Source organism: Enhydra lutris, unplaced genomic scaffold (assembly GCF_002288905.1).
Source record: "Enhydra lutris kenyoni isolate GAN:26980312 unplaced genomic scaffold, ASM228890v2 scaffoldscaffold4, whole genome shotgun sequence".
Lineage (NCBI taxonomy): Eukaryota > Metazoa > Chordata > Mammalia > Carnivora > Mustelidae > Enhydra > Enhydra lutris.
In genome coordinates this window covers 22,581,389-22,860,849 of record NW_019154088.1, presented here as the reverse complement: position 1 = coordinate 22,860,849, position 279,461 = coordinate 22,581,389, and the positions used below count along the sequence as shown (strand labels likewise).

The 279,461-nt window shown below is 46.6% G+C and overlaps 13 protein-coding genes, 1 non-coding gene and 1 pseudogene across 30 annotated transcripts in view; 6 read left to right on the top strand and 9 right to left on the bottom strand.

Moving 5' to 3' along the window:
• The first annotated feature begins 7,176 nt into the window (after positions 1-7,176).
• On the top strand, positions 7,177-31,099 carry LOC111162330 (chromosome unknown C14orf93 homolog). Of its 5 annotated transcripts, none has more exons than XM_022526708.1 (7): positions 7,177-7,206; positions 20,531-21,463; positions 23,977-24,297; positions 28,221-28,282; positions 28,498-28,601; positions 29,733-29,845; positions 30,117-31,099. In XM_022526708.1, exons 2-7 carry the CDS (start codon positions 20,864-20,866, stop codon positions 30,534-30,536), a joined length of 1,620 nt encoding a protein of 539 aa, XP_022382416.1. In that variant the 5' UTR covers positions 7,177-7,206; positions 20,531-20,863; the 3' UTR covers positions 30,537-31,099. The 5 variants fall into 5 exon arrangements, with proteins under 5 accessions (XP_022382416.1, XP_022382408.1, XP_022382401.1 ...); XM_022526700.1 differs by having other exon boundaries at positions 7,185-7,206; positions 20,413-21,463; XM_022526693.1 differs by having other exon boundaries at positions 7,194-7,206; positions 20,200-21,463.
• A 3,453-nt stretch (positions 31,100-34,552) lies between these two features.
• LOC111139123 (ajuba LIM protein) lies at positions 34,553-44,235 on the top strand. Of its 2 annotated transcripts, XM_022491282.1 has the most exons (8): positions 34,553-35,809; positions 38,816-38,917; positions 40,596-40,663; positions 40,795-40,857; positions 41,555-41,685; positions 41,769-41,820; positions 42,547-42,615; positions 43,075-44,235. In XM_022491282.1, exons 1-8 carry the CDS (start codon positions 34,774-34,776, stop codon positions 43,198-43,200), a joined length of 1,647 nt encoding a protein of 548 aa, XP_022346990.1. In that variant the 5' UTR covers positions 34,553-34,773; the 3' UTR covers positions 43,201-44,235. The 2 variants fall into 2 exon arrangements, with proteins under 2 accessions (XP_022346990.1, XP_022346995.1); XM_022491287.1 differs by lacking the exons at positions 38,816-38,917; positions 40,596-40,663; positions 40,795-40,857; ... (2 more) ...; positions 42,547-42,615; positions 43,075-44,235 and adding an exon at positions 38,206-38,249.
• Positions 44,236-55,852: 11,617 nt separating this feature from the next.
• Positions 55,853-65,739, top strand: LOC111139140 (HAUS augmin like complex subunit 4). Of its 2 annotated transcripts, none has more exons than XM_022491295.1 (10): positions 55,853-55,930; positions 57,896-57,981; positions 59,287-59,429; positions 59,519-59,650; positions 60,129-60,263; positions 61,801-61,897; positions 63,010-63,155; positions 63,296-63,426; positions 64,864-64,932; positions 65,077-65,739. In XM_022491295.1, the coding sequence occupies exons 2-10, from the start codon at positions 57,927-57,929 to the stop codon at positions 65,258-65,260; spliced, it is 1,092 nt and encodes a 363-aa protein (XP_022347003.1). In that variant the 5' UTR covers positions 55,853-55,930; positions 57,896-57,926; the 3' UTR covers positions 65,261-65,739. The 2 variants fall into 2 exon arrangements, with proteins under 2 accessions (XP_022347003.1, XP_022347012.1); XM_022491304.1 differs by lacking the exon at positions 55,853-55,930 and adding an exon at positions 56,715-56,773.
• A 19,065-nt stretch (positions 65,740-84,804) lies between these two features.
• TRNAR-ACG lies at positions 84,805-84,877 on the bottom strand. The gene has a single exon. It is a non-coding gene; the product is annotated as a tRNA-Arg (tRNA).
• Positions 84,878-85,160: 283 nt separating this feature from the next.
• LOC111161708 (protein arginine methyltransferase 5) lies at positions 85,161-94,250 on the top strand. Of its 6 annotated transcripts, none has more exons than XM_022525586.1 (17): positions 85,161-85,342; positions 86,023-86,141; positions 86,446-86,531; positions 86,701-86,835; positions 87,236-87,348; positions 87,495-87,544; positions 89,029-89,192; positions 89,677-89,838; positions 90,012-90,089; positions 90,182-90,240; positions 90,326-90,448; positions 90,535-90,710; positions 91,549-91,658; positions 91,913-92,006; positions 92,174-92,290; positions 92,501-92,565; positions 93,722-94,250. In XM_022525586.1, the coding sequence occupies exons 1-17, from the start codon at positions 85,233-85,235 to the stop codon at positions 93,869-93,871; spliced, it is 1,911 nt and encodes a 636-aa protein (XP_022381294.1). In that variant the 5' UTR covers positions 85,161-85,232; the 3' UTR covers positions 93,872-94,250. The 6 variants fall into 6 exon arrangements, with proteins under 6 accessions (XP_022381294.1, XP_022381284.1, XP_022381310.1 ...); XM_022525576.1 differs by having other exon boundaries at positions 85,218-85,342; positions 93,719-94,250; XM_022525595.1 differs by lacking the exon at positions 85,161-85,342 and adding an exon at positions 85,370-85,428 and having other exon boundaries at positions 93,719-94,250.
• A 1,318-nt stretch (positions 94,251-95,568) lies between these two features.
• Positions 95,569-107,701, top strand: LOC111162007 (RNA binding motif protein 23). Of its 2 annotated transcripts, XM_022526143.1 has the most exons (14): positions 95,569-95,881; positions 101,465-101,540; positions 102,132-102,241; positions 102,678-102,725; positions 102,857-103,030; positions 103,283-103,336; positions 103,492-103,609; positions 103,707-103,859; positions 103,945-104,082; positions 104,471-104,536; positions 106,014-106,209; positions 106,300-106,422; positions 106,514-106,598; positions 106,681-107,701. In XM_022526143.1, the coding sequence occupies exons 2-14, from the start codon at positions 101,475-101,477 to the stop codon at positions 106,682-106,684; spliced, it is 1,335 nt and encodes a 444-aa protein (XP_022381851.1). In that variant the 5' UTR covers positions 95,569-95,881; positions 101,465-101,474; the 3' UTR covers positions 106,685-107,701. The 2 variants fall into 2 exon arrangements, with proteins under 2 accessions (XP_022381851.1, XP_022381861.1); XM_022526153.1 differs by lacking the exon at positions 106,681-107,701 and having other exon boundaries at positions 106,514-106,602.
• Positions 107,702-117,864: 10,163 nt separating this feature from the next.
• Positions 117,865-204,919, top strand: LOC111158429 (solute carrier family 7 member 7). Its single transcript, XM_022520441.1, is given in 14 exon segments — positions 117,865-117,947; positions 125,448-125,516; positions 149,789-149,872; positions 149,875-149,989; positions 150,764-150,765; positions 173,605-174,141; positions 198,723-198,848; positions 199,604-199,748; positions 201,127-201,250; positions 201,561-201,664; positions 201,959-202,055; positions 203,648-203,797; positions 203,946-204,129; positions 204,340-204,919. Coding segments are annotated over 12 exon segments (1,719 nt in total). The 5' UTR covers positions 117,865-117,947; positions 125,448-125,516; positions 149,789-149,844; the 3' UTR covers positions 204,447-204,919.
• Positions 117,947-123,520, bottom strand: LOC111158448 (RRAD and GEM like GTPase 2). Its single transcript, XM_022520471.1, has 5 exons — positions 121,653-123,520; positions 120,064-120,405; positions 119,770-119,843; positions 118,861-119,068; positions 117,947-118,471 (listed from the first exon to the last, which is right to left on the bottom strand). Exons 1-5 carry the CDS (start codon positions 121,753-121,755, stop codon positions 118,176-118,178), a joined length of 1,023 nt encoding a protein of 340 aa, XP_022376179.1. The 5' UTR covers positions 121,756-123,520; the 3' UTR covers positions 117,947-118,175.
• Positions 125,799-131,378, bottom strand: LOC111158413 (LDL receptor related protein 10). Its single transcript, XM_022520415.1, has 7 exons — positions 130,802-131,378; positions 130,344-130,388; positions 129,671-129,806; positions 128,633-128,823; positions 127,503-128,520; positions 127,048-127,177; positions 125,799-126,920 (listed from the first exon to the last, which is right to left on the bottom strand). Exons 1-7 carry the CDS (start codon positions 130,833-130,835, stop codon positions 126,333-126,335), a joined length of 2,142 nt encoding a protein of 713 aa, XP_022376123.1. The 5' UTR covers positions 130,836-131,378; the 3' UTR covers positions 125,799-126,332.
• LOC111158421 (matrix metallopeptidase 14) lies at positions 146,366-154,893 on the bottom strand. Its single transcript, XM_022520427.1, has 10 exons — positions 154,537-154,893; positions 150,397-150,545; positions 150,085-150,207; positions 149,398-149,705; positions 148,741-148,902; positions 148,237-148,397; positions 147,921-148,059; positions 147,638-147,788; positions 147,045-147,160; positions 146,366-146,700 (listed from the first exon to the last, which is right to left on the bottom strand). The coding sequence occupies exons 1-10, from the start codon at positions 154,639-154,641 to the stop codon at positions 146,366-146,368; spliced, it is 1,749 nt and encodes a 582-aa protein (XP_022376135.1). The 5' UTR covers positions 154,642-154,893.
• Positions 156,466-161,079, bottom strand: LOC111158459 (mitochondrial ribosomal protein L52). 4 transcript variants are annotated; one of them, XM_022520501.1, is made up of 5 exons: positions 160,696-161,079; positions 160,531-160,588; positions 160,360-160,427; positions 157,373-157,444; positions 156,466-157,023 (listed from the first exon to the last, which is right to left on the bottom strand). In XM_022520501.1, the coding sequence occupies exons 1-5, from the start codon at positions 160,721-160,723 to the stop codon at positions 156,914-156,916; spliced, it is 336 nt and encodes a 111-aa protein (XP_022376209.1). In that variant the 5' UTR covers positions 160,724-161,079; the 3' UTR covers positions 156,466-156,913. The 4 variants fall into 4 exon arrangements, with proteins under 4 accessions (XP_022376209.1, XP_022376191.1, XP_022376200.1 ...); XM_022520483.1 differs by having other exon boundaries at positions 157,380-157,444; positions 160,696-161,067; XM_022520492.1 differs by having other exon boundaries at positions 157,380-157,444; positions 160,681-160,723.
• On the bottom strand, positions 175,939-176,383 carry LOC111159023 (annotated as a pseudogene).
• Positions 204,920-205,257: 338 nt separating the features above from the next.
• Positions 205,258-216,038, bottom strand: LOC111158435 (OXA1L, mitochondrial inner membrane protein). Of its 2 annotated transcripts, XM_022520461.1 has the most exons (10): positions 215,957-216,038; positions 215,350-215,511; positions 214,441-214,645; positions 207,032-207,175; positions 206,694-206,779; positions 206,360-206,524; positions 206,125-206,229; positions 205,850-206,012; positions 205,668-205,748; positions 205,258-205,585 (listed from the first exon to the last, which is right to left on the bottom strand). In XM_022520461.1, exons 1-10 carry the CDS (start codon positions 216,017-216,019, stop codon positions 205,464-205,466), a joined length of 1,296 nt encoding a protein of 431 aa, XP_022376169.1. In that variant the 5' UTR covers positions 216,020-216,038; the 3' UTR covers positions 205,258-205,463. The 2 variants fall into 2 exon arrangements, with proteins under 2 accessions (XP_022376169.1, XP_022376162.1); XM_022520454.1 differs by lacking the exon at positions 205,668-205,748 and having other exon boundaries at positions 215,957-216,029.
• Positions 216,039-268,514: 52,476 nt separating this feature from the next.
• Positions 268,515-269,645, bottom strand: LOC111139616 (olfactory receptor 49-like). Its single transcript, XM_022491945.1, has one exon. It carries the CDS (start codon positions 269,643-269,645, stop codon positions 268,515-268,517), a length of 1,131 nt encoding a protein of 376 aa, XP_022347653.1.
• Positions 269,646-279,224: 9,579 nt separating this feature from the next.
• The window catches only part of LOC111139609 (olfactory receptor 49-like), a 1,184-nt gene continuing 947 nt past the window's right edge, over positions 279,225-279,461 (bottom strand). The window contains exon 2 of the mRNA XM_022491934.1: positions 279,225-279,461. This exon is cut by the window's right edge and continues 150 nt beyond it. Within this exon, the coding sequence (XP_022347642.1) occupies positions 279,225-279,461 (237 nt within the window).

Genomic DNA, 279,461 nt, shown 5'->3' with positions numbered 1-279,461 from the left:
ATTACTTGCATTGAGGAGTTTTTAAAAAATGTTATGCCACCCCCTCCTTATAAATGCAGACAACTAGGTGTCATAAAAAGCAGTTTTTATTCTATTTTTAACTAATCCCTACACCCCACATGGGGCTTGAACTCACAACCCCTAGATCAAGAGGCACATGCTCTGCTGACCAAGTCAACCAGGAGCCCCAGAAAAAGCAGGTTTAAGGAGCAGTCATGCCCGTTCCCACTTTGCCCAGATTCTGCGGTCCTGCTGTCTTTCCCTTCAAATGATAACATTAGTCTCATACAAAATATGGTCAGACCCTGAAGAATTGAGTTCCCAGGGTAGCTCTGTAGGGTATCTCTCTTAGCATCTCTCTTTTGTTTTGTTTTCTGTTAAATCAATGGGCAGAGGCTTAGTCGATACTCAAGTCTGGTCCCTGGATATCAGGTGCGTGAGCGAGTTGGTCTTTACAAGGGAAGGACTAATCGATGGTGAAAGGGAGGTTCATGTACCACCAACCCCCGCACCTTAAAAACAAAAGCCACTTTTCTTTGGGTTTTGGTCTTTTGCACAATCTAGAATTGTTGCCACTTGTTCTTCTTCCACCTGTCTGTTTAAAAACATTCTTTGACTTTCTAGGTGTTCTTGATTTACATGCTCTTTTAATTTTCTGAAGCATTGTAACAAAGTCTAAAATAATTCAGGGAATGCCAGAGTCCATGAGACCATTTCCTTGTCTCAAGTAAGGGCTGAGTCTAAATATCTAAAGTGAAAACATGATCTATTTTTTTTTATTTTTTAAATTTTGAAATGTTTCAAAACCAGAAAAGTTGAAAGAATGGTACAACACATACCCATATACCCTTCATATAGGTTCACTAATTGATATCATTTTGCCACATGTACGTTATGTCTAATGTATATATCTATTTATTTGTTAATATATATCTTACCGAATTATTTGAAAGTTAAGAGATCATGACATTTTGCCCCTAAATGTGTCTCCTAAGAACTAAGATATTCTCCTGTGAAACCACAATAGCACACCACGAAGTTTAACATTGATATAATCATATTATCTTGATATCTTGCCCATATTCGGATTCCTCATTTGTCCACATAGTGCCCAGAATAGTTTTCTCCTTTCCTGATTCAGAAGTCGATCAAGGCTCACTCATCACATTTAATTGTCATATCTTTTTAGTTTAGTTTAGAACAGGCTCCCAGGTTTGCGCGTGTATCTCTTATGACATTTATACTTTGAAGAGTCCAGGCCATCATCTGTCATGTGCAGCCCAGATTTGTCTGATTGTTTGCTCCTGATTAGAATCAGGTTAAACATTCTTAGCAAGAATATTATCTAGGTGATATTGTATATTCCCCATTGTACTGTACCAGGAGGCACATGTCAGTTTTTATGTTATTGTTGATGTGAAGTTTTTCTGATAGACTTCTCTACTGTAAAGGCATGTTTGTCCTTTGTAATTAATTAGTAAACTAATAATCAGTAGAGTGATCATTTGAGATCATGGAGTATCCTGTTCTCTGACAGTCTTGCACCCAGTGGATTTAGCAACCATTGATTATCCTTCCTGAAACCATTTTTGCACTGATGGTTGCCAAAGGCTGATTTTCCAATTCCTGTCATTTCTTTTACATACATTAGCTGGCATTTATCCTTCTTCTCCTCCTCCTCCTCTTCTTTCTCATTCTCCTCCTACATTTTCACATTTATCTATATTTAATTTTTTTTTGCATTTTAATTGTTTTGATAGTATTGCTTTTTGCTGGCCTTTAAGAAAGACTTGCCAGCAATTTTTTTTTTTTTAAGATTTTATTTATTTATTTGACAGACAGAGATCACAAGTAGGCAGAGAGGCAGGCAGAGAGAGGAAGGGAAGCAGCTCCCTGCAGAGCAGAGAGCCTGATGCGGGGCTCAATCCCAGGTCCCTGGGATCATGACTGGAGCCGAAGGCAGAGGCTTTAACCCACTGAGCCACCCAGGCGCCCTGCCAGCTATTTTTTTTTTTTTAAGATTTTCTTTATTTATTTGACAGACAGAGAGATCACAAGTAGACAGAGTGGCAGGCAGAGAGAGGGGGAAGCAGGCTCCCTGCAGAGCAGAGAACCCGACTCGTGGCTCGATCCCAGGACCCGGGGACCACGACCCAAGCCGAAGGCAGAGGCCCAACCACCTTAGCCATCCAGGCACCCCAACTTCCCAGCTATTTATACAATTTCCTTTGCATTTAATAATCAGTCCGATTCAGACATTTTTTTCCTTTAAAATCTAATCTGCCTTGGAGTGCCTGTGTGGCTCAGTGGGTTGATCATCTGCCTTCAGCTCAGGTCATGATTCCAGAGTCCTGGGATAGAGCCCCCGGAGCCCCATGTTGGGGCTTCCTGCTTGGCAGGGAGCGTGTTCTCCCTCTCTCTCTGCTCCTCCCCCTGCTCTTGCTCTCTCCCTCCCTCACTCACTCTCTCAAATAAAAAATAAAATCTTTTAAAAAAAAGAAATAAAATCTAATCTGCCCTTATATCTGCTGCAGCATAAACTCCTTTACTTGCTGTTCCTTGAATACTGTTCTCCGCTGCTTGCCTGTCGTCCTTCTCTTTTCCTTTGCATTATTTTCCACCTTTCTGTAACCTCTTTCATCTCTTCAAACCTCAGCTCTTTCAGACAGTTCCCTCTCCAGTGCCTCTGAGGACATACTCCCCACTGACTCTGGGATTTCCTTCCACTACTGTTCTAAAATGCTCTCGGGTGTGTTAATGAATGACGGTCGAAGCAGCTCCCCAGCCTCACTCCAGGGGAAGTTAGATTTCACTGTATGGGGAGCCTCCCATGGGATCTCACTGAACAGAAATAGCTTAAAATGAAGAGATCTTCTTGATTTGAAGCCAAATGAGCAGCTTTTCCTCAATCGACAAGTCATCTATAAAGTTTAACATTTGAAATCTCCAATGTTTTGGAGTTCAAAATTGTAATTTTTTTAGGTGAAAAAGGTGCATTTTTCTTTCTATTCTCATTACCTAATAGCACAAAAATGCTTTGCTCCAACTTTCTATCAAAGGTTCCTCTATGGCCATAGAAGGAGAAAAGAAAATTAAAATGAAATGGCTTTTCCAACTTAATTCTGGCCTTTGTAGAAATGGACTCATAATTTAAAATGTATCCCAGGAGGGGTGCCGGGGTGACTCTTGGTTAAGCGGCCAAGTCTTGATTTCAGCTCAGGTCATGACCTCAGGGTCAAGAGATCTAGCCCTGGCTTGGGTTCCCCGCTGGGCATGGAGTCTGTTTAGGATTTTCTCTCTCCCTCTCCCTCTGCCCCTTCCTCCCCCCTCCATACTCTGCCTCTCTCTAAAATAAAACAATAAAATAAAATATACCCAGGAGACATTGGTGGGGTGGGGGGTGGTATGAACATTCTATTAATCCTCAGAGGGAAGACAGCTTATCTTCCATGGACTCAAAACCAGAGACGAAAAGAGAGTTAACACAGAAAGGTGGAGTGGATTTCAATTCTGGCAGAGACTAATGATTGCTCGAGAGCACAGGTGCTGAAGTCAGGAGGCCTGGATTCAAGATCTGACTCCACCATTTAGTGAGCTCCGTGACCTTGAGGTAAATCACCTTCTGTCTCTGAGTCTGTTTTCTCATCAGTAAAAGTGACAGTATAATAGTATAATAGTACTTATCTCATAGAACTGATTAAATGAGGGGTGGCTTGGTGCCTCAGTCATTAAGCGTTTGCCTTCCACTCTGGTCATGATCCCAGGGTTCTAGGATCAAGCCCCAAATCAGGCTCCCTGCTTGGCAGGAAGCCTGCTTCTCCCTCTCTCACTCCCCCTGCTTGTGTTCCCTCTCTTGCTGTGTCTCTCTCAGTCAAATAAATAAATAAAATCTTTAAAAAAAAAAACAACTGATTAAATGAAAGAGAGCCTGGCACCACGTAAAACTTCAATAAATGTCAATTATAATAATTGTCATTAGTAATTCTATTTTTCCTTCATCCTAACATTTTGAAAATGTCCACCTGTATGTTTGCAGATATAAGATGTTATACTTTTTTTTAAAAGATTTTATTTATGGGACGCCTGGGTGGCTCAGTTGGTTAAGCAGCTGCCTTCGGCTCAGGTCATGATCCCAGCATCCTGGGATCAAGTCCCGCATTGGGCTCCTTGCTCAGCAGGGAGCCTGCTTCTCCCTCTGCCTCTGCCTGCCATTCTGTCTGCCTGCACTCGCTCTCTCTCCCTCTCTCTCTCTGACAAATAAATAAAATCTTTAAGAAAAAAAAAAGATTTTATTTATTTATTTGAGAGAGAGAGAGAGAGAACATGAGCAGGGGGAGGGGCAAAGGGAGAGGGTGAGAAGCAGACTCTCGCTGAGCACAACGCCCAACACGGAGCTTGATCTCAGAACCCTAAGATCATGACCTGAGCTGAAGTCAGAAGCTTAACCAACTGAACTACAGTGCCCCATGGTGTCTGACTCTTGATCTCAGCTCAGCTCTTAATCTCAGGGTTATGAGTTCTTAAATAAATAAATATATATATACACACACATATATTTCCTAGTGATTTCCTGCCTGGCTTGTATTATTTAAAGAAAACATTTTTTTTAATGGAAAACATGGGAAAAGAAACAAAATCTGTAACCCTTAAGAATATAAACACTGTTGGAGCACCTGGGTGGCACAGTGGGTTAAGCATCTGTCTGTCAAATAAATAAATAAAAATCTTAAAAAAAAACCAAACCCCAAATCTTTAAAAAACAAAAAATAAAAGCTATGCAGTGGAGACAGAGAGGCATAATGATTAAGAACTTGGGCTATTGGGGCTCCTGGGTGGCTTAGTCAGTTAAGCGGCTGCCTTCGGCTCGGGTCATGGTCTCAGGATCCTGGGATCGAGCCCCCGCATCAGGCTCCCTGCTCAGCGGGGAATCTGCTTCTCCCTCTCCCTCTGCCTGCTGCTCTGCCTACTTGTACTCTCTGTCAAATAAATAAAATCTTTTTAAAAATTTAAAAAAAAAAAAGAACTTGGGCTATGGAACTAGATTTTCTGGGTTCGAATCCCAGGTCTACCTCTTATAACCTTAGTCACTTATTACAGATGGCCCCTGACTTAGGATTTTTTTTTTTAATTAATTTATTGGTCAGAGACAGAGAGAGAGGGAACACAAGCAGGGAGACTGGCAGGTAGAGGGAGAAGCAGGATCCCTGCTGAGCAAGGAGAGATATATATACCAGTATACCCTGGGATCATGACCTGATACAAAGAGAGATGCTTAACTGACTGAGCCACCCAGGTGTCCTCCCTGACTTAGGACTTTTTTGACTTTACATTGGTGTAAAAGTGATACACATTTTGTAGAAACTATACTTGGAGTTTTGAATTTGGCTCTTGTCTGGTGATAAGCAGTAGGATACTCTCTCATGATGCTGGGCAGAGGCAGTGAGCCACAGCTCCCAGGCAGCCATGCTATCGCAAGGATAAACAACCAATACACTTACAACCATTCTGTTTTTCACTTTTGGTACAGTATTCAATAAATTACATGAGATAGTCAACTCCTTATTATAAGATGGGCTTGTGTTAGATGATATTGCCCAACTATAGGCTAATGTAAGCGTTCCAGGCACTTTTAAGGTATAAAGCTCAGGTTAGGTGTATTAAAATCACTTCCAACTTAATATTTTCAACTTAGGTTCATCGGGAAGTAACCCCACTGTAAGTTGAGAAAGATCTCTATATCTCTCTGTACTTGAGTCTCGAATATAAAATGGGGATAGGTGTGCCTGGCTGGCTCAGTGGGTAGAGCATGCAACTTCTAATCTCAGCATCATGAGTTCAAGACCCCTGCTGGGAGTGGAGCTTACTCAAAATAAAACAAAATAAGAGAGAGAAATACATCATGAAGTGGGGGGAAACATAATATCCTCCCCACCACTGAGGAGATTAAATAAATTAATATTTGTGAAGTGTTCAGAACAACTCTTGCACAGTAAGGGCCCATGAACCGTTACTGGAGAAGGCACATTCTTGTTGTGGGGTCTGAGTTTCAAAATTTGTGTCTTAGGCTAGAAAAAAATACACTCATTTAATTATAAATGATTTTTTTCCCAGTGCTTACCAAATGTCTACAATTATGCCAGCTGCTGAAGTAAGAATCAAACAACAACAAAAACAACCAGTTCCTGAATGGACAAAGAAGTTTAAGATACAATCTCTGATCTCAGACAGCTTACTAGTGTGAAATCACTCAAGTATGTGAAACAATCAAGGTTAAGGGCTGCTAACCCGAGAAAGCCTGAAGTTGATGCAGACAGGAGAGAAGGAAGTAGTCTGCGCTGACTGAAATAGCTGAAGAATGGATAAAAACTGACTAGTCAGAGAAGAGGAAACAGGCATTATTCCACGCAGACTGGAGCACTTGACCAAAGGAATAATTCGGGGTTGAAAAGGTGAGGGCAGTGGGAACCAAGAAGGAACAAGGGTGTGGGGCCAGAGTGCGGGCGGTTTAATGTTCAAGTACAGGCCACAAGGTCCTCATGCAAGAGGTAAAGGGGAGCCATTTTAGGTTCCTGGGAATGCTATTTTAGCCAGGTGAGAAAAACTGGAGACTCAGGCTGAGCAAAAGCAACGCCAAAGTCTATTTTGTCTTCACCTTGCTTGAAATGTTCGTTCCGTTAAAGGGGGGAGTGTCAAGCAACAGACACGACCCAGGGACGTTCTACCTGGAAATCGTGAGCTCAGGCCGACGCACCAAGCCCTTGATGCCTAATTCCAGTCTGGAATTTTACTGACTAGCTAGCTAACCAAGTTTAGCAAATTGTCAGAAGGAGCTTGCTCACTGAACTGTTATTCGTATTGATGCCGGGGTGGGGTGGGGGGGTCTCTTTTCACTGAGAAAGGACGATGGGAAAGGGTGAGGAGGGAGAGAAAGTGAAAGGAAAGCGACAGAGGTGGGGAAGGGGATAGATAGGAACCCACGGCGAGGGTCCAGCCGGGTGGGCGTCGGGGTCGGGGGTCGCGGGGCCCTCAGGGGCCCCCTGGGGACCGGGCCTCGGGCGCGGCGCGTGTGCTCGCGGGCGGGGCGCCCCGCGGCCGCCGGCGGCCAATCCGGGAGGGCGTCCGGGGAGGGGCGGGGCTTGCCGGCTCCGGCGCCGCGAGTCCTCCTTTTTGCACACACACGAATACAAAGAGCCATACGACCTTCGGGTATCCTTTTTCCATTTTTTTCCCCTCCTTAATCTTGTGTGTGTGTTCAAAATTTTTAAAAATAGAGATCTGTGGCAGTGCTGGGGTGCGGAAACTGTTGCTAAGGGGAATTTGCGCTTTCCCCCGTTTCTTTTTCTGTCTCTCTTCCTCTTTTCTTTTTTCCTGGTCAAGGTTTTAAATATACCAAGAAGTTGAGAAGCAGGATGGCCGTGTACAACTATTTCCAGTCAAATTTATAGAGTTTTTTTCTTTTTGTTATCACAGTTTAAGAACTGGTAAATTTTTGTGGTCGAGGTATTTAAAAAATTTAGCTGCTTGGGAAGTATAGATTTTTTTTTTTCCTTTTTTTTTTTTTTTTTTTTAAGGCGGGGTGAAGGGATAATGTATATTTCTGCCACGGGCAACGTCAAGGGCAACGTTGAAAGAAGCGGAGAATTGAGACTCCCTCACAAAGCTGTTTGCGTGCGTTTTACACACCCTCCCCCAGAACCAAAACCAAGTGGCTTGAATGTGGCAATTGTCCAAGGCCAATAGGTTAAAAATGTTTGGATATTATAATTGAGACACTCACCTCCCAGGGGAGGTGGGCAAAGCCCTTCTTAAAAATGTGTCTTACATTTTCATGAAGACAGTGTGTGTGTGTGTGTGTGTGTGTGTGTGTGTGTGTTTGTGTGTTTTGAAGCAAATGATTTTATAAAGATTTGTCTTGGGGTTTTGTGCTTTGTGTATATGTACAGTATGTGTATATGTGCCATATCAGATTTTGTTTTCGAAAGAGATTACCTTTGATTTTATGTGTGCAAAGTAGCCCTTATTAGGCTGTGATTTTTTTTTTCCTGTTGTATTCCCACATGTGATCCAAACAGGATTTCGTGTGCAAATTAGAGCTTAGAAAATCCTATGCTCCGCATACTTAGGCACTTTCATTTTATGTGCATTTACTGTATTTTTCTACTCCTCTTTTAAAGTACCAGATTAGTGAATAATTAAATAATTCCCAGGGAGTATATAGCCCATGTGGCAAATGAGGGTAGGCAATTTATTGAATCTGTGGTTCGAAGCCTTCTTTAGTGACTGTTTTGCCTTAAGTGGTTTTGCTTTTTATTGTCTCACGTTCTTAAATGTACAGCTGTGTATATTTTGGCCTTTATGTGTGGTTTGGTTGGTGTGTTCAGAAGGGAAGTTCCCTCTTGGCTTTTTGACAAAATGGTCGTTTATAGGTTGGGATTTGTTTGAAAAGCTCCACAGCTGGCGAAGTGTCAGGAAAATAATCCAGTCAAATCCAAATCTCAAAAACCATTCATGGTGGTTGTGGTGGGAGAGGGGCAAAGAGGAGGCAAAGGCAAATAATACATAGGAGGGGGATAAGAAATGCATTGTGGTTATCGTGTTGAATTTTTGGATTGAGTAGCCTTCTCCCCAGGTCTAAGAGTCACAGAGAAAAGGGTAAGAAGAGGAGGACAGAACACGCTTAGAGCAAAGCTTCCGGTTACATGAGCCTTCGTCTCACGAGCCTTCGTCTTACTTCATTCTGTTACTAAGCCACTGTCTCCTATGAGGAGTCATAGGGAAAATATATTTAAATCTGTATTCACAGATTGGAGTGAAAGCATAGGAAGTATATGGGATGATGAGGGAGAAACTGGAATGTCACCAGTGAAGCAGCAATCAGGATATTAAAAAGGATCTACTGTAGAGTTCAAATTTAATTACAACAAAGCTTCTGTAGGAGGATGGAAATACATTTCCATTCCTCAGCCAGAGCCCTACTCAGTTTCAGGTAGTATTTAGGGCGCCTAAACAACAGCTTTAGAATTACTTGTCCAGGTCTTGAAATTCATTATAATGAAAGTGGCCCTCTGTGGGCTCTCTGGGCTTCTCACTTGTACTGGGTGTTATTTTTATTTCCTAACAATGCAAGCCAGATCAGTACTTAATAAATACTGTCTCAAATGTGGATCATTCCACAAGTTTAGACCTGCATGCAAATCTCTGAAATCTAGTCAGATTCCAATGACTCTGTGGTGGCAGCAGTGCTGGGAATTTTTAATGGAGTTTTGTTCTCATTCTTTTCCACATCACTGCAGGTCATCACTTTTTAGCTTCCCGGGAGAGAGAGCTTGTCCCAGAGAGGTACACAACCCAAGCTTCTGACTTGCTATTTGATTTTTACTAGGAACCTAGGCTCATGCCCAGTGTCCTTGCGTTGAGTCCCACGAACATATCGTTGGCTTGGCCTTCCTACCAAAGCACAGCTAAACTCGGTTGACTTTGGGAATCCCGGGGCTCCTAGAGATGAAAACTTTGAACTAAGGGGAACTTCCACTTTTGCTAGTGGTATCTGAAAGATCCGTAACCAAGGCCGACAGGAATTAAAATCCTTCCACCACCAAATGTTTGAGGCCTGTTAGTGGCACTGAATTTATAATCGTGTACACGCAGCTTTCTAAGCAGCGACGAACAAACCCAAGTAAACAAAACAAAACAAGCCAAAGATGGCGCCTCATGGCCTTGAAAAAGCTTCGCAGTCGTGTCCCTCCCTGAAGTGGCCCCTCCCTTCCCTGGCTCGTTGAGTGATTGTGGATTGCAGCCAATAACCTTCCCCGGCCCTGCTTCCCCAGTCGTCCAGTCACCAATCACCGGGAGCCAGAGGACAGGCGGGGCGGTGCCTCCCCGCGAGCGCGCGCTGGCGGGGTACACGGGCCGGCGCCGCAGTCTTCCTCAGCCGGGCTGCGCGTTCGTGTAGGCGCCGCTGAGTCAGCTGGAGCGGCGGCGCGGGGCACACGCGGTGGAACACCGGTGACGGAACACCTGTAGGGCTGCCAGAGCCGGGTCGCAGCGGGAAGTTCCCGGTGGCTCTCCGCCCAAGTCCACAGAGCTTTTGCGGCCACGAGTCTACCCACGGTGACCCGGCAAGATCCTCGATCGGGACACGGGGCTGTTTGCTCCTACACCCCTTTCCCCGGAACCCCCAGGCCCCTACTGCGGTGAGGCTCAGGGGCGAGTCGCCCTCACCTGTGCGGCTTGACCCGAGGGCAGTGCTCGAGCTCTGTTCTCCCAGTGTCGGAAATGGTTCTGCTGTCCCTGGTGCCCACCTGTCATCTCTGACTAATATTTAATTAGCTAACATTTACCGAGGGCTCGCAGGGTGCATGATGTGGCTTTAGGAGCTAGCTTTTCATTTTTCAGTTGATCCAGAAGTGCAGGACTTGTCCTTTTTGTCAGGCACATTTCTACGGAAATCTTAAACCGAGAATTTTCATCTTAGCCAGTTGCATTTTTAACACATGTAAATAAAAGACTGCGGCGCTAGGCTAAAAACTCTTAAACCACTCTACAAGTATACTTGGAATCTTCGGATTAGTGGAAGCCTTTTCTTAGAATCTTATTCTCCCCTTAGGTCTACATCTCTCTGTCTTTTTTAACCCCTGAAAATTAGGTCCTAGACTTTCTCTGCAAAGCAGTAGATGGGTCGATCTTTCGAAATGTAGTAAAGTAGTATTTTCCGGTATTTGCTTTCCTGCTCTGGTGTGATGAAAGGGCTCTTTTTTGATAGGAACAGGTGAGCCGTATTGCACCTCCAAGTGGAGGAGCAGGGCTGACCACCGTTGGAGCTTTAAGTGGCCATTTTCCTTTTATTTCTTAAAATGAAAATTACGGTATGAATTGCTGTGCTTTCAGTAATCACATTTTTTTTAAAAGATTTTATTTATTTATTTGACAGAGATCACAAGTAGACAGAGAGGCAGGCAGAGAGAGAGAGGGAAGCGGGCTCCCTGCTGAGCAGAGAGCCTGATGCGGGACTCGATCCCAGGACTCTGAGATCATGACCTGAGCGGAAGGCAGCGGCTTAACCCACTGAGCCACCCAGGCGCCCCTCAGTAATCACATTTAAGGAAGTCCACGGCTAGCCTGACCCTGAATGAGTCAAGGGCCCATTACAAAGACATACATCATCAGAGTGATACCATATCATACACATCTATTAAAGAGTGAGGAAACTTTTATTTTTCATAGTTTGGAGGTGAACTCAGTCATGCAGAAAATTCAAACTCAGAATGGGTTGAAAGCAAGCAAGGGAGCTGCCAAGAGGATGATATATTTAGTTCTAACACAAATACATGTGACTGGGGAGGAAAGGGGTAGTTAAGATTATGGACAGTCTCACCCTGAACTGTCTAAAGAAGATGACTTTTCTTTCTTTTTTATCTAAATATTTATGAAGAAAATACCAAAATTATTGGAAAGTACATTTTCTGGGCCCCTTTCACATGTGTTAAAATTAGACCAACACTGAATGAACCCCAAACATGTATTTTATGCAAACTTAAGTTTGGCAGCTGCCATCACTTTGTGTTGGCAACTCATCAAAAGAGTAAAGATCTTTTTCTTAAAACTCAATTCTAGAAGTTGATAGCATTTTGCAAAAGACTTGTATATTATTCTGTGGTGGTCAACCTTAGTTTATTCCTTTTCTTTTTTCCTTTCTGGAATGAAAATATGAATTCTTAGCTTGCAAATAAATTAGCAATCTGAATTGCAAAAGTTGACCGTATTAAAATGTTTGAGAATGATGGTTTAGACACTGCCCACATAATTTACTATAGTTAACCATTGGTTTGCCAAACAGTGCATGAATGGCTTCATGTGTTATTGAATTAAAGTTATACATCTTGAGAAGTAAAATAAAGATATCAGAATAAAGTTTATGTACCTTAATAATATTGACAGTGTTAAATGGGCTCTAGAACCATAAGCCAGTGCTGGAAAAAAGCAAGAATAATTAATTATGTTAGTTTGGAAGCATTAGGAAAGGATTTAACAGGTTTGTAACAACAGATAATGCTGTACTGTTTATAGTAAAGTTCTGTTATCAATTTGGATTATTCATACTGAGGAAAATCTGCCTCTAAGTAAAAAGAGAGTCTTAATACTGTATCTCTTTGTCTTCCTCTCTCCACCTCAATGAATCTTTGCTCTGTATTCATTTTTCTTTGTAGTTTTAGGGAAAAGTTACTGTTCCTTCCTTCTCACATCGGGAGGATCCTTCCTAAAAGAAAACTTTAATTCTTTTCTAATATCTTCATCTTTTACTTTCTCACAGCGGCCTTCTTTTAAGTCTTGTCCTTCTTTTCATTTCATTTTATTTTTTAAAGTTTTTATTTATTTATTTGACAGACAGAGGTCACAAGGAGGCAGAGAGGCAGGCAGAGAGAGAGGAAGGGAAGCAGGCTTCCTGCTGAGCAGAGAGCCCAGTGCGGGGCTCAATCCCAGGACCCTGAGATCATGACCTGAGCTGAAGGCAGAGGATTAACCCACTGAGCCACCTAGGCGCCCCCATTTTATTTTATTTTTAAAAGATTTTATTTATTTATTTGACAGAGATAGAGAGAGATCACATGTAGACAGAGAGGCAGGCAGAGAGAATGGGGGGGTGGGGAGCAGGCTCCCTGCTGAGCAGAGTGCAGTGCTGGGCTCAATCCCAGGATTCTGAGATCTAAGCTGAAGGCAGAGAGGCTTAACCCACTGAGCCACCCAGGCGCCCCATTTTATTTATTTTTCTTTTCTTTCTTTTTTTTTTTTTTTTTTAAAGTAGGCTGCACACCCAACCTGGGGCTTGAATTCACGACCCTGAGTTCAAGAGTCATATGCTGTACTGACTGAGGCAGCCAGGTACCATTGGTAGTTCTATTTTTAATTTATTGAGGAACCTCCATACTGTTTTTCCAGAGTGGCTGCACCAATTTGCATTCCTAACAACAGTGCACAGAGTTCCTTTTTCTCCACATCCTTGCCAACACTTGTTGTTTCTTGTGTTTTTTATAGCCATTCTGAGGGGTGTGAGATGATAGCTTATTGTGGTTTTGATTTGCATTTCCCTGATGAGTGATGTTGAGCATCTTTCCATGTGTCTTTTGGCTATCCGTCTGACTGTCTTCTTTGGAGAAATGTCTCTTCACGTCTTCTGCCCATATTTAAATTGGATTATTTGGGTTTTTTGTGTTGAGTTATATAACTTCTTTAATTTTGGATACCTTTATTGGATATGTCATGTGCAAATATCTTCTGTCATTCAGTAGGTTGTCTGAGTTTTGTTGACTGTTTCCTTTGCTGTGCAGAAGTTTTTTGTTTTTGTTTTTGTTTTTAAAGATTTTATTTATTTATTTGACAGAGAGAGATCACAAGCAGGCAGAGAGAGAGGGGAGGAAGCAGGCTCCCTGCTGAGAAGAGAGCCCGATGCGGGGCTCGATCCCAGGACCCTGAGATCATGACCTGAGCCGAAGGCAGCGGCTTAACCCACTGAGCCAGCCAGGCGCCCCAGAAGTTTTTTGTTTTGTTGTAGTCCCAGTAAGTTTGTTATTGTTTGTTTTTTTGGGGGGAGGGAGGCAAGGGGAAAGAGAATTTTTTTTTAAAAAGATTTTATTTATTTATTTGACAGAGAGACAGAGAGAGAGCATGAGAGGGGAGAAGGTCAGAGGGAGAAGCAGACTCCTTGCTGAGCAGGGAGCCGGATGTGGGACTCTATCCAGGGACTCTGGGATCATGACCTGAGCTGAAGGCAGTTGCTTAACCAACTGAGCCACCCAGGTGCCCTGAAAGAGAGAATTTTAAGCAGGGTCTACACCCAGTGCAAAGCCTGACCTGGGGTTCTGTCTCACCACCCTGAGATCATGGCTTGAGCCGAGCCACTTAACCTACCGAGCCACTCAGGCACTCCCCAAGAGTTAATTTTTGCTTTTGTTTCCCTTTCCTCAGGAGATATATCTAGAAAAACGTTGCTGTGGTTAATGGCACAGAAATCATTGAATTTTTTCTTTCTGTTTTGTAAATATAGTGAAGTTCTAGAGCCTCTTCTGACTTCCTTGTTATTTCCTTCCTTTCATAACTAAACTCTAGAAAACTTGACTTCATGTCTTGTTTGCATTTTCTCTCCATCAATTCTTCTTTCACCTACTGCTTTGTATTACTTTCACTGAAAAATTACCTCTCTGGTCATGACCAATGACCATCACAGACAAATAAAATATATCTCCTTAATTTTCATCTTCTTTAGTCATTCTGCTGCACCTGTCACAGTTGATTAGATCCACATTCTTGAAATTCTTTCTACTTTGGCTTTCATAACACTCTTTTTCTCCCACCTCACTGACCATTCTTCTCTTTTAATGAAGCCTCTTGCACAGATTGGCTTTAAGCGCTGTCTTTGGCCTTTACATTTCACACTTTATCCTTACTCTGTGGAGAATGCATTCACTCTCAGGTTCAACTACCACCCTCCAGCTAAAGATTCTAAATCTGCATTCCAGCTGTGACCTTCCTCTTGGTTTTTTTGTTTTGTTTTGGTTTGTTTTCGGTCCTAGTCATTTGCTATCTGGACATCCATTTAAAGATGTTGCTATCAGTTTGAAATTTAACTTGTCAAGTAAATACACATCTGATGAACCCAATGAACCCAAACATAGACTTGCAAGACATGGTCTGTATGAGAAGAAAAAGACCTCAAGAAAACAGCGAAAAGAACGCAAGAACAGAATGAAGAAAGTCATTTGAATGAAGTCAATGAAGAAAAAGGTCTTTTTCTTCTCATACAGACCATGTCTTGCAAGTCTATGTTTGGGTGCCTCGCTAGCTCAGTTGGTAGAACATGTGACTCTTGATCTTGGGGTGGTGAGTTTGAGTACCAAGTTGGGCGTAGAGCTCATTAAAAAAATAATAAATACATACATACATATATACACACACATCTTTTCTAACATGATGGTGCCTCCTCTCAATGTCTTCATTTCCTTTTTTTTTTTTTTTTTAAGGTTTATGTAAGAGAGAGAGTATGTGCGCATGTGCGCACATCAGCGGGTGGGGGGGTGGGAGGCAGCAAGAGAGGAGAGAATCTCAGGCAAGATTCTCTGAGCACAGAACCTGATGTGGGGGTGATCCCACAACCCAGAAGATCATGACCTGAGCCAAAATCGAGAGTGGGATGCCCAACCAGTTGAGCCACCTCAACATTCTCATTTCTGTCATTCTGTTAATGGTACCATTTGCTGACCCTCAGGTTGATCTTGAAGTTGTCTTTGCCAGTATTTCTGTGCCCATATTTATTAAATAAAAAAATAGTATCAGGTTTTCCATCAGAATGTTGAACCTTCATATCCACAACCCTCATTCTCAATTCACTTCCGGATTAAGGAGTCTCCTAATACTATCTAACCCTTCCACTTTGGGTGTCTAAGACAGGGGTCAGCAAATTACCATCCATAGGCTAAGTCTGGTCTGCCATCTGTTTTTGTACGGCCCATGACCTAAGAATGGCTTTTATATTTTTTAATGTAAGTGTTAAATATAATATCTTATGACATTTCTATGTTTATAAATAGATTTTATTGGAACACAGTCATTGTTTATATATTGTCATGCTTATGTATTGTCCATGGCTGCATTGTGCCACAATGGCAGAGTTGAGTAGTTATGACAGCAACCACATGACTTGCAAAGCCAAAATTACTCTGTCTGGTCCTTATAGGAAATAGTTTGCTCACCCCTACTCTAGGAGTTTCCTTAACATGGCTTTCAGAGTCCTGTGTCAGCTTTCCATACCTTTGCTCTGACCTCGCACACGTACTGCGTAAATTCCTATAATGTTTGTTTTTCCTCTCATCTCTCATGTCTTCCCACCCTACCAGTTCCTTTTATACATTGCCCAAGGCTTGGTTGGAGGTTCTTCTTCTGTAAGACCCCTTTCTCATATGATTTCGTTTTGTTGATCTCTCCATTATTTTGAACTATCTCCTCAAGAATTTTTGTCTGCACTCATATTTTTAGGCACTTGTGTATATTCTGTTTTGTTTCTTAGACATTCCATTCTCACATATGCTGTAAGCTTTTTGCATGTAGGGACTTTGTCTTCATTTGAGTATTTGGTGGTGGCAATCCATTTTGGTGACTCATCCTTCAGCATGGCCTTGCATAGAGAATTTTTAGAAACTTTTTTTTTCAACTTGTTTTTCTGTAATAGGGATGTATGTAGCTAATGAAATGTGTGTGTTTTGTTTTTAATCCAACTTATCCAGCATTTAGATTGTTATCTGGTTAGGAAATATTATAATGTGAAATATTCCTTTATTACCTGCTGGCTCTCCTTTCTTTGCTTGTCCTTTCATTTCAGTGTCTTAGAGCTTAAGTAAATACAGGAGCCAGGAAAATTAAGTCAGCAGGAATGTCCACAGAAACCGAGTAAGGGTTATTTGAATACCCGTTGTGCTATAGTGCACTGTACTGAGTTTATATAGACCGGTTAATAAAAAAACAAACAAACAAACAAACAAAAAACCACCAATTATTGCTCTGAATGTGACATTCTAAAATAGACATAGTTAGGGGCACCTGAGTGGCTCAGTCAGTTAAGCATCTGACTCTTGATTTTAGCTTAGGTCATGATCTCAGAGTTGCAAGATTGAGCCCCACATCAGGCTCTGTGCTGGGCATGGAGCCTGCTTAAGATTCTCTCTCTCTCGGGGCGCCTGGGTGGCTCAGAGGGTTAAAGCCTCTGCCTTCGGCTCAGGTCATGATCCCAGGGTCCTGGGATCGAGCCCCACATCGGGCTCTCTGCTCAGCAGGGAGCCTGCTTCCCTTCCTCTCTCTGCCTGCCTCTCTGCCTGCCTGTGATCTCTGTCTGTCAAATAAATAAATAAAATCTTTAAAAAAAAAAAAAAGATTCTCTCTCTCTCTTTATGCCCCTCACCCCAAATAATAATAATGAAAAATAAATAAATAAAATGATCATAGGTTTTTTTCTTTTTTAGATTTTATTTATTTATTTGAGAGAGAGAGCACAAGTTGGGGAGAAGGGCAAAGAGAGAGAGAGAAGCAGACTCCTTGCTGAGCAGGGAACCTCACACAGGGTTCGATCGCAAGACCCCGAGAGTGTGATCTGAGCCAAAGGCAGACGCTTAACTGACTGAGCCACCCAGATGACCCAGACATAGTTAGGTTAATATACAAAATAGAAAAGCAGAAAGAATTGAGGAACAAAATTACAGAGACAGTAGAATTATAATTTGGGATGGGGGAGGGGCAAAGGGAGAGGAAGGGAGTGATTCTTTTTTTTTTTTTTTTTTTTTAAAGATTTTATTTATTTATTTGTCAGAGAGAGAGAGAGAGAGGGAGAGAGAGCAGGCACAGGCAGACAGAATGGCAGGCAGAGGCAGAGGGAGAAGCAGGCTCCCTGACGAGCAAGGAGCCCGATGTGGGACTCGATCCCAGGACGCTGGGATCATGACCTGAGCCGAAGGCAGCTGCTTAACCAACTGAGCCACCCAGGCGTCCCAGGAAGGGAGTGATTCTTAAAAGCAGGCTCCATACCCAGCCCAGAGCCCAATGTGGGGCTCAATCTCTCAACCCTGAGATCATGACCTGAACTGAAATCAAGAGTCGGACACTTAACCGACTGAGCCATTTAGGCACCCCGAATCATGATTTTTTTTATGTCAACACAAATATGAAAATATATCATTAAAAGCTAGCAAAGTTGTATATTATCCCCAGTCTAAAGCCGGTTCTTGAGACTAAGCAAATTGCAAATACTTTGTTTTCTCAATTACCTCTCTAATGTATACCATAGAAGCTTTTATATGCATACATGCATCTTTGTAGACTTGAATTTATTGTTGCTTAGAAATTTGTTATTAAATTTAGGGGGGAAAATCCCTCAAGTTCCATTTCAAGGCACAGCAATTTTTTCAAGATTAGGAAATCAGGATGGAGCTCCAGGATGGAACACAAAATATTTCGGGAATAATCATCCTACCATCCAGTTGCTATTTGCGGGGCACTGACTGCGTGCCAGCACTCTGTAGGTGCCTTACCTACATTACATATGTGTAGTCGTCACCAAAACACTCCCAAGTCGGCAGAGAGGAGAGCACTGGGGCTCAGAAGAGGGAATCATTTTTCCAAGTTCACACAGCTGTTAAGTAGTGGAGCAGGATGAGAAATACATATCTTTTTCTCTTTTTCTTTTCCTTTTTTCTTTTTTTTTTTTTAATATTTTTTTCTAAAGATTTTATTTATTTATTTGACAGAGAGAAATCACAAGTAAGCAGAGAGGCAGGCAGAGAGAGAGGAGGAAGCAGGCTCCCTGCTGAGCAGAAAGCCCGATGTGGGGCTCGAACCCAGGACCTGGGATCATGACCTGAGCCGAAGGCAGCGGCCTAACCCACTGAGCCACCCAGGCGCCCCTCTTTTTTTTTTTTTTAACACTTCCAGTTCAGTGCTGTTTTGGAATGATGACCTGGGAATGACCATTCAAGGGGGAGGGAAGAGCTTGAGGCAGGCACAGCACTGGCAGGGGTTAAGGCCCTTGCAAGAAAGAGTAAGTGTTTGGGGCAAGAATGTAGCTGTTGTCATTTTAGTACCAGAAGGGGTGCCCACCCAGTGTGCCAACCTGATGCATCTTAGTATCTGATTTTACAAATACTGAACCCAACTGGCAACCATTTGTATCTTATCTTCTACATAACTGTCTTTTTCTCACAACAGCCATGTTTCAGGTGAAACTCCTTGCATGATGTTGGTTAAAAACCCTGCAAGAGGGGCGCCTGGGTGGCTCAGTGGGTTAAGCCTTTGCCTTCGGCTCGGGTCATGATCTCAGGGTCCTGGGATCGAGCCCCGCATGGGGCTCTCCGCTCAGCAGGGAGCCTGCTTCCCCCCTCTCTCTCTGCCTGCCTCTCTGCCTACTTGTGATCTCTCTCTCTCTCTGTCAAATAAATAAATAAAATATTAAAAAAAAAAAAACAAAACTCTGCAAGAACAGCGAAGGCCCTTATTTAGGAAGGGAAAGGATTTATAAATGCTTCATCCATAAACTGACACCGGACTCGTTTACTGCCTTCCTCTAACCTTTAGTTTCAGGTTAAGCTTGCCTTCCAGTGACTCTAATGACAGAGAAGCTGCAAATGGATATGAGTGAAGTTCTTACATGTCAAAACCTGGCACAGAAACATTTTTGTTTGTTTTTTATGTATAAAAGGTGGAAAGAGCAAATCAAAGGCTATTCTTTAATAGCCAAATGTAATTAAAATGCATGGTCAGATTTACATTTTAGTACCTTAGAGGCATTGATATCACCTGTTTCTGAAATGAGATTGCTGATTCAAAAAAAGAAACCCAAATCTCAATATATAGAAAATTCTCTTACCCGCCTCTTCTTTTTTTTTAATTCTGATGTTATGATATCATTTATAGGGTAAGATGGAAATGTATCTCTTGTGGAAACTGTAAACATACTTAAGATTCTATCACTTAGGGAGCTTCAGACAGAAGGATTTTCTTTCCCCTATAATCAAGTATTTAGCAAAGACAACATGAAGCTCCTTGGACTGTGCTCAGTCGTACAATCCAACCCTCCCATACCTTTTTTCTTTTTCTCCTAGAGTAGTTTAGTTGCTTACCTACAGTGATTCAAAAGTGAGACACTTTGGTTTATCATCAATATTCTGGTTTCATCTTTGATGGGGCTGGTTATGTGGGGACTGAGCTATTTCGACATGCCTTTTGAGCTTTGTCCCTCCGTCAAGGAGCTTGAGAAGTGGAGATGAGGGACCTCAGAGGTGATTTCTCCGACCTACCAGCTTAGGATTCAGAACAGCTAGATTTCTTTTCAGAGGCTGGAGGCCCAGATGCACAACCGTGAGAGCCAGGGGGCTGGGTGGCCCGTGGTCACTGCAGCTTGATTCTCCGATCCAGCTTTTCCCTTCCTTTCCCTGCCCCATCCCCAAAGCGCCAGTGATAGAATCGTTGAGGTTGGTGACGTGTTGAGGGCTGTCGGCATATTCCTTACTTAGAAGTCTTACTCTGAATGCATGTGTAAGAAAATTATAGAGAGGGTAGAATCGTGATTCTCTATGTCAACAAAAAGTGGTTATCAGTTAAAAAAATAAGCACTAGATTGAAAGTGGCAATAACTGGATTCTGCCGTCTCCCTTGACCTTGAAAAAGATCTATAACTCGTCTGCATGTTTCTTCGGTGGACCTGGGGTAATATGTGTTTCCTAGAGCTTCTGTGTGGTTGAGATAACCTGCGGGAAGTGTTTTGAACTCCTAAAGGAATGATGTCAAGGAGACAAAAGGCAATGACTGTTATTACCACAAAGACAGGGAGGAGGTAAAGACAGATCTGCATTTTCTTCCTTAATCTTCTCGTCTTTCCAGATGCTTGTGGGTCCTTTTGAGTCCCCTACCCCTCTGTCCCTCAGGTTGGAGTGGTGGTGGGGTTCCATGCTTGGGTGCAGGAAGAATACCTTCTACCCCTTGACACTGTATTCGTCAGGAAGGCCTGTGTAGGCACCACCCTTTGGGTCAGCATTGAGTGGGACCCCCACCGCGCTGTGCTGGGAGAGCACGGGATCTGCAGATAGAAGAAGGCATCTCTCTGCAAGCTGAGGACAGGCAGCCATGGAAGGTGTACTCCTTCCTGGCTTGCCTACTCCTCCTTCACCCAGCCCACCGCCTGGTACCCAGGCTCCTCTGGTCACCTGCCATGACACAGGAAAGTGAATCCAAAGAGGCTGGTGCTTCCTACCTGCCTCGAGTGGGGCCGGCTGGGAACACCTTTCTGAGCAGCCCAGCAGTGTGAGCATACTTGTTCACGCTGCCATCAGCCATGTCCTTCAGTGCCACCATCCTCTTCTCCCCTCCCGGTGGCAGCGAGGCCAGATGCTGCTGCTGTGCTTGCAAGAGCGAGACTAGCGCGAGCAGCTCAGGGTCCCAAGGCGGGAACCCTCCCGCCAGCACCCCCATCACGGTGACTGGACACGGTCTGGCCGTTCAGAGTTCCGAGCAGCTCCTGCACATTATCTACCAGCGGGTGGAGAAGGCCGTGGGCCTGGCCGAGGCCGCTCTGGGGCTCGCGAGGGCCAACAACGAATTGCTGAAACGTCTCCAGGAGGAGGTGGGTGAGCTGAGGCAAGGGAAAGCCTCTGCCCCAGACGAGGATGCGGACAGCCGGGCGCACGGCTCCCCGCCCGAGGAGCCGGGGCCTCTCAAGGAGAGCCCCGGGGAGGCGTGCAAGGCGGCGGCCGCGGCGGAAGAGGAGTGTGACAGCGTGGGCAGCGGCATGCAAGTGGTGATCGAGGAGCTGTGGCAGGTGGGAGCCGCCTCGGCCGTGGGGCCCGGGCCCTTGGGCTTCCCGGCCGCGCAGAGAGACGCGCGGCTCCCGGGGTGCCCCCTGGCGGCCGGCGACGCGGCCCCGCTGCTCAATCCCGTGAGTAGGGCCGCAGAGCGGGACGCGCGTGTCGTGGGGTGGCTCCCGAGGGTTTCTCCGGGCCTGTCCCTCTTCCTTCTGCCTCCCTCTGGCTTCTGTCCAGCCTTCAGCCTCGCTTTTGGGGGTTACTTGTGCGCAAACAGGACAGCCCCGGTCGTCCCTTGCCGGCGGGCATATGCAGCCCTCGTGTGCCTGGCTCCCCACCGCAGCCCATATGGCAGGAGCTCGACTCCGGTGTGCGGGGCGCTGGCCGTGCCCTCCCCTGCCTCTCAGGAGCTCTGCGTGCCACCCTCTCCTCCACAGCTGGCTCCGCTGCTCCAGGGGCTCTGCCTCTCCTGGCGAGGAGGCCTGCCGCGCACAGACGTCTCATTCATATTTTATCACGGGCCCTCCGCTTGCCAAGAGGAATTCAGTACAGAGAGATGGGAATGGAGGGGGCGGGCAGGCAGAGGTGGAGAGAGAGGGAGGGGGACGGGGGAGGGACGGAGAGGGAGGAGAGAGGGAGAGGACAAAGGGAACGGAAGGACAGGTGTAGGGAGGGAAGGAGGCAGGTGGAGAGGAAGGGTTGAGGAAGGAGGGAAAGTGAAGAGAGCACAGAGGAAAGGCGAATCTAAATGGGAAGAGAATTGAGGCGGGCAAGAGAACGTGGGGGAAGGTGGGAAAGAGGTGGAGGGAAAGGGAAAACGTGAGGATGAGAAGTGGACAGCTGGGAGTTCCTGGGAAGAGAGAGACGTCGTTGTCGGGAGAACAAGGGGAGCAAGCGGGCATATTTTGTGAGCAGGAAAAGACACAGAAGTACACTGTGATATTTCAGTTTCTTTACTGCTCAGGGCCATCTGAGCAGGAAAACCCTGGCTGAGTGGAGTAAAAACTGCAGAGCGTGGCACATGGAAGTACGAAAAGGAGATGGAGCAACTAGGGAGATCACAGAGATGGGAAAGTAACAGATGTGTCACCACTTGAGAGACAGTGGGAGGTCTGTCAGCTCTCCTCCCCCATGGTCCCTCCCCCCACGTCCTCTCTTTCCTCCTCCCTCATGCACAACAAGGTCCAGACACCCAGGAAAGAGAGAAGGAGCAGAGCACACAGGGGAGATGGAAGGGAGGAAACTCCCAGCCCATCTGCTAGATCTGAGAAATGAATGTAGAAGCCCCTGTCCCCCTCCAGTGTCATGCTGTGGCTGGTCACTGCTCCCTGAAGGCCTAGCCATGTGGTGGGTGACGGCCACTGCCGCTTGCCCCATTCAGGCCAGCCAGGACTCTGGAGGGGGGAGCTGCAGGGAGGTGGGAGGAGGCAGGGGGCACTAGGTACCAGGCTAGGCGATGCCCTGAGCTTTGGTTCTGTCAGGCAGAGAAGGCTTCCAAGCCGACAGGATGGAATTAGATTTCACAGCGCAGAAAGCAGCTCACAGGTCTATAAATCTCAGCCTCCTCCCCCGCTTCTTTCTGTCCCCCCCCCCCCCCCCCCCCCGCTTTCACTGTTTTGTTTTCTTGGCTGCAGAAATCCCCCCTCCTTTCTTCCCTGTCTCTCCTTCCTCCCTCCTTCCTTTCCCTGCCCTGTATGTCCTTGAGTGAGGGCACAGGCAGCAAGTAGATGTCAGGACAATGACAGTCGGTGTGGCCAGGGCAGGATCAAGGTGGGAGCACAGACAGGTCCTGTGAAGGGAATGGGTGGGGGGGACAGTTGGTGCCAGCCTCTCTAGAAATTTATGACTTTTTTTTTTTTTAAGATTTTATTTATTTACCTGACAGAGATCACAACTAAGCAGAGAGGCAGGCAGAGAGAGGAGAAAGCAGGCTCCCTGCTGGGCAGAGAGCCCAGTGTGTGTGTGTGTGGGGGGGGGCTCAATCCCAGGATCCTGAGATCATGACCTGAGCTGAAGGCAGAGGCTTAACCCACTGAGCCACCCAGGTACCCCATTTTATTTATTTTTTCTTTTCTTTCTTTCTTTCTTTCTTTTTTTTTTTTTAAGTAGGCTGCACACCCAACCTGGGGCTTGAATTCACAACCCTGAAGGCAGAGGTTTAACCCACTGAGCCACCCAGGTGCCCCGAAATTTCTGACTTTATATCTCTCTTCTTTGCTCCCATTTTTCTCCTGTTTCTCCTGTTTGTGTTATCATTTTCTTTTCTTGTTCTTTCTCTTGCTTGGTGTTCCTTTCTTATCACTTCCTCCCCCAGTCCTTTTAGACAAAATATTTGCCTGGCTATGATTCTTACACCCAAGAGCAAATCATAGATGATTCCTCACAAATAGAGCATCAGAAACAAGCTTTGTCCTTGTAATCAGTCCTGTGGGTAACGATTCAACTCGAGAGGCCATGTATTTCTAAGAAATATTTTCCGACACTCCCGTAGGAGTCCCCGAGAAACAAGCTGTTGACCATTAAAGACTGTGCTGGATTCCCCCTGCTTTCTGCTCTCTCTGTTCACTGCCCTTGGCCAAAGGATGATGGTTGACTGAGTTCCCCTAAGCCTGGATGGCTAATGGGCTATTCTTTTTTATGTTCTTAGCTGGTGGATGATTATGTGGCCTCTGAGGGTGCAGTACAGCGGGTGCTGGTCCCTGCTTATGCCAAGCAGCTCTCACCAGCCACACAACTGGCTATCCAGCGGGCAACCTCAGAGACAGGGCCAGAAAATGGAAGCAAGCTGCCACCACCCGGCCCCGAGGACATGCTCAGTGCTGCTGCTGCGCTGGAAGGTGCCTTGGAAGAGTCAGGCCCTGGGGGAACAGGGGAGCTGAGACACTCTCTAGGGTTTACTGCTTCCCCATGCAGGACCAGAGGGAGTGGGCAGAAGAACTCCAGGCGCAAGCGGGATCTGGTACTCTCTGTGAGTGAGCTCAATTCTATACATTTTTCTTCAGTCTGGAGAGAGAAATGAAGAATGAAGTGTGGGTTGATTTTAAACGTCCCATATTGAATGAATGGTGTCCTGGATCCTACTGGAGGGGGAGGGAAAACAAGGAGACAGGCTGGTCCGTGGCCCTAAGGATGGGCAGGCCCCCTGCTAATCAGGGAACTTTAAAAAAAAATTTATTTATTTGACAGACAGAGATCACAAGTAGGCAGAGAGACAGGCGGGGGTGGGGGGGTGGGCAGGGGTAAGCAGGCTCCCTGCTGAGCAGGGAGCCATATGTGGGGTTCAATCCCAGGACCCTGGGATCATGACCTGAGCTGAAGGCAGAGGCTTTAACCCACTGAATCACCCAGGCGCCCCATTGGGGAACTTTTTAAAGGCTTTTCCAAATAGTTTGAAATATTCTGTTTAAAGAGAAGGGTTTTCTATCACTTCTCCTCCCCATGAACTAATAGTCCTGATGGGAAGATCTTTAAGGGATTGAGCAGACTGACCACTGAAGGGTAGCACGGGAAACAGCCTACAGATAACTGGTGTTCAGGGTAAGCAGCAAGGGACCCCTTGGCAGAATGGCCAAGGAATGCTGAGGTGGCCACAGCCCAAGGGCGCAGAGGGCCCCTCATCTCTCAGCTCGGTTAAAAAGGTTTGGTGAGTCTAGGGATTCCAAGAGCTCTTGGCAGGGAATGTACTGGGCTGAACCAGTTGAGCCTAAAACTTGGGAGTGGCTTGGAGCCTCGGGAGCACCCCTAAACATCCTTCAGTGCACAGGGCAGCCACCCACAATAATTCGACCTAAAACGTCCGTCGTGCCAGGGTCAAGAAACCCTACTCTAGGGTGACCATAGTCCCTTGGATCGCCTCTGCATCCCCAGACATCTTTCTGATAACTGTGGGGGTGTTCTTTAGCTAGATCCTGTTCATATGGACTGTAAGGCATTTCCCTTCTCTGGCTCATGGCTGATAGAGTCATTGGAGAGTTCTGAATAGGAGGGGAGTTCACCATTCACACCCACTGGAAATCTCAGCACAGTGTAGCCCTGTTCTCTTGTCACAATATTAATAAAGGTTGAAGCCCACCCAGTACTGTGCTTACCGACTTCATCTTAACTGAAGATTCTTCTTTCATTACTTCTTGCTTCTTTTTCCCTTGTCTAAGGGCTCCTGACTCTTACCCTTCCTTTCCTCTGGTTTGTTTTTACATTAAGGGCTTCTTTTCTTCCCTGGGAAGGAAGACACCATTCATAATCAGAATCAGCTGGTTTCTAACCTTCATTTTAAATTTTGGTTATGTTCAGGGATAGCTCACTTATCAAAAACAGGGAATGGGTTTAGTTTTTCTGTCAGAAACTTCTGGCCCAAGAGGGCAACTCTTGCTGCCAGTGACAGAAATGGAGGCATATACCTAGAAATGCATTGCAAGGGATTTCCCAAAACTTCATAGTGTTTAAATCATGAATAAATGCATAATAATTACAATTTGCTTAAAAATGGGTCTTTTGACCACTCCCAGTTCTTCTTCCTACCTCCTCCAGGGAGAGGTCTGGGGTTGAGGCCTGGCTGCTGCCTGCCTTTTGGAGAGCCCGGTGGAACTAAGGACCTTACAGGAGGACAATGTGCTCACCCCTCCTGCTCTGTTACAGATGCTTGAAAGGGCTCTGGAGGACCAGTCAGGGGATTTTGCTGCCCATCCCAGAGGAAGGTTTCAAATGTACTTGTGCCAGACTGGTTTCGAGGGAGAGGGTTAGCTGCAGGCCTTCAGTCTTCCAGCTTTTAGCTCTGGGAAGGAATCAAAGAGGCATCCCTCCAGTCTGCTTGGGTCGCTGGGGATTGCTGCTAGGGATCCAAAAGGACCAAATGGGAACCACAGACTTCTTGGAATGCGGCAGATCCCAGCCGCCCCTTGGGGAAATATATTTATTTTTAGCTCGCTCAGGAGGTAGGTGAGCCAGCAGCCTTCACAGTCTTAACACTTATTATTGTCTTAGAGTATTTTCCCTTTCCACTTCAAGCCTGGTTTGATTTTTATCAGCTGATCTCTTCCAATCCACTTGAGTTGGAAGCTGGGCACCTCCTCTCCCTTTCTTTTTTTTCCTCCCTCCCTCCCTCCCTTCCTTCTTCCTCCTTCCTTTTCTTCTTCTTCTCCTTCTTCCTCCTCCTCCTCTTCTTCTTCTCCTCCTCCTCCTCCTCCTCCTTCTCCTTCTCCTTCTTCTTCCTGCAACACTTTCAGATTCTTTCTGAAGCATTCACCTATATTTTGTGATTCCTTAGGTTGGGACTCTGAAGAGGTAAAATAACCATATCAAATATGAAGCTAATTTAATAACAGTCCTTTTTATAGAGTAGAGGCCCTAACCATAAACACTTGATGGTACTTTCCTAAATGGATATGGTCAGTCAGTCCTAGAGGCAGAAGGGTAAACTGGGAACTCCTTAGCTGCAGCTGATGTCCTGATATGAGTCCATCGGTTTGGGACTGGCAATTTCCACTGACCGAGGGAGCTTGGGATGAAAATACCACCAGAAACACTGGAACTAAATTTAACTGGAAGAAATGTAAAGTCCTGCATCAAAGTTTAAAAAAAAAAATGGTTGCAGAATGGCATAGATAGTAATCCATGTGAAAAAATGGACTCGAGTTGACTGTAAGCTCACTAGGAATGAAAACTGTGACCTTAGGAATAGGGGTGGCATTGCTAAGAAAGGTAATGCCATCTTGGGTTTCATTCCTAGAAGTGTAGTGTGCCACTCAGTGAAGTAATGCTCCCTTTGGCCTGGTCTCCACTGACGCATTAGATTCCGTTCCCACTGCCACGTTGTCCGGGGACACTGGCAAGCCAGAGAGCCTGATGGTTTTGAGAGGCGTCTGTCTGGAAACTGTGTCATGAGGAATGGCTGAAGAGCTTGGGGCCATTTAGCCCGGATAGAAGACCTGGGGAGTACATGAGAGTCTTCAAAGATTTTAGGTGCTGTTAGGGGCAAAACTGGCCAGATTTCGGAGTCTGAGACAAAACTTTTTAACAATCAGGGATGTTCAATAGTAAAATAAGCTGACTTGAAAGAATAGTGAGAACCCATTCTTAAAGGTATGCAAGCAAAGCTGAAAGTAAGCCTGTAGAATGATGTGAGGTTGGGAGTTGGGTGATAGTGTCTCCAAGATCCTTTGCATTTCACATTTCTGTTACTTTAGGTTTGTGTTTTTTAGACCATGGTGTGTGTACCCTTGAGATTTGTGGTAATGTGCAAAGGAATATACTTACGGCATTTTCCTGGGTCCTCAATTTTATGAGACATTAGAATTTCTTAGACATTCAGAAGACATTTTTAAAATTTTTGTTTTATTTAAGTTCAATGAATTAACATATAGTGTAGTGTTGTTTTCAGAGGTAGAGTTCAGTGATTCATCAGTTGCATATAGCATCCGGTGCTCATTACAAGAAGACATTTTTAGATTAAAATAAATACAGATACATTGTAAAGAAAACTTGAAAGTTTGCAAGAATAGGGGCCCTCAAGGAATGTCCAGGTGCAGTAATCCTGGTGTATATTTGCTCTCTCCTGGTTATTAGGAAGGATTATGTTTGTGGAAATGTCTGAGACCTTTTCCCCTAGTGGATTATATTCCCCAGAAAAGAAGTGAGACCAGGGATGATCCTGGAGTCCTCGTACAAATTAAATGAAAAGGACCACAAAAGGGAGGACGTCTGAAATACTGACTTGAATAGGCTCTCTGGCTAAGAAGAGGCACCAGCAATGGTGCCCAGCCTATGGGAAGGATTCAGGCAGAGAACCCCATAGGGGTTCAACCCCATAGGGATGATGCCCAGGGAACAGAGGAGGGTTTCATCATATCCACTCCCAGCTTGAATCTGTATTTGTTTTTTTTTTTTTTCCCCTAGAAATTGGTCCACAATGTGCATAACCACATCACCAATGACAAGAGATTCAATGGGTCTGAAAGGTATGATCCTCTTGAGGGAAAAGAATCACAGGGTACTCTGCCTCTTCCCCTGGAGGGCAGTAGAGGGTTACTCCAATGTAACAGTGAGGCTGAGGTTGCCCCCTGCATCCTGTCCTTGGCCATGGGGGAGTTTATCTCAAAGTTAATTTGTGCCAGGAATCTCTGTCTGGCTTTTAAAATGCTGACTGCCTCGTTCATGATCTTCTTTGTGGCAGCATCAAGTCCTCTTGGAATATTTCAGTAGTGAAGTTCCTTCTGGAAAAGCTCAAGCAGGAGCTGGTGACCAGTCCCCACAATTACACTGATAAGGAACTGAAAGGTGAGAAAAATTGAATTAACCCCCATCCTTTTTCCACTCACTGTTCTTGGTCAGAGAAGAGTTGTAATGGAGGTGATTTAAGCGATTTTGAAAATAGTGGACTTAAAACATTTTTTTTGGCTATTCTCACATCTTTACAGGATTGTTTCTCTTTCTTTCTTTCTTTGAGAGAAAGGGAGAGATTGAATGGGATGGGGGAGAGGGAGAAAATCCCAAACAGACTCATCGCTGAGCACAGAGCCCCAACACGGCTTGATCCCAGACACTGAGAGCACAACCTGAGCCAAAACCAAGTTGGAAGGTCAGCAGACCTTCCAAGCTGCCCAAGTGCCCCTTTTTCTTTCTTTCTTTTTAAAAAATATTTATTTATTTTAATAATTAAATATTTAATTTAAATATTTAATTATTTATTTACTTATTTAAATATTTATTGGGGAAAGAGAGAGAGAGTGCAAGTAAGGGCAAGAGCAGAGAGACACTCCCCACTGAACATAGAGCTGACTCGGGGCTCCATCTCAAGACCCTGAGATCATGACCTAAGCCCAAATTACTCAACCGACTGAGCCACCTAGGCACCCCAGGATTGTTTCTAATTGCCTTTTTATTCCTCTATCCCACTTGAAATGAAAATAGGAGAAGGAAAGGACTAACACCAGCAGGCATGATATTTCCACAGGGCCTGAATCTAGGGTGTTACAGAAAGGAAGTCAGAATCCAGGCCTGCCCTTTTGTCCCTAAATATTACATCCTGGGTTTTCTACTTTCCTTACTCTTCTCTTATTTGCCCATAGCTAACCCTGCAGCATTAAGAAAGCTTCTGCTGAAAAACTGCTGGTAATCCACTACCGGAAGAGTAGAATAGGGATGGGTTTGATTGATCAAGCCCAGGTCGGGGGAGGAAGCTACAGAGCTTGGACTTGTTGAGTGCCTGTGGGAGATATGGGGGGAGTCAGTGCTGGACAGGGAGGTGAACAGAGACAGCCAAACCAAAGAGGAGTAAATAGATGCTGATGAGTCTGTGAGAAAACCCACCATCCAGAGTGATTCTCACCTTCCCAGCCAGTAGTGTTAGGGCAGAAAAAAAGGGCTGAGGACCTGCTCTCTGCCCCCTCCCATTTCCCTCCTCACCAGGAGCCTGTGTAGCCTACTTCCTTACTAAGAGGCGTGAGTACCGCAACTCCCTGAACCCCTTTAAAGGCCTGAAGGAAAAAGAGGAGAAGAAGCTTCGAAGTCGCAGATACCGGGTAGGTTTCTAGGCCTTCTTTTCAAGATACTAAACACTAAACCCTACTAAGCTGCAGTGGGACGGGCCAAAGGACATGGCATCTGAGGATAGGGTTGAGAGCCAGGAATGTTGGCAGAAAGAGGAGGTGGGGGGGCAGTTCTAAGATGACTTGGGGGCTAGGTTCTCTCAGACACAGATTTTATATGGCCTTCTTCCTATGAGAACCCTCTTCCCAAATCTAATCCACAGTTTGTTTCTCTTCCTGTCTCTACCCTGGGCTCCTTCCTTAGCTTTTTGCCAACCGATCCAGCATCATGAGGCATTTTGGACCTGAGGACCAACGCCTATGGAAGGATGTGACAGAGGAGCTGATGTCAGATGAAGAGGACAGTCTTAATGAGCCAGGTGTCTGGGTGGCCCGGCCTCCCCGGTTCCGGGCCCAGCGCCTCACGGAGCTCTGCTACCACCTGGATGCCAATTCTAAGCATGGCACTAAAGCCAACCGTGTGTATGGGCCTCCCTCAGACCGATTACCTTCTGCTGAGGCCCAGCTCCTTCCACCAGAACTTTATAATCCTCATTTCCAAGAAGAGGAAGAAGAGGGAGGTGATGAGAATGGACCTGTCTCCCCATCTTTCGACCAACCCCACAAAACCTGCTGTCCTGACTTGAACTCATTCATTGAAATCAAGGTGGAAAAGGATGAATGAAATCTATAACCAAGAATAACTCTGGATTCTGCCATTCCCCATGTCCCAGGAATGGGACTTCCCAGAATAACAAGATGTCCTCTGCAGTCTGTCTCTCTTCTCACCACAGTCCCCAATGGAAGTGAAGCTGGCAGCTGTAGTGGGATAAAAAGACTTACCTAGAAGGGGGACCTCCCTGCTCCCTGTGAACGGCAAGCCAGAAATTCTTATTTCTAAGCACACACAGTGCCTCGGGGTGCCTGGGCTGAGAAAAGGAGGAGGATGAGTCTAAGAAACATGAGGCCTTCTTGACATATGCCCCATCTCGGAGTTTTTTTGTTTTTTTGTTTTTTTCTGGTTTCACTGAAATCTCGGGGAAGCTACCCTGGTTGCACATTCTGCTTCCCCCTGACTGCTTGTCTGGCTCTGCGGTGGCTGCAGCCTTGGACCAGGCCGGGGTCCTACTGCCCCCTGGTGGGCAGTTCCGTCATGGGCTGGAGTCTTCTGAGCACCACTCCATTCCTATTTGGGAATTGGGAGACTAATATAATAGCTGCTGTTTATTGAATTATGTAAGGCAGATTTTATTATTCCCATCTTCCACATGAAGAAATTAAAGCCTAAAGAGTTCCATGTCCCACTGGCAGCTGCTGTCCCCCTGTGGGACCCAGCGGTATAGGGGGCTTTGTAGGTATTTTCTTAGTCGTGTCAGCCAAGCTGTATTTCAAGGAAGGGGTGAGTGTGTGTGTGTGTGCGCGCGCACATGCATGAACGTGTGCACACACTCGCTGATGCACACACACACACACACACACACACACACTTGCATACAAACTTAGTGCCTGATGAATGGAATGTGAAGTAAAAATGGCTTTCTGTTCAGTCAGTCATACAACAAATACTGATTACTTCCTAGGTGTCAGGTACTGTGTTAGGTGTTGTGGGTACCCTGTGGAGCAGGTCAGATGCTGATTAGAGGTTTCATTATCTAATCAGGGAGCCAGGCAGTTAAGTATACAGTGAAATGAACTGCGATAAGGGTGATGATGGGGGAGTGTAAGGGGCAGAAGCAGCAGACAGCAGGGCTGGCTGACCTATTCTGGGGGTCTGGAAAGGCTTCTCAGAGAGTGGCACTTAGACTGGCACCTGAAAGATGGTGAGGCGTGAACCAGAGGGTAAGGGTAGGCCGGGAGTCTTCCAAACAAGGGAATAGCAAGGACAAAAGTCCAGAGGCAAGAGAGAGCACAGAGGAGTTGCCATCGTCCTGCAGAACAGTTTGAGGAGGAGCTGGTGCATAGAGAAGCTGGAGAGACACAGAGACCTCGTCAGGTATCTTAAAGAATATAGACTTTAGTTCGAAGGCAGTGAGAAATCATTCAAGGGTGGCTGGCAGGGAAATGAGATGATCAGTTTTGTGTTTGAGAATAATCCCTTGTCCTTGGTAGGAGATGGATGGCAGGGAGAAACCCAGGCCTGGGTGTGGGGCTGCTGGGGGGTATTCTGCAGTGGCTCAGGAAAGGAGACGGCTGGTCAGAAAGTGATGGTGAGAGGACAGAATTGGAAGTTATTTAAGAAGCTGAACTGAGAGGATTTGGTGACTGACAGGCTTGGTGATGAGAGTTGGTTGGACCTGAGATGGAGGGAGGAGGACAGAAGGTTGGTGTTCCTGTTTCGGGCTTAAGCAGCTAAGTGTGTAATGGTGCCGTTTCTTCAGGGGACGCTGGAGGAGCCAGTTTCGGGAGGCAGGAAAGGTGAAGTCAGTTGAGAGTGTTGTATGCCTTTGAGACAGCCAAGTAGAGATGCTAGTGGTCGGCTGAGTTTTTAAGTCTAAGAAAGTCTGGGCTAAGGGGCGCCTTGCTGGCCCAGTCAATGGAGGCATGCAACTCTTGATCTCAGTCAGGGTCACGAGTTCAAGCCCCAGGCTGGGCGTAGAGCTTACTTATAAAAGAAAAAAATATCTGGGCTAGAAATAAGGATTTGGGAGCCAACTGTGTACACAGTTCATAATTCAAGTCTTGAGGAGAGAGAACAAGGCCTGCGGAGCTCCCGGCTCTAGTCAAGACTACAGAACGGTTACCCTGAGGTCCTAAGCACTCTGGAGCATGCCTTCAGTGCCTCCTTCCGCCCCTTCACTTGTCTCTGGTTCTTGTTATCCCCTGAAAACACAGGTGGTTGGTCCCAGCTGTGCCCATTGCTGCCACCACCAACTCCCACAGGGGCTTCCTTTAAAGGCTTCTCAACTTTTCCTAAGGTTCACTCTCCCATCCTCACTCCAAAGTGGGAAAGCTTCCAAATATAAGAGGCTCTGTGGATATTTTGATTGTAAGTAGTAGGAAGGAAGAATCCAAGTTCTCTTTCCCCATCTGGAGACAGGAAAGGAAGGAGATGTCACAGCGGGTTCTGGATGCAACCTGATAGCTCCCCTCTGTTACTAATGCTTTCAGTGTTCCCTGCTTCTAGTCTGATACTGAACTCTCCTCTGGATCAGAGAAAAGCTGTAGGCCTGACAGGGAAAGAGAGAGGCTAGTTCTCCAGAGAGATGAGGTCAGGGAGACAATGCAGCTAGGACAAAGAAGCCAAATAGTTTGTGCCAAATTAATTTCCCCAAAGATATTAACTTCCTTTGCTTCCCCATTCCCTAAGGCTACACTAAGATTATGAAAGGTGTTCAAAATGTTGAAATGAAAATAATATGCATGATTTGTTTGCATATAATTTTCATGCTCATTTACTATCTAAATACAAAGGAATCATTTCCTTCCCCATTCTACCTCCTCTACCCCTTGCCCCTGATATGCTAGTCAGGGCAAAATCAGTTGCACTGGCATTTAATTAGACACGTTTAGCTTCAGCCACCTTTTCTTCCTTTCCTTATTCTTCATTTTACCAGTACGTCCAACACTAGAAGCCTCCTCTTTCCCTTTTCCACCCTGATAATTTTCACTTGCTAGATCGTCTAAATGACATTTCCTTTCTTCCTTTTTAATGCTTACCCTTTATCACAATCTCCTGTGGGCCCACCATCGGGGAGGCGTCCGCTAGCCCTAACACCAGGCCTCCCATCCCCCTTGTCGCCTGAGAGAGTTGCTAAAAATCTCTTTTCCCAACACCAGGGGGTGTCTTCTAGTCCTCTATCTGTCCTACCCGGACGGTAAAGATGAGTCCCAACCCTCTTCCTCACTCTTTTTGCGCAGACACTAAAGTTCCTTCCCTCCCTACCGTCGCAGAGCTTTGGGTTCAGAAAGTGGTGTCCTTTTATTGCAGTTTATCTGTTGCGCTCTCATTCTGTCTGGACTTGCACAAATTTGCCTTTTTCTCAGTCTGCTCAACCTTCGGTCTGCGCACCACCCACGATTTCCTCCCTGTGCTCCAGCTCCCCCTTTCTTTCGCTACCTGTCTTCCACCACCTCTCTACGTGGGCTTCCTCGCCCTTCTGGGCTCTTCCCATTACGTGTCTCTGACCTCTTTATGTATCTACCTTTCTCCCTGACCCCCTCTTTGTGGGTCTCATTACTTCTGTGCCGGTCTCTCTTCATCTCTCCCACAGTCCCCATAGTAGGAACAAAGTCACGATGTTTGCGCAGAACATGCCTCGCGTCGCCCCGTCCGGGACCGCGACATTCCACCGTGCCCCTCCGCGCATTCCAACTGCAAACAAAGAGTTCCTTTCCCCCCTCCCCCACTTTTCCCGGTCCCACTTCCTGAGAGATGCAGTAGCAGCTGCCCAAACTGCCCCTCGGCCTCCCCTCGCCTCCGGTCGGCGGGTCTCCACCTCCAGGGACAGTTAGCACCAGCACCACCCTCCCCAGCCGCCGCACCAGAGATCCCTGCGCAGGCACCCCCGTTCCTCTCGCACACAGCGCTCCGCCCCTCCCGGAAAGTAGATCCGGCCAGGCAGACAAAAGTTTGGGAGAGAAGTTCGGTCTGTGCTGAGTGTGAGAGCGAGGGGGGCGGGGGCCGGGGAGATTGGGGCGGCCCGGCGAGTGGACGAGTGAACAGACTGACCTGCGGACCGGACAGCCGCGGCCGTAGGCCCTTCTAGCCCCGCTTAACCCCTGATGCGCGGGGGGAAGCAGCCCCTCTCGCTGGGGGATGCTGCGGGATTCCCGGCGCCGGGCATCTGGGCCGCCCGCTAACCCCCTGTGCCTACCCCGTGCCCCCGGAGAACCGGAGTCCGGCCGCTGGGAAAGAGAAGCGGCCGCCGAGAAGCTGCAGGGTGCCCGGCGGGGAGGGGGCTGGAGCCCCCAGGCCCGAGGGCATGGAGCGGTTAGGGGAGAAAGCCAGTCGCCTGCTGGAGAAGTTAAGGCTCTCCGACTCCGGCAGCGCCAAGTTCGGCCGCAGAAAGGGTGAATCTAGCCGGTCTGGGTCTGATGGGACCCCCGGGCCGGGCAAGGGACGCCTGAGTGGGTTGGGGGGGCCTAGGAAATCAGGGCCCCGTGGAGCTACTGGGGGACCTGGGGATGAGCCGTTGGAGCCAGCCCGGGAGCAGGGCCCCCTGGACGCTGAGCGGAACCCGCGCGGCTCCTTTGAGGCGCAGCGCTACGAAGGCTCCTTCCCCGGGGGACCGCCTCCCACCCGGGCCTTGCCTCTACCTCAGTCACTGCCCCCCGACTTTCGGCTGGAGACCACGGCCCCAGCTCTAAGCCCACGCTCCAGTTTCGCCAGTAGCTCAGCCAGCGACGCCAGCAAGCCGTCCAGCCCCCGGGGTAGCCTGCTGCTGGACGGGGCGGGGGCAGGCGGAGCCGGAGGTAGCCGACCCTGCAGCAATCGCACCAGCGGCATCAGCATGGGCTACGACCAGCGCCACGGCAGCCCCCTGCCCGCCGGGCCCTGTCTGTTTGGCCCACCCTTGGCTGGGGCTCCAGCGGGGTATTCCCCTGGAGGGGTGCCGTCCGCCTACCCGGAGCTCCACGCCGCCCTGGACCGATTGTGTGCTCACCGGCCCGCGGGGTTCGGCTGCCAGGAAAGCCGCCACTCCTATCCCCCGGCCCTGGGCAGCCCCGGAGCTCTAGCCGGGGCCGGAGTGGGAGCGGCAGGGCCCTTGGAGAGACGCGGGGCGCAACCCGGACGACACTCAGTGACCGGCTACGGGGACTGCGCGGCGGGCGCCCGATACCAGGATGAGCTAACAGCGTTGCTGCGCCTGACGGTGGGCACGGGTGGGCGAGAAGCCGGCGCCCGCGGGGAACCCTCGGGGATTGAGCCGTCGGGTCTCGAGGAGCCACCAGGTCCTTTCGTTCCAGAGGCCGCCCGGGCCCGGATGCGGGAGCCGGAGGCCAGAGAGGATTACTTCGGTGAGTGAAAGAAATGGTTAGGGACGGGACAGGACGGGACCCATCACCGCCTTCCTTTCCTCACTGCCCCGACGGCCCAAATTGCCGGCGCCGGGAAGTCGGAGGCGGAGACGCGGAGCTAGAAGAGAGGCAAGAGGGATTTCCCCTTCCCACCAGGTCTCAAATGGACCTTGGGCTCCTTATTCCTGCTACACTCAACCCCCTGATTATCTCGTGAGTCCCAGTTGAAGCTTTAGAGCTTCCGTTTTTCGCGGTAGGAGGCCTCGTGGGGAGGGGACCAAGTGGGGAGTGAGAGCATCTCCCCATCCTGCTCCCCCCTTGGCGGCGGTGCCCCGGCAGGCTTCTGCGCGCCGCGCCCCTACCCCGGCCCAAGCTCCGCCCGCAGGAATTCGGGGAATGCGCGGGTGGGGGGCGGGGCGGGCGGGCCGCGTGCGTGCCGGCTCCTGCCCGGGCGCTCCAGGTACCCGCGGGCGGGGCCGGCCGCGCGGCGCGGGGCGGAGGGTGGGGTGAGGTGGGGCGGGGTGGAGGGGTGCTGCTTGCTAACACTCGCGGAGCTGTGGCCCCGGCCGGGGAAGTGGAGCCTGGGAGAGAGGGTGAAGCTCTCAGGGGACGGAAAGCAGGGACCCTGCTGTTAGCTTGTCCCGGTCATGCTGGCTTGTTGCGTGCCTGACCATTTAAGCAGAGACCTGGTGGTGGTCTCCTATTTACTCCATCCTCCGGGGGAGTCAGGGCAGAAGCCATGACCTCCTGGAAACTAGCATCCCTGGAAACTAGCATCCCTAGCAGGTTAACGACCTTGTGTAACTGCCAGAAATAACCTTTGGGCCACAACCTGCTCAGAATTCAGGCTAGAAACAGCACGTTATTTTCTGCCTCTGTTAAGGAAACCTGGTCGCTCTGTCTCCCACACGCAATTACCTTTAAGGAGTCTTTTTTTTTTTTTTAAGATTTTATTTATTTATTTGACAGCGAGAGAGAGTGAGAGAGAGAGAGAGAGAGAGAGAGAGAACACAAGCAAGGGGAATGAGAGAGGGAGCGGGGAGCCCGAGCCCGATGTGGGGCTCGATCCCAGGTCCTTGAGATCATGACGGAGCCCAAGGCAGAGGCTTAACGACTGAGCCACCCAGGCACCTTACGTTTAAGGAGTCTTGATTGATTATATGTCTCAGCTACCAGGGGATATTAGGATCTTGAAGGATCTTTTTAGCTAAGACCCACAGCCACCAATTTGTTATAGAAAGAAATGCTAATGCAGTGGGAAGAAAAACAATGGAAGGCCTTGGGCTTATCCTCTCCTTTCCCATCATTCATGTTCCTGCCTTGGACCCGGTGCCCTAGACCACCACCTCTATGGCTAGAAATGTGGACAGGGAGAGGAACCTAGCCGGGGAGGGCAGATTGAGGCAGAAGTTGAGAGGTAGCAGGGCTGCAGGCTGAAAGGGCCCTTCCTGCCCGGTTCAACCCCCATCCTCCCATCCTAAGAGAGGAAAGCCTAGAGTAGATGATGCTTTGGTTAAGGGAGACTGAGTGACAGGATCCTTTTAGCAGTTTCTTTTGGGGCCCATAAGAAGTGGCGGTTAAGCAGAAAGAAGTCTCTTTGGCCAAGCCATCAGAGTGAGAAGGAAGAAAGGAGCTTGGACAGAGTGCAATAAAAGGGCAGGGAGAACCTAGGCGTAGATATGCTGGGTTAGAGGAGGCCAGGCGGGCATGCCTGAGCAGTTTGCGCCTGTCTTCCCATAATGTCCAGGGCTTCCTAAAGAAATGGTTCTGATGGGCCCCCCTGGCATGGCGATCTTGGTTCACTCTTTTGGGCATTTTGACCCCAGAAGTAGAGGCTGCTTCTCCCCGAGAGTTAGGTTGTCTCCTCTGACAGAATTCCCAGCGTGACTGTACCCTTCTACTCTGGCCCCTAGTTAGGGGCCCTCTTCCTTGGCTACAGCCTTGCCCAGCTGCCAGAGGGTGGGAACAGGACAGGCCTGGGCCCATCAGTCACTGCAGCTGCTGCACGGGCTCCGAAGCCCCTGGGCAAAGACTGGGATGGGCCCCAGCAGGCAAGGAGTATGGCAGTGTGCCGAGGGGGAGAGGTGGGGCGGGGTGAGGCGGGCCCCGTTGGGATCTGCTCCCCAAAGACAGGCCCTAGCTCTCACTCATGGGCCTGGAATTGGGGAGTGGAGGGAGGAAAGAACACACCCAGGAGAGGCGGGTGCCAGAGCCAGGTGTATGTATTTGGCAGGGGTGGGGGGTAGGGGGCTGTCAGGGAAGAGCAGTTCAGCTCTATCCATCCCATGATAGATTTCAGGGAGACCTTAGGGATTCTGTCACCCTTCCCCCACCTTCCCGTGCAACCTCCAGACCCTGGAACACACCCTACATTCTTAGCAGCCACCTCCCCACAGGAGTCATGCTCACATGGTCCGCTCTGCCCAGGGCCCTCTGCTGAGCCATATCCTTCTTTCCATCCTTGGAAGCCTCGAGGTGTGGAGCAGTAAGAAGTCATTTTGTAGCTATATGGTAGCTCATTTTACGGATGGGGAAACTGAGGTCCCAGAGAGGCTGTCTAGGCCTGGCCTGCTTTCTCTGGGAGTCTGCTCCTGGGCCATGATGGACTGGCATCTCTCTTTGTCCTACACAGTGCAACAGGGGTCATACCCTTGACTGTTAGTCTTGTCTCCCTGACAGAATCTGCACATTTGAAAGTCAAGGATCATATCTTTGACTCTCTCCAATTTTGCACAGTATCAGACACCATATTTTTGCTAGGCACAAAATAGATGCTCAGAAAATATCTGTGGATTAATCAGTAAACAATGCTGGGTCTGCTCAGCCAAGATCTTGTCGCATCCCATTTCTTGTTCTCTCTTCCCAGGAGAGAGCCCGTGAAAGGAAGGCTGGGACTGGTGGTCCTCTGGAACAATCGGGAAAGAACAGTCCAGAAAGATCCCAAATCCCTGTTTTGAGCTGGAGGTGTGTGGGATATGATGCTGACAACCTCTTCTCTCCTCTCAGGCACCTGTATTAAGTGCAACAAAGGCATCTATGGGCAGAGCAACGCCTGCAAGGCCCTGGACAGCCTCTACCACACCCAGTGCTTTGTCTGCTGCTCCTGTGGTGAGTGTATCCCCTAGGCCTTGTGCAGGGGGCGGGCTGAGGCCTCAAGCATGCCCCACATGCATACACCTTCAGGAGTGCCTAGGGAAAGCAGAGCTTGTGCCTCTTCGGGTCTGCCCCACCCCCATGTGTCTGGATGCCCACTGTTGCCCGCCTTCCCTCCTCTGCTATACCTGGCTCTCCAGCCCCCATATTGCGTCTGCGTTCTGGAGTCAGCCCTCCCTTCCTCCATTGAGCCTCTTTTCCTCCTCTCTGTTCCTCCCTCTTTCTTCTGCTTCCTTGCTTGCCCAGCCTGGACTCCAGCCCAGCCTCGGCCTCTCCTTGGTGGGGTTTGGTCCTGGGCAGTCTGAGTTGCCTGGGGCGACAGTGAAAGACTGGAATGTGGGAAGGGTGGGGGTGGGCTGGGGGAGTGGGGAGCCATGGGGGGCGGAGAGAGGGGTTTTCTCTTGGCTGGTCAGAGTTCAGCCACCTCGCTGGAGTGCAGGCCACAGGGCCATGCCAAGCTGATGACATCACGCTCCAGGAATGCCTGCCACTGTTAGCTCAGGAGGCCCGCCTGGGTGGGGGGGTGCTTCCAGCAGCCTTAACTCCCCAGCCCTTCCCTCACCTCCCTCATTACCCCTCCCCACTGCTTGCCCACTCTTGATTCCTTTGCTAAACCTTTAATCTCTTATCTCTGCCTGTCTGACTCCAGCACTCAGCTTTTCTGTGCCCCTACTCCAGCTACCACCACCACCTTCAGCCCCCACCTCTGGCTGGTTCTCTTGGGTTCATCCATCTGTCTGTCTTGTCTATAGGGCCTTTTCTGGGTGTGTCTCTTTCCCTCTCTGTACCCCCCGCTGTGTCTCCTGAGTCTCTAAGTCAGCTTTTCCAAACTTCTGGTAGGAGGTAAAAGAGATTTTGATCAGAAGAGGGCAGAGGAGGTGGCCAACTCGCCCTTTTCTCCACCTTGGGTCTCACTCCTCCCCTCTCCCTGACAATTTAGACACCTTGGAGCAGTTCCTAAGTGTTGGTCACATGCCTTGTCAGCTCACAGAAGATCCTGGATTCTCTGGGTTTCTCTGAGCTTGGGGGAGCTGCCTTGTGCAGTGGGAAAGGGAACTGACTTTGCTCCCGAGAAGAGCACTTTGTCCCCAACAGTAATGCCAATATTTCCTGACCTCTGCTGAGCCTGTCCCTGGAAGAAGACAGACAGGGCTAGGATAGCAGGAAGGCTATACACAGGCAAAGAGGCCCCTAGGTTGAAAGGTCCCAGAGGGCAAGGCCTATAACAATGCGACCACCTCCATGGGCATTGTACAGTACCTTATTCCCAGCTCCTTTACCTTGTACCCCAGCCTGGGGTTGGCTCCCCCAACCCCCACCCCTGGGTGACTCCTTGTGCCCTGGAGAGGAAGGCATTCATTGAGGGAGGGCAGGATCTTAGAAAACTGTTGAGGCGAGAACTGGAGGAACAGCGAGCAGAGAGGGGAAGTTTGCAGGAATGAGACCAAAGTAAATTGGAATCGCATCAGATAGGATTTTTGTGTAGAGAGGGAGGACACACAGCAGTGAGGAGCACTAGCACTAAGGTCCAGATTAAATACGTCATCCTACATTGGAGAGCAGTGTTCCCGGGGCGGGGATGCCCTGTACGTGGACACTGGGATGGCTCCAGTCTCTTGTCTGTTGCTCCTAGGGCGAACTTTGCGCTGCAAGGCTTTCTACAGCGTCAATGGCTCCGTGTACTGTGAGGAAGATTATCTGGTGAGTGAGGGGTCCCCTGGGCCTGGAATTGGCTCCCATACCAGGACCTTTCTTGGTGGCCCATTGGGGTTGCACCCATCAGGTCCTTCTCTGCTTGTAATATCCTCCCTTGGTTCTTTCTTTCTCCCTAGTTTTCAGGGTTTCAGGAGGCAGCTGAGAAATGCTGTGTCTGTGGTCACTTGATCTTGGAGAAGGTAAGCAAAGTGTCTTCAACTGCGACTCTCTGTGAGGCTGAGCGACTGAGGGGTAGAACCAGGGGCTAAGTGGGTACTGAGAAAAGGGGGAGGGAGGAACTCCATCACTACGAGTGGCTTTCCTCTCATTCTTCCCCAGAGCAGCTATTTGTAGTGCCTTCCCGCTGCTGGTTGGGTCAGCACCCCTAATCCTGCCATCCACACAGCCTCTGTGATCTGGTCTCTGCCTACTCCTGCAGTCACAGCCAAGCTAGGAGTGTGGGGTCCCAGGTCTTAATCCCCTTCCTGCTACTGGCTGGGATCAGTTAGAAATCAGGGTTGTTGTTTTTCCGTAAGCAGGGGGAATAGGATTAGAGCAGTGGTCAAGCCTAGCAGATCACCTGGGAAGAAGTAAAGAAAATAACCAGTGCCTGGGTTGTCATCGGAGACTGTGATGAAAACCTCTGGGGTGAGGCCCAGGCACTGATGGGTTTTACAAGCTCCCCGGGTGAGAACCACTGGCCTGGATGCTCTCTAAGACTGTGTTCAATGTTTCTGCCTCTATTTTAAGCATCCTCTGGGCCCCTCAGATTACAGAGCATTGTTCTTGGAGGAGAGCGGGGAGTTGGAGGAGTTTGGGGGAGCTGCAGGGAGCACCACGGGTAGCTGGAGAATGAGACTGGAGGGAGACTGATTGTCTTCCCACCCCGTGAGCCAGATCCTGCAGGCCGTGGGGAAGTCCTACCACCCGGGCTGCTTCCGGTGCATCGTTTGCAACAAGTGTCTGGATGGCATCCCCTTCACTGTGGACTTCTCCAACCAGGTGTACTGCGTCACTGACTACCACAAGTGAGTCTGCCCCCTAGGGGTGTGGTGTGGGACTGGCCTCAGGGTTCCCCAGCCTCAACTCGTCTCTGCCTTCTCTTCTTCAGAAATTACGCTCCTAAGTGTGCGGCCTGCGGCCAACCCATCCTCCCCTCAGAGGTCAGTATGCTGGGGTTCTCTTGTGGGGCAGCCAGTGCTGCTGCGGGGGTGGGGACATATGGGCCCGGCTTCCCGCGGGAGGCGGTGGTGTTGAGGAATGTGCTCTGCGAAGATTCCCGTGTGACTCTGCTCTCAGGGTCACCACCCTGACCCTGACATCCGGGCCTGGACATTTCTGACAGCCTCACTGGGCCCAGGCTTCATCCTGTCTGTCCCAGTCCATAGGAGGAGACTTTTTTTTGAGGTCAAGTCAGCAGATCCCAGATGTAGGGGCTAGAAAAAGGTGGGAAGAATCCTCAGGGCTGGTAGGAAGATGTCAGCAATGATTTATTCTGTGTGTGCTACGTGTTGGCCTGGGGAGAGAATCTGAAAGCCAATAAGGAACCAGACCCTACTGGAACTCCTTGTCCCCAGCTTAGCTTACTTTACTTAGACTGCTGGCCCCTTTTCCTTCCCCACAGCTCGGAGAGGTAGGTAAGGCCAGAGCTGCTGGACAGAGGGAAAACTGTGAGAGGACAGGCCTTTCTGGAGGCAGTATCAAGGAAGGGGAGGGAGGAAAGTTCTAGTAGGATTTCCAAAGGCCATCTGAAAGCTACGGGTGATTGCAGAGAGTTCTCCCTGGAGGCCCTTGAATGATCTTCGCATTGGGCTGGGAAGGGGCCCAGAGGAGGGCAGAACTGGGGTTGTCATGCTACACTCATCCCATGGGGGCCTGCATCATTTCAGGGCTGTGAGGACATTGTGAGGGTGATATCCATGGACCGAGATTATCACTTTGAGTGCTACCACTGTGAGGTGAGTGTGAGGAGCCTGGGCTCCTGGAGGAGAATCTAGAGAGGGAATGGGGCTGGGAAGGAGGCATGTCCCTGGACTGCTCAAGTCTGTGGGAGCGGTCTACAGCGTGGAAACCAGGAAGGTGCTCCAACCCATCTCCAGTATCTCTGCCATCCTTCATCCACTCTGTCTGGTCCTGGGTGTTTAGTCCTTTCTGCCTCTGGCTTTCCCCAAGGCAAGCCTGAACTGGGGACTCCTGGTAACCACTGCAAATGGGAGTCCGCCTCATTATTTCCGCTGTAGCAGCGACACCTGCTGTCCAGCTGAGGTATTTTCTCGGGCTTCTACTCGGAGGCCATCGCCTCCAATCGACCCCACCACCTTTCTTCCAGTCTACTAGGAGGCTGGTGTGGATCAGCACAGTCTCCCAACATGTCCCAGTGCCCGGGCTGAGGTGAACTAGGTGTCCTTCTTCCCTAGGACTGCCGGATGCAGCTGAGTGATGAGGAAGGCTGCTGCTGCTTCCCTCTGGATGGGCACTTGCTCTGCCACGGCTGTCACATGCAGCGGCTCAGTACCCGACAGCCCCCTGCCAGTTATATCTGAACTGCGGTCTATGCTGCTGCCTTTGCTGCCCCTGGCAAATCCCTCTGGCCAGAGGGCCCCTCTGAGGCCAGCCAAGGCAAGGAACGCACTCCCAGGCCAGGCAGAAGAGTCCTCTGGGGAGGGCCCCAGGGGCCAGAGACCCAAAGATACAACATTCCAGATGGACTGTGGAGAAGGAAACTTCCAATTGCCATGGGGGGGCGGGTGTGACTGGCTTTCTTTCCATGTGCACAGCCTGTGCTGTAGCATATACTCAGGCATGCACAGGCAGGTTCCAGGACTTTCTAAAGGTCTGATTCTAGTCTGTTTCTCTAGTACCATTTATGCATAAGCCAAACAACGTTCTGGCTTTGGGTTACAGAAAGAGGACACTATGAACACGCCTCACTCTGGCACCCCTCACGTGGGTCAGATACGGGGTCAGCAGGTTCTTACCACAATGTTTTATCTCTGTATCTGGATGAAGAGGTGGAAACTGGACCTTATCAATGAGTTGTTTCTTGGCCACCTTCTCTCTAAGGACCAGGAAAGCTGCTCAGCCCCATGAAGGAAGGGGGGCAGCTCATGTGGACCTGCTGCCTGTGTTGCCTGTGTCTCAGGGACTCACGTGGGCCTGGGAAGGCTGGGTGGGTGGCTGTCCTGGGTTCCTCTTCTCCTCAGCTTGGGGACATGACAAGAGAGTCTTTGGGAGTAGAGGGCCAGGCAAGCCATGCAGGGAGCCTCAGGCCCAGCCACGCACCCAGGTGCAGGCGCACGGAGACTTCCAGCCCACTGTGTACACAGGCACACTCACAGACACACACTCGCTCCCTCACTCCCTTCTTCTCAGGTCACCGTCACCCACATTCCCTCACAGTCGCTCACCACTCCAGACCTGCCACCCCGCAGAGGGATCTAGAGTTCCAACCAGTGCAGCTCCCAAGCCCTGAGGTTCCAGGGAGCCAGAGGGGCAACACACTTTGACATGGTTCTAGTCCACTTGGCTAAAATTGGTCCCTTCAAGCCAATCCAAGACTTACTTACTTTCAGTTTACTTCACCAGTTTTTTGTGGTTTTTTTTTTTTGTTTTTTTTGTTTTTTTTTTTGTGGTTTTATTGAAAATCCGGGGACAGGACCTATGGGCAGAAAGAGCTGCGAAAGTTTACGTCACTTAATGACAAGTTTGCCAAAAGTGCGGTTCCCTTTGGGGTGTTTTTACAGCCATTTAGTGTTGTGTTTTTTTTATATTTTGGGTGTTCTAAAAATTTTTATCTATTCATCCAACAGTAGTTCTGAATCATTGTCAACAAAATAAATTTATCAAATTTGCAGCACTTTGTAAATGACATTTTTTCCTAAGTTTATGAAAACGTTACCTATGTTGTCTACTTTTCAGATACTTTCAAAAAAGTTTAAAGTAGCTAGCAATAAATATAATTGGCACAGACATTTTGTGTATCATTTTTTGTGTTTCTTAATATTCCTTTACAAATTAGATACCTTGGAAAAGTTAATGGAGCTCTTGTGATTTTGGTGCTTTGGCCTAACTTCTACATTCCTACTGTGAAAAATGCCCATAAATTATAAACAATTGAACAAGCATGTAGCATAATCAGTTGACTAACACTTAAAGATTACACAGACAAGAACAATAAAAAGTGAAAGCATGAGTCTACTAAATCCTTTTGAAATGCTGCAGATTTGATAAATATTTATTTGAGACTAATTGTCTCTGGGTGACTTGATTTTAGGCAAATTAATCTGTTAATCTTTGATCCTTAGTCTTCATTCTCTGTCACTTAGAGTTTCATCCTGGAAACAGTGACTTGTGGGAACAACAATCCCACATTTAGGGGGTTTCTAAGGTAGCCCGTGTCAGCCAAGCTGGGGTCGCGGAGAAGAGGCCTGTGCATGAGGGTATGATCTAGAGAAAGAGCTCACATTCATACCACTGAGTACTGGAGGGGATGCACTTTTGGGTAAGATAAATGTTCTGAAACTGGATAAGTTGGTCTACAGCTGGGATTTCTTCTTCTGAATTATTATTATTAAATAAGTGAATACAAAGACCGTGACTGGGCAGTTTTCTCACCGGGCCACTCCAGGCCTGGGAAATCCAGGCAAACACATATAACCTTATATCCACCCTTTCTTTGACTCTTGGGGGTCTTGTCCACTCCAACCCTGCGTTTCTAACTCTGACTTCAGCCTTGTATCTGTTGCTGACTGGCTGATTCCTTTCTGGGTCTATGCTCATCTATGCGAGCCCTGGAGCTTCCCAAGACTGTTCTTGCTCCCGGGGCTACTCCCTCCTTCCCAAGGAAAAACAAGTGCTAACATCTGTTGAGGACAGGCCCAGGGAGGGCAGGCCATGGAGAAGAGCAGCCCCAGCCACCCCTCATCATCACTGGCAGGCTCCCAAGTGTACCCTGCATCGCAAGAGTTTGCCTTCTTGCTGTTCACTGGGACACTGCTCGTCCTTAGTCGTGCTGTTTCATATCTATAGCTGATAGATTCCTGGGGTGCTGCAAAGGGTACAGTAATAAGTAGACCTTGTTTGGCCAACTAAGCACCTGATTTTCATCAACAGCCACTAGGCCTGAGATGGGGAAAGGGGGAAATGGAAGAATTACAGATCCATTTCGTGTTTCTAGATGAGAGTTGCAGTACGGGGTGGGGGGAGGGCAGGCTTTCACAGCCGACGTCAGCCATGTCCTCTGCTCAGCCTGTTCAGCACAGGCCTGAATGTGGTTTGTGAGGAATAAGGCTGGTGGTGGTTCTCTCTTTTTGCCTCACTCTTTAGAGACCTGTTTCCCCCTTCACCACTTGGTGCTCTCTAGGCCAGGGAAACGATAAGATTCCATTTGTAATCAAGCTGGAGACTGTCCTCAGTCAAGAAAGTAGAGAAAGCTATTTTCAGGCACGTAAAGCCAGCTGGAGGAGGTCCTTGAGACTACCTATAAAGGAGGGCTAACAAGATGGAAAGCAGAATGGTAGAACCGAGACAAAAGGATTGGGAAACCCAGTGAGCAAGAACATTTTGTTGTTTAGAAGGATCCAGACCCCAGAGTGGGGCCTGGGGTCATTTGGAGCCCTAATGTTAGGGGACTCCACAAGGACAACCCCTGTCCGCTGCCTCTGCCATGCCAACCCCTGTCCACTGCCTCTGCCATGCCAGTCATTGGTGTCGAGCTGTCGGGATATCCACACTTGGCCCTGGTTGTAAAGGACTGAGGTTGGACCTTGAAAACAAGAGCAAACTGTCACTGGGACGGATAGATTACAGCAGTCTAGCTGGTTTTTGGAGAGTCGTCCAAGGCAGATTCTGTCCACCTAGGCTTCGAAAGGACGGCACTGCCCCATGTCAAGGAAGCCAGGGAGCGATCCAAGCAGGGAGACGTGGCTTAGAACATCTGAAAGGTACAGATTCAGGTCAAATGCTACAGACTTAGAGCCGAGCAGGGTGTGACTTTAGAGAGAACCCAGTGACCTCATTTTACCAAATGAAGAAATAGTAACAGTGATAATGGCATTTACCCAAGGTCATGCAGCTGGAAAATGACTTACCCGCTTTTGAAGACTAACAGTTTATTTCCCTTCTTCCCTCCCACCCCAGCTCTCATCCTCATCACAGGGACTCCCACAGCACAAGCAAACTGTAAATTAGATCAGCCCTTCATTATGATAAATAATTAGGGAAAGTTTTAGTGGGAAAGCCAGGGAATCCAAGAGACAATAATGAAAACTTTTGGTTCTTTATAGTGTTTCCCCCACCCCTGGCCCGCTAACTTGAATTAGTAATAGTCTAAAACAGCTTTAAAAGCACACTAGGAGAAGCAAAGGATGGGGCGCCTGGGTGGCTCAGTTGGTTAAGCATCTGCCTTAGGCTCAGGTCATGATCCCAGCGTCCTGGGATCAAGTCCCACTGCTTCTCCCTCTCTCTCTGCCTGCCACTCCCCCTGCTTGTGCGCGCTCTATCTCTGTGTCAAATAAGTCAATAAAATCTTAAAACAAAAACAGGGGCGCCTGGGTGACTCAGTGGATTGATCCTCTGCCTTCGGATTGGGTCATGATCTTGGGGTCCTGGGATTGAGCCCCACATCGGGCTCTTTGCTTAGCGGGGAGCCTGCTTCCCCCCGCCTGCCCCCGCCTGCCTCTCTGCCTACTTGTGATCTCTCTCTCTGTCAAATAAATAAAATCTTTAAATTAAAAAAAAAAAAAAAAGCAAAGGAAAGACTCTGCAGGAGAGTCCCTGCCCTTGAGGAGGTCACGGTCTAGCCAGGGAGACAAGTACACACATAAAATACCTTGAGAAGATTACAAGCAACATGTCACCAAGTGCAAAGTAATTGATTGTTACAAACGAAAGACCTAATGCTTCAGGGGACCAATGACAGGGGGAGACTTTGTTGGGCTTACAATGTAGATCAGAAGGTGGCTGCCCCAAATGCATTCTTTGGCCTACTGGGAGTTATTTTTGATAATATCAATTTGAAACCTCATTGAGGAGGGGGAAAACGCCAACTAACAAATGTAGGAAGAATGACACAATTGGGAGAACAGCATTTTGTGAACTTGAATACATGACTGATCCTGGCAGAGATTACTAATTGGAGTTATGACAAGTGAAACGGTTGGTGGACAGCTGGACATTGCCGAGTAACCTCTCAGCGCATGGTCTTGGCATCACTCATTTCCTGGAACAGGTCTTGGTGTCATTAACCAGCCCACCAGTTCTGGTGTGAGGCAAACATATAACCCCACAGTGTTATATAGTCTAGCTGCTCCCCTCCCCGCAGAGAGGTGTTAGAGTTTAGAGTTTACAGGCCGTGCTGGGAACAAAGTAAAGGATGCCAAGAGGAAGCAGCTAGATGTACCTAGAAAGGGAGGCATTCTGCAGGGCCACTGGCTAACTCTCTTCAGCAAGTCAGTATGATTTTTTTCTTTTTTTTTAATTTAAATTCAATAAGCGTGTGCCTTCAGCACAGGGCTCGGGTCATGATCCCAGTGTCCTGGGATCTAGCCCCACATCGGGATCCACTCCCCCTGCTTGTGTTCCCTCTCTCGCTGTCTCTTTCTGTCCAATAGGCGGATAAAGTCTTTTTAAAAAATTAATAAATTCAATTAGCCAACATATAGTACATCATTATTTTCAGAGGTAAGTTCAGTAATTCATCAGTTGCATAGAACACCCAGTGCTCATCACGTTGCGTGCCCTCTTAATGCCCATCACCCCGTTACCGCATACCCCTACCCACCTCCCCTCCAGCAACCCTCAGCTTGTTTTCAAATCCGTATGATTTTTTTTCTTTTTAAAAGATTTTGTTTATTTATTTGACAGCAAGAGAGATCACAAGTAGGCAGAGAGGCAGGCAGGGAATGGTGGGGGAAGCAGGCTCCCTGCTGAGCAGAGAGCCCAATGCAGGGCTCAATCCCAGGACCCTGAGATCATGACCTGAGCTGAAGGCAGAGGCTTAACCTGCTGAGCCACCCAGGCGCCCCCCAAGTCTGTATGATTTTCAAAAAATGCAAAACTGCTAGATTGGAGAGACTTAAGCTATCTAATGACGATACAGTCCGTTGTCCTGGATTCCCTCTGAGTGACTCAGTCCGTTAAGCTCTGCCTTCGGCTCAGGTCTTGATCCTGGGGTCCTGGGATCGAGCACCGCACCGGGCTTCCTGCTCCTTGGGAAGCCTGTTTCTTCCTCTCCCACTCCCCCTGCTTGTGTTCCTTCTCTTGCTGTGTCTCTCTCTGTCAAATAAATAAATAAAATAAAAAAGATATTTGGAGGGGCACTTGGGTGGCTCAGTTAAGCATCTGCCTTCGGCTCAGGTAATGATCTCTGGGTCCTGGGATTGAGCCCCGTTTTGGGCTCCCTGCTCAGCAGGGAGCCTGCTTCTCCCTTTCCCTCTGCCTTCTGCTCCCCCTGCTTGTACTCTCTCTCTCTATGTCAAATAAATAAATAAAATCTGAAAAAGGAAAAAAAATATTTGGAGTCAACTGGAAATTTTTTTATATGGACAGGGGATTAGATGAAGTGAGAATTTACTGAGATGGAAAGGTCAAAATCATTAACAAAATGCCAGTTCCGAAACCAGTACAGGGGACTCGTATTTTGTTTTCAAAATGTCTATATATGTATGGGGGAAAAAAAAAAGAACTGAAAGGATATGCATTAAGGTGTTAACAGTGGTGATCTCTGAGTGAGAGAGTCTGTTTTATTGTTGTTGGCCTACATTTTCTATTTTTATACAGTGCACGTGTCCTGACTCTGTAGTAATAATAAGCTGTTGCAAATAAAATAACTGGTTGCCAACATTTACAATTCAGGAGATTTCACATAAAAAATCTGGATATTGTATATGAAGAATGAGGTTTCTAAGGTTTTTTGAATAATCAAAAGATTTATCACCCCCCTCCCCCGCCCCCAGTCCAGTGTCCAAAGGCAGCAACTATTTGGAACCAAGTGATGGCTGCTCCTTTATTGGTGTATTGTCTCCTACCATTTGTCACAGTCCCTACCGCTGTGTGTGCTTCCCAGCCTGCTTACCTGCCTGGCTGCTGTAGACTTTTGATGATTTCCATGATCCTGATAGGCTCTCCATCCACAGAGCCTCCCATTAATAATCATTTGAAGGTTATCAATAAATTAGTTTTGAAATGCTGCCCAAGAAAAGCATCCATTCCAGAATGACCTATGGCTGGGTTTTTCGTCGCTGTTGTTTTAAGATTTAATTTTTTGAGAGAGAGAGAAAGAGAGAGTGTGTGCGCGAGCGCACAACTCGAGGGAGGGGCACAGGGAGAGGGAGAATCTCAAGCAGACTCCCCACTGAGTGTGGAGCCCCATACAGGGCTCAATCTCGTGACCCTGAGATCATGACCTGTGTTGAAATCAAGAGTCAGATGCTTAATCGACTGAGCCACCCAAGCCCCCTATGCTTGGGGTTTTTTTTATAAGGCAACCCAGTCATGGGAAATCCAGCTGTAATACTTAATCTACTTAGCTACCATGGTTGCAAACTGTAAATTAGTTTAGCAAAATTTCTCTTTGCTAAATGGGATTTTTTTTTTTTTTAAGATTTTACTTATTTATTTGTCAGAGAGAGAGAGGGAGAGAGAGCAAGCACAGGCAGACAGAATGGCAGGCAGAGGCAGAGGGAGAAGCAGGCTCCCTGACGAGCAAGGAGCCCGATGTGAGACTCGATCCCAGGACGCTGGGATCATGACCTGAGCCGAAGGCAGCTGCTTAACCAACTGAGCCACCCAGGCGTCCCTGCTAAATGGAATTTAGAAAGTGTACTTAATTGCTAACTTCCTCAAGCTTTTGCCTTTTTTTTTTTTTTTTTTTTTTTTTTGCCATAACACCTTAATCTCAGGAGGCATTTCAAAATTCACAATGTATGTTCTTCCCAAGCATAAAAACTCCAAATGCCCTTTGGTTGGTCTGTTTCTCGCCCTGGTTCTGTTACAGTTTTTAAAGGAGAAAATCTCTTTCATATGCAGCTCAGTATGAGACAGTGTTATCATCAGTTTAAAATCCAGGGAAATACTTTTATCAGCCTGGCCCATGTTTTCTCATTACAGCAGCACACTCAATCCTTATAACAAGAACTGCACACGTTGTGCCTCATGTCTAGCTTTTCAAAAATGATACTAGTCTTCTTCTGAATCAATTTCCTTTACTGTCTCATATTCCTTTGGTAAAAATTGTTTCAATCTGTCCCATTTTTTGAGCCAAATTTCTTAGCTTCTCTTTGAGATCCAAAATGTCCTATCAGGCCTTATTTATATACTAGTTCACAATGGTGTCATGTCTCAAAGTAAAACCAGGCTCATTTCAGTTTGTATAACAAAATTTCCATGAAGAGACAGGCAACCCTTGAAGCTACGAGGGGGCTGGGTTTGAAATCCCCTTGGAATGGTTAAGCAATTGAAAAATGGCAAATTATGAACATTTGTTCTAAAATTTTCTTTTGATGTCATAGGTTGATTACATATTTTCTTTATCCACTTGTTTCCTCTTTAAATCATGTACTTACAATGGGCATGGAATTTCCTAGCTTAATCATCAATAGTTGTGTCTCTGAATACCTTCATTTTCCAGTGAACACCCTTGAAAATAATTCTAAAACCTCTTGACTGCCTGTAAATTTTATTCCTGAAACTGGTTTCCGGGTCCATAATACAAAAACATTCTTGCTACTTGTCTTCGGATACTTTCAAAGTGGTATGGCTCTTTTTCTTTTCTTTTCTTTTTTTAAAATTTTCTGAACAATTGCTCAGTTAAGTGTGGTTCCACAGTCCAACAGCTATTTTAACATCCTGGCTTTGAAACTGGTTATTTAAGCCTAAATTTTCCATGTGAGACCATATTCTACCTGAAAGTTTCCATTAGTTTGACAAATAGGATATGTACTAAATACTCACCTGAAATTTCTATCTTTGTGGCACCATTTTGTTTCCCAGCTAGAGTGTGGGAGGCAGAGTCCTTGCAGGTGTTCTCAGCAAATCTCCGTTCTTCTCTGTAATTCTAAACAATGCAGCAAAGGAATGTCCAAGTCTGAAAGGTTAAGTAAACTTTTTCTCAGGCTTCCATTTACATTTATCATCAAGTCAAAAACATACGCGTTCATATTTTTTGGATACTTGATCGAGAGCAATGTCTTCCAGAAAGTAGAGCTAAATTGTGGGCAGGAGTTTGCCTAATTTATCTTTCTACGCCCTCCCCCCGCCCCCAATTCCCTGCAGGAATCTAGCTCAGGAATACTTCTGAGCATGTTCTTGGCTTTATCATTAAAGAACACTTAAGACGTGAGCGATTGTATTTTGCATATGGCATAGCAGAATGTGAGATGAACAACACTGATGAAGAGACAGGCCTATAAAGGTCAAGCATTCCACTGAACAAACAAAACTATATAAGGAATTAGCATTGTGGGGGTGGCCAAAATTCACTCCTGCGACAAGTAAGTGCCTCCGGATGCCAAGCACCGAGATAGGTAACTTAGGGTCATGGAGGAAACACCTCCTTAACTACAAACCCAAACAAGTGAAGGTTTTTAAGAGGATTCTCTACTACGTCTCAGCAATAAAAAGATATGAACTAAAAAAATGGATTATTGATACTAGCAACAACATGTATGAATTGCAAAATTATGCTAAGTGAAAGAAGCCAGACAAAAAAAGAGTACATCTTTATTTGATTCCGTTTATATAAAATTCTAGTGAGTGTGGGCTAATCTATAGTGAGAGCAGATCAGTGGTTGGGAGGGGCCCGAGAGAATTACAAAAGCACACAAGTAAGCATTTAGGGGTGATGCCTCTGTTCACTGTCTTGATTGTGGTGATAGTAAGTATGTAAGGTTAAGGTTAAAACTTAATGAATTGTACATATTAAATATTGTGTGTCAAAATACCTAATTAAACTCTGTGTGTGTGTGTCTGTGTGTCTGTGTGTGTGTGTTTTGTTGTTCTTCGTTTTTATTTATTTTTTTTTAGTAATCTCTACACCCGATGTGGGACTCAAACTCACAACCCTGAGATCAACAGTCCCATGCTCTTCCCACTGAGCCAGCCATGTACACCTGTGTGCATGTTTTTTTGTTTGTTTGTTTGTTTTTTAATCTGGGAGGGAAATAAAGGAGAGAAGACGGAAGAGGGAGAGAAAAAGAGAATTAATTCTAGGGCTTCTCTTGCAAATCTTACTTGCTCAAGGACACCAGATGGTGTGTGATTGTAAGATCTTTTTTCAGTACTTTGCTGCAGTTTTTATTGCCAACATGGTCTATAGGCTCAGTGTTCTAGTCTTACGCAGAACTGGCCTATAAAGCCCCCTTCCCTTCAGCCAGTCCCATCTCCTTTTGAACCCAGAAGGCAACTTGGACTTCCTGTCTCTGCTTCTGCTTGCTGAGGTGTTTCCTCCACCCTAAATGATCCAAATTTTCTCTCTTTTATGCCCAGTTAAGATTGATCTCATAGTCTTTCCTATCCATTCCTGCAAAAAGGATTTTATAACTTCTCTTAAGTTTCTCAAGTACTTATTTTTTTGAAGATTTTATTTATTTGTCAAAGAGAGAGAGAGATGGCACAAGCAGGGGGAGCGGCAGGCAGAGGGAGAAGCAGGCTCCCCGCTGAGCAAAGAGCCCAATGTGGGGCTCCATTCCAGGATGTTAGGACCTGGGCCAAAGGCAGATGCTTAACTGACCGAGCCACGCAGGCAGGTGTCCCAAGTTTCTCAAGTATTTATAATCTAAACTGCTTTTTTGACACCTTTTTGCTGTGTTGTATTATTTCCTTTTCATGTGCATGTCTTAATCTTCTCAACTAGATTATGAACTTCCTCAGGGCAGGGACTGGGTCATATTTATCTCTGTGTCTCCCCAAGGCGTTTAATACGTGCTCAGTAAGTGTCAATTTTAAAATACCTCACTCCGATAGTCTTCCCACAGCACTTTCTCAGCCATTATCTCATTTGATCATTACATCAACACTCCGAGATTGGAGGAGCTAGAAATATGTTATTTCCTCCTTCTGACAAATAAGGAACCTGAAGCCCAAGGTTATTGAGAGAGGGAGAGGGAGAGAGAGAGAGAGGGAGGGAGGGAGAGATGGAATAGATAATTGCATAGGACGGTTTGATCTGATTCAAGGCTTCCCATGGCTCTCTCCCTCCCCTCCCTTCTACCCTACTTGAAGACAGGCCTCTGCACACTTCTCCCATTCCCCAAGTCCTTTAGAGCTGCTTAGCCAAAGCTTGTAGTACCCTATTATAAAACCGGACAAATATGAGACATGAAATTTCAGTCGATTTCTGATCATCTCTGAGTCACCAAAGCATGCTTGCTATTTTGTTCCAAGTATCGTTTGTTAGGAACATTATGCCTGATATTTAATGATGCCGCACCACAGAGCTGAGGAAGCATAAATGATTTTTAAAAGCCGTAGAAAATGACAGCACTTTAATATTAAGCATGAAAGGTGGCAGCTGACAAGATGACCAGAGATATAAAATTTCTGCTCTGGATCACACTATTCCTCTAAGTATTGCTAGTAGAACTCTCTAGTTGGCACTAAAGGAAACGATGAAACTCTCTACCACTCTACATGCCTAACCGAGGCTCCTTCCCCACCACCCCAGACTATCAGCTTCTCTGATGCAAGAGATTTAAGAAACTTAGTGTAATTTACTTAGTATCAAATACTATTTTTGAAATAATTCCCTTAATGACTACATTCCAGTCCACTTTGAAAAGAAGGTGGGAGTGGTGTCAGAGGTAATTGTCCCGCTCCTGCCATGCGACCTCCTGCTGGGATCCCTCTCGGGTGAAAGCAGTCAGAGAGTATGGAACCCTGAAATACTTACTGGTCTATATAGGGTGTCAAAAAGCAGAATGTGCATCTGAGGGACAAATGGAAGACATCTAGCTCATTGGTCTAGAGATGGCCAGTGACCCAGTCTGGCCAATGAGACATAGGGGAAAGTCTGCTGGGTACTTTGGGAAAGGTTTTCTTCTCTGACTGAAGGCTCCTCTCCTTCCTTCTTGCTTGGGATGCTGTTGAGTTGGATGTGCTTCTTGGATTTCTGCAACTACCCTGTGACCATGAGGGAAATGCAAAGAAAACTACAAAGAACACTGCCCACAGAGCTGCTAAAAAGCTCTGGGACCAGGGCGCCTGGGTGGCTCAGTGGGTTAAGCCTCTGCCTTTGACTCAGGTCATGATCTCAGGGTCCTGGGATTGAGTCCCACATCGGGCTCTGCTCTGCGGAGAGCCTGCTTCCTCCTCTCTCTCTCTGCCTGCCTCTCTGACTACTTGTGATCTGTCAACTAAATAAATAAATTCTTTAAAAAAAAAAAAAAAAAAGCTCTGGGACCTTCAGCTCCAGATTTATTCTTAAGCAAACAATAAATGCTCCTATAGTTTAAAAAGGAGGCAGGGAAGGTAGGAGGGAGGGAGGAAGAGCGAGAGAGAGCACAAGTGACAGAGCTAGCGAGCTGAAGGATGAGAGATAACGGAGAGGTTAGAGGAGCCTGGGGCAGGAAATTAGAGAAAAAGCTGACCTAGGGGGCTGTGCCAGAGCTAAGAGACTGGCAGGCTCTGTGTGGGCAATAGGTCTGGGAAGGTTCAGAGGGCCACCGGGTCAAGTTTAGACGCTGTGAGCTGCGACCTCAAACAAGTTACTTAATTTCCTAGCGCCTTAGTTTTCCCCTCTGTAAAATGGGTATGATTGTGACTTCCTCATAGGACGCTGTAGGAACTTACAAGAGATGTAAGCGAGGAATGGCAAGTAAACCCTTGCTTGACACAGTTCCTGACTCACTGTAGGCCCTCAATAAATGTTAGCAATCATTACCATTTTTCTCAACATTTGCCTTCAGCAAGGGGGAGGTATTCAGAAAAAGGGGCCAGGAGCCCCTCCCAGCTCACACTCTAAAAGCCGGGTTCCCAGGCGGTTGAGGACCCAGGGCTCGCGCTCGGCGGGGGGCGGATCCGCCGTTCCCGCCTCGAGCGTGGCCCCGCCCCTCTTCCCCTCTCTGGTGCACTCGCGCGCACTTCGGGCCTTTCCCGTACCTTCCCCGACCTTCCCGCGCGGTCCTCCCGGGCCTATCTTCCCCCAGCCTCAGCGGCCGACCCGAGTGAGAGGTTCCGGAGCCCGGGTGCGGGCGTGGTTTCGGTGTCGACGCTTCGGGCCAGCTCGCCCCAGCTGGCTCCGCACGGCCGCGGGAGCTTCAGCTGCCCTCGCGTGTGCAGGTTTGCCTCGGAGAGTCGGCGGGCCGCGCTGAGGGGAGGCGGAGTGCTGGGAGGGTTAGTGCCGGCCCCTGGCCGCCGCGGCCGCCCTCGCCCTTGGGAATCCTTGGCTGCCCAGACGGAAGGGAAGTAGGCGCCGGAGAGCCCGCTCTGCATTTTGATTCATCTCGGGCCCTGTAAGGGTCACATCTTGTGAAAATACCTGTAAAATCAATTTAACGTTCAGTGCAGCGTGTAAAGACAGCTCTAAGAATTTAAAAGACGCCTGAGTCAGAACATTTAAATGCTTGGGTCCCTGTAGCAGCGTTTTAACACGTCTGAGTGCAGAGGGTGGAGAATCGAGCCTGATCGCCGCCTTCGTTCACTCCCTGTCACATTTTAAAAGGGTAAAGAAAGGCACCCCAAGAAAACCCAAGTGGGCAGTTCCCCTAGGGAGGGAAGAACAGCTGACTTTTTTTTTTTTTTAAAGATTTTATTTATTTGACAGAGAGAGATCACAAGTAGGCAGAGAGGCAAGCGGGGGCGGGGGGAGGAGGAAGCAGGCTCCCTGCCCAGCAGAGAGCCCGATGCAGGACTCGATCCCAGGACCCTAAGATCATTACCTGAGCTGAAGGCAGAGGCTTAGCCCACTGAGCCACCCAGGCAGCCCCAAGAACAGCTGACTTTTAAAATTTGTGTTGGTCCTCATTTCCGTGTGTGAAATTTGCCTGTAGAACTTAGGTCAACGATAAACAGAATTGTTAAAACACTGGGCTTAACTAACTAGTGGCTTTTGTTGACAGGTCGATTGTGTTGTTAATTCTTGGTGTCTCAGCCACGGCAGGATTCATTATCTCCATTCTGCAGGTGGAAAAAAGTTTGGCATAAAAAACAAAAAACAACGTTTCCCTTAAATCCACACAGAAGGAACTACAGAGCTGCAAATTAAGTCTTAGCATTCCGACTCCTCATCTGTGTTCCACTCTGGACGAAGTTGCAAAATAAATGAGTACTTACTTTGATGCTACTCATAAAACGAGGGAGTAAACCAAATGTTCTGTGAACTTAAAGTGTTAAATCATAATAACCTTCGATGTCTTGTGCTTTGGGAGACTCAGCTGCCCTTTGGAGTTGATATCTTACAGAGAGGAGTGGGTGGAGCAAAAAAAAAAAAAGAGGAAAATCACCTCAAGGGAAAAATTTAGTCTCCAGAGTCCACAAAGTGCCCACCTTTGCTTCCCCTTTGTGTTGATGTCATACTTTTCAGTGTACTCCGTGTTCTGGCAAAACACCTGACAGCTCCCATCCCAGCCTCAGCTGCATTAACCACACTTTTGCCTTGCTCTTTTGGTACTGACCTTCCTGTCAGTCTTCTTGTCATGCTCTTTCCTTAAGGTGCTCCTTACTAATGCTGTTATGTGAAAAGCAGTTGTTGTTCAAGTGCGGAATGATTTGTCACTCCTGAAGGATGATTCTAGAGTTAATGATCAAAAACTACCAACAGATTTTAGATGAAAGGACAAATTAAAGAAGCTCAAGAAACTATTTTGTGGAATTTGATAGTGGAGTTATTTGACTGGGGAGAATAAAGCGGACATTGGACCCCCCCGCCCACCCCCGCCTTTCCCCAGTTTACTCATAACTGGAAAGCAGCAGCTCAGGTTTAACTTAGACATAATGTTGAGGGGAGGGGAGCATCCTTCTGTTTAGTGAATTGGAAAATTTTCTTTCTGAAGGAGGCTCCTTTTTCGACAGCTTGGAACAAATGGAAACGTTTATGTGCTTAGAATGCAAATTGTTTTGCCACTTGTAAGTCTGCCCTTAAAACTTGTAGAGGAGCTTGGGACCCAGGGTGTGTGGTATAGTCTCTCCCTGTAAGAGGCTTCCCTGTGGTTCCTCCCCAGGTTGCAGACAACAGAAATGTGAACCCAAGGTAGTTTTCTTGAAGAAGCCACCCAACTTATTCACTCCTTGTTCTCTTTCACTCAGTTCCACACATTAAGAATTTCGAGAAAATCAGATGGCATCCGGGGATTTCTGCTTACCCGGAGAAGGGATGGAAATACTCCAACAAGGTAAGGAGGCCATTTGAAGGAGGTTTGATGACTTACCCAGGGAGGTCGGAGCCAATTCTTGCTTTCTATTATGAAAAGGATTTATAAAGTTCACCAGTATGGTTTGTCACATAAAATCCGAAGTTTCTGGGGAAACTAGGATACATGAAGACTCTTGGACACTCTCTTATTAGAAAACAGACAACACCGGCTCCTGTTAAGTATTCCTGTTAAGTACCCACCTGTGCAGTAGACTAAAAACTCAAGTTGCTTCCGTGCTGTGTCAGCAGGCATAACCTGAAGAGAAGAGTGGCCAGCAAACTCTGTGAAGGCTTCCTTCCTACCTGGGTCTTGAATTTTCTCATATCTTTTACTCCAAAATCTCAGATCCTTACGTATCTTGAATTCTTCCCCTATCTCAAACCCTTTCTATATCTTGACTCCTTCTGTATCTTGAATTCTTTCCCTATCTCAAAGCCTTTCTATATCTTGAATCCTTCAAGAACTTGAATCTTCTATATTTTGAACATTGCCATGTTGATCTTTCAGTGCCTGAGGGGGAGAAAAAAGAGAGAGTTCTTATTTTCCAAAAGGACTTTCTCATGGTCCAAAGAATGAAAGTTTGATTGTTTGGTAAGTAGGAATGAAACAGAAGACCACAGCAGAAAGTATGTAGGAATAAGAGATGGAAAGAGAGGCCCTTGGGCTGATGGAATAACTACAGGATCCCAGTTTCTTGCACTTTTTCTCATGTGTGTGCTGCTCTGAATCCACTTGAGTTACTTAGCTCTCTTTACAATAAGAACTTAGTTCAGTTTTTCAGTTAGTCCTGAGTATACCTTCTTGCAGTCTTGCTTATGCAACTAGAGAACACATCCATAGTTGGAACTTTACCTTTGGGGTTTTTTTCCCCCTTCCTCAAGAATTCTAGTTATTCTGTGAGTGAGACATTTGGAGTACTATGGTGACCCCTACTAAAAGGTCCCTTTTTCCTGATTGTCTCTGTCTATCACTTTCCAAATATACTTCATTTTCTAAGCTCTTGGTTTCATTAGTGACTCATTCCCTAATTCTTGATTAATATCTTTATGTGTATGTGTTTGTGTGTATATATAGGTGCTTGTTACCTTTGAATATTGCCTCGAGTTTATTTGTGAGGTTTTTTTTTTTTTTGAACATTTTGTTATATTTCGAAAACTTCCTACCAAAAAGCTAGAGGTTTTTGGAAGTGAGTATAAGCCAAGAGTGATACTCAATTAATATAATGATATCTTCTTTGCTTTTTTTTTTAATTTCTTTTGCTCCTGTGGGGGACATCCCATGAAGTGTGCAGCAAACAGCTTCCTCCTTGTAACCTGAGTGAAGAGGACCTGTTACGGAACCCACACTTCGGCAAACTGCTGCTGGGTCTGTCACAGCACATGGATGAGAGTGGCTTAAGCCTCACCCTGGCAAAGGAGCAGGCACAGGTAAGAGCCCTGGGACAGGGATGAGAGGAGAAAGGAAAAATCTTTCAAGAGAGAAAGAGGTTCCTACCTGGGATTTTTTGGTTTCCTAGGCATGGAAGGAAGTTCGACTCCATAAGACAATATGGCTGAGGTCTGAGATTTTACAGAGAGTCATTCAAGAGCTGCTTGTGGACTACTATGTGAAGACACAAGACACAAATTTAACTTTGGACGACAAAAAGGTGAAGCAGGAGAGATGCAGTAGGGGGTGCTTACCAGCTGCAGGAATGACCAAGCCAACTATGGCTTCACCTCATTGTATGCTCTGGGGGAAATAGGAGCTTCGAGTAATAGTTATCAAAGAAGAAATGGACCCGGGGGTCCTGGCTTCCTCCGTGGGTGGAGCTTGTGACTCTTGATCTTAGGGTTGTGAGTTCAAGCCCCACATTGGGTGTAGAGATTACTTAAAACACAAAATCTTTTAAAAGAAGAAGAAGTAGACTGTGTGTCTATTGTAGTTATTTTGTAGTTATAGCAGAAGAGGTGGGTGTGTTGTCAAGAGTTTTGAAAAGAAAGATTGATAGGAGAAGGCACTGGCAGCTGAAGGGGATAACATGTTTGAGGACTTTGAAAATGTGTGAAGAACTGGTTTATGAGGATGGAGGAGGTGGAGTGGGAGAAGTTGTATAGTAACTTCTTTTGTTTTTTATTCTCTCTCAGTTTCACGAGACCCTTGAACAGCGGCTACTCGTGACTGAACTGACACGACTCTTGGGTCCCAGCCGGGAGAGGGAAATGCCTCCACTGCTGGGGCTGGAGAAGGCGGACCTTCTGGAGCTCATGCCCCCCTCAGAGGTGGGGGGTGAGCAGATACTGGGATCAAAAAAGTGAAATGGCTTAATTTCTCCCATATATTTAAACGTTTTTTTGTTACACTTTATTGTTTTTGTAAAAATGATACACATTCGTGAGGGCCAAACTCAAATAAATAAGAAAAATGTTACACAGAAGAAAGTAAAAGCTGAAATTCTACATTTAGAAATAAATACAATATATCATATACAGCTCAGCATAAGTGGTATTGTAGCCTCTATGCTTGTATAGTGAATGTAATCTGTTTTCACTTAATATATTTGGGACTTTTTTCAAGTCAATAAATAAATGTAAATAAGATGATAACTTCTAACGCACATTTAACACAGTGCCAGGCACATGGTCTGTGCTCAGTGTTCTTATTATATCATAAGTTTATTTTTAAATTTATCTATTTATTTATTTGAGAGAGAGAGTTCAAATGAGGGGAGAGGCAGAGGGAGAGGGAGAGAGAATCCCTAGCCGACTCCCTTCTGAGCCTGGAGCTGACTCAGGGCTCAGTCTCACAACCCTGAGATTATGACCTGAGCTGAAATCACAAGTCAGATGCTTGGGCACCTGGCTGGCTCAGTTGGTTAAGCAACTGCCTTCGGCTCAGGTCATGATCCCGGAGTCCTGGGATTGAGTCCCAAATCGGGCTCCCAGCTCCATGGGGAGTCTGCTTCTCTCTCTGACCTTCACCCCCTCATGCTCGCTCGCTCTCTCTCTCTCTCAAATAAATAAATAAAGTCTTAAAAAAAAAAGTCAGATGCTCAACCAACTGAGCCACCCAGGTGCCTCTATATCATCAGTTTAAATCACTGATAGGATTCCATTGTATGGGGGCGCCTGGCTGGCTCAGTGAGTAGAGATTGCAGCTCTTGATCTCAGGGTGATGAGCTTGTGCCCCACATTGGGGGAGGGGGTACAGATTACATTAAAAAAAAAAAAGGATTCCATTGTATGGATGTAGCATAGTTTGCTTAACCTTAATGACAGATATAGTTGTTTCCACATTTTTGTGCTTAGAAACCACACTGATAGTAACAGACTCGTTCATAGGTGTATTTGCCTATGTATGATTACTGGTCAGAGGATATATACATTAAACATATTGGTATGTATTGCCAGTTCCCCACCTTTTCTTCTCTTTTTTTTTTTTTTTAAAGATTTTATTTATTTATTTATTTGACACAGGCAGAGAGAGAGATCACAAGTAGGCAGAGAGGCAGAGAGGGGGGAAGCAGACTCCCTGCTGAGCAGAGAGCCTGATGGTGGGGCTCGATCCCAGGACCCTGAGATCATGACCTAAGCCAAAGGCAGAGGCTTAACCCACTGAGCCACCCAATGCCCCCAACATGGGGTCTTGACCATCATTTTATTCTTTGCAAATTTGATAGGCCAACAAAAATGAATCTCCCTGTTGTCTCTTGATGCATTTTTCTTGGTTATCATTGAGAGTGTTACCATCCTGTACTCACTGGCGGATCTTAGTTTTAACAATCTATTTGCATCTCTCTTTTTGCTTCTGTGGTTCTAGGATTTTGTATGGATGAGAGCTCGGCTCCCACTGGAAGTGGAGGAGCAGCTCAAAAAGAAATGTTTCACCCTACTCTGCTACCATGACCCCAATTCAGGTAAGGGCTGGCACTCTGCTCTGTTCACAGCTGACCTTCAGGGTCTCTGGTCTGCTCTTCTGCGAATAATGCTTTGAATTTGAGATTTGGGACAGAAGCTAGGAAGCACTTCAGATGCTTATTTGTTTGCTTCCTTGCTGGTAGAATACAGGCAAGGAATTGCGTGAGAACTTTTATTCAGCAAGGTACCAAGTGTCCTCTTACTGCAGGGAAGGATGAGTTCATTCGTCTCTAGAGAATTGGAATGGAATAGGGAAGAACGTTCAGGCTAATAGGTATTCCCTTTATCTTCATTTCTATGCCTTAAGAACGAAGGGCCAAATCTGGTCTTAAAGGTAGGAGTGAGGGGCACGAGGCTGGCTCAGTTGGAAAAGCATGTGACTCTTGATCTCGGGGTCATGACTTTGAGCACCACGTTGGGTGTAGAGATTATTTAAGTTAAAAAAATAAAATAAAAAATAAGGGTAAGAGCGAAGAGAACTTTATGAGAACTAGGCCATTTTAACAGGACACCAGGAGAAAACCTAAAGAGAATTTGTAGGGCTAGATATGGGATAGTGTGCTGAAAAATAGCCTCAGAAGGGCAGTAGCAATTAGAGTTTTCCTGTCTAGTCTTCTGTCTGTCTGTCTCTCTCTCTCTCTTTTTTTTTTTTTTTTTAAGATTTTTATTTATTGGGGCACCTGGGTGGCTCAGTGGGTTAAGCCTCTGCCTTCGGCTCAGGTCATGATCTCAGGGTCCTGGGATCAAGCCCCGCACACATGGGCTCTCTGCTCAGTGGGGAGCCTGCTTCCCCCCCTCTCTCTCTGCCTGCCTCTCTGCCTACTTCTGCTCTCTGTCAAATAAATAAATAAAATCTTAAAAAAAAAAAAAAAGAAACCTTCAAAAAAATTTTATTTATTTGAGGGAGAGAGTGAGTGAGGGAGCAAGAGAGAAAGTACAAGTGATGGTGGGAGAGAAGCAGCAGATGAAGAGGGAGAAGCAGGTGCCCTACCGAGCAGGGATCCCCATGTGGGGCTCAACCCCAGGACCCTGAAATCATGACCTGAGCCAAAGGCAGACACTTAACTGACTGAGCCACCCAGGTGCCCCAGTCCTCTGTCTCTTTGCCCAGATTCAGACGGTGAAACCTTGAAGGCAGCAAAAGTGTGGAAACTGGCAGAGGTCCTAGTGGGTGAGAAGCAGCAATGCCAGGATGCCAAGAGCCAGCAGAAGGAGCAGATGGTGCTGCTTGAGAAGAAGAGTGCCACCTATTCCCAGGTTTGTCAGGGGACTGGGATAGCCCCCTCTGTCTTTTATCCTGGCCCTAGAGACTCTTTTGGGGGAACCAAGGAGTTTTGATTTGCCTTCTTTTCTACTCACTTGTGGTTTTGCCTTCTCCCTGCCTCCTGGGGGCTCAGGTGCTTCTGCGCTGCCTTGCCTTGCTGCAAAGGCTCCTTCAGGAGCACCGGCTGAAGACTCAGTCTGAGCTGGACCGCATCAATGCCCAGTACCTAGAGATCAAGTGCAGTGCCATGATCCTTAAGCTGAGGTGAGCCATATGACCCTTGTGGGTCTCAGGAACTCTGTCTCACATACCAACCCGTCCAACCCTCTCCCCCTCAACTCTCTTTCTTCTCTGCCATGCCTAACATCCTATGGGTCTTGGGTTAATGCCACACAGCAGTGGTAGCCATTGGATTACCCAGAAGTGTCCAACATTTTTTTTTTTTTTTAAATTTTGGGACTCCTGGGTAGCTCAGTCAATTGAACATACGCCATCAGCTCAGGTCATGATTCCAGTACCCTGCGATTAAGTCCCAAATCAGGCTCCTTGCTCAGGACGGAGCCTGCTTCTCCCTCGCCTGTGGCTCCCCCTGGTTGCGTGCTCTCTCTCTCTCTGGGAGATAAATGAATAAAATATATATATATTTTTAAAGATTTTATTTATTTATTTGACAGAGAGAGATCACAAGTAGGCAGAAAGGCAGGCAGAGAGAGAGAGGAGGAAGCAGACTCCCCGCTGAGCAGAGAGCCCGATGCGGGGCTCGATCCCAGGACCCTGGGATCATGAACTGAGCCGAAGGCAGAGGCTTTAACCCACTGAGCCACCCAGGCACCCCTGAATAAAATATTTTTTAAAAAGATTTATTTATTTTGAGGGGCACCTGGGTGGCTCAGTTGTTAAACGTCTGCCTTAGGCTCAGGTCATGATCCCAGGATCCTGGGATTGAGCCCTGCATCAGGCTCCCTGCTCAGGGGGAAGCCTGCTTCTCCCTCTCCCACTCCCCCTGCTTGTGTTCCTTCTTTCACTGTCTCTCTCTCTGTCAAATAAATAAATACAATCTTTTTTTTTTTAATGAATAAATAGAAAGAGAGTCTCAGTTAAAAAAAAGATTTATTTATTTTGAGAGAACACACAAGCATGTGTGGTAGGAAGGAGCAGAGGGAGAGGGAGAGAGAGTCCCAAGCAGACTCAGTGCCGAACATAGAGCCCAACTATGGGTTCTATCCCACAATGCTGAGATCACAACCTGAGCCAAAACCAAGAGTCAGATACTCGACCGACTGTGCCACCCAGACACCCCCATTCAACATTCTTGAATCTTCTTTTATTTTTAAATTTTATTTATGTATTTATTTTAGAGAGGGAGCATGCCAGCAGGTGGCTGGGGAGAGGGAGGAAGGAGCAGAGGGAAAGGGACAAGCAGACCCTGCGCTTAGTGCAACTTGGAGCTGGATCTCACCACCCTAAGCCAAAATCAAGAGTCGGACGCTCAACCGACTGAGCTACCCAGGTGTCCCTTGAGTCTTATTTTAAAGCCTGAAATAGGTGCTTTCTTGTGAGATACGTTACTCAGGAATTCAGAGGGATCTTGCTTTTCCTGTCACTGCTTAGCACACGTCTTGACCACGGGCAGGTACTGTGTCCTGTTGCTAACTCTGCTGCTGTCAGGGACCCTCAGCATTTCTTTCTTCCCTCTGTCAGGATGGAGGAGCTAAAGATCTTGTCCGACACTTACACTGCTGAGAAAGTGGAAGTTCATCGTCTCATTAGGTGAGAACTCCCAAGGGCCTGGTCCTGCTGCTCAGGGCTGGTCCCACACTCTCCACACCCGTTCATGTTAACGTATTCACATTCTTGTCTGCTTGCTGAGGAGCCAGATCCTTACGTTGTATCTTCTGTTCCCTGGGCATATAGGGACCGTTTGGAAGGGGCCATTCGCCTACAAGAGCAGGACATGGAGAAGTCCCGACAGGTCCTGAGCACCTATGAGGTCCTTGGGGAGGAGTTTGACAGGCTGGTAAAAGAGTACACTTGCCTCAAGCAGGCAACTGAGAACAAGCGCTGGGCCCTCCGGGAGTTTAACAAGGCCTGCCGCTGACCGCCACCTCTCAGGGGTCCGGAGGCGGACTTCCACACAGGTGCGGCCTCCCCCTCCTGCTGAAAGGACCACCTCCACCTCAGGCCCACTTTCACTCCGGGAATGTGGGGACACTTGCTTGAAACACTGCAGTGGGCTAGGCACCATCCTGGTTTTTCTTCCTTGTTTACAGTGACTGAGTCTCTTCTGGGAAATGGAGCAGATTTATATAATTCTGTGTGCAGCTATTTGTCAGTGTCAGCCCTGTGTTATATTTGATTATCTCCTGAATAAAGTGATGATGCTTTCTTCAGGCACAGATGAAAAAAGAACATCAAAGACTAGGTGGGTGAGGAGGGGAACTGAGTGGATCCAGACAAACAGATGTGTAATGCTTACGCTAAGAGTGGGAGGTGGGAGTACCGGCCTGCCTGCCCAGAGTCTTAGAGGCCTCATTCTTGGAGAGCAGACATGGATTAAATCTGGGCTTGCTGGGGCGCCTGGGTGGCTCAGTGGGTTAAGCCTCTGCCTTCAGCTCGGGTCATGATCCCAGGGTTCTGGGATCGAGCCCTGCATTGGGCTCTCTGCTCAGCAGGGAGCCTGCTTCCCTTCCTCTCTCTCTCTGCCTGCTTCTCCTTCTATTTGTGATCTCTGTCTGTCAAATAAATAAATAAAAGTCTAAAAAAAAAATGGCTTAAAACAAAAAAATCTGGGCTTGCTTTCGAAGAACTATAATATCCAGAGGACGGCTGGACGCCACAGTGGATAGGGGTAGGGGATGATTCTGTCACCAAGGCTCTCAGTGGGGCGGTTAGCATAAAGCAGCAGGGCATCTAGCCCTGTTACAGGGAAGGACACAAGCCACTTGTATTCCTGGTTCCTGCTGGTGTGATTTGAGGGTCACTTTTTTCTCTGAAAGCAGACAGTGGGAAGAGATCACCCCAAGGAACCAAGTTTCCCAGTCCACTTAACTTAGAGCAAGGCAGGGCCCTGATGGCATCAAAGTCAGAAACTGAGAACAGAAGCAGAAGACCTCCACCCTTATTTAGAAGAGCTTCTCAAACTACCTTTTTTTTTTTTTTAAAGATTTTATTTATTTATCTGGTAGAGAGACAGTGAGAGGGAACATAAGCGGGGGCAGTGGGAGAGGGAGAAGCAGGTTTCCTACAGAGCAGAGAGCCTGATATGGGGCTTCGTCCCCAGGACCCCGGGATCATGACCTGAGCTGAAGGCAGAAGCCTAACGACTGAGCCTACTTTTTATTTTTATTTATTTTATTTTATTTTATTTTTATTTATTTTTTATTTTTTATTTATTTTATTTTTATTTTTATTTTTAAGTAATCTCTGCACCCAGTATGGGGTTCAAACTGAGCCACCCAGGTGCCCCTCAAACTACTTTCAAGGGAGACTGTCTTGAGGTGTTCTGCTACAATAAATAATGATGGTCTTGGATTGGTTCATAGAAAAAACTAAGGTCTTTAACATAATTTAGATTTTTTTCTATAAATGGTACTTACTGCCATTTATCTACAAGGAAATGTTGGCCTATATGAAATTCACAAATCACAAACAGATTAATGGAGAAAGAAATAGTCAATATTGCTTAGTTTTATACTTTTTCTTTTCCCCAGAAAAGTGGGGTAGTTTCAAACTTACAGAAAAATTAAAAGAAAACACCAGGATAGTCTTAGCAACTAAACACCAGCATAGTTTTAGCAACCCAGATTCAACAATTATTAAAAATTTTCCTTTTTTTTCCTTTTTTTCTTTTTTTTTTTTAAGATTTTATTTATTTATTTGACAGAGATCACAAGTAGGCAGAGAAGCAGGCAGAGAGAGAGGAGGAAGCAGGCTCCCTGATGAGCAGAGAGCCAGGTGCGGGGCTCGATCCCAGGACCCTGAGATCATGACCCGAGCTGAAGGCAGAGGCTTAACCCACTGAGCCACCCAGGCGCCCCTGCTTTTTTTTTTTTTCTCTCTCTCTCCCTCCTCCCATACAAACTGATATATAGTTATACAGACTTTTTTCTTTCAGAGCTATTGTGTATAGTATTTGTAGATGTGATATATCATTCCTTAAATACTTAAGCAGGCAACTTTTTTTCTTTTTTTTTTTTTTTTAACATGTAATGTATTATTTGCTGCAGGGGTACAGGTTTGTGAATCATCAGGCTTACACGTTTCACAGCACACACCATAGCATATACCCTCCCCAATGTCCATAACCCAACCACCCTGTCCCTCCCACCCACCCCACAGTAACCCTCAGTTTGTTTCCTGAGATTTAGAGTCTCTAATGGTTTGTCTCCCTCCCCATCCCATCTTGTTTTATTTTTTCCTTCCCTACCCCCCACAACCCCTGCCCTACCTCTCAAATTCCTCATATTAGAGAGCTCATATGATAATTGTCTTTCTCTGATTGACCTTTTCACTCAGCATAATACCCTCTAGTTCCATCCACGTCGTTGCAAATGGCAAGATTTCATTTCTTTTGATGGCTGCATAGTATTCCATTGTATATATATACCTCCTCTTCTTTATCCATTCATCTTTTGATGGACATCTTGGCTCTTTCCATAGTTTGGCTATTGTGGACATTGCTGCTATAAACATTGGAGTGCACGTACCCCTTTGGATGACTACATTTGTATCTTTAGGGTAAATACCCAGTAGTGTGATTGCTGGGTCACAGGGTAGCTCTGTTTTCAACTTTTGAGGAACCTCCATACTGTTTTCCAGAGTGGTTGCACCAGCTTGCATTCCCACCAACAGTGTAGGAGGGTTCCCCTTTCTCTGCATCCTTGCCACCATCTGTCATTTCCTGACTGGTTAATTTTAGCCATTCTGACTGGTGTGAGGTGGTATCTCATTGGGGTTTTGATTTGTATTTCCCTGATGCCGAGTGATGTGGAGCACTTTCTCGTGTGTCTATTGGCCATCTGGATGTCTTTGCAGAAATGTCTGTTCATGTCTTCTGCCCATTTCTTGATTGGATTATTTGTTCTTTGGGTGTTGAGTTTGATAAGTTTTTTATAGATTTTGGATACTAGCCCTTTATCTGATATGTCATTTGTGAATATCTTCTCCCATTCTGTCAGTTGTCTTTTGGTTTTGTTAACTGTTTCCTTTGCTGTGCAAAAGCTTTTGATCTTGATGAAATCCCAACAGTTCATTTTTTAGCAGGCAACTCTTAAAAATAAGGGCATTCCTCTGTATAACTAATAAAATTATTATACCTAAAATTAATAATTTCATAATATCTATTATCTAGGTCATATTAAAATTTTCCTAATTTGTTTTCTTGGTCTAGGGTCCATTGAAGGTCTGGGTATTACATTTGGATGTTAGATTTGTATTTTCTGTGTGTGGTTTTTTTGTTTGTTTGTTTTTAAAGATTTATTTTTTATTTATTTGACAATGAGAGAGCACAAGCAGGGGAGCAGGAGAGGTTCAAAGCACACTCCTCTCTGAGCAGGGAGCCTGACGTGGGGCTTGATCCCAGGACCCTGAGATCACTACCAAGCCAAAATCAAGATGCTTAACTGACAGACACTTAACCAACTGAGCCACCCAGGCACCCATGTTTTCTTTTGTTTTTAATACACTCTGTGCCAAATGTGGAGCTTGAACTCATGACCCCAAGATTGAGAATCACATGCTTTACCAACTGAGGCGGCCAGGTGCCCCTGGATATTAGGTTTCTTTAATATCTTTTAAAATAGAACATTCCTGGGGTGCCTGGGTGGCTCAGTGGGTTAAGCCTCTGCCTTCGGCTCGGGTCATGATCTCAGGGTCCTGGGATCGAGCCCTACATCGGGCTCTCTGCTCAGCGGGGAGCCTGCTTCCTCCTCTCTCTCTCCTGCCTCTTCCTACTTGTGATCTCTCTGTCTGTCAAATAAATAAATAAAATCTTAAAAAAAAAATAGAACATTCCTCCTACCATTTATTTATTTATTTATTTATTTTTGGGAGGGGAGAGGAGCAGAGAGACAAAGAGAGAGAATCCCAAGCAGGTTGCATGCCGAGCACAGAGCCGATGTGGGGTTTGATCCCATAACCCTTCAATCATGACCTGAGCTAAAATCAAGAGTTGGACACTCAACTGACTGAGCCACCCAGGCATCCCACCTAAAATTTTTTTTAAAAGATTTTATTTATTTATTTGACAGAGATCACAAGTAGGCAGAGAGGCAGGCAGAGAGAGAGAGAGAGGAGGAAGCAGGCTCCCCGCTGAGCAGAGAGCCCGATGTGGGGCTCAATCCCAGGTCCTGGGATCATGACCCCAGCCGAAGGCAGAGGCTCAACCCACTGAGCCCCCCAGGCACCCCGTAATTTTTTTTTTTTTTTATTGAAAGTGGTTTTTTAAAAAATCCAGTCTGGTTACTTTGTAGAATGTTCCATTGTCCAATTGTTTCTGGTGGTGGTAAACTTGATCTTCTGTTCTGTCCAATATAGTAGCCACTAGCCACATGTAGCTATTTAAATTCAAATTTAAGTTAATTAAAATGAAAATTAAAATTCAGTAGGTTGGTGGTTACTGTATTGGTGGTGCAAATATAGAACATTTACATGATTATAGAAAGTTCTAGAGCACCTGGGTTGGTCAGTTGTTGGGCTTCTGCCTTCAGCTCAGGTCATGGTCCCAAAGTCCTGGAATTGAACCCCATATGGTGCTCCCTGCTCTGTGGGAAGCCTGCTTCTCCCTTTCCCACTCCCCCTGCTTGTGTTCCCTCTCTTGCTGTCTCTCTGTTAAATAAATAAATAAAATCTTTTAAAAAAACTTTAAAAAAGAAAAGTTCTAGGGGCTTCCATCTGGCTCAGTTGGTAGAGCACATGACTCTTGATCTTGGGGTCATGAGTTCAAGCTCCATGTTGGGTTAGAGATAACTTAATAAATAAACACTAAAAATAAACCAACTATTAGAAAAAAGTTCTATTGGACAGTGCTACAAGCCTACATTTCCTGTAAACTGGAAGTAGGTCTACAGGCTTTATTTGATTCAGGTTAAACGTTTTTGCAAAGAATACTTAATAGATGATATTATGTACTTCACATTATATCACCCTGGATCCATATCAGGTTGGAATGTCTCACAATTAATTATGCTGAGTTTGATTGCTTGTTTAAGGTGGTAACTGCCAATCTCTCTTATATATAGAATACATTTCCCCTTTGTAGTTAGTAGCATCTAGAGATGAACAACAAAAATCTCAAAATAGTTTTTCCTGATATTTATTATGGCATTCAGCATTTCCTCATTTAATTAGGTACTCATCTTAAACCAAAGTAGGTTTTAGTATTTGAAATAATAAGGATAATAATAAAAAAGAAATGGATCCTGTCCTCAAGGTCTAAAACTTAATAGTAGACACATAAAACAGTCTAAGAATATAAAGTAATAGGAAGTGCAAATGAATATGGTTGAAAACCAAGAGAAGTGAATCAGGAATTATAAGGTGGAGTCTTAGTAGGGAAGAGAGCTTTAGTTCATGCTTTAGAAGTAAGTTTGGGATGGCATTTTGGAAAAAATGACAAAGACAAAGAAGGGAAGAGGTAGTGGGGGAAGGCACAGGGTTAGAAATGAGTAAATCATGCGCCAAGGAAAGCCTTCATCTTAAATAACCAAAATTTGTGAAAAATATCCCATGGCTTCAATCAAATCTCTGGAAAGCTGGGGTCTGAGAAATGTTTAGATTTCCAACTAGCCTGTTGGAAAATGAGAAACCAAAATGGCTTCCAAAGCAATGGTTCCCAGCCCTCGCTCCCTAGATGTCATGGAGCTGGACAGCTAGCTGTTCCTTGTGTTTCCCAAAACCCAAATAAGACTGATAATTTGCTTGCAACCGTGCTGCCCAACTATATAAAAAAAATATATTTATTGGCTTAACTACAACAAAAATGTATTTTATAAAAAAGCTCAAAACAAATACATAATAGTAAAAAGTAAAAGATTTACCATAACCCCCTAGACACATACACACAGCCCTTTACCCCAATCCACTATGCTACAGTAACCAGAGTGATTTGGTGAATATAATACCAGAGCTTTTTCTAAACATTTGCAAACATATGTACAGCAATATTAGCTCATATTGCTGGAGTATAGCTACATCATAATTTAACCATTCCCTTCAGGAGAGATATTTAGATTGCTTCCAGTTTGCCCTACTACAAAATGCTTATTGAATATCATTGTATCTGTACCTTGCTCAGGTATCTTTGCTTTTTTGGTATTACAGAAAGTATATTAATTCTAGTAATTTCATGAAAAAGTAGTTACTGAGCTTATGAATATTGCTTGGTAGAAAAAGCTTCTCAAAAGTGTGCCATGGAGGTGGGAGAAGGGACACAAGAGGTGTTCAGTGCTGCCTGAAGTGGGCATTACAGCGGTTTGTCCTGGTCCTTTCATTCCTCACAGTGACAGGAGATGGCAGGAAGTGCCCTACGTCGAGGTGTTGGCTACTGTGGAATAGGTGGGAAGGGGATTGGAGGGCCAGTGGAGAGGCTGGGTGATAGTGACAGCTGAATGATAGCGTCTTGACTTCAGTTGCCCTTGCTCCCCCTCACACTTTTCAGAAAAGGCTTATATTTGCTGCCTGTCCTTTGTTTCATAGGCATCTCTCTCTTCACTTGTCTTTTACCCCATCTGACCAAGAACCCAGTCTTGCTGATTCTTCCTCTATAATGAGAAACAAAATAAATCACCTCCAGAGCTCGAGATAGGATTGTTCTCCATAAGGAAACTCTGGGGCTCTTGGACAAACACAATCTGTCCCCTCAAGGTTCTCAACAAAGGGTGACTATCCAGGTCTCTGGGGCGGTGACCCTGCCTTCTTCCTCAGCCAGCACAGAGGAAATCTAGCGCCATCTAGAGGCCAGCCTGATGCTCCCGAAAAGAGAGGGAAATCCCTGAGGTCCAGCCTCTCTGTGAGGTCCCTCACCCCTGAACAGTCTTTCCACGTTACCCATCTCGAAGGACCTAGGCTAGGTTTTGTTAAAGGAACTGGTAGATTTCCTTATATCTTGAGACAGTGAAAATTTAGGAGTCAACTGATAATGGACAAGATTAGCAATCTGTAGAAATAATTTACTGTGAAAAGTGGTTTGTATTTGAGTGGTTGAAGTCTAGCCTAAGTGGCTTTCCTGGTCTAGAAAAATACAACTGAAATTTAGAGAGACCTAAATGTGCCAAGCCTGACTGGAGAAAGAACATATAATCAAAAGTAAACAATCAGCCTAGAATTTAGAAAAGAGTTATCTAAAGAGCAAGGTCAGGGTTCTCCAGAGAAAAAGAACTTATGTTTTACATTATATTGCATTATTATTTTTTCTATTTATTGTATTATATAAAATGAGATTTATTTTAAGGAATTGGCTCATGTGATTTTGGGGCTGGCAATTCTGAAATTTGCAGGGCAGGCTATAGGCAGGCCACTCAGGCAGAAGTGGTTCTTGCTGTCTTGAGACAGAATTTCTTCTTCAGTGGGAAACCTCAGTTTTTGCTCTAAAGGCCTTAAACCGGGGTGCCTGGCTGGCCAGATCAAGAGCATGCAACTCTTGATCTCAGAGTCTTGTTAGGGACCCCATGTTAGGAGCAGAATTTACTTTAAAAAAAAAGAAAAAGAAAAAGAAAAAAGGCCTTAAACTGATCAGATGAGACACTTTTGCGTAATCAGGAGTACTCTACTTAAAGTCAGCTGATCATAGATGTGAACCCCATCTACAGAATATCTTCACTGCAGCGCCTAGATTAGTGTTTGCTTAAATAACTGGGTACTGGGGCACCTGGGTGGTTCAGTTGGTTAAGTGTCTGACTTTGGCTCAGGTCATGATCTTGGGGTCCTGACATGGAGCCCCATGTCAAGCCTCCCTGCCCAGCGGGGAGTCTACTTGTCCCTCTCCTCTGCCCCTCCCCCCTCAAATAAATAAAATCTGGGCACCTGGGTGGCTTAATTGTTGGGCTTCTGCCTTTGACCCAGGTCATGGTCCCAGAGTCCTGGTCAGTGGGAGGCCTGCTTCTCCCTCTCCCACTCCTGCTTGTGTTCCCTCTCTCGCTGTCTCTGTCAAATAAATAAATAAAATAACTACTTAAAAAAATAAATAACTGGGTACTATAGGCTAGCCAAGTTGAAACACATAAATTCACCATCACACAAGTATTCTGGTTTTCTTCTAGCCCTAAACCTGTTTGAAAGAGACACTGAACTGGGGATAGAAGTTAGGTTACTGGAGAGAGGGGCTACACTAGGGGCAGGAACAAGGCCTGATTGCAAGCTCTCTTCATAAAACAAGAGCTCTGAAACCTTATTAGGTGCCAGATAGGATTTTAAGTATTTTGCGTGTAATAAGTCATTCAATTATCACAGCAAACTTCCGAGGTGAGTACTATGACCATCCCCAGCTTAAAAATTGGGAAACTAAGTAAGGTGTGGAGAGAGGGGGTAACTGTTGCAATGTCACAAAACTTGAAGAGGCCTGGCATGAACCCATACAGTCTGGTTCCAGAGCCTACTGTCCTAAGAGCCTCTGGTACCTTAGGTCCAGGTATGTCTTTTCCAAGCAACATCATGTTTACTGATTTGCTTATCCCGGACTCTGGGAAGAGGATGCCCCACACATCAGATGGACATCCCTTCCACTAGAAAGTGCTATCCTCCCAAGTACATTGACACAACAGTACAGATACTGGGCTCTAGTGAGTGCAGGGAGTTGAAGACACAGGGGACTACTGGCAGAGGCTCTGGGTCTACGAAACTGAGGCCAGATCCTGAAGACCTCGCCAGTGTCCTCCTGCCACCCCGTGAGGTTGATGGACACCTTTCCTGCCACTGCCCCATCCTATGCAGGTCCTCCTTTAGAGGCCTTACCAAGTGTCCTAACTGTCCCTCCTCTCATACCCCTCTGCCGGGCCAATTTTTATGATGATTCTAATTTGCTTTTCTTAAGTATTTTGTAATTTTCACTTCGTTTTGTCATTTCTACAAAGAGTCCCCATGGCTTAGCTGTGGATTCAGGTCCTTGAGGTGAAGCTCCACTTTCCAAGTTTTACCCCAGTTTTCACTCACCCCTCACCCTCTGCCACCCCCGTGGGCTTCCTCACCCCTTCATGCTTTCCTGTGCTTGTTACAGTTCTATCTACCTGGCAGAACTCTTAGCTCATAAAATCCTAGCATCTCTGAGGCCCACCTCAAGTTCTGCTTCTCCATTGTCATTCCAGGTAGAAAAGGTCTCCCGTTTAAATCCCCACAGCTTTGTCACAACTTCTTTATGGGGCTTGCCATGTGAGGTGCTTGAATTTGCATCAAAATATTGGGAGGTAAGGTTATTGATTTATCTATTTCGAATGGGTATGGTTGTATCCCAATAACACTTTATTTGCAAAAAACAGGCAGCATGCCAACTTCCAGAGTTTGCTAACACCTGCCCCAGGACTCTTCTGGCATTGGGAAAAATAGGTCACCTTGACACTTATTTCTTCTCAACTTGTTACCCACCCTCACGCCTCTGCCTTTATGAAGGCAGCAGTCTCCTGCATGGGGATGGAGAACAGAAAGCAGATACCACCCATTTCGCCTGGTGGTTCTTCCAGGATTACATCAGGGCTCTGATAGGGATGGAGGCCGATGGATAGGGAACCCAATCCAAACCACCTGATTTCTTTTTAAAGTAGCGAGACAGGGTGCACTGGAACATTTTACCCTCGAGAGGGTCAGTGCCCTTGGGAACTCGGGGAGGTATGTTTCATCCTATCTACAGCATCAGAAGTTCTTGGTGGGGGCACCTGGGTGGCTCAGTTGGTTAAGCAACTGCTTTCAGCTGAGGTCATGGTCATGGAGTCATGGGATTGAGTCCCACATCAGGCTCCCAGCTCTGCGGGGGAGTTCGCTTCTCCCACTGACCTTCATCCCTTTCATGCTCTCTCTCAAATAAATAAAATCTTACAAAAAAAAAAAAAAAAAAAGAAAGAAAGAAGCTCTTGGAGGGCAGCTGCTAGTAAACCAAGGGTTCTCAATCTTTCTGATCTCAGGACTCCTCTACTCTCAATGATTTTAAAGGACTCCAAAGAGCTCTGTTTATATAAGTTTTATCTGTAGATATTTTTCATATTAAAATAAAAATGGAGGGGTGCCTGAGTGGCTCAGTGGGTTGGGCCTCTGCCTTCCGCTCAGGTCACCATCTCAGGCTCCTGGGATTGAGCCTGATATCAGGCTCTCTGCTCAGCAGGGAGCCTGCTTGCCCCCCCCCCACCTGTCCCCTGCCTGCCTCTCTGCCTACTTGTGATCTCTACCTGTCAAATAAATAAATAAATCTTTAAAAAATATCAAAATGTAGGGACGCCTAGGTGGCTCAGTCAGTTAAGCGTCTGCCTTTGGCTTCGGTCATGATCCCAGGGTCCTGGGATCGAGTTCCAAATCGGGCTCTCTGCTCGGCACGGATCCTGCTTCTCCTTCTGCCTGCTGCTCCTCTTGTTTGTACTCTCTCTCTCTCTCTCTCTGACAAATAAAATGAATAAAATCTTTTATTTTTATTTTTTAAAGATTTTATTTATTTATTTGACAGATCACAAGTGGGCAGAGAGGCAGGCATAGAGAGAGGGAGGGAAGCAGGCTCCCCGCTGAGCAGAGAGCCCAATGCGGGGCTCAATTCCAGGACCCTGAGATCATGACCTGAGCTGAAGGCAGAGGCTTAACCCACTGAGCCACCCAGGCACCCCTAAAATAAATAAAATCTTTAAAAAAAAATGGAGAGAATATCAACAGTGATCAAAAAAGTTACTTATTTTTTTTAATTGAGCATGGAGTTTCTTGAATGTAACCCTTTGCCAAGGTGGAGTCATATAGTATCCAAGTTCCATTAAGTCACAACTGCTTTGATCTTTAAGTATGATCTTGGGGCCCCTGGGTGGCTCAGTCGGTGGCTCAGTTAAGTGTCTGCCTTTGGCTCAGGTCATGATCTCAGCGTCCTAAAATCTAGCCCCACCTCGGCAGGGAGTCTGCTTCTGCCCCTCCTTCTGCTCTACTCCTGCTCTTCTCTCTCTTTTTCTCTCAAATAAATCTTCTTGAATATGATCTTTTTTTTTTTAAATAATGATTTTTTTCCCCTTAACTCTTTTTTTTTTTTTTTAAGATTTTATTTATTCATTTGACAGAGAGAGAGACACAGCAAGAGAGGGAACACAAGCAGGGGGAGTGGGGGAGGGAAAAGCAGGCTTTCTACTGAACAGGGAGCCTGATGTGGGGCTTGATCCTAGGACCCTGGGATCATGACCTGAGCCAAAGGCAGATGCTTAACAACTAAGCCACCCAGGTGCCTCTTGAATATGTTCTTGATTAGATCTCAAGTTTGTGAATGTAGTACGTAGTCCCTGGTGGCAGACATAGAACCAAAAGGACTTTCTGCATTATCTCAGAGGGGAAAAAACAGTAAATAATGAGTAAGGGCTTAATAGTTTTCTAGTATTCATTGAAATTCGATTTCCTTCTTCCTATTACAGATAAAATGCCATGTAGTAATATCAAATATATGAATTTTAAGCCTATGTCTTAAGAACAGAAACTTTTTTATTCAGAAAAAGTTGAAGATAGGGATGCCTGGGTGGTTCAGTTATTAAGCATCTGCCTTAGGCTCTAGTCATGATCCCAGAGTCCTCCTGGGATGGAGCCCCGCACTTCCCCCTCTCTCTCTCTGCCTGCCTCTCTGCCTACTTGTGATCTCTGTCAAATAAATAAAATCTTTTAAAAAAATAAAGAAACTAATAAAATATAGAAGGGTCTTAGTTGTCATTGTTAGAGAAAAGCAAAGAAAAAATCCAGGTAATCTAAATTGGACTTTGAATTGTGATTGGATATTTATATATTGAAATGATGTATCTGATATTCCAGACATTCACAATAAACTGAATAAACCGAATATTTTCCCAATCAAAAAAATTAAAACTGAGAAAATTTTAAAGAATTTATTAATTCATTAAAAAAAAGCTCATTGCATGTTAGCATAAATAATACATTTTTAAAAGATTTTATTTAGGGGGGTGGGAGGTTGGGGGAGCCAGGTGGTGGGTATTAAGGAGGGCACGTATTGCATGGAGCACTGGGTGTGGTGCAAAAACAATGAATACTGTTATGCTGAAAAGAAATTAAAATAAAATAAAGATTTTATTTATTTGAGAGGGACGCCTGGGTGGCTCAGTTGGTTAAGCTGCTGCCTTCGGCTCAGGTCACAATCCCAGGGTCCTGGGATGTAGTCCCGCATCCCATTGGACTCCTTGCTCAGCAGGGAGCCTGCTTCTGCCTCGCCCTGCTGTTCTCCCTGCTTGTGTTCGCTCTCTTGCTCTCTCTCTCTGACAAATAAATAAATAAAATCTTAAAAAGATATATTTTATTTATTTGAGAGAGAGAGAGAACGAGCAGAGGGGAGGGGCAGAGCAAGAGGGAGAAGCAGACTCCCTGCCAAGTAGGGAGCCTGATACAGGACTCAGTCCCAGGACCCTGGGATCATGACCTGAGCCGAAGGCAGACACTTAAACAACTGAGCCACCCAGGCACCCCAAAAATACATTTTAGTAAAAGAAGTATATTTTCCGAAACAAACAAAATTTAACAACAAGAGTAACATTGTTTTTTATTTTTATAAACCTCCTTGATACCTGGTTTAATAGAAGACAAGTGAATTCCTTTATCTTCTTTCTGTGGTGATACATGGCTTTGGTTGAATAAAGAAAACTTGGCCTCACACAGACATGTAGGAGATCCTCAGGCACCTCCTAAAAAAGGTCTCAGGGAGCCCCAAGGTCCTTGGACCACATTTTGGGAAAGGTAAAAGAAAAAGCAGTGAGTTGGGAATTAGAAGAACTGGATTCTCATTCTGGCTCTACCATTTAACCAAAGCATAACTTCATTCAAGATACTTAATCTCAGTTTTCTCATCTACAGAATGGGTATATCAGTAATTCTTCCCCCAGAAGATTATGTCCTGAGGATTAAGTGAGATAATATATTTAAAGTGCCTGGCATAGGGGCACCTGGGTGGCTCAGTGGGTTAAAGCCTCTGCCTTCAGCTCAGGTCAGGAGCCTTGGCTCCTGGGATCGAGCCCTGCATTAGGCTCTCTGCTCAGCAGGGAGCCTGCTTCCCCCTCCCCGGCTTTGCCTGCCTCTCTGCCTACTTGTGATCTCTGTCTGTCAAATAAATAAGTAAAATCTTTAAAAATAAATAAATAAATAAAGTGCCTGGCATAGAGCTAGGACTGAACAAATACTAGTCTGTGTAGGAGGGCTATTTTAGTGCTTTGAGGTGAGAGTAACTGCTGAAGATGGGGCTTTAGGGGCCTGGAGACAGGGAAGGGGTGGGGTCTTCAACAGAAAGAAGGATCTAAACAAGCAGAAAGCCCAGAGGGAGGGCACAGGTCTTATACTCTTTTTTTTTTAAGACTTTATTTATTTGACAGAGTGAGAAAACACAAGCCGCAAGGAACAGCAGAGGGAGAGGGAGAAGCAGTCTCTCTGCTGAGTTGAGAGCCAAATGTGGGGCTTGATCCCAGGACCCTGGGATCACGACCTGGGCCAAAGGCAGATGCTTAACTGACTGAGCCACCCAGGCACCTTGGTTTTATACTCATTTTTAAAAATGTCTTCCCTATAATATAAACATGTTTATTACAGAAAATTTGGAAAATACCATTTTTCCCCACATATCAAAGTCATTCTGTATGTACAGTTTGTAATTTGTGTCAGAAGAGCATATCATTGAGCGCCCCTCCATGTTATTAAATTTTCTCTGGCTACATTGATTTTAATGGCTGCTTAAGATTTCATTGCATGGATGATTTATTTAACCATACCTCTATAGGCTATCCAACTTGTTGTTTTACATTCTTTGTAATCATTTTAAAAATGCTACACTAAGCATTTCTCTTAATTAATCTTTGTCCTAGTTCGTGAAGATTGTCTAGAATAGCTTTCTGGAAGGAAAATTATAGATAATATGCCTTAAGGTTAAGATCAAAGGCTCCAGAGTCAGTTGACCTAAGTTTGCATCCCATCTAAACCCCTTCTTAGGGGGGCAACTCACTTTATCTTTCTAAGACCAAGAGAATAATAGCTCCTACCTCACAGAGTTCTTGCGAATGTAGAGTGCTTTTCATAGAACCTGTCACAAAATAAGGGCTCAGTACGTTAGCTGGTTTTGTTATTACAAATCAAATCATATATTTCATCACAAACATGTATACACATATAACTGGTCTGTTTCTGGGCTACTGGTTTAGTTCTTTTAGTCTCTCTATTCTTAAACCAACTGCACATTGTAGCCCTTTATTTATTTATCTACTGCTTATTTCATAAAGGGTTTCAGGCAAAGGGCTTAAAATATAGAGTCAGTTCCTTCTCCTTTCTCCTCCTTTTTTGAATTTTCTTTGCTTTTCTTGTCTGATTTTTATTACAAATGAACAGTAGAATCATTTTATCAAGTACAAAAGATTCCATTAGAGTTGTGATTGGATGTTGTAAAAGTGAGAAATTAATTTGGTAAAAATTGACATCTTTATAAGATTTTTTTTAAAGAACATGGTTTGTCTCTCCATTTTATTTCTGTCTTTCAGTTTTTCTTTCAGCAAAAGTTTGTAATTTTCTTTATATAGGTTCTTCACATTTTTCAGGAAGGCTCTAGCTAAGTATTTTATAGCAATGTTCTTGTTATTGTTGTGAATGAGGAAAAAACTAATCATAGTATTGAAGGCTTATTATATGCAGGGTAGGTTCTCAATGCTTTTTTAAACTTAACTAATCCTGGGGTGCCTGGATGGCTCATTTGTTGAGCACCTGCTTTTGGGTCAGGTCATGATCCCAAGAGTCCTAGGATCCAGCCCCTCATCAGGCTCCCTGCTCGGCTTGCTTCTCCCTCTCCCACTCCCCCACTTGTGTTCCCTCTCTCACTGTCTCTCTCTCTGGCAAATAAAGAAATAAAATCTTAAAAAAAAAAACAACAACCCCAAAACTTAACTAATCCTCTTAACAGCTTTGTGAGATACGTACTATTATTTACATTCCCATTTTATGGACGAGGAAACCGAGGCCAGAGAGGTTATGTTCATGTAGTTAGTAAGTGGATGGACAGAGCTTTAACCATCTGGCTCCATAGTCCATTATCTTAACTATCATGTTATTGGGATATTTTTATTAATTATGTCTTCTAACTGGTGATTCTCAGCATTTGAAAGGCTACAGATTTTTTTTCTCTCTCTAAGATTTTATTTATTTATTTGTTTATTTGTCATAGAGAGAGAAGCGAGAGCAAGCACAGGCAGACAGAGTGGCAGGCAGAGGCAGAGGGAGAAGCAGGCTCCCTGCCAAGCAAGGAGCCCGATGCAGGACTAGATCCCAGGATGCTGGGATCATGACCCGAGCTGAAGGCAGCTGCTTAACCAACTGAGCCACCCAGGCGTCCCAAGAAAGGCTACAGATTTGTATTTGTCTTGTATCAAGTGACTTTTCTGAATTCTGTTATTAATTCTCATTTTAAAATTGATTCTCATGGATTCTCTATGTATACAATCATATCATCTGCAAACAGTGATAAATTTGTCTCTCTTTCCAAAAGTTATAACCCTTTCTTAAAATTTCCAGATTCTTCACAGTAATACTAAATGACATAGTGATGAGACTAGACATTCTTGTTTTTACATACATTGTTGACTTCATATATATACATATATGCATTTATATATGAAGAATATTAAGACTATTAGGAGTGTTTACAGCAAATGGAATTGATTTGCCATGTTCTGTTTGGTGACTCTTAAAAATGATCAGATGTTTTTCTTGTTTGGTTTATTTTTGATATTTTATTTAAATAAATTTCTTCAGACCTAATCTTAAGTCCCAACATTAAACCCCAATTGGTTTTGGTATGTAATTATTATGTTAATATACTGCTGTCTTTTATATGTTAAACTTAAATATTTTAGGATTTTTACATATATATTCATAAGTGAGATTGGTCTGTAGGGTTTTTTTGGGGCAGGGGGCTTCTTCTGACAGGTTTTGCTATTCGGTATGTTCTGGCTTTGTAAACAAATCGGGTAATTTTCCATCTTTTCCTGTGTTCCAGAACAGTTTCTACTTTCTATTCATTTTGACAGATAAACACTGTATAATAGAGCTGACAAGGAAGAGAATGCAAATCGGCATAGATTATTTTGCCTCAGTAACTCTGCCACTTTGGTAGCTGCAGGACAGCCTTGATTGTACAGAAGCAATTTGGAGCAGTAGGAGGGTCAAACGGGCCATTATTTTGGTGTTGAAGAGTCTAGCTGGCTGGGCAGGCACAGAGGTGAGTGAAGGGGTGCTGGGGAGGGAGGTAAGTGCTGAGGGAGGAGCTGAGCACCAGAGATGAAAGGAGTGTTTACAATGGGCTGGAGGTGTTTAAACAAGGTCACAAAAACAGGATCAGGTAAAAGAACTGGGCCTGGAGGTGAGGAATGTGAGGGGAAGGGGGTGGAGGGGCAAGGGGAGAATTCTCTGGGAGAGGATACTCTTTCCTTTCCAGAAAAGTTTCCAAGGGTCTGCCTGTTGGTCACTGGCTCCTGTTGGAGAAAGTAACATTATTTCTCAAATACCCAGGGTATTCCCTCTGACCTACCATCTCCCTACCTTTTCATCTCAGCAAAGGCTTGCATCCAGTAGGCGTTCCAGTCAGTGATTTACATGCTTCTGAGCACAAGAGTTCGGCATGGAGGGCAGGGCAGAGGGAGGCTGAACAGAAGACAGACTTCTTCACCAACTCCGACTTTACCAGGTGCTCTATTTCTTTTTCACTCCTTCGCTTTTGCTTCTCTCTAGCTCATATAGGCAGACTCATAGTACCTGCTGTTTCTAGAAGTCACAGGAAAGTGCTGTTGGAAAGGCGGGGAGCAATGCGGTATGGAATTACTGGGAACTGTTCAGCATCATGCTTGCCATAGACCTGGGGCCATTTTGAATGGAAAAAAAAAAAAAAAGACATCACAGACGAATGAAATTCAGCCCATGTGAAGTTATTTTAAGGCCAGCCAGACATTTCAGGCTCTTTTTGCACAAGTTCTTTCGAAAATTATTTTAACCAATGGCAAAACTTACATTACTGTTTCATAGATATTCCTCCCTCACTCTTACCCATGGATGGGTTAATTAACAACCAACAGAGCAGCCACCAGTTTGACATCAGGAGGAAGATGCCAGGAGCACAGATGGTCCACAGCCCAGATAATTAGCTTCTGAAGAAGAAACAACATCTAATAAGTCTTCTCCGAATGTAGAGTTTGGTTGGGCACAGCTGGGGCACAGAACAAGCAGGCCTCCTCCAAACTCTCTTTTACCTCTTACAGTGTTGGTAGAGCACTCACCCACTTCCTTTGGACAGCCACCTACTCATAAGACCTGCAGGGAAGAATTCCAAATAAATATTGTTGACACTCCGCCCTAAAGGAGGGCCAGCATAACTCCCTACCCCTTAAGTATGGGATGCACATGGTGACTTCCTTCCAACGAGCATAGGATGGAAGGGGGTGGGGAGAGTGTAATTTTACAGTAGAGGAACCTGATAAACACTACTTTTGCCAGTGATAAAGGTCAACATCAATAGTCATAAATGATGTTGATAGTACCTACTATTGACATGACAGTATGAAAATGACACTTTATCTCTGTGATCTTCCTCCCCAAACCCATAATCCCAGTCTCATCATGAGAAAACAATCAGACAGATTCCAATAGAGGGGCATCCTATACTATGCCTGACCAGTATTTCTCAAAACTATCAAGGCCATCAAAAACGAGGAACAACTGAGAAACTTGACACAGCCCAGAGGAGCCAAGAAGACATTAGGTAAACACTAAGGAAATCTGTATAAACTATGGACTTTAGTTATTAAAAATGTATCAGCATTGGTCCATGAGTTGTAATAAATGTACGATATATGTTAAGATGTTAGTAACAGAGAAACCTGTGGGGAGGCATATGGGAACTCCCTGCACTGTCTGGGCAACTTTTGGGTAAATCTAAAACTGTTTTCAGAAATAAAGCCTGGGGACACCTGGGTGGCTCAGTGAATTAAGCCTCTGCCTTCAGCCCAGGTCATGATCTCAGAGTCCTGGGATTGACCCCCACATCTAGCTCTCTGTTCCGCGGGGAGCCTGCTTCCCCCTCTCTCTCTGCTTGCTGCTCTGCCTACTTGTGATCTCTCACCTCTATCAAGTAAATAAATAAAAATCTTTAAAAAAAAAAAAAAGAAAGAAAGAAAAAGCAAGCAAGCAAGCAAGCCTGGGTGGCTCAGTCAGTTGGATGTCTGCCTTTGGATCAGGTGATGATCCCAAGGTCCTGGGATCCAGTCCTGCATCTACTTGGGCAATGGGCTCCTTGCTCAGTGGGGAGCCTTCCTCTCCCCCTGCCTGACACTCCTGCTTGTGCTCTCTCTTTGACAAATGAATAAATAACATCGTTTTAAAAATAAAGCCTAGTAGTAGTTGTTGTTGTAGTAGCTTTAGTAAATATCTGCCAGAACCAAATGAAGACTAAGATGAGACAAAAGCACTTCCAACCCCTTCAGGCTTCATAGATATTTTCTTAACTTGTATGGCTTTCAGAATTTCATCCTTCTGGAGCACTTACATTGCACCCATGGCTCTTTACAGCTTATCCTATCCACACCCTTACCATGTGTCCAAGGACTTTGTCCCAGACGAGCCCAGGATGATCTCATTCAGTCTGGTGGCTTCTGTCACTACCTCTCTTCTGGCCATTTCCAAATCTTGTCTGGTTCACCTCACTGTTCATCCAACTCTCTATTACACAGCGCCCCCTAGGCGTCCAATTAATTCAGCTTTCCAAACCCGACTCTGACTGTCCCTAAACCCACTTCTTTCTTGTTTCACTCAGAGGCCAGAACCCAGGCTCCTCTTTCTTAAGGTTCCTAGCCAGGCAGTTCCGAAGTTCTGTCAACGCCTCCTTCTTCGGGCCTTTTGTACTGTGCTCTCCTTTCCATCTCCGCTGCCAGGCCCTCAACATCCCTGGGCTCCCTGCCTTCGGGTATCCCCTTTCTCTTCCCTGTGTCTTTCCTTGCTTCATTCCTCTCCTTCCGTTATGTCCCTCTAACAAGAATGAAGATATTTTCCCAGGCCTCCGCTAGGCAGTTCATGACTCCTCTCCGCTGTAATGCTTCACTGTGAAGGAGTGCGTGCGTGCGTGTGCGTGTGTGTTTACCTTTTGTGTTTTGAGATTTAGAATCATGAGGAATTAGTGGCTGAGTTGCCACAATCTATTTGTAACTATACTAAGGCCCTACAAAGCCCATTTTAAGAGCACCAGCCAGAACCCCAATTTTCTCGAGGTTTAGATGGACCCAAGCAGTGATACAAGACCAACTCTGAATTAACGGAAAAAAGCTGATATAGATGGCTGCAGAACTCAAATTACGACCTGAAAAATGAAAGCACGAAGAACAAGAAAACTTCGGAAAGTGTTAAGGAAAGGAAGGGAGACTTAAAACATGCTGCTTCGCACAACGCGCAATAAAGAAAGCTTGGTCCCACCGAGCCAGCCAGGAGTCGAACCTGGAATCTTCTGATCCGTAGTCAGACGCGTTATCCATTGCGCCACTGGCCCTGAGACAATTACGTTTTTCTCCACGATGTTACTTCAAGCTTCGACTGCAGGGTTTCATGGGACGTGTAGTCCCTCAACAGAGGTCCATGAATTCACGAAGCATTATGGGAGATTGAAGCTCGTCGAGAATCAGACCCTGAGATTGGTGGATCTTCCGGAGCCACGTCGTACGTCACTGTGCAGCCCGCGGATTGGCGGGAAGAACCACTCCCCACCCCTACGCCTCCAGCTCGGAAGCCCTAGAAGACGCTCTGGTTGTTAGGGCGACTTATCCCGCCTTCCGGGGGCTTTTTTCTGGCTTTGTGATTGGCTGCTAATAGCAAGGAATCCCGGCGTGGACAACGCGAGGGAAAAGATGGCGGCGATGGCGGTCGGAGGTGCTGGTGGGAGCCGCGTGTCCAGCGGGCGGGACCTGAACTGCGTCCCCGAAATAGCTGATACTCTGGGGGCTGTGGCCAAGCAGGGGTGAGGGCCCAGACCTCCGCAAGCGGAATGCGGGCTCCGAACTCGGGGTCGAAGAGGGACAGACTAGTCATCCTCAAGAAGCAGGGGTTAGGGGGTCGGAGTGGGTAAGATTAGGGCGGGAGAAACCATTACTCCTTGGGGGAGGATCGAGAAGCCTTAGAGCCTGGAGTGTGGAAAAAAAGAAAAGCAAAACCCAACCAAACAAAAACTTGCTGGGGCATATGGTCACTGAGCCCCAAAGTCAGGGGAGTTGTTAGGTAAACTCAAAAAGGGGACTACAGACCTCCAGGGCCCCGGAGAGCGGGATTATAGTCTGCGAGTCGGGGGAGTGTTAGAGGGTTAGGAAGAGAAGAGGTAAACCCTGAGGGGGAAGGCATGGGCGGTACTGGGGCAAATCTGGATGTGACAGTCTTGGAAAACCCAAGACAGCAGAGTAGAAAATCCACTTGGCGTGGTTTTTATCTTTTCTCCTTTTCCATGCCTATGTTGTGGGAAGAAAGTGAGGCACAGTGCAGCGGAAGTGATAGGCACCAAGGTGGGCTGAATTTAGCAGTCCAGTCGGGTGACTGATGGTGGCTAAAAGGGTTGTGCAGAATTGAGATAGCCTAATCCAGTTGCTTGGATTTTTTGGGCACTGCTACTCTCTTTACATGACAATTCTGGGTCTGTCGCGGTTGTAGGTTTGATTTCCTCTGCATGCCTGTCTTCCACCCGCGTTTCAAGAGGGAGTTCACTCAGGAACCTGCTAAGAATCGGCCGGGCCCCCAGACACGATCAGACCTACTGCTGTCAGGAAGGGGTAGGGACCATCCCATATGCCCCTTAATTATTAGAGGCAGTAACAACTGCTCTAACAGTGCCCTTATTCTCCTCCTTTCCTGACTTGGATATATTGATTAGTTCTGGGACATAGATAACTCTTGTTTTCTTCTTGCTTACCTGCTTAAAAAGCCTTAGTTTATTCTGCATCGGGCTATCCCACATCTCTGATAGAAAAAGTCTTTGTCTCTCAACTCTACTCTCTATTTCCTGTTAAGAAATAGAAATTGAACAAGTGCTGAACCTCATTTAGTCTTTGTCTTTCTTGGATGGGGGGAGTGCAGACTGGAATACGCTAATTGTGGGAAAGCTTTCCCCATGGATTCGTCCAGACTCAAAAGTGGAGAAGATTCGCAGGAACTCTGAGGCGGTAAGACTGTTTGACCTCTCCACTGGATCTTTTCTAGAGATCAAGTCCTTAACCCGGCTGGGTGCAGAGAGCCTTTTTTTTCCTCCCATAACTTAGTAAATCTAATATATGCAGTCAAAGTTATTTGGGTTGCTAGCTCTTAACCTTTTCCTCTTGATCTCCATTCCAGGCCATGTTACAGGAGCTGAATTTTGGGGCATATTTGGGCCTTCCAGCTTTCCTGCTGCCCCTAAATCAGGAAGATAACACAAACTTGGCCAGGGTTTTGACCAACCACATCCACACTGGCCACCACTCATCCATGGTATGGCTGAGAACCTCATTTCCTGCTGCATATTATGGTAGTCAGGCTGTGCTAGGTACCTTCTTGTTCCTAGCCATTCAGTAAAGGGTGCATTTGGCAGAACTGAAATGTCAGTACTGCCTACCACCATCTAAAAGTAGTAAGCAGAGGGGTAGAAAACATACAGAATGTGCAATTATTTCTAGAAACTTACAGTCACAATTAAGAACAGGACAGATATTTACATAAGGATATATACAAGATATGAGTATGGGTACATATAATCACAAGTTGGGAAAAACATATAAAAGGATTAACTTGAGATCTGGATCAAGATAATTGAAGGAAGCGTTCTGGACCCCATGAGTTCAAAATGGAATTCTAAGGGTACTTAGAACTAAGGGTACTTGTTCCTGTGCAGTTCTGGATGCGGGTACCCTTGGTGGCTCCAGAGGACCTGAGAGATGATATCATTGAGAATGCACCGAGTAGACATACAGAGGAATATAGTGGAGAGGAGAAGACATGGATGTGGTATGTCTCCTTTTGCTGCTGTACCAGGGCAGAGGGGAGAGGGAGGGGAAGTACAGGGTAGAGCCTGTAGGGTAGTCTCCTCCAGCTATGGTGATTAGTGGGCCATATATATTTGATTGTATTTTTGTGTATTTGACCCTGGACAGGTGGCACAACTTCCGGACCTTGTGTGACTATAGCAAGAGGATTGCAGTGGGTAAGTCTACAAGGGTCTTGGGTAGGTTTTCCTTCTCTGACCTCCTGTGAATAAGAATCAGGAGTTTCAGAGATGCCAAGTGGAGTGTGTGCATTTTTGATAACTGTACTTTTGGTGACTTTACAGTTTGAAATACTGCTTTTTATCAATTTTTATAAAAAATGCAGAATTTTGTTTTACTCTTTTTTAAAGCTATATTGTTAGCACACAGAACACTTCATTGTTGTTTTGGAGGAAGGGCATATGTCACTAATAGAATATCTCCAAAGCTAGATTAATACTGGGGGAGTGGCATGGGGAGGGGGAACATATTCCCTTCTAGTTTTGAGAAGCTTCCTCTTGGTTCCCAGGAGAAGGGATTCCTTTTTTTTTTTTTTTTTAAGATTTTATTTATTTACTTGACAGACAGAGGAGATCACAAGTAGGCAGAGAGGCAGGCAGAGAGAGAGAGAGGAGGAAGCAGGCTCCCTGCCGAGCAGAGAGCCTGATGCGGGGCTTGATCCCAGGATCCTGACATCATGACCTGAGCTGAAGGCAGAGGCTTTAACCCACCGAGCCACCCAGGCCCCCCTCCTTTTTTTTTTTTTTTTTTTAAGGATTTTATTTATTTTTTTTTGACAGAGACATAGTGAGAGGGAACACAAGCTGGGGAGTGGGAGAGGGAGAACAGGCTTCCCATGGGGCACGGAGCCCAAGGCAGGACTCGATCCCAGGACCCTGGGATCATGATCTGAGCCAAAGGCAGATGCTTAACGTGCCACCAGGTGCCCCAGAGGAGGGATTCCTTGATGTTGATACACATTAGCCACCTTGGCACAGATGCCTTGTGGTGGGGAAAAACTAAAATTCATTTTTTACATCCTCTTTTCCCCTCTATGCCTTCAATATAGACTTGACTCCCTTAACCCAGGGACCTGTTAGAACCTGACCCCAAAACATTGTTCCTAGTATGTCAAACAATATGGACTTTGGATTATCACCACAGAGGTGGCATCCCTCAAAAGAGTTCCTCTTTTAGCTTGTGGATCTTCAGATTGAAAATTCTAACATTTTCATTTAATTTCTTGAAAATCAGGGTCGGCTTGTGAAAAGTTGTTAAACAACATGCTAAATGTGAACCGTCAACCTGCACTCTAAACTTTCCCTATTCAGAGCCTCACACCTTTGGGTTTTACTGTAGCTCTCTGATTTTGGTAGTCCACTGAGGAAGAGAGTTTGAAAGTAGTTGTATACTGTTGAGGATTGTCTGCCCATGTCCTGCCTGAAATGACCATGATTTTTTATGAAAAGTATCTTTACTGAAGCTGGAAACAGTTAAAAAAAAAATCAGGAGTTTCATGTATACTTGGCTGCTAGGCAGTTTTGCTACTCTGTGCCTCAGTCTGCCTTGCTCTTAGGTAGTCAACAGATTTTGCAGAAAAAAGCACAAAGGAAAGCTGTCTTGCCTAGCAGTAGGTAAGTGGTCTTTCTTTATCTTTTCATAGCTCTTGAAATTGGGGCTGACCTCCCATCTAATCATGTCATTGATCGTTGGCTTGGGGAGCCCATCAAAGCAGCTATTCTCCCCACCAGCATTTTCCTGACCAATAAGAAGGGATTTCCTGTTCTTTCTAAGATGCACCAGAGGCTCATCTTCCGGCTCCTCAAGGTGGGTGGTCAAAGGGTTTCAGAGGTACTCCAGCTAATCCTCTTGCCTTACTCATATATGTGTGATGTTTTTTTTTTTTCCTGTGGGACTGATTGTCTTCTTCTCTGGTTTCTGGAGCGCAATTTCAGCAAAGTTGGAGGTCTTGAGAACAAAGAGGCAACTGGCAGTAGGAGTCCCAGAAACATTTCAAAAGGAACTAGATCTCATGAGAACTTCATAGAGGGTTTCATTTAAGATGTTACAGTGAGGATCCACGGGGCTGTTTGAGCCATGATGATGCTTATATGACATAGGAGGGACATAGAAGGGCTTTATGAGTTTACTGAAGCCTCATGCTGCTTTGTTGATATCTGGAGGGATTTGTTGAACTGGAAGACTGCTGGTCCAGGCCTTATTTTATACTAGGGTTCTCTGGCCATAACCCATACAGTATCCCAGAAGCTTGGTTCAAGGACTGTGTCTGATTGTCTGCCCTCTCTCACAGCTGGAAGTGCAGTTCATCATCACGGGCACCAATCACCACTCAGAGAAGGAGTTCTGCTCTTACCTCCAGTACCTGGAATACTTGAGCCAGAACCGCCCTCCACCCAATGCCTACGAACTCTTTGCCAAGGGCTATGAAGACTATCTGCAGTCCCCGCTCCAGGTGGGTCTGGAGTGTGCTGAGAGGAGGGAGCCATGGGGAAAATGTCTCTGGCAGTAGGTGCCCTAAAATCCTACCAAAGCTCAGGAGACAGTGGGAAAGTTTTTGGTATTCTGGCACAGTGCCCCTGCCAGAAGCGGGCTGCCTCACTTTGCCTTTTTCCTCTCATTCATCAGCCACTGATGGACAATCTGGAATCTCAGACATATGAAGTGTTTGAAAAGGACCCCATCAAATACTCTCAGTATCAGCAGGTATAGTTTAGGTCCGGGTCAAGTATAGGGCCGGGTTGACCTGGGTGAAGATGGGATTATAGCCATGAATTCTTCTCTCCCTCCTTGCCCAGGCCATCTATAAATGTCTGTTAGATCGAGTGCCAGATGAAGAGAAGGATACCAATGTCCAGTGAGTGCTCCTCCCCATAATCCCAAAGATTTGCATACCTACTTCATCTGCCTAGTCAGCTTGACCCTTCCCCTTTCTTTCTTAGGGTGCTGATGGTGCTGGGAGCAGGCCGGGGTCCACTGGTGAATGCTTCCCTGCGGGCAGCCAAGCAGGCTGACCGGCGGATAAAGCTGTACGCTGTGGAGAAGAACCCAAATGCCGTGGTGACGTGAGTAGCAACCTCCTTGCTGGGAAGTTTGTGTCCAGTGCCAGTTTTTCTTTTCAGAGTCCTCACTCGCATTATCTTTATCTTAGGCTAGAGAACTGGCAGTTTGAAGAATGGGGAAGCCAGGTGACAGTAGTTTCATCAGACATGCGGGAATGGGTGGCTCCAGAGAAAGCAGACATCATCGTCAGTGAGCTTCTAGGCTCCTTCGCTGACAATGAACTGTCGCCTGAGTGCCTAGATGGAGCCCAACACTTCCTAAAAGGTGCCTCCAGGCTGGGATGTACTGAGTAGGGGGAATGGATTATCAGCTAGGAAGGCTGTAGCAGGTTGTGGAGGGGGAGTGTGTCGCGGGTGGGTGGTATAGGGCAGCAGCCGTGGAGGAGGTTACACAGTTTAGGGGAGGGGCGCCTGGGTGGCTCAGTGGGTTAAAGCCTCTGCCTTCGGCTCATGTCATGATCTCAGGGTCCTGGGATTGAGCCCCGCATCGGGCTCTCTGCTCAGTGGGGAACCTGCTTCCTCCTCTCTCTCTCTGTCTGCCTCTCTGCTTACTTGTAATCTCTGTCAAATATATAAACAAAATCTTTAAATAAATAAACAGATAAATAAATTTAAAAAAAAGGTTTAGGGGAAGGTGGGTTGGATGTGGGTCAGTGCCCATAGCAAATAAAGCAATCTTTCTGAACCTCAGCATTTCCATCTGTAAATGGGAGGAGTGGACTAGAGCAGAGATTGTCCGACTGTCTGTGGATTCCCTGCACTGACATGAAATGTACCTTGGGCTTAGCTTTCATACAGATCTCAAGGATCTTTATTGACCCACAGAAGAACCACTAGATTAAAATATCTTGAGTTCTTACCTAGAAGTAGCATCTCCTATGACAGGACTTGGGGAGTAGGTTGGCCTGGGAATGTGATGACTTGGAGCCGACTGGGTCTGTATTGTTTTTTGTTTTTTAAATTTTATTTTAAGTAGGCCCCAATGCGGGGCTTGAACACAGGACCCTGAGATCAAGGTGCCTTTGGCTGGTTTGTTTTGATGTGGGAGGTTTGAACCTCCATTTTTATCCCTTGGGAACTTATATGACCCTCCTGCTCTGCAGATGATGGTGTGAGCATCCCTGGGGAGTACACCTCCTTTCTGGCTCCCATCTCCTCCTCCAAGCTGTACAATGAGGTCCGAGCCTGTCGGGAAAAGGACCGAGACCCTGAGGTAAAAAGTCACTCTCTTCTGGAGAGCTCTATTTTCTTTAGTCCTCTTTTTTTTTTTTTTCTTCCCTATATTAACGTCAACTATTTTCTTCCACTGGAGAAGGTGAAGAGGTGAAGGAGATGGGGATGTGGGAGAGTGGTTGAAGTGAAAATGTTTTTATCTTTTTCTGTGTCCGGGAGGCTCAGGCTTCTTTCCCTGGGAGAGTGGTGTGTCTTGCCTATCTGCTCTACCTCTTGCTTGGTCTCTCGGGACAGGCCCAATTTGAGATGCCTTACGTGGTGCGGCTACACAACTTCCACCAGCTGTCTGCGCCCCAGCCCTGTTTCACCTTCAGCCATCCCAACAGAGGTGGGTTCCTTTGTGACTGTCCTCTGACTGAATGGGTAAGAGCTTACCTTCTGGTTTCTTGCTATCCCGGGTCTGCTCTCTCTAAGCTTCCCATGTTCTTGCTATTACTTTACCAAGTTATCTAGAACTTCTGGTCCCTTGTCATCCACACAACTCTTCCCTAACAGATCCTATGATTGACAACAACCGCTATTGCACCTTGGAGTTTCCTGTGGAGGTGAACACAGTACTTCATGGTTTTGCAGGCTACTTTGAGACTGTGCTTTATCAGGACATCACCCTGAGTGAGTGTCTGGGGTAGTGGATGGCAGGGTATGAGTATGTTACCTGGGCAGCTTATGTACATGCTTCACTTAGAGTCACAGGGAGCCCAGGACATCCGTGAATGTGGGTCTTTGATTACTTATTTCTCCGTTCACAAAAGACACTCCCCTCAATCCAGGCAAAAAGTAGACTCACAGAGACCACAATTTTTTCATTTCTTTTTCACATAGGTATCCGTCCAGAGACTCACTCTCCTGGGATGTTCTCATGGTTTCCCATCCTTTTCCCCATTAAGGTAGGAATCACCTTCTACACTCAGTGGGTTAAGGAAGTAACTTTTGCCATTGGTATTCTGCCCCTTCCTACTCTCAGAAGGATGCTTGACTGTGACCCATGTTCTGCTGCTCCCACATGCTCCTGGAGCCCTGTTGTAGGTCTTGAGATATCTTCAGTGCCTTCTACTTGGCTTCCCCACATCTCCTCTGTCTACTCTTCTGTCTAGCCTCTACCTTAAGCAAGAATCATCTTTTAAAAACCCAGATCTGATCATGTCTCTGTCCTCCTTAAAACCCTTCAACAACTTCGGGCTGCCTGGGTGGTGCAGTTAAGTGTCTGACTCTTGCTCTCTGCTCAGGTTGTGATTTTGGGATCCTGAGGTTGAGCCCAGCATGGGTGTTGGTCTCCACACTAAGCATGGATTCTACTTGGGATTCTTTCTCCCTCTCCCTACCCCTCTGCTTGTGCACACAAGCTCTCTTTCTCTCAAATAAATAAATACATCTTAAAAAAACAAAAACAAAAACAAAACCCAACCCTTCAATGATTCCTACTGCCCTCAGGATAAAGATTTAACATTGTAAGACTTGGTATGATCTAGTTTTAGGTGGTTTTTTCAGCTGCTGTCCCCTTGATTATATTGCGTCAGCCCTATGGATCTTCTTTTTTTTTTTTTAGCTGAAATATAATTAACAGGATTACATTAGTTTCAGATGTACAACATAATGATTCAACAAATCTGTACATTACTCAGGGCTCATCATGATTCTAATACCCTGTCTTTTTTCCTGCTTCAGGCATTCACACCTTTCTTCTTTCTGGAAAGTTCTTTGTTCACCTTTTCACCCAGTGTACTTATCTTCCAGGTCTCCTTAAACATTCCTCTTGTCCAATAACTTTCCGGGACCACCAGGACTAGGTGCGCGCTCCCTCTCCTAGGTGCTCTTGTAGCGCATGTTCTCTGCATGTTCACGGCACTCATCACACTTTGGATGATCTGTTCAGTGTCTGATGGTTCAGTTCTGACTATTCATTCTGAAAGACTTCAAATAAACTTGATGAGGGTTGGAATGTCACATTTTATCCTTTTCTCTCCATGCTCAGCTCAACAGTACATTGCCACATTGAGTTCATCAGCTCTACTCTGAACCTCCCTGTCTTTCTTCTTGCAGCAGCCCATTACGGTACGTGAAGGCCAGACCATCTGTGTGCGTTTTTGGCGATGCAGCAATTCCAAGAAGGTGTGGTATGAGTGGGCTGTGACAGCACCAGTCTGTTCTGCTATTCACAATCCCACAGGCCGCTCATACACCATTGGCCTCTAGCCCTGCTGCAAGTGTTCCAGAGCCTTGGAAGCAGCTTCAAGTTCTGCTCCTGTGGCACAGAAAGTACAGTACATCTGTCCATCAGAGTGGAGCATTTCGGTCTGCTTTCCTGCCTTCCATCAAGGTGGGCAAAGGATGAGAATTAATTGCAGGGCTCAAGCCACCAATCTGAAGACTTCAGGCAAGGGTGGGAGGAATTAGTGCTGGATCTGAAGCTGTTCCAACAGGTGCTGTGCCTCAAGCGCTCCCTGGAATAGCCCTGAGAATGTGCAGATTGAACACATTTTCAGCCCTTTCCCTGCCCATCTCTGTTCCTGTTATGATGGTTTTGTGTGGGAGGAAATACAAATAAAGTGAAGTTACAGCTTTTCCTGCTCCAGCCCTGCTGCCCTGTGCCTCTGCTTTCCCGTACTCTACTTAAACCTATGTGTTTTCAAATCTATGCCTTTATTCAAGACCCAAAGGGCCCTCACTTTGTTTCCTATTTAGGAATTTTATTGGTCACTCTTGGGACTCCTGGGTGTAGGTTTTTCTGACCAGCTGCAAAGAGGTCTTGTCCATTTAGATTTGTGATTAGGCTTTTCTCTGGGGAGAAGAGATTGCTCCAGTGGAGAAAGATGGGAGTAGTGAGTGAAGCCAGCTCCCCTTCCACTTTGCTGAGCCATTGCACTGATAGCTACCTCTTGGGAGGGAAGCTGTAAGCCATGCAGGTAATCACCAGCAAGAAGCCACCTGTTTTGTTTGAATAAAGTCACATGGTTAGGGGCACCTGGGTGGCTCAGTGGGTTAAAGCCTCTGCCTTCCGCTCAGGTCATGATCTCAGGGTCCTGGGATCGAGCCCCCCATCAGGCTCTCTGCTCAGCGGGGAGCCTGCTTCCCTCTCTCTCTGCCTGCCTCTTTGCCTACTTGTGATCTCTCTCTCTGTCAAATTAAAAAAAAGTCACATGGTTAGAGTTCAAAGTCATGAGTCCTATTTCTCCATTTTACAGAGAAGGAATTTGAAACTGACACAAAGATGTCATGTTAGTATTCAGATCTAGACTGGAACACAGATCCCTGGCTTTCTCGATGTTCTAACCAGCTACGTTTCTGGCAGCTAATAGATGGGAAAACTAAAGTATGGGGATTCTGGAAGCCGTTGGAACTTGAGAGTGGACATCAGTTTCTTCTCTTTCTGGGTAGTGGGCTGAGTATTGCTGCACCCAAAGAGTCACCGAAGAAACTTCCAACTTTACTTTTGCAATGGGAGGTGTGTGGCTGTGGAACCAGGCAATAATCATTAGACAGAGTGCGAAATACGTGGCAAGACTTGTGTTTCCTGGAACCCAAGCACAGAGGGCAGGAGGAGATAGGAGGGTTGTGTAGACAGCCCGCTCAGAATGGGGATGTCTGGTCCAGCCTCCTTCCTGACAGGAGACAAATGCAGCTGCTTATCCCGAAGCTGTCGCCGCTAAGCAGGACCCGTGACTCTTAGGAAATCAGGAGCAGAGTGTAGCACAGAAGTCACCTGTACCTCCTCGTTGGCTCCGCCCACGGCGGTGGCCTAGACACCTGGAGCCAGGAGTAGGGCAGGAGAGTCCTCGCTGGTTCTTTGCCCGCGTTCTCCGCCTTCCGCGTGTCATCTAACCAATGAGAGAGCGATGGGCGGCTGCCTTAGGACGTTTCCACTCCCGGAGAGGTTAGCCAATCCGTGGGAACTTGGTGGTTGCTAAGAAACATTTGAGTTTGGCTCCACCCATGCTAGGGTTTCGGCCAATGAAAATCTGTACTTTGGACTGTTGCCGCGAAACCAGTGAGATTAGTTCCACCACCTGAATGTTTCGGCGCCTGCGCAGATTGGGGAAAGTTCTGGAAGACGGCAGAGCTGCCGCCATTTTGCGGGAAGACGAGTGGCTCTGACGGCAGTGCTTGTTTTACTGCTGAGACTCTGGAAAACAGCCGTGCTTCGAGCCCCCAACACACCCAAAGGAACGGCGGAAACCGGGACCCCCCTGTGGGGACCCGGAACTGGTGAGAAACCCCGAAACCCGGTCCCCCGCGACGTCACCTATGCGTGACGTTGCCGCACGGCGCCTCCCCCTGACGTCACAGGCAGAAAATGGCGTCAAGAGCAGAACCAGGCAAACTTTTAAGACAATATTGTTGTTTACTTTGGTCTGGAAGTGTACTCTCCCTTAATGTAGACCGCTGGCATGACTTTAGGGATCGGCACTCTCGTTGCTCTGTCTCTTAAAGATGAAGATGCTGTCTCAAGGATCCTAGTGACCGATCTCTTTCCAGGTCCCCGAAGCCCTGACGTTTAGGGTCGCCCGTACTGGGGCGGGGATGGGGGTGAGCATCGATTCAGCCCGTTATGAGACGGCTCGCAGGATGGGATTTCAGCATTTAGTGCCAGCACTCCGAGAGAGGTTAGGGAACTGAGACTTATTTCTCAGTCGTTAGGCTCTGGAAGACTCCTATTCATTGTGTTGGCCTCTGGGGTTTTCCCTGGTTCTTTTTTTTTTTTTTTTGACCACACGTTCCGTGGCGGTACAGGAGTATAGTGAGGCCACATATGAGGTTTTAGCATTGGGACACTGGCCCTCGCAGGGACGATGCGAATCGGTTACTTACAGGACCATTTTTTTAAAGTGTAGCCTTGGCTTATTGCACAGCGTGGGAATGTATTTTACGTTTCTCATTGTTACTGTCCTTGATTAAATTGCCTTCAGTTTGAAGGTGTTTTTGCCCAGCTTTGTGACTGGACCCATTACCACATGGGTCTCCGCATGTGGTGAATTTTGCCTGAACTGAGCCGACAGCGGTTCTTGACTCTCCTTTGTCCCTTCAGCAGTGAGGCCTAAGCGCTTGTTGGGGTTCTTGACTGTGCTTTGACAAAGTCCAGACACTTGCATGCACCCCTAATGCAGTTTTTGGAGCAGGGATGGAAGAAGGCTCTATGGTTTTTTAGTGGATAGGGTTGATGGACTTTGACCTTAATTTAGGACATGGGAAGAGTGAAAACTACCAACCTGAAAATGCAGTGTGTGAGACTTTACTGCTTGTAGGACACCTGAAGAGATACACCAAACCGAGTGAGGTTTCAAGTTTCAAAATATGCTTATGTTCTGTATGTCTGTGCTTAAATAGATTTCATTCATTTCTGAGTACCTGCAGGAAAACTTTACTTCATAGGTGGTGGCTCATTTGTCAACTTGAGTGAAAGTTTTTGTGCATGTGTTGAATTACTCCTACTCTGTACTAGCAGTCAACAAAGAGCAGTTGTTGAAATCAGAAGCATTTCATTGGGAAGGAAAAGCAGATTTAAAAAAATAAAGAGGAGCTGTATGACATTTAGAAAACTTGTATAGACTTGGCAGGGAAAAATGACTGGAAAGAACAGAAATGATAGATTGGAACGTTTTATTTTTAAGAAGCAGTTTTCCTCAGTCGGTCAAACAGTATGTGTTACAATGAGCTTGGTTCCTGATATTTTGAAGTTTGAAGTATATGCTGCTTCCTATCTAGAAGCCACACAGTAAGGTGTGACTAATGGGACTAATGCTTTTGATAAACCTTTTAGAATAGTAATTCCTTAGATGAGCGCATATTTTAAAGGAGACATCTTGGGGGGCACCTGAGTCGGCTTAAGCCTCAGTTAAGCAGCTGCCTTCAGTTCATGTCATGGTCCTGGGGTCTTGGGATCGAGTTCTGCAAGTGGGGAGCCTGCTTCCCCCTCTCCCTCTGTCTCCCAGCTTGTGCTCTCACTCTTTCTCTCTCTGTCAAATAAATAAAAATCTTTGAAAAATGGAAATAAAAAATAAAACATCTTGGGGTGTGTAGCTGGCTCAGTGGGTAGAGCATGAGACTCTTGATCTCAGGGGTTGTTAAATTCTAGTACTACAGTGGAGGTAGAGATTACTTAAAAACAAAATCTTAAAAAAAAAAACAAAAACTAGATCATGTTGTGTGCTCTTCTTTTTTAAAAATTTCTTTTAAGGCTGAGGTATAAAGTACAAGAGAGAGACTTATAAAGTACAGGAGAGAGATAGAATGGATAAGACATTAGCCTTTGGGTCAGGAGACCTTAATCAAGAGTCAGCTCCTCCATTTAAGTTTTGTGATTCTGGGCTGTCGACAAAACCTCAGTTTTTTCATTGTGAATTGGACCTGATAGCTGCTTATAGCATATATTACCTTCGATTGTTAAGTGAATGTACTGTGTCACTGGGGCTCCTGGGTGACTCAGTTGTTGAGCATCTGTCTTTGTTTGGCTCAGGTCATGATCCCAGGGTTCTGGGATCAAGCCTCACATCAGGTTCCCTGCTCAGTGGGAGGCCTATTTCTCCCCATCCCCCTGCTTGTGTTCCCTCTTTTGCTGTTTGTCATTATTTTAAAAATTTTTTTGGCTGGGCGCCTGGGTGGTTCAGTGGGTTAAGCCGCTGCCTTCAGCTCAGGTCATGATCTCAGGGTCCTGGGATCGAGTCCCGCATCGGGCTCTCTGCTCAGCCAGGAGCCTGCTTCCCTCTCTCTCTCTCTCTGTCTGCCTCTCTGCCTACTTGTGATCTCTGTCAAATAAATAAATAAAATATTTAAAAAAAAAGAAAAAAGAAAAAAAATTTTTTGGAAATATATAGGATCTTTATTTTTATTTTTTTAAGATTTTATTCATTTATTTGATAGGGAGACACAGCAAGAGAGGGAACACAAGCAGGGGAAGCGGGAGAGGGAGAAGCAGGCTTCCCACCAGGCAGGGAGCCGGATGCCGGGCTCGATCCAGGACTCCAGAATCAGGACCTGAGCCGAAGGCAGACACCCAATGACTAAGCCACGCAGGCGTCCCTAAAAAAAATTTGTTAGAAGTGTGCAATGTTATTATAATAAGAGATTGAGTTTACTGTTTTTTTATTTTAAGATTTTATTTTTAAGTAATTTGTACACTCAACATGGGGTTGGAAGGCACAACCCTGAGATCAAGAGTTGCAAGCTCCACCAACTGAGGCAGCCAGGCGCCCCAAGTTCACTGGTTCTTAGACACACCTATTTGATTTTGATTTGATTTCCTTTTTTTTTTTTTTAAAGAGTTTATTTATTTACTTGACAGAGATCACAGGTAGGCAGAGAGGCAGGCAGAGAGAGAGAAGGAAGCAGGTTCCCCACTGAGCAGAGAGCCTGATGCGGGGCCTGATCCCAGGACCCTGAGATCATGACCTGAGCTGAAGGCAGAGGCTTTAACCCACTGAGCCACCCAGGCGCCCCTTGATTTCCATTTTAAGGCTTAAATTTGATTCCAGGTAATTTTTGTTTGGCTCTTTCCAAGAGTCTTGTCTCTGTAACAGGCTTAGTACAGTGCCTAGGAATATTAGGTACTGTAGGAGTGATTAGTCATATTTTTATATTACTTATTTTGTATTAGTTACTACTTTTATGCTCCTGCTTTCCTCTTAAATCACCAAATCTGAGGGCAGCAAGGACAGCATCATTGGATGATACATTAGCTGCTTTGAAGAGGAAAAAGCTCAGTCGCCTGGGTGGCTCAGTCGTTGAGCGTCTGGCTTCCGCTCATTTATTTGAGAGAGAGACACAGCAAGTGAGGGAACACAAGCAGGGGGAGTGGGATAGGGAGAAGCAGGCTTCCCGGAGAGCAGGGAGCCTGACTGACCTGGGGATCCCTGGGATCCCAGTCCCTGGGATCATGAGCCGAGCCAAAGACAGATGCTCAACGACTGAGCCACCCAGGTGCCCCAATAAATAAAATCTTTAAAAAAAAAAAAAAAAAAGATGGGGCACCTGAGTGGCTCAGTGGGTTAAAGCCTCTGCCTTCGGCTCAGGTCATGATCTCAGGGTCCTGGGATCGAGCCCCACATCGGGCTCTCTGCTTGGCGGGGAGTCTGCTTCCCCCTCTCTCTCTGCCTCCCTCTCTGCCTACTTGTGATCTCTGTCAAATAAATAAACAAAATCTTAAAAAAATTAAAAAAAAAAAAAAGGACAAAGCTCTTGTGGATATGGAAAGTCTGATTATGATTAACCTCCTTCCACAGAAGTTTTTCAGATTAGTTGGAGTTTTTTTGGTTTTTGGTTTTTAGTCAGCTTTATTGAGGTATAGTTGACATAAAGTAAAGCTGTACACATTAAGGTACAAAGTTTGATGGGTTTTGATGTGTAAACACCCATGAAACCATCACCGTTAAAAGTTTCTTCTGCTCTTTTATAATCCTTTCTTCCTAGCCCCTTCCACCTCCTGCTATCCCTAGGCAACCACTGGTCTGCTTTCTGCCAGTACAGGTTAGTTTACATTTCCTAGAATTTTTTCCTTTAAATGGAAGCACACAGTATGTGTATACTTTTGTCTTTTTTCTTTCATTCAGCATAATTATTTGGAGATTCGTGCATGTTGTATATTGATAATTCCAGACCAATATTTTTAAATTATTTATCCTATTGATCTTGTTTGATATTTTGTTTTTCTTTTTTCTAATTTTTTTTTTTTTAAGATCGTACTTATGTATTTGACAGAGAGAGCTTGAGTGCACGCACAAGCAGGCAGAGGGGGAAGGAGAAGCAGGCTTCCTGCTGAACAATGAGACAAGCAGGGGCTCAATCCCATGACCCTGGGATCATAACCTGAGCTGAAGGCAGATGCTTAACTGACTGAGCCATCCAGGCATCCCTGATATCATCATCTTTTTTTTTTTTTTGAACCGGCCTTTGGTGGACAGACTTGGGAAAGATGATTGCTAGGTGTGAAAGCTTGGAGAAGGCAGGAAGTATTACCTAGACAGGCTTCAGGGTGAAATTGTTGAAGGTGGTCTTAATCATTATCTTTCTGAGTTACCTGAATTCTAGTTGGTATTATATGGGAAATGCTTAGTGCTGAGTCTTCTAATGTTTTGATGTTTATGTGGGGGTATGTGGAGAAGAGCTTAGGCCCGATTTGCTTTCTGGTGTTATTTTGTCTTGTTCCTGATTTTTAGTCTTACATCCTTTTCTTTTTATTGGAAATACCTGCTTATTTCTATGATTTAAGTTTAAACCAGTTATTAACACAGAATTTTGAACTATAGAATGGAGGCCTAGTCCATTGTCAAATGAATAATAATTTTGAATGCCAGCACTTTTCTCTTCACAGGACAGAGTGTGTATTATATTTTGTTTCTTTTTTTTTTAAAGTTTTTTAAAAGATTTTATTTATTTATTCGGCAGAGAGATCACAAGTAAGCAGGGAGGCAGGCAGAGAGAGAAGGGGAAGCAGGCTCCCTGCTGAGCAGAGAGCCCAGTGTGGGGCTCGATCCCAGGACCCTGAGATCATGACCTGAGCTGAAGGCAGAGGCTTAACCCACTGAGCCACCCAGGTGCCCCTATATTTTGTTTCTATCTAGATATTTATTTTCCTTCTAGACACTTGACTTTTTAACAGCTACAGAGTGAAACTAGTTCAGATTTAAAATGTGCAAAAATAAACCTAGAGTAAGCCACAGCCAGGAAGATCCCTTTGGAATTCAAGAAACAGAAGTATATATTCTGAAGCCTGTGTCTTGGAGGAGGAAGGGAATGTGGGGTGCCAGCAGGGGTAGAAAAATATGAGGTTCTTACGTATCCATGTCCTCTCCTCAGATCTGCTACTATGGCATCCGATGACTTTGATATAGTGATTGAGGCCATGCTGGAGGCGCCCTATAAAAAAGAGGAGGTAATATTCCCCATCTCACTCCTGGAATTGGGTTGGTAAGAAGAAGCAGTTATAGATCATAAGTTTCAACACTTTGTAAATCCTCTTTCCCGGCATGTTTCCTATGTATCGTGGCTAGTCATAAAAGTCATAGTTTTTTAGTAAGCGCCACTCTCCAGCTTCTGTACTCAAAGGCATGCTGGCAGAGAGGGTCCCAAAGCTGGGGAGAGGGCTGGGAGGAGGTTGGGGTAGAACGTGCTGGGAATAAGTGCTTTGCTCTTAGCTCTCAATGACGGAGTAGAAAGTGTATCTCAGATGTAAATAATTTCTCACTCTTTTGGGAAATAGATTGTCAGTGCAACAAATGTCAAGTAGCTAAAGTTTTGACATCATAATCTGTCACTTTGATCTCTTCTTTTTGGGTGGTTTCCTTCCTTCCTTCTCTTTACTCCCTTTGTCAGGAGATCCAGGTACTCACAAACTGGCCAGATAATTGTGAGCTTTGATTTCATAAGCTTTCTTCTCTGTCCACTTTTGTTCTTCTCTTGCCCAATGGAATGTGTGTGTCTACCACCTTGTATCTGGTGACATTTTTCCTGGCAAACCCCTCAGGAGGAACAGCAAAGGAAAGATGTTAAAAAAGATGACCCTAGCACCACCAGCGTGAGCAGTACCAGCACCAGTGGCACCAGTGGGAGCAGCGCCGGTGGGGAGGCGAGCAAGTAAGTGTGGCGTGAGGAAGCAGCTGCATCTGTCATTGGAGAAACAGCCGGAATGGGGAGGTGGATTTTTAGTGATGCTGATTTTTAGTGGTGGCTCCACTGGGTCCTGGGAATCACAGTGACTTGGTTTAATGATCTTCTCCTCTTCACATTCCAGCATAGGCTTGTGGCTCTGTTCTAGCATCTTTCTGTTTCAGTTGAAGAAAACAGCCAGGGACCCCTGATTTGGAAACAGCAGCTTTTGCTGCACTTTGGGGGGAAATGGCCACTTCAGATGCCTGACAGCATTCAGGGCTGTGTGCAAGTTGGTGTTGCTGTGAACGCCTGCCAGGTCACCTGGGGCTCTTTGTTCTCCCCTGGCCTTTCTGTCACTCCTTTTCCTTGGGGGAAAGGAGAAAACCTTCTTGATAATGAGAATTTATCCCCTCCTTTACAGGAAGAAGAGGAGTCGGAGCCATAGTAAAAGCAGGGATAGAAAACGCAGGTTAGTTGTTCTGGGGGCTTTTGTGTTTTGAGAAGTCTTCTGAATGGGAAGATAGCAGGGAGAGCTATCCTCAGAGGCTAGAAGAGGCCAGGGTGCCCTTTAGCAAACTCAGTAGTGCCTTCCCCCTGTAGTCGCAGTCGGGACCGGGACCGGCACAGGCGGAGGAGCAGTCGGAGCCGAAGTCGAGACAGGCAGCGGCGCCACCGCAGCCGGAGCTGGGACCGGCGGCACAGCAGTGAGTCCCGCAGTCGTGACTGGCGGCGTGAGGACCGCGTGCGCTACAGGAGCCCTCCACTTGCCACTGGGTATCGCCTCTTGCTCATACGATGGCGTTTGTGTTGGAGTCTGGGTAGGCCCTGTGTGCTGTGGTTCCTGCCTGTGGGTGCTCGCAACCCACTGTGGCGGGCAGGAGGCCCCAGGACTGGAAGGGTGGTGTTGACAATTCCCATGTGATGATGTGCTGGAATCTGGCTTTCTCGTGCTGAAGTCCAGGCATTGGACTGATGCGGGTGAAATCGGATGACACGATTTTCCATTTGTCATTGTCTGTTCCACAGGCGCAGGTACGCACACAGTAAGAGTCCTCATTTCAGAGAAAAGAGCCCGGTCAGGTGAGTTGATAGTGAACAGTCTTCCAGGAACTGTGAGGTCTGACTAGAAAGCCGCTTGAGCCGGAGCCCAGGAATGCATGGTACTTGAGGGGAGCTGGAGAGCAGTAACTGTGTATCAAGAGCGGGTGTCTCACTGAATTGCACTCGCTCTTCAGGGAGCCCATTGATAATCTGAGTCCCGAGGAGCGTGATGCCCGCACGGTTTTCTGTATGCAGTTAGCTGCCCGTATTCGGCCTCGGGACCTGGAGGACTTTTTCTCTGCTGTTGGCAAGGTAACCCTCCCCCACCCTTACCTGTCTTCCCTGTATAGCTATCTTCTGTCTATCCTCTTTTATGCCCAACTCAGGATTTTCTCCTTGCTCTGGATAGGTTCGTGACGTCCGAATCATCTCGGATCGGAACTCCCGTCGTTCTAAGGGCATCGCCTATGTGGAATTTTGTGAAATCCAGTCCGTGCCGCTGGCCATTGGACTGACTGGGCAGCGGCTGCTTGGAGTGCCCATCATTGTCCAGGCTTCACAGGTGAGCGAGCTGTGAAGCTGACAGGAGAAAATGGGTTTGGAGGGAGGAGGTTTGGGATGCGAGCTATCGGTTCCTTCTTGCCTAGGCTGAGAAAAACCGACTGGCAGCCATGGCCAACAACCTGCAGAAGGGCAGCAGCGGGCCAATGCGCCTCTATGTGGGCTCCTTGCACTTCAACATCACGGAGGACATGCTTCGGGGCATCTTTGAGCCATTCGGCAAAGTGAGTAGAAAGTGATGGAAACCTCTGAAGGGAATTGGGAAAAGCGGGGAGGGTAAGCCTGCCTCTTTGTTCTGTCTGACCACAATTGGCCCACCGCACCTGCCAGAATGTGCGGATTGTCCGTGCCATCGAAGCGAGGCTCCATCTGTGCAGTCAGAGTGCTCGGTGCACACGTGAGTCCGGCACCGGGAGCTCAGATAACGGGGTCCAGATTCAGTAAGATGAGCAGGGAGAGGTGTTAGGGAAAGAGGTGGCCTTTGTCTCTTTTTAAAGTGATTTGGAGAGTTAGAACTAGTTGGCTCCAAAGTTAGAGATAGTTAGAACTGGCAGGAAAGATCACAGGTGTGGGTACCCCAAAAACTGCTAATAATTTGTCCTCCTCTTACAGATTGATAATATTGTCTTGATGAAGGATTCAGATACAGGCCGTTCTAAAGGTTATGGTTTCATTACGGTGAGTTTCTGGTCTTTAACTTCGGAAGTTCATTGTGGTTTGTCCACTTGTCTGATTTGCAGCTTAGCTTCGTCCTCCTCCTTTAGGAACTGTCTAAATGACCCATAAGCCCCGGTGCCTGAAGCCTGGACTAGCCTTCTGCCCCTTGAGATGAGTGCATTGCTTGAGATCTTGGCTTTGCTCCTGCACACTGTCAGTGGCCCTGGTGTGGGCGTGTCCAGGCGTTCAACCAGCCTCCCTCGTGCCGCATCTTGCTCTTTGGGTAATAGAAGTGACTTCAGGCTGCAGCTGCAGGGCTGGGGGCCTGAGGGAGGTTAGGTGTGGGCTTCTGTAGATATGCTTTATGAAATTGGTATGTTTTCATGATAGGAACAGGAATAGGGATTTTTTTTTTTTTTTTGCCCTGGCCCTACCCCCATTAAAAGCAGTTTTCCATTCAGAAATATCTTTATATTCAGGGACTGCTGTAGGGAGAAGAGCGAGGCCACATCTCACCTTTTCCTGACATTCCCAACACAATTGCTTCCAGTTCCCATAACTGGTTCTTCCAGCCCTGTGTGACTCCAGGTTGGGGACTGGCTGCCAGCCCCCGAGTCTCATGGAAGCCGGTATTTTCTAGGTTCAGTCCAGGCAGCATACACTCCCCCACAGTTGCCTGCAGGGCTGAGGAGAGGTAGGTTGTGTTCCACCAGGGGCATTGCTCACCTCAGAAGTATCCGGTGAAGGCAAGCCACCTACACCGCCTGCCTAGGAACTGTCAGTACTGCGTGCCAGGCCCTAGGGCAGGTGCTACCAGAGGAAACAAAGCCAGCTCCGGTGCTCACAGTGGCAAGTACCTCTTCTAACTCCTGGGTGACTCAGATGCAGAAAAGCTTTTGAGGCCTTTTTTGCCCTTGTGCTGCCACCTTTTTGGTCAATATCCTTGACATGTCAGCAGCAGACTGGGATCTTCCCCATAGCAGGCTGCTCTGGTGCTGCTGGGCAGTAGAGCCCTATGATCAGCAGCATTGGTGGAGGCGTAGGGCTGGGGTGCCGTCTTGCTCTCCATGCCAAGGTGCACTCCATCCTACAGTGGGGCTTTGGAGTTCCAGATTCCTACTTCTTGGTTGAGAATTGCAACTGACAAGCCCTGAAGGCTGAAATAAAGGAAGCTGGACTCTCAGGCTGTCTTACTTCCGTTGCTGTGCTCGTTTGTGCTGCAGCCTATGCCACCCTATAGATAATAGACTTTTTGCATTATTAGGTTCTTAGTGGAGCTGGAAGATTGAAGTGATTGCCATTGAGTCAGTTGGAAAAGGTCCTTTTCACATGATCATTTTGGGGGCTGGGGATCTTTTGTCACATTCCCTGGGACAGAAGAATTTGTGCCACAATGAGCATGCAGTTTTCCTGGGATAGCTTGACTAGGTGGTGGTAGTGGGGCTTGGAGAGTGTGTCCGCCCCAGGAGGTGACTGATACGGCCTGGGTTTCTTGTAGTTCTCAGACTCTGAGTGCGCCCGGCGGGCCCTGGAACAGCTGAATGGCTTTGAGCTTGCTGGTCGACCTATGAGAGTTGGCCATGTGACCGAGCGTCTGGATGGTGGCACAGACATCACTTTTCCAGATGGGGACCAGGAGCTGGATCTGGGATCAGCAGGTGGACGTTTGCAGCTCATGGCCAAATTGGCAGAAGGTGGAGAGTGTTTCTCTGCAGAGTGAAGAAGGGGGGTGGGATTTTAGATCAGGGGTTGGGACTTAACGCCAACTTCTCTTTCCCTTTTAGGCTCTGGAATCCAGCTGCCTACCCCAGCTGCAGCTGCTGCCGCCGCCGCCGCCCAGGCTGCTGCTGCCTTGCAGCTGAATGGGACGGTGCCCTTGGGGGCCCTGAACCCTGCGGCTCTGACCGGTAGACTTGGACTTGGGAAAGGGAGGAGGGGTTAGGGCCTGGAAAGAAGAAATGCTCTGTGCTCACTAACTCGTGCCTCTCTCTGTTGTAGCTCTGAGTCCGGCCTTGAACCTCGCCTCCCAGGCAATTGCCTCCCAGTGCTTCCAGCTTTCCAGCATCTTTACCCCTCAGACCATGTGAGTCTCAGGGTATGGCTCAGTTTAGTCTTTGGTTGTTTTCTTTCCTTTAGCTTTCCCTGACCTCTTCTCCTTGCCATAGGTAAATCAGTGGTGCAGTACACTGCCTCCCTGTGCCTCTGGGTCCTGCCACTCCCTTCTCCACATCTACCCTTCCACGGCCCCTTCTCCATTTTGTGGACCAAGCCATCCTGAGCGCGTGGATGTTGACTGTGCAGGAATTGGGGCCACCCTTGAACTCAAGAAGAGCTCCTGCCCAGAGCCCCATTGGAAATGGACTCTGCTGAGCAAAGCCACTAGTCAAAGAGGACAGAATCTGCACCTGCATTGAACACCTGTTTCTCCATGTATGTCGTCTTCTAGGATGACCTTCATTGCTCTTTCCAACCACCTCTTAGTGATTCCTCGGTTCCTCCCCTGTTGGGAAGGCCATAGGGCATTAACTGAAGGAACTAACCTCTCTTCTCTTCCTATACCTTTACCCTACAGTCTGTTGAGTAAAACCCTTAAGACCTCTGGTCCAAGAGGACTTTGGAGTCTAGGGGGGGAAGAGTGAACGTTGAAGGTGCTGGCTTGCTGCTGCACAGGTCCCAGAAGATGGCAAGGACATGCATGTTGTGAAGCCTGCCTTAGGCCTCACTTGGGGCCAGAATCGCTCCTGTGGGCTCAGCATCTTGCTGGGAGGTGTGGGAATGATCTGTCCTGCCAGGCATTTTGGATGTCTTAGGGGCGGGGCTTTCAGGAGTTTAGCGAAAGGTGGGATACCTTTCCAGTATCTTCTATCTTCCTTTGTATAGTTGTCCTTCCTCCCAGGTCCTTCTTGTGGCCCAGGATGGGAGGATGGAGAGGAGGCTGCTACTCTCTACCATTTCCCATGTGCCTCTACTGTGGGCTCAACCCCATCTGTTAAAGCTGCTCCTGTCCCCTACCTGGGCACACGTGAGCCCTTTTCACTGGATTTTATACCCTTGTGTCTGTGTACATAAAAATATATGTATATGCATGTGTACATACATGTGCATACGTACACATACATGTGCATATATGCATATAAACTTTGTATAAAAGGCAGGCTCCACTGTTGTGGCCGCTGCCCATACGTGTGTGGTCTCAGTCAGTTGGTGTGTTTGATGCTAATAACTTCTTATGAGCCAAAACCATGAATGGTTCTAGGGATAGAAAACATTTGTAAAGCTTTTGTGTTTTTTCCCTTTATTTTAATTTTGTTTTATCTAACCTTGCTTAGAAATTAAAATGGATGGAAGGCACACACCTGGATGGAGTTCCCCATCTATCTGCATTATACTCTCCACCCCATGGGTCTCCTCCATGTCTTCATCTTAACTATTTCCTTTTTTTTTTTTCCTCCCCACCCACCCATTCTAAATATTTCCAAACCTGTTTTGTCATTGGACACATGAACAGGCTGTCTCAGTGCCCAAGGACAGATCTTGTCTTTCCACCAGATGGCAGTGTGACGGTAGCACATTTTGCACCTTTGGTTAGAGGTGTTTTGTGATCTTGAGTTTAAGTACCAGAGAAGCCTCCTAGGATCACCAATCTTACCATTAGCCTCTCTGCCCACCTGTGGCTCTCTTTGTAGCAGAACTCCCAGTCCAGTATCCAGAGCGGTTGGGGTATCCTACATTGGGGCTCCCCAGGCTTGAAGTCGGCTATTCCTCAGTCAGTCCCCTCAACTGTTGTTTTCCATATAGGACTCTGCTTGGCACAGCACGGGCTTGGGACCAGTGAATTCCAGAATGCTGAGTATTCCAGGAATTGCCCTGAGGAAGGGGAGGCGCACATCTTCCTCCACCTGCTTTACAAGGCTTATGACAAGGGGCCTGCCAAACTCGGCTTGCTAGGTAGGGACCAGTCTAGAGAAGAAGGTCTGAGGTTCAGGGGCAGAGCTCTGTGGGACTCCTCCATTCTCTACCAGTCTCTATGGCAACAGAATGTTAAGACTTTATTGTAATGCTAAAAATATGGATAATTGCTGTTTGGTTTTAATTTGTCAGCTCTTAGACTTCTAAGCAGAGCAAAGGTTTACTGGTGATACTAGCTTCTGGGGTTGCTTTTCACACTGAAATATTAGGTACTTGGCGCCTGCTTGTGGCAGAAAAGGCCACTGGGACCCAGAACTAGCTCTTGATCCCCCCACCATATCCCCCTCCCCCTCCCCGGGCTGCTGCAGCCCCAGCCTCGCTGCTTCTGTTGCCTTTGCCGCCACCCCCACCCTTTCCCTGTCCTGGTTTGCTCTCTTGGCCTGGGGGAAGGGAAGGAGGCTGCACTGATTTTAGGTAGTAGCTGGCTAGGGCCCAGTCCCCCTATAGTTATTGATTTGGCTGCTAATGCATCCTGAAAAACAGCGTGGACCATTTTTGTTAGTTATCCTGAGGCTCAGGACCAGGCTTCCTCATGGTGGTCTTGAACTTCTCCAAACTATAAATAACCACAGGCCTTGCCTGCCTCCCTGCCTTCATCAGATGGGTGCCCGTCTCTGCTTGGTTTCCTTTCGTTCCCATGCTTGCCTACTTTGGCCTGCCTTCACTTTGCTTTCTTTCAGCTTAGTTCTCCCACCAGTCCTTTGTTCCTCATACAGCTTCTTGCTGGGGGGCAGATAATGGTGGAAGTGAAACATCTAGGACAACTACTCTAGTCTTAACCCATATAAGGTGACAGCATCTAGTGGGTGACAGCCAGAGTCACTACATGTGACTCAGTGCCTTCTAGTTACTCATTTCTGCATTGGGGGTGAGAGGAGGGGGTAGCAAACAGCCTCCTAAGGTAAAAGAAACCTTCCTGAGGCTCTGTTGCCTGGGCATAGTGGCTGAGGTGTGGGTAGAGGAGAGAATGGCCCAGATCCTCTTCTAGCATAGAATTGCCCAGCTGTCCTCTGTTCTAAAATGACATTCACCTGACTTCTGACTTATAGCCTATACTTCTGTCTTCTCTAAGGCAGTGGTATTTCCTCCTTGTTCTTTAAACTTACATGTTCTTGGAATTGGGTTTCTGCCTACTTCCTTCTTAGGCTCCCAACAGCCCCCAGATGTGAGTGACCAGAGGAAGCAGGGGTTTGCCATTTGAATCTTTAGTCCTAGAGGACTAAAGATTAGTCCTCCCTTGCTTAGGAGGAAGGGAACTGAGTTTACAACTTGAAGGGAGATGGTCATCCACAGCCTCTCCTTTCTCTTTATGGAAGGAGTGTGGCGAGAGTCAGGAAGTAATGGTTGGACAGTGAGGAGGGGCTGTGCTGGCTCCGAAAAGTGGGAGGTGGTACAACGGTAATTGTCGACACGGGCACAGGGCTGTCTCAGGTTAGGCATTGGTCTAGTCACTTGGTGTGTACTGAGTTCTTAATCCTAACAACAACCCTCTCACCATCTTTGCTTTGTGAACAAGGAAACGGGATACCCAAAGAGGGTAAGTAACCTGTAATCGCGGGCGATTACACAGCAAGTTTGGGATTCCAATCCAGGCAGTCTAGCTTCGGATTCCTAGATTCTAATCTCAGCCTGCCCCTCTGAGAGCCAAGGCCTGGGAGTTGCTTTTCCTACCTCTGTACCCTGAGTTCTCAGTACGTCCTGCGCTTTTCCACTTCCATGTTTGCTCATCTTGTTCTCTCTGCCTGTCTTCTGCTGGTCAAAATCCTGTCCTGTAAGACTGAAGCTTTGCTAGCTGATTTCCCTTTTCAGGATTGGTTGTCCTGTTACAAGTCTCATTCTGCCTTTATGTACAGTTCTGTGTAAACTCTTACTAAAAGATGATTATAGCCTGATGAGGCCAGCCACAGACATGTCTTCTTCATTATTGCTTTGCTTTGCACGTATTAGGTGTCTGTTAATTCCCTCTCTGTTCAAGTCAGAGCTAAGCTTTCCGATACCCTTCCTTTCTGGCCTGCGTTCCCTGGCATCCTCCATTCCTTCCTCACCCCTCCAGGAGAGAAGGCAGCTTTACTCTTTTTGGTGTTACCATGGTAGCCTCTGATGCTTCCTGTCAAAAAAGTGCTGCTTGCCATCCAACAGAGACTGATGTTTCCATGGCAATCAGGTGATGTGATAGTCGTGAGCTGGCTGCAGAAAAGAAATTCTGGTCTCAGAACTGGGTCTGAACCTTCAGGCTTCAAACATCCCTTCTCTTCCCTCCCAACTTCTGCACTTTGTATCCAGGACGTATTTGCTCTCCATGTGCTCTTGGTGGAGAGAGTTCTGTGAGCGGTGAAGCAGACCAACCGATTTAGAACATCTGGGAAGGTGGAGGCAAGGAAAGAGCTGATCAAAGCTCACTTTTAAAAGTTGGATGAGTTCTGTTAGCTTTCCCACATGATCTCCTCTCAAGAGCCCTTAAGGAGTTGGCTGCAGTTACTGGAGGGCCATTAAGCAGTTATTTTTGAGGGCAATGGTAGATGGATGAGGGGCCTGAAGACTGGCAAGGAGCCAGTCAGTGCTGGCTTGCAGAGAGGGGAAGCAGTGACCTTGGAAATCAGGAGACTTGTCAAACTCTAGCCAATGTTCCAGAAAGGAAGGCAGCTTTCAAGCATCGTGAAACCTCCTTGTTTAGAAAGGGAGTGCCAAAAATTAGCCTTTTCTGAACTCCTGGGCCCGTCTAAGCCAGAGGGCCTTCACCCTGCAGCAGAACAGTCACACTCTGGAGCAACACCGTGGGCTGCAGATGGCTCTGCTGTTCGAGAGCAGTTGAGTAAACTGGGGGTTCGTCCCTCTGTGACTCGGACTCCTCATCTGTGAAAAGGGAGAGCTAACAGCAGCACCTGTCTCTGGGACGGTGTGAGGCTGAGATAAAACAGCCAGTGGAGAGGGCTCGGAACTTGAGAGCTTGTTATTACTACTGGCCATCATTATTCCCACGTCCTTCCTGACCTCAGAATGCTCCGCATGTGCAGGGAGAAAAGTGAGGGTGAGGCAGTGGTGGAAACAATTCTTCCTGGACTGAAGTCCCCTGCTCACAAGGTCCTGGGTCACAAGCAGCCTGGATTCAGAAGAACGAGTCCCACTGGCTCAGTCCCTTTTTGTGCCTGAAACTGTACATCAGAGGGGCCGCTTAGGGGGCCCAGCCAGTTCAGTGTCTGCCTTCGGCTCAGGTCATAATGCCAGAGTCCTGGAATGGAGTCCCACATTGGGCTCCCTGCTCAGCGGGGAGTCTGCTTCTCCTTCTGCAACCCCCCAACTCATGCTCACTCTAAAAGAAAAAAAGAAAAAATACATAAAATCAGATAGCCATCAGATGGCTTCAAAAGTCAAAGTGATTCTCTTCTCAGCCACCCTGTCAGTTACCTTCAGCAGGACTCTTGCCGTTTACTTTGGCCAGGGAAACCTCGAAGTGTTCCCTGCTACCACCCTTTGCTTATCGCCCCTCTTCGCCTGCCACAGGTGTCTGCTAGCACCTGCCATCACTGGTCTCCAGGGCTCTGATGACTTCCTTTCAGAGAAAGATTTTAAATCAGCTCAGGTCCTCTAAAGACAAATCATAACTGGAACAAAAAAATGGAAAACTGCAGTATAATACCATCACTTAGGCTTCAGTTGCCAGTCTTTCCCCCTGCCCCCCAGTACTCCTCAAAACAACAAATCTAATAATGGGGGTCCTTTGGAGGCAAGTTGGACCTTTGACAGAGACACAGCAAGAGAGAACACAAGCAGGGGAGTGGGAGGGGGAGAAACAGGCCTCCCGCCGAGCAGGGAGCATGATGTGGGGCTCGATCCCAGGACCCTGGCATCATGACCTGAGCTGAAGGCAGACGCTTAAAGACTGAGCCACCCAGGCACCCCACCTATTATTTATTTATTTCTTAAAGATTTTATTTATCTGTTTGAGAGAGAGCACGAGCAGGGGGAGGGGCAGAGGAAGAAGGAAAAAGTAGGCTCCCTACTAAGCAGGGAACCCAATGCGGGACTCCATCCCAGGACCCTGTGATCATGACCTGAGCTGAAGGTAGACACTTAACCGACTGAAGCACCCAGGTGACCCTCTTTATTTTTGATAGTAATCTCTACACCCATTGTGAGGCTCAAACTCACAACCCCAAGATGAAGAGTTACATGCCCCAACAACTGGGCCAGCCAGGTGCCCCCTTAGATTTGCATCTCCGGGGCGCTGATGTGCCTTGAGAAGTTAGTAAGCTGTCGGGTACCTGAATAAGGGATCAGGACACGGATCGTGGAAAAAAAAAAAAAATTCCAAGGCTCATTTCTATAATGTTTGACAAATTACAAAGATGTTTCCATTTGCATTAGTTCTCATGACCATCCTACAAGGTAGGTATTGTTACCTTTATTTTATAATTGGGAAAGCTGAGGTCCAGAAAGGAAGGGAGATTGAGAGTGACTCTGCATCCAGAAAATAGTGGGACTAAGTACTAATTAAAGTGCTGGCAAGGCTCCCATGGAGTCTGTATGGGCACATAGAGTCTACCAGGCCACCAAGCCATGGAGTATGTCTTTTAGAGTCAAATGGATAAGGGGCACTTGGCTGGCTCAGTTGGCGGAGGGTGCAACTCTTGGTCTCAGGGTTGTGAGTTTGTGCCCCACACTGGGGAGTGAAGATTACCTTAAAAAAAAAAAAAAAAAATGACAAGGTACCTTCAGCATATCCACCAGAGAGCCACCAAGATGATAAAGGACTAAGAAGCAGGATGCTCTTACCTGGCTTTGGAGTCCCTTGACAACTGGGCTATACCATCCCCTCAAGTTTTGCTGCCTTCTTACAGGGAGAGTGTCTATCTCACACGGCGGGACTGCCTACCCTGTCCCATGTCTCCTGTGCACTTGTTCACATAGTTTCTCCATAGGGAGTTTCTTCTTCCCCCAATCTAGCCTGCATATATCCTTTAAGACCCAGTTCCTAAAATTTGTCTCCAAATTCTGTTTCTTCATTCAGAATTCTTAGAGGACATGACATAGTCCCCAGATAGATAGTCAAACTGTGGTCCAGTTTGTCTCACATTTCCAGCTCAATTGTAAGCTCCCAGAGGGCAGCAGTCATGTCTTAACCTGTATTTGTTTTTCCCATAGGGCCCAGTGTGGTGACTGGCATTTGGCAGTACTTGAGGGGAACAACAAGGATTTGTGAATGGATGTCCAGGAAAAATGGACTTAGAGTGATGTGGCTAGAACTATGTTAGATTAATAAGAAGATGTATGCATGGGTGGGCTTTCTGGGAGTGAGGGTTTAATCCAGAAGACGTGAAATCCTCTTCCATGACTGGCAGGCTTTTAGAAGAGGAAAGACCCTGCCCCAGTCTCTCTAGAGAGGGTTAGATGCAGCGGGGCATAACAGCCCACCTTGGAGCAGAGCCCCTGAGTAGAAGGATGCCCTCTAAGATGCAGGACTGGCCTCACCTCCGGCCCTTCCCAGCAGAGCGCACACACTTCCTGTTGTGGGCCCCTGAGGATGCCTTGCGGGAGTGCAGGGCTGGGAGCGGGGAGGGGCAAGGGCTGGCTCCTAAAGTGGCACAGACACAATTGCATGCTTAAGAGGAGCACGAGGGTGGAGAAGCCGCCGCTCTGGCCCCAGGACCCTTCGCTGATCTCTCACACCAGCAGATCAGCCCCCGTGGGCGACTCTGTCTTGCCCAGAGAGAGGGAGAAGAATGGCTCTCAGAGAAGACCCCACCTTCCAAGTCTGGAGGGAGCCTGGCTTCAGCTTCCGTCTGTTCTGAGCTCGTCCCTGTAGGCGTCTGGAGGGAACGCACAGATGGGTTGGGCTGATGGGGCTGGCTGAGCGAGGGGGAAGGATGCTTATGGTGTGTATGGCACCCCTCACGGGGGAGGCCCTGCTATCACCATCTTCAGGATGCATATTTGAAGCTTCAGACACATGAAAGGCACTGGGCCTTTTTCCTCATCTTCCCCTTTGGCCACATTTAACCATTGGTGGTAGTCTTTCCTTGGAAAAGCCCTCTTCCTGGGGCGCCTGGCCGGCTCAGTCAGTAGAGCATGCTACTCTTGATCTCAGGGTGGAGAGTGTGAGGCCCACTGTGGGCAGAGAGTTTACTTAAAAAAACAAGAGCCCTCCTCTCTTGGCAGAACCACTGCAAGTTCAAGTCCAGTTCTTCCGCTGCCTTGGTGGTGGCTGGGTCTCCACCTTCCTCATCTCCTTATCCCCAGGACCCTGTCTCTGGGCTCTCTTTCTCTGCAACATCAAGACTTTGTTTTTAAGTTATTTTGTTTTTGAACAGTAATATGTGCCATTGTCAAACATTCAAACAGAAGAAGGATATACAATGGAAAGTAAACCTCTCACACCCATTCTCCATGCACCCAGTTCCCCATCCTGGCAGCCATCAGGACCATCAGTGGTTTGTAATTTGTTAGGTCACAGACCCCTTTGGCAACCTGAGGAAATCTGTGAACTCTGTTCTCAAATGTGCCACTGCACAAACACATCAAGTTGTCCCACTTCACAAACATCACAGACTCCTAAAGCCCATGTGTGGTTTAAGGTTAAGGATCCCAGCCTGTATTGTATCCCCTTCCTTAGTGCCTCAGCATAATTTGTGGGTCCTGATGCAAAATAAAAATGCAGGGCTTGGGGCATGTGGGTGGCTCAGTTGGTTAGGCGTCTGCCTTCAGCTCAGGTCATGATCCCAGGGTCCTGGGATGGAGCCCCATATAGGGCTCCCTGCTCTGCGGAGAGCCTGCTTCTCCCTCTCCCTCTGCTGCTCCCTGCTTGTGCTCTCTCTGCCAAATAAGTAGATAAAATATTTTAAAAATAATAATGCAGGGTGGCACCTGGGTGGCTCAGTGGGTTAAAGCCTCTGCCTTTGGCTCAGGTCATGATCTCAGGGTCATGGGATTGAGCCCCACATCAGGCTCTCTGCTCAGCGGGGAGCCTTCTTCCTCCTCTCTCTCTCTGCCTGCTTCTCTGCCTACTTGTGATCTCTGTCTGTCAAATAAATAAATAGAATAAAAAAAAATAATAATGCAGGGTTCCTTGTTCAAAGACATTCAAGTCTGCACCAGCAGTGCCTCAGACCCAGCACGTGGTGCTGTGTGACTGCACTTCTTCCTTCTAGCTCCTCTATTACCATCTTTACGGGCATTATTCTCACAGCTGTGTCTCTCACCCTAACTTGTTCTGAATTTCAGGGAGCAGCTGTTCAGGGAGCTGCTGAAACTCCATATGGATGTTTTTCTACCATCTCAAATTCAAGGGTCTCCAAAATGGAGCCATTTACCCATATCCTTCTCTGCCCCTCAACTCCCAGTTCCTCACCATCCTCCCACTACCTGTGACTCCTGCCTGTACCCAGCTGCTCAGTTGCCAAGTTCCACCAATTCTGACTCACACTGCTGGTGCCTCTGCTTGCCCCCACCTTCTCCCTTGGGATGGCCCTTCATTACTGTCCATATGTATATGACTGTTAATCGTCCCCTCAGCTTAATTCTTCAGGCCTTGCCTCTGCTGCTCTAGTCCATGCACACCTCTCTCAGCCTCCTCCTTCCCAAGGACAGTCCCGATTGTGTCACTTTCATACTCAAAGACCTTTGGTGACTCACTGTCTGCAGGCTTGGGCACAAACTCCTTTGCTTGCCATTTAAGGTACTTAATTTAAAAGTAAGGTTCCAAACCTCCTTCTTCATGCTCATCTCCTATCCCTCCTCTTAATGTCCCTGAGGTTTCAACCCAACCATCGGTCCCCTCAAGGGGCCAAGTGTGCTTTTCTGCATTTTACATTATGAAGTGCCTCTGTTCATGGTCCCCAGAGTTTAGACCTGGCTATTCCCCCATAATCACTTAATTTCTCTGGCCCATTCACCACAGCACCTGCCCCTGGCCCTGCCCATTGCTTCCCTTACATTTCTTCTAATGACCTTCTTCCTCTTCCTCTCCTTACTAGAAGGGGAACCTCAGATGCAAACTTGGATAAAATCATTAAGTATCAAGCAGATATGAGTGGAATCCCCGCTCTGTTGCTTAGTGACCCCAGGCAAGTTACTTAAACTTTCTTCCACAATAAAAGGTGCAATAACACCTTATATAGTCATTAGAGAATGAACAGAGAAAGGGAATAAAGTTCAAAGGGTAATGTCACTATTCATATTATCGTCTCATAACCTCCCATGCTGAGCTGGTCCCCCTCGGCTCCTTCCCTGCTGCAGGGATCAGGAGACATCTCATCCCTCTTTCCATCAAGTCCTGGGAACCTGGGTGGGGCGGAGTGGTCTGGCCCTCAGGTGCTCGAGTAGCTGTGCTGTAGTCTGGGGTGAGGGGAGCTGCTGCCTCTGCTCTCTTTGTTCAGACTCTTGGTTCAGGCAGCAGTAGGCGTAGGCGTCCCCAGGGGAGGCACTGTCAGCTTCAGTTCTCACAGGGCTTTGCAGGTGACAGTTGGGGTGGAGGGGGCCTGTCAGGGGAAGTGCGGGCCATCTTCATCATGCCCCAGCTGATGGGCCTCCTTGGTGGATGTGGGCCCCACTTGAAACCAGCCCAGGGCATAGCTCGGGGTAGCTCTGGGTGCTAAATGTGGCCTCCAGCTCACTCTGCAGAATAAGGGGAGGTAAGGTGATGAGGTCTAGGGTGTGGATTTGGTCCCATTGTGTCAGGAAGTTACTAAACCTTCTAGCAATTATTTGCTCCTCTCCAGGATTGTTTGCTCATCTGCAAAGGGACGAGTTAGACCCAGATATTTCCAAGGCCTGTGGCTCCTTTCTTAGACTACACCAGGACTAAAGTTCTGGAGCCTCTGTGGAGATTTAGGTTCCTTGCTCCTCTGGGCCTAAGCTTTGTAACAGTTTCCATCTACAACTACCCCTTCTGCGGGGCTTTTGAGAACAGAGTCAAAATGAGCAAATGTAGAAAAGTTCTTTATTGAAAAGGGAAGGGTGGCTCCCTCGCTGGGGGCTCCTGGGCCCTGGCCAAAGGGGGCGGTGCCACCTGCTCAGCTCTTTGCTGTGGCATCTGAAGGCAAAAGTCTGTCCCAACCTTACCTTTAATAACCTTAAAAGGGAAGTGCCCTGGTGTGGTGGTGAATCATAGAATCCACTCTGATGAACTGCGCTTCCAGGCCTTTGCCTTTAAGAAGTTCTTAAAGGCAAAGTGGACAAGTGCCGCAGCTAAGAACCAGCACGTTTTAGGAAAAGTCTCAAAGAAGCGTCTCCGTGTCTTTACCTTTAAGGATCTCTTAAAGGTGAGGCGTGCACGCGCGGAGTATAAAGGTGGAGAACTGGAAAGGGGTCTACGAAGCACTTTCCCTGTTCTCGCTTTTAGGATATCTTTCCGGGAGAGGTGGTCAAGCCGTGACTTAATAATTAAGTCAAAACAGCTGGCGGAAGTATAGCCCCTCGGGCCCTCCAGAAGCCGCCTTGGCCCTGGCCGCAGCGCGTCCGCCAGCAGGTCTGCGTCCTCGCCTTCTAGGCGCTCTGGGGCCGAGAGTTAGCCGGGGCGCACGCGGTGGTGGAGGGCGCTGGAGGCGACGCGGGCGGGTGGCTGGGCGCCCTGGGCATTTTTGGTTTCCTAGAAGGTCTTCGCAGAGGAAGCCGGACGGGGGCGGGGCAGGGCGAGGTGGGGGACAGCAGAGGGCGCGGTGACCATGGCGACCGCGGTGACCATGGCGACCGCGGCTCAGAGCACGGAGAGGTCGTGACACGACCTGGAGCGCTGCTTGAAGAACTTGGCGTTGCGCGGCACCAGGTTGGCCAGGAAGCGCTTGGCCTTCTTGGTGAGGCTCTCGCGGCGCGCGGGCGGCGGGGGGCCGTCTGGGCAGCCCCACTCGGGCCGCGGGCCCCCGGCGCGGCTCCGTCCCCGGCGCAGCCGGATCTGGCGCACCGCGCCCTCGAAGAGCTCCCGCGTGTTGTGGTGCAGCGCGGCCGACGTCTCGATGTGCTTGCAGCTCAGGGTCCCTGCCAGGTGGCGGCCTTCTGCAGGAAGGGACGGGTTGAGGCGCCCGCGGGCTGCACTGGACCCCGGGCGGGGTGGGGGGTGGGGTCTGGGGGAGGAGGAGGTGCCGGGTGCCGTAGAGAGGGGTCGTGGCCTGTGAATCTCTAGAAACCGAGAACAAGGCAGGGATCACGCAGAGGACCGTGGTGGTGCGGAGGGCAGGAGAGATAGGGGCCTTGGATTGGAGAAGAGGGGAGGAGTGAAGGGAATGCGTTCTCCGGCCCTAGGCGTGGGCACTGAGAGTCTGCCCTTAGCCTGCTAAAGGGTAAAGGCAATTGTTTGCACACCTGGAATGGTAAAAGGGCCCTGCGGAGAAGGGGCGACCTGGAAGGGAGAGATCTCAGGTATGGATGAGGTACAGGATACTCACCCTCCAGTGAGACCTCCCTGGAGCGGGCCAAGTCGCTCTTGTTTCCCACGAGGATGACAGGGAGGTCGTGGTGGGGCCTCCCAGCTCGCAGCCGAAGTAGGGTCTCTGGAACTTTGGAGAAACTTCGCCGGTCGGTGACTGAGAAGACGATGAGAAAGGCATCCCCCGTCTGAAGGCAGTGGTCCCGCAGCCACCCCCCTGCGTCCCCCTGCATATAGGGTAGAGAGTGGTGGAATGTCAGGGTTGGAGGCAAGGGAGCACCTGTCCAGCACCTGCATCTCAAGGATGAGGAATCTGGGTGTGAGGGAGAAGCCACCTGCTTAGGACCATAGAGCTAGTTAATGGCAGAATCTGCATAACCTGGAGGGTGCTTGTGGAGGAGAGGGTGGTTTATAATGTGAGCCCCAAATGGGAGAATTGGGGACACAGGGTCCTAGACTGGGATAGCCCATCCTACTTTCTTACGCTTAAGCTTAGTTTAAAAATGAATACTCTTCAACTGTATGTAATCTGGCCTCTCATTTCTATGTAGTAATCATTTATGTTCAAATATTCACAAATCCTCACTTTCCCCCCTTCCCTGGTATTCCAGAGCCCTGAGCTCTCCTCCTGTCAGATCAGACAGAGTCTTCCAGGCTGGAAAATCTATGGATGGGGTTGGTTTCAGGGTGTTCAGCCTCGCTCACAGCTGCAGGGTTTGTCAAGTTCAGATCCTCACTTCCCTCCGGGTCAGAAGATCCCAGAAAGACAGAGGCACTCAGTGCCATGGCATGCACATTGATGTGGGCCTCTGCTCTCTGAGATGATCCTTGTGAAAGGCCAGGTTCTAGAACATACTGGAACCAGGGCCTGCAGTGCCACCAGCCTTCGGCCAGACTCTGCCCCTCCCCAGCTCTCCTAGGTTCTTACCTGTTCCCAGATGTCATAAACAATTAGAGTCACTTCCTCCTTATCCACCGTGATGCGTCTTTCATAAGTGTCCTCTGTTGGGAAATAAAGACAGAATAGAGCCCATTAGGAGGCTCCCCAACACTTGTGAGACCTGGTAACCAGGGACCCCCCTCCAGGGAGGTTGCCACAGAAAAGCACTGGAACAGCTTCTCTTAGGTTCTGGCCTCCAGGGAATGCCCATGCCTTGAGCTCTTCCATCCCTGACTAGGGCTCCACAGGTGCCCTTGACCCTTACAGGGCTCCCCCAAATACCTGGGTTCTCCGGCTCATGAGCACTGTCTCCCTGGAGACCACCGAAAGTGCCTGCTAGGGTGCTCTTGCCCACGCCGCTCTCCCCTACCAGCATGACCTTGAAGATGCCATCCTTTTGGGTGGGGCCTGCCTCCCCTGAGCCCAAGGAGTCAGAGGAACCAGAGGATGAGGCTTGAGGTGGCCAGTCAAGTTCATCTATGGCCTGGGCGCGCCGCAGCTGGTGCTTGTAGGGGACAGGCATACTGCCTCTTCGTCTGGGGACCCCTGGGGCAGGGGGTGGCCCACCCCGGTCCAACCCTGCCAGCAGCTTCTCTGGCTTCTTCAGCAGTGAGGCATCTGTTTCTGGCAGGGGGGCAAAGAGAAGGAAGCTATGAGTGGGGGTATGCCTAGCCATCTGTAGAGGGCTCAATCCTGCCTGCTGTGGCCTCAGAGCCCCAGTGGATGACGACAACCCAGAAGGAGCTGAGAATGTTTGGCCTGACCTCTGACACTGAACTCCCCCAGAAGCCTGAACTGTTAGGGCTCAAAGGAGCCGAACTAGAGGCTTACCCAATGTGGGTCCAGCCACAACATGTTCAAAACGTGCCCCATGCAGAGGAGGCATCTGTGTGTAGGCTTGTACGCCCACAGACCTCACGCTGACACACAGGCACACCCCCAGACTAGGCCTCTGGCCCCAGGGCTGCCCCTCCTTCTACCGAGAGGCCCTGCCTTCTACTGCCTCCCTATCCAGGTAATCCCCCCAACTGGGGAGGGGTGAAGGGGATGAGAAGTTGATGCTGCTGCCCAGGATCTGGGGGGGGGGGCAAAAACTTTGTGGGAGCCTGTTCCCAGGGAAGGGACTTTGCTAGTTATGATGTGTGCAGTGCCCCCGCCCCTGTGCGTGAGAAGAGCAGCCTCTTCTCATGGCCCCACAGGTGAGAATATCCCAGTGCATGGTTGTGTGTGAGAATCTTTCTGCATCTCTGGCAGTCCCTGTGAGTCCCAGAGAATCTTCTGTTCGTGGTGAGGTAGAGGGAGGGAGGGAGTGGGGGAGAGAGTGAGAGTGAGAGTGCGGGAGCATGAGGCATGAGCGAGAGGGAGAGTGACAATGCATGGGTCAGGGTAACTGGAGGAAGAACAACAGACACAACAAAGGGGGATGGCGAGAGGCTGGAAATAGCCCAGGATCAATAGTTGGCTGGCAGCCAGGGCCTCCAAGAGCCAGTGAAACCCTTCCAACAGGTCCCCAGGGCAGCCCCCAGCTGGTGATTCCCAGGCTGGTGGGCTACCCCTTCCCTTTCCCTCCATCCCTCCTGCCCATCCCAGCCTCTTAGGAGTGAGGCTGACCTAGGGGCTGAGCACCAGTTTCCCCAGCGAAGCCCTGGGAGTGATGGGGGAGGGGGCGTTTGGGCAGCACCCCGGGGGGGCCCCCAGCCCAGCCCTGCCTCAGTCCTGGTGTGAGCGGGAGGCTTCCCCACTTCCTAAGTTGCTCTTCCCCTTTGCTGTTTGGGTTCAGGCTCCGTCAACCCCCAGTTCTGACCTCCCCACCAGAGCTTCAGCTCCCACCCCCATGGTTTTAGCTGGAACCTACCCAGCTCAGTCCTCACCTGGTGTGGGCGTCCCTGGAGGGGAGGCCTGGTGGCTGCCGGGGGGACAGAGTGCTGTGGTTTCTGTGTCCGTGTCCATGTCGGTGTCGAGGTCCGTGTGCATCCGTGTGCGTGTGCAGCCCCGCGGCTTGCAGTACCCACTCCCTCACTCAGCAGCACTGTCAGCTTTTCCCTTAAATACCACCCCCTTGCCCTCCTCCCCCCGACACCTGGGGAAATTGTCCCGCCCCCTGATGAGGTCACACATGCTAATGAGCAGTGATGTCAGCGGGATTCCCTCCTTTCTGCCCCCCTCCTTCCTTTGTGTCGCTTCCCTCTCGGAGCACACACACTGCGGAGTCTGGTTAAGACCTGACCAGAACGAAGTCAGAGGGGCAAAAGAGACAGGGGTTCAGAGAAGCCGGGTGAGGGTCTGGTGGGTAAGGGAGCTGAGAATGGCAGGAGGCAAGGACCCAGGAACTGGGAGGTCTTTCTCCAGGTGCTGGGACTGTGAGACATTTGTGGACTTCCCGCCTCCAAGCCCTGTGTCCAGCTCAGAGTGGATGCTCAGTGGCTAAATGGACAGGCTAGAGGCAGAAACCAAGAGATTTGGGGTCACCCTGGCACCAAGTTTCCCCATCATCCTCTCCTTCCCCATACCACCCCTTCTGGGCTAAGACCCACCACAGTAGCCATTTCCCAACTTGGCCCCTAGGCAGATGGGGGCTCTGAAGAGGAAGTGATGGCTGCCTGCTTCAGGCAGCTTCATTGGTCACTAGGTTCAAGCGGGTGCAAACCATGGGGGGACTGCCTCCCCTTCCCTCCCACACTGCCAGGCCCACCAACCTAGTGTTAATATGGGCAGGACAGAAGAGGGAGGTTGAGCTAAACCCTCTAAAAGTTCCAGATCCCCAGTGCCAGCCCCGCTCTCTGTGCTCTCTGGGGCACCACCAGCCCTCTGGGCCTGCACAACGTTCTCTGCCCCTTTGTTAGAAGCCAGGATTGGCTCTGCTGCTCCTTTTCTGCCTGGGTCCATTTCCCTTCAGGCTCCAGCTCTTCTCTTTCCTTCCTGACAGGGCAGGCACCCACACAGACCTGACAGCTCCCTGGCTCCTTACCCTGTGTCTGTTGCCAGGTGCTGCGCTAAGCTCCCTCCTAAGTTCTCTCCTTTCATCCCCATGACCCGAAGGCTCAGAGTGGTAGGTGCCTGTCCCCAGATGGATTGTGCAGCTGGAAAATGGGGACATCAGGATTCCCACTCTGATTTTTCCAATACCAAAGACTGTTTTTCATCTCTTAAGTTGCCTTGTCTTAAATATTCCAGTTGTCTCCTATTATTGGGAATGGTCTGTATGGTAATCTTTGGAGGACTCCTCCAGTGGAAGAGACATAGAGTGATCTTGGACTGATGTGCAGTGACCACTTATCTGGATGTGAACTACAGGGTGATGTTCGGGGTCTAGGGGCCAAAAGGACTCCTGAGAACTACCATACTTTCGCACCTTTCTCAGTGGATAGACTCTCCAGTCCTCAGTCACAGCCCATTTGTCTTTCCTTACTCGCAGTTTCAGAATGTCCCTGCGTATCCCTGTACTCAACATTTAGAGTTGCAAGGGGCCCCTGGTAGCCTGGCAAGGGAAGCAACACTCCAAAAAACTTTGAAAGCAGGCAGAAACATTTAAAAAGTGGTCCTTTTTTGCCAAAAAGGAAAACCGCTTCCCTGACACTGTGACAGCCTCTGAAAGCAGCGTTATGGAGAGGCCACTGGTTTCTCTGAGGGATCCTCAGCGCTCCACAAATGTATAGCCTATCACAGAAGTGCTGAAGAGCAGTATGCTTAGAATGATTTCCTTCCAAAATGAGTTTTAAAAGTTTCACATTGTAGGGGCGCCTGTGTGGCTCAGTGGTTTAAAGCCTCTGCCTTCGGCTCAGGTCACGATCCCAGGGTCCTGGGATTGAGCCCCACATCGGGGTCTTTCCTCGGCCGGGAGCCTGCTTCCTCCTCTCTCTTTCTGCCTGCCTCTCTGACTACTTGTAATCTCTACCAAATGAATAAATAAAATCTTTTAAAAAAAAGTTTCACATTGTAAAAGGGTGAGCTTTGTGTATCTGGAAAATTCACTTAGGTGGTTGGATTCATTTCTAGGATATGAGATGAGAATGAGTCAGGGTATTGCAGATCCCAGCAGGACTCAGCCAGCTTTGGGTCCTAGGAGCAGGCTGGCTTTCACCTTGAACCACATCTCTCTTGTCCCACTAGTAAGAGGTTGCGCACTGGCCCTGTCCCGGCTTCCTCAGGAGTGGGAGGTCCTGTGGAATAGTGGGGGCAAAGGTAGAGATTTGGAACTGAACCAATCCAGGTTTCACTCTGCATCTCTGTAGAGGCTGGGTTCATCTCCTATCTCCTCTGAGAATGCTCCTGAACCTGTGAATTGGGTTGATGATGCTTGTGGCACAGCCTTGTTATGAGGGTTCACAACGCATGAGAAAGGATCTGGCACTCAGCAGGTTACCCAGCTCTCTGGTGCTCCCACAACCTTAGGTTGTGGTCCCTCTCCCCTTGAAGCCAGGCCTGGAGCTTGGTTCAGGTAGATTCTCAAAGACTGAATTCTGGTCTGTGCTGTTATCTCAGAGTCCCAGGCTGATCTCCATCTCGTGGTGAGAACACCTTTCTCCTCCACAGGCAGAGCCTTGGTGAGAGTCCCACACTTTGACACTGAGCACTTTGGATGGCGGTGTTTCAGTCCTGATAGGTTGTGAGGTGGTCCCGTTTCTTTTCCTTAGGCCATGGTGCAAGTAAACTTGGATGACTGCTCCCCAAGGCCCCACCTCTCCTGAGTGGATCCTCTTAGTTTCCCCATGCTGCCTGCACAAGGCCGATCCCCTCTCCACCGACCTGGTGTTCCACTCCCATCTTCTAGAGCATACACCCAGCACCTAGAGAAACTTCTTTGAGGCTCAGGAATCCAGACACACAGCCCTTCCCAGTGAACTCTACCCTCAGGTCTTCCCCCTCTGGCTTTCTAAAGCATTTCATCCTGAGGAGCCTTCTTTTACCTTAAGTCTTTCTCCACATTCAAGTTACAAATACTACCCAGGAGGTAAAAGGTCTGGAACAGGACAAGGGATGAAGCTATGGCCTGAAGGTTTTTTCGGAAGGCTATGAAGAGAGGAGCAAGGGAGAGGCACAGACCATTGATGGGGAGGTGTGGGAGGGAAATCAGCACTCCCTGCTTCTCTGGGCCTGACACTGGGGGAACCCAGGGACTGTGAGCACTCAGGAAGTCCCAAAGGGGCAAGAGTCAGCAAGGATGGGGATCTCTGAAGGCCCTTCCCCAGTCTCTGGAGAGTGGAGTGAAAGGATTCTGGCTCTTTCCCAAATCAAGATCCCATGATCCTGTGACTGTACCACATTCACCCTCTGCCACTCCTCTAGGCTCTTGCTCCCCGGGAGGAGGAAATATGCGGTTGGGGGGCTGGGTTGTGAGGATGCTGACAGGCTGTGATCAATAGGGCCCCTCCACCAGGGGTGGGGAGAGGCCAGGCCTGCCAGGAAGGGTAAGGGCGAGCCTGAGGGAATTCTGCTTCTGTGGGGGAATGCCTCCTTTCCATTCGTGGGGCACCGTGCCCACCTTTGGATTTGGTCAAAGTGATGCCAGCATCCTCACACCCCAAATGATTATGATTTTTCCCTCGATTTTTGTCTCGCCTAGGACAGACTGTAATTGCTTGGTGGGTGGGGTGCAGGGTGGAGGCCAGGAGTCGTGGCTCCTGTCTTCCTCTAGGGACATTCTGCTTCTGTGATCTGTGTTCTAGGAGAACTCCATAAACGGGAACCTTCCCAGCTACACGGCTCAGCTGGCTCACCAGACTTCTGGCCTGGCGGTGAGTAAAGAGGCTTGGTGCTTATGCCTAGTGTCACTCATTGTAAGAGCTGAGCCCCAGGGGTGGGTGGGGGCTGTGGAGAGAGTTGGTCCCTAGGGTTCTGGGAGCTTTCTTACCCTCGTTGTGGTATAAAAGCCAAGGGTATGTGGTTAGAAAGTGAGTAGGAAGAGGGCAGGAATGGGAGGGCAGACCAGAGGCCTTCGTAGGGAGGAGCACAGGGAGGCAAACATAAGTTGAGATGGGTAGAGATGGGGCTGTGGTCATAGCTCATTTACAAAAATCTGAGATTTCTTGTTCTTTTATTTTCAACCTTGACTTGCTGGGCAATGACCTAGCTATGGGACAAAAGCATTTTTTTGTGCTCTTTTTATGAGCCAGGCCTGGTAGGAAGGATTATAGTTGGCAAAGCCTCAGGCTCTGCCCAAATCCTTCCCCTGAGGGCTGGAGGTCTCCAGCCAATTGACATTCTGGTGCTTAAAGGCCACTTTTGGGTAAGGGTTTGGTAAGGATGGAGTGTCCAGGCCTATGACCCTTTAAGAAATTTACTTTTTAAAAACAGCCACATGGGTGGTGGTGGTGTGGAGAGACGGTGGCGGTAGAGACTGCGGTCTTGGGCATGCGCAGAGGGAGCTCTGTGGGAGCCCTTTCCCTGCCTGAGGGATACCTAATTTTACAGCAGCTACACAGGGTCAACAGGAGGCTCACCAAGGCCCCTCAGACGGAAGGTCAGGGAAGGAAGTAGGGTAAGGGAAACTGAGCTGCCCTCTAAAGGGTTGTCGTCATGGCGACCAGAGCCCCCATGGGTGCTGGGTCACCTCAGGCAAGCAGTGGCTCGTCCTCCGCTTCGACCACCCAGACCCCCGGCTCAGCCAGCGGCAACAGAAGCACATCATCCTCGTCCTCCGGAGAAAGGACTGTGGTGTGGGGTTCAGGTGGGGTTCGAGGTGGTCCTGGGGGCCGAAAGCTGGGCAGGAGGCGGCCTCGCAGGGCCTGCACCACTCCAGACAACAGTGACGGCTCTAGGGGCATGGAAGGCAGTGGCCCTGGGGCCTCGGAGACAGTAGTGGGGGCTGGAGATGCGCTGGCAGGTGGAAGGGGAGCCTTGACAGGCAGTGGGGGTGCCTGTTCCCCATCCTGCCCACCCACCGCCCCACCCTCACGGGCAGGACCTGTGTTGCCATCCGGAGACTCAAGGGGAGCGGAAGAAGGTGTGACCTGCGATCTGGTCTCAGGGCTCCGGGCCGGGGGGTTGGCTCGAGGAAGCAGGCCCCAGCGGCGGAGCCGGCGCACCAGCCTGCGCACAGAGCGGCCCCGCTGGCGGCGGCGGGCACCTGAGGCACCCCCTGGAGTCATGTCCTGCCGCAAGATCTGCAGCAGGGAGCGCAGATTGCCGAGCACTGAGTTCTGCAAGGAGAGGAGGCAGATGCCAGGGTCAGTTGCGGGGAGGGCCACAAGCCTAAAGAAGGTTGGTATGGTGGTGGGGCCTGGGAGGCTTGGAAGCAAGAGGGATGAGGGCTGGGAGGTCACTTACATCGTTAGGGTTCTCTGTAGGAAAGTCCTCTACAGGTGGGATGGCGCCCTGGGCAATGAGCTGCCCGTAGGAGGGTGGCGCCTGCTGCTGCACGATCTCAGCCTCCATCCGGGACAGGGGGGCAAAGATGCTGGAAGGAATGAGGGCTGCTCAGTCACAGGTGGTGCCAGCCAGAGCAGCCTGTCTGAGCCCGGCCGCGTCTCTTCCCTCCCCACCCAGGCCAGGACAGCTGAGCTAGGCCCTGGCTTTCCCAGAAGTCCTCTAAGGTTCCCCTCCTTCCCTGAGATTGCTTTCAGCATCAAGACCTGTCCTCAGAGGAGCACCCTGTCCCCCAGCTGGACAACTCCAGGAGCCAACCCATAAGCAGGTCCCCAGAACATGTCCACGGTGCAGGCACTGTCACAGTCTCGCCCTGGGTCCCCCACTCCCCAATGGCTGGGTGCACCCTTACTGACCTGTACTCCTGCGTGCGGATGGCATAGAGCTTGCAGGTGCAGCCCAGGGCGATGACCAGCAGCAGGCCGCATACCAGGCTGCCAATGACGGCGGCTGTGATGACCTTGCGCGGTAGGGCGTAGGAGCAGTCCCACTCATCGCTGCCGTCGGCGCAGTCTGGCTGCCCGTCGCACACCCAGGTCTCATACACACACTTCTCATCCCGGCAGCGGAAGTTGCCAGGCTGGCAGTGCCGGCAGCGTCTCTCGTCCGCTCCGTCGGCGCAGAAGGTCTGGTAGTTGCAGCGGTCAGCAGGCAGGTAGCAGGCGGTGGCCCCGGGGGTGCCGGGCGCCCCGCAGGGGAAGTGTCCGGGTGGGCAGCTGGGGCAGTTTTCCTCGTCCGTGCCATCGGCACAGTCCCAGGAGCCGTCACAGCGCTGTGCCTCACTGTAGCAGCGCTCCCCCAGGCCCTCGCTGGCCCCCAGGCTGGCGCCCAAGCCGCAGGGTCGATCCCAGGGCAGGCAGTAGCCCCGCACATGGTAGGTGGCGTTGAAGCCCCGGCCATTGCTCCAGGCAACTGTGTGGTAGGCCACGATGGCCTGGCCGGACAGCGTCTCCACAGTGACAGCCTTGCCGTTGCTGAAGTGGGTGAGGCTGCGCAGCAGCCTAGAGGTCTTGGGAGGCCCAGGGCCATCATACACGTGTACCGCATCTCCGTAGCCCAGGTCCAGAGCCGTGAAGCGCACTGCCAGCCGCCGACCGTCATGGGGGTCCAGCAGCCAGAGGCAGGACTGGGGGTGGGAGACGGAGGCCAGGTGTGTGTAGCCCGGGGAAGAGAAGACCCCATAAAAGTCTTCCAAGGTGTGATTGCAGGGTGGGGTGGGGACAGGGGCTGGGGTCAGGTCAGGGAAGGGGTCTGAGCTGCAGCCTGCCTCATCAGAGCCATCGCCACAGGCATCGATGCTGTCGCAGCGGTGGGCCAAGGGCACGCAGCGGTGGTTCAGGCACTGGAACTCTTCGGGCAGGCACATCAGCCAATCTGCAGGAGGCACGGAGAAGGTGTGAAACGGGAGCTGGTGGCATCCTCCCCTCCTCCCTAGGGCTTCTACTACCTGTTCTTCTAGTTCTAGAGACCTCCCTGTCTGGCGTACCTTGGCTGTAGGAGAGCAGGAAGCCCTGGCCCAGGGGTGCTCTGGCCCCGGCATAGCTGTAGGTGATGGTGACGTTGCCCCCAGGAAGCTGCAGGGGGCTGGCTGGTGCCTCACACAGGGAGATCTGTGGCTGGAGAGGGGAGCGCAGAACTAAGCGTTCTGAGCCACAGGCCAGGTGTAGTTTTTGGAACCTACAGGAGTGGAGGAGAGTGGGACAGGAGATTTTTTTTTTTTTTTCATTTTTAAGATTTTAAGTAACCTCCACACCCAATGTGGGGCTCAAACTTACAACTCAGAGATCAAGAGTCCCATGCTCCACCCACCGAGCCAGCCAGGCGCCCCATGGATGGGAGATATTCTTGACCACCGCTAGCTTCTTCCACTCCCAGTGCTGTCAGGTCCCTTCTACCCCAAGAAGCACAAACCCCTGCTTATCCACAACCCAAATCAAACAACCAAATGAACTCAGCCAAATTTCTGCAGTTAAGGGCAGTAGTCCTAACAGAGGCCAGTGGCAGCATGGCGTTCTGCTTCCTTGATCTCTTCCCAGACAGCCCCCTTTGCCCTTTCTGGGTAAATTCAAGAGAGTGACTCTATGAAGCAAATAGCTAGGTAGTTAACATAAGCCCTAATCCTATGGTCAAAGTCAGAGGAGACTGGGGAGACCTGTACTGCTTAAAAGATATGGGGGGCTGAGGAAGGTTCTATGCTAATTAGGAATAGCTTTTGAAACCTAGGTGAGGATATGCAATGGATTGAAGGACTCCTCAGAGCACCCATATTGGAGCCCAAGGACTGTTTCTAGAGTGCCTGCTGTCCTTCAGAGAGGGCCAGAATCCAAGCTAGATGTTGGCCCCAGCTCAGCTCCAATGCACTGTGTCTGGGCCAGAACTGGCCAGGCTTTTAGGGCAGACTCGGCCAAATCAAATTCTACTCTTCCACCCGGTGACAGGGAGGGAAACTCCATGGAGAAGTAATTCCTGAAGGCTTTCCCATGGTGAAGGAGGGAGGGTGATAGGGTCTTGCCCTGCTTCTCACCTCACCGTTACGGTCTGCTCCCTGCTCCCCAGGATAAGCCAGGTGCAGTTGGCAGGTGCACTGCGGCTGTCCCGGCCTAGGGGCCTCTGTAAGGTGCCCTGCACTTCCAAGAGCACTGCCGGAGGGTCCTCACAGGCTGGAGAGGGAGAAAGATAAAAGGACACTGGTTGAGAGCCGGTTACTGTTATACCCCTACCCCCCGCCCCCGTCCCCCTTGAGGGCTCTAAGGGCCTGAGCTCTTTAAGGAGCAGAGAAACTCCCCCTCTCGGTCCACACACCTACACCCACACTCTAGAATCATAAGGGCCCTCTAGAATCATAGTCTTTAGCAGGCCCCCTTCTTTCCCATAGTCATTAATATCAACACTACAAATGAGCTGAGGTCTGCTTTGTGCCAGCCACTGGGCCAGGAGGAAAAGGAAATACTGTCTCTACAATCAGGGAGACTACATTCTGGCTAGGGAGATCAAGAATGAATATTTGGAAAAAAAAATAGTATGTAACTACCAGGTGAGAGCTCACACTGGGTCTGTTTCCCCGTTTTTAAAATAAGGATGGATGATCTCCACTCTAAAACTATGGTAGATGCCAGAGGAATTCAGAGAAGAGAGAATCCTCATGGGTCTTCTCTTATTCCCAAGCCCTTGGGGTCCCAGCCACATCCTCCACTCACCAGGATTTGGGAAAATGATCCGGTCTGGATGTGCCAGAGCGCCTCCTAGAGGAAGAGCGAGAAAGGGCCGGGGAGTGAATCGGCCCTAGTTTTCTTCACCTGAGCAACTCAAGGAGGAAAGAAAGGGAGCCATCTGGGACTTCCGGGTAGTTTAAAGGAAGGGGCAGCGGAGCAGGGGGAGGCTGCGCTGTGTGACCTCGAGGGAAGGTACGGCAGCACGGCCTGGGGGGTGGGAATGGCGATCGAGGGAAGCCCGAGGGAGGATGAGGGCTGAGGGGAGCGGCTGGCAGCTTCCCGGACGCTGGGGCAGGCAGCGTCGGAGGCGGCGGCAGGGGCTGGGAGACACAGGCAGGCAGGGGAAGTGAGGGGCGGCAGAGGAGGAAGGCAGTGAGCTCCCGGGCTCTGTGACAGCCCTAGGGGCGGCGTGCCGGGTGAGTAGTCTCGTTTCGGTTTCTTACCCAGGAGGAGGAAGAGGAGGGTGGTGGGCAGCATCCTGAGCGGTCCCGAGGTGCAGGAAGAGTCCCGGAGCTTCCGTCGTCTATCCCGTGCGGAGGTGGCGCCGCTCCGGCGGTCCAGATCCCCCGCTGCCGCTTCCCCGAAGGGGCTCCATGGCCCGGACTCCCCCACCCGTGCTCTGGATGCCAGGGCTGGGGGCGCGGAGGGGGCGGCCGTCCGGGAGCAGGGGCGGTGCCTCTCTCCAACTTCGGAGTTGTTTTCCCCGGCCGCCGCCGCGCTTTCCCCCAAGGCCAGCTCCCGAAGTCCCGGGAATCGGTTCGAGGCCCGGCGCTTGAGTACGCCCTCGCCGGGAGCCCGCCGGCAGGCCGCGAGCGCCCCTGTCCAGGCCCGGCCGCCACCTGCCGGGGCTCGAAGCCACTTCCTCTTCGGGCCAAACTTTAACGACGGTCAGCCCCCAGGGCCGGCCCGGGCGCGGCACAACTTCTCCTGCGCGTCCAGCCGGCGGGACGCGGCAGGGGATTGCGGGAGGGGGACGGGAGGCTCGGCCCAGTTCCCCGGCCCTAGCCCCGGCGGTACCCTCTGCCAGCCCAGGGGTTGGAGGAGCCGGGGCGGAGGGAGGGGGCGGGTGACGAGCCTGGCCCCACCCCTGCCAATCAACGCGCGCGCCCCGCCCACCCGCTCGCCTTAACCCCTTTCTGGCCCTGCCAGGACTCGTCAGACCCGCCCTCGGCGAGGCGCTCAGACTCCTCTTTGAGCTCTGCTCTGTTCCCGTCCTTTCGGGGTGGCACGTTTGTTACAGGACATGTTGGTCAGAGATCCACTGCTTGTTCCGTAAATGTCATGTCTTTCCTTTGGACCCTTAAGCTCTCAGTATTTGTTCCAGTATCTGAGATCCGGCAGCACTTTTTGTTGTGAGCCTCTATTCTAGCAATTACCATACGGTGTTCGAACTATTTGTTTACTCCTCTTTCCCGCCCCCGCCCCGCCCCGCCCCTTCTCTGGAAGCAGAAACTTCCTGTAGGTTGGGGCCTAGGCTGTTTACCTTTGCACCCACGGGTTTTCCTGCTGAGACACCGTAAGAATTGCCAATAATTGGTAAATAAACGAGTAAAGTTCTTTCGCCGCGTGCCGACTCTGTGACCTTGAGAAAAACACTTAACCTCTCTGTGCTTCTTGACTGTAAAATGGACTTAATAGCGCGACTCTCTTTTAACGTCATCGACGTCATCAGCGCTTAAGGAGGTAATGCAAGTTGAGCATCTAGGAAGTGCTCTGTACCTTGGAACAATTATTATGATTAGTCCCAGAAGATCTTTCTTATTTATGTGGGCTGTTATTACTTCTTATTCCTGTGGTACTAATAGGTAATATTAGTAAACAGTAACAATAGCAAATAACTTTTTGAGCTTTTTTCACATTTCAGGCACACATCTAAGCACTTTTCAAGAATTTGCTCTTTTTTGGGGCGCGCCTGGGTAGCTCAGTGGGTTAAAGCCTCTGCCTTCCGCTCAGGTCATGATCCTGGGTTCCTGGGATCGAGCCCCAAGCCCCGAGCCCCAAGCCCTGAGCCCCGCATTGCCCCGCATCGGGTTCTCTGCTCAGCTGGGAGCCTGCTCCCCCCCACCCCCTGCCTCTCTGCCTACTTATGATCTGTCAAATAAATAAAATCTTAAAAAAAAAAGGGAATTTGCTCTTTTAATTCTCACAGTCTTTGTGAAGTAGAAACTATCTTACTCCCATTTTGCAGATAAGGAAACTCAGGCACAGAGAAGTTAAGGATTTTGCGCAAGGTCATGAATCTAGTAAATGCTGAAACAAGGGTTTGAACCTAGGCGATCTGGCTTGGGACAGGGTGTACATTTGGATCCTTACTACTCTCTCCTCTCTACAAATAGTACAAAACACTTTTTTATCCATGACATTTGTTGTTGGCATCAGTTTTTATATTTTCACAAAACTTGTACCACTAAAGGGCCTGAAGCCATAGAGTTGGCCATAAAAAGGCCCTTCTTCCACTTGGACCTTGGTCCTGTGCCAAGGGATTTGGGTCCCTCAGTCTCTCCGTGCCCTCTGCTGTGCTCCCTCTCTGTGCAGCTCTAGGAGTGAAATAGGATCCTGAGTATGGGAAAAGGATGTTGAGCAAAGGAAAGCAGGGTGAAGAGGTTGGAAAAATAAAATATTTAAGTTCTAAAAGTGATCATGAAGGTTTTAGTTGAGTGCTGGCTACGTGTTCTCTATGCTTCATGGATGCCTGAAATTCTTTTTTTTTTTTTTTTTAAGATTTTATTCATTTGAGACAGAAAACATGAGCTGAGGGAGAGGCAGAGGGAGAGGGAGAAGCAGAAGCAGACTCCCCACTGAGTGGGGAGCCCAAGGACAAGGATGAGATGATGAGATGATGAGATGTGGGGCTGGATCCCAGGATCCCAGGACCCAGAGATCATGACCTGAGCCAAAGGCAGCCGCTTAACCATCTGAGTTACCCAGGTGCCCTGGATGCCTGGAACTCTTAAGACTTCACTTGAACTTCAGGAGTTTACTGTCTACTTGGAAAGAGAGGTCAGATACACAAATAAGAGAAGCCAGACAGCCTTGGGGAGTACCCATGGGAGTGGCATGTGGGGGAATGAGGAATTATAGAAAGGAAATGGAAAAGGTGGTCCTGAATTGGAAAGAGTTGTGGGAGGCCAGGAAAGGAGGAAGGGATGCCGAGTAAATGAAAATTGGCCAAAAAATACAGTCAAGGTCTAGTCTATTGGGAGCGGTCATCATCATCAGGAAGAAATGGCACCAGGGTAGAATAGACTTGCATTCTGTAAATATTTATTAGAGTGCCTTCCAAGTACAAGGCACTAGACAGTGGGGACTCATATTTAAGAGTGAATTCAAGCCCCAAAATGATAGGAAAAAATTAAAGAGGACTTAGGTGCTTAAAATGAATTTAAGCTTTAATTAGTCTAGTGAGTTTCAGTGTCCGGGCCCATATAAATCACACCCTAGACCATCAGATACACTTACGAATGGGCCTGTGGAGATGTTCCTGGAAATCTTTGAGGAATTATAAAAAATAGTGGAAACGGGCAGATGTTTGGTTTTCAAAATGATAATATCTAACTTTGGTAGACTACTTGCCTGTGGCAGGCACTGTTCAAGCACTCCATTTGTATTATCTCAGTTAATCCTCACCACGCCTCTAGAAAGTAGGTGTTATTTTTGTCCTCCTTTTATAATTGAGGAAACTGAGTCATAGGTAGGTCAGATAACTTCCTCAAGATGAAACTAGCAGTACTTGCAGGAGCCAAGCTGCTATGGTCTAAATGTTTGTGTCCCCCAGCCCCCAGATTCGTATGTTGATTTCCCAAAGATGATAGTATGAGAAGGTGAGCCTTCGGGAGATGACTCTGAGATGGAGTCCCTGAGATGGAGCCCACAATGGGAGTAGTGCCTTTTATAGAAGAGGCCTGTGCACTATGAGAGGACACAGTGTGGTGGTGTGGTAGTGAATCAGGAAGAGGGCCCTCACCAGCGGGTGCCCAAGCTGGTGCCTTGACCTTGGACTTCTCAGTCTCCAGAACTGTGAGCAATAAATCCACTCAAAATACCAAAATGGTATTTTGGTATTTCAGCCCAAAAGGACTAAGACAGAGGCTTGCTACCGAGAAGTCGGGGTGCTGCTGTAAAAAAAATATTTAAAAATGTGGAAGTGGTTTTAGAACTGAGGAATGGTCAGAGGCCAGAGGTGCGTGCTTGGAGAAAGCCCCTGCTGTGGTGAATGGACTGTTAGGGGAGATTCTCGTGAGGGCTCAGAAGAAGAGAGCTGTCTGGACCTCAGACTCCTTAGATTACCTCAGTGGTAGTGCACAGAATGTGAATAGAAGTATAAGTATAGTTGGTCAAAGTCACTCTGACTGGGTCCCAGATGGAGATGAGGGACGTGTTAATTGGAAACTGGAGGAAAGGAGATCCTTGACACAAAGAGGCAAAGAGCTTGGCCAAATTGTGTTTGTGTCTTAGTATTTGTTGGAAGGTGGAACACACGATTGATGAAACTGGATATTTGGCTGAAGAAATTTCTTTTTTTTAAAACTTTTTTCTTTTAAGATTTTATTTATTTATTTGACAGAGGGAGAGAGAGAGAGAGAGATCACAAGTAGGCAGAGAGGCAGACAGAGAGAGTGGGGGAAGCAGGCTCCCACTGAGGAGAGAGCTCAATGCAGGTCTTGATCCCAAGACCCTGAGATCATGACCTGAGCTGAAGGCAGAGGCTTAACCCACTGAGCCACCCAGGCACCCCTGGCTGAAAATGTTTTGTAGCAAAGTGTTGAGGAAGCTTCCTGGTTTCCCTTGGATACTTTTTTTTTTTTTTTTAAAGTTTTTTGTTTATTTATTTGACACAGAGAGAGAGGGAACACAAGCATGGGGAGTGGGAGAGGGAGAAACAGGTTTCCTGCCAAGCAGGGAGCCTGATGCAGGGCTTGATCCCCAGGACCCTGGGATTATGACCTGAGCTGAAGGCAGTTTTTTAACTACTGAGCTATCCAGGCACCCTTCACTTTAATCTTATAGTAAAATGCAAGAAGAGAAAAATGATTTAAAGGGGTAATTGTTCATCAAAAAGGATGCAGAACTAAGATTTGGAAAATTCTTATCACTATCTAATATTCTGTATATATTTTACTTATTTATCATGTTTATTGCCTGCTCCTCCCACAAGAATATAAGTTTGCTGGGGCAGGGATTTGTTGGTTTGCTGGTGTATCCCCAGTGCCCAAAACCGTGTCTGACAGAAAGTAGGTACTCAATAAATATTTGCTGAACGAATGCCAGTCCTAAGGCATCACACAGATTACATCCTTGAATTCACTCAACTACTCTTTCAAGTATTAACCCCATTTTAAAGATGAGGAAATGCAAGCACTGTAAAGTTACCTAATTTGCTGGCCTCCAAACTAGTAAGTTGTAAAGACTGGAGTCACACTTGGCTTGTGTGACTCCAGAGCCGTTGTTCCTAACCATTATGTGACATGGCCTCTCTCTGTGCTGCAGGCGATGTATTAAAAGATCGATAAAATGGGTTGCCTGGCAGCTCAGTCAGTGGAGCACAAGACTCACTGCATTGTGAGTTTGAGCCCCACACTCAGTGTACAGATGACCTTAAAATAAAATCTAAAAAAAAGATTGATAAAATGAATCAATCCGGAGGAGGGTGTTAGAACTGGTGAGGGGTCTCTAAGCCATGTCATATAATAAGCTGTTTATGGAACTAGAAAGTCTTTTCACCTAAAGAAAAGCTTAACTTGAGTGAAGGATTGAATATATGAAAACTAGATCCAAATATTTGATGAGCTATAGCATGGAACAAGAATTTGTTTGTTTTGTGCAGTGAAGGACAGAGCCTGGAATTAACAGAGCAAATAAAGAAAATTAATCTATTCCCTGCCTGAGGTTCAGAAGCTCAGGGTACAGGTAGGGTTAATGCAGAGGGACAGATGCCTTGGACCTTCAGGATTCCTTGGCAACTCTGTGAATCGTGAATTTCACGATGGCATAACTTCCCAGAAAACAAGGGCAAAGAAGCTTCTCGAAGCAAGTTGTGTACGATGCTAACAGGAACCCAACACAGTGAAAGTAGAGAAAAGATCTGGGGTGGGAAGAAGAGGTCATGAGGGCCCTTCAAGGAGAAGTTTCAGTGCTGAATTTGGCAGCACATGTACTAAAATCGGAACAATACAGAGAAGATTAGCAAGGCCCTGTGCAAAGATGACACAAATTCATGAAACATTCCATATTTTTATCGTACACCTAAAACTAATATAACACTGTATGTTAATTAAACTTCAATTTTTAAAGAAAGATTATTTATTTATTTTGAGAGAGAGAGAGAACATGAGCATTGGGGAGGGGCAGGGGGAGAGGGAGAAGCAGACTCCCTGCTGAGCAGGGAGCCCCAAGAAGAAGACAAGGACAGGGCTAGATCTCAGGACCCTGAGATCATGACCTGAACTGAGGGTAGTCATAACCTGCTGAGCCACCCAGGTGCTTACCCCCCACTTTTTAAAAAAATATATTTATTTATTTATTTGACACAGAGAGAGAGAGAGCGCGCACAAGTAGGCAAAGCAGCAAGCAGAGAGAGAGGGGGAAGCAGGCCCCTTGCTGAGCAGAGAGCCTGAAGTGGGACTCGATCCCCGGACCCCGGGATCATGACCTGAGCTGAAGGCAGAGGCTTTAACCCACTGAGTCACCCAGGCGCCCCCTCTGCTTCCCCCCTTTTTAAAGAAGTTTCAGGGGTGCCTGGGTGGCTCAGTTGGTTGGATGTCTGCCTTGCGCTTGGGTCATGATCCCAGGGTGCTGGGATTGAGCCCTGTGTTGGCCCCCTGCTTATGCTCTCTCTCTCTGTTAAATAAATCAACTAAAAATCTTAAAAAAAAAAATAGAGGAGAAGTTTGAGTAAATGCCTGGGTTGCTTCCACAGATATAGAAGTTAGTTTAAAAAGAAATGACTGGGGGCACCTGGGTGGCTCAGTGGATTAAAGCCTCTGCCTTCAGCTCAGGTCATGATCTCAGGGTCCGGGGATCGAGTCCCACATCGGGCTCTCTGCTCAGCAGGGAGCCTGCTTCCTCCTCTCTCTCTCTGCCTACTTCTCTGTGATCTCCATCTGTCAAATAAGTAAATAAAATTAAAAAAAAGAAAAAAAGAAAAAAAAAGAAATGACTGGTTGGGGGCCCTGGCTGGCTCAGTCAGAAGAGCATGCCACTCTTGAACTTGGGGTTGTGAGTTCGAATCCCATATTAGATATGGAGATTATTTAAGTGAATAAATAACTTTAAAAAACTTTTAAAAAACGACTAGTGAAGGAATGCAGACAGCTGTTGACAGAAAAGGGGGATATGAGGGAAATAATTCAAGACTGCAGCAGTATCCAGAAGAGCTTTTCAAGATGTGGAAACTTCTGTGTTTGAAGGAGTGGGGATTAAAGACCCTGCCATATGGTTATAGGAGCAAGTTTCCTTGTGCTTTGGAAAGAATGAGATGCTGGGCTGGAGACACACCTCAGAGGTTTGGAGCAACCTCAAATCATGTCCATTTTGGGGGTATCTGGTATACTACAAAGTTAAATACTAAGACAGTTTCAAAGATACTTTGTATGTTTTATTTATTTATAAAGATTTTATTTATTTATTTTTAAAGATTTTATTCATTTGGAGAGAGCAAGAGCAAAAGAAATCACAGAGGGAGAGGGAGAAGCAGGGAGCCCAATGTGGGGCTCTATCCCAGGCCCTGAGATCATGACCTGAGCCAAAGTCAGACGCTCAACCAACTGAGCCACCCAGGTGCCCCAAAGATTTGATTTGATTTTTTAAAGAGATTTTATTTATTTGACAGAGAGAGAGAGAGAGAGATCACAAGCAGGCAGAGCAGCACGTGGGGGGCGGGGGAAGCAGACTCCCTGCTGAGCAGGGAGCCCAATGTGGGGCTTGATCCCAGGACCCTGAGATCATGACCTGAGCCAAAGGCAGAGGCTTAACCTACTGAGCCACCCAGGCACCCCAAGATTTTATTTTTTAAGTACTCTCTAAACCCAACGTGAGGCTTGAATTTAACAACCCTGAAATTGAGAGTCACATATTCTACTTGACTGAGTCAGCCAGGTGCCTCAATACTTAGTGTATATTAAATGTTCCTATTTAACAAATGAAAACTCTTAAAGATTTTATTATTTATTTGACAGACAGAGACCACAAGTAGGCAGAGAGGGTGGGGGGTGGTAAGCAGGCTCCCTGCTGAGCAGAGAGCCCGATATGGGGCTCTATCCCAGGACCCTGAGATCATGACCTGAGCCGAAGGCAGAGGCTTTAACCCACTGAGCCACCCAGGCACCCCAACAAATGAAAACTCTTAGCATAAACACAGCAATAATATGGTGATAGTTACAAAATACCTACAGGCATTTTTTTTTTCAAGTACAGAATTGAAAAGCTCTATAAATGTGAGACTTGGATTAAAGGATCCTCCTGTGGTAGGGATGAGGTTAGGAGGATGGGTGCAGGTTAGAGGAGCCCCAAGAGGGGGCATGATCTCCAAAGGCCTCAGGGGAGTGACACAGAAATGCCCACTCTGGGGATAAAGGAGTCAGGGAGGCCTGCTTGCCTTGGCATGAAGGAGTTCTGTCAAAGCATTCCAAGGTGGGGGCCCAGGGGAAGGGCATCCTGGGGCGATCAGTGTCTGAGGCGTCCACAGGGGGGCAGCGTGGCGACTCGGAGGAGCTCCGAGAGGCACCCCGTAGTGCCCCCTTACTTCCTCCTGCACCCCCTCAACTCCACTCCCTCTTCCTTCCCATTGTTATTCCAGGGCTGCCCACCAACCCCTGCACAGGGACAGATGAGGGAAACTCTGACTTTTTCTTCTGGGCAGCTGGAAGACTAAGGCTTGTCATCCTGTTGCGCCCATAGTCCCACCCCTGTAAGTACAGGTATCCTGGGTGGAAACATGGAAAGTGGAAAGGGGGAAGGAACAGGCTGGCCAGTGGCCTTTGTTGGGGGGCTGTCTTGGCCCCTGCCTCGCTCAGGCTTGGAGCGCAGTGCCAACACCCAGCACAAGGGGGCGCAATCGTCCCGCAAACTCTGCCCGGCTGGCCTCTGCCGCAGAGGGGGTGTGGGGGTGTGGCCAGCCGGAGACTGGGGTGGGTGTTCTTCTGGGCCCGTTGTCCAGTTTTCCTTCACCCAGAATTTAGATGGCGTTTTGTGTAGGCAAGGGGTGGGGAGCTCCGGAGCACGGGCCGGTAAAGTGGAGGAGAGATTTTGGGGGCAACTGGCATGGAGCTTAGAGAGGTGTCAGGAGGAGAGACCTGGGTGTGGGCCCCCTAGGTCAGGATCTGGGAGCAGGCTGGCCTGAGGGTGCAGTCTGTAGGATTGGTATTTCCAGAAGCTCTGGGTTAATACAACCCAATATTGATCACTCCTAGATTAAGGGCAGGCTGTGGAGGACACATGGGGAAACCATAGGGACAAAGTAGTTGCTTAGGAGTTATGGAATCCATGACATTGATACATTTCTCTCTCTCTCTCTCTTTTTTTTTTTTTTTTTAAACTTTTAAGATTGAGGTGGAATAGGGGCACCTGGGTGGCTCAGTGGGTTGAGCCTCTGCCGTCAGTTTGGGTCATGATCTAAGGGTTCTGGGATCGAGCCCCTCATCAGGCTCTCTGCTCAGCAGGGAGCCTGGTTCCCCCTCTCTCTCTCTGCCTGCCTCTCTGCCTACTTGTGATCTCTGTCTGTCAAATAAATGAATAAAATCTTTAGGAAAAAAAAAGATTGAGCTGGAATAGACAGTCAAGCTCATGAAGTGTAGTAAAACCTACAGCTTGATGATTTTTTTTTTTAAGATTTTATTCATTTATTTGACAGAGATCACAAGTGGGCAGAGAGCCCGATGTGGGGCCCGATCCCAGGACCCTGAGATCATGACCTGAGCTGAAGGCAGAGGTTTTAACCCACTGAGCCACCCAGGTGCCCTTGATGATCTTTTGACCTTACATATACATAACACTTGTGTACATACATGTACAGTATTTACACATTTGTAGCTACAGCTGTTGGCTTGTGTAATTCACAGTTTTCACTGGCAATTTAAGTCAACAAACTTTTTTTCCCCCCTTTTCAAAGATTTTATTTATTTCTTTGTCAGAGAGAGTGAGATTGAGAGCAGGAGCAGGGGGAGCGGGCGGGCAGAGGCAGAGGGAGAAGCAGGCTTCCTGCTGAGCAGGGACTCAGTCCCAGGACTCTGGGATCATGACCTGAGCTGAAGGCAGCCGCTAAAATGACCGAGCCACCCAGGCGCCCCTTTAAGTCAACAAACTTTCATTAAGGGGCTTCTGCGTGCCTAGCACCAGCCTACTCCTTTGTAAGGAAGTGAGGACAGAATGTGTTTGTCCCGTGGCCTCAGTGGGGTCAGTATTATTATGAATCATAGTCATTCCTTGACAGAACTATCCCATCAGTGCCTTGCAGGGCTGTGGCGGGCTGTATGAGCTGCTTGCAAGTGGCCATATTTTTGGGATCCAAACTCGGATGAACTGTCTGCCATACATGAACACACAGTGAACGTGAATACACAAATGCACAGAGCCTCAGGAAGATATTATTATTGGATCCAGAATATACCGTCAGGGCAGCCACGATCCTAGCGCAGAGCCAGACGCTGAGTGGCCAAGGAGAGCATTTTTGGGAATTGATTTTGCTCTCTGGCCTGGTGCTCCAAGTCTCTGGAAGCTGAGCGAAGGGTGACGTCTTTGACCACAGGCTGGATCAGAATGAGCTGGAGCTTGTCGCGTGTGTGTGAATCCGCTAGGCCTTTGGAGGCACCGGTCTTTTCCCCTCTCTTGTGGTCATCCTGGCCTTGCCCCACCCAGACCCCATCCTGCCCCAAATCAGGGAAGTGTCCCTATTGGGAAGTGAAGTGTGTGAGTAGGAAGTGACCCATGATGAGGCAGCTCCCAGAACTGGTCTGGTCCCTGAGTCAATGAGCTACTTTAGGTACTCAAAGGAAGTCCTTCCGCCAATTCACTGCAGTGTGGACACCTCTTCTGTGCCCTCTACTGGTCCTCCCCACCCAGGTGTGGGTCTGTGGGGACAGGAAACTGGTCTCCTCCTCCTCTAAGCCACAAAGGGCCCATTGGGGAAATAAGGTACCCTTCTGGAGGGTAAGGTGCTGCCTCAGCATGGAAGCAGGGGAAGCTGCAACCTTGGGGTGTGGCAGTAGCCCTCTTTGGGGTGCCTGATCCTGCTGTGAAGCCTCTGGTTCCAGGATTGGTGAGGGACAGCGGAGGACAGAGGGGGCTGGGCCTGGCTGGGGAAGGCTAGCCTGGAAGGCGCTCAGCCTTCGGCCCTGGGCCAGTGTGGAAAGTATGTGTGTGAGCTCATTTGGAAGGTGGCTTCTGGCCAGTCAGGCCTGCCTCCTCTCCAGGCCCCAATTGCCCAGCCCCCTTGAAGACTGCCACTGGGTCTCCCCAGTCTTCCAAGACTGCCTGAGGGACGAAGGCTGAAACCCCTAGGTTAAGTGTGTAGCCCCTGGTCTCCTAAAGAAAGTGAATTCAGATTTGGGAGGTGGGTGAGAAGGGAGTACAGGGACATCAGGACAATGGATTAGCCTTGACTGGGGTTTCCTTGGAGCCTCAGGGAATGGGAACTGTCCTCCTAGGCCCTTGCACAGCCATTCCCCGCCCCCCCATCCCTCCCCTAGCTGCGACCACTGGTGCCACTCAGTCCTTCTGGATTCTGAGTCCTTCCTGCTTCTTCCTTCTTTCCCTCAGAGGAGGACCTGTTCCTGTCCCCCAAAAAGGAGGTGACTGCAGGCAAAGTGGGTTTCTGAGGAAGAGCCCTTCTCCTGCTGCATTTCTATGCCCCATGCTGTTGCTGCCGCATGGAGTAAGAAGCAAGTACTCGTGGGCTGTCAGATCCCCAGAACACACACCACCACACACCCCCAGCCAGGCAGGGGCCACATTGGAAAAGACACCCAAAGACAAGGCAGAAGCTACCTGCACAGGGAAAAAAAAAATTAGACAGACCTGGGTTTTCATTTTGGATTAAGGAGCTACAACCTTAAAGAAGTCTTATTTGGGCCTCAGTTTCTAAACCTGTAAAACAGGGGCAGTGATCGTGCCTGTGTCATTGGGTGTCATGAGGAACTGGGCCAATGTTGGTTTTTTTTTACCACCTCCCTTTGGCTGGAAAGGGAAGTGGGAGTACGGAGGGGAAAGAGGACTAGGAAATCTGTCAATGTCCGGAGAAGGGGGCCCCAGGGGAGGGACAGTGGAGTTCCAGCAGGGCTGGCCAGGTTTTTGCGTGAGGGGTCACCCTGCTCAGTCCTCCCTTCTCTAGAAGGCCCGGCTCGTTCTTTGATCCTCACTTCTCATGTCGCTGACCCAGCACCTGGCTGGCAGCCTTGGAGGTGTGGGCCCAGCTGGTGGCAGGATCCCTGAGGAAGGGCTCAGATGTGTGGGGTGCCATGGGGGGCAGAGCACTGCCTCTGCTCAGCGCTTGCCCCTGCTGCAGGCTCCTTTGAGGCCGTGTCCCTGGGTTCTGCCCAAACCTCCTCGCAGATTCCCCTTGGCTCTCCCTGGCTGCTCTAGCTCCATGTGCTGCTTTCGAATACAGGAACTTGGAACCTTAAAAACTGGGTCAGGCCCAATGGACAGAGCGGGGTAGGGCCAGTAAAAGCAGCATTTTCAGGTCTCTCGGGAGCCACAGGGACCTCTGTTCTCCCCTCACCCCGCCTGACCCTGTGCGATCAGCAAGGCACCTCCCAGTGTCTCTGGGTGGCCTCCCTAGGCTGGACCCCTGAGGCCCAGGGCATGTCAGAAGCACGGGACCTTGCGGGTCTCCACCCCACAGTTCTCCCTGCTCGGGAAGCCTTTTCCGCCTCTTTCCCCCTTTGTCTCTGGTCCTCCATTCCCATTTCTCCCCCTTGGCTTCAGAGAGCATCTTGTGATTCCCGAATCAGGGCCAAACAATTTCCTCGTGATGGGGAAACCGCACTCCAGCCGTGGCAGCCCTAGGCTCCCCCTCCTCTTCCCTCTGGCAGTCCCCCCTCCCCAGGCTCCTCCACTGGCTCCAGCTGTGTTTTGCAGAACTCCCACTGGATAACATCTGTAATTGCCTCCAGATGTGGGCCACAAAAACACAAAGGGGCCATGAGCTCATCTTTGAGCTCCTTGCATCACGCACAGCCCCCCGCCTCCCCTCCCCCCAGACAACCCCTGACTTTCCCATGCCAGCTTCCCTGGGTCCCCCTCCCCTCTGGTGAGGGTGGCAGGGAGGTGTCCACATCCACTGAGATACATAGGCTGTGCCAAACAGCTGTTGGCGGGAGAGGTGGAGGAGGCCAGGCGCAGGGTCAGGGTTCCTGGCTGGCAGAGAGGTGGGGTACCCCTTCTGCCAAAGCAATCACACTGGCCAGCCCTGAAGAGCAGCTGGAGAGAACCGCTGGCCTAGGTGGGGCCAGCGCTTGTGGAGGAAGGCTGTGGAGGGGGCCTGGGCTCGAGCCCAGGGAGGGCTGGGCTAAGGCAGGAAGGGAAGGGGAGGAAGAAAGAGGGCTGCTCCCCTTCAGCTGAGCTGACTCAGCAGCTGAGCTATTCCTCCCTCCAGGCTGGTTTCGGAGGAAGGGTGGGTCAACAGCCTGGGAACCCTGTCTGGGGCAGCAGTTTCTAAGAAACAAAGCCTTGTTATTCTCCCCTTCCGCCCTGACCATCCTGCCTCTCCTGGGCAGTCCGGTGAGATTCCTGTTTTGCCAGAGAGAGGCTGCTCCTCACTGGCCATGGGACAACTGTTTGGCCTTCCTGGGTGTTCCTTCTGCCCCTACGGCAGAGCCCCCTAGGCCTAGAAGAGGCTTAGATGCACGCAGGGCTGGGTTAAAGGGCTCAAAGACATCCAGGGAGTCCCCAGCAGCAGAAAGAGAGGTCTGAGGAAACAGAGGGTCTGCGGCCAGATCACAGGACAGGGTAATGCAATTTAGGAAGATTTTCCATGTGGCCTCAGCTTGACCACTTCCTCTTGCTCTGGGCCTCCAAGGTAACCTCTTGGCTGGGTTGAAGAGAGCGCCTGGGCTCTGGGGACCACTTCCCTGCCTCCACGGAGTGTGTATGCCTTCCTTCCCAGCTATGGCCCTGAACCCTCACTGTCCACCAGGGATAAACATATTCCTTTATGAAAAATACCGAAACCCCAGGTCACAGAAAACACAGGTTATGGGCATGCTTTTCATTCACCTCTCTGAGAGAAGGCAGCCACACAAAGAATGTGAAACACCATTTATTCTTTGTGGAAAGGTTGAACAAGGTCAAAAATGTCCTTAGAGGGCACTGACCCAGCCCCGCCCTGCAGGTTCCTGGGGTCTGATGCCTCTGCACCCCCCACCCCCACCCTTCCCCTGCCCCTTGTTAACAAAAAGGAACGATTTGAAGGGAATTCATATATAATAATTATAATAAAAATATACATTAAACGAAACAAAAAAAAACCCAAACAAGACAAATTTAGCCGAACTGCCAGCACCGTTCATCCCACACACCCCCACCCCCCCCGGAACTCCCCCACCCCTAACATCCCTCTCCTCTCCCCGTCCCCACAGGGTCTCACTCTCTCAAGTCCCAGGTACCATGACCACCTGTGGTGGCCAGAGGAGACTTCGAATGGGCGGGCTGGGTGGGGGAGAGGAGGCAGGACATGGGTAGGAAGGGACGAGGGATGGGGGTATCAGGCAGTGAGGGGCTAACCTGACAAGACCCACCCAGGCACCTGCCCCCTCACTGAAGCCAGCTGAGGCTGCTGAGTGCTGTCAGCCCCTGGTCACCTCCCAAACTAGGTGGCCACCCTCATGAAGGTCCCGAGTCACCAGTCCCTGGATGTGTGTCATCTCTGCTCCTTTCTCTGGGCTCCCTACCCTTCCCATACTTGTATGCTGGCTGGAGGAAGGGCACCAAAGTGGAGTAGGTGTGCCCTTCTCCAGCCCTTCCTCAGACCTCCAATAAAACATGGCCTCCCCTGGGGACCACTGCCCACCTGGTGGAGTCCCTGCTGGCCTGGCCCACCTGGCCCCCTTCCCCCCATCCCCTGGCCCTCCACTCCCACTGCACCTCCCTGGTTAGCCTTTTGGTCCTGTCCTATCCCCCTGACTGCTCTGCCCCTTGGTCCCTATCCCAGCTGCCTGCATTTGAGTGAGATTCTTCTGTCACCTTCAGGCTCACCCCAGGGGTCCAGACAGTCCCTCTCCTTGGCCCCAGCCATCCTACCCTGAGAGCTGCAGCCTGTGCTCTCCACTCCTCTAACCCAGACATCCCCAGTCAAGGCTGACATTTGTGGGGGTAAGGCATTTGTGGGGGTAGGGCCGTCAAGGGTTTTTACAGCCCCTTAATGGCTCAGGCTCCTGGGGACGTCCTTGGGGCCAGGTGGGGCAGAGGCAGATCTTTGCAGAGGGGACTGACTCTGAGCTTCCCTCCCAAGGTCTTAGGGTGGCTGTGTGGCCTTCCCCCCCACCACTCCTACTCTCTTAGGGTCTCCCCTCTCAACAAGATTAGATTCCTTTAAGCCAGAAAGAGTGGTAGGAGGTTGCCACGGGGGTGCACCGGGTGGGGGGGGGCTTGTGGGGCTGGAGTGCCCAGAGCCTCCTGAGGTCAGAGTTCAGAGGTTAAAGTTATATCAGGGAATGGAAAAGGAGCAGATGACCCCATTTGACCTTTGCCAGCGAGGTCTGAGGGTCCTGCCTTCAAGTGCAGAGCCAAGACATTCAGATGGGGCTGGGCACACACCAAGCTACAGAGACCCCTGGGGGGGAGCAGGGGCTGAAAGGGGCAGCCCCTGTTCAGCCCCCAGGGGACTCCATCTAGGGAAGAAGCAATGCCAGGGTTGAGGTGGAGAGAGGCAGTCAGGGGATAGAAAACAAGGGAAGTGGGGGGCAGGGTAGGGAGAGGGCCTGGGACAGGTGGAGCAGCCCACCCACCACCACCTGCTGCCACTGGCCTTCAGAGGCAAAGTCCTCGTGGTAGGAGTGGGTGGGCGGCCGTGGGGGTCAGACCTTGTCCAGCAGGGAACGCTGGCAATAGAGCAGTCGTTTCGGGGTCCCGTGGCGTCTGAAGAAGAAGACGGCGAGGCCCACTGCCAGCACCAGGAGCAGCAGCAGCACAGGCAGCACCACGGCGGCCGCACTCACCGCCCCGCTGCCCTCTTCGTCCACCTCGATGATGATCACCTCTGTCTCCTCCTCCGTTCCCTCGTCCGGCCGGCCCCCTGACGCGGAGCAGCCCATCCAGTCCCGCAGGGCTGACTTGGGGTAGCCTGGCTCTACTTTCAGCTTCTGGTTGTTGAATTTCCAGTATTTGTTCCCCTTGTAGAAGTACGTGAAGACTGCAGTGGTCAGCAAAAAGGTGGCAGGGAAGACCCACAGGGAGAAGAGCGGGAGGGAAATCTGTGAGCCACGCGAGCTGGCTGAGTTAATCCCTTACCCTCTGTGAACACAAGTCACCTTAGCTGTAAACTGGGGTAGTTCTAGTACCAGGCTAGTAGGGCGCTGGGGATCAGGGATCCGACGTGCAGAGAGCACTTTGCTCAGAGCCTGGCATGTGGCAAGGCTTCCAGCCCCCTTGTCATCACTGCTTTCCCCACCATACTGTCCTGTCCGGTTTTCCTCTCGTTCTCCCTTAATCCGCTGTCCCCATCCTCCCCTGATGGACACCTCCCTTGCCCCTCACCTTCATCGCTGCCCATGAATGACCCTCTGGGAGACTCGGGGATTCCTTCCCAGACCTTGATGTTTTTGGGGTACTCGCTGTCCACTGCCCTGAGCTCCTCGTTGAAACGGTAGTACCTGGGAGACAGGAGGGGAAGGGATGCAGTAGGGCACTGGGCCTGTCCTCAGAGGGCAGCGGGGCCCAGACTGAACCCACCAGAAAGCAAAGGGTGCCGACGGACGGGGTGCGGGACCAGGGTTTGGAGTAATGAGGGCCTGTGGCTGAAAGTGGCGGAAGGTGGGGGTGGATGGGAGGTCCCAGGCTGCAAGGAGCCACCGGTAGCCTTTAATGACAGTGCCCGGCTGCTGGGGTGGAGGCACCGTGCTGGGGGAAGGAGGCACCAAATGACCGGGTCTGAAATGGTGACCCGGTCACTTCCCACTCACTCAGCACCTAATGGAGGCCGTCTGTTGCTAGGCAATGGCAGAGGCTCAGCCAGCAACTAACTTCTCCAGGGTAACATCCCAGGGAGAGGTGGGTCTTTCTCCCGAACTGAGGGAATCGGTGGTGGCATCTGAGGAGGGAGGCCTGGGGTCAAGGGGCTGAGGTCTCACTTGTTTCCCCGGAAGAAGTAGGTCTTTCCATTGGGCATCCAGAAGAGAGCGGCGTCAATTTTGTCAGTAGGCAGTCCTCGGCCCAGCTCCTTGATATGCTTGGGGTAGCCAGGTTCCAGGGAAGCTTCGTCAAACACCCAGTGCTTGTCTCCTGGTGGGGAGAGGGAAGGGCAGGATCAGGGTTCCCCTCGGGCTCGTGTGTCTTTGGAGGAGTCAAGCGGAATCCAGTCCTCCAGGGAGACTCTCCGCACACCTGGAGAACTAGGGCAGAATGCCCGGTTACCTTTGAAGAAGACAAACTTGCCATCCTTCCTCTCATAGGCAGTGTTGATGGATGCGGGCAGGCCCCGCCAGAACTGGCCGATGGGCATGGGGTATCCATCCATCACTTGGTTATTCCTCACCCTCCAGAACCAGCGCTCCTAAAAGGTGTCGAGGTGGGGACGGTACGTTTTGTCTTCCAGGGAGTCCTCTGGCTTGGTCCCCAAAGCTTCCCATTGTCTCAGTTCTAGTTCTTAGTCCTCCTACTGCTGTTTCCACCCAGCCTGCTGGGCTTGGAGCCCTCCCGTCCCCCATACTGGCCCACTTCTTCCTCTTACCTTGAAGACAAACATCTCGCCTCGGAGCACAGCCACAGTGTCGAAGTTACCATCACAGATGTTGGGCCCATAGGTGGGGTTTTTGGGCTTATCGGGGACAGAGGGCCTGGAGGTCGTCCTGGGTTGCGGCGGCATCTTGGTGGGGGACCCTGACTGACTCCCTGGTATAGAGAGCATGAGAGTCACTTCAGACTTTGTGGCAGAGGGGGCAGAAAGAACAGGTATATGGGCAGACAATCCCCTTGGAAAGGTGTGGATGGCCCTGCGGGGGAGGCTGAAGCAATCAGGTGGGAAAGGACAGAAAAGGTGGAATCAAAAGTGGGAGAAGAATTAAACATGGAGGAGAGATAATGTAAAAAAAAGAAAGTGAGAGTAGGTGGTGGGTGGAGGCAGGGTCAAGTGGGGTTGGGGGTAGATCGTAGGGCATGGGGGAAAGGAAGGGATGCAGAGGTCAGAGAGGAAGAGCAGAGGAGGAGCAGAGAGATGTGGGCATAGATTACTCACCGTAAAGTTGCTGGATGCCCCGGCGGTCGTCATCGGGCAGCACAAAGTTCTCTGTGTCCATCCACTGGTAAAAGGGCGCCATGATGGCTGAAGGATCATTGGAGTGCTCAAGGCCCAGGGCATGGCCCAGCTCGTGCACAGCCACCAGAAAGATGTCATTCCCTGGAGGGATAGCAATGATTATGAGGGTAGCCTGGGTCCCTTACCTCAGAAGCCCTGCTTTCCCACCAGAGGCTTGGTTTTCACACCTGAGCCTGCCTGTCACGTTTTCCACCCAAAAAGCCACGAAGCCAGTCAGCAATCTATTCTGGGCAGAGATGAGAGGGTGCTCTGGGGACAGATCCCAATCCCAGGGAGACATGTATTAAGGGAAGCTGAGGTCCCGTCTGGGCCCCAGGTTCTGCCAGGAGCTAGAGGTGACATTTGCTTGGAAAGTGGGAAGTCTTTGACTGGGAAGTCAGTTATTGGGTGAGAAAGGGACCAGATGTAAATGGAGCAAAATAAGAATTCTGCTTTCACTGGAAGTCAGATTAGGAGATCTCTCTGTAGTCCAGAGACTTGGGGGTTTGAGGTTTTGGGAGGAGGCAGAATAAACACTCCCCCAAATGATCGTTGACTCTCCCCAGAATAAATGAGTCCCAGGGCTACTTTGCTCACCATTCAGATCCTCATTCCTGACAGTCCAGGGCTCGGCAGAGTCAAAGTGGGTGTCCCCTCCGATGTTGGGGCCCGGGAAATAGGCATGGGCCAGGAAGCCACCCTCGCCATCGAAAGGTGTGCTGTCACCATGGAAACCCTCAGCGAAGAAGATCATGATGTCTGCTTGCTTCTCATGGCCCTCGCGGATATAGGCATAGGGCACCTCTCGGAATCGAAGTGGTGTGGCGCTCTCCCACACGCGGAATGCCTTGCGAATGGCCTCGAATGTGGCATACTCACCTACCTTGGGCGTGTAATTCTGGATGCTGAGGTCCAGCCACGTGGAGGGGAGGAGGGGAGCGTGTTAGCATCACAACGAATACAATTCTCCTTCCCTGTACTTGCCCAGGTCTGACTGAACCGCCCAGCTACCTCTGCTGCCCCGGCTCTTCCTGCTGCCTCGTGATGCCTCTGCACCAAGAACTGAGGGCTCAAGACCCCCCGCAGGCTTCAGCTTCCTGGCCCTGGGGCGCACCCCCCACAGGCTGCACCTTCCTCCAGGATTACAGCCACGTTTCTCCCCACTCCTAGGGATGCTTCCCAGGGACAGGTGAGTAGGATAGGAGGCCTCTGAGTCTATGAGCACAACTGATAGGGAGGGAGACCCTGATGTTTTGAGGAAGGCAACTTGCCTGTTGGACTCACCAGAAAGTGATCTCATTATGCTGCCATTTGAGGCCCTGGATAGCATAGCGCTTCCTTCGAACATTGGCCTTGATCTCGGCCCCAAACTTATCTGGAACGCCACAGCGGGGACGCCTCATGGCCCTGGGGTTTGAGAATTGTGGCCATTAAAGAGAAAGGTCTTCTGAGGAGAGGGGGAGTGCCTGGCTTAGGGTCAGTGTGGAGAAGGGGAGAGGGCAGGAGTCGAGCGTATAGGTAGCAAGGTCTCTGTGCTCAGTGTTGTCACTGGGAGGTGGGTGCCATGCAGGATTCCCACCAGGGTCTGGCACTTACTTCATGGTGTCCGCATCAGCCTTGCCCGTCACGCGCAGACCGTAGAACCTCTGCATGGCAGCGATGGCAGCTGAGAAGGACTGGGGTGAGCGGTGTGTGTGCGTGCGCAGGTCCCCGGGGGGCAGGTAGCCATACTGTTGCAGCCAGGCCTGCAGGGAGAAGAGTGTGGCTTAGAGCATCTCCACTTGGCCCAAGGGGAGCCTCTGCCTCCCCCTGCTATCTGGCATGCACCCTTGGCTTAGGAGAAAAGGGCAACGAGCTCCCAGCCTGGCTCTGGCAGTGGGGCTGGAGGAGTTCCCAGGCTGGACCTGCACTCTGGCCCAGGCCCCAGTATGACTTGTCCTCTCGGGGCTGTGGGCTCAAACAGGGGTGGGGAGCCATGGCTCCGGACTTTGGCTGTAACTCTTGAGGATGGGAGCCCAGATGGCTTAACTGAGTCCTAGGATAGCTTCTCAGAGCTGATTCCTTCCAGCACTTTTCTTCTCTGTGTCAGTATTCTTGTAAATACAGCACGTCCTACCTGTGAGTGGATTGTGCCCATGGTGGATGGAGGCAGGGAGGCTGAGGGGGGCTCTCTTTTGGGTCCTGTATGAGACCCTCTTGGGACAGGAATGCCATGCCTCTAGGACCCTCACAGCGGACATCTTTTTAGAAAGGAGGAAGCAGAGCAGGAGCTAGGGCTGAGGCTGGCTGCTAAGATAGGATGCTGGGACCTTTGGAGGTGGTGGGGCTGGGACCCAGCCACAGAGCTGGGATCCTGCCACTGTCCCCATCCAAGCATCTGACCTAGGGCTTGGGACTCAAAGACCCATTTGAGGTTCTCAGGAGAGGGAGTGGGAGATGGGGGTCATGGTAGAGACTCGGTGGCAGCATTGTACTTGAGGTATATTGTGAATTGTTCATAAGATAAAGGTTGGCGTATTGCCTTAACATAAAGTTAGGTTTTCGGTGTTCGATTGAAAGGCACACAAAATACAAAGCCCTGTTGGGGAAAAAAATCCAGCCTTTATTGTAAGAACAATGGAGAATTTTCCTAAAGCCTGAAAAGTAAAGCGAGCCAAGTTATATATGGGATATGAAAACGCTTGGATTCTCTGATGGAGATACTACGTTGGTCCCTGCTCCAGCTTTGCCTTCCTTAGGAGTTCGGAGGGTGCCTGCAGGTTGCTTAGGATGGAAGTCTGGAGTGCAGAGCGGGTAGAGGCTGCTGCTGGGTGCCACAGCCCCCATCCCAGGTTGTCACAATGGATCTTCCTGACGCCCTTCGCCTCTAGGCCCAGGCCCTGCTGGCGGAGCAGTGCTCCTGCATTGGGGCTGGGGGTGATTCAGGAGCAGCTGACTGGGGACATGTGCCTGTGGGGCAAGAATTGCAACAGGGTTCTGGGAAGTGATCCCCTAAGGCTGATGGGAGTTAGGGCCCAAGATGTAAACAACCTAGCTTTTCCCCAGCCAACAGGCCTGGTCAGAGCAACCTTAGCACCACCCGCCTCTGAGAGCCCCTCCTCAGGGGTAGAGGAGGGAGCCAAGTTTAACCTCTGGGAGACCACAGGGGAGGAGAGCAGGGTGCTACAGAACCTGGTTGATCTCCCCAGGAGCTGTGGTCGTGCCCTGACCTGTGCTGGCTGATGCCACAGCTAGTGCCCACGGGAGGCCTGCTGTGGCCTGTGCCCAAGTATGCGGGAAATTCCCTTTGCCCTTCGCCTCACCTGTGGTGTACACACACACACCCCAGGCTTCTGACCCCTGGTGAGGAGGGAGCGGCTGCTTCAGCTTTGGAGAAGGATGGGAGTGGCCTGCTCCTGGAGCTGGAAGTCAGGAGGACTTAAGTCAGGCCTCCTCAAGCCTCAGGGAAGAAAACTGAGGGGAATTCTCTTAGGGCTGAATAACAGAATGGAGGGTGGCAGAGAGGCGAGGAGAATCCACATCCAGGAGCTCTGGGATAAATCCCTCTTGAGAAAGTAGGCAGGTCTAAATATTCCCACCCACAAAGTCCACCCCATACACGATAGAGAAAAATGGAGACTTAGGCAAGAAAGGGACTTCCCTGCATTCAAGAGAGCCTCGAGGCCTGGAAAGGAAGTGCCCCCATCCCTCTCCTCCCAGGCCTAGGCTCTGAGCAAAGCAAGAACCACAGAGAAGACTAAGAGGTGAGGTAGGAACCACAGAAGAGAGGACTCTTGTGTCTGCGGCTGGGTGGGGGAAGGGCCAAGTGCCAGAAGGGACTACGGGGAGGAGAGGGATGTCCTGGAGCTGGTGTAGGACTCTGGAGGCCTGTTGGGAGGAACCCGGCTGCCTGAGGCCTGGCAACCCCAGCTCGCCCTCTAGACTGGCCTGGAGAGGGAGCAACTATGTTAGGTCCAAAAACTCAGTTGGCTGGCTTTGTCTTGAAAACTGAGTGGTCTGGAGGTATTCCCCGAGACGGGGGAGGTCCAGAGAACCCCTCCCACCTCTGGCCTAGAAGTCCTGGAGAAGCTGGATGGGTTGGGGGAAATGCTGGCAAACTCCAGCAGGTCCTGGATGAGAGCCTCTGAGCTTGCTCCTCCCTCCCTCTGCCTCCCACCCCTCCGTGGCCCAGAAGCAAATGGTGGTTCTGGCACTGGGACTGCCCATGACCCACTTAGAACAGAGCCAGGGCTGCTGCCCCTCCCCTAGGGGGCCTTGTGGGGCAGGGGAGGGAGGGCAGGGCAGGCAAGGTTGGCAGTGGGCAGCCCCCTGATGCCCAGGCTTCTTTTGTTAGGAGCTTTCCTTGCAGGCCTGCGATGAAGACTCCAGGCCAGGGGTGAGGATGACTCTTCCTGCAGGGCCCTGTCAGGCTTAGCCCCAGGTCAGAGCTGTACTCTCCCTGGTCACCCCCACTCCTAGGGCCACACTTCACTTTTTAGCCTCAGATCCCTTCGGGACAGAGAGAGTGTGTTCTTTCTGGAGATGTTTCCTCCGGGGGTGGGTCTGGGGCCAGGACGGAGAAGGAGGAAGCCAAGTCCAGATCCCCTCCCCCTTCTGCGGCCCTTCCCGGCCCCTCCCGACCGCACCCAGGCCCTGCCGGGCTGAGTGGGTTGAGATGGCCCAAAATAAGAAGCTGATCAAATTCGTCTCCCACCTTCACCCCAAAATAAGAGAGAGAGAGCAAGAAAGAGGAAAAACCTCCCTAGACAACTCCCACGCGGCTTCCTCCCAGGCGGGTGGGCCAGCGTTGGGGAATGGGTTGGGGGGGGCGCCTGAGACGTGTGCGGGTGCCCTGGGCCCGGCCCTCTCCCCACTCCCCAGTGCGATGCCTTCAGTCTTCCTGCACGGAAAAGCAATTAACAAAATTAACAAAAAAGCAATTAACAAAGGCAACTAGAAGAGCCTAAAGGCGCCACTGGTGGGGGGTGGGGTGGGAGGTTTGGGGTGGTGAGGGGGGCAGAGGGAGGAGGCGGCCTCCCTGCCGAACCCCCGGCTCACAAGGAAAGCTTTGTCTGTACGGAAATGCGGCCGGGGCGCCAGCCCTGCGCGACCTTCGACGCCAGGGCTCCGGGCCGCGACACAGAGGGGTCCGCACGGGGAGGCGGAGTGGGGCGGGGGACGGGACCGCTCGGTGGGTCTAGCCCCGACCCCACCTGGTGGCGGCTGCACCCGCGGAGGGCCGGGACCGCCCGGGAGGCGCGCAGCGTTGGGGGGCCCGGAGCCGCGGCGCGGTCCACCGAGCCTCCCCGGCCGGCGGGTGCGGGCGGGAGAGCGCTGGAGGGCTGGAAAGTTGAAGAAACAACGGACTGGCGCATAGGACAAGAAAGCAGGGCAGCGCAAGGACTGAGCGGAGTCAAAGTATTTACCAGGCTCCCTCCTGGTTCTGCAGCTGAGCTCAGAGCCCCGGGGAACCGGGGACGGTGGGCCCCAGCTGTAAGGCTCTTCCCAGGAAAGAACTGGGAAAGAAAGTCGGTGGCGGCGGGTGGGGGTGGGGGGGCTGGTTGGGGAAGACAGAAGTTGGATCGACTTGGAAGTTTGGAGATGAGGAGGGAAAGCAAAAGGAGGGGGTTGCTGCTGCCCGGAGCGGCCGAACCCCCGAGCTTGCTGCTCTCCAAGGAGGAGCCTGTCCCTTTGGAGACCCCCGGCTCGCCTCCCCGGCGGGCGCGACTCCCGGTAGGGCCGGGGAAGCTCACTTACTTCGGGGCTGAAGCTGCTCTGGGCCGAGCTGAGGGAGGCGAACGCGGTGGCGAGCGTGAGCAGGGGGAGCAGCAGACTGCGGGTGGGCCGTGGGGCAGGAGACATGGTCCGTGACCGTCCCGGCAGCCAGCCGTGCAGGCTCCGCGGCGGGGGCCCCCAGCCCTGGGGTCGCGCCGCCACTCCCTTGGGGCGCCTTTGTCTTCGGTGGGCACTGAATTTGGATTCCTAGAGCGCTGTCCGCTTGGAGATGGGGGGATTGTTCTTGAAAGTGCCTGTTTGTTCGTCCCCTCTTTCCCGTTTTTTGATCTTTCTTCTGCTTAGTCTGCGAACTGCATCGCGAGTCCTCTCTCACTCCTCTGGTCCCTCCCTTCTCCCACAGCCTCTCCGCCCCCGCCCCAATGCCCTCCTTTCCCGGTGCGGACGTGGTTGTTTCAGCCTGAATCCAATTACAGCCAAGAGTCGGGTAAAAAAAAAAAAAAAAAAAAAAAAAGAAAGAAAAAGAAAAAGAAAAAAGCAACAACAACAACAAAAAAACCCACCCTAAGTTGCCTTTTTGTGGCGGAGGCTGCCATCTGCAGGGGTTGAGGCCACAGCTAAGGATGGGGGTCTGTGTGTGTGTGTAGGGGGGGACCTAGGGGACGGGATGTGGGAGACTTTCTCCCCCTAAGCATATTTTAGGTGGCTTGATTCCCCTGGTATTCAGCGTTTGTCTCACCTCAGAGTGGGAAGTACTGGGAGGCTTAGTGTCCCAGGCGGACAAGTTGAGAGTCTGGGATGCTGGTGGTAGTCTTCATGTCCACCACACCTGGGTTGGAGATTGTCTGCTGGGACCTGTGGCTCAACCAAACTGAAACATTTGCCCCTTATTCTTGACAACCACCTCCATCCCTATCCTGCCCCAAACATGCAATAGTAACAAAACCCAACTATCGACCGACCAACTCCACAGCCACACTGGTCCCGTCCTAAGACAAATGCCGTCCCTTAAACACCAACATTTGCAATCTGGCTACTCCTTATACTGGCTTGGGAGGAAGGAGGTGCAAGGCCATGGAATGTGGGGAAAGGCAAATCAAGTTCGGGGAAACTGTTAGACAAGAGAGACTGGGAGTTTGGACTTTGGGGTTTGGTTTTCCCCTCTACAGTGAAAAAAGACAATTCCCTTGAGGAGTAAAATGTTCATGGACTGACTAAACAGAGAACAAAAGGTGGAGGTATGCAGGGAAGGGGGAGGGAGAGCTGAAGCTGACAGTAGGGAAGAGAGATAAGAGGCTGAGAGCTAGATCTGGAAAAGCCGCCCAACAGAAGCAGGAAAGTGTGGGAGACAGAAAACTCGACCATCAGCGAAATCTAAGATCCCAGAATTGCATTGGTCAGCGAGAGAGGAAGGAGGTAGTAGGGGGAAAGAAGGGAGGGAAAGCCACGCAAGGAATAAAGGAGGCTGGAAAGAATTGAGGTCAGGTAAGAAGCTCCAGCAATAGTAGAGATCTGGAACTATTACAAGTTTGTGGCAGAAAAATGGAAAGAAAGCCCAGTGCTCTGTATTGTAATGGGAGCAAAGGCCCCTTTCTCCCAGAATCCATGATCAGTAACAGGAAAGGTTTCCCTGCGTCCTGGGCAGCTTATGGGTTTGTGGGAGATACACATGGATATTGGATACCTATGCCACAATGACTGATTGGGGGCTGAGCACCTCCAGGGCTCCCCTACACAAACTGGGGTGGAGAGGTATAGATCTCTCTCTGACCAGGCTCTGGAATTCAGCCAGAACCACAGAAACCTCAAGATCCTTCTCTTTAGATATGCAACACCCAAGTCTGGTTCTTCCCATGTCAGCCTTCCCAGTGGGGGTAGCCTCTTGGGCCATCTATCTGAAGTTTAGGAAAAGTGACACCAGTTGCTTGCCAAGAAATGGACCTCAGCCAGAAAGCCTTTTTCATCAGAACATTTATTAAATGAGTAACTACATGCAGTCTGAGCTGTGTATAGGCCGTTAAAGGCCTGAGTGCCGAGCTAAAACCAGGAGAGCTGCTGCCCCATTTTCATGTACGGAGAGCAGCTGCTGTTCTCAGTTGGGCCAGTCCTCTGGCCTGCAAAGGCGAGCAAGGATCCCAGAGCAAGATTCCACTGAACTGGAATGGAGCCAGGGATGAGGGCACTAGGCCAGCTCCTCCAGGCAGTGATCTTACAGGCGGTTCTTCCCGGTGTCCACACTCTCGTGCTCTGAAGACAGATGGGGAATGTGAAGGCTCTCTCTTCTGGCTGGGATGAGGCATGTAGGTGATAGAGAAGAAAGCCAGAGAGAGGCCAGGAAAGGGAGACAGGAACTGCTTTTTATTGATTTGGTCGTGGGTTCTGCAGGAGAGCCCCTTTGGGTTTAAGAGCATTTTTCTGCTTCCTTTCTTCTTCCTGCAACTTCTCCTGCTGTCTGAGCTGCCATGCCTGTAATCCAGCATCCATTTCCTGTGACAGCAGTACAACTCGTCTCTGAAACAGACAGGAAAACAGGGTGGATAACATCTGGGGCTGGAGCTCTGCACCATATATCCTTTCACTCACAGATCAAAGCTGGAGGTTTCAGCTGGAAAATGACACTGCTGACTGGGGAAGGGGACTGGGTCCTGGAATGGGAAGCAGAGGAGGCAAAATGGGTAGCAGAACGGCTACTACTGGTTCCTGCCCTGGGAGTGCCCCACTCTCTTCCTCCCTTCTCCCAGCTGTTAAAACGCTGGTGAAGGGGCCACATGTGAGCTTAGGTGTCACACAGCTCAAGCCAAATTAAAATGTTCATTTTTTCCTTCCCAGTACACACAGGTTGCCCTGACTGGGCTCTAGCCACTCACTGCAAACTTCTCCCTTTGGGCTTTTCTTCGAAGTTGGCCTCTCATTGGAGGTGCAGGGCGGCCATCTGTAGATGGAAGTGAAGAAAAAGATAGGTATTAGAGATGGCTGGCAGCACCCTGTGAAGGCACTGGGATAGGAACAAGGGAAGAAACAGTCGCTAGTTCCTCTCTCCCATTTCATACCCGGGGTGGCTTCATTCTCCAAAAACCCGTCCCTCAGTGTCAAGGGTAAGGCATGCCAAGAATAAACTCTAAGGCATAGTCCTACTCTATTTCACTTACCCCTCATTATCCTGGAATGATCCTTTGTAGGGCTGAATCTCTTATCTCACACCCCTAAGTTTTTATTTGAGAGGGTGGGCAGGGGGAGGGGCAGATGGAGAGACTCTCAAGCAGACTCCCTGCTGAGTGCAGAGCCCGACCTGGGGCTCAGTCTGGGACTCAGTCTCAAGATCTCAACTGTGATCATGACCTAAGCCAAAATAAAGAGTCTGATGCTTAACCGACTGAGCCACCCAGGCACCCCTCTCCTGTTTTATCTTTAGAAACTCCCTACTCAGGCAATCTGATCACTGTTCTACTCATCGTGAGTCTTTGCTAAATTCCATCTCACTCCTCAATGAAATGCTCTCTTTTCCTTTCCTTTCAGCCCAGTTCTCATACTTAGGCCCCCCTAAAACCCTATCTGCCCAGAAATCCTCCTCAGACCTCTTTAACTCTGTGAGCTCTCTCCTGAAAGAAGTGCCTGTCAGGGTGCCTAGGTGGCTCAGTTGATTAAGTATCTGCCTTTGGCTTCGGTCATAATCCTGGAGTCCCTGGATGGAACTCACCTCATCAGCCTCCCTGCTCAGCAGGAAGTCTGCTTTACCCTCTCCCTCTGCCCCTCCCCCTGCCTGTGGTCTTTCTGGCTCGCTCCCTCTTTCTCTTAAATAAATACATAAAACCTTTTTATTTTTTATTTTTTAAAGATTTTATTTATTTATTTGACAGAGAGAGATCGCAGGTAGGCAGAGAGAGAGAGGAGGAAGCAGGCTCCCTGCAGAGCAGAGAGCCAGATGCCCCCATAAAACCTTTTTAAAAAGTGCCTACCAGTGGGGCACCTGGGTGGCTCAATGGGTTAAAGCCTCTGTCTTCGGCTCAGGTCATGATCCCAGGGTTCTGGGATCGAGCCCTGCATCGGGCTCCCTGATCAGCGGGAAGCCTGCTTTCCCCTCTCTCTCTCTGCCTGCCTCTCTGCCTACTTGTGATCTCTGTCAAATAAATCTTTAAAAAAAAAAAAAAAAAAGTGCCTACCAGTGATTTAATATTCATCTAGTTGCCTTGGGACATTTATTGTACCTTTTTTTTCCCCCTTATTTGGCTATCTCAAATTCTTTTGGAAAGGTGTGGAACACTAGAGTATTATTATTTTTTAAGATTTTATTCATTTGACAGAGAGACAGCATCAGTGGGGGGGAGGGGCAGAGGGAGAAGCTGACTTCCCACTGAACAGGGAGCCCAATATGGGACTCAATTCCAGGACCCTGACACATGACCTGAGCCAAAGGCAGACGCTTAACTGACTGAGCCACCAAGGCACCCCCATTATTTTCTAAAACGTCCATGCTGTTTTCCCAGCTAGACTTTTACAGATTATGTCCCTAGGTTTCACTGTAGTATAGTGCAGACATACAAGCATATCACACAAATTCTACAAATATCTGCTAACTTGGTGAAAAACATAGTATCTGACCTTAAGTTGTTTATAATGAAGAAGAAAAAAAAGGACACTTACTTTCTACAAAGTAAGAAACAGTGAAAACTCTGCCCAAAAGTTTTGTGGAAACAGAGAGGTACAATTAAGTAACATGTCCAAGACCACAGTATCAGCAAGTAGAGAAATCTTAAATAAGAATCAATTCAAGTCTTTCCAATATTCCATACTACTTTTAGGAGACGCTGGGTTTCCTGCAGTAAGTAGCAAGGGGAAAAAATCTTTACCATCCTTCTTGGGATCATACTCCTAAAGAACCCAATAGGGTATGAGTATCCAGGTCTCTGTGCTGTGGAAGAGGGCCTCGCCCCTACCCCGTTCTAGTCCTTCCTTTGCGATCACACACACCTAGGTGTGTGATCACAGGAACTCTAAGGCCTCAATTTTCCCACCTGTAAACTGGAGTCCCATATTGGGTGTGGGGAGTGGCTTCAACTTTTCTAAGATCCATCCCTCTCTTCTAGGAGTAATAGCTATATTTTCTTTCTTTCCTTTTCCTTCCCCTCCCTCCGCCCCAAGTAAAGAGAAGAAACTTCTGAAGGGTGCTCTTCATTCTCAATTCTCACCCTTCTAACCCCTCTCTCTGCGATGTTCATTTAGGCAAGTTTTCAAAGAGCTCACCTTGCATTTGGTACCAAATTTTCAACAATGTACTCACCACACTGAATATTGAGTCTTTCTAACTTTTTAAAAACCATTCCACCACGAGAAATATAAAAATCTTATCACTCCCTCCACCGGGGCGTCCCAAATTAGAATTATCTTCTGCTCATCCTCACAAGATCCTGAGCTAGCTTTACTTTCCATAGGTGTAGTTTAATTTACAAAACAAACAACTGGGCTCCTTCCCCCGAACTCCAAATATAAAGTTCAGGACAGGGGGGCCTGGGTGGCTCAGTCCTTAAACATCTGCCTTGGGCTCAGGTCATGATCCAGACTCCTGAGATTGAGCCCCGCATGAGGTTCCCTGCTCTTTGGGGACCCTGCTTCTCCCTCTCCAACTCCCCCTGCTTGTGTTCCTTCTCTCTCTCTCTCTGTCAAATAAACTGAAAAAAAAATTTTTTTTAAATAATAAAAATTTAAAAAACCCCAAAGTTCAGTACGTTGGCCCCCCAAACACATGCCCACCTCGCCCCCCTCCCCCCCCCCCCCCCCCACCCCGGCCTCGCTCCGTCTATGGGCATCTCCTCTGGGAGAAACTGAGTTAACTGTCAGGTCAGCGCTCACCCGCGTAAGACCAGTCTGGGAGCTCCGTAAGGGGCCCGTAGCCGGAGGGGTTGGCAGCCAGGCCCTGCCTGGGTGGAGAAAAATAGTCGGGTGAGGATTCGGCCCACCTTCCGGCTTCGCAGTACCCCGCGCCCGAGTAGCCCCCCAGACCCGCACTAGACCGGCACTCACTGGAGTCGCCACTGGCTACCGGCCTGAGCCGCCACACTGCTGTGCAGCCTCCGGACACCTGCAGGAAAAACAGAGCAGAATTGGAGCAGAGGCCATGGAGTCATTTCAGGGGTCCTAGACCTGCCCCAGCGGGCTCCCGAGCCCACCGACCCCACACCCACTTACTCAACATCAGAGAACCTAAAGCAGCCATACTGGAGGCCGCGGTGTCGGAAGTAGGCGTGGCCTCGGTGGCTACGCGCGACGCTGCAGGGGAAGTCGGAAGCCGCCATCTTGAATCTGGGATTCAATCACGGGCCCCGCCATCTTGGGGCACTGTACGGAAAAGAGGACAGAACTGCTACCGGGGTTTTGCGGGGCAGAGTGATTGGTCTGCGTGTGAATCGCCAGTAATGATTACATCCTGTGTGGAAGTCGTGTCCTGGACTGAACCATTTGGAACTGCTCCAGCCACCTTTGCGCAGCGATGTCTAGTCCTTCGGAATATATGTCTTTGTCTTAGAGGAGTATTTACCTCATTCTGCCTTCTTCCTCATCACTGTAACGTTTTTCTGAGCCTAAGAGTCAAATCTAGAATGAATAAGAAAATCTGGGCTTCAGTCCTTATTTATTCAACAAAATTGAAGAGCTTATATGTGACAAGCATTTTATTAGGTGCAGGGGATTCTATGGAGAGCAAAACAGATGTCATCACTATTCTGATAAGAGCTCCGGGTCTAGAGAGAGAAGACAAAAATAATCACACACATTACTGTAATAGTACCGCTGAGATTGTAGAGGGTGCACAGGGGTGCAAGAGCACCTGGCCGCAGGGATCCCAAACAGACTAGGTTCAGCCACTTGCCACTGACAAAATCCAAAGGCTGAAAAACTAATGGTGAAATAAGAAAGGAATTCATTTCAGTGTGAGGCCAACACTGGGAAGACAGCAAACTAGTGTCTCAGAGACTGTCTCCAAAGTGCCAAAAATACTTTGGGATTTATATAAGGAAGATGAGGGGCAAAGGTGGGTGAATAGATGCAGGTGGGCAGTGAAGGTCAAATAAATTCTTGTCTTAGAGTCATTCACAAGTGGGATCTTGCTGGCTCAGGACAGTCCTTATTTCTTGAGGGGTCATTTCCTTCCCCTAATAGGTGGCTTTGCCCTCAGGGTCTTCCATCTGAGCCCAGAGTGGAGCTGGAAAGAAGAACCCAACTAGGAAGTCTGAGGCCAAAATGGGAGGAGTCATCCTCTTTCAGGATGAGTGTTGGGAAGGAAAGTACTCCTTTGTAGCTATAATGGAAACTTGATCTGGAGAAGGCCATTAAAGAAGGCTTTCTTGAGGAAGAGGTCTTGAAGCCAAGATCTGATTTTATCTTTGTAAGGGCTAACACCACATATTATCTAGAATAATCCGTGCAGGGCACCTGGGTGGCTCAGTGGGATAAGCCTCAGATCATGACCCCAGGCTCCTGGGATGGAGTCCTGCATCGGGTTCTTTGCTCATCAGGGAGCCTGCTTCCTCCTTTCTCTGCCTGCCTCTCTGCCTACTTGGGACCTTGTCTGTCAAATGAATAAATAAAATTAAAAAAAGAAATTGAATAATCCGTGCAGCCACCTGTGAGGCAGGTAGAGAAGTTCCCCCCTTAACCATGGTTTGGCTTTCCACGGGTTTAGTTATCCACATTCAATTGCCCTGTGGAAGCAGATGATTTTTTTTTTTTAAGATTTTATTTATTTATTTGACAGAGAGAGATCACAAGTAGGCAGAGAGGCAGGCAGAGAGAGAGGGGGAAGCAGGCTCCCTGCTGAGCTGAGAGCCCATAGCAGGACTCCATCCCAGGAGCCTGGGATCATGACCTGAGCGGAAGGCAGAGGCTTAACCCACTGAGCCACCCAGGTGCCCCAGTCTTTCTGACAAATCATGGGAAGGCCAATAGTAGTCTAACGCTAAGTTCCAATGCCTAAATCATTCACTTCTCTTCATCTTATCATCTACAAAAGAAAGATGAATACAGTCCAATAAGATATATTTTTAAAGATTTATTTATTTATTTATTTGAGAGAGAGAGAAAAAGCACAAGTGTGAGGGGCAGAGGGAGGAGGAGAGATAACCCCAAACAGACTCTGTGCTGAGCACAGAGCTAGACACTGGTCTCATTCTTACCACCCTAAGATCAGGACCTGAGTAGAAACCAAAAGTAGGATGCTTAACTGACTATACCACCCAGGTGTCCCAGTACAATATTTTGAGAGAGAACACATTCACATAACTTTTAGTACAGTATATTGTTTTAATTTTTAATTATTGTTGTTAATCTCCTACTGTGCCTAATTGATAAATTAAACTTTATCATAGGTATGTCTGTATAGGAAAAAAACACCCATAATATATATGGAGTTTGGTACTATCCACGATTTCAGACATCCCCTGGGGTTCTTGGAAAGTATCCTCTGTGGGTAAGGTGGGACTATGCTGTATTAGTACATAGTAAACCCAGATCTATGATTCCTTCCCTCTTTTTAAATCATTATTTGTCTTGGGGAATTCGTTTATTCTTAATTTCTTCATTAAAAAACCCTTAACATATCACATTTCTGAAAACATTAAAAATGATAATGTAAGAGCAAATGCTTTATAAATGATGAAGCTCTTACAGAAGTGCCCATTACTTTATGCTAGGCTAGCCACTTAACACGGGGGGCTGGAGGGAAACTGAGGGAGTGGTGCAATGGCCTATCTGGAAGTTTATCATTTCCTTCTGCAGGACTGGGAAGTTTTTCCACAGGAGGTGGCTTGGAGCTGTGCTTTGAAAGAGGGGAAGGGTGGATCCTGGTTTAAGAAGTAAAAACAGCTGTTTCAGTAACAATAATGGTATAGGCTGGGGCTGAACAGAAGAAAGGATGGGAACAAAAGAACCTTGGCTCTAAGCCAACAGATGGATCCCCAAAACGAAGCAAGGGCAGTAGGACAATAAAGAACTATCAAAGAACTATCACCGTCTTACCTTCATACACTTCATTTTCACTTATGGAAACACTTCTATATAAATGATTTCACATGATTTTCATAAAAACCTGTAAAGTAGATTAGACAGTCCAGGAAGCAATAGCTGTACAGATTGCTTGTAGTTTTCAGAGATCAGGAAATTTAATCAAAACGTGGCTGTGGATTTATTGTTTTAGAGTTGCAATCATGATTGAAGGCCACTTTCCCGGGCCTGGCTTCATATACCTTTGGCTGGTTCTGAGATACATGGCTGAGGTAGACAGCACCTGGAATCCCATTCCATAGTTTACAGTTGGCAAGTCAAACAGTAGAAGGTAAGGGCCGGAAAAATAACCTTAGTGTCAACATTCAAGATTGATAGGAAAGATGACAAGCTAGACTACCACCAACACGATAGAAAGTAATCGAAGCAGCAATACTCCTACCTTCCAGAAGCTCACACACTAGGGGGACGCTGAATTATAAAAGAGGGCACACACAATAAGGTGAACAAATACCGTGAACCATGTAAGTTCTGAAGGCAGGAATGAATGCATGTGATAGTTTAATAGCTGTGGGAGTCAAGGAGTCAGAGCTGGAGAACTTTGGGGGCAGGATGGGAAGTTTAATTGGGAAAACTGAGAAATCTGGGAGGGGGAAGGTCTTTGGAAGGAAGACAAGTTCAGCCTTTGACGTGGTTGGTGTGATGTGGACAGCCCGTGGGTTGTAAATAGCAGGAAATATGGGTGAGGATTTTGAGAGTGAGAGAGAAAGAACATTAGTGCTGACAGCTAACATCAGCAGCATTCTCAGCGACCTCATGGAACACTGTGGCAGGGGTGGGAGGTCTGGCAAGTGGACAGCACTCCTTAATGACTTCACTAGACTCAAGCCACAGGAAAGCAGCTTTCTCACCCCAAACTAGAGGTCTTTTAGCCTCTTGACTTCATCTGGGAAAGCCTGGCGTTAAGAGCAATGAGAAGCATTAGGAATCTGAGCTTCATGTCTTTCCTCTCTAAACTCCTTTGCCTCTCAAGGGCGTCACAACCTGTATTTGGTTTTAATACTTCGTTGTCCACTAACTTTTGTTCAAGGGCACTGCTCTGAGAATTAGGCGCTTTTAATTTTTAATTTTTATTTATTTATTTTTTAAAAAGATTTTATTTATTTATTTATTTGACAGAGAGAGAGAGAGGGAGGGAGACAGTGAGAGAGGTAACACAAGCAGGGGGAGTGGGAGAGAGAGAAGCAGGCTTCCTGAGGAGCAGGGAGCTTGATGTGAGGCTCCATCCCAGGACCCTGGGATCATGACCTGAGCCGAAGGCAGAGGCTTTAACCCACTGAGCCACCCAGGTGCCCCTAAAAAAATTTTGAATCACGTAATCTCTGTGCCCAACGTGGGAGTCAAACTCAGGACCCTGAGATCAAGATCAAGAGTCACTGACTAAGCCAGCCAGGTGTCCCTGGGAAATTAGGTGCTTTTTTAAATTGTTGAGATGAATAATAATGGCATTGGAGAAAATGTCAGTGAAGCTGACTCAGGGTGGCCAATTCCATGTCATTTTGTAACTTGTTCTCCTTTTTGCATGCTTCTCACCAAAGTGAAGTTTCGAGAAGAACAAACTATTTGGGAAGTGGCTTATTTTACATTCCTTCATTATTTTCCTCCTTAGGACAGCTCAACAATTAAATCACTGTCACCCCATGCAGGAAGTGTGGGAGCTAAAGGCTAGCCCTCATACAATACATTTCTTTGCTTATTATTTCCTTATCACATAATTTATTGGTAACATATTCCCTTTCTTTTCCCATGGCTGCTAAATCAGTTCTGGCTAAATTTTGTGTTAAATCATCCAGCTTCAAGATGGGTAAATTATGACTTCGGACTGCACTCTTTTTTTCTTGCCTGGCAACTGGGAAGTCTCTCAGCTGTGTGCCTTTCCACCACGCTGGGCTTTCAGGAGGGTGGCTCTTTGTAAATCTCTGCAGAGTGACAATGCTGGCTTTAAAAATGCTGGAGTTTGACCGGAAGGTGTAAAAAAAAAAAAAATCACAGTATTTACAAGTCATCTTTTAGCCTTAAAACATGGTGAAAGGGGGCGCATGGGTGGCTCAGTGTGTTAGGCCTCTTCCTTTGGCTCAGGTCATGATCTCAGGGTCCTGGGATCTTGCCCCACATCAGGCTCTCTGCTCAGCAGGGAGCCTGCTTACCACCCCCACCTTCTCTGCCTACTTGTGGTCTCTCTCTCTCTGTCAAATAAATAAAATCTTAACCAAAACAAAACAAAACAAAACAAAACATGGTGAAAGGAGTGTTTCCAGATCCCTTTCCTTGAATCAGCCCAGCAACAACCTCTTTTGTTGTGTCCACGCTGTCAGTAGGACTCTTTAGACGGAAAGATACTTTGGGGACTCCAACCATTTCTCTGGCACCCTAAGACAGGATATTTTTGGTTAAGTGCTGCCTCCTGGCGGCGGCTCTACTGCCGACACACCTTCCCGGCCTGGTGGAGACCACTTGCTATCTATCTATCTATCTATCCATCTATTTATCTATTTATTTATTTATTTATTTATTTATTTATTAATTAGAGAGAGAGAGAGAGAGGGAGAGAGAGCGAGCACAGGCAGACGGAAGGCAGGCAGAGGCAGAGGGAGAAGGAGAAGCAGGCTCCCTGCCGAGCAAGAAGCCCGATGTGGGACTCGATTCCAGGATGCTGGGATCATGACCCGAGCCGAAGGCAGCTGCTTAACCAACTGAGCCACCCAGGCGTCCCGAGACCACTTGCTTTTAGCTAGGGATCTCGGAGCTGATGCAACAGCTCCCCAAGGGGGCGGGGAGTTGAGACGTCCATCCCAGAGACCCCTCCCCTGGGTCCCGGCGGGCGCCGCTCCCTTCCCCCTCCCCCACGGGCTTTGCAGTCCAGAGTCCCTCCCGAGTTTCAGCCTGGCGTCTCCGGACTGAAGGCGGGGTTGCCACGGGTTGGGGCTCCTGCCCGGACCCCCGTCGGGCCGCCAGCGCGAGCAGGACTGGGAGGGAGGGAAGAGGAAGCTGAGCGGTCTTGGGGCGAAGGACGCGTCTAAGGGTATCCGCAGTCACTTTCAGGCAGCGCAGCTGTACCTGAGTGAGGAGAAGGCAGGGGAGCGGGTTGCGGGGCCCCTGGGTTCTCGGACCCTGGAAACCTTCGTCTACACGGTTCCCCTCCCCCCCGCCCCGGGGCTTCCCGGAGCCCGGACGAGGGCTGCTCCGCCAGGTGTAAGGAAGGAAAGGAAGGGACGCCGGGTGGGGTGGGTTCCTGGCCCCCGCAAGGCAGACCTGGACATTGGTGGCGACCGAGCTCTTAAGAGGGGCATTGGGGGAGGGCGGTGGCTGGGTCGGGATTTGGGAAGGTCTCTGGGCTGCCGACTCGGAACAACCCGGGTTTAGGGGAAAGATGGTAATAAAGGGACCGGCGGGGGCAACGTAAAGGGCCGGGCCGGGTCAGGCGAGGCGGAGAGGGGAGGAGGAGAGCGTGGGAGAGAGGGGCAAAGGTGAGAGGCCCGGCGGCAGCTGGGCGGAGGCGGAGAGGTGTGGGGCCTGGGTCACCGGGAAGGGAAGGGCTGCGGGAGAGCGTCCGGGAAGAGGTCACGCTTAAGGGTTTGCGGTTCTACCCTTGAACTCGCCTGCATGCTCGTGAACCTGAGCCCTAGCCTCGCTCTGCCTCGTCCGCCTTCTTGCCGCACCCAGACCGGTCACCTGAGCCGGAGTGTGGGACAGCAGCGGTCCCGGAGGGCGCGTGAGATAGTGGCTTTTTGTTTTTCCGCGACTGAAACGAAACGTTCATTTCAAACTATTCTAGGCCTCGCAGTCAAACTGAAAATCATACCCTCCCTCTCCCTTCAACCCATTACTGTCAAAAAGGATAAATACTTCCAGATACTCCTTGCTTAGTTGAGGAGCCAGACCAGCCGCAGCATAAGTGGGCCAGAAGGGCAAGTTCAAGGAGGTTCCCAGAGCCCAGGCTCCTGGGAAGTCAGTCTAGCGGGAACAGTGTTGTTCATTCATTCATTCATTCATTCATTCATTTATTCTTCCAGCAATTTTTCTTGACTGTGTGCATGTGCTCTGCCCTGGGGACACAGGGTGAAGAGCAAGCGCTCTGGTGGGGCTTGCATTCTAGTGAGGGAGATGACAACCAACAGAGCAATGAGCTCTGAATGGTGGTGCCCTTGCAGAAAAGTCCAGAATGCTGAATGGATGAAGAAGGAAGAAGTTGCCCCTTCAGAGACTCCTCGGGGAAGGCCTGTGGTAGTGTGGTGTATAAGCACAGTCCTGGATGGAGTGAGTGAAGGGATGAACAATGTTGCCAATCATGTATGTTGTGTGGTGACAGCAAGGAGGTGGCCAGAGTGCTTGAGTGGAGTGACAGTGCAGGTGCCATGTCAAGGGGACCATGTTACGGTGGTCATCCCAGGACTTCCTTCCTATACATCGTGGGCTTGACCCAAGAGGGGAATGAAGGGGCAGGCCATCTGGGCAGTGGCCTGGGTGTAAAAAGGCACTAAGTGATCCTTGGAGGAATTCAGACGTTTGGTGCCAACGAACTCCTATTTCTGTCTCTAGATGAGTGGTTAAGTTGGCTCCCATCCGCAGACAGAACTCTTGACGACTGCTTACCTGGACTGTCTGTCTCTAGGATAATTTTGCAACACGCAGGTACAGGTCTGAGTTGCAGGGTGCAGCCCTGAGACTGGCCAGCGGGTAGTTGTAGGGAGGCAGGAGTCACAGCTGGAATTCTGAAAATGCCCCATCCACCGTGAAGTGCCATTCCCCCAGAGAGATTTCCTGAGACATTTATGCTCTTGTCTGTGATTTATTTTTATTTTTAAAAGATTTTATTTATTTTACAGAGAGAGAGACATAGCCAGAGAGGGAGCACAAACGAGGTTGGAAGTGGGGGTAGTGGGAGAGGGAGAAGCAGGCTTCCTGCTGAGCAGGGAGCCTGATCATGACCTGAGCCAAAGGCTGACGCTTCAGACTGAGGCACCCAGGCACCCCTCTTGTCTGCAGTTTAAGTGGTTTAATATGCGCACTGAGAAACTTCTTCAGAAAGTTGTATATAATGAATGTGATGAATTAATAGAATAAGCTCTCCTTTTGAATAGGAAGAATGAGTCTTCCTGTTTTGATTCCAAGAAAATCGGTATTCCTCCACCTCCGCTAAGTCGACATTCAACAGATATTTCAAGGATCCTGGTTTGAAGGGGTGCCAACTCATTAGCTTGCCCAAGGTGCCAGAGCTGGCTCTTTGGCGGCATGTGCCTCCCCTGAACCAACTGGGGACCTGAGCTGTGAGTGGGCTTGTGCTGCGGCATCTGGCTGTACTCACACAAGAGGTCTTCTTGGCATGTGTTGCCTGCCATAGGGGCTGAGTTCCAGAGCCCTAACGATGGAGCTGATGCCCTCCGCAGGACCAAGGATAGTATGTGAGTGGGAGATGAGTAGGAGACAGAATGAGGGGAACAGGCGAATAGGAGGGCACTGTCAGTCGCTGGGAGAGCTTTAGTGCTTGGGAAACGTAGGGCAACAAGGAAGATTGGGGCTGAGGTAGGGGAACAGGGGCTGCTGAGACTGAGTAGAGAAGGTGCCTAGAGGAGGGCAGGCGACGAGGTCCTCTGGATCTGACCAGGCAGTCCCAGCTCCAGCCCATCCTCTGGCCCCTCCCCGCTGCCGGCCAGAGTCACACATGTGTTTTCCTGTTTTCCATTTCGGTCCCCGTCACCCTCTGCTTTTTCTGCTCCTCGGAGTCAACAGCCGCTGCTGCTCGAGCCTTAGCCGGCTTCCCTTCCTAGCACCTTCCCCTCCCCCGCCCCCTAGGGTGCTGGTAGCCCCTCCTCCTCGCACCTGCCCAAAGGTCACGGGACAGGTAAGAGGTGGGAGAGGAGGGACTATGGGCGAGAGGGGAAGTGCTGGAGAAGGATGTAGTGAGCGTCCTGAAAACTGGCTCACTGGAGACCCAAGAGCCTGTTGTGTCTCGGTCCCAGTCCTAGTCCCGGCCCTCCCCAGGCAGAGCCCTCTGCCCAGAAGCTTCAGCCCTATGCTAATGGGAGCCCTGGCCACAGGAGTAAACAATTTCTTGTTTCACTTTTTTTTTTTTTTTTTAAGGGACTATCGTAGCCATAGTGGAATATAGAAAAACAAATGGAGAACTGGGCAGGGAGGAGCTGAGCTTCCAGCTTGGGGTGATGGGGGCATCCAGCTGAACCACAGTGTAAGTGTTTTCTGTTTCTGTTGTTAGGGGAGGCAGCACAGGCCAGTTGGAGCTAGGAAGGCAGGACATGGGGTATGTGGGGGGTAAAGTGGCTTCTCACATTTAGCACTTGAGCTTGACCCAGGAGCCAAGACCCTGGACTGCGGGCTGGTTCCTGGAGGAAGTATGCTTTGGCGTTGCCATTCATGGGTGGGTTTGGGGGCAGGGGCTTCAGTGGCTGTTGTGCTGGGCATGGCACACTGGGGGCCCTGTGCCTGTGTTCTTTGAACCCCTGAATCTGAAACTTCACCCATAGGCTGTAGGATGAGTGTGTTGTCCTGTAACTTCCACTAGGTCCTCAGAGTTGAATGCACCTCAGGCAGGAAGAAAACACGGGGTGCTGTGTATCAGGAATGCTGCTATCTTCTAGGGTTCCAGACTCCAGAAGTTTCTCCCGTAAAGCCTGGGGTGGGAGAGTCCCCTGGGAGAGGTCCTCCTGGTCCCAGGCTGCCTGAATGGTGGAAGCATTGCCTGAGAGCCAGAGTCTCCGGGAGGAACGTGAGCTGCCAAAGCCGGTGCCTTCCTGCCCACAGCCTCCGGTGCTAAGCCGTGGTTGGGGAAGGAGGGCGCATCTTTTCCCTGAAGTACTACCGCTTCTGTCGTTTGTGTAGACTGAGCAGGCTAGGGAGATTCCACTGGCAGCACTTCCTGCAGAGGCCGCTAGGTTGTGCTGTCTGCTGGAGTGTGGGTTTCACAGCCCTCCCCCGCCCCGCCCCGCCCCCTCCCCGTGGGTTTCCGTCTCAAGATTCCCTGATGTGGACTTCGCTTTCCCGCAGCGGGGGACTGAACCCTGCACGCTTCTTCCCCACCCTCCCCACGGGGTCCCCTTCCTTCGTCCATCCTTCATTTCTTGCTTTTATGTTCCATTAGGACATCCGTCCACCCCTTGGTGCCAGTAAATGTGGTCTTAAAATGGCAGGCGGGATGATGTGTTTCCGTATGTTTTTGTTTGCTAAGCAGGGGGCACCCTAGCAATAGCGTCGCTGCCAAGAGGACTTGGGTGATTGCCTCTCATCCGTGTAGACGGATGAGAAAGGGGAGGAGCAGCCGGGAAGGAGATGGACCGGCTTTTTTCGAGTCTTGAGCCTAGCCTGCAGGCTAAAGGATGGCAGAGGCTTTCTGTTTAATCTAATCACACCCTCCCCCAGGTAATTCAGGAGGGAGCGATCTGAAGTGTTTTCTTGTCTGAGGGCTAGGCCTGGCGGTGGGGCAGGTCTGAGCAGGTCGGAGCGGGTGGGAGCTGTGTGCGCGGGGGAGTTATAGCACCGGGCCGTTTTTTCCAGCTCTCTGCTGGAGAGCCTCCCCACCTCCCTCGCTAGTTTGGCATCCTGGCACTGGGTCACAGGCAAGGTTGGCTGAGATAAGGCATTTGGGTGCTTAGTGGTATGTCTGGCACCGGGTAAGTGCTCCATAAAAGACAGCTATCACTATAGGAGCATGGAGGGAGGCAGCTGGAATACACGGACAGGCTCCTCTGGAGGGATTTCCAGATATTTGTGAGGATGGCTTGGGAGAAGTATGATCTCTGGGAAGGCTGACACCAGGATATGCCTCTCTGTTAAAAAAAAAAAAAAAGAAAAAAATCTAAGGGTCTTTAATGCAAAGATACAGGGTAGAGATAAGCCCCCCCCCCCCCCCGGGGGGGGATTTTTAGAACTTCATTCTCAGGTTGTAGCGTTAGAAGGAGTGTGGGAAGGGACTGACAGATTTCAGAATGGATAGGATGTATTTCTGTTGGTGAAAGAGACCCAGAATACCAGATTGAAGTAGACTGAAGATAGAATATGTGATTTCCAAAAAAATGCTTAACTTTCTCTGTCTGTTCCGGGCCTGTCTGTCCAGGATAGCTCAGTGAAATCTTATTTCTCCATATGTTTAGGAAATTGGACTAAACTTGTATGTGGTGAAGGTGTTTATAGGAATTGATGGTTTCCTTTGAGGATGAAAGGACACAGGAGTAGGGAGGGGATGCAACCAGGGGTTTGAGTCTCATTTCTTGACCTTGTTTCCTTGGACATAGCTTGACGCTCAGCCTTGGGGTCATGGCTCAAATTTGGGGGCCCCCGAGGGGAAGTGTGCAGAGTTCCTCTCTTAGGACACCCGTCACGAGGCCACCGACTGTGGGGACTGCACTTACACTTCCTCTAATCTCAGCACAGCAACAGGCCTTTGTGGCACCCTTGCCACCTCCCTGCTTTTCTCCTAGGGCAGTGAGAGGGGAGCAGGGCTAGGGTGGGGCCCGGAGGATGGAGGGTTGTTCCTTCTCAGCCGCCAGCCCAGTCCTCTGCTCATCGCCTGAGGGCCAGCTTCCCGGGGCTGCAGAAATTGCACCCAGCGACTGTCCTTTCTGCTGGGCTGTCAGTCCCGCTGACAAAGGAGATTCCTGAGAGAGTGCCTTCTTATCACGGAAAGTGCTGAGCCAGGAGCTCCTAGCTGCCCCTTTTGCAGATGTGAAGGGCCCATGAACCTTGGACCCAGACAGTTGCTTAACCCTCCTTTCCCCCTCCCTCTCCCCCTCCACCCATCTTGACTTCTCGATTTGATTTAAATCCATAAGCATTTCGCCGGGCCTTTCCTTTTACTGCTGGCTGAAGAGGAGGAGCGGTCAGGCCACAGTTCCCAGAGGCTGTGTCTTTGTGGCTGCCGCCCAGGGGAACCTGCTAGAACCCGGGCCCAGGGTGTGAGTGTGCTTCCCTCCTCCCCCATTCCCCTCCGCCTGGCCCACCTCGCCCACCTGCTGTGCTGCTCTGCCTTGACCAGTGACTTCCTCGCCTGGGGCCTCTGGCGCTAGACCTCTCCCTTGGCAGGGCCGGAGGGCCTCTCTCTCTTCCTCCCTGCTGCTCGGTGGGGCCGACACCTGTAGACACTTCAGCGGCTTCCTCGCCTGGGCTTTGCGTCTTTGGGTGCCTTTGCGGCTTTGGGTGCCGACTCTCCAGCTGCAGCTCCTGTGTGGGGAGCTGTTATCAGCTGCCTCCAGTCACCTCGGGGTTGGGCTGTCCCTTTGGATCACCCTTCTCTCATTCATAATCTTTTGGGTGATGCGTCTCTGTTAATGTGAGGAAGTTGACAGCAGGAGGCCTGGAAGACCAGGGGCCCGGGAAAGAGGTCTGGGAAGGAAAAGCAAGGAAAAGAGACTAATCTGTCGTCTTTCTTCCAGGGTGGGTTGGGGGGTTGCCGGTACTGCTTGGTACTGCTTGGGCTGCCGACTTCACCTAAGGGTGGTTAAGAGCGGCTCCCTGAGCAGGGGGAGGGTTGTAGGTTTCCAGCAGGAGGTCCCCAGGGCCTCCCTTTAGGTTAGCTAGAGCCGGTGTCCTTGGGGGGGAGGAGAGAAGTTTGTGAGGAGAACCCAGAAAGGCTGCTTGCAAGGCTGGTTCCTCACGTTGCAGCTTCGCACAGGTGACAGGTGAGGCTGAAATTAGAGGGAAGACAGCCTGCCTGTTTGGGGGTGAGGCCAAAAAACACAGATTCAGATCATGACGGTTATACCCGGGAACTGCCAACTTGCCTTTTGTCACAGCAGATTCAGATAGAACCAGGATTTAGTTTTCTCTTCTGTAAATCTGGTGGGCAGCCCCAGCCTAATGAGGAGAAACAGCTGTTTTCTCTCTAGGAAGTGAGAGCCTTCCCTTAACAATTTAAGTTGGGGTTATTTTAATGAGCCAGATGGAGAAGAGGAGGTTAATGGGAGGTGGGAGGCCAGAGAGAGCTCTCTGAGCTTCGGCAGGGTGGGGGGGCATTGCCCATATCGACCACTGTGGGCAAGAGTTCTACGTAATTGCCAGCCCCTGATCTATATTTTTATCTTTCTTCCTTAGAAGGCGATGCCAAGAAGCTGGTGACGACTTGCTTCTCTGCCATGGCCGAGGGCGTTAAGTATGAAGTGGCCTCCCAGCGGGAGGGGGATGGCCCCCCTTCGGACGAAGCCAGCCCAGGGTCTGAGCAGGTAACGCTGAAGAAGGAGATCTCACTGCTCAATGGCGTGTGCCTCATTGTGGGGAACATGATTGGCTCGGGCATTTTTGTCTCCCCCAAGGGCGTCCTCATGTACAGTGCCTCCTTCGGCTTCTCCCTGGTCATCTGGGCTGTCGGGGGCCTTTTCTCCGTCTTTGGGGCCCTTTGTTATGCGGAATTGGGCACCACCATTAAGAAATCTGGGGCCAGCTATGCCTACATTCTCGAGGCCTTCGGGGGATTCCTTGCCTTCATCCGACTCTGGACCTCGCTCCTCATCATCGAGCCCACCAGCCAGGCCATCATTGCCATCACCTTTGCCAACTATATGGTGCAGCCCATCTTCCCGAGCTGCTTTGCCCCGTATGCTGCCGGGCGCCTGCTGGCCGCTGCCTGCATCTGTGAGTGGGGCCGGGACAGGAGGTGTGGGCTGGAGCACCTGGGCAGAGGTGGGGATGTGAGCCCAGAAAGCCAGGGAGGAGCTGGAAGGGAATGCTTCTGACAAACACTCTTGTTGTTTTTATTTTAGTAGTGTTTTTAAAGAGTTTACTTTTAAGTCATCTCTATCCCCCAATGGGGTAGAGATCCAGAGTTGAATATTCTACTGACTGAGTCAGCCAGGTGCCCCCTCTTATTATTTTTACATTCGTGTATGGTTCCTGTGAAAATTCAGATGGTAGCAATGTGTAAAAACAAGCAAAACAACAAAGAACAATTTACCTTTCCCCTGTTTTCCCATGTGAGGCCCATTAGCAGTTTGTAGGCCAGTTGTGACTTTTTCTCGTTCCTTTAAGAAGTGTGTTTTTGGGGGACGCCTGGGTGGCTCAGTTGGTTAAGCAGCTGCCTTCAGCTCAGGTCATGATCCCAGCGTCCTGGGATCGAGTCCCACATCGGGCTCCTTGCTCTGCAGGGAGCCTGCTTCTCCCTCTGCCTCTGTCTGCCTGTGCTCGCTCTCTCTCCCTCTCTCTCTCTGACAAATAAATAAATAAAATCTTTAAAAAAAAAAAAAAGTGTGTTTTTGGGGCTCCTGCGTCGCTCAGTTGTTGGTCATCTGCCTTCGGCTCAAGTCGTGGTCCTGGGGTTCTGGGATTGAGCCTGGATCGGGCTCCCAGCTGGGCTGGAAGTCTGCTTCTTCCTCTCCCACTCTCCCTGCTGGTGTTTCCTTTCTCTCTGTGTGTGTGTCTGTCAAATAAATAAGTAAAATCTTAATTTTTTAAAAAGATTTTGACAGAAAAATCTTTATTTTTAAATTTTTAAAAAAAGATTTTGATAAGAGAATCTTTTTTTTAAAAGATTTTATTTATTTATAATAAATGAGCCAACCCGAAGGCAGACACTTAATGACTGAGCCACCCAGGCGTCCCCTAAGTAAAATCTTAAAAAAAAAAAAAAAAGTGTAGTGTTTTGGTTTCTTTTGACTGATTGATTAATTTAGTAGACTCCATACCCAGCATGGAGCCCAGTGTGGGGCTTGAACTCCTGACCCTGAGATCAAGACCACAGCTATAGACCAAGAACCAGATGCTTATCTGACTGATCACCCAGGTGCCCCTCAAGAAGTGTAGTTTTGTTCTGATGTTTTTAAAAAATAGGATCATAGGGGCGCCTGGGTGGCTCAGTTGGTTAAGTGACTGCCTTCGGCTCAGGTCATGATCCTGGAGTCCCTGGATCGAGTCCCACATCGGGCTCCTTGCTCAGCAGGGAGTCTGCTTCTCCCCCTGACCCTCCACTTCTTGTGCTTTCTCTCTCAAATAAATTAAAAAACAAAAAAGGATCATAATAAACATATAATCCTACAGTTTTTTCTTCTGCGAATTTACCAGTGACATTTTCTACTTAGAGATCTGCTGTTTTAAAAAAAAGCTTCATGGCTTCCATGTAATTTCAGGGCTATGTTTCATAGCAAATCAGTCCTCTGTTAGTGGCCACTTAATGTTGGTTCCGGTTTTTCCATCGTACAGGTAATGCTTCGGTGAATATCCTGTTGCATTTGTATGAGTTTTTCTGTGGGCTAGATTCCTTTTTTTTTCCTCTTAAAAACCAGATATATTTTTGAAAGATCATGCCTACAATAAGTATATTATGTAGGGATGGAACATTAAAAAAATTGATGATCAAAAGGCACATTCTAAGAGTTTAGGAGTAGAAAGTACACAAGTGTTCTTAGAAAAGGGAAACAGGTATATTAAAGTTATTTTTTAGGTGAAGGTTTCTGTCAATTGAAGCAGTTCACATTGGCTTCTTTCTCCCCGGTCCAAAGCAGTCTTTTCTTTCTTTGGCTTCTGAGAATGTGTTTCATCTTCCGCTGTGGAGAGGTGACACATGAGAGCCACCACGGGTGCTGAGATGGCTGGGATCACGCAGCTGGTCCACCAGCTGGAATTGGAATCAGCAGTAGTAATGAGAGTTTCCGAAGGCTCGGTTGCTCTGTCGTCCGGGTGAAGTTGCCCAATGATGTACGTTTTGGACGTTCTGTAGCATCTGTAGGGTGCCCCACATCCTCAGAACTTTCGGTAGCGTCCCCTTCGACTTGTTCCCTTAACCTTTCTTCCCCAGAATCAGCCAGATTCTCTTGCTGTGGTTGTGCTTCTGGGTCCCTTCCAGGGTGTAGCACTCGACAGTCTGGTCTAACTGTTCGGCCATTTCGGAAGGCGGCAAGCCTTAGGCTGTGTAGATACCGGCGGAGCCGGGAGAAGCAGAGTGCGCATCTGAGCTAGCCGGGCCCAGGACGGCGTTCCCAGGGCTCCTGCTCCCTGCCAGAGCAGGACGGTCTGCCCCATGGAGCTGACCTCTCCTGCCTTTTTTTTTTTTTTTTTTTTTTAAAGATTTTATTTATTTATCAGAGGGACAGGAATAGGGAGAGGCAAGGAGCCAGATGTGGGACTCGATCCCGGAACCCTGAGATCATGACCTGAGCAGAAGGCAGATGCTTAACCGACTGAGCCACCCAGGCGCCCTGTGGTCCAGATTCTTTCAGTCTCCCTTGACTTTTGCTGTGTCTCATAAATCATGCATGTAAGCCGGTACAGTCAGCAAAGCCACATTGGAGGTACAGAGAAGCTGATCCTCTGTAGCCGCATCCCTCAGGTGCCTCTGTTCTGGCCCTCCTTGCCTGAAACCTTGGAGACCCTTTCCATGCCGCAGCTGTGTTCGGAAAGTCAGAGCTGCTGTCATTTCAAGGAGTGACTACCCAGCAGCAGCAGCTGTGGGGTGCAGTCCTTTGGTACCGGGTGCAGTTGCCTATCCAGCCAGCCTCAGGTTTTTCCACTGCTTCGTCTTACTCCTCAGCTTCCCCCAGCCTCCCTGCTTTCACTGTTGTGGAGATGTGGGTGTCTCTGGGGCACCCCCGTGCTTTGTGTGTCCATGTGTGTGTGGCTTAGACTCCTCTTTGTGTATCCTCGTGTAGGGGGATGTTTGTCCTGCGTGGGAACAGTCAGGGAGGGTGGAAGGCACTGCCTCTGTTACAAGAAGGAGGTTCTCCCTTGAGGTCCTAAATGTGTTCTGTAATTTCTCTTGCATCATCTACAGATGATCTGGTAGGTTGACTTACTGGTGAAACTAATTTTAGATCTGTCAGGCTTGAAGTGCCCTCAGATGTGGGTATACAGTACATATCTTGTGTGGTGTAAGGATTATTCCATCTAAGTAAAATTTCCAAGATGGCTACATCCGTTTAAGCCTTAGAATCCTATTATGTTAATCATGTTTTTTGCAGCCTCTTTTAAAACCAGCGATATGTCTGCTTGCCTTCCTAACTTGACATTTCTTTTGATGACTCAGAGTCACCATTGAGCATCTCAATTCTTGTATCACTGTGAGGGCTTCCCAGGCCACTGGGGTGACGGAGTATGTTGTCTCAGTGGCTTCAGAGTGCTGGCCTAACTTGAGTTCATCAGGTTTCATTCTCTATGGTTTTGATCTGTGTCAAAACGGCTGTCATCTGACAGCTGCTCCTGGCTTTTGGCATCACAGCTACCTCTGTCTGTCACCCCCTTTTAATTTGCTGCATCTACCTGGGGAACAGAGATGTCCTCAAACTGGTACACCCTTGTAAGAAGATGCGCGGAGTAGCCGTGGTTATGATTAGTCTGCAGAGCTCCTCGGTTAATGAAAGACACAGTTGTGTGCGCAGGTTTATGGCATATATTGGACACGACTCTGGTAGAATGACAAGTGCACCAGACTTGTGTTTGTGGCTGGGCTCAAGACCCATGTGACCCTGGGTGAGATGCAGTTACTGTTGTATTCCAGGCTGCTGTGTGGATGAAGTGAGATTCAGTGAAAACCATAAATTATGACTCAAGTCCAAAGTATTGGTGAGGATTGTGTTTGAAATGACTCTCTCAGCTGCTTCTAGGACTTTGTTCTGTCTTTAATAACTTCCGGGGAACTTAGAGATCTGGAAGAAGGTTCAGAAGGGCAGCCAAGATTGTAAGAAAGAATTAGGGACATATGATTCATGAGTTTCTCCCTCCAGCCATTGTCTAATGAGCTCCCAGTACATGTCAGGTACAGGGACCTGGGAGGACGTTCTGTCCATGTACCACCTATGCAGTGGTCTGTCGTTTATCTAATCATAGCCATTCAGGAGAAAGCCAGGAGGTAGGCCTAGAAGCAGCCAAGAAAGAGAGTAATTTTAAACATAATAATCATCAATATGTTACACTATTATGTACCGAGCCCTCCCTCAAACATAGGTCTGGTGCACTTGTCACTCTGCTAGAGTTGTCAAATATATGCCAGCAGTTTACGCACAAAGTAAGGACAGGCTAAATCTTCAAATTCAGCAAGAGAAGGAGTTTACTATAGAACATTTCCTTCATTCAGGGCTCATTTAGGGTCTGCTATGTGCTGATTATTCCACCTAGTGCTGGGAAACAGAAGAAAAAGGTGTGGCTCTTGCCATCCAAGAACTCCTAGTCGAGGTGGGAGACAGATATGTTGACCAATAATTGTCGTGCAGTATAGTAAGTGTGGGGATAGAGGCACCATGGGAGTGAGCAGGACAGCTTTCTTCCTGTGGGGAAGAGAGCTTAGGAAGACGTCACAGAGACCATGATGTCTAAACCGTTTTGGAAAGATCTGCAGCTGTCTCCTGCAACAATTCTCACAGAAGGAACTGCATGTGAAAAGGTGTGGAGGTGCAGAAAGGCATGGAATGTTCAGGGAATTCCCTGTTGTTGGTATGGCTGGAATGCGGGGTGGGAGCCGGTGAGAAGGTGGAGACTGGAAATGTAGCCCAGGGCCAGCTCCAGGACTGGTTTATACAGTGCCTAAACAGGTTAGACTTTACATAGAAAGTCGGTGGTGGTGGTAGGGGGGCGCTGTTGGTTGTAAGAGGGGAAGCAAAATTGGAATAACTTGGGAGAAGAACTCTGGTGGCCACGTGGAGTGTTTTTGGCAAGTGTGAGAAGGTGGGCAGACCGGTTCAGGGAGCTGAAACCTGAGTCCACATGAAGGATAGTGAGGCCTGCGCTGTGGGAAAGGACTTTGGACCAGAGATGGGGGATGGATAAGGAAATAGTTATAAGGTGGAATTTCTAGGACTTTTGGATGGGGGTGAGTGGGGGAGCTCTCAGAGGTGATGCTAAGGGTTGAGGCTTGGACAGGTGGGCAGTGATGGGGCCTCCATCTAAAACAGGGAAGGTGAGCCAAGGGATGAGCAGAGAGGCTTCAGGCGTCTGCTGGGAGGCATATGGGGCCCTTCCCTGAGCAGTGCCTTCCTTGGGTCTTCACGACCCAGAATTGGTCATTTTCCCATCCACGGAGTCCTGCTTACCTAAAAAAGAAACTGATGGCAAACGATGTTGCCAGTCTATGACCATACAGTGATGAGCGTACATGTGAAATTTCTAATGACCAGGTGGTGTGTATTTGCTCTCCAGGCTTCCTAATACCATAGCCCCTAGGAAACCTATCGAGTCGTCAGGGAATTGCCTGCAGGGCATGGAATCAGAACAAAGGAAGAAAGTTTTGATCATGGGAGAAAAATTTACTGAACGTGATGGGCTCTGTAGAATGTGGAGTTGAGAGGTGGAGCAGGGAACTCATGGTGTGGTGGTGGAGATCAGCAAAAGTCGTCAATGAAACCTAAGATCTACGGTCAGACAGTGCTGGGAGGGCGTGGAGAATGCCTTCCTCAGGAGATGTCTGCTTGCAGCAGTGAAGGATGAAATGGAGGCCTGGCGTGGCTGGAGTGCCCGCGCAGCATGGCCTGTGAGGCCTGCTCCATCTCTCTTCTCTCTGACCTCTCTCTTCCAGCTACACCAGCCCTCTTGCTTTTCTTCCACTTTGCCTGGCCTGTTCCTGCTTCAGGGGTTTTGTACTTTGTCTTTCCTTCTGCTGGGAAGTCTCTTTCCCCAGATACCTTCGGAGCCTACCCCAGCCCCCACTCCATTCATGTCTTTGTACAGATATTACCTCACCGGAGACTCAGCCTGTCTAAAGTGGTGGCTCTCAGTTTCCCAGCCTGTTTAGTTTTCCTTTATAGCCCTTGTTACCACCTGACAGTAAATATTTACTTGCTTATTGTCTGTCTTTCCCGCTAGAATGTAAACCCCAGAAGAATAAGTGCTTTGTTTTGCTCGCTGCTGAGTCTCCGGCATCTAGAACAGTGCCTGATCTGCTGGGTACTCAGTAAAATTGTTGAATGAAGGCTCAAGAACATTCTCGGCACAGGGATGGAAAGGATAGGCAGTGTAAAGCACAAAGGGGAGAAAAAGTATGGGGTGTGGGGTGTGTGGGGGCGATTGTGGGGATGTGAGTGGACAAAGGGAGGCAAGGGGCTAGAGCATGAGGCAAATAAATGTTCCTAGAGAGTTTAGGTTTTACCCTAAAGCATCTGAGGAGCGACTGAGGGGTTTTAAGCAGGGGAACAGTGTAGCTGTGGTGGGATATCAGAGCAAGGCTGGTGGCAGAGACACAGATTAGGGAGCTCTGTGGCAATCCAGGCAGGAAGTGACAAAAGCCTGAACTAGAGCCGTGGAGTGGGAGTGTGACTGCTTAGGAGGTGATGTCTCCAGGAAAGGAGAGGGAGGGGAGCAGATTAGAAGGCATAATCAGTATAACCAATAATACTCATTTGGATGTCCAGTGTGGGAGAGAGGTAGGTGAGGAGGAAAATATTCAGCAGTCTGTAAATTCTGAGCTACAGGGGCTGAGCCTGTCTCAGGAGTCCCTGTATCCCCACCAAAGAAACAAAGAGAGGAGCTTGATAAAGATTGCTTGAATGAGCTGGGGTTTCTGGTTTGCGCGATTGGTAGGTGGTGGCATCATTTATGGGGGTGGGGAAGATGGAATCATGTTGAGTTTGAAATTTATTTGTAGGATAGTAGGTGGATTTGCCCATTTGGAGCTCAGGAAGGAGATGGGGCCAGAGATTGGCAAGTGCTTCGTGACTGTTGGATGTTCCTTTTCCCAGCACTACCCTTTGTCTTTATGGAGCTCTTGGGGTGTGTGTGTGTGTGTGTGTGTGTGTGTGTGTACGTGCATGTGCATGAGCACGCTGGGGGTGGGGCAGGATGGGCAGCCCAATACAAGATTACAGTGGATTATGATGAGTGTTTTGATTCCTTAGGCACAGGGGCCACAGGAGGAGACCTATGCTAGCCGCAGAGTTTAGAAACTCTTCATAAGGAAGTTTAAGCTGACACCTACATGAATGATGAATTAACCAAGAGTAGATAGGATAGAGGAGCATCTCAGGCAGGAAGAACAGAATGTATGAAAATTTGAAGACAAGAATTTTTTTTAGAGATTTAATTTATTTATTTGACAGATCACAAGTAGGCAGAGAGAGAGGGGGAGCCTGTTGCAGAATCCCAGGACCCTGAGACCATGACCTGAGCTGAACGCAGAGGCTTAACCCACTGAGGCATCCAGGCGCCCCAAGAAGAACATTTTTGAGACTCTTTTCAATAAAGGAGTTCAGGGTGGGCTTCAATATTGAGTTTAAGGGGGGCACCTGGGTGGTTCAGTGGGTTAAGCCTCTGCCATGGGCTCAGGTCATGATCTCAGGGTCCTGGGATTGAGCCCCGCATCTGGCTCCCTGCTCAGTGGGGAGCCTGCTTCTTCCTCTCCCTCTGCCCCTCCCCCTGCTTGTGTTTCTTCTCCCACTGTGTCTTTCTCTGTCGAACAAATAAAATCTTAAAAAAAAAAATACTGAATTTAAGGTAGGAAAAGTTGAGAGCTGGCTTACAGAGAGTTAGGTGGAAATGGTAGGACAGGTTGTTCAGGACTTTATAAACCATTCTAGTTATTATTGTTATATAACAAGCCACTTAAAACTTAGTGGCATAGACTAACAGCCATTTCATTCATTCATTCATTTTTAAAGTAATATCTCCATACCCAGAGTGGGGCTTGAACTCACAACACTGAGATTCAGAGTCATGTGTTCTACCATCTGAGCTAGCCAGGTGCCCCACAGCCATTTTATTCTTTTATGGTTTCTATAGCTCAGGAATTTGGGAGGGTTAAGTGGGGGCAGTGCTGCTGGCTCGGGGTCTTATGTGGCTGTAGTCAGATAGTGGCAGGAGCTAGAGCAAGGAGGCGCTGAAGAAGATGGGGACTAGCTGGGCATCTTTTTCTCTTCAAGTTGTGCTGGGTGTGTCTTTCCATGGAGTCTCTCCCTATGGACTGTGTTGAGTTTCCTCACATAATGGCAGCTCCAGAGCAATCAAACTCTTTACTTGGCAGCCGAAGACTTCAAGAATGAGTATGTCAGCAACGGAAGGAGAAGCTACACTGCCTTTTATGATCTAGCCTCTGAAATCACAGGGCGTGCCTCCTGCTGTACCCTGTAGGTAGAAACATTCACAGAAGACCACCCGTTCCTGAGAGAAGAGGCACAGACCCTATCTCTGGATGGTCAGAGTGTTAAAGTCACATTGTATGAAAAGCATTTGGGTTGGGAGATCTTGTTGAGACATCTTTGGAAGATACAATCTGTTGCACAGACCATATTAAGGAGTTTGGTGGGCTTTCTCCTAAGGCAATGAAAAACCTCTTTAGGTTGTAAAACAGAAGAGTGACTTGCATCATTTGTGATTTAGATCTTAGAATTTGTGATTTTTGTTTTTTAATTATTTTTTGTTTTTGTTTTTTAATATTTATTTGTGGGTGAGCGAGAGAAAGAGCACAAGCAGGGGGAGCAGCAGGCAGAGGGAGAAGCAGATTCCCTGCGGAGCAAGGAGCCCAGTGTGGGACTCCATCCCAGGACCCTGGGTTCATGAACTGAGCAATGGCAGATGCTTAACTGACTGAGCCTCCCATGAATCCTGAAAATGTGGTTTCTAGAAAGGTTATTCCAGAGAGCCTGGGTGGCTCAGTTGGTTGAGTGACTGCCTTTGGCTTGGGTCATGATCTCAGGGTCCTGGGATAGAGCCCCATATTGGGCTCCCCCTGCTCTGCGGGGAGCTTGCTTCTCCTTCTCCTTCTGCCTCCCCCCTGCTTGTGCTCTCCGTCAAATAAATAAATGAAATATTAAAAAAAGAAAAGGTTATTCCAACTTCAGTTTGCAAAAAAGCAGGGAGACCAGTTTGGAAGCTGTTACCATGATCCCAGTGATGGTGGCTTGGATTAGAGTCATGGGATGAGAGAAGAGGAGACTGATTTAAGACTTGGCTACTAATTAGATATGGGTAGAAGCTGAGGAGGATAAGATGGCCAGGTTTCTGGCTTAGGCAACTGGACGGATGGAGCTGCCAGTTACAGGGAGTAAGACTGGAGGAGAAATAGGTTGAGAGAAATTGATAGGGTCTGTTTGGGATAGGTTGAGTTTGCTCCTTCTGATGTCCAGTAGGTGGTTGGATATTCATACATATCTGAAATCCCGATAGGTGGGCTGGTGATACACTTTTGGGAATCAGCAGCGTAGAGATGGTCATTGAAGTCAGCAGATGAGATGATCTTGGGACAGGTTGTAGCAAGAGAGAAGGAAAGAGCTTAGGATAGCATTCTCAGGAATGCCAAGATTGAGGGAGAAATACTCTGCAAAAAGGAGAAGAAGCATCTAGAGACATAAGGGGGAAATGGGATACGGTGAGTAGAAGAGAGCAATTTGAGGAGGAGCTGGTGGCCAGCAGTGTGCAGTCTAAGAGGCCAAGCTAGGTATGGAGGGCATTGGCTTGGATTTATCCCCAGGTCACTGTGACGCTGCAGAGAGAAATTTCAGGGCAGTGAGGGTATTAGAGTCAGATTTCAGAGCGATTGTTCATTTATCCAGTGAAATCTGAGTGTCTGCTATGTGCCTACCTCTGAGCTAGGCCCTTGGGTTCCGAGGATGATGGTTCCCCAGTCTGCTCTCATGTGGCTCCCAGTTGCTGGATGAAACTGTTACATGAAGCATTCTATGGTGGTGTTGCTAGTGTGGGGATGTGGGAGCCCAAAGCAGGGGCAGCGTGCCCAAGGGTGGTGGGTTTATGCTCGAAAGTAGCCTTTGTGGAGGAATTGTTAAGATAAGGCATGGAATGTCATTTGGAATTGGCAAGCAGGAGGTCAAGGGAAACCGTCTTTAGTTGGAGTGGTGGAGTGGCTGTTAGTCGAGAGAAGGGGAGAGAATCTAGAGGTACCATCCAGAAGGCTGAATCTGAAGACAGGAGGGATGGTTGTTAGTGGGAGGGATCAAGGTTGAGGGAAGAATTTATGGGAAAGACTTAAGTCTGCCTTAGGTGGGTTTGGGGGTATATTTCTGGAAAAGTTGGATGAGATATCCTTAACAAGAAGGTCTTGCCCGTGGTTGGAATGCTTGTGGGCCCTGAGTCAGCATTTCTCTCCCTTGACCAGTGTAGAGGTTGCCCTCATCCCTTCAGGAGGCAGCAGTGTGTGGTGGGGAAGAGGGTGGCATCAGGGCAGATTTATTAGTCTCAGGTTCCTCATCTGTCAAACTGGGTCTCTGTCTCATAGAGGCATGATTTACATTTTTGCCATACTTGCCTCCTTTTCTATTCAAACGGTGGCCTTTTCAAGCAGATGGAGTTTCTGCTGCTGTCATGGTGGCTCACTGTCCTTTTCTAGGTATAGTCTTCCTTTTCAGCAGCTGATGAACTCCAGCCGTGGATAGGCTAGTGTTGCTACTAGACCTTGAAGTCATTTACTGATTATTGCTTAAGTTTTTTTCTACACGTGGCTGACTTCACTCATTGCTGATTTCATTGTCAGGGGAATCACGTGCTGTCCTCTCTGTCAGGAATTTGTCCTCTCCTCTGTCCTCCCCCAGCCCTAGCACCCTCCTCTGTGTGCTCAGTCCAGGTAACACAGTGGTCCTGGTACCCACTTGCACCTGCTTCACTGCCCCAGACTGGATGTGGTGCCACACACTGACTTTCAGAGCACCCAGTTCTTACCCATATTCACTTTTCTGTGAAGGCTGGGGACTGGGCCTGTACAGGGCCTGGAGCACAGCCGATGCTCATTACGTGTTGGCTGGCTGCACAAATGAATGAGTGAATGGATTAGGAGTTCTGAAGGAACCTTGCTGTCCTGGTTACCGTTGGGGTGCCTGGGTGGCTCAGTGGGTTAAGCGTCTGCGTTCAGTTCAGGTCTTGATCCCAGGGTCCTGGGATGGAGCCCCACTTTGGGCTCCTTGCTGTTCAGGGAGTCTGCTGCTCCCTCTCCCTCTGCCTGCTGATCTCCCTCTTTGTGCGCTCTATCTCAAATAAATAAAATCTTAAAAAAAAAAAAAAAAAGGTTACTTCCTAACCAGAGAGGTATGCGGATGGACCCTCCTGAAGCCAGTTATTCTGGAATCTCAGGGTTCTTTGAGGATTGGTCCAGTTTCTGCAGCCAGAAGGCCCAACACCCCAGGGAGACGTCATCCCACATTCTTGCATGCAAATGGGGAGGCACATAGTGTTCTGGAATGTATACAGGCTGTGGAGGCGGCCACGGACTGAGCGGCCTCCGTTTTCTCTATCATAAGATAAAGACAATCGGCCTGCTCTGTGCGATTAAGTTAGATGATCTGTGAGAATGTAAGTGACCTAACATTTTATTGTCAGTCACAAATGGTCTCTCCTGCTGCAAATTCTTCAGTCATGTGCATCTTATTAATTCAGTCACAGGTGTCTTACTAATTTCCGGATACTTTCTACATTGTCTTTGGATGACCTAGGAGCTGTTTTAGGTTTACAGAGATCAGAAGGGAGGGCTGAGACCCTTCTTCCTCTTTGCCGGGGAGGCAGAACTTTTCTCTTGATGGAGGCGGGGCTGGGTGTCCAGAAGTCTCACTCCAGCTTCCCCTTTCACTAATGGGATATTTTTCATCCTGGGTTCTCACAGGCGGTCTGTCCGCGCTGTACCCGTCAGCCAGCAACATCTGTTCAGGCTCCTGTGAACAGAGCGCTGGTCTTTAGGGATCAGGCAGAATCTTCACGTCCCTGACGCTTGACCCTAGTGGCTCCATCACGTCCCTGATGCTTGACCCTAGTGGCTTGCATGGAGCAGGTCCTTCGGCAAATGGCCACTGGATGGATGAATGGGAAATAGGCCTCCAGCTGCAGCTTGGCCGAGAAGGGCATTGCGTGCTTTGGGCCCTCGGGGCGGGGGGGGGGGGGGGTTTCGGCTGACGGCGGGGGGGACTATGGGGGGGGGGCGGGGGGGGGGGCTGGGCTGACGGCTGGGGTGACTATGGGAGCAGGGCACAGGGGAGGGCAGATGCTCCTCCTGAGTCTCCCAGAGCTGCCTGTGGGCTATAGAGGACTTCTGATCTCAGCGTGTTTGTCTGAGAGCTTTGGCCATGGGTCCCTGTGGAGCTCCTTCTGATACCAGATGACTGACTTCATGTACTTGGGGCTAATGAAGTGGAACAGCCAGGTGCTGGGCCCCCAACTGATTTTTGCCCTTTGAACTTTCTCCCTGGAAGCTGATTACTTTCCCAGAGGAGTTTTCTCAAGAGCCACTTTAGGTTGGAGGTGAGGAAGCTTACATTTCATGTCCCATATTCACAGCAACAAACAGGCTGGGGTCAGATCCTAGGGTTCTTTGTTACGGGGTCGGTGTAAACTTTGGCACAACCTTAGCAGCAGTGAGAGGGTAGAACTCTGTGTTGGTCTGATTCCCAAGGCTCTTCAGGGGTTCACTCTTGGTCTCCTCCTTTTTCTGTTTTCTTTCTCTCTGCCTCAGAAGAGACTGAGGGGATAACCTAAAGGGGACTGGGGAAGGAGCTGGGGACATTGGGTCCCCACCCTGGCTGTACATTGGAATCACCTCAGAATTTAGAAAAATGCTAATGGCCCCTTCCCCTCCCACCTGTTTCTCCAACCAAATAAATCCAAACCGCTGATTAGAAGAATGGGAATTGGGGATGCCTGGGTGTCTCAGTCATCTAAGTGTCTGCCTTCGGCTTGGGTCATGATCCTGGGGTCCTGGGATCGAGTCCTGTGTCGGGGCTCTCTGCTCAGCAGGGAACCTCCTTCTCGCTCTTCCTCTGCTGTGCCTTGTGTTCATGCTCTCTCTCTGTCCCTCTCTCTCTCTCTCTCTCTGACAAATCTTAAAAAAAAGGAAATTGGCTTGGAGAATGAGAATTGGGGAAAAGTTGCCGCTGAGAACTGATGGGGACCTTGGAAAGAAAGGTTCTCAGTTGGCACTGTCCTTTAGAATTATGTGGGGAGCGGGGAGCTTCAGGAACGTGCTCATGCCTGGGCTCTACCCCAGAGTTGCTGACTTCTTTGTCCAGGGCAGGCCGGAGCCCTGGACTTCGTTAATGCTTGTCAAGTGATGCCACTGTGCAGCCTGGATAGAGGGGCTCTGCATTAAGTGAAGGGCTTGGGCTTGTTCTGCTCAAGGTGGTTCTGTAGGTGATGATTTCACTTAGTGAATGCCTTTACCGAGCACATCCAAAGCAGGTAGGTCATCAGACTCCTCCAGAAAACCCTGTCTCAGGCCTCCTGCAGTAGAACTGCTGGGTTGGAGCCCTGAAGCTTTAACATTCCCCGGGTGATTCTGACGCTCACTCAGGCTTGGGGTCCTGTTTCTGAGGACCCGAACTGGACCTGGATGAGCAAACCAAGAAGGAGCTGATGGACAAGGGCTAGCCAGCTTTGAGAAGGGAGCAAATAGTGTGGCTTAATAGAAGGGCTTCCTGGTGCAGACTGCCTGCTCCCTCCTTCAGAGTGGTGCAGAGCTATGGCGACCGACATGCTGTCTGAGTTCTAGGAGGCAGAGAAGGAGGCCCCCGGTCTGGTGACCCATAGGGTTTATGCTTGGCTTGTCTTCTTGCCACATGCTTTCACCCATGCTGAGTGAGCAGAATGGTTCTGTAGCCTGAAAGGTAAAAGAATTTGAGGACCATCTGTCTGGGACCTATAACAGCACCTAGGAAGGGTGGAAGAAACAACACATCAAGGAAGCCAGGAAGAAAAAAGTGTGTGTGTGTGTGTGTGTGTGTGTGTGTGTGTGTGTGTGTGTGTTTAAGAGTTTATTTGACAGAGAGAGAGATAGAGAGGGAATACAAGTAGGGGGAATGGGAAAGGGAGAAGCAGGCCTCCCAGTGAGCAGGGAACCTGATGTGGGTCCTGATCCAGGACTTTGGAATTAGGACCTGAGTGGAAGGTAGGTACTTAACTACCCAGCCACTCAGGCACCCCAAGAAAAATGATTTTTATGGTGTAGAGAGTATCCTAACCCAGCATGAGACAGCACAGACAGACATACAGCAGAGAAAGGGAGGAAAGACTTGAAATTTGTAGGGTTAGGCAACAGACCCGAAGCTTTTTCAGAGAGCTTACATGTGGTTGTTCTGAGGAAATGACAGCGATAGAACGTTCTGGAGACATCTGGGTACAGCAGGCCTGAGCAAACCAGTTAAGAGGCTCGGCGGCTCCCCAAAGGCTGTGACTCTGACTGTATGTAGACCAGCCTAATGCAGAGACATGCAGTTTTCCCTGGAGCAACATACCACAAAGCTTGCTCGAGTCAGTTAAGCCCACCGATGGCTATCCTTTTGCTGTCCTTTGGGTTGAATGATGTCACCACCAGTCAGAAGATACCTGAGGTATGTCTCTGGTAACTTTGAAGTTCAAGATAGAGAACTGAGTGGGAGGTAGCATCTTCATGTCTGTCCATTGAAGGCTGTGTATATGAAAGCAAAAAGAGAACCTAGGACAGAGTCCCCCACTGTGAATGCTAAGATAGCAGAAGGCTAAACTCTGGCAAGGGATAGAGCAGATTTCATAGAGACTGGGGGAGAGATGTTTAATACAGCTTTCACCTGAAATTTTAGAGGAAAGGAGAAAAATGCACAGATGAAAGTATAAATCTGGGTATTCTGGAGGCTGTGAGGAATTATAGGGAAGAATAAAGGTGGAAAAGTTGCTGAGTAATGCATTTGGAAAAACAGGGTAGAAGATTGGGAATGATGCTTTTGGACTCCTATAAACATTAAATAAGGCCAATAAACATTTGCTTTTTACTTTTATTTGCAAAGGGGAAAGAATTTCCTATTTGATTAGAATATGACCGGGAAAGCCTATATACCTTGTTGAGAAATGGCGGGTTTCCTAGAAAAGCTGAGACTGATGTGGTGTGTCAGAGAGAGCTTTGCCTGTATCAAGATCTGCTGTAGAATGAGATGATGCTTGCTCCTTCTGGGCAAGGTCGAGTTTTGATTCTTTGGATTGCAGTGAGAGGGAAATTTCAGTACTCCAAGATACAGAGACCTGTCAAAGGATTTTACTTCCCCGTTTTTTCATTCTGACAAATGCAGTGAACAGTCCCACCCTGTGCTGCCTCGGGCTCTCTGCCTGCAGATGGATTTCTTCTTACAGCTAAATAGAAGTCTTTCTTCTCTCACCCCGGGCCTCACAGATATGTGGCCCATCTCTTAGGGAACAAAGACACTAGCCTCTGTTAATCTGTCCGCTTACCTGGGGAAGAATTATTACATGGTGCTGTCAGAGACTCTCAGGTTCCAGTTGGGGAATTTTCCTGAAGGTCTCCTATAGCAGTAGTGCATGGAAATAAATTCCCATCCTACGGGAAGAAGCATGGTGGAGAGAACAAGAGGATAAAAGCAAAAAGAAGGAGGAATGATGTGATTGTAGGTATAAACTGCACACCATCGGATCAGAGGGAGGACAAATAGTTTGCTTTCCTAAAAATCACGACAAAATTTGTACAAAAGGGAAAATAAGGCAGTGATGGAAGTCTCTACTCCTTGAGCATTTTTTGCTAAAATCCTTTTCATTCCATTAGAAGCAGTACCTCTATAATTAAAAAAAAAAGTTTATTATAAAACAGTTCAAACATACAAAAATAGAGTGAATAATGTGATGAACTCCCAGGGTTCAAGCACCAGCATGAATGATTAATCACCCTTGTTTTATCTATACTCCAACCACCCCCTCCCCTTATCCCACTAGATTATTTAAAGCAAATCCAAGACATTATACAATTTAACCTGTAAAGGCTTCAGTATGAATCGCTAAAGGATAAGGATGTTGCTATTGTTTTAGTATTATTAATTTAACATAACCAGGGGAAATGTGAGATCCTTGTGTGAAGGTGACTCTGCGTACCCAGAGTTTGTACCTCCCAGAAGAAGAAATCGTGTATTTCCTCAGAAATACACTCTAAATTTGGGCAGAGATTGCAGAAAAGTTCAGGGAAAACAATTTATAATCTCGTAGCTAGGGACTAAAAAAAAAAAAAAAAATGGACCAGTAGCTTCTCCGAATGAAATTTTCACCTATTTTATCAGAATTCTCTTATTTAGGAAGAGGAGAACCATGTGAACAAACTGGTGACTGAAGCTTTTTGATAAACTTAGATTTTTAGAAACAAGATCCATAAGAGATGGTGAGAGGCGGTATAATGAGGACTAAATGCAGGAGTGACCCAGAACTGTGAGAAGAACATCCGAAGGTCGGTGCCCAGCATCAGCCTAGATCTGTAGAACCGACTGCAGAGGATAAAAAGCTCTAGAAGCAACAGAGTGAGAACAGTAAGGGCAGTTAGTTCTGTAACAACAGATGGTGGAGAGAAAGGAGAAGGCTATAGTCCCATTTTCCTATCGTTGCGTAGCAGAAAGATTGCTAACCTAGTAAAGAGTCAGTAAAAAGATCCAGGTCAACAAAAAAACCAAGACCAGGAGAACTGAGGAGATAGTAATAAAGCATGGCATTGCTTTAAGTGTTCCTAACTATCCACTTGCAGACAAATGGAAAGAATTTATAACTAGCTCAGGCATTCTCCATGAGGCATCTCCCTAATCTTGAAGAACAGGAAGGGTGTGAAAAGAAAGCTGTTGAGTGAGGTATTAACTAATTTTCCTATTGCTGCTGTAACAAATTCTGACCAATTCGGAGACTTAAAGCAACACAAATTTAGGGGCACCTGGGTGGCTCAGTCCGTTAAGTGGTTTTCGCTGGGGTCAGGATCTCATGGGTCTTTTTTTTTTTTTTTTTTTTTTTTTTTTTTTGAGATTTTATTTATTTGAGAGATCACAAGTAGGCAGAGAGGCAGACAGAGGGGGTGGGGCAGAAGCAGGTCCCCCGCTGAGCAGAGAGCCTGATGCAGGGCTGGATCCCAGGACCCTGAGATCATGACCTGAGCCAAAGGCAGAGGCTTTAACCCACTGAGCCACCCAGGCGCCCCGGATCTCATGAGTCTTGAGATGAAGTCCTGCATCAGGCTCCATGCTCAGTGGGGAGTTTGCTTGAGGAGTCTCTCCCTCTGTCCCTCTCCGAATTCCCATGTGTGCATCTACTTACTTTCTCTCTAAAATAAATAAATCTAAAAAAACACACAAGTTTATTATCTTACCTGTAGAAGTCTGAAATGGGTCTCATTGGGCTAAAATCAATGTATCAGCAGTGTCATGCTACTTTCTGGGTTCTCTAGGGAAGAATCCATTTTCTTGCCTTTTCTAGCTTCTAGAGGAGGCCTATATTCCTTGGCTCTTGGTCCCCTTTCATCTTCAAAGCTAGCAGTGGCTAGTCAGATCTTTCTCACATTGCATCACGGTGACACCAATCCTTCTGCGTTCTAGGGCCATTATTGTGCCCACAAAAATGATAATCCAGCTTTCTGAGGAAGAGGTGGATTCTGAGCATTCTTTTTTTTTTTTTTTTTAAGATTTTATTTATTTGACAGAGAGAGATCACAAGTAGGCAGAGCAGCAGGCTCCCTGATTCTCAGCATTCTGCACTGAATAATTTGAAGTTGATTCCAGTCTAAATTCTAGACTCATCTGTTAAACCTGGTTAGCAGTGTATGAGGAAAAGAAAGGAAGATCTCTAGTCACCTTATGGATTCACTAGTAATAAACCATGCTAAGCTAACCTCATTTTTTGTTCAATTTTGGCCTCATTTTGGCTTAATTTTAATTTTTTATTCAAGTATAATATAAAAGGAACCGTGCATGTGTCCTAAGTGTACAGGTTGATGCATTTTCACAAATTCACACTCCTGTGACCATCATCCACATCAAAAAGCCAGCCCCCCCCCCCGCCAGCCCCTCTTGTGTTCTCCCAGTCACTCCCTCTTGTCCCCCATGCACACACAAAGGGAAAATGCTATCCTTCTTAGTAGCATAGATTCGTTTTGGCCATTCTTAAGTAAGTGGATATACAGGATATGCATTTTTTTGTGTGCCTGACTTCTTCACTTAATATGCTTGTGAAGTTCATATTTTTATAGTTGTAGATACTTCATTATTTAGTATTCCACTGTATTTAGCCATTCTACTGTTGATTGGCATTTGGGTTGTTTCTAATGATTATTTTTGCAATTATTATTTTTTAGAGATTTTATTTATTTGACTGAGAGAGACACGGTGATAAAGAGAACAGAAGCAGGGAGAGTGGGAGAGGGAGAAATAGTCCTCCTGCTGAGCAGGGAGCTCAATGAGGGCCAATCCCAGGACACTGGGATCCTGACCTGAGCCGAAGCAGATGCTTAATGACTGAGACACCCAGGCGCCCCTCAATTATCATTTTTAACTAAACTCTACACTCAACACGGGGCTCGAACTTAGGACCCTGAGATGAGAATCATGCGCTCTCAGGTTCTTGACTGGCTCAGTTGGTAGGGCATGTGACTCTTGGACTCAGGGTCCTGAGTTTGAGCCCCATGTTGGGTGTAGAGATTATATTTAAAAAAAGAAAAAAATCACATGCTCTATGGAACTGTGGTTATTTCTAAAAAGTGATGAACATTCTAGTGTAAATATGTGCTATTTCTTTCTTTTTTTTTTTTTAAAGATTTTATTGATTTATTTTGACAGACAGAGATCACAAATAGGCAGAGAAGCAGAGAGAGAGAGAGAGAGAGAGAGAGAGGAGGAAGCAGGCTCTCTGCCGAGCAGAGAGCCCGATGCGGGGCTCAATCCCAGGATCCTGGAATCATGACCCGAGCCGAAGGCAGAGGCTCTAACCCACTGAGCCACCCAGGCGCCCCAATATGTGCTATTTCATTTGGATCATTGGATATGTCATTAAAATGCAAGAGCAGAGACGTATACGGATTTTAGAAAAGTTCTTGGCAAATTCTCATATTTTTTTAAAATTTATTTTTTATTTTATTTTATTTTTAAAGATTTTATTTATTTATTTGACAGAGAGACATATATTTATTTGACAGAGAGAGAGAAAGTACAAGGCCCCGGGGAGGGAACAGCAGGGAGAAGGAGAAGCAGGCTTATGCTGAGCAGAGAGCCTGACATGGGTCTCTATCCCAGGACCCTGGGATCATGACCTAAGCAGAAGGCAGATGCTTAACCGACTGAACTATCCAGGTGCCCCTCTCATGATATTCTGGTTGAAGAGGTAGAAAAAGGTGGACTAGATAAGAGTAGTTTGGTGGATTCTTGATCGATGTAGAATAATGACAGCATAGGGGAAGGTCTATAGTGATGACTACAGGGCTCTGCCTATCTAGTCAACATTTTTGTCAATGACTTCAGGGAAGACCCAGAGAGTGTGCTAATCAAATTTGCAGATTTCACAAAATTGAAGGCTTTTGGCGTGCCTGATAAAATTAAGGTGGAAAATCCATTTTTAGTCGTTGGGAATTATCTCTAAAAATTTCAGAGCAAAGTTGCTAGGAATAAATGCTAAAATCTCATATTTGGGATTAAAAAAATTACTTTTGGGGCATCTGGGTGGCTCAGTTTGTTAAGTGTCTGCCTTTGGCTTGGGTCATGATCCCTGAGTCCTGGGATTGAAGCCCACGTAGGGCTCCTTGCTCAGCGGGCAGTCTGCTTCTTCCTCTGCCACTCATCCTGCTCATGCTCTCTCTCTCAAATAAATAAAACTTTTTTTTTTTTTTTAAAGATTTTATTTATTTGTCAGACAGACAGTGAGAGTGCATGAGTCGGAGGCGGAGGGAGAAGCAGGCTTCCTGCTCAAGAGCCCGATGCAGGGGAACTTGATCCTAGGACCCTGGGATCATGACCTGAGTCACCCAGGCATCCCTCAAATAAATAAATAAATATTAAAAAAAAAAATCTTTTTAAAAAATCACTATTATAGGCCCAAAATGGGGATAGGGAAATGCTCATTAGTTTGGAATTGTAGTTGACAATGAATTCAAACTGAGACCCCTTAGTCTGCAGAAATGTCTGGAGTGTTCTCTGTGGGTCTCCTGTTTCAGGGACATCCTGATAAAGTGAAGCGAATGCAGAGGGGAGAACCTCGGTGGTAAGCAGCCTGGAAGCCACATTTGCACAGTGGAGGCTGAAGAAACTGGGTTTTTAGTCTGGAAGAGGGAAGCCTCCAGGGGGACAGGATGTTAATCTTTGATGATAAGAAGGGCCATTATGTGGATGCAGAGTTAGCCAACTTCTGTGTGGTTCTAGAGGCGAGGTCTAGGACTACTGGGTAGAAATGGTGAGGAAAAAGTTTTTGGCTTTGTGGAAGGAAGAGCTGTTGATCTCTTTAAAAATGGGATGAGTTGTCTCATAAATAAAGTACTGAGGTTTTATAGTCCCTGGGAACTTGAAGCAGAAAATACGCTGAATAGCGGTCCAAGTTTTATGTGTTTCGTTCTCTGAATATAAAACTAACAGTGCTGGAAGAAAACAAAACAGCCCCAAAACTAACAGTGTTGGGAGAACTGTGGGGTTAATGTTCTTTTTCAGGGACTATTTAGTGTGGGCATCTAAAGCAGATCTGGGCATCCGATCCCGAGTGGGCCTGCGTGCTTTGTTCTGTTCTGGATCAACCTCTGTGGGTGCTTTCCTGGCTTTTGAGTTCTGCAGCCGTTGCTGGGCCTTAGAGCTAGGACTAGCCCGCTCGCTCCTCCAGGAGAGCCCATGACCATTTAGGAGCATCTCCCCGCCCCCCTCCCTTTTTTTTAAGATTTTATTTATTTGAGGTGCCTGGGTGGCTCAGTGGGTTAAAGCCTCTGCCTTCGGCTCAGGTCATGATCCCAGGACTCTGGGATCGAGCCCCGCATCGGGCTCTCTGCTCAGCAGGGAGCCTGCTTCCTCCTCTCTCTCTGCCTGCCTCTCTACCTACTTGTGATCTCTCTCAAATAAATTAAAAAAAAAAAATCTAAAAAAAAAAAGATTTTATTTATTTACTTGGAGAGCAAGCAAGAGAGCATGAGCTGGGGGAGGGGCCAAAGGAGAGGAAGAAACAGACTCCCCACTGAGCAGGGAGCCTGGTGCCAGATCCCAGGATCCTGGGATCACGACCTGAGCCTAAGGTGGGTCCAAGTGACTGAGCCACCCAGGGGCCCTGAGCATCTCTCTTTTTTAAAATAAAGATTTATTTATTTAAAAGAGAGAGAGTGTATGCATGAGAGTATGAGAGGGTGGAGGGTCAGAGGGAGAAGCAGATTCTCTGCTCAGTGGGGAACCCAACCCGTACTTACTTGATCCTGGGACTCAGTCCTGGGACTCCAGGATCATGACTGAGCCGAAGGCAGATGCTTAACCGACTTAGCCACCTAGGGGCCCAGAGCATCTCTTTAGAGGACTGTGGGAGTGGCTCCTTCAAAGCATCTTCCTCCAAAGCAGGTCAAAGCAGGAATGGAACTGCATGTGAGTCAAGGGTCCAAAGTGATTTCAGGCCATCTTCTTGTGGACTTGGCCCAATGTTGGGTGGAGACGGAATTACACCTAGAGGTAGGAAGGTAGGGCATTTCTGTCCTTGAAGCTGACTTGCAGTTGCTTCTGTATTACTCTAACGCTATGGTCCCCTCCTTTCCCTGCCTCTGAAACAGGAGGTTGGCCCTCACTGTAGGAACAGTACACTAGGCTGGGCTTTGGGGTCTCCGGTGAGCTGTGTCTGCTGTGGGTGATGCAAAGAGCCCAGTGAGCGGTGGTGCCTGTCATACCCATTCCCTGCCCCCATAGCCAAGAGGCCCCAGAGGAGGCTGGGTGCTGGAGAAGGTGAGAGCCAGCTCTCTTCAGGCAGTTCCTCTGCTCCTGGTTTCTTTCCAGAGGAAAGGTCTGGCAGGAAGATGGGTCAGTGGCTGAGAAATAAGGCTCAGGTATTGGGGAGGGTGAAAAACCGGCAGGTCAAAGGAGGGGTATGAAATGGATGGATACAGAATTTACGTAGAGAAGTGGTAGGGATGAAAATGGCAACAGTCCATTATTTTCATTTCAGAATTTGTTGTAGTAAAGGGTGAGGAGTTGTCTGTTTGCTGCCCACAGGCCTTGGCAAAGCTGAGAGCAGCTCCCTGTGGCACATGGCTGTAGACTGAGCCAGAACTCGGCCTGTCCCGGCTTGGTGTTGTGACTGTGGGTCCCTGAGGGCTAACCATCTACCTCAGCGAGGTGATCCCTTCCCTTGTGAATAGTGCAGCATCAGGTGCCACTGGTGTTTTTTTGTTTTGTTTTGTTTTGTTTTTTCTTCAGTAAGCTCTGTACCCAATGGGCCTTGAACTCAGGACCCTGAGATCAAGAGTTGCGTGGTCTACTGACTGAGCCAGCCAGGTGCCTCCCCCTTTTTGTCCCTGGTCTGTCTGTCTTTTTAAAAATTTTTAAAAAGATTTTGTATTTATTTCAGAGAGAGAGAGAGAGAGAGCAAGCGAGCAATCCTGAGCAAGGGGAGAGGGAGAAGCAGGCTCCCTGCTGAGCGAGGAGCCCAAGGCGAGCCCTGATCTAACATCCGGAGATCATGACCAAGCCAAAGGTTAAGGGATGGCAGATGCTTAACTGACTAAGCCAGGCAGGTGCCCCTGTCCCTGGTGTTTCTAATCAGAAACCTGGGCTGGGGGCCACCTGCACCTGGGTGGCTCAGTTATTAAGCGTCTGCTAAGCGTCTGCCTTCAGCTGGGGTCATGATCCCAGAGTCTTGGAATCGAGCCCCGAATCGGACTCCCTGGTCCCTGTGGGGCCTGCTTCTTCCTCTCCCACTCCCCTTGCTTGTGTTTCCTCTCTCGATTTCTCTGTCAATTAAATAAATAAATAAAATCTTAAAAAAGAACGAAAGAAAGAAAAACCTGGGCCAGGTCCTATTTGTAAGGCAGCAGCAGAGCCCAAGGGTGAGGCGTAGGGACTACACAATGGAGAGAAGTTGCAGGAGGGCTGATGGCTGGCTGGAAGCAGAAGTCCAGTGGTGATTAAAGGGTGGGTGATTGACTGCGGAGGATTAACAGGTCTGAAAGATTCATGGAGGGTGAGATACAGGCTCTTCTGTCACTTTGTGGGGTGCTAGTGGAGACTGTGCGCTTGTCTTTAATTATGCAAAGGAGGAAGATGATCCAGCTGTTCCCTGAGGCTGGTCTTTCCTGCTTCTCAGGATGAAGATGCTTCTGGTCCAGTGTGGGGAGGCCAGGACACAAGAAAACAGGAGGATTAGGGACAATGAAGGACATGCCTCTGCCAGAACTGAGACAGGGAGGAGGCTTCCTGTGAAGCATGCAAGCCCAGCACCGGACCTCCCTTTCTCTACTGGGAAAGAAGGCAGGCTGATTCTGACCTTGCCCTTGGAGCTCTTGTAAGGACTGGCAAGCCTTCCTCCTCAAGCTCCTGTGGCTGAGCTGGGAAGGCAGGGGCAGTGAGGTGATTGGCTTCCACAGTGGAGGTGGGCTGCAGGGGCCTGCCCACTTCAGACGCTGGTGTAGGATCCAGAACATTCAGTGGGCTCTCGGAATCCTTTCTTTTCACTTTCTTCCCAGCCACATCCTGGGACTACGGGGCAACCTCACAGCAAATGTGGGCTTCCCTTCTTGAATTTCTTCTTAAGTAGTGGATTGAAATTTTTTGGCGGGGGGGAATGGATTTCCCCGAGATTCTGACAAAGGCTATGGACCTTTTTCTTAGAAAAAATGCATATTCTTTGGACATGTGTACTTAACTATTTACAAGGAATTTCACGCCTTGTGGAAGCCCTAGGTTAAGCACCCTGGCTCTAAGGGTAATCCATGAATTTTCCCAGAGCTCGTAGGGGTAAAAGTATTGCCTCTATCCCAGGGTAGGACTTAAGGAATGTTTGTGGCTCACTCTTTTCCATTGTCCGTCAGGAAAAATGCCATTCCCACTCTATAGGAACCTTGGCTCCAAGGATCTTTCCAAGTACAAAAACAAGTGACTGAGCTGGCAGGCGGAGCAGGAAGTCTGGCCCCCATTCTAATCCTTGGCCACACGTCCTGACCTGCGGGCCCAGCACTGGATAAGTCACAACAGGAATCGCCAAGGTTAACAATACCACAGATTGCTGAGTCCTGGAGGCTATATCAGGAGGTAAAGGGGTGCAAAGCTGGGAGGACAGTGACTTTTCAAAGCTGATAGCCAGAAAACATCACTAATCCTGTATGGCTGCCAGTCACCTCCCACTGTTGAGTGTAAGCAAATCCAGTTACTTTGTTTCCTCCCGATTAAGTGCTGAGGGTATATGTGGTGCTGCCTGCACAGATGCTGAGCAGGGCCTTTGAATGCTAATGCTGAGGACCAGCTGGGCAGAGGTTTCAAATAGCTCAGGTCTTTGGCCAAAGGGTCTGTTTTGATGATTGCTTCTGGAAGTAATGCTTGGGGGTCCAAGGCTCTCTGGGTGGTAGGGTCATTCACTGATCAGAATTCTTATTTTTTCAGGTCTCTTAACCTTCATTAACTGTGCCTATGTCAAGTGGGGAACGCTGGTACAAGATATCTTCACCTATGCTAAAGTGTTGGCACTGATCGCCGTCATTATCGCGGGCATTGTTAGACTTGGCCAGGGTAAGCCGGAATAGCAGTGAACTCTTGTGCATTTTCTTTGCATCCTACTTCTTTAAAAGCCTTTCGTGCATTCTCATTTGCTGGGTGCCATGATTTACATTTTATAGAGGAGGAGACTGAGGCTGCAGAATTAAGTATCTTGCCCAAGTCCCTAACTCCTGGTACGTCAGTGGGGATTTGTACACAGGCTGACCTCAAACCTGTCTTCTCCGCATGCTCCCAGAGGCTGATCTTGGCAAAAGGGCTGATCATCATGCCCTGGGAGTTGGCTTTAGCTGACTGTCCAGCCCAGTGCTGTGGCTATGTTTGGTCTACCCTTGGAAGTTCTGCAAGGGCAGAAATGAACTCCTTGTACCCACCCCTCTCCAATTTCCACGTAGGAACACTAGTCTGCCCCGCTAGTCTGTTGCCCTGGGCATAAGAAGCGCTGTCCTTCTTCCATCCCGTACCAGCTGTTTGTAGTGTTAGAAAGCGGGTAAGAATGGAGCAGCTTACAGGGCAGGACAGAGCCACATCACTTCTGTTCTATAGGCCTTCTGCTCTGTAGTGGTTTCTTACCCTAGCAAGCTGCCCCAGTCTTTCCTGTCAGGATCCCCATGCTGTCTCCCGTTCCGTTTTACCAGTGTCCTTGCTGCAGAAGGGGTTCTAAGCCCCTCACTTGCTGTGAGCGCCATGTTCTTCTCCTTTTCCGGATCACTTTGAAGCTGGGGGTAGGCCGCTAATCCTTCTGCCTTTGCATGTTCTCTGGATTCTAGGAGCCTCGACTCACTTTGAGAATTCTTTTGAGGGTTCATCATTTGCAATGGGTGATATTGCCCTGGCGCTGTACTCGGCTCTGTTCTCTTACTCGGGCTGGGACACGCTCAACTATGTCACTGAAGAGATCAAGAATCCTGAGAGGTAGGTATCTCCCCATCAGTTTTCCATAGCAATAAGGATAGCTATCATTTACCGAGATAGCTCACCATAGCCACAGAGACAGATTTTACCAGCTCCACTTGAATAGATGCGAGGCCTAAAGGCCGGAGAGATAACTTGTCAGGGGTAACCGCAGGCCTTTTCTCATCTGTCCCTTCATTCCTCCAGTAAGTACAGCAGGTTGTACCTGTTCATGTGTGCTTTCTCCTGGGTTTTCCTTAATATTCACCTATCCTTATTCCCACATAATTTGAGGTCACAGATACCCCCAAACTTTCCTGTTTTCCTTTCGAGCCCTTCCTGGTTTCTCAAATTTGTACTGACATAGTGGTATGATGTCAGCATTTAACAGCATTATTTCAGCCTTGTTATTCTAAATTATTCCACAGTTATGCAGAATGACGAGAGCACTGGACAGGGAGTCAAAGGGTCTGGAGCCTGTCTTTCCACTGATTTGAGTCCCCTGCCAAGGCTGCCGGCTTCCTTATCTGTAAATTGAGGGGGTTGAATGATGTGATCTCCAGAGCCCTTCCTGGCTCTCAAATTCAATGATTCTTGGAACTAAGATGTTCCAAGAATGGAGTGGAGTTTCTGTAAATTTTTAAGTCAAAACAATAAACTCCGCTTGGTGCACAGCCAGTGTTGCAATCCCGGGAGCAGATGAGAGAAGTAGGACTGAGGCCCTGGCTCAGTGGTGGTGCTTCCACCTACTGGACAGAAGCTAAATGACTTGAGTATGCCTCCTCCCCCGCACTGTGAAGAATGTTTATGAAAGTCATAGCGTTATTGCTTTAGAGGACCTTGTCTTTGTGTCTTTCTCCTAGCCACTGGTTAGGATAGCACCCAAGGTTCTCAGACTGATTAAGGGGATGGAGTGAACCCAGTTCTCAAGGTGCTTATTTAGATACACACATTGTTCTGGTCATTGAGGACCTTACTCTCTGGATTTCACAATTTGCGTTCCTAATTTCCTCTTATATTTCTCAACCTTAAGACATATTTCCCAATGTTGGCAATCTTGTAAAGGGAATTCTGACACCAAGAGGCTTGGGATGTTTAAAAAAAAAAAAAAAACCCACTAGCCACCTCCCCACCCCCACTGTCTTCTGTGCTATTACACAGTGACATTGTTTTTTATTAATCCTTTTCCCTCTGGTTAGCCTTTTCTCTAAATGTGATATTTCCTTCCCTTGATGCTCTTTAAGTTCTGAGCTCAAGAATGAAGTCACTATTGTACACAGTTTCAAAAGCAAAAGCACTGGGGAAACAAACAGGAGGACCCATCCCTGGATTGGTGTAAGAGTCTGAGAATTAAAGGATGTGACCCTGAGACTGTCTGCATTATTCTGTTTGGCTGTAGGAATCTGCCTCTGTCCATTGGCATTTCCATGCCCATTGTCACCATCATCTACATCTTGACCAATGTGGCTTACTACACTGTGCTAGATATGAAGGACATCCTGGCCAGTGATGCTGTTGCTGTGGTAAAGGATTTTCACTAGCAGAAGGCTGAGGGTGTGTTTGTGGGCTTTTTGGAATATTGTAGGTCCTGAAAGTCCTGGAAAGGGGGTAGTCCTTGAAAGGACTATGCTTAGGGGTACCTAGCTGGCTTAGTTAGTTGAGTGTGCGACTCTTGATCTTGGGGTTGAGTTTGAGCCCCATTTGATGTAGGGAAACTAGGCTTAAAAGGTTGTCACCCCAGCTGTGGAAGGAGGGTTGGTTAGATTAGGGACCTCTGGGGGCATACTTTCATCCTTTTTAGATCCTAATGACCCTTCTGTTCCTTTCCCTTAGACTTTTGCAGACCAGATTTTTGGAATTTTCAACTGGACAATTCCGCTTGCAGTTGCATTGTCCTGCTTTGGTGGCCTCAATGCCTCCATTGTGGCCGCTTCTAGGTAGGAGTGGTGTCTTTTATGGGGGGTGGGTGTTGTGAAGAGCTATGGCAGGGGAGGGTAGGACTTACAGGACCCAGAGTTCAGTCACTATGTTTCCCAAATCGTATTAACTCCTTTGTTCTTGTTTCCATTAGCAGCCTCCAGTTCTCACTCATCTCAAAAACTGAACCCCATTCCACATTATTCACACTCTTTTGAAGGAGGGGAGGGCAGCAGGAGTGCTAGGAGGCATGTGAACCAGCCCCACCCAGTGTCCCACAAGTTTCTCAGCCTCTCTTATCTTACCCAAAATAGGCTTTTCTTTGTGGGTTCAAGAGAAGGCCACCTCCCTGACGCCATCTGCATGATTCATGTTGAGCGGTTCACGCCAGTACCTGCGTTGCTCTTCAATGTAAGTAACCTCAAGGATGGGGCTGAAAGGCAGACTGGGGGGAAATGTTAACAGAAGAAGTGGGGGCACCTGGTTAAGTGTCTGACATGATTTCAGCTCAGGTCATGGTTTCACGGTTGTGAGGTCGAGTCCCCACGCTCAGCATGGAATCTGCGTAAGGCTTGCTCTCTCTCCCACCACCATACATAAATCATAAAAACCAACAAAAACCAGCAAAGCAACTGTTCTAGCTTTCCCAAAACCTCTAAAGAATTTAGTAGAAAAACTATCTTCTCGAAAAAGAAAAATGGTAACTCTTCCGGTCGAGGATAAAGCACAAAGTACACTGATTATAATGAAATGACTGCCATGATCGTAAATGACATAGTGTTTAAGGGAAAAATGATCTTCTGTGGGAGTAGAAGGTAAAGGCGGAAAGACTTCTTAGACAAAGTGCATTTTTTTTTTTTTTTTAAAGATTTGAGAGAGTGTGCATGCTGGGGTGAGGGACAGAGAGAGGGTCTTTTAAGCAGACTCCATAGGGAGGGCAGAACCGGACATAGGCTTGAACTCAAGACCCTGAGATCACAACTTGAGCTAAAACGACGAGTCAGATGCTTAAGTGACTGAGCCACCCAGGTACTTCTTCTAAATTATATATTTATATATATATAAAAAAATTTTTTTTTTTTTGGTTAGAGATCTTATTTACTTATTTGACAGAGACACCGTGAGAGGGGGAGCGGGAGAGGGAGAAGCAGGCTTCCCTCCAAGCAGGGGGCCTGACATAGGGCTTGATCCCAGGACACTGGGATCACGACCTGAGCCAAAGGCAGATGCTTAACGACTGAGCCACCCAGGCGCCCCTAGACAAAGTACATTTGAAGTGGATTTTTTTTTTTTTTAAGATTTTATTTATTTGACAAAGAGAGATCACAAGTAGGCAGAAAGGCAGGCAGAGAGAGAGAGGGAGAAGCAGGCTCCCCGCTGAGCAGAAAGCCCGATGTGGGGCTTGATCCCAGGACCGTGAGATCATGACCTGAGTGGAAGGCAGAGGCTCAACCCACTGAGCCACCCAGGTGCCCCTTGAAGTGGATTTTTAAGGTTAGGCTGCAAAAGGTGGAGATGGGCTTTAGGTTAATGAAACAGTATGTGGGGAGGTAGATGGGGCACCTGGCTGGCTCAGTGGAGCATGCCAACTCTTGGTCTCAGGGTCGTGAGTTGGAGCCCCATGTTGGACATAAAGATTACTTTAAAAAAAAAGGGCATTAAAGAAACCCAAAGACTGTATCAGAGTCCTAGGGCAAAGCAGTATGGAGTTGGGTAGTAGGAGATAAAAGCTGAAAATGTAGGTTGGAGCCATTATAGAGACAGGTTCTTCAGCAAAAGATTTGTGAGGAATTGTACTGATCTGTGCTTTACAGAGGTTAACTTGGCAAAGGTTTGAAGAATGGGCCTGAAAAACCAATTGAGAGGCCACTGGCTTACTAGAAAAGGAAGGAGATACTGTAACTAGGGTGCTGAAGCTTGTGGGAACAGAAGAGGACAGATGCAGGTGAGCGTGCCTTCAGTGACCAAGGCTGTGAGGAGTTGACCTGGGCTTGTGTCCACAGGGTGTCATGGCACTGATCTACCTGTGTGTGGAGGACATCTTCCAGCTCATTAACTACTATAGCTTCAGCTACTGGTTCTTTGTGGGGCTCTCCATTGTGGGTCAGCTTTACCTGCGCTGGAAGGAGCCTGATCGGCCTCGTCCCCTCAAGGTGATCCACCTCTGTCCTACCTTTGCCTGGGACTTGGTGGTGGTTGGGTGTGGAGGTGAAGGGGTTGGAAAGGATCAGTGCTCTCCTCTTCACAGAAGAAACTGTTACTATAACTGCCTAACCTCCACCTGTTTTCTGTGCCCTCCAGCTCAGCCTTTTCTTCCCCATTGTCTTCTGCCTATGCACCATCTTCCTGGTGGCCGTGCCACTTTATAGCGATACCATCAACTCCCTTATCGGCATTGGCATTGCCCTCTCGGGCTTGCCATTCTACTTCTTCATCATCAGAGTGCCAGAACACAAACGACCTCACTGCCTCCGAAGGATTGTGGGTAAGCCTTTGGATCTTCAAGATGATTAGCTATTGTATGGCCTTTTCCACCCCTCCACATCTGGTCCCCCGCCTTCCAAGTTAGCTTTGCCATAGGGCCTTCTGGTTGTTAGGCTTAACTGAATTATCCCTCAGGTCAGCCCCGTTCAATGCCCCTTGAACTGAGTTCAGCTGACCTCTTCTTAGTTCTGACTCACATATCTCTTTGTAGCATCTGCTACATGGTACCTCCAGGTCCTGTGTATGTCAGTTGCTGCAGAGATGGATTTGGAAGATGGAGGAGAGATACCCAAGCAACGAGATCCCAAGTCTGACTAAATACTGTCTAGAATCAATCCTGAGATGTGGAAACCAGGGGCCTCTCATCCCTTACTGGCTGGAGCCAAGGAAGGTGAAAAGGAAAGTACACTTGGTTGAAGCTGCTCAGCCCAGGTTTCTGGACAGATGCCTTCAGTTTTCGAACCTGCCTTTTAAGAGATGAAAAGTAATTTATTTGTTTTGCTACACATTGCTTTATTGTCCCTTTAAAAAAATCTGGAACAGACAGTGGTGGGGAGCATGTCAGGTGTGGGCTTGATCCCCTGTGTTAAGATTTTTACTCACCTCTGGGTGTGCCTACCCACTCCTTTTCCTTTAGAAGAGCCAAAAATGCTCCGAAATTCCTGTCTCCTTTAGAGACATGAAACTGTCACAGGTGCTAGATAATAAAAGGGTTCTGTTCTAAACTTTGAGTGATTTCATTTGAGAACGGTCCCAGAGACCTAAGAGGAACACTAAACAGTGTGCTTGAAAGTATCTGAGTATTTCTTTCCTCTCAAGTCAGCTGATGCAACCACTCTATACAAGAGAACACACGGAAGCTGCTCTAGCAAAATGAGATTTTTCACTAACAGCCTAATTATATCTAAGAATTCTGAGCACATGTACTTCTTGAATATTTATAGCATCCTGAGATAAATGTGGATGGAAAAACTCACGTATGGGGTGGGAGTGTAAGCTTGTAATGCCAAGTTACAATGCTGAGGCACTTCCTAAGAGCATGGGCAGGAGCAGTCCCCAGTTGATGTAGTCTTCAGTTTTCTGGAGCACACCATCCATTTCCCTGTTTAATAAGTATTCGGAAGCAGCATGTAGTACAGAGGTTTACTGATTCTGTGGCTGGCAAGATCACTTGGCTCTTTAACACTTAGGTTTGAGTCTGTAATGGAACCCACTTTTAAAAGGAAGAGCTCTATGCCCCAGGGCTTCTAGATCTGGGGAAAGGACTCCGGATCCAATCTGTTCTGATGCCGAGTCTGAGAAGAGAGCTCCCACCAGTCTGAGCAGGAACGGACTTCAGCCCAGTGTGTCACGCCAGGGCTGCTTTGGCTTGGCACTGCTGCTGTTAGGGGTGCTGGGAGGCTGATTCTTTCCATGCTGTAGCAGCGGGTTGTGGGTAAAGGTCTGTCGTAAGGGACCTAGGGCAACAGAAGACAAACTTTGAGGAATGAAGGAAAGGAAGAAACAAATCAGAGAGTCGAGCCTGCAAGGGTCATTTACCCCTGGCAGCTAGTTCCAAGTGATTCTGCATGCGTCGTTCGCGCTCCTGAAGCTGATGTGCCAGTTCAGCATTCTTCCACCCTGTTGTAAAGAGGAGGAAGACACTGGGTCCTATGCCCATTTTTAGATGACTTTCCCCCAGTCGTGTTTCACTAAGGACGTGTTTCAATAAGGGCACTTACCGCTTTTGAAGCTTTTTATAAAACCTTCCCGTGGCGGTAATTTGCTAGAGTCATGCACAACACGCTGGGGGATATTAAGTACAGTCCGTACGGCTGGAATCCGGAGGCAAGCCACCTGGACCAGGGAAAACATATTGGAGGAGAGCCAGTACATGAACACCGCCTGGAGGAGAAGAAAGAGACAGTACTCAGGAACTGTCCTCTGCTGTCAGCTTGATGGGAGATGGCTGGGCTAGATGGAAAGGCTTGGAACCAGTTCCTAAACTATTACCTACCGTGGGGAAATGGATAGTTATGGGCAAGACGGCTAGGGGCATCACTCTGAGCACATTTCTCATCAACTGAAGATCAGAACTTTGCACACCGGTCTCTGCACCTAACTGCCAAAAAAACCAAAAACAAAACAAATGCATGTCATTTCTAGAGAATCTGGCTCAGATTTCAACCCATCAACTCTACTTTCTTCACTCTCCACTTTGCAGGCCTGGCACTTAGCTAACCTGAGCTTACCTCAAGGACACCCCACATTGTAGCAGTAACCACCAGTGGTAATATGTAGGTGGGGTCAGACAGTGTGAGATCCTGGAACCACAGAAGGCCACCTGTCTGCAGGCTGGGCACAGGAAGGTTGGCCATTTCTCTCAAGGCAATGAAGAAGGAGATGAAGATCGGGGCCTATTACACAGGATAAACAGTATCAGTACCCTTTAGCAAAGGGGACATTTTCATTTCTCTGTTACTGAAAACCCTATCACCACCACTTGTTTTTTGGGGGTTTAAGGCTTGGGAAACAGGAGCTTATCTGACTGGTATAGGATAAAATAAGGAAAATGTTTTTGCTTACCTGAGTCAGAGGTAGAATAAGAGGTCTAAAGAATTTAACATCATGCTTTTTCTGGTAAAATGTCATTTCCGAGGAGGCCTTGTAAACTGTAAAGGAGGGGAAGTTAATGGTTGGGTTAATAATTACACTGATGGGGGTGACCATCCTTACCACCTGGCCCATAAAGTTTCTACCTGACCTTGGCCAATCACTGGAAACATTAGGCCCAAGAAGCAGGTAGATCTTTAGAACTTGCCCACTTCTAGCAACTCCTGATACATGCCATTCCCTTCCCTCAGCAGAGTGCCAGGAGAGTGTAGATGTGGTCCTCTCCTGTGCGCATTCTGTAGTTGACTTACACTCAGCATGGTCTCCTGCCAACTTGGCCTCTCTGATTCGAGTGGAAAACTTTTGGATCTCTGGCATGTGGTTATGGATCTTGGCAGCTTCTCGCTGGCCCTTCACGATGAGAGGAAACACCAGGCAGCGGGCAAGGACGGTACCTGGAAAACACAGACAGGACTGGAGTGAAATCCAAGCAGTCCTGCAGTTGGAAGGTTGAAGGTTTTTAGGTCCTCACTAAAAGGGTCTTTTTTATTCTAGTTTTTTTCAATACTGTGACACCTGCTGAAGGAACACGTAACAAAGGGCAGGGATGACTTGGTTCCTGCAAGGCTTAGTCCTCTGCTTTGACCTCATAAAAATCTAGCATTAACTTCTATAAGGAATGGCCAGGGATACTATTTATTTCCTTGAACAAAAGGAGGTGAGAAAAGATGCTTTTCTAGATAGTGATGTCTGAAGTTTTCTATTATCAATGGAATCTCCCTACCTCCAACTCTTTAAGTATAACCCCAATATACATGAGAGATAAAATATAAGAGATATATAAGAACTGCTCCGAGAGAGAAAGTAGTCTGGCTACAGAACTATTCAAGCTCTAGCCTTTGCTTTTCTCAGAGGCACCATTATAGATGTCGGGGGCTCCGAGGAATGAAGAGTGAAAGCTGCTATCCTAGAAATCCCTAGGGTAGGAAGTAATCTGGTGGCTTACTGCTTTAGTTCCTCCCTGTTTCTTATACTTCCTATTTCCTGATCATTCAAAAAATATTTAGTTTATCTATAGACAAGGAAGGTGGTCTGGGCTGAGAAGAGAGGGTGGTGGTGCAGTGGGGAATATGGGATTAGGCTTTATCAACCTTACCATGGTTGATATGGGGTGGGAAGAGAAGGGAAGCTAAGGATGAAACGGAAAATACTAGCCCTGAAGGAGTAGACTGAGAACTGGGCAATGGCAGTGGAAAGATGTGGTTAGAAAGACCAGAAGAAAATCAGGAAAGATGATCACAAAGCCAAGGGAGAGATTTCAAGGTCTAATGTGTCTAATTCAGACCCTAGGCCCAAGGGGATCATAATGGAGGAGGAAGAAAGATCCTGGGCTTACATCCTCTCAAGAATATACCAAAATCTACAACTCCATATAGAATTACCTCTGTATAAAGAACTTTAGCAGAACAGATCTTACACACCTAAGGATATAAAGAAAAAGTCATTTTGAGTTGGGTAGGAGGCACAGACAAGGTCCAGTCAGGACCCACAGTGGCAGGGATTTCACAACCAGAGAGATAGACACCGTGAAACAAGAGGTCCAAGCCCCATATTGGGTTCCCAGCCCTACAACACCTGGCTTTGAAAATCAGCGAGGCAGGGCGCCTGGGTGGCTCAGTGGGTTAAAGCCTCTGCCTTTGGCTCAGGTCAGGGTCTCAGGGTCCTGGGATCGAGCCCTGCATCGGGCTCTCTGCTTGGTGGGGAGCCTGCTTCCTCCTCTCTCTCTGCCTCTCTACTTGTGATCTCTACCAAATAAATAAATAAAATCTTAAATAAACAAAAACAAAACCAGCAAGGCTTACACCTGGGCCACACGTGAAGGAGATTCACGGACTAATTTTAGGGCATGCTGGCAGGGCAGGGATCTGTTGGAACATAATCTGGGGATGGAAGAACTGGCAGGCACCATTTCCGACATTCTCCATCTACTGTGCTAGCACCAGCTTGTCCAGCCCAAGTGACCCACAGGCCAAGAGCCCTTAAGTGGCTCCCTGCCCCTGCCACACCCCGATGACCTGAGCCTGCACCAGAGCCATTCCCCCCAATAAGCAGCCCCTGCCCTGCATATACTAGAGCACCCACAGCAGCTGGACCCCACGGTCAGCCACACAGGAGGCCTGGCCTCCCCATCAGTGGAATACAGCTGTCACAGCTGGGCCTTGTAGACAGTTGTGCTGAGACCCACCCCCGACACTTGCCCACCCATCAGCAGCAGTGGCTGGACCTCAGACAGGATGGGGGACAGCCCTGCTTACCAGCATACCTGAAGAAGTTGTGGCGGAGCCCTGCAGACAGCTGTGTCAGGCAACAGCCCTGCAAACCACTGAGTTTGCACCAACAGTGACCCAGCCATAAGAGGAGGGTGCATGCAGCCCACACAAAGAACCCCTAGGGCACCTGGATCAGGTGACTGTGAAGTTTGCACTACTGAACCTCACAGGACGCCTACAAAAAGCTACTCCTTCAAGACCAAGAGACAGAACTGATCTAATTCAAAGAAACAGAGCATGTTATAAATGAAATAAGACAAAACCTCAGAAAAACAACTAAAGAGATGAACAATCTACCAGATAAAAAGGTCAGAGTAATAGCCATAAACATACTCACCGAACTCCAAAGAATGAACAAAATGAGAACTTCAACTATGAAAAAAAAAAATCAGAGCTGAATACAGTAACTGAAATAAGTCCACTAGAGGGATTCAACAGCAGATTAGGTAATGCAGAAGAACCAATCAGTGATCTGAAAGGTAGTGGGAATCACCCAAAGGAACAGCAAAAAGGAAAATACGACAGTTTAAGGAACCTGTGGGGCAACATCAGGTCTAACTAACATTGGCATTATAGGGACCCAGAAGGAGAAGAAAGAGAAAGGGACAGAAAACCTGTCAGCTGAGAAATTCCCTAACCTGGCAAAGGAAACAGACATTTAAGTCCAGAAAGCACAGAGAATTCCAAAAAAGATGAGCCTAAAGAGACACTAAGACTAGTTATTCAAAATGCCAACAGTTAAAGAATCTTAAAAGCAGCAAGAAAAAAAACAAAACAAAACCTAGTTACATACAAGGAACCCCCATAAGGCAATCAGCTGATTTTTCAGCAAAAACTTCAAAGGCCAGAAGAGTGGCATAATATATTCAAAATAGTGAAAGGAAAAAACTTATAACCAAGAATACTCTACCTGGCAAGGTTATCACTCACACTGAAGGAGAGATAAGGAGTTTCCCACATAAGCAAAAGCTAAAGAGTTCATCCACACTGAACCAGCCCTGTAAAAGAAATGTTAAAGGGACTTCTCAAAACAGAAAAGGCCATAATTAGAAATAAGAAAATTTATGAAAAAAAAATCTCACTAGTAAACATATAATAAAGGTAGTGGATAATTACCTACAGAGCTAGGGTGAAGGTTACAAAAGTAGTAAAATCATCTAGACCTACAATAATTAGTCAAGGGATAAAAAAAATATTAGAATATCACAAATATCTTAGAATACTAATTCTAAGATACAATGTTAAAAACAATGTGGGAATTTTCAAGCCATTTTTTTGTATAACCTACCCATTCAAATTATTACACAATTATTTCACAGGCTTTCTAAATAAGTTTTTAAAGCTTGGGGGGAAAAAAACCCATAAAATGTGGGAAGCGGGGACTAGTATTTTTAGAATCCACTTGAATTTAAAGCAACCATCAACTTATATACATTTATGTAAGATTGCTATACATACAGTGTTAAATAGGAACTTAATGGTAACCATAAACCAAATACCTATAATAGAACACACAAAAATGAAGAGAAAGGAATATAAACATAATACTAAGGCACGTCACCAAATTACAGGGGAGAAGACAGCAACAGAGAACTACAAAACCACCAGAAATCAATACAATGGTAAGAAGTAGGGGCGCCTGGATGGCTCAGTCAGTAGAGCATGTGATTCTTGACCAAAGGGTCCTGAGTTCAAGCCCCACACTGGATGTAGAAATTACTTAAGAAAATGGTAGGGGCTCCTGGGTGGCTCAGTGGGTGGGGCCTCTGCCTTCGGCTCAGATCATGATCTCAGGGTCCTGAGATCGAGCCCCGCATCCAGCTCTCTGCTCAGCGGGAAGCCTGCTTCCCCTTTCCCCTCTGCCTGCCTCTCTGCCTACCTGTGTTCTTTCTGTCAAATAAATAAATAAATAAATAAATAAAATCTTAAAAAAGAAGAAAACATGGTAAGAAGTATATATATCTATCAGTAATTAGTTTAAGTGTAAATGAACTACATGTTCCAACCAAAAAACCAACAAACCAAAGAGGGCAGCTTATGGTGGTATAGGCCTATCTTAGGAAAGAAAAATCTCAAAACAATCTAACCTTACTGCTAAATGAACCAGAAAAAGAACAAAACCCAAAGTTAGTAGAAGGAAGGAAATAATGAATATTAAAGCAGAAACAAATGAAATAGACTAAAAAAGCAATGGAGAAGATCAATAAAACTAGAGATGGTTCTTTAAAAAAGATAAAATTGGTAAGGCTTTAGCCAGACTCATTAAGAAAAAGAGGGCCCAAATAAAATCAGAAGTGAAAGAATTTAACAACCAACACCACCTAGGAAACACAAACACAAAGGATTGCAAGACAGTACTATAAACAATTACATGCCAACAAATGGGACAATCTAAAAGAAATGTATAAACTCCCAGAAACATACAATCTTCCAAAACCAAATCTGGAAGAAATAGAAAATCTGAACAGACCAATTATTAGTAATGAAACTGAATGGGCAATCAAAATCCCAACAAAAAACACTCCAAAGACCAGATAACTTCACAGGTGAATTCTACCAAACATAGAGTAGTTAACACCTATCCTTAAACTATTCCAGAAGACAGAAGAGGAAGAAAAGCTTTCAAACTCGTTCTACAAGGCCAGCATTACCCAGATACCAAAAGCAGACAAAGACATTAAAAAAAGAGAAAACTATACGGGCCAAAATCTGTGCTTAATATAAATGATGCAAAAAACCTCAACAAAATATTACCAAACTGGGACTCCTGGGTGGCTCAATCGTTAGGCATCTGCCTGAAGCTCAGGTCATAATCCCAGAGTCCTGGGATCAAGCCCACATTGGGTTCTCTGCTTGGCAGGAAGCCTGCTTCTCCCTTTCCCACTCCCCCTGCTTGTGTTCCCTCTCTCGCTGTCTCTGTCAAATAAAAAAAATTAAAAAAATTTTTTTTACCCAAACACTATAATTTATAACAATATATCTAAAGGATGATTTAATACATTTGATAACACATTTAGTAATACATTTAAAGGATGATTAACCCTGATCAAGTGAGATTTATTCTGGGAATTCAAGGATGGTTTAATATTCACAAATTCAGTGTGATTTACCACATTAACAAAATGAAAGAACAATGTTTAATCATCTCAGCAGGTGCAGAAAAAGCATTTGACAAAACTCCACATCCATTCAAGATAAAATCTCTCAATAAATTGTGTTCAGAGAGAATATACCTCACTATAAGAAAGGTCATATATGAAAAACTCATATTTAAGGGGCACCTGGGTGGCTCAGTCAGTTAAACATCTGCTTTTGGCTCAGGTCATGATCTCAGGGTCCTGATATTCAGTCCCAAGTGAGACTCCCTGCTTGGCAGGAGGCCTGCTTCTCTCTCTCCCACTCTCCCTGCTTGTGTTGTCTCTCTCTGTCAAATAAATGAAATCTCTGGGAGGGGGAAAAAAAAAAAAAGGATGTGGAGAAGAGAACCTTGGTGCACCACTGGTGAGAATGCAAAATTGTACAGCCCTGTGTCCAACTCCACACTCAGTGGGGAGTCTAGAAAGACGCACTTGCTCTTTCTCTTAAATAAATCTTAAAAAACCCCCCAAAACCCCAAGACAAAAAATATATTTGCACCTGTAAGTTCACTGTAGCATTATTTACAATCGTGAAGATATGGAGGTAACCTAAATATCTGTAGATAGATGAGTGAATAAAGAAGGTGTGGCATATAAACACACAACAGAGTATTAAGCAGCGATTAAAAAAAAAAAAAGTGAGGGGCACCTGGGTGGCTCAGTGGGTTAAAGCCAGCAGCATAAATAAATAAAATCTTTAAAAAAAAAAAAAAAAGTGAGCTCTTACCATCAGTGACACGGATGGACCTATAGGGTATTAGGCTATGTGAAATAAGACAGAGAAAGATAAACACCATATAATTTCACTTGTGTGAAATCTAGAAAACAAAACGGACTCATAGATACAGAGAACAATCTGGTTGCCAGAGGGGAGGGGACTAGAGAAGATGGGCAAAATGGGAGGAAATTAAAAGGTACAAACTTCCAGGGGTGCTAGGCTGGCTCAGTCAGTGGAACATGTGGCTCTTGATCCCGGGGTTGTGAATTCGAGCCCTACACACCCAATGTGTGGGTCAGGATCATGACCCTGAGATAAAGATCTGCACACTCCATCAACTGACACCAGCTAGGCGCCCCAGGGATGCAATGTACAGCATAGAGAATTACAGTTAATATACTGTAACAACTTTATATGGTTACATAGTGATCACTTCATAATATATATCTTGAATCACTATGTTGTACATCTGAAACTAATGTAATATTGTATATAAACTACAATAAAATAAATTGGAAAAAAGTGTCTAACACAGAAAGATCAAGTATGAAAAATGGGTTCAGTAATGATGTCACTGACAAAATGAGGTGGTTTTAGTAAGTCAGATTGCTAAAAAGAAAAGGTCAGATTGCTGTCAAAGAGTGGAAAGAAAGAAGTCCACTGCATGCAGAACAGTCTTTTAAATAAGAGCTATGAAAGAAGAAAGAACTAAGGACGAAAAGAAGGGACTTTTCCTCAAGAAATCCATGGTATACTTGAACATGTTTATATTTTCAGGATAGGGCAGTAAAGAGAGAGAAGCTGAAGGCCTAGGGAAAAGGATGATCACCAGAGCAAGGTGTAGGAAGAACAGAATTTAAAGTATAGTCTTAGCCTGCAAGAGAAACAATGTGGGCACCTTCCAACTGGCGGCAGGGGTGGGTGCGTGGGGAGAGGTCTAAGCACCAGGCCTGACCTATCACCTAAACCAGGACAGCTTCATCACTGTTAACAAGGTCTCCTTACTCTAACCCCATGCTCACATTAAATATCTACACCTTTTGAATCCCAGGTGATCTAGTGGTTTTATAAGGTCCTTTAGGAAAGAGAAGTAGCGTGTATCTAAGGATCAAGAGCCTCTATTCCTTGTCTGAATCATCTGCTTTTCTGACCCCTAAACTTCTGCAACTACAGTTGACCTTTGAGCAACAGGGGTTTGAACTCTCTGGGCCAAAGCATACGTTGTTGTTGTTTTTAAACAGTACTGTACATGTATTTTTTTCTTCCTTTATTATAAGAATGTAGAATACATGTAACATACAAAACATGTATGAACTGTTTATGTTATCAGTAAGGCTTCTAACAGTAAGCTATTAAGTTTTTGAGGAGTCAAAAGTTATGAAATTTCAACTGCTGGGCGGGGTTAGTGCCCCTAACCCCCAGGTCGTTCAAGGGTCAGCTGTATTCCCTCCACCCACTTACAGAAAGGCTATCTTTAAAGTTCTACCCCTAAGTTCCCATTTCTTCTACCCTTGGCCAGGATGTGTTTCCCTTACATGCAGCAATGGCCCCCCACCAAGGTAGGCCTAGGTTAACATGCATAGATTCCAGTAAGTTCTGAATCAGTCCCACTGGGGTGTATGACCCCAGACCCAGTTCAGCGAAGCTCTGTTCTGCAGCAGCTTGGACGACATCTGCGGTCTCTCCAGAAGCCACCTCAGGTACTGCTGTGGGTGAGGGAGTTGCAGGAGGGCCCTGAACCTGTGCAAAAGGAAGTCATGTGTAATACTCAGTAGGGGGGACATACAGAAATCACAAGCCCCCTAATAACTAGTATCAGGTTGTTCTATTGACTTTCTACTTCTTGTTCTCCGGGTTAGTCTACACTGTAGACTACAAAGAATTCAAGGCTTAAAAAGGACATCTTACTTTTTCCTCTGGACAGGAAGACGATTTACTTAAAGTAAGACTTCCTGACTTTCTTTCCTATTAGGAAGTTATTTCTTCTATCAGTGTTCCACACTTCACGGTCATTTGAGTTTCACTGGCACAATTCTGCAGATACTGAAACTATCATAATTTTCATTTAAAACAATTCAGTTTTTAAGACCAAAATATTCACTTGGTCTCATCATCAGAAATATTAATACCCAATAAGTCACTTTATAATTTAATTGATATAATATAAATAAAATTTATAACTTTTCTAACACGCACACCTGGAATCATATCTCATACACCATCAGGGGCTTGCCACATTATGGCAAACAATGCCTTGTTTATAACATCAATCTCTCCTGCTGTACTTTCAATTATTTCCCCACTGATAGGAAAATCTATCCGAAGCAGAGATGCTACAATTTTGGGAGCTGCATGGAGTGTGCCACATCCCTCCTCCTTGTAAACAAAATAAAACCGACCAACAGACACTACTCCTAACGTCGCTGGGACGAATCGCCTCTTACCTGGGCTTCTGAGAACAAGATCACGGAGGTACTGAGGCCCCGGGGTCCAGAGCCAGCGAGGACGACATAGTGCGGGCGCTCGCAGCACTGGCCGGTTGGAAAGAGGAGCCCCGCAGTCAGCGGTTTCCGCGGCCAATGCGAGGACCCTGCGACGCTGTGGAACTGAGAGGGTAAAAGAAGGATGGAGCCCCTTTATCAGGAGCAGATGTCACTCATCATGTTCATTCGCCACGAAGCACGCAACCTTCTACCACAGGTGAAGTCACTATTACTCTCCGCGCGCAGACTGCAGGCCCGAATGCATGCACTTAGTGCGGCCTGGCTCTCGGTTACCGGAGGCCCACCCCGGAGCACAGAGGTCGAGGCTGACGTTTCCGTGGCAGGGGTGACATCGGGACCCACAGACAATATGCGACAACAATATGAGGCCGCTGAGCCCGCAGGGTCGGGGACGTAACCCTCCCGTGTACTCATGCGAGCCGAGGTCAAGAGAGGCAGGTCCCGGTGAGGTCAGCGTCTGCTCAGGCTGTTCCTGGCATGAGCTGTCTCTGGCTGGGATCATCGGGACAGGTCTGGGTCCTGGCGCTCAGCCCTGGGGTAGCCTTACCTGACGCTGTGGCCGTAAGAGGCGCAGAAGCTCCCGCCGACCGTACATCAAACCTACCGCCATTTTGCCGGGAAGTGGGCTGAGTGCGCTTGCGCACTCAGAACTTCAGCCTCGCGGGAAGAGGCCCTTTTGGAAATGGGCAAGAAGCCAGAGCTGTTGCTATGATCAGGTGGTAACTGAGACTGGAACTCAGCGGCCATATTTGAAGTGGGTAAGAAGACTCTAAGGGCCCTATTAACAAGATCGCGCAGTGTGTTGGGAAGATTGAGAGGAAATTGAAGTTAAAGGCCACTTGAAGGGCTGTCAGGGAGTGACTGCAAAATCCTAGGGATTTCTTGGTTGTCAGCTCCCAACCCTAACATCTGAAATGTACCTGACAGAAATGGTAAAGATAGGCAAAAAAATATAATCCAGATTTAGTAATAGTGGGGGTTATCACCTATCAATCACGTATGTTGGATACTATTGTAAATAAGATTTTAAAGTTTACTTTGAAAAATTAATACAGTTACAGGTGATGACAAATATACAACTACAGGACTCTTGGGGGAGAAAACCCTGAAATGTTACTTTGGTGCCCCCAAATGAACCATCTGTCACAGTATTTACAGTGGCCTTGTACAGCCACTATGGAAAACAGAAGTTTCTCAAAAAATTAAAAATAGAACTACTATATGATCCAGAAATTCCATGTGTGGGAATATATCTGAAGGAAACAAAAACACTACATCAAAGAGATGTGTGCATCTTCATGTTCACAGTAGCATTATGTATAATGGCCAAGACGAGGAAAGAATCCAAATATCTGTAAGAGGATGAATGGAAAAAAGAAATTGTGGTATAAATGTACAATGGCAAATAATTCAGTCACAAAAAAGAAGGTAATCCTGCCATTTGTGACAGCATGGATGGACCTTGAAAGCATTATGCTAAGTGAAATAAGTCACACAGAGAAAGACATATACTGTATGATCTCTCTTTTATGTGGATTTAAAAAAAAACTCATAGAAAAAAGAGATCAGATTTGTAGTTATCAAAGGCAGGGGGTGGGGACATGCAGAATGGATAAAGGTGGTCCAAAGGTCCAAACTTCCAGGTATAAATAAGTACTGGGGATATAATGTACAACATGATGACAATAGGTAATATGGCATATTTGGTATGGTATATTTGGAAGTTGTTAAAGGAGTAAATCTTAGGAGTTCTCATCACAAGATAAAAACCATTTTCTTTCTTTTTTTTGTATATGAGATGATGGATATTAACTAAATCTATTGTAATTATTTTGTAATATATGTAAGTCAAGTCATGCTGTACACCTTAACTTAAAATTGACTGTGTGTCATTTTACCTCAATAAATCTGGAAAAATGTTCTCGACACACACAGATTGTTACTTTGCAAGGTGATGACTATGCTAACTAACTTTATTGGTAATTGTTTTGCAATGTATATTAAGTTATTACATTTTTACAGTTATACAATATTATATGCCAGTCATATCTCAATAAAGTTGGGAAAAAAGGAAGATTTTGAGGAATATATAAAAAAATTCTAGGGGTGTTTGGGTGGCTCAGTCAGTTAAGCATCCAACTCTTAATTTCGGCTCAGGTCCTCATCTCAGGGTCATGAGATTGAGACCCAAGTCAGGCTCTGGGCTCAGCTCAGAGTCTGACTGAGATTCTCTCCGTTTCACTCCCCCTCTGCACCTCCTCCTGCTTGCCCAGGTGCATGTGCTTGCTCTCAAATAAATAAAAAAATCTTAAAAAAAATTCTACCAAAACAAACAGTAAATTAGGCAAGGTTGCTGGATGCAAGGTCAATATGCAAAAAATCAATTTCTATACACTAACAATAAACAATTGGAAAATAAAAAATGTCATTTACAAGAGCATCTAAACCAAGAAACATTTATGAGTACATTTAACAAAAATGAGTGTAAACAAACAAACAAAGGAACGCAAAATATGTGTCTGACTTGTATAGTGACAGCTACAAAACATTACTGAGGGAAAATTTAAGAGGTTTAATCAAGTGGAGAGATAAACCATGTTGATGGATTTTAAGACTCAATATTGTTTAGAGGTTGATTCTTCTCAAAGTGATTTATAGCAATCTCAATAAAAATCCCAGCACTTTTGTAGAAACTGACAAATAATTTATATGAAATATTTATATGAAAAATATAAAAGATCTAGAATAGACAAAACACTTTTTGAAATTGAAGAACAAAGTTGGAGGAATTACAGTACCAGATTTCGGGACTTACTTAAAACAACAATAATGAAGGCAATGTGGTACTGGCATAAAATAGACATTTAGATCAAAGGAACAGAACAGTGTTCAGAAAAAAATCCACACATACATGATCAACTTATTTCAATAAAACTGCCAAGGCAATTCAAAGGGAAAAGGAAATCTTTTCAACAAATGATGCTGGAATAACTGGATATCCCTATAGGAAAAATTCAATCCTCAACTCTTAGCTTGTACATTATATAAAAATTAACTTAAAATGGGTCATAATCCTAGGCTTAAAAGCTAAAACTATAAATTTTCTAGAAGAAAGCACAAAATACCTTGGAGTAGGCAAAGATTTCCTAGACGGAATACAAAAACACAAGTCATAAAAGAGAAATTTGATAAATAGGACTTCATCAAAATTTAAAACGCTGGCCCTTTGAAAGGCATTAAAAAATTAAAAGACAAGCATAGACTGCAAAAATAATCACAATACTTACATCTAACAAAAGATTTGTATCTAGGATATATAAATGACTCTTTTTATAATTTAATGATTAAAAACAATGTAGCCCATGAAAATTGGCAAATGTTTTGAACAGGCATTTCATGAAAGAAGATAGTAGAAAGAATAGCTAGAAATCAGGGTGCCTGGGTGGCTCATTTGGGTGAGCATCCAACTCTTGATCTCAGCTCAGGTATTGATCTCAGGATTGTGAGCTCAGGCCCTGAGTTGGGCTCCACACTGGACCTGGAGCCTACTTAAAAAAAAAAAAGAAAAGAAAAGAAAAGAATAGCCAAAATCACATGAAGAGACGTTCAAAATCATTAGTCATCAAGGAAATGCAAAATAAAACCACACCGATTTACTTCTACATACTACTAGAATTGCTGAAATTAATTGATGGATAATACCAGGTATTGGGGTGGATATGTGAAGCAAGTAGAACTTTCATAAATTGCTGGTAGGAATGCAAAATGGTACAATCACTTGGCAGATTCCTATAAAATTAAATGTACACTTACTAAATGACCAAGCAATGTCACTTCTAGCTATTTTTTCAAGAGAAATGAAAATATCTGTTCATAAGAAGACTTGTACAGGAGTATTCTCAGCAGTTTTATTCATAGTAACACCAAACTGGAAACAAATATTCATCTGTATGTGATTAGATAAATCCCGGTGGGATGGAATGCACTAGCAATAAATAGGAATGGACTAGTGATACACACGACATGGGTGAATTTCAGAAACACTATGCTGACCAAAAGAAGCCAGGGACAAGAGAATCCATAATTCAGTTTCATTATCTGAAGTTCTAGAGCTGAAAAATGTGACAGAAATGAATCAAATGTGACAGAAAGCAGATCAATGATTGCCTGGAGCTGTAGGTGTGTGGGTGAGGGTAGAATTGACAGCTGAGAGGTTAGAGGGAACATTTTGTGATGATAGAAATATTGCACATTTTGATTGTGTTGGTGGTTTTATAGGTGAATAACATTTATCAAAAACTCAGCAAACAGGGGCGCCTGGGTGGCTCAGTGGGTTAAGCCGCTGCCTTCGGCTCAGGTAATGATCCCAGGGTCCTGGGATCGAGCCCCACATTGGGCTCTCTGCACAGCGGGGAGCCTGCTTCCCTTCCTCTCTCTCTGCCTGCCCCTCTGCCTACTTGTGATCTCTCTGTCAATAAATAAATAAAATCTTTAAAAAAAAAAACCTCAGCAAACAATTCACTTAAATGGGCACATTTTATGTGTTATACATCAATACATTTCATTCATAAGTAAAAAAAGTTTATAGAAGTCATTGCTCTGTCAAAATAGTGTATTTGCTTCAGTTATCCATAAATTTCACATAGAAATTTTTAAAAATTAATTTTCTGGGGGCGCCTGGGTGGCTTAGTGGGTTGGACCTCTGCCTTCGGCTCCGGTCATGAAGGAGCCTGCTTCCCTCTCTCTCTCTGCCTGCTGCTCTCCCTGATTGTGATCTCAGTCTCTCTGTCAAATAAATAAAATCTTTAAAAAAATTAATTTTCTGGTAATTATTTTACTTTTTCATCCAGCATGGATATTCATTCTTTGGTGTCTTTGAGATATTTGGTGCCTTTGTGAGATACACATAATGTGCTTTAGCAATTCTGTGGAGAGATTGTTTCTAACTAAGAGAACACCAGGGATGGCTTCATGGAGGAAACCCTTTTTTTTTTTTTAAGATTTTATTTATTTTATTTTTTTAAGATTTTATTTATTTATTTGACAGAGAGAGATCACAAGTAGGCAGAGAGGCAGGCAGAGAGAGAGGGGGAAGCAGGCTCCCCGCCGAGCAGAGAGCCCGATGTGGGGCTCGATCCCAGGACCCCGGGATCATGACCCGAGCCAAAGGCAGAGGCTTTAACCCACTGAGCCACCCAGGCACCCCTAAGATTTTATTTATTTAGGGTCACCTGGGTGGCTCAGTTGTTAAGCGTCTGCCTTCGGCTTGGGTCATGATCCCAGAGTTCTGGGATGGAGCCCTGCATCAGGCTCCCAGCTAAGTGGGAAGCCTGCTTCTCCTTCTCCCATTCCCTCTGCTTGTGTTCCCTCTCTCTCTGTGTCTCTCACTGTCAAATAAATAAAATCTTAAAGAAAAAGATTTTATTTATTTGACAGAGAAAGAGACAATGAGAGAGGGAACACAAGAAGGGGAAGCGGGAGAGGGAAAAGCAGGCTTCTCGCTGAGCAAGGAGCCCGATCGGGGGTCAATTCCAGGACCCTGGGGTCATGACCCAAGCCAAAGGCAGATGCTTAACAATTGAGCCACCCAGGTGCCCCAAGGAAACCATTTTTAATCTTGGCCTTAGATTAGTTAATAGAAACAGAGAAAGGGGTGCCTGGGTGGCTCAGTGGTTTAAGCCTCTGCCTTCAGCTCAGGTCATGGTCTCAGGATCCTGGGATCAAGCCCCGCATCAGGCTCCCTTAGCAGGGAGCCTATTTCCCCCTCTCTGCCTGCCTCTCTGCCTACTTGTGATCTCTCTCTGTCAAATAAATAAATAAAATATAAAAAAAAAAAGAAACAGAGAAGGAGAAATAAAGATAATGATACGGCATTCCAGGCAGAATGGACAATAAAGCAAAGCAGTATTGTCTTTTGCAAAAATACACTGGAGAGACTTCGAGTCTGTACTTCACTGTTTATTATATCATGTCTCTATATCAAACACCTATATGCAATTATCTGTAACTTTTAATTATGCACAGATGATTTTTCCCTATGGAGAATGTTCCTTAGGCTTAATCAGGAAATCTTTTAAAGATTCATCACTAGGAATTCATTAACTTAAAAATTGACACTGGCTATAACTAAATATTAATAACATAGGAATTATTAATGTAATTACTGTACAGCAATTTACAGTACCACATAAAAGGGCATTCATTTATTCAACAAAGTGTGTGTTGAGTGCCTTTAATGTACCTGGCACCATTCTAGGCAATAAAACCCCTCTGTAATTAGAGTGAAAAACCACTTTAGGTAGAGTATGATATCAGCAGTCCTATTTAGTCTTCCTTTAAAAAAGATACATGTTTATACATAAATATTGGTCTTCCATAATTTTTCTTTTGTTCATTTTTCAGCACTAAACACTCTAAGACACAGGAAAAAACCCCAGAGAAATTCATAGTCTAGATAGGGAGAAAATACAGATGCATGACGTGATTAAAATACTTTAAAAACAAATTTACAGTAAAGTTTTTGGTAACAAAATACAGACTAACTGGGAGTGCAAAATTAACAGGGTCACAATAGGGAAATTCATGAACAAGGACGGTGGGTGAGATTTTGGTTGGCGCTTGGTGGAAGAGGGAGCCAGACAACAGTACAGACAAAGCAATGAGTATGGTGTGTGGAGGACACTATAACAGTGGTCCGCAATTGAGTTTAACCCTGTAATTCTTTTTTTCCTTTTAAAAAGATTTATTTATTTTATTTTAAAAGTTTTTACTTATTTATTTGACAGAGAGAGCACAAACTGGGGGAGTGGCAGAGGGAGTGGGAGAGGCAGCCATGCAGGACTTGATCCCAGGACCCTGGGATCGCCACCTGAGCCGAAGGCAGACGCTTAACCAACTGAGTCACTCAGGCGCCCCAGATTTATTTATTTTAGAGAAAAAAAGAGAGATGGAGCTCGTGCATATATGAAGGGGGAAGGGGCAGAGGGAGAGAATCTTCAGGCTGATTCCTGAGTGAGCATGGAGCCTGACCACAATGGGGCTCGATCCCATGACCCATGAGATCATGACCTGAGCTGAAACCAAGAGTTGGACACTCAACTGACTGAGCCACCCAGGCACCCCAACCTTATAATTTTTTTCTTTTTTTAAGATTTTATTTATTTATTCGACAGACAAAGATCACAAGTAGGCAGAGAGGCAGGCAGAGAGAGAGGAGGAAGCAGACTCCCCACCGAGCAGAGAGCCCGATGTGGGGCTCGATCCCAGGACCCCGGGATCACGACCCGAGCTGAAGGCAGAGGCTTTAACCCACTGAACCACCCAGGCACCCCTATAACTTTTTCTTTTCAACCTTATAATTTTTATAAGGACACTGGTCATATGAAATTAGGGCCCACCCAAAATACCTTATTTTAACTTTTTTTTTTTTTTAAGATTTTATTTATTTATTTGACACAGAGAGAGAGCACAAGCAGGGGGAGCAGCAGGCAGAGGGAGAGAGAAGCATGTTTGGCTCCCAGCTGAGCAAGGAGCTGGATGTGGGACTCGATCCCAGGACCCTGGGCTCATGACCTGAGCCGAAGGCAGCAGCTTAACCAATTGAGCCAGTCAGGCATCCCTACCTTATTTTAACTTAATCACCTTTTTAAAGATCTTATCTTCAAATGTAGTTACAGCCTGAGGTACTGGGGTTGTTAGAATTTCAATATACAAATTTTGGGGAGACACAATTCAGCTTACAACATTATTTAAAAAATAATTACTATATTATTGGTGAGCTCAGAAACAAAAAATGGGGTATGCTTGGCTGGCTCAGTTGGAAGAGCATGAGACTCTTGATCTCAGAGTTGTGAGTTTGAACCTCATGTTGGGTGTAGAGATTACTAAAATAAATTAACTTAAAAAGAAGAAAAACAAAGAAAAAATGGGGTGAATATGAATAGAGGGGATGTGGTAGATAACTGGAAAAGTAGATTAAATAAAACAATGATATTTTAATTATTATGTGCTGGGTATTGTGCTACATTATATTCACTATCTCACTAAATCATTGATTTATTATTTATTTATTTATTTTAAAAGATTTTTATTTATTTATTTGACAGACAGAGATCACAAGTAGGCAGAGAGATAGGCAGAGAGAGAGCAGGGAAGCAGGCTCTTTGCTGAGCAGAGAGCCCGATGCGGGGCTCGATCCCAGGACCTTGAGATCATGACCTGAGCCGAAGGCAGAGGCTTAACCCACTGAGCCACCCAGGCACCCCAATCATGATTTAAATATTAATTTAAATCTGGCACCAGTTTCAGGAGCGTGTTGAATCTTGATAAGCTGTGGGCTTTGGGTTTTATTGTATGGACATGAAGAATAATTTGAAGGCAGGAAAATGACACAAGGAAGAGTAGTTTAGGAAGATTAGTAACAGAATGGAGCAGACTAGTCCATTTCAAGGGTCAGCAAACTTAACGTATAAAGGGCTGGAAAGTAAATGTTTTAGTCTTTGTGAGCCATATGGTCTCTGTCACAAGTACTGAACTTTGTCATTGCTGTGTGAAAGCAATAAACAAATGAGCATGGCAATGTTCCAATAAAACTTTATGTACAAAAATAGATATGGCCCATTGGTCAATGTTTGCTGACCCCTGGAATAGACATAGACAGTACTGGAAAGAAACTGGCCGTTCAAGACCAGTTAGGAGGAGATTATTGCAAAAATTTTATCTGTAGCGAGGAAGGCCTGAATTAAGCTAGGCCAGTATAATGGAAAGAGACAGATATTAGAGACATTTCAAAGGAAAATCACCGTATCTCAAGTTGGGTCAAACACTGGATGTGGGACTTGAATACTGGGGATGTTGAGCAGAGAAGCCAGGAAAACGGTGGAGCCACCGACATAATTGGTTATATTAGTGTGCCGGTCATTTGTCTTGTTGCTTTCAGATCCTTCTGTTTCTTGTGTGTGTGTGTGTGTGTGTGTGTGTGTGTGTTTAAGATTTTATTTATTTATTTGAGAGAGAGAGTGAGCAAGGATGAGTGGGGGTGAAGGTGGGGAGGGGGGAATGGGGAGGAGCAGAGGAAAAGGGAGAAGCAGGCTCCTGGAAGAGCAGGGAGCTTGATGCGGGGCTCGATTCCAGGACCCTGAGATCATGACCCGAGCTGAAGGCAGACGCTTAATGGACTGAACCACCGAGTTGCCCTGATCCTTCTCTGTTCTTAACCTCTTTGTCTTGTATCATGTAGTACTGCTTTTCTTTGCCCTCTGGCTTCTGGATAGGTCTGCAGTGGATGGAAGTCATTGCCTGAAAAGGAGTGTAGGGAGAAAAGACAGAGAAACTAGAGTATTTCCTCCTCCTTTCTCTGCTGCCTGCATTATTTCTAGCAGCCCTATCTCCTTGGCCAGACAGGCTTTCTCTCCATAATCCTGGTTCCCTCCCTGCAGACTTTGCCATGATTCTAGTGCCCTCTGGATGCCCTTAGATTCTGGGCTCCAGTAACACCACCAGCTCTCACTGTCCCTCCAGCCTAGGGCAGGAGAGCAGCTGCCGTAGTCAATTTCTGGACTGCTTTGCTGTGGGTCCCTGTTTGACTTCATACCTCTTCTATTGCCCATACACCAATCAATTCCTTGTGGTACAATTCCTCTGTCGTACTTCCAGCGGTTTCTGTTTCCTGCCTGGACCCTAGCTAATATAGCTCAGAAGCCTTGTCACTTATCATGTAAGTGTCTCCTAGCTCCAAACCTGACTGCTTTGCGACGCCAGGGCTGGCAACCTCCTGAACTGCGTTTCTGCCTCACCAGCTGGCTCCCTTGTTCAACTCCGCCAACAAAGGGCACGAGGGGGACACTGAAAGGCTGGAGGAGGGGGAAACGACTGGATCCTTCTAGTTTGTTCCACGTGGGCTTCCTCTCTAATTGCATTTCCTGTGAACAGCGTCCCAGCAGAGCTGCTTCATCCCAGCAGTCCTTTTGGCAGAAGTGGAATCCAGCTTTCCATTTTCCCCCAACACTTGCAGAACCACGTCTTATCCCCATGCCGAGACACGGGCTCGACACGGGCTCGAGTTGTCTGCCGCTCCCTCCTCAGATATCTGAATTTCAGTTCTGAGGGGGACTTCTCTAAGCTTCTAACTTCTAATAACCCCGCCTTCTTCCCTTTGTTCCTTCAGTGTGGAGTGGCCGCTGCTTCTGCACTTGCTACTTCTGTGATACTTTTAGAGTTTTCTTCTTACCCTTTGGGTTACACAGTTAACAACATTAGACCCACTTACCCATTCTTTATATTCCCCTCCAAATAACTGGTGTGGTTTCTGGCTCTTGAAGGGATCCTGACTTTCACAGAAGTGGAGCTGGAGTTTTGCAAAGCGGTCAGGTTTGGTTTTGGATATACTGAATTTGCAGGGATATGGGGCTGCCCGGTGGAGGTATCTTGTACTCAGATGGAAATGTGGCACTGGAGTTTGTAGGAGAGATGGGAGCTGCAAATGTTCTATCATTGTCAGCATCAAGGTGATGGTGGAAACTGACAGTCCTCTTGGATTCTCTGGCTGAGGGGTGTTGGGGAGTCAGGAACAGATGGTTGGTTGGCAGTGATCTTATGTATAATCACAAAGAAAAAGCAACATAATTTAAAAAAAATCACAAACTTGGAGATACGATGATGATTAAATGCTAAAACAGTAAGTGAAGCTCATACCAAGATTTTTTTGGGGGGAGGGTACTGTTACTTCTTGCTCAGCCTGGGTTTCCAAGCCTATCCCAGTACTGGGGCTATATTTACAAATACAAGCCTTAGAACCCTGGAAATTTTTTTTTTAAGATATTATGTATTTATTTGATAGAGAGCTAGGGAAAGAGCACAAGCAGACAGAACGGCAGGCAGAGGGAGAGGGAGAAGCAGACTCCCCGCCGAGCAGGAACCCCAATGCGGGGCTCAATCTCAGGACCCTGGAATCATGACCTGAGCCAAAGGCAGACGCCCAACCGACTGAGCCACACAGGTGCCCCCCGGAACTCTTTTTACGTTTCCTCCAGGATCTTTGGGGAAAGCCTCCAGGTCACACTAAATGTGGTGACTTACTCTTCCTTCTGTTTTTTAGTTTTACAAAATGTTAAAAGAATTATGTGGAATTAGGATGTCTGGGTGGCTCAGTTGTTTAAACAACTGTCTTTGGCTCAGGTCATAATCCCAGAATCCTAGGATCAAGTCCCGAATTGGGCTCCTTACTCAGCAGGGAGCCTACTTCTCCCTCTGCCTGCAGTTCCCCCTGCTTGTGCTTGCTCTCTGACAAATAAATAAAATCTTCAAAAAAATTATGTGAAATTTTGATTATTGTAACAAATTGTGGTTTTTCCTGTGACTTGACAATTACTTTTCTCATGTCTTATCAATTTTTTTTAATTAAAGATTTTTATTTATTTATTTGACAGAGAGAGAAAGAGATCACAAGTAGGCAGAGAGGCAGGCAGAGAGAGGGAGAAGCAGGCTCCCTGCTGAGCAGAGAGCCCGATTTGGGGCTCGATCCCAGGACCCTGAGATCATGACCTGAGCTGAAGGCAAAGGCTTAACCCACTGAGCCACCCAGGCGCCCCCAAGTCTTCTCCATTTGTTCAACATCTAGTGAGGGCCTACTTTGTATTCTGTGTTAGTTTAGGGTCCACAGTTGTTCTGGACTTTTCTCTCCTCAGTCCCCTCTGGGTGCCCCTTTGTACCCGTACCTTCTTCTTCTTTAAAAGGGGTTCTTACCTCCTACTTTCCTGACAAAATAAAGAAAAAACCATGTGAGATGAGCCTTTTAATCCATTCCAAAATAACCCCGTATCTGTTTCTTTCTCTTTCCTTATCTCAGATGAATTAAGCTTCAGCTTTATCTATCCTTGTGCCTTCAATTCTGTTTTCCCCCTTTCTCCCTTGTGAGTGCTATAACATCTAGAATCAAAGATTTTCTCCCTTAATGATCTCCATTTTGTCTAGCTAAAGCACCTTTAATTTCCTTTTCTTTCCTCTTCCTGCAGACATAATCTTTCTTCCCTATGCTGAGAAAACAAAAGCAAAACAAAAAAAATAACACCCAAAGCCCCCAAACCTTCACTTGACCTTGATGCAACTCTTAGCCTATTTTCCGAAACATCCTTTTATTATTGAATGTTCAAGGACTGAACTCCATTTTTCCAATGCTCAGTCACTCTTAGTTCTGCTCTCTTGACTCCTCCTGTTCCCACAGCCCCTGTCCCCGTCATTCCACTGAAAGACAATCCTGTCTTCCTAATCACCAGGCACTCAGCCCGCTTTCTCTTAGACTTCTCTACAGCATTTGACACCGTTGATTACCCTTTTTTCTAAAGCTCTCTTGGCTTTCACGGTACAATGTATGATTTTCTTCTCATCTTTTTGCTCTAACCTTTTCAAAACAGTTTGGATGACTAAATATACTGAGCTTAATTTCTAACATATCTACTGCAGTTTGAAGAGGGCATGAAAAAATAGTGGGGGGTCACCAAAGGCTGATTGCTGCTCAGACGGGCTTTGTAGGATGTTGTCCAAGGATGTTAAAAGCTTCCTTAGCTTGGAGGGTCTGGATGTTTGATTGCGTCTAAGGCTGGTTAAAGTAAGCAATCTTGTAAGAGACTAAAGTTCTCTCCATAGTCTCTTCCCTGCACAGTGCTAGCTAGCCAGCTAAACTCTGGCTGAGCTTGCCTTTACAATTCTCTTTATTTCTCTCAGTTTCAACCTTTCAGTTTCTAATCTCTTAGATACATTAATTCCACTGTTCAGGCTGTGGTCAAGCTCTCAATTCAGACTTTTACTTCTTATGTCCTAATGGTATGTGTTGATTTTATTTGTCTCATTTTTAGAGTTCTGCAGGTGCTTACTTAAACTTTACATGTAATTCACAGGGCTCTATAGAAGAAAAGAGCCCAGTCTGACAGCCTTTCTCTCTTGTTAAAGGTGGGAGTTATTTAACATACTCTAGATTTTGAAAAGCAGAATGCTTCTTTTATGTTTGGTATTTAAGATGCAGAAGATAGAGTTCGTTGTTGTTGTGCGAGAAGAATAGTCTCTCTATAAATAAGAGGTACTCGCTGGAAAAACATCCTCATACTGAGACTGGATAAGAATAACAACAACAACAACAACAAGATAAATAAATAAATAAACAAATAAATAAATAACCTGATCTCACAAACCATTTCTTTTTGTATTGTGCTAAGTTATAAGGTGAACTTCTACTTGCTATTGCTGTTAGTTGATACCACAGAGCCTTGGTTAGGCTGAATGCAAAGAGAACTGAGAGTTATGAGTTGATGGAAAAAAAAGCCTCCCTGGCAAAGAAAAAAAGAAGCCTGAAGTTATTTCTCTGTGAACTTGAACCCTTATTTATTCCTGATTGCAAATGCGGCAGATTTTCGCAGAGCCTTAAAACTTATCCCTGCTGTGGTCGTTGACTTTGAGTTAACCATTTATAGCTGAAACTTAAAGATACAAACTAGGAAGATTGCTCTACATGAGGTTCATATGTTCTCTGCATTTTCTTCTTTTTCCTCTTCGGTTGTACTGCCTTTTCCTACACATTTATTGTACTCGGGTACATTGTGTAGTTCAAATGCACAATCTCTTTTTACTTCAGTATAAGGGGATTTTAGAGTATGAGATCACTTTGCTAGTAATAAGTAAGTCAGGGGCAAGATTTCATCTTGGATCTCCTACTACCCAAACCCGGGACAATTGGAGTCTCAAAATTAATAGTGATAGGAACTTCATAATCCACTAAGTGAAATAAGAATCCGCAAATCCATGCTGACGTACACAGATGAACAAGTAAATATGTAAAATGTAGAGAAGGGAAAATCTCTTTCCAGCAGAGTGCCAACTAATAAATATGACACATGAGGAAGGAATGGTGGAATTAGAAAATCACCAGTTGGCAATGACCATATTAATAACTGCTTCAGGCAAGAATCATCAATGGAAGCTAAAATTAGAGGGCAAAGTTGGCTGAGGAACATGATACTCACATAGTCTCAAATTATCTCCCCTAAGTTTAGCTAGTGACTACAATGGGAAAACTAGAAACTTTACAGTGGTACAATCAGGTAGTCACTGCCTTAAGCGAATAATCAAAGTTAATATTACCATCGATGGGACCAAGTAGAATCAGGTACCTCAGATATGATGCACTGACAAGGACATAACATCATTTTTGCAGTGTTCTTGCCAAAACTGCATAAAGCTCAATCTTAGCACAAGGAAACCTCAGACAAACTGAAGGATCATTATAGCCAACTGGCCTGTGGCCTTCCAAACAGTCGAGGTCCTGAAAAACTGATGAACTGCTCCAGATTAAAAGAGATTAAAAAGACATGATTACTGGGGCACCTGGGTGGTTCAATGGGTCAAAGCCTCTTGCCTTTGGCTCAGGTCATGATCCCAGGGTCCTGGGATCGAATCCTGCATTGGGCTCTCTGCTCATTGGGGAGCCTGCTTCCCCCCCCGCCCCGCCTGCCTCTCTGCTTATTTGTGATCTCTGTCTGTCAAATAAATAAATAAAAATCTATAAAAAAAAGACATGATGACTAAATGTAACATGTAATTTTAGAACTGGAGACTATACTTAAAAAGGGGCAGGGGGCAAACCCTCTCAGGTCCCCTCCCTCCTCAGGAGCTTGGTACTATCACTTTGCTATTGCTCAGTAAAGCTTGCTTTGTTGCCCCCCTCCGGAAAAGGCATTGTTGGAACAATTGGTGAAATTGTACTATGTATGGACTGTAGCTGAGACAATGGTATTTTGATGTTAAACTTACAAATTTTGATGACTATACCTTGATTATCTAAAAGAATGTCCTTGTTCATAGGGAATGCACATGATGCATTTGGGGCAAATAGGTATGACAGCTGCAACTTAATTTCAGTCCAGGTAAAAATGTACAGATACACATACAGAGAGAATGATAAACCAAGTGGGACAAATGTCAGCCCCTGGTGAATGTGGGATAAGAGTATACACGAATGCTTTGTATGATTCTTGCAACTTTGCTATAAATTTGAAAGTACAAGAAAATAAAAGGTTACCAAATAAATCCAATCCTGAATTTTCTGGGGTGAATTTTAAACAAAAACTATGAAGTATAGTATGCATAGAGAAGAGTATACACACCAAAAATGTAAAGCTTGATATATTTTTATGAAATGAACCCCTCATGTAATTGTGATCCAGATCAAGATCTAAAACATTACAAGTATTCTGGAAGCATTTTTCCCAGTCATTACTCCATCCTTTCTCCATCCTTTATCTGACTCCTTTTATCACAGTTTAGTTTGTCTGTTTTTTGAATGTTACATAAATAGACTTATACCATATAATTCTTCTTTTGTGTGTGTGCCATTTCTTCCAATATTATGTTTATGACAGTCATTTCTTGTTCCAAGTAACTGCAGGTAATTTGTTTTCTTGTTCTTTAATATTGCATATAGTGTATTTAAATAGATCATAATTTATTCACCCATTCTATCATGTTGGACATCTAGGCTGTGAGGTAGGCAGTCTCTAAGATGACCCCTGATAATCCTTGCTTTTGGTTATTCATGACCTGTATCATCCTGTCTCCTTGAGTGTGAGCTGGACCTAATGACTAGCTTCCAATGAATAGAATATGGCAAAAGTCATAAAATTTCACTCTGAGGTAAGGTTACAAAAAGACTGTGGCCTCAGTCATGGGTGCTTTTTCTTCCTTTGCTTACCTGAGGGAAATCAGTGCCATATCATGAAGCAGCGTACGTGGTGAGAGACAGAGGTCTTCTAGCCAAAAAGAGTGAGCTTGGAAGCAGATTCTCCAGCCCTACTCAAACTTTGGGATGACTGAGCTTTGGCCAAGAGTTGACTGCAACATCATGACAGACCTTGAGCAGGGTTCATGAAGCTAAGTCACACTGGTTTCCTGACTCAAAGAATTTGTGAGCTATAAGTGTGTTATTAGCTGCTAACTTTGGGAGGTAATTTTTTTTTTTGTAGTAATTGATAACTAATACAGATTCCCCCTTCCCACCCCCTAGTTTTTGTCTAGTACAAATAGTGCTGCTCAAATTTTCTTGTATGTGTAGAGCACCTGTGTGGGCATTTCTTTTGGGGCGTGTACCTAGAAGTAGAATTAGTGGGTTGTAGGGTATATCTATGTCAGCTTTAGTAGATATTGCTTTACGGTTTTTCAAAGTAGTTGTGCCAGTTTATACCTCCACCAACAGTGTATGAGAGTTTGTTTGTTTGTTTGTTTATTTATCAGAGAGAGAAACAGGGCACAATCAGGGGAAGCAGCAAGCAGAGGGAGAAGCAGGCTCCCTGCTGAGCAAGGAGCTGGATGTGGGACTTGATCCCAGGTCCCTGGGATCATGACCTGAACTGAAGGCAGATGCTTAACTGACTGAGCCACCCAGGAGTCCCTGTATGACATTATGCTATTCCATACCCTTGACAACACTAGGCATTATCAGTCTTTTTAGTTTGAGTCATTCTAGCATCTCATTTTAAAAACCTCTATTAAAAAATCTTATTTTGACATAATTTTGAACTTAGAGAAAAGTTATAAGAATAGTACATAAAACTTGCATATTCTCTTTACCTAGATTCCCTAATTGTTAATATTTTACCATATTTCTCTCTTCCTTTAATATATTTGAAGATTCTTGGGGCACCTGGGTGGCTTGGTCATTAAGAGTCTGCTTTTGGCTTGGGTCATGGTCCCAGGGTCCTGGGATTGAGCCTGTGGGAAAACTGCTTCTCCCTCTTCTGCTCCCTCTGCTTGTGTTCTCACTCTTGCTGTCTCTCTCTCTGTCAAATTTGAAAATTATTTTTTAAAAAAGATTTATTTATTTATTTATTAGAGTGGGGGAGAGGCAGAGAGAGTGGCAGTCCCAAGAAGGTTCTGCAATGAGCACAGAGCCTGATATGGGGCTTTATCTTGCAACTCTGAGATCACGAGCTGAGCAGAAACCAAGAGTTGGAGGCTTAACCAACTGTGTCATCCAGGTGCCCCATGATGATTCTTCTCAGAACAAGCTGGAGAACAAATTGCAAACGTGATGGCCTATCCCTTAAATATTACAGTGTATTTTCCCCCAAACAAGAACATTTTCCTTTATAATCCCAATGTAACCATCCAAAATCAGAGAATCAACATTCATGCCACACTGTTTATTATTCAGTTCACAGACCCTGTTAAAACTTTGCCTACTGTCTCATTCCCTCTCTCCGTTTTTTCTGGCCTAGAATCCAATCCACTGCCACGTTGTACTGAGTTGTCATGTCTCTTCAGTCTTCTGCAATCTAGATTAGTTTCTTAATATTTCCTTGTCTTTCATGACCTTGATAGTGTTAAAGAGTATACACTTTTGATTCTGGAAATATTCTTTCTTGGGTTTGTCTGATGCTGCCTAGTGCCAGACTTAAGCCATGTATTCTTGGCAGGTGTAGCCCCCAAAGGATGATGTGCTCTTCTCAATACATCACATCAGGAGACATATGATGTCAGCCAGTCCCACCGCTATTGACATTAACCATGATCATCTGGCTAAGTTGATATCTGCCAAGTTTCTCCACTGTGAAGTCTTTATTTTTACATTGGTAATGTTTGGTCCAAGACTATTCCAATATCTTATTCCTCATCAAACTTTACTTACCAATCTTTTTTTTTTTTAAGATTTTATTTGTTTATTTGACAGACAGAGATCACAAGTAGGCAGAGAGGCAGGCAGAGAGAGAGAGAGGGGGAAGTGGGCTCCCTGCTGAGCAGAGAACCTGATGCAGGGCTCGATCCCAGGACCCTGACATGGTGACCTGAGCTGAAGGCAGAGGCTTAACCCACAGGCACCCGCTCACTTACCAATCTTAACTCCATGGATGGCTCTTGCCTGAATCAGCCACCAATATGATGGTTGCCACATGTGATTTTAAAAGTCTATCATTCCTGGGGCGCCTGGGTGGCTCAGTGGGTTAAAGCCTCTGCCTTCAGCTCAGGTCATGGTCCCAGGGTCCTGGGATGGAGCCCCACATCAGGCTCTCTGCTCAGCAGGGAGCCTGCTCCCTGCCCTCTCCCCACCTGCCTCTCTGCCTACTTGTGATCTCTATCAAATAAATAAATAAAATCTTAAAAAAAGTCTATCATTCCTTTTAAATTATTAGATGACATTATGCTGTAAGGAACAGCTTTCCCTTATTCATATCATTTGCTTATTTTATCAGTGGACTTACGGATTCCTATGTTAGTCGATAGTTTAGGATCTGTTACTCTCATTATTATTATTATTATTATTATTTTAAAAATATATTATTTATTTATTTGACACACAGAGATCTCAAGTAGGCGGAGAGGCAGGCAGAGAGAGAGGAGGAAGCAGGCTCCCTGTTGAGCAGAGAGCCCGATGTGGGGCTCGATCCCAGGACACTGAGTTCATGACCTGAGCTGAAGGCAGAGGTTTAACCCACTGAGCCATCCAGGTGCCTCTACTCTCATTATTATGATGATCCGATTGTCCCGGATTTGGTACTGAGAACCCGCTCAGGCTGAGTCCCATGTTCTCTGGACATATCCCCTCACTCTGAGCACTTCCTTATTTTCTGTTAACAATAGGATGTTCCAAGCTCATCTTATGCCCCAGTCCTGGACTCAGTCATTTCTCTAAGGAGTCCCCATTCCTCTTAGTGGAGGATGGCATTTAGAAAGCTGGGTGCTTAGCATGCTTATTGTAACTATGTGTCACATACATTCTTTGATACCTATCATCCATCTATCTTCCTCTATCAAGTATGAGCTCACATCAATATCTCCAGTTCCAATCTAATACCTCAGGTTTTTTTTAGATTTCTCCCATTCTATATGTATAAATCCCTCTTCAAGCCCTGATGAACTTGGCTCTCAGCTTCAATTAATTTACTTACTTTTCAGTCTTCTTTTAAGTAACCAATCCCCTAATCACAGAAACTTCCTCCTCAGCTGGGCTTCTTGGTCTTGTTGATCCAGGCCTGATGTCATGTGTCTTTGGCTGGCATTGCCCTTCGTTGCTGCCTCCCTGTGATTGCCTCTTTGGTGGCCAAATTGTCACTTTCAAAGGATGGGTAAAGAAGGGCAGGGAGGAGGGAAGGAGAAGAGTCATCCTGTTATCTTGACTTTTTTTTTTTTTTAAATTTTATTTTTTTTAAACATATAATATCTTTTTATCCCCAGGGGTACAGGTCTGTGAATCGCCAGGTTTACACACTTCACAGCACTCACCATAGCACATACCCTCCCCAATGTCCATAATCCCACCCCCCCAACCCCCTCCCCCCATTAACCCTCAGTTTGTTTTGTGAGATTAAGAGTCACTTATGGTTTGTCTCCCTCCCAATCCCACCTTGTTTCATTTATTCTTCTCCTACACCCTTAACCCCCCATGTTGCATCTCCTCTCCCTCATATCAGGGAGATCATATGATAGTTGTCTTTCTCCGATTGACTTATTTCGTTAAGCATGATACCCTATAGTTCCATCCACGTCGTCGCAAATGGCAAGATTTCATTTCTTTTGATGGCTGCATAGTATTCTATTGTGTATATATACCACATCTTCTTTATCCATTCGTCTGTTGATGGACATCTAGGTTCTTTCCATAGTTTGGCTATTGTAGACATTGCTGCTATAAACATTCGGGTGCACGTGCCCCTTCGGATCACTACGTTTGTATCTTTAGGGTAAATACCCAGCAGTGCAATTGCTGGGTCATAGGGGAGTTCTATTTTCAACATTTTGAGGAACCTCCATACTGTTTTCCAGAGTGGTCGCACCAGCTTGCATTCCCACCAACAGTGTAGGAGGGTTCCCCTTTCTCCGCATCCTCGCCAGCATCTGTCATTTCCTGACTTGTTAATTTTAGCCATTCTGACTGGTGTGAGGTGATATCTCATTGTGGTTTTGATTTGTATTTCCCTGATGCCGAGTGATATGGAGCACTTTTTCATGTGTCTGTTGGCCATCTGGATGTCTTCTTTGCAGAAATGTCTGTTCATGTCCTCTGCCCATTTCTTGATTGGATTATTTGTTCTTTGGGTGTTGAGTTTGCTAAGTTCTTTATAAATTTTGGACACTAGCCCTTTATCTGATATGTCATTTGCAAATATCTTCTCCCATTCTGTCAGTTGTCTTTTGGTTTTGTTGACTGTTTCCTTTGTTGTGCAAAAGCTTTTGATCTTGATGAAGTCCCAACAGTTCATTTTTGCCCTTGCTTCCCTTGCCTTTGGCGATGTTCCTAGGAAGATGTTGCTGCGGCTGAGGTCAAAGAGGTTGCTGCCTGTGTTCTCCTCAAGGATTTTGATGGATTCCTTTCTCACATTGAGGTCCTTCATCCATTTTGAGTCTATTTTCGTGTGTGGTGTAAGGAAATGATCCAATTTCATTTTTCTGCATGTGGCTGTCCAATTTTCCCAACACCATTTGTTGAAGAGGCTGTCTTTTTTCCATTGGATATTCTTTCCTGCTTTGTCGAAGATTAGTTGACCATAGAGTTGAGGGTCTATTTCTGGGCTCTCTATTCTGTTCCATTGATCTATGTGTCTGTTTTTGTGCCAGTACCATGCTGTCTTGATGATGACAGCTTTGTAATAGAGCTTGAAGTCCGGAATTGTGATGCCACCAACTTTGGCTTTCTTTTTCAATATTGCTTTGGCTATTCGAGGTCTTTTCTGGTTCCATATAAATTTTAGGATTATTTGTTCCATTTCTTTGAAAAAAATGGATGGTACTTTGATAGGAATTGCATTAAATGTGTAGATTGCTTTAGGTAGCATAGACATTTTCACAATGTTTATTCTTCCAATCCAGGAGCATGGAACATTTTTCCATTTCTTTGTGTCTTCCTCAATTTCTTTCATGAGTACTTTATAGTTTTCTGTGTATAGATTCTTAGTCTCTTTGGTTAGATTTATTCCTAGGTATCTTATAGTTTTGGGTGCAATTGTAAATGGGATGGACTCCTTAATTTCTCTTTCTTCTGTCTTGTTGTTGGTGTAGAGAAATGCAACTGATTTCTGTGCATTGATTTTATATCCTGACACTTTACTGAATTCCTGTACAAGTTCTAGCAGTTTTGGAGTGGAGTCTTTTGGGTTTTCCACATATAGTATCATATCATCTGCGAAGAGTGATAGTTTGACTTCTTCTTTGCCGATTTGGATGCCTTTAATTTCCTTTTGTTGTCTGATTGCTGAGGCTAGGACTTCTAGTACTATGTTGAATAGCAGTGGTGATAACGGACATCCCTGCCGTGTTCCTGACCTTAGCGGAAAAGCTTTCCGTTTTTCTCCATTGAGAATGATATTTGCGGTGGGTTTTTCATAGATGGCTTTGATAATATTGAGGTATGTGCCCTCTATCCCTACACTTTGAAGAGTTTTGATCAGGAAGGGATGCTGTACTTTGTCAAATGCTTTTTCAGCATCTATGGAGAGTATCATATGGTTCTTGTTCTTTCTTTTATTAATGTGTTGTATCACATTGATTGATTTGCGGATGTTGAACCAACCTTGCAGCCCTGGAATAAATCCCACTTGGTCGTGGTGAATAATCCTTTTAATGTACCGTTGAATCCTATTGGCTAGTATTTTGGCGAGAATTTTTGCATCTGTGTTCATCAAAGATATTGGTCTGTAGTTCTCTTTTTTGATGGGATCCTTGTCTGGTTTTGGGATCAAGGTGATGCTGGCCTCATAAAATGAGTTTGGAAGTTTTCCTTCCATTTCTATTTTTTGGAACAGTTTCAGGAGAATAGGAATTAGTTCTTCTTTAAATGTTTGGTAGAATTCCCCCGGGAAGCCATCTGGCCCTGGGCTTTTGTTTGTTTGGAGATTTTTGATGACTGTTTCAATCTCCTTACTGTTTATGGGTCTGTTGAGGCTTTCTATTTCTTCCTGGTTCAGTTGTGGTAGTTTATATGTCTCTAGGAATGCATCCATTTCTTCCAGATTGTCAAATTTGTTGGCGTAGAGTTGCTCATAGTATGTTCTTATAATTGTCTGTATTTCTTTGGTGTTCGTTGTGATCTCTCCTCTTTCATTCATGATTTTATTTATTTGGGTCCTTTCTCTTTTCTTTTTGATAAGTCTGGCCAGGGGTTTATCGATCTTATTAATTCTTTCAAAGAACCAGCTCCTAGTTTCATTGATTTGTTCTATTGTTTTTTTGGTTTCTATTTCATTGATTTCTGCTCTGATCTTTATGATTTCTCTTCTCCTGCTGGGTTTAGGGTTTCTTTCTTGTTCTTTCTCTAGCTCTTTTAGGTGTAGGGTTAGGTTGTGTACCTGAGACCTTTCTTGTTTCTTGAGAAAGGCTTTTACCGCTATATATTTTCCTCTCAGGACTGCCTTTGTTGTGTCCCACAGATTTTGAACCGTTGTGTTTTCATTATCATTTGTTTCCATGAATTTTTTCAACTCTTCTTTAATTTCCTGGTTGACCCATTCATTCTTTAGAAGGATGCTGTTTAGTCTCCATGGATTTGGGTTCTTTCCAAATTTCCTCTTGTGATTGAGTTCTAGCTTCAGAGCATTGTGGTCTGAAAATATGCAGGGAATGATTCCAATCTTTTGATAACGGTTGAGACCTGATTTAGGACCGAGAATATGATCTATTCTGGAGAATGTTCCATGTGCACTAGAGAAGAATGTGTATTCTGTTGCTTTGGGATGAAATGTTCTGAATATATCTGTGATGTCCATCTGGTCCAGTGTGTCATTTAAGGCCTTGATTTCCTTGTTGATCTTTTGCTTGGATGATCTGTCCATTTTAGTGAGGGGGAGTGTTAAAGTCCCCTACTATTATTGTATTATTGTCGATGTGTTTCTTTGATTTTGTTATTAATTGGTTTATATAGTTGGCTGCTCCCACGTTAGGGGCATAGATATTTAAAATTGTTAGATCTTCTTGTTGGACAGTTCCTTTGAGTATGATATAGTGTCCTTCCTCATCTCTTATTATAGTCTTTGGCTTAAAATCTAATTGATCTGATATAAGGATTGCCACTCCTGCTTTTTTCTGATATCCATTAGCATGGTAAATTCTTTTCCACCCCCTCACTTTAAATCTGGAGGTGTCTCTGGGTTTAAGATGAGTTTCTTGTAGGCAACATATAGATGGGTTTTGTTTTTTTATCCATTCTGATACCCTGTGTCTTTTGATTGGGGCATTTAGCCCATTCACATTCAGGGTAACTATTGAGAGATATGAATTTAGTGCCATTGTATTGCCTGTAAGGTGACTGTTATTGTATATTGTCTCTGTTCCTTTCTGATCTACTACTTTTAGGGTCTCTCTTTGCTTAGAGGACCCCTTTCAATATTTCCTGTAGAGCTGGTTTGGTATTTGCAAATTCTTTCAGTTTTTGTTTGTCCTGGAAGCTTTTAATCTCTCCTTCTATTTTCAATGATAGCCTAGCTGGATATAGTATTCTTGGCTGCATGTTTTTCTCATTTAGTACTCTGAATATATCATGCCAGCTCTTTCTGGCCTGCCAGGTCTCTGTGGATAAGTCTGCTGCCAATCTAATATTTTTACCATTGTATGTTACAGACTTCTTTTCCCGGGCTGCTTTCAGGATCTTCTCTTTGTCACTAAGACTTGTAAATTTTACTATTAGATGACAGGGTGTGGACCTATTCTTATTGATTTTGAGGGGGGTTCTCTGAATCTCCTGGATTTTGATGTTTGTTCCCTTTGCCATATTGGGGAAATTCTCTCCAATAATTCTCTCCAATATACCTTCTGCTCCCCTCTCTGTTTCCTCTTCTTCTGGAATCCCAATTATTCTAATGTTGTTTCGTCTTATGGTGTCACTTATCTCTCGAATTCTCCCCTCATGGTCCAGTAGCTGTTTGTCCCTCTTTTGCTCAGCTTCTTTATTCTCTGTCATTTGGTCTTCTATATCGCTAATTCTTTCTTCTGCCTCATTTATCCTAGCAGTGAGAGCCTCCATTTTTGATTGCACCTCATTAATAGCTTTTTTGATTTCAACTTGGTTAGATTTTAGTTCTTTTATTTCTCCAGAAAGGGCTTTTATATCTCCCGAGAGGGTTTCTCTAATATCTTCCATGCCTTTTTCAAGCCCGGCTAGAACCTTGAGAATCGTCATTCTGAACTCTAGATCTGACATATTACCAACGTCTGTATTGATTAGGTCCCTAGCCTTTGGTACTGCCTCTTGTTCTTTTTTTTGTGGTGAATTTTTCCGCCTTGTCATTTTGTCCAGATAAGAGTAGATGAAGGAGCAAGTAAAATACTAAAAGGGTGGCAAAAACCCCAGGAAAATATGCTTTAGCCAAATCAGAAGAGATCCCAAATCATGAGGGGGAGAAAGGGGATAAAAAGAGGTTCAGAAAGAAGAAAAAGAAAAAAAAAAAAGAAGAAGAAAAAAAGGAAGAAACAATTAAAAAAAGAAAACCAATAAAGAAAAAAATATAAAAAGGAAAAAAATATATATATATTAGATAAACTAGTTAAAAAACGTTAAAAAAGAAAAGGGTAAAAGTTAAAAAAAATTAGCAGAAGAAGAAAAATAAATTGAAAAAGAAAAAAAATTAAATTAACTGCAAGGCTAAAGAATCATGGGGAGAAAGCCATGAGTTCCGTGCTTTGCTTTCTCCTCCTTTGGAATTACGCTGCTCTCCTTGGTATTGAAACTGTACTCCTTGGTAGGTGAACTTGATCCTGGCTGGGCTTCTTGTTGATCTTCTCGGGGAGGGGCCTGTTGTAGTGATTCTCAAGTGTCTTTGCCCCGGGCGGAGTTGCACCGCCCTTACCAGGGGCCGGGCTGAGTAATCCGCTCGGGTTTGCTTTCGGGAGCTTTTGTTCCCTGAGCGCTTTCCGTAGAGTTCCGGAGGGCGGGAATGAAGATGGCGGCCTCCCAGTCTCCGGCCCGGAGGAGCCGAGAGCCCGGGGCCCCACTCCTCAGTGCGCCCTCAGAGAACAGCGCCGATTTACTCCCGTCACCCTGCCTCCGGCCGCGCTCCGAGCTGACCGAGCCTGCGACCGGTTCAAGGTAACCCCGAGCTTAGAGCTTACTCCTCGTCTCTGTCTCTGTAGCCGGCTTCCCTGTTCTAATACTTGTAAGCTCTGCGACACTCAGACACCCCTGATCCTTCTGTGACCCTGCGGGACCTGAGGCCACACTGACCCTGCGTGGGCTTCACCCCGGTTAAGCCTCTGGAGCGATGTCCCTCAGCGGAACAGACTTTTATTTTATTTTATTTTTATTTATTTTTTTATTTTTTTTTAAAGATTTTATTTATTTATTTGACAGAGAGAGAGATCACAAGTAGACAAAGAGGCAGGCGGAGAGGGAGAGAGGGAAGCAGGCTCCCTGATGAGCAAAGAGCCCGATGCGGGACTCGATCCCAGGACCCTGAGATCATGACCCGAGCCGAAGGCAGCGGCTCAACCCACTGAGCCACCCAGGCGCCCAGGAATAGACTTTTAAAAGTCCCAATTTTGTGCTCTGTTGCTCCGCCGCTTGCCGGGAGCCGGCCCCTTCCCCCGCGGTCTATCTTCCCGTCGCTTTGGATTCACTTCTCCGCCAGTCCTACCTTTCAGAAAGTGGTTGATTTTCTGTTTCTAGAGTTGCTGTTCTTCTTCTCTTCGATCTCCCGTTGGATTTGTAGGTGTTTGCAATCTTTAGATAAGCTATCTAGCTGATCTCCCGCTACCTGAAGTAGTCTCAGCCTGCTACTTCTCCGCCATCTTGACTCCTCCTCCTGTTATCTTGACTTTTAGGCCAGTGTTTTATTCATCTGGTTCCTTTGTGAGATTCTAACACTCTTCAGGAATTAAGGCACACCGAGAGTTTGGCCCCTCAAGATATCTCAGTGTGCCAGGTTATTTCATACTTAAAATGACTAATATTTGCAGGATTAGCATTGTTTAATGAGAATGAGGAAGGAGAAGCAGCCGGAACTGAAAGGGTAGAAAATGTGGGGAAGAATAAACAATCACCATTCCAGCTGGTCATAACAGAGCCTGACCCCAATCTGAGAATTATTCCCTTTAGTGCTCGGTTTAGTGAGTAGTAGCTTCCAACAGGTCCCCGACGGCTTGGGAGCAGTGCTCCCACTCGATGCTTGCTCTCTAATGAAACTAGGTCTTCTGCTGTGCTATGTTCATTTTCACCCTTGAGCCTTGACTTACCAGTTTCCTCTAGCCAGTCACCTTACTCGGTCTTCCCTTCTACCTCTTTTGTATTTTATTCATCTTTGTGTCCCAGCAACCAGTCAGTGACTGGTTAGCAATAGCAATCAATCACTATTGTTTTTGGTGAATAGATGAAGGAAGGAATGAAAGAAAAGGGTTGGTTAGGCTTAGGCAGATCTGTAAATGGGGTGGGGTGATGATCACAGTGGAGAGGGACAAAGGTTATGAAGAATGACTAAACAGGGTAATGACTGAGAGGGATGAGTGGAAACACCGCCCTTCACTGGAGTAATATCACTGGGTCTCTCATAGCTTATTATGTACGGACAAGATAGGCACCCTGGTTTGCTGACTATATGAGCATTTAAAAAAAAAAGATTTTATTTATTTGTTTGACAGACAGAGATCACAAGTAGGCAGAGAGGCAGGCAGAGAGAGAGGGAGAAGCAGGTTCCCCGCCAAACAGAGAGCCCAATGCGGGGCTCGATCCCAGGGCCCTGGAATCATGACCTGAGCCGAAGGCAGAGGCTTTAACCCACTGAGCCACCCAGACACCCTGAGCATTTTTTTTTTTTTTGAAGAATTTTTTTAAGGTTTTATTTATTCATTTAACAGAAAGGAAGAGTACAAGCAGGGAGGGCAGCAGGCAGAGTGGGAGGGAGAAGCAAGCTCTCTGCTGAGCCAGGAGCCAGATGTGGGACTTGATCCCAGGACCTGGGGATCACGACCTGAACTGAAGGCAGCTGGTTAACGAACTGAGCCACTCAGACGTTCCATATATGAGCATTTTTAAAAGAAGGAGGTCGCGGTGCCTGGGTGGCACAGTCCATTAAGTGACCAACTGACTCTTGGTGTCCATCCAGGTTGTGATCTCAGGGTCATGAGATGGAGCCCTACATCAGGCTCCTTGCTCAGCAGAGTCCGCTGTGCTATACCAGGTGCTATGCGTGAATGATGGAGAAGGACACCCTGGGCTTAGGTAGAGGAGATCATAATATTTACTCGATGCTTGGCAACACTAAAAGTATTTTTCAGTGCATTATCCTGTTTTATCCTCACGACAACCCTGGGAGAAAAGTATATACTATGAATAATAAAAATAAGTTTCTTTGTTTGGAAAAGCAAGTATTTTTCGTGGAAAATTAGAACATATAGATACACGAAAAGAATAAAAATCACTCTTAAGGCTATCATTGCTAACATCTTTATACTAGCTTCTCAGCGTTTTCTATTCATATTTTTTAATTTCTCAATAAAAAAAATGGGATCATACTGTATATTTTAGCTTGCTTTTTACCTAGGACATTGTAAACATATTTTCATGTCTTGAAATGTTCTTCCATGCATGAGTATTAATGGCTGCATAATATCCCGTGGTCTGCCTATTTTATACCAAAATTTACTTAACCAGTCATTTATTGCTAGCATTTAGTTGATTCTGGTTTTTTTACCTTTATAAACAAGATTGAGATGAATGTCTCTGTAGTTAGGTCTGTGCACATACCTTCAATTACATTCTTAGGATAACTGTCTAAAAGTAGAATTACTGGATCAGTAGTTCTGCATATTTTAAGGCTTTTCCCCCCACATTCCCAGACTATGCTCCCAAGGGATCATACTAGCTATTGGAAAGCAGGTGTTTCTCTGAATCTTCTACAACCTAGGGTATTCTAATTTTTGTGTGCACTACTTTTAGATGTTGAAGTAGACATTATTTTTGTTTTTAAAAACAGCAAACAAGGCTGAAGGAGGCTATGCATGATGCCGGGTGGGTAGGAGGGCCTGAAAACTCCCAGGACAGCTCATCAATCTCATGCACTTTCAGTTTCTTCTTCTCCCAGGGATGCCATCACTAGAGGGCCATGTTTCTTCCTGCAGGTAAAATAGGTTCCATTAGTAGATGGGACTGGTAGGAGTCAGAGAGTACTACCCTTTCCTTAGCTCTGGTCAGAGCTTTCTTCATGCACTGGGTTCAGTTTGAGGCTATGTAACTAAAACAGGACATTTGCAGGGCGCCTGGGTGGCTCAGTGGGTTAAGCCTCTGCCTTTGGCTCAGGTCATGATCTTGGGGTCCTGGGATCGAGCCCCATATCGGGCTCTCTGCTCAGTGGGGAAGCCTGCTTCCTCCTCTCTCTCTGCCTGCCTCTCTGCCTACCTATGATCTCTCTCTCTGTCAAATTAAAAAAATACATAAATTAAAAAAACCCAGGACATTTGAAATAGTCCATAGATAGGTCATAAAAATGATCAAAGAATTAGACAAGAGGATCTAGGAATAAAATATCCTGGGTATTGAATTATTTAGACAGGAGAAGAAAGGGCTAGGAGGAACTTTGATCATGGAAGAGTTGATGGCTTGAGCCTGACAACCAGAGGGAAGAAACTCTTAGCGAGCCTGGAGTGTTCAGGTGACAGAGGAAAATACATTTTGTGAGTGGGGTAAGGGTAAGGTATGCTATGTTTCTTGGAAGTCTCAAAGAAAAGATCCCTACACTGTTTCTTACCCTAATATGCCCCTGGTATGACAATCGCCTCAAAGGCAGGGGGAGAAGAAAATGGCTCACGGGACTGTGTGTGGGTAAAAGAGTCATGGTGTATCTTCATGTGAACTTGGCGAGGCCCCTTTCATGCTCTCAGTGTCATCTGGATCTTTTTATCAGTAGCTACTTTCCTTTTGTGTTTGTAGCATTTCTGGGAGATGCAAAAGGTATACAAGTGAGAAGGTAGTTGGGTAGGAGGGGGAGCTTGTGAAAGGTAGGGAGGAGAGGAAAAGGAAGGGCCTGGAGAGATCTGGAACATGGAGCTTCTCAACTACCTGACTGACCCCTTGGTTTACATCTCTCTGACCAACTGGCAGGCACTTCTTTGGTCTTTATGAGAGGAAGGTAAAACTTCTGAAATGAAATTCTAAATGGCTGTGTTTCAAGGTAATGGGTTAGAAAGAGCACTGGCCTGAGAGTCTTGGGTTTAGTCCAACTCAGGCACCACAATCTGTGTGGCCTTGGGTCACCATTTCAAATTTTTAAAGTCTCAGGCTTCCTTTTGGTTTTTGTTTCCTCTCCTAACAACTACAACATCCATAACAATGTATTGAATGTTTACCTTTGAACTAGGCACTGTAAAATGAAGGGACTAGAATAGAAGAAGGGCTTTAAGTTGGTACTATGGATAAGCTTCCAAGTGTCAGAGAAAACTAGAAAAAGTTCAAAACCAGTGGGCTAAATGAGCTTTAAGGTCTTCCCACTCTTGACCATCTAAGTCTTCTCTTCAAGAACATGTGAGGTTGCCCCTGAGAAAGAGCTTCCTTTACGTGCCCGCTCTTGGGAGATGTTAGGTGGGTGTTGATTGTGGGCACAGAGTTGAGAAGGAGCCTGGGAACAGAAGTGCGGACAAGTGGGGCAGAACCTAGTGTTCAGAACCACACTATCCAGTTTAAACCAGATACTTTAAACTAGATACTCCACCTTGCCACTCACTAAATAACTTGAGTCAAGTTACATTGTTCTGAGCCTCAGTTTTTTCATTTGTAAACTGGGATAATACTATGCCTTACTCTCAATGTTGTTGACTTATGTAAAATGTTCAGAGCAACACCTAGCAAATAGCAAGCATTATTTAACTGCTGTTATTATTGAAGATAAATGTATGTGTCTAAAAGTGAAAATATTTGGAACAGAGTGTGTGTGTATGTGTGTGTGTGTGTGTGTGTGTGTGTGTGTGTGTGTGTGTGTTTATGAGGGGCAGAGTATATCAAAGACTACTTGGGTAGTAGAAGGATATGAATTCTCAAACAACTTTTATGTGAAAAATTGAATTTATTATTTCTCTTTTTTCTTTGCATCACAAATCATTTGAAATATATATATATTTTAATTTATTTTTTTTACTTTGGCAGGGAAGAACAGGGTAGAACTCCATTTCCCACCACTCCTTTGCTCCCAGGATTGGCAATCAATAGGACTGACAACTTTGGGGCCAGAGATTTTTTCCATCCAGGAGATGCTGAGATAAGCCCATTAAGGACAGTGCTGCTGTGAATTTCATCATTTCAGGACCCCATGGCTGGACTGGACCAGAGACTTCATCATCTGATCCTTGGATCCTGGCCTGCGTGGGAGCATGGACTCATTTGGGCCAGAGCCCTAGAGTTAACTGTCCAGGCACCAGGAGCTTAAAGAACACCTGCTCCTGTCTCAAATGCATTCTATGAGAACACCATTTGATGTTTGTAGGATAAAGGGCACCCCTAGAACCTTGGTGGAGTGGGGGAAACCATGCCTGTGCTTGTGCTTTGAGGTTTCCCTGAGTAGCTGGAACACTGGCAGCTGGGGCAGTGAGGATCGTGTCTCTGCTACCCTTGCAGACCATAGAGGGCTCTGTTGGTCCACCATCTAAACCTCACTGGAGGTCTTTCCTTTGTTCTTTTTATTTTATTTTTTTAATTTTTAAAATGATTTTATTTATTTATTTGTCAGAGAGGTAGAGACAGTACAGGCAGGCAGAGTGGCAGGTAGAGGCAGAGGGAGAAGCAGGTTCCCTGTGGAGCAAGGAGCCCGATGTGGGATTCGATCCCAGGACCCTGAGATCATGACCTGAGCCGAAGGCAGCCGCTTAACCGACTGAGCCACCCAGGCATCCCTTATTTTATTTTTAAAGATTTTATTTACTTATTTGTGAAAGAGAGGGAGAACACGTGAGCGTGCGCACATGAGGGGAGGGTCAGGGGAGGTGGGAGAGGGAGAAAGAGCATCTTAAGCAGAGTCTGTGCAGAGCCTAATGTGGGGCTTGATCTCATGACACTAAGATCATGATCTGAGCTGAAACCAAGAGTTGGACCCTTAATTGACTGAGCCACATAGGCACCCCTCCTGTGAGTCTAGTTTAAACATATAGAAATTCCTTTAGAAACTTCCTTTATCTCTACCCCCCGAGATATGTTAGCAATTATCCTCCAAGCATATGACCCACTGATACACATCTAAAGGGTCTGTCATGACTGAGGTTTTACTAGTCAGTAATAAATGACCTTTTCCTAACAATAGCTATCCCCCTCAAGGTCCTGGATCCCTTGCTTCCAAAATTCCTTAGAGACTTATACTATCCTTAACCTCTTCCCAACTTGAAAGTGTATAATCTGTCCCTCATCACAACCCCAGTGCAGCTCTTTCTGCACCTAGGCCCTGTCTCTGTGCTTTAATAAAACCACCAATTTGCACCAAAGATGTCTGAAGAATTCTTTCTTGACTGTTCACTCTGAACCCCAATATTCCCACATCAACTCATGTTGTTGTGTGTATCAGTGGTTTATTCCTTTTTATTGCTGAATAGCATTCCATAGTAGGGATACTCAACAATTTGTTTATCTATTCACCAGCTGATGGACAGTTGGATTGTTTCAGATTTGGGCTTTTTTTGAATAAAGTTGCTATGAACATTTGCATATAAGTCTTTGAATAGACATATGTTTTCATTTCCTTTGGGTAGACCTGAAAGTGGGATTGTTGGGCTGTATTGCAAAAGTATGCTTAGCTCCATAAGGCATCGTTAAACTGTTTTCCAAAGTGGTTGTGTCATTTTGCCTTTCTGCTGGCAATGCATGAGCATTCCTCTTGTCTGTAGACTCTTCTTGGGGTCTATCACCTGCATACCTTTCTCTTTCTCCACCGCAATGGGTCATTAATGGTGAGAAGGTCTCCTCTACTGCGAAAACTCCAGGTTTCATAATCTGTTTCAGTTACTTATTCTAATGGTGAGCATAACACTCTCCACTGTTAGGAAGCTCTCCTGTTCAGAAATAGAGAATATCGACTCCCAGTCCTCTTTGTCTCTGGCTATTATTCATCACTCCTCTGATTTCCCTTTATCCTCTTTATTAAGACAACCAAAGTTAACAACTTTGGGCAACTAACCCATCATTAGTGTCCAAGATTTTATCTTGATTTTATTTACTTGTTTTTAAGAGAAAAATGCATTTCTGGGACTTTTCTACTCATTCTTGAGTTTTTCTTTATCTGTTCTCTCTGAGTTTTAGTTTGTAGACAAAAGCACTTTCTGGTGATTTATCTTTCCCTTCAGTCTGACTCTTGTTGGAAGGTCTCCCTGTCCTTCCCCTCCTCAGCACTGTATCTCTCTTGCCTCCCTTACATTCTCTGCCTTTGGGTTGGTGGTAGCATCTGCTTGCATTGGTTCCTTGCACCAGGCCAGTGAGACTTTGGCTCATTCTTAGACCTCCCTGCATACAGCATTTTTGCTTCCTTTTTCTACGCTGTAGGGAGAAAGAGAAAGTTCCATGATGCTCTGGTTGTGTGTGTCCAGGAAAGGCTCTGTGATCATTGAAGCCCTGGGTTTTTATTATCCAACCAGGGGGAGGTATTCATTTCCAGTTGAATAGAGGCACGAAGCTCTTTTTGAGACCGGAGCTGGCTGTTTTGCATAAAAGAAAGAGGTTATACATCAGCATGGGGTAACTGGCTTTTCTCAGGAGCGCTCTAACAATGCCTAGAGACAAAGGTTTAATTATAAGCTACCACAGCTAAAAGACTCGTAACCCACACACAATATCTTATCAAAATTTCACCATTCCTTTCGAAAGAGATTTAAACTGGTTTGTGGATCTAATGAAGAGCCTACTTTGTCCTTTGCATTTCAAGCTTATTTCAGCCTCTGGCCTTTGCCAAAGCTGTTCCCACAGCCTGGGCTGCCTTCTCCTCCTTTCTTTAGCTTATCTGTTACTTAATTTTCCCTTCATTTCAAGCATTTCCTCCTGTAAGAAGGCTTTTTGTTTGTTTTTCGCTCCCCCCCCCCCACAACTTCAGCTCATTCTGAGCCCTACTGTCTATGAAGATTTGTTTCTAGGACACATGAGTTTAACTCATTATTCTTCAGTTGTATCTATCAGTGATCTTGTTTTCTCTGCAGAAATGAGCTATTTAGAGAGTAAACACCACGGTTTACTTGTATTTTTATTCCAGCCCCTAACACAGATCCTGGGAATGCAGAATTTCGTTGAACCAATGAGGGAAGGAACATTAGGCAGATGTGAGGTACCGAGGAAGGAACTGTTGATTGATTATGGGGCCATTGTTGGAAATGTAAACCTTGTCATGATTGGAAATACCGTGTAACCTCGTCCACAGTATCACCACTGTCCGCAGTATCACAGTGCGGGTCAGCACTGTTTGCAGAGGTCAGTAAGAAACTACACCCCACCCCCATGTCTTCCTCCAGCATTGACTCCTTTCTTCTTTCCTCTCCCCTTCAGTGATTTTTGGTGATTTTGGACAACAAAGAGGTAAATTTGGACAGTAAAAACCTAAAAGGAAAGAGGATGCGGAGGATTAGAAGGGAAATATTTTAAACTAGTTTATAATCTTATTATGAATTGTATTCTTCTTCATGGGTCAAGAATTCTATTTCAAGGACGCCTGGGTGGCTCAGTTGGTTGGACGACTGCCTTCGGCTCAGGTCATGATCCTGGAGTCCCGGGATCGAGTCCCGCATCGGGCTCCCGGCTCCGCGGGGAGTCTGCTTCTCTCTCTGACCTTCTCCTCGCTCATGCTCTCTCTCACTGTCTCTCTCTCAAATAAATAAATAAAATCTTTAAAAAAAAAAAGAATTCTATTTTATCACGGTTGCATGAGACATATGGACAAATGCTGATGGAGCCAGCAAGGTTTTGTTTACAGGCAGTTGGCAAAAACCACCCAGTGCAGTGGGCCTATTTCTAAATCTTCAAAAACTTTGTTTATTTTTTCTAGTAATTTCTACACCCAACATGGAACTTGAACTAATGACCCTGAGATTAAGAGTTGCATGCTCTTCCAACTGAGCCAGCTAGGTGCCCTTAGAGCACATGATTTTCTAAGGGTGATTCCCCAGTTGATCCTGGGTGCCTTGTCTGGCCCAGCTCAGGCTCTTGGTGTTAGGTGTAGAGATTACTTAAAAATAAAATCATTAGGGGCACCTGGGTGGCTCAGTGGGTCAAGCCTCTGCCTTCGGCTCAGGTCATGATCCCAGGGTCCTGGGATTGAGCCCCGAGTCTGGCTCTCTGCTTAGCGGGGAGTCTGCTCCCCCCAACCCCCCGCCACTGCCTGCCTCTGCCTACTTGTGATCACTGTCAAATAAATAAATAAAATCTTTAAAAAATAAAATAAAATAAAATAAAATCATTAGGGACACATGGGTGGCTCATTGGTTAAGAGTCTGCTCAGTGGGGATCCTGCTTCTCCCTCTCCCACTGCCTCTCCTCCTGTTTGTGTGCTCTCTCTCTGTCAGATAAATAAAATCTTTAAAAAATAAAATCTATGTGCGGGGGTTTAGGGGATAGGAAAAGAATAAATGAAACAAGATAGGATTGGGAGGGAGACAAACCATAAGAGACTCTTAATCTTGCAGAACAAACTGAGAGTTGCTGGGGGGAGGGGGGTGGGGAGAGGCTGGTGGGGTTATGGACATTGGGGTGTGTGTGTGTGTGCTGTGGTGAGTGCTGTGAAGTGTTTAAACCTGGCAATTCACAGACCTGTACACCTGGGGCTAAAAATACATTATATGTTTATTAAAAAATAAAAAAATTATAAAAAAAATAAAAATAAATGAAATCTTTAAAGAGGGGAAAAAAAAGAAATCATATGATTTTGGAATCAGCAAAGGACAGACATTACAGATTGAGGTAAGGCCTTTGGGTTTTCTTCTTAGATTGAAGGGAAACTACTAATGAGTTGGAGACAGGGAAGTGACCTGCCCCCATCTGTATGAAAATTAGCCATTTACAGGTTAGACACCGGGTAGAGCAAGATGTCAATATCCTGTTGTTTCTGGGACAGGAAAAATGGAGTCGGGATGAGCTCAGGCCAGGTCCTGAGGCAGCCGGGTGGGAGAAGCTCAGCCTGTGGCCAGCAAGCTTCACTGTCAGTTCTCAAGAAAATCTGATGTCAAGGGTAGTTGGAGGCTGGCGTAAGTCCTGAGAATTAGGATTGGCACCTATGAATTTGGACAAATGTTTATGGACAGAGTTGGTTTCCTTAGGCCTCCTTTGGAGGCCTGGGACTCACCTGCTGTCCACTGACCCTAATAATTACAATGACCTGTGCAACTGTGAGAGAGAGTCAGCTTCCAAAGAATGAGAGTGCTTTGCCCTGGTTGTTTTTAAAGCAAAGCCTGGATAACATCTTTTAACATCTTTCACTGGCAAATTCTGTGATGAGGGCCATTTTTTTTTTTTTTTTTTTTTTTTTTAGGAGTGTTAAAGCCCGTCTTGGGTATTTGGGTTTCCAAAAATGAAAAACCACAAACTTGTGAACTCTAGGAATTCTTCAATTCATGATGGGGGAGGAAGATAGTTTCTCATGGGGGTCATCTCCACCACACACCCTGTGAGGCCCTTCCAGCCTGAACGCCACAGCACAGATAAAAGAGCTGTCTCTGGGGATAGATTGGGACTTTGCACAGCAAATGTCATTACCAAAATTTCAGAGGCCCCGCTCAAGATAGTGCGAACAGTCGCAGTATTTTCATGCCCGTAGGTGGGTTGTTTCCTGGAATCTGAGTGAGGAGATCCATGGAGCGTTCCATAGGCTGGAGGGAATCTTCCTTGGTGGGGAGGGGAGGCAGGAAGCCTGGATAAGGCTGATTCAGGCTTGGTCCTGAGCAAAGCTGCGAAGTTGGCCAAAGGTTCTTCCTATTTCTCTCTCTCTCTCTTTTTTTTTTTTTTTGAAAGATTTTATTTATTTATCTGAGAGAAAGAGAATGAGAGAGAGAGAGAGAGAGAGAGAGAAAGAGAATGAGAGAGCATGTCAAAGGGGGAAGCAGACATCCTGCTGAACAGGGAGCGTGATGTGGGACTTGATCCTGCAACTCCAGGATCATGACCTGAGACGCCCAGGTCCCCCTCTATTTTTCTCCATCTCCTAAGTCTACATTCCCCTCTGGTAATTCCTTTCTGGCCACAGGCTTCTGTGTTGCCTGCAAGGAGAGCGATACCACACATTGCAGGGGGGCACTAGGCCTGCGATCAGAATGTCTGGATTCACGTTCTGACTCTGCCACTTACCAACAGCTCTGTGACCGTTGGCATGTCCTTTAACCTCAAAGATTCTCAGCTTCCTCTATTGAATGATGGAGAAACACCTTGAACAGGTGTTATGATATGTTATGAACAGGGTCAAGTGATAGAGTGCTTGTGTAAGTGACTTTTCAATAGTATAAGCTCTCTACTTACGATGAAGACTTATCCTCTTGAGAAATGACCTACAGACCACTCAGAACATAGTATTTGCATTTTCCTCCTATCCATCAAACTCCTATTCCTTTACTGGAACAGTCCTCAGTCAGATTTGGCAGGATTATACGTGATTACTGTAATTCTCAGCAGGGTGTGTGCCATTATTAATTTTGGCTTAAGGAGCTTCTCATGGGGATTTTCATTTTATTTTGTTTATTTCTGAAGATTTTATTTATTTATTTGAGAGAGAGAGAATGAGAGAGAGAGAGAGAGACAGAGAGAGAGAGCATGAAGAGGGGAAGTTCAGAGGGAGAAGCAGACTCCCTGCTGAGCAGGGAGCCCCATGTGAGACTCTGTCCTGGAAATCCAGGATCACGATCTGAGCTGAAGGCAGTTGCTTAACCAACTGGACCACCCAGGTGCCCCTTATTTTATTTAAGAATTATTTTCCTGGGGCGTCTGGGTGGCTTAGTCATTAAGCATCTGCCTTTGGCTCAGGTCATGATCCCAGAGTCCTCGGATCGAGCCCCTCATCAGGCTCCCTGCTGGGCGGGAAGCCTGCTTCTCCTTCTCCCACCCCCCTGTTTGTGTTCCCTCCCTGTCCAATAAATAAATAATATCTTTAAAACATTTTATTAAATTATTTTTATTAAACATTAAACACATAAAAATATTTATAATCTGTGTAAGACAAAAGAACAACATTAAAATGAACACATTTATACCTGCCACCTAGACTAAGAAATAGAACATTATTAATTCTCTTGATGACCCATGAGTGCCTTCTCCAACTTCATTTTCCTCCCCTACCTGAGTTAACAGCAATTCTGAATTTGGAGTTTACCTTTCCCTAACACTTCTTTATAGTTTTACTATGTGTATATATTTCTAGTCAATATATTTTTTTCTAGTCAATATTTTTAAATTTTTGCACATTTTTGAACTTTATAAAAATGGTATTGAATTGAGGATATTCTTTTTGTGACCGCAATGTTATGTTCCTGACAGTCATCCATGTTAAAACAATTGGCTATAGTTAATTGATTTTCACTCTTGTATAGTATTCCACTGTGTGAAAAACTCCTTTATGGAGCACCCGGGGGGTGCAGTCCATTGAGCATTTGACTCCTGGTTTGGGCTCGGGTGGTGATCTCAGGGTTGTGTTATTCAGGTGGCGTCGGTCTCCATGCTCAGCAGAGTCTGCCTGACTTTCTCTCTCCCTCTACCCCTCCCCTTCTTTCTCTCTCTCTTTCAAACAAGTAAATCTTAAAAAAACAAAACAAAACAAAACAAAACAAAACCAAAATACAAAACCCAAACTACTTTGTCCATTTCTTTCTTTCTTTCTTTTCTTTCTTTCTTTCTTTCTTTCTTTTAAGATTTTATTTATTTATTTGACAGACAGAGATCACAAGCAGGCAGAGAAGCAGGCAGAGAGAGAGAGAGGCAGAAGCAGGCTCCCCTCGGAGCAGAGAGCCTGATGCAGGGCTGGATCCCTGGACCCTGGGATCATGACCCAAGCGGAAGGCAGAGGCTTTAACCCACTGAGCCACCCAGGCACCCCACTTTGTCCATTTCTTATTGGTTAGACATTTAGATTGCTTTCAGGGTCATCCCCCCCTCCCCCATTTCTAGCAGTGCTGCCATAAAAGTTCTTAGGCGTGTCTCCTGGGCACCTGTGCAAGAGTTTCTCCTGGGTATGTGCTTGGGCATGGTTTCGCTAGGTGGTGGTTTATGCAAACTTTCAACTTTATTAGATAATACAAAAGTATACCTGTTTGTCTTTTCACCAGCAGTTTATGAGGGTTCAACATCTTTGCCAATATTTAGTTATGTGAGACTTTAACATTTTTGCCAATCAGGTGGTTGTGTAGTAGCATTTCCTTATGCTGTTAGTGTACACTTCCTTGATTACTAATAAGATTGAGGAGAGTGTGGGTTGCTGAGTTGGTTAAGCGCCTGCCTTTGGCTCAGGTCATGATCCCAGAGTCCTGGAATTGAGTCCAGCATCGGGCTCCCTGCTCAGTGGAGAGTCTGCTTCTCCTTTTCTCTCCTCCTCTGCCTCTCCCTCTGCTTTTGCTTGCTCTTTTTCTCTCTCAAATAAATGAAACCTAAAAAAAACCCAAAAAAAACCCCCCAAAAAAACCCTAATAAGATTGAACATATTTTCACACGTTTATTGGCCATTTTTTTTTTTTTTTTGAGCATTTAAAACATTACATTGGGTTGCCTGGGTGGCTCAGTCTGTTGAGCATCTGCCTTCAGCTCAGGTCATGATCCCGGGATACTGGAATCGAATCTGCATCGGTCTCCTTGCTCAGCAGGAAGCCTCTTCTCCCTCTGCTTGTGCTCTCTCTTTCTCTCTCTGTCAAATAAATAAATAAAATAAAGAAAAAAACATTATGTTGGTTATCTCTTTCTTAAAGACTTGTAAGTTTGGGGCGCCTGGGCGGCTCAGTGGGTTAAAGCCTCTACCTTCGGCTCCCTGCTCAGCAGGGAGCCTGCTTCCCTTCCTCTCTCTCTGCCTGCTTCTCTGCCTCCTTGTGATCTCTCTCTGTCAAATAAATAAATAAAATCTTAAAAAAAAAGACTTGTAAGTTTGGATTTAATGAACAGTCCCTTAAATTGGTTTTAGACTGCTTTTTTCACTTTGTAGTTTGTTGGTTCACTTTCTGTATTTAGATGAAGGAAGTCTCAATTTTTTTTTGCTCCTCTTGAACAAAATGAATTAAGATACACAAAGACTTAACAAAAAACTAAAGAAAAATTTCATAAAAGGCTTAAGTATCATTGAAACCCGCAGGCACTGGCTGTCTGCTGATACCGTGTAGCAGAAGTTGGGTACACACAGGCACTCAGCAATTCAAGTACAGTAGCTTGCCCCTTTGACCCCCAATACTGGTTTTGGTTTCCCTTTCCTAGGTTTCAGTTTCCCAGAGTCAGCCCTGACCCGGAAGAAGATGATCCTCCTCTGATGTATGATCTGGTCAGTTGTCACCTAATGCTAGGTCACAATGCCCTATCATTCACCTGATGTCATCTCATCATGTGGGGTGAGTACAGCACAAAAAGATATTTTGAGGGGCGCCTGGGTGGCTCAGTGGGTTAAGCCGCTGCCTTCAGCTCAGGTCATGATCTCAGGGTCCTGGGATCGAGCCCCGCATCGGGCTCTCTGCTCAGCAGGGAACCTGCTTCCTCCTCTCTCTCTGCCTGCCTCTCCGCCTGCTTGTGATCTCTGTCTGTCAAATAAATAAATAAAAAATCTTAAAAAAAAAAGATATTTTGAGAGCAAGAGACCACATTCACATATGTTTTGTTACATATATTGTTATAATTGTTTTATTATTGTTGTTGTTAATCTCTTATGGTGCCCAATTTATAAATTAAACTCTGTCGTAAGTTTATACATATAAGAAAATCATAGTATATGTAGGCTGGTATTATCTACAATTCAGGCATCCACTGGAGGTCTGAGGACGTACCCCCCACAGATAAGGGGTGCTGACTATATCTTTCATTCTAAGCAAACCCGACCTGCAATTTCTCATCGAATGGGCTGCTAATAGAGGGAAAATGTCTGTGATTCCAGATTTACTGTAACACATGTAAGGAGTCTTTGTGTTAGAGCTGCCACCTGTTAGTGGGTCATGTCTCCTGGTAAAGTGAGACAGCCCACACCAAGCTACAAGGCACTCTCCACAGCAAGCCCCACAAGAAGATGGGGACCTAGGTCCGAAAAGAAACTAAGTGACCCCTGTGTAGTAAAGTGCAGGGGAAGTCAGTGACCCTAAACCCAGACTCTGGGGATTCAGAGGATGCATAGGATTACCTGTTGTGCGTGTCAGAATTTTAGATGGGGATCTAAGAGCACACAGTAGCAAAGGAGTGGGTGAGGGGATTTCAGGAAGGGTGTGCTCCAGGGGATGTGAAGGTACTGCTATTCAGGTAGTCTGGAAAATGGATGGGAATACCAGGATATCACTGAAGATTCAAGTCCCATTGGGCTTCTCAGTCATGGAGTAACATGACCAACTGGTTTTCAGACTGACCCTGCCAGGTGACCATGCAGAAGACATTTTACTGGAGATGACCCCAAGGTATACTCCACTCTGGCCTACCTAGAAGCTACATGGGCCCAAAGTTCTCTAAAGCACAAAGAACTATCTTTTAAAAATCTTTAAAAAAAATATTTATTTATTTGAGAGAGAGCATGAGAGGGGAGGTCAGAGGGAGAAGCAGACTCTCCATGGAGCTGGGAGCCCAATGTGGAACTCGATCCCGGGACTCCAGGATCATGACCTGAGCTGAAGGCAGTCACTTAACCCACTGAGCCACCCAGGTACCCAATAATTAAATAATCTTAAAAAAAATTGTTCCCGACCTCAAAGCATGAATTTATTCTCCCATACAGTCTTTTAGAACTTTTATAGTTTTTCTCTTTTACATTTAAGTAATTAATTTTCTTGGAATTGATTTTTTTTTTTTGATGTGATGTGAGAGAGGGATCCAATTTTGCTTTTACTCCTAGAGAGAAGAAATTGGCATAGTGTTCTCACTTCTCTTCTGCAGTACTAGTTGTATCCCCAATTAAGTTTCTATAAATGTTTCTGAGCATTTCTGGGTTTTATATTGTTGTGTTGGTCTGTCTTTCCCTGCACTGATATCCCACTTGCTTAGTTATGTTAGCATTATAATAAATATTTTCTGGCAGGTTACATCCTTTAGTTGTTCCTTAGGGCTGTCCTTCGTTCGCTGCTCTTTCATGCAAATTTTATGGTAAGCTTGACAAGCTTCTTGAAAACCCTCTCAGAGTTTTGATTGGAAATGCACTGAATCTACAGCTAGCCTTTTAAAACGTGCTGGGGGTGTCCTCAATCTTTGCTTGCTTTTCTTCTCTGGAATAGCTGGGTGAGGATAGAATAATGGTTCCGTTATCCGCTGCTGCATAACAGCCACCCCACACTGAGTGGCTTAAAACGACAATCATTTATTTTGTTCACGGATCTGTAATTTGGGCATGGCTTGGTGGGCGGCTTGTCTCTCTTGCATGTGGGGACAGCTGGGGCAGCTCAAAGGCTGGGGCGGGGGAAGGTGAAGCTGGAATCATCTCAAGGCTTGTTTACTTATGTGTCTGGCATTTGAAGATGGCTGTTGGCTGGGACCTCAGCTGGGGCTGTTGGCCGCAGTACCTATGTGTACCCTGTCCATGTGGCTGCTTGGCTTCCTCTCAGAACGGTGGCCGGGGTCCAAGAGCAAGCATTCCCAATGGGCAGAGAGTGGAAGCTGCCTGTCTCTTTAGGTCTGGGTCTGGAACTTACACAGCAAGTCCAGAATCAAGGGGAGGGGACACAGAGCCCACTCCTTGGTGGGAAGAGCATCATAGAATTTTGAAACTATTTTTAAAATTTGCTACAAATAAAGTCAGTTTTCGAATTCTTGTTAAAACTTGCCTTTGACGCTGTCTAGGGTTGATCGTTTCTTGTGGGAAGTTTAACCACAGATTCAATTTCTTTGTTTTAGGACCAACCGGATTTCCTATTTCTGAAGCCATTTTGCTGAGTTATATTTTTCTAGGGATATGTCCTTTTAAATCCAGTTTTTCAAATTTATGCATAGGATTCTTTGGCTATAATATTCTCTTAGTATAGCTTATCTCTCATTTTGTTTGTTTTATTATTAATTTGAAAAAATCTTTTCTGTCAAAAGTTTTCAATTTTGTCTTTATAAAGAACTGAACTTTGATTTTGTTGCTTTTTTCTGTTTTACCTCTTTTCTGCTTCATTAGTGTTTATTCTTTTTCTATTATTTCCTTTTTCTTTTTAGTATGTATTTTTTTTCTGATCCCTGTTTCTTGTTTCTTCAGCGAGATGCTTAGCTCATGAGTTTCTTTCTTTTTTCTTTTCTGAGGTTAACATTTTAATCACAGATATCCTTTTTACTTTTATTTTTTTTTTTTTTAAGATTTTATTTGTTTATTTGACAGAGATCACAAGTAGGCAGAGAGGCAGGCAGAGAGAGAGGGGGCAGCAGGCTCCCCATTGAGCAGAGAGTCTGATGTGGGACTTGATCCCAGGACCCTGGGATCATGACCCAAGCTGAAGGCAGTGGCTTTAACCCACTGAGCCACCCAGGAGCCCCCACAGATATCCTTTTTAAAAAGAATTTATTTATTTGAGAGAGAGAGAGAGAGTGAGAGAGAGAATGAGCAGGGAGCAAAGGGAGAAGCAGGTCGATCCCAGGTCCCTGAGATCATGATCTGAGCCAAAGGCAGACTCTTAACTGACTGAACCACCCGGGAGCCCCCACGGATGTCCTTCTAATAACACTTTAGCTAACAAGGTTTTATGTATGTAGGTAGAATCGTCATTATTGTTCAGTTTAATGTGTTTCTAATTTTCAATATAGGACTTCTTTGACCCATGAAATGGTTAGAAATATTTAAAATTAAATATTAAAAAACTAAAATTTCAAAACTTATGGCACTTTTTCGTTCTGTCTTTGTTATTGATTTCTTAATTTTATAGTGGTCAGAACATAGTCTGTATAATGACAATTTGATGTTTTAGAGAAATTCATGTGTTATGGCCTCATATGTGGTCAGTTTTTGTACATGTTTCACCTGTTCTTTCAAAGACTGTGTATTTTCCAGTTGTTGGGTATGATATTCTTTATGTGTTCATTAGATTAGGCTTGATTTTTTTTTTTAAGCCACATGTTGAGGTGTGATTGACATACCAAAAGCTGTACATATTTACTATATACAACTTGGTGATTTTGGAGACCTAAGCATACATCTGTGAAACCATCACCACAGTATGCCACAAACTCATCTCTCACATCTAAAACAGGCTTGAGAGTTGTATTATTTTTTTATCTGCTTCAGCTATTAATAACTAAAATAATTACGTTACATATTCCACTGTGATGATGGTTTTGTCACTATCTCCTTTTGGTTCTACCAGTTCTTGCTTTATATCTTTGGTGACTCTTATTCAGTGATTTGCACTTTATGTCATTTAAAGTAATGATCATCTTCATTTTTTGTAATACTAGTTTTGTCCTTAAATTCGATTTTGCCTGATATTCATAAAAGGATGCTGACTTCCTTTTGGTTAATGTTTTTCTGGTTGTTATGGTCTGTTTGTGGACTCCTCCTTCCCCGACACTTCCTATGTTGAAATCCTAACTCACAAGGTGACAATATTAGTGTAAGGACCTATTTAGCCAGAGCGACTCCATCTTGGTTAAAAGCCATTTTGTTGTTTGTGCAGTAAAACTTAAACTGACCCTGCCACCCTCCCCCCAGAGAAACTTACTTAGAAGCAAGTCTGGGAAACCAGTAAAATATGGTCGGCTAGTTCCTAATAACAGAGCCCAGAATACAAGGCCAGGTCGGCCAGTTCCTGGTAACAGAGCCCAGAATACAAGGACGAGTCGGGCCAGGTGGAGACATCCAATCAGTGAGAAACACACATACTTTTCCCTAACCACCAAAGAATGTAAACCCCACCGTTTGGGTGCCAACCTTGAGCACCAATTCTGACCAGAGTAATAGGTTAGGTCAAATAGCTACTATAGGGTAAATTGTAATTCAATTGGCCACCTGCATGTGACCTAACATGACTACAATCTCATTGGCCACCTATATGTGGCCAGACTTTTGCTCTATAAAAGGTAGTCTGTAAACTGGGGGTGGTCGCTCTCTTCGGAGGCGGCCCTGACCTGTCAGTCAGTCGATTCTTGAACATAGAATAGAGCTTTGCATAACTTTCACTTTGTCTCAGTCTTGTTTCATTTAATAACGGACCTAACAATTAGGAGGTGGGGACTTTGGGAAGTGATGGGAGTCCTGAGAGTGGGGCCCTCATGAATGGGATTAGTGGCCTTATAGAAGAGACCCCAAAGAGATCCCTTGCCCTTTCCACCATGTGAGGTCATGGTGAAAAGATGACCATTTATGAACTGGGAAGCAGGCTGTCACCACACACTAAATCTGCTAAGCCTTGACCTTGAACTTCCAGCCTTCATTACTGTAAGGAAGTAAATTTCTGTTGTTTGGAAGCCACTCTAAGGTGTTTTGTCTATGGTATTTTTATTATAGTACCCCAAATGGACTGGTGTATCCTTTTCAACTTCTACCAGTTTTTCTGTGTTCTAATGTTTTAGTTTTACCTCCTATAAATAGCTTATAGCTTAGTTTTAAGTTAAAAATTCAATAAAAAGAGTTAGTTTAATCCATTTTTATTTATGTTGTCTACTAATATGTTTGAATTTATTTCAATCTTATTTTATGGTTTGTATTTGTTCTGTTTTTCTGTTTCCTTTTGTCTTTTCTTATTTTTTTTAAGGATTTTTTTTCTTTTTAAAAAAGATTTATTTATTTATTTTAGAGAGAGAGGGTGAGGGAAAAGGCAGAGGAAGAAAGAAACAAGCAGACTCTAAGCTGAGAGTGGAGCGCAACACAGGTGGGACTCTATTTCACCACTCTGAGATTGTGACCCTGGGATCATGACCTGAGCTGAAACCAAGAGCCAGATGCTTAACCGACTATGCCATCCAGGCACCCCTTTTTCTTGTCTTCTTTTATTTTTTATTTTTTTAAAAATATTTTATTTATTTATTTGACAGAGAGAGAGATCACAAGTAGGCAGGCAGAGAGAGGGGGAAGCAGGCTACCCGCTGAGCAGAGAGCCCAATGCGGTGCTCGATCCCAGGACCCTGAGATCATGACCTGAGCCTAAAGCAGAGGCTTAACCCACTGAACCACCCAGGCACCCCTCTTGTCTTCTTTTGAGTGGTTAAAGTTTTTAAAGTTCTTTTTCCTTTGTCTACTGATTATGAACTGTATATGTGTGTGTATATATATATAATATATATGTACACATACATATTTATTTATTTATTTATTTATTTTAGAGGTTTCTTCAGAAGTTTTAATATGTACAAAGTTTAAATACCATCAATATCTTTATTCTATTCTTATCTAATATATGAAACTTAGAGTACTTGTTTGTTTTTGATTCTACAAATTAAACATTACTATTTTTTAATGTAATCAATGCCTTGCTCACATTTGTTTTTTGCCTATTAGTTCTTTCATCTGGGACTGTATTTTCTATTTAAATTATTTATTTATTTATTAAAATTTAAAAAAAAAGATTTATTTATTTATTTGGCAGAGAGAGATCACAAGTAGTCAGAGAGACAGGCAGAGGGGGCGGGGGAAACAGGCTCCCTGCCAAGCTATCCCAGGATCCTGAGATCATGACCTGAGCTGAAGGCAGAGGCTTAACCCACTGAGCCACCCAGGTGCCCCTAAATAATTTATTTTAGAGAGTTCCATTAATGACCTACTCTCTCAGGTCTTGTTTGACTTAAAATGTCTTTAGATTGCTATTGTTCTTGAGACAGTTTTGCTGAGTTTGGACTTCAGGTTGATATTTTATCTCATTATATTCCACTGTCTTCTGGTTTTTCATTGCTACTTTTAAAAGATTATTTATTTATTTGTTTGACAGAGAGAGAGAGAGAGAGACCACAAGTAGACAGAGAGGCAGGCAGAGAGAGAGAGAGGGAAGCAGACTCCCTGCTGAGCAGAGAGCCCAATGCAGGACTCGATCCTAGGACCCTGAGATCATGACCTGAGCTGAAGGCAGAGGTTTTAACCCACTGAGCCACCCAGGTGTCCTCATAGTTACTTTTGATTAGCAAATAGTCTAATTGTTCTTTTACAGGTGATATATTTTTTTCCTTTTTGGTTGCTTTATTTTAATTTTTATTTTAAATTGAGGTATAGTTGAAGGCAGCAACCTCTTTGACCTCAGCCGCAGCAACTTTTTCCTAGGAACATCGCCAAAGACAAGGGAAGCAAGGGCAAAAATGAACTATTGGGACTTCATCAAGATCAAAAGCTTTTGCACAGCAAAGGAAACAGTTAACAAAACCAAAAGACAACTGACAGAATGGGAAAAGATATTTGCAAATGACATATCAGATAAAGGGCTAGTATCCAAAATCTATAAAGAACTTACCAAACTCAACACCCAAAGAACAAATAATCCAATCAAGAAATGGGCAGAGGACATGAACAGACATTTCTGCAAAGAAGACATCCAGATGGCCAACAGACACATGAAAAAGTGCTCCACATCACTTGGCATCAGGGAAATACAAATCAAAACCACAATGAGATATCACCTCACACCACTCAGAATGGCTAAAATTAACCAGTCAGGAAAGGACAGATGTTGGCAAGGATGGGGAGAAAGGGGAACCCTCCTACACTGTTGGTGGGAATGCAAGCTCGTGGAAAACCACTCTGGAAAACAGCATGGAGATTCCTCAAAAAGTTGAAAATAGAGCTACCCTACAACCTAGCAATTGCACTACTGGGTATTTACCCTAAAGATACAAACATAGTGATCCGAAGGGGCACGTGCACCCGAATGTTTATAGCAGCAATGTCCACAATAGCCAAACTATGGAAAGAACCTAGATGTCCATCAACAGATGAATGGTTAAAGAAGTTGTGGTATATATATACACACACACAATGGAATACTATGCGGCCATCAAAAGAAGTGAAATCTTTCCATTTGCGACGACGTGGATGGAACTAGAGGGTATTATGCTTAGCGAAATAAGTCAATCGGAGAAAGACAACTATCTTATGATCTCCCTGATATGGGGAAGTGGAGATGCAATGTGGGGTGTTTGGGTGGTAGGAAAACAATAAATGAAACAAGATGGGATCGGGAGGGAGACAAACCATAAAAGACTCTTAATGTCACAAAACTGAGGGTTGCCAGCGGGAGGGGGGTAGGGAGAGGGTGGTGGGGTTATGGACATTGGGGAGGGTATGTACTATGGTGAGTGCTGTGAAATGTGTAAACCTGGCAATTCATAGACCTGTACCCCTGGGGCTAATAATACATTATATGTTTATAAAAAATAAAAAAATTAAATTGAGGTATAGTTGACATATATATTATATTAGTTTCAGGTATATAACATAGTGATTCAATTATTATATACATGATAAAATATTCACCATGATCAGTGTAGTTGCCAGCTGTCACTATACAAAGTTATTACATTATGGACTATATTCCTTATGTTGTACTTTTCATTCTGTGACTTACTTATTTTATAAATGGAAGTTAGTGTCTCTTAATCCCCTTCAGCTGTTTTATCTATCACCTACCCTCTGGCAACCGCTAGTTTCTTAAATACAGAGTGTTCTCTGTATTTATAAGTCTGTTACTTTTTTTTTCTTTAAATTTTTATTTAAATTCTAATTAATTAACATAGTTAACTGTGTGCAATATTGTTTTTTTTTAATTTTTATTTATTTGACAGACAGAGATCACAAGTAGGCAGAGAGGCAGGTAGAGAGAGAGGAGGAAGCAGGCTCCCTGCTGAACAGAGAGCCCTATGTGGGGCTCAATCCCAGGACCCCAGGATCATGACCTGAGCCAAAGGCAGAGGCTTTAACTCACGGAGCCATCCAGGCACCCCTGTGCAATACTGGTTTTAGGAGTAGAAGTTAGTGGTTTATCACTTACATACAACACCCAGTGCTCATCACGACAAGTGTCCTCCTTAGTGCCCATCAGCCATCTAGCCCATCCCCCACCTAACCTGTCAACCCTCAGTATGTTCTCTATCAAGAGTCTCTTATAAGTCTGTTTCTGTGTCTTGTTTGTTTGTGTTGTTTTTAGATTTCACATATAGATGAAACCATATGGTATTTTTCTTTCTCTGACTTTTTTCACTTAGCATTATGCACTCGATCTATCCATGTTGACATGAATGGCAAGATCCCATTCTTTTTATGGCTGAATAATATTTCATTGTGTTTATATACCATATTTTCTTTATTCATTTATCAATAGATGGACGCTTGGTCTGCTTTCGTATTTTGGCTATTGTAAATAATGCTGCAGTAAGCACAGGAGTGCATCTATCTTTTTGAATTAGTGTTTTTGGAGTTACTGGGTTGTATGTGTGGTGTTTCTATTTTTAATAGTTTGAGGAACCTCCACACTGTTTTCCATAGTGGCCGCACCAATTTACATTCCCCCAACAGTGTATGAGGGCTCCCTTTTTCCACAGCCATGCCAACATTTGTTATTTCTTATCTATTTGATACTACCCATTCTGACTGTTGTGAAGTGATATATCACAGTGGTTTTGATTTGGATTTCCGTGATGATCAGTGTTGCTGAGTATCTTTTCATGTGTCTGTTGGTCATCTGTTTGGCTTATTTAGAAAAATGTTTATTCAGGTTCTCTGGCCATTTTTAAATCAGCTTATTATTTTTTTTTTGTTTTTTGTTTTTTTTTTTTTGGTATTGAGTTGTATGAGTTTTGTTTTTTTTTAAAGATTTTATTTATTTATTTGACAGAGAGAGAAACAGTGAGAGAGGGGGAAACAGGCTTCCTGCCAAGCAGGGAGCCCAATGCAGAGCTCGATCCCAGGACCCCAGGATCATGACCTGAGCTGAAGGCAGATGCTTAATGACTGAGCCACCCAGGCACCACAAGTTTTTTTTTTTTTTTTTTTTTTTAAGATTTCATTTACTTATTTGACATAGAGTGAGAGAAAACAAGAGAGTGGCAGAGGGAAAAGGAGATGCAGACTCCCCACTGAGCAGGGAGCCCGACATGGGCTTGATCCCAGGACACTGAGATCATGACCTAAGCTGAAGGCAGATGCTTAACCAAATGAGCCACCCAGGCACCCCTTGTCTTTTCCCATTTAGTATGATGTTTACTGTAGGTTTTTCATAAATACCCTTTATTGGCTTGAGGACATTCTCTTCTATCTTAGTTTTCTAAGAGTTTTTTTTTTTTTTTAAATCATGTATAAGTGTTGTATTTTGTTAAGTGCTTTTTCTGTATATAGTGAGATGATCATGTATTTTTTCCTCTTTTATTTTGCTAATATAGCTAATTACAAGACTGATTTTTGGATGTTGAGCCAATCTTGTATTTGTGGGATAACCTTCACTTGGTTAAAGATGTATTATTTTTCTATATTATTGGAAATAATCTGCCAAAGTTTTGTTAACATTTTTTTCATTTATATTCCTGAGGGATATTCATAATTTTCTTTTTTTGGTAATATCTTTGTCTGATTTTGATATCAGATTGAAATCAAGGTTTGATACCAAATTACGGTAATGTTAGCCTCATAGGTTAATTTGGATAGTTTGCACAGTACTGATATTATAATTAGTAAAGTTAACCAGTGAGGCCCTCTGGGTCTGAACTTTTCTTTTTGGGGGGTTTTTAAATTACAAATGCAATTTTTAAAAAAGACATAGGACTATTGAAGTTATCTATTATATTTTGGTTGAGCTTTGGTAGTTTGTGTCTCTCAAGAAATTTATCCATTTCATCTAAGTTGTCATATAAGTTGACACAGACTTGTTCATAATATTCCCTTATTACCTTTTAATGCATATAGAATCCATAGCGGTGTCCAGTCTCTTATTTGTTACTCTCTTACTGGTAATTTGTGTCTTCTCTTTTTTTCCTGCATTCTTCTACCTTCAAGTCCAGCAGAGAGAGTTTCTCTTCTATCAGTTCCTCTATCTCTGAATTGAGACTCATTTGGTTTCACTGGACTGATTTTAGTCGTGTAGCGATAGCTGATAAGATGGCCGTGCTCTGATTGGTTGGGGGATGAAGTCAGCATCATCTTAGCTACATGGACTGAGAATGGGAGGAGGAAAATCAGAATCCTTTAATTTTAAGAATGAAGAATGGATGCCAGGCAGTAGAAAGCACATATGGTTATTATATCATTTAGAGGTTATTTTTTTTTTCTGAAGAAGTCTAAAAATTTTCAATAACCAAGTTTATAAACTTTTTTTATGTTTCTTTCATTAAAAAAACTCCCTCCATATCTTTAATAAGACAACTTTTACTTATATTTTCTTTTTTAACGTTTTCATGGTTTATATTTATCTATTTGATTCATTTTGAACTTACTGGAATTTAAGGTCTAACTTCACTTTTTCTTCAAGATGCTAGATGATTTCTTAATTTACCTTCATTATTCAACTTATTCCTTCAGTAAAACTTAAAACCTGTTTTTTAATGTGTACTTGGTCTGCACCAAGCCCTGTGCTAAGCATTATTACAAATCTTAATGCATTAATGTTTATAAGGATTCTATGAGGTAGACACTACCTTAAATATTATACATATATCTATCTATAGTATCCATATATAAAACTGAGATACAAAGAAGTATTGCTTAATCAAGACTCAATAGCTAGTAGATATCTGGGATCTCAACCTAGGTATTAGGCTTCCAGTACTTTTTGAGGGGCTTCCAATCTCTGTACTATACTGCTTCTCAAAATGATTGATGTCCACAACATGCCTTGTACCTATTCGCTTTGCAGCTAGTAGACTTCTGTAGTACCTACCAACTGGTTTGTACCAAGAATCAGTTGTTTGTTTCCAAATCCTGATTTGATAATTAGACTTGTTATTATATTCACATATATTCACTAAATAAAGATAAACCGATGAAATATGAGTATAAAAACAAAGCTGTCTCTATGAAAACCAAGTTGATTCCTTTCAACAGATTCCATAGAGCCAAATAATGAAAAAATGTGGTTGATTGAGGTGTGGGCAAGAACTGTGAAGACTGGCAAACAAACATAAAACAAAAGTTCTAGAATTCTGTTCTCAGATAGTTTCCCAAGCATCTTTGAGACTTTTGTATTACTGAAACAAATCCTGATAATTAGAGAGGGTGCATAATGAATATGGTTTAAATAAGAAAGACTACAACAACATCACACTCATTCTCATAGAAAAGGATATTTTTAGATTAGTGAATACATATTTGCTTATAGGCTTAATTTCAAATAAGTACTTAAGGTGTGTATTGCTTTTAAATTATTCTTCTGCTTTAACTTCCCCGTCTTCCCCCCGTCTTCCCCAACCAACCAACCAAGTACTAATTCTAATCTTTCTGAAAGGAAAGTTTCTACCCAGTTAGCCAATAGTCCTTTTTTTTTTTAACTGAACTAAAAAACCTCCTTTTTTTTTTTAACTGATTAGAAAGCCTACTTAATCATTTATTAGATCCTTATGTGTATTGTATTATCTTTTCAGATTTTATATAGAGTTTGATTTTTCTATTTGTTAGTTCTTGATTTCATGTTTTTTTAAAAAAGATTTTATTTATTTATTTAACAGAGAGATACACAGCGAGAGAAAGAACACAAGCACAGGAAGTGGGAGAGGGAGAAGCAGACTTCCTGCTGAGCAGGGAGCGGACACAGGGCTCGATCCTAGGACCCTGGGATCATGACCTGAGCTGAAGGCAGATGGTTAATGACTGAGCCACCCAGGCACACCTTGATTTAGTGTTTTAATACCTGATACTTTTTTTTTTTTAAAGAAATTTTATTTATTTGACAGAGAGACACAACGAGAGAGGGAACTCAAGCAGGGGGAGTGGGAGAGGGACAGCAGGGTTCCCACTGAGCAGGGAGCCCGAAGTGGGGCTTGATCCCAGGATCCTGGGATCAGGACCCCAGCTGAAGGCAGATGTCCAACGACTGAGCCACCCAGGCACCCCTACTTTCTTTTTTAAAAAAGATATTATTTATTTATTTATTTGAGAGAATGAGGGAGCAGAGAGAGAGAGAGTACCAGGTTGGGGGAAGGGTAGAGGGAGAGAGAGAAGCAGGATCCCCACTGAGCAGGGAGCTTGATGTACGACCAGCTCTCAGGGCCCTGGGTTCATGACCTGAGCTGAAGGCAGACACTCAACCGACTGAGCCACCCAGGTGCCCCTTATACCTGATACTTTCTTCACTTTATTATGTCTTGGATATTTCACATTATTAAGTTTTCCATATATGTCTTACTTCTGAAGTTTATCATCAATATATTCTTTTTTAAAAAATATTTTATTTATTTACTTGATAGAGAGTGAGAGAGAGAGAGCACGAGAGGGGAGAGTTCCAGAGGGAAAATCAGACTCCCGGCTGAGAAGGGAGCCCAATGTGGGACTTGATCCCAGGACTCCAGGATCGTGACCTGAGCCAAAGGCAGTCGCTAAACCAACTAAGTCACCCAGGTGCCCCTCATGAGTATATTCTTGTTGAGGATCTTTTTATCAGTTATGAAAGGCTCTAGTGAAGATGGTTGCTCTTTGTCATTATAACTTTTTAAAAATATTATCTATTTATTTATTTGAGAGAGAGAGAGAGAGAGTGTGTGCGAGCAGGGTGGGGAGGAAGGGGGCGGGAGAGAATCTCAAGCAGACTATGCACTCAGTGCAAAGCTGAATTTGGGGCTTGATCTCATGACCCTGAGATCATGACCAGAGCTGAAGTTGAGTCAACTGCTCAACCAACTGAGCCATCCAGGCACCCCTGTTTATTGTTATAACTTAAAATGAGACAAAACTGAGAAACTCAGATAAAGCTCAGGGTCAGAAGCATGAACACATACCAACGTAGCAGTGGATACTGAATTTTCTGTACGCTCTGAGATTGCATGAGCCAATAATACGTGTGAGAAACCACTGTAGATTACAGCACATGGTAAAAACTGTCAAGAAGGAGGTAGTTCATGGGGATCAGGACAAGACTGCCTTTATAGAGGTTTAGGCAAGGAGATAAACTTGCCCTCTCTCAGGCCCAGCTCATTTTTATGAGAGGAGCTTGCTCATGCGCTCTCTAAACACCTGCTTCACCTGTTTGTTTCTCAGGGTGTAGATGAAGGGATTGAGCATCGGGGTCACCACGGTATTGAGCAAGGCCACCACCTTGTTTTTGTCCTCTCCCTCATTGCCCTTCCCTGACCGGACGTACATGAAGATGCAGCTGCCATAGAAGAGAGACACGACAATGATGTGGGAGGAGCACGTTGAGAAGGCTTTCTGCCTCTCCTTGGCTGAGGGGATGCGCAGGATGGTGTGGAGGATGTGGCCATAGCAGGTGACCGTCACGGACAACGTGCCCAGTAAACTGAAGATGGCCGTAATAAAGCTCAGGAGCTCTATCAGACTCGTGTCTGCACATATGAGCTCCAGGAGTGGGAAGTTGTCACAGAAGAAATGATTAATGACATTGGGGCCACAGAATGGCTGTTGAAAAGTGATGAAACTTGGAAAGATGATGAGAAGGAATCCTGTCATCCATGAACAAAGAACTAGCTGGACACAGACCCTTTTGCTCATGATGGTGGCATAACGCAAGGGGTTACATATGGCCACATACCTGTCAAAGGACATCACTGCCAGTAGGAAGAACTCGGTGGTGCCCAGGAAGAAATAGAGGAAAAACTGGAGAAAGCAACCTGGGAGAGAAATGGTTTTGTATCCATTCAGGATGTTGGCCAGCATCTTGGGGAAGATGACCGAGGTGAACCAGATCTCCAGGACAGCAAAGTTGCGGAGGAAGTAGTACATCGGGGTGTGGAGGCGCCTGTCCATAAGGGTGATGCCCACAATGAGGAGGTTCCCCAGCAGAGTGAGGAGGTAGGTCAGGAGCAGCCCCAGGAAGATGAGCATCTGTAGCTCACAGGCATCTGAGAGCCCCAGCAGGACAAACTCAGTGATAGTGGTGTGGTTCCTCACGGCTCCTCTGACATCCGCTGGGGGTGGCCAATCAGAGGTGTGCAGCATCAGGATTTGTGGTGTTCTGGGTATCTGAGGGCGCTTGGAACTGAAAGGAAAGAGGGATGAGTGTTCTATTTTCAGCTGAAGGAGTCCTTTTGTTTTTTTGGATCTATCAGTCCCTTTCTCAGCCTTCTCATGCTTGTTGTCCAGATTCCTCATTGAGTTAGCCTCAAGTCACACGTATTCTGACCCAATTTAAATCAATTTTCTGGGATTCTCTGGGGGAAAGTATTGCCTTTACCAATTCTTTTTCATTTCTTGTGTTTCTTTCTTTCTTTCTTTAAAATGTTATTTATTTATTTGAGAGAGAGAATGAAAGAGAAAGCACGAGAGGGGAGAGGATCAGAGAGAGAAGCAGATTCCTCGCTAGGAAACTCTGTATTAAGCTCCTTTCATTCTTTTCTTTTAGATTAGATGATGGTTTTTTCATATTCACCCAAATGTACAAGGGGCCTCTCAAGTGTATTAAAACAAATCCCTCTGCAAATCTTGTGTCCAATGGATCACAGACCTTTGTAGAAAACATTGATGGAATATTACTCTAGAGCTTTTTACAGTAGGCATTTAAGTTAGAGATGGTGGTTGCACCTGAGCTCCATCATTCACTAACTTGTCTAGGACCGGTTATCTACCCCACCAAAACTTTTTCTTGATAGGAACAATAACAGCATATTTGTAAAGAGTTCTCCCAGAGCTTAAATGAATGATGCATACCCAACACTTAGCACAAGGCTAGCCACAGAGCAAGCAGTTGTGTAATGTTAGTTATTTGAATTTCTCCCTTTGTGACTGAAACTCTAGTAGGACAATAAGAGGAAATCACAGTCAAATTGGAGAAAAGACACTGGGATTTGGGGCCATAAGTATTTAAACAAAAAGTTAAAAAAATATGAAGGCATTGTCAGCTCATTCTAGAAAGTTTAGGAAACACAGAGAAGTGGAATAAAAGAATTACATGTAGCCCCACAGAGGCACTTTTATGCACATTTTGATTTATTTCTATTATATTTTTCCATTCTTATCTAGTGTTTATTGTTTTATCTACCATGCTCATAGACGGTGTATTTTGCTTCTCTTTCCTTCTGACATATTACTGTAAGAAATTTTTGTCAATTGATTACATACTTCTTATTATTATATTATTTGATTGATACATTGGGAGGGAAGCATGTGCTTTGAAACTGATATATAGTGAGGAAGAGAGCATATATTTGTGGATGTGGCATCATGTTTAATATTTTGGGATAATATCCTAAATATAATAACACCGATAATAACAATTAATGATGATATTCAGAATTGTTCATTGGCCAGTTTCAAGTTCAGATGTTTGTTTTAAATAATTTTTAAATGGCTTATTTTAAATGATTGTTACTTCTGGTTTTTACATTGTTTAATACTGTCCATGGAGGTCTGGGTAAAGAACTAGGCAACCTTGCCATTGGTTGTTTTTTTATAGATTTGACAGGTTAAGTCAAGCTTCTGTAGGGAGCAGGATAATGTGATAAGATTGCATCAGAAAAGTGGTAACACTCTATAGCTATATGACGTATGTATTTTGATGGAGAAGGACTGGATGAGAACATTTAAAAATTAACATGATCGTGAGTAAGGATAGGAGGATAGTGGATGATTTGTCTTTCCTCTTTTAATTATTGCTTATAAAATAACTCCAGTTCAAACTCGTAAGAGAAGCCAGCACAGTGAGACCATTTGTGTTAAGAAATGGGCAGAGCACTTTGGGAGAGACAAATGGGAAACAAATGACTATCCATGAAAACAGTGAGAAAAAGCTTTAGAGATTCTGTGACTCAACAGCTGGATCTGAGTCAGAATACTGAGAATGATGAAAAAAATCAAATGGGCCATAGCCTGCCAGTGGCACCTGCAGACAGATGACAGGTTTCTAGGCAGAGCGTCCAGAACTATCAGATTCCCCTTCCCCCATTCCCAAAATGCATCAATGCAGGTTACCTACTAGCTACCAGGTGAGGCGCTCAGTTGTCTTCACAAGGCACTTGTGATGATGGAGACCCCTGGTTTTCACAGGAAATTCCAGGCTCTACGATGTTGCCTGAGGACCACACCTCTTCGGGGGACTCACCAGAGATTCAAAGTGAAGGAAGCTCCAGAGCTGTAACATGGTCTGCAGGTCATGGACATAGGCATGTCCTGTCCTCTTTGTAGTGCATGTGTCACAAACCTCCATGTTTTCCAACAACCAGTCTTCCTTATGAAATTCTCCCCAACTCCTTTGTCACTGACACATCCCCAGACATCCTCAGAAATGAGCGATCTTGGGTATTCCCCAGAACTTCTGGGTTCACCAGTTTTCAGGAAGTTTCTATTGCTTCTGCCCTATCATAGTACCTCTGCTGGGCCACCTTCCTGGGGAAATGGATGTAGACACACAATTAATTATTTACCCATCCCTCCTAAACTAAGGCAAAGACAAACGTCAACTGGTGCAGATTCGTATGACTCATCTTCAGTTGGGCTTAAGAGGTTTCTGGCTAATGGTACATGCCTTTCCAGGGTCATGGTGCCCATAGAGGATTCTGGGGTAAACAATTAGTGGCAGACGTCTTGTCTCTGTGGAGGTGGCATCGGGCGGGGGCTGCTTGAGGTTCTGTTTGGTCTCCATGGGGCTCAGAGATATACAAGGTACACAGCTCAAACTTAACCAATCTAGAGAGTCCCTCTCTTCTTTTGCAGGGTGAAGCTGTGCTTCCCCTGAGATTCATTACCATCACTGGCAACAGGGAGTTAGGAAGGTCCCTTACCTCTAACTTTCTTCAAATTTGAGATGGAGACTTTACTTTTTTCTGGCCGAGAAACTCAAAACTCCTCACGATGTTTAATTATAACAAAGAAGTTCAGCTATCAAAACATTCAACAGTTTTGTTGAGTGCTTCATGTGTGACTAGATGCCAGAGATGTACAGGCAGAGCCTTGGGGGGACCAAAGACATTAAGCAATCACACAAGTGGTTAATTACTATGGTGACAAGTGTCTTGAAGGAGAGCTCATAGGACATCCTGAGCTAGACTGAAGGACAAGGGAAGGTGTCCCTGATGGAGTTCTATAAACCTGAGACCTGAAGGATGAGTTGGAGTGTGGGGGATGAAAACTTTTCATTAATTAATTAATCCTTCATTCAACACATGTTCACTGAGCACCTACTATGTGCCAAGCACTGTGCTATGCAGTGAGGATGACTATGAGTGGTAAGTGAAAGAAACATGCTCCTAGTCCCCATGGAACTTACTTTTCACTGGGAGAGTCTTGGTAAGAGGATCTTAGGACATAGTCCCCAACTTGGCTTTTGACCCATTCAAGTGACAACTACTATGTAATCCCACCTTCTTTCTTTGGTCACCACACTACCACTGAGTAGATAAAACTGGTGATATAAGTTGACTGCAGTGAGTAGTATGACTTTAGGAGCCAATGGTGTGTTTGGAAAGGCAAATGAGTGATGGACTTTCAGCTGCCCTCTGTTTTTAAGTGGCCAAGTGAGTTAATTTGACTATGGTTTCTCTCTCCTGAGAAACTGGCTGTTCTTGATGTGGTAGGATGGCCAGTGTTGGTGAACTGCTCCCTAAACACTTAGATGTCATGTGAACTGCTTGTGGAGTCACCTTACCAGGCGGTAAGAGGCAGACTATACCACTGACCCATAAGAAGGAGGCCCAGACAGCTGGACATCTGTGGGTAAAGAGTGAACGTGGTACACACTGTACCTGCTGGATCTGCTTATCGAAATTTTATTCCTTCTCTGGCCAGATAAGAAAGGGCTTTTTTAAGCCTTGCAGCTTTTGAATGGTGATCATCCATCTTTGGGCACCTGCCAGGCACGGTGAGAGATGAGAACACCTACTCCCTCTGTGACTAGACTTACTCCCTTTTCTTCCATGGAATTCCCTTTTCTTTCCTGACAATGGTTTTATCCTTATTATGTGAATCTTTGTTTCTGGGTAAAGAGCTCCTCATCTGAAAGAAAAAGAGCCCGACTTACTCTCCTGGAACTGGGAAATTAGTCTTTTTCTCACACTAACACTCAGAAGAGGAACACATGTTAATATATATGTACTAACAAGACATTGTCAGGACTGTGAATGTATAGAGTGGGTGTTTGAGGAGAGAAAACCAGGTGAGACCTGCCTTAGATGAATGCCAGGAAAAGCATGGCCAAGAAAGTATGACTGTAGCTCAGACATGAAGGCAGAATCAGGGTTGCCCAGGTGACTGGTCATGAAAGTTTCCAGGCAAAGAGAACAGAGTATTTCAAAGCCATGATATGGCATAAAGCTGGTGTTCCCGAAGCACAGCAAGAGGCCCAGTGAGTCAGGAAGAGAGTGAGGTGTTGTGAGATTTGGCTGGAGTGTTGTGCTGGGTTCAAAATTTGCAGAGCCTTGAAGACCTGGCCTGTAAGGAGGATGATGCATTCCAAGTGCAATTGAAAGCTACTGGAAGGTTTTCAGCAGAGAAGTGACACAATTTTGTTATGCTTTAAAAAGTCGTCACTCTGGGGGATGGTAGGAAGAAGAAATTGGAGCAGGCAAGAAGAAAAGGAAAAGAGATGAAGGGACTTATTGTTGGGGACGGAGGAGAAATCACATAGAAAAATCTTCACTATTTTTGATGAAGAGTAACTTGTTTAGGAAAAAAAATAATGGCAGGCAAATGTAGATTGAAGGCATGATCAAAGGAACTATGGTCGGAGGATAAAATCTTGAAAAAGATCAGGCTTGGCTAGGTAGGCAGAACACAGAAAGAGGATCCTTGAGGAGGGAATCGTTGGTGGTCTGGGTAGACTGCAGCCCATTGATATCTGGGAAGTCTATCTGCCGGTGTCAGAAGTTTTTGGCTAGTTGGTAGTTTAGGAGTGTGACTATAGTTTCTTGAGAGGTTGGGGGATAAACTGTCAGGAGAGCTAAGGAGAAATCATATCCTCAGTGGATGAAAGCATAGGCAGGTCCTCAGGATCAGGACAGAAGCACTGACTCTAAGTCCAGGGTCCAATTCCCAGGACAGGGCACAAAAGCCATTGTTTCAGGATAGGGCAAAAGTTTAGTCACTACAAAGGAGCACCAGGGTGAATGTGGTCTACCAGGGAATGAGACTGAGGCTGAGTCCCACAGAGCTGGCCTGGATCTTTCCAAAATCTCCCTGCCCACAGAACTTGGAGGAAAGGGTCAAAAGAGGAAAGGACAGGTGTGTCATGTCCTGATTCCTAACTCAGACACTGTGAGCTAATAAATGCTTGTTGTTTTAAGGTGCCAAGTTTAGGGAGAGTAACTGCAACGACAGATAACGAATACAGTTCTCTTCAGGATCCTAGCTTTTACTTTTGAGGTGTCCTGGTGGGGCATATAATACGGGGTGATCTGGGTATAGATATCTTATCTTCTGTACCTTTGTTCTTGAGCTCCCTGCTGATGAAAGCTACTTTGAACTTTTTTATACTCTAAATCTTGAGCTTAGTTTACATCATCAAGAATTCTCATATAAACTCTTAGAGAGCAGTATTTGCCACTTCCTGAATTTGAATAGAGAGACTTCATTGTCTGAGTGGTTAGGGACAAGCTTACAAATCCTGACATCATAACTCTCTTCTCAGTTTTATGACAATCCAGTTGTTGGACAGCTTTCTTTGCTTATATACTAAACAATGAGCTTGAGAAATGGACAAAGGGACCAATTCCAATGCCACTGGAAACTGTTGTGAAGAGTTCCTCTTCCCAGTCAACATGCTTGTCCCAAATTTGCTGTCCCCACAATAGAGTTGTCTAAGACAGATCCAACTTTGAACCTCCCAAGCCAGATTTTCTCCTTATTGCTCTGCTTCTGTGATATCATCTTTTTAATTACCTAGACTCAATACCTGGGGCTCTCTGTCGTGTTTTTTCTCTGTGATATTTTACCTTTTCAGTACCCAAGCCCTAGGAGGTTCTGCCTGTGCAGCATCTCATATTTTTTCTTGTTGCATTGCCATGGGTACTACTCAAGGTCATAGCCATATTCCCTCCTGTTTGAAGCATTTCTGTTATCTTTTCATTTTAACCTTTTATTATGGAAATTTCAAACATTTCCAGAAGTAGACAGATTATACAAGGAATCTTCACGTACTCATTAGCTAGTTTTGACAATAACCAGGTCGTGGTCATCCTTTTCTCACCTAGACTACCAGCTACTTTCCCCTTTCCCACAGTATTGTGAAGCAAATCCCAGACATTATATAATTTCATCTGTAAATATTTCAGAGTATTAAAGCCAGAGTACTCTTTAAAAATGTAAAGATAACACCATTATTACTTACAAAAATGAAAAATACAACAATCATCTAAAGGGTTATTATTTTCATTTGAATTGTCCTGACTATTAATATGGTTGAATGACTTTTCACTTATTTCCTGGCCCTTTGGGTTGCTTTTCTGTTAGATGCTTCTGCATATCCTTTGCTCATTTATCTATTCGGTGGCTTGTCTTTGTAACTTACGAATAATAACCCCTTATTTGTAGCATGCATTTTCCATCTACCCCTTGCTGCATACCCATTCAAACCTGTTCACGCTGTTATTTTTTCCTTGACCCTTGGATGGATTCAGGACAGGTATGATGAATTTTCTGGCCCCTCATTATTTTAGAAGTCCTCCATTCAGTGCAAGTCCAAAGAATGGGGTTTTTAAGTTGCCCAATCCTATATAATTGTTAGAATTCTGAACATCACTGAAAGTGAAAAGGTACCCTTCCAACACCTAAGGCCGCTTTCAGGTGGGAAATCTTCAGAGGGAAAGGATGTGCGTTCTTGGCTTCATCTGCCTTAACTGTGCAAGCCCACCTTCCCCTTACTTGTGTTTTCTACCCCTGCCCTCTTCCAGGGATATGAGGTTGGGGCAGTGGTGGCAAGTAGGGGGTGGGGAACCTAGAGAAAATGGAAGGTGGTGTGGGCATAGATGGTAGTGCTGCTGATGGTTAGAAGTGGTGGGGTGCTGTATGTATTTTGGCAGTATAACTCACAGAATTTGTTGATAGATTGACTGCAGGATAGGAGAGAAAGAGGGGAGTCAAAGATAACCTAGTTTTGTTCTGGAATCTGTATTTTTCTTACTGTGTTAAAAGAGATGGAACATAAAATTTGCCATTTTAACCATTTTAAAGTGTACCATTCGGTGGCATTAAGTACATTAATGGTGTTGCACAATCATCACCGTTCCCCATCTCCAGAACTTTTTCATCATCCCAAACCAAAACTCTGTTTCCATTAAATAATAACTCTCCATTCCCACACTCACCTCCAATCCCTGGTGACCACCATTCTATCTTCTGTCTCCATGATTTTGACTACTCCAGATACCTCACATAAGTGGCATCATATATTATTTGTACTTTTGTGTCTGGCTTATTTCACTTAGCAGAATGTCTTCAAGGTTCATCCACATTGCAGCATGTGTCAGAATTTCATTCCTTTTTTTTTTTTAAAGATTTTTAAAAATGATTTGACAGAGAGAGATCACAAGTAGGCAGAGAGGCAGGCAGAGAGAGAGAGAGGGTGAGCAGGCTCCCCACTGAGCAGAAAGCCCGATGTGGGGCTCGATCCCAGGACCCTGAGATCATGACCTGAGCCGAAGCAGAGGCTTAACCCACTGAGCCACCCAGGCACACAGAACTTCATTCCTTTCTAAGGCAGACAACATTCCATCTTATCTATATACCACATTTTGCTGATACATTCATTCATCAACAGACATTTGAGTTGTTCCCATATCTTTGACTATTGTGTGTAATACTGTTATAAATGTAGATGTACAAATGTCTGCTTGGGTCCCTGCTTTTAGTCCTTTTGGGTATATACCTAGAAGTGGAATGGCTGGGTTGTATAGTAAATCTACGTTTATCTTTTAGGAACTGCCATAGTGTTCTCCACAGCAGCTGCACCATTTAACATTCCCATCAGCGAAGCACAAGGGCTCTAATTTCTCTACCTTCTTGCCAACACTTGTTACTTTCTGTTTTTAACATTTATAAAATATGAGCCATCTTAATGAGTATGAAGCAGTAATTCATTGTGAGTTTGACGTGCATTTCCCTAAGGATTAGTGATGTTACATGCCTTTTCATGTGTGTATCGGCCATTTGTAGAATTGGGTTGTTTATTTTTATTGTTAAGGACATGGCTTTTGGGTTTATAGAAGGTATCTAATCCCATTTTGAAATCCTTCTTTGGTAAAGATTTTTATTATTATCTAATTAAATGTTTTTCTATTTCTTTTTAGTTTTTTGTGAATGCTCTTTTTCTAGGAAATCATCCATTTCCTTCTGGTTTTCACATTTGTTGTGGAGGAGACACACGTGATTTTTTTTCTTACACAGATCATTTTCTATCCTGAATTATAGTTATTTGTGTACTTTCTATCTTCCTTATTAGATTTCAAATTTTTCAAAGAAATAGATTAAATTTTTATCCCAGGCCACATAATACATTTTCTTGAACATGACATTTCTGTAATAATTATTTTGGAAAGAATAAATACAGTAATTAATTTATTTAATGTTTATTTATTTGCCAGTGTGTCTTTATTTTTTCCTTCATGAACATAGTGAACATTTTAGTAACAAACTTCAATAGGTCAAATTGTGTATTTCACTTTATATGGTATTTACTACAATATTTGCAATACACATTTTAAAAAAATATATTTTATTTATTTATTTGACAGAGGGAGAGAGAGAGAGAGAGAGACAGACAGACAGACAGACAGCAAGAGAGGTAACAGAAGCAGGGGGAGTGGGAAAAGGAGAAGCAGAGTTCCCGCTGAGCAAGGAGCCTGATACGGGGCTCGATTCCAGGACCCTGGGATCATGACGTGAGCCAGAGGCAGAGGCTTAATGACTGAGCCACCCAGGCATCCCTGGAATACACAATTTATAGCATTTTGAATATAAATCGTTTTGCTGAGAACTGGTGTGAACTTCAGAGAGAAGTGAGGGAAGGTAGGATGATAAATGGAGGAAATGAACTAACATTTATTGAGGACTTACTATGTGCCGGTCACTACTTGAGGCATCTTGCATAGATATCTCATTTGACTCTCATCATACTCCTTTGGAATGGGCATTGCATTCCCATTTTACAGAGGAGAAAACTGAGGCTAAAGAGAAGAAACCAACTAGTAGGTCAAAGAGCCTTTGTCATTAGGAATGAGGAATTTCTATGAATTTTAGTACTAGAAGACCATAAGTAGCTTATATACAAATAATGAGGAGTCAGCCTTAGTCCTTTGTTGAGTTCTTGCTGATGTGTTACTGTGACAGCAGTGCAAGTGTGAAATGAGGGCAGTGCTAACAGAGGACTGTTAGCAGAGGACACAAAACAATCCAATTAGTCTGCAAGCACTTATTGAGTATTTATATGGTCAATGCCAATGGGTTGGTGCTTGAGGCTTATGGTGAGTTACAGATCTATTACCTGCTCCCAAAGAGTCCTTTATATTCTGTTGGGAGGCCAGGCAGACACAGGCGGAATGAAGAGAGTAATTCAAATCTGATAATTAATAAAAATGCCTCGACAGTCTAGAGAAATCATGAGTTCATGTTGAATTGCATAGTGACTGATACCCTAGAAACATGGCATCAGAGAATTTTCTAAGTGGGGAAGTCTCATTTTCTTGCTGGGACCTGATAGTCCCTTAGCTTGTCTGGGAATATTATCTCCAACTTCCTAGTTCCACGGCTTTATAAGAAGAGTCTATTTGCGTGCTCCCTAAACACCTGCTTCACCTGTTTGTTCCTCAGAGTGTAGATGAAGGGATTGAGCATCGGGGTCACCATGGTGTTGAGCAAGGCTACCACCTTGTTTTTGTCCTCTCCCTCATTGCCCTTCCCTGACCGGACATACATGAAGATGCAGCTGCCATAGAAGAGAGACATGACAATGATGTGGGAGGAGCACGTTGAGAAGGCTTTCTGCCT

Excerpts from the sequence above, each read along its gene's own strand:
- LOC111158448 (XM_022520471.1), bottom strand. The coding sequence starts at position 121,755 with ATGCACACGGACCTCGACACCGACATGGACACGGACACAGAAACCACA. Across the intron at positions 119,844-120,063 it reads TCATGAGCCGGAGAACCCAG|AGGACACTTATGAAAGACGC; the intron begins GTATTTGGGGGA and ends ATTTCCCAACAG. Across the intron at positions 118,472-118,860 it reads CAGGGAGGTCTCACTGGAGG|AAGGCCGCCACCTGGCAGGG; the intron begins GTGAGTATCCTG and ends CCCTTCCTGCAG.
- LOC111139616 (XM_022491945.1), bottom strand. The coding sequence starts at position 269,645 with ATGAGGAATCTGGACAACAAGCATGAGAAGGCTGAGAAAGGGACTGAT.
- LOC111158459 (XM_022520492.1), bottom strand. The coding sequence starts at position 160,723 with ATGGCTGCTTTAGGTTCTCTGATGTTGAGTAAGTGGGTGTGGG. Across the intron at positions 160,589-160,680 it reads GTTGAGTAAGTGGGTGTGGG|GTGTCCGGAGGCTGCACAGC; the intron begins GTCGGTGGGCTC and ends TTTTTCCTGCAG. Across the intron at positions 157,024-157,379 it reads CCCAAAGGGAGAAGTTTGCA|AGACGAGTTGTACTGCTGTC; the intron begins GTGAGTGGCTAG and ends TGTCTGTTTCAG.
- LOC111158435 (XM_022520461.1), bottom strand. The coding sequence starts at position 216,019 with ATGGCGGTAGGTTTGATGTACGGTCGGCGGGAGCTTCTGCGCCTCTTA. Across the intron at positions 207,176-214,440 it reads GTGGGGGGCCATTGCTGCAT|GTACCGTCCTTGCCCGCTGC; the intron begins GTAAGGGAAACA and ends TGTGTTTTCCAG. Across the intron at positions 206,780-207,031 it reads GGCAGGAGACCATGCTGAGT|TTTACAAGGCCTCCTCGGAA; the intron begins GTAAGTCAACTA and ends CCTCCTTTACAG.
- LOC111158413 (XM_022520415.1), bottom strand. The coding sequence starts at position 130,835 with ATGCTGCCCACCACCCTCCTCTTCCTCCTCCTGG. Across the intron at positions 129,807-130,343 it reads GATCATTTTCCCAAATCCTG|CCTGTGAGGACCCTCCGGCA; the intron begins GTGAGTGGAGGA and ends CTCCCTCTCCAG. Across the intron at positions 128,824-129,670 it reads GAGCAGACCGTAACGGTGAG|GTTCCAAAAACTACACCTGG; the intron begins GTGAGAAGCAGG and ends CCACTCCTGTAG.
- LOC111162007 (XM_022526143.1), top strand. The coding sequence starts at position 101,475 with ATGGCATCCGATGACTTTGATATAGTGATTGAGGCCATGCTGGAGGCG. Across the intron at positions 103,610-103,706 it reads TTTTCTCTGCTGTTGGCAAG|GTTCGTGACGTCCGAATCAT; the intron begins GTAACCCTCCCC and ends TGCTCTGGATAG. Across the intron at positions 106,423-106,513 it reads GAACCCTGCGGCTCTGACCG|CTCTGAGTCCGGCCTTGAAC; the intron begins GTAGACTTGGAC and ends TCTCTGTTGTAG.
- LOC111161708 (XM_022525576.1), top strand. The coding sequence starts at position 85,233 with ATGGCGGCGATGGCGGTCGGAGGTGCTGGTGGGAGCCGCGTGTCCAGC. Across the intron at positions 87,349-87,494 it reads GAGGAGAAGACATGGATGTG|GTGGCACAACTTCCGGACCT; the intron begins GTATGTCTCCTT and ends GACCCTGGACAG. Across the intron at positions 89,193-89,676 it reads TCATCTTCCGGCTCCTCAAG|CTGGAAGTGCAGTTCATCAT; the intron begins GTGGGTGGTCAA and ends CCTCTCTCACAG.
- LOC111139123 (XM_022491282.1), top strand. The coding sequence starts at position 34,774 with ATGGAGCGGTTAGGGGAGAAAGCCAGTCGCCTGCTGGAGAAGTTAAGG. Across the intron at positions 38,918-40,595 it reads CTTTGTCTGCTGCTCCTGTG|GGCGAACTTTGCGCTGCAAG; the intron begins GTGAGTGTATCC and ends TGTTGCTCCTAG. Across the intron at positions 41,686-41,768 it reads TGCGTCACTGACTACCACAA|AAATTACGCTCCTAAGTGTG; the intron begins GTGAGTCTGCCC and ends TCTCTTCTTCAG.
- LOC111162330 (XM_022526708.1), top strand. The coding sequence starts at position 20,864 with ATGTCCTTCAGTGCCACCATCCTCTTCTCCCCTCCCGGTGGCAGCGAG. Across the intron at positions 28,283-28,497 it reads AGATTCAATGGGTCTGAAAG|CATCAAGTCCTCTTGGAATA; the intron begins GTATGATCCTCT and ends TCTTTGTGGCAG. Across the intron at positions 28,602-29,732 it reads CACTGATAAGGAACTGAAAG|GAGCCTGTGTAGCCTACTTC; the intron begins GTGAGAAAAATT and ends CCTCCTCACCAG.
- LOC111139140 (XM_022491295.1), top strand. The coding sequence starts at position 57,927 with ATGGCATCCGGGGATTTCTGCTTACCCGGAGAAGGGATGGAAATACTC. Across the intron at positions 59,651-60,128 it reads TAACTTTGGACGACAAAAAG|TTTCACGAGACCCTTGAACA; the intron begins GTGAAGCAGGAG and ends ATTCTCTCTCAG. Across the intron at positions 61,898-63,009 it reads CTACCATGACCCCAATTCAG|ATTCAGACGGTGAAACCTTG; the intron begins GTAAGGGCTGGC and ends CTCTTTGCCCAG.
- LOC111158421 (XM_022520427.1), bottom strand. The coding sequence starts at position 154,641 with ATGTCTCCTGCCCCACGGCCCACCCGCAGTCTGCTGCTCCCCCTGCTC. Across the intron at positions 150,546-154,536 it reads AGAGCAGCTTCAGCCCCGAA|GCCTGGCTGCAACAGTATGG; the intron begins GTAAGTGAGCTT and ends TTCTCCCTGCAG. Across the intron at positions 147,789-147,920 it reads CAAGTTTGTCTTCTTCAAAG|GAGACAAGCACTGGGTGTTT; the intron begins GTAACCGGGCAT and ends TCTCCCCACCAG.